Source organism: Talpa europaea (assembly GCF_964194135.1).
Source record: "Talpa europaea genome assembly, chromosome: 3".
Lineage (NCBI taxonomy): Eukaryota > Metazoa > Chordata > Mammalia > Eulipotyphla > Talpidae > Talpa > Talpa europaea.
In genome coordinates, this window is record NC_140069.1 from 14,234,634 (window position 1) to 14,476,869 (window position 242,236).

Genomic DNA, 242,236 nt, shown 5'->3' on the forward strand with positions numbered 1-242,236 from the left:
TAATGCACTTTTGTTTTCAAGCAAAAGAGGTTGAGAAAACATCCATAGTTTTACAAATGGCACTTTGGGCTACATTAGAGAATTAGAGGAGTTTTGAGTGTTTTCTCAGGTCGGTAGATCATCTTCACAATACAACCCTTTCAGGATCAAAAAATGGCTAATTTGTTCTAAAAGTTAGGAAAGCTGAAATCCTAAAGTCATTGCTTTACATTTTTAACATTTATTTCATGCTCTATGATCTATTTTCACATGATAATTTTAAGCACTGGCTACAATTTTTAAGAAGGGGAGAAAATAAATTTCAACAGAATTTAAAAACAAACATATTAAACACATATATTAGTGCAGATGACAATACTATATGCTAACTTTGATGAACTTCATTTTGGCACACTGCAGATTTGTCTTTTTGGTATTGAACTGAAGAAAAACATTACACTAGAAAGTCTATCTTAAATGAGTAAAACCACGGTCAATGGCATCAATAGACTAAACAGTCAATAAAACTGAAATGTTCTAGACTTACTTGATCATTTACAATCAAAATTAAACAGGATCAACCTTCAATAGGAGAGAATAACTAATATCATTAGTTAAAACAGATCCTAAAAGCAGATTATTCTCACATATATTCAAAAGAAAGAAGTATTTGGAAATGTGAAACTATTTTGAATTGAAAACAGTGATTTTTAAATCAATTACTACTCCGATGAATTTTATAGGATAGTGTGAAGTTGATCACATCTAATCTACTCAAACATGGATATCTTCAAGTTATCCATTTCTCAACTAGTCCCTTTATCAGTTTATACAATTATTTTATAGAGATTACTAGCAAAACATCAGATAATAATACCAACCCAAAAGTCAATTGCATTTTTTCCTCTACAGCAGAATTAGCAAACATGGCTTTTAAATTTGCACTGATATCACATACTATGCTAATGAAGAAACAAAACCTACTCCCATTTCCATCACTAAAACTTACACAAACACCTAAACATTCGAAAGTATGCTCTGTGAAAACAAAGCAAGCCATTGTAGAGATTCTCAGTGAGTTAAACCTCACATACAATACACAGACACACACAGACACAGACATGAAATAAAAGCTCTTAGAAATATTGCTTATTGCTAATGTAGACTACATCTTGGTGCTACATTTAAGAGAGAATATTTTTAATAGTTGAAGCAACTGTTGAAATATTACACAAAATACTTATTCTTGTATGTGATGTGACTTAACCACCCAAGTCTTGAATCAATTAGATCATCTGCCCTTGACCTTCACAGGGTCAGGCCATCACCTGCATGTAATGAGTCCACAAAAGTCCACAGTCTATTTTTACCGCACCCCCCACCCAAAAAAAAAAAAAAAAAAAAAAACACTATGCACTGCTCTGCTCGACAACAGGTCCCTGGAAAGTTTGGGTTACCTGAAGTGTCCTCACCATCCAGAGGGGAAGAAGACAGCTTTGTACTCTGTTAGCCTCTATTTTAAGATTTTGACTTTGGAGTTGTCAAGAAGCACAAGGCTTCATTCACAACTTCACACTAGGCTGCTACCCAGAGGTTGGTCAGTAACTTGCATCTAGATAGCTGAAGTCTTTTCATAACCAGGCTATTTCTTGGTCATTTATTCAAAAAATAGTGAGTACGTAGATTAAAAATCATCCCAAGTCTACCCCCAACCGACCTGCTCATTGACCACAGAAATATGTGGAGTGAAGAGGATCCTCCAGGCAGAATTCTACCTGGACTGTTCACCCCTGGGATCCCCAGCAAATAACCAGTGTTGGTATAGCACATTTTGGGGGCAGTTCCTGGAAGAGCAATGGGGTAGTGTACCCCTACTTCTCTGACAGGAACTGCTAGGTGAAGGGCTGCTGTGGTTCACAGGGCACCGACAGTGTCTGTTGTGCAGATGCAGTTATGGAGATGGGTGTGGACGGCACAGTCTCAGAAGCAAGTGTCTTTGGTGCTAGGGCCGACCCCAGAGAACTGGTGCATCAGGGTCCATGCATGGGAACTTAAAGAAGGGGCATCAATCCTAGAGCTAGGGAGTTGGCAAAGATTTCTGGGGGTGGGGATGGGGGGCATTTCCGGCAAAGAAGGATATTGCAGGGAGGAGAAACTGCAAATGCAAAGGCTGGGGGAGCTAGATGGGTCTCCTTGGGGAGCAGGAGAAAGTCTTTCATTTTTCCTCCTCAGCTTTATTGAAGTATAGTTGATAATTAAAATGTAAGATACTTAAAGTATACGTGTGATGATTATAGGGAGCACTCATTTTAGTTACAGTTTGACAGTGTCAGAGGTAGGCTGGAGGGGTCGCTAAGGCCACATGCTCTGGACCTTAAGTAGAATTCTCTGGCATGGGGCCTGAGGGTAATGGCAGCCAAGGAGCAAATAATTCATTCCTCCACTTCTTCCTTCCTCTCCTCTCTCTCTCTCTCTCCCCCTATCACTTCTCTTTCCACTCCCTTTCTCCTTTTCTCCCTTCCTTTCTTCTTTCCTTCCTTCCTCCACCTCAATATTCATTTGATCAAAGACATCAACATACTCTCTAGGTCAAAGAACTCTCACAGGCATGGAGCTGTGTGGAACAGACAGACAGGCGCTCTCTGGTGCTCAGATTGCCAAAGGGGTATTATGCCAGGGTCCCCAATAAGGGATATTAGGATGTGAGTAAAATGTACAAGGAGCATGTGGGAAGATAACACTCCCCAGAAGTGTGTCTTCTCTTCTTTTGTCAATGAATGAATACCTGGGGACAGAAAGCATTTAAGACTCATCTTTTAAAGATGTTTCAAAAAATAACTTAAAATGCTGAATGTTGAGGTTTCCCACTTACTACTTGCTTGGCCTCGAGTACAAGTTCTTCAGGAGTCAGGGTCTTTAACTTGGAAATGGGCACAATGAGCATAGGACCCTACAGGTTATGAAGGAGAAGTAACATGTAGTTTTAGCAGAGCATCTGGTACAGCAAAAGCCTCCACAGGAGGTCCCTAAATGGGCAGGGGCAGAGGTGGAGTAACATGGGCTTTAGCATGACATAAACCCGTGTTTGAATCCGAGTTCTGTCATGGAGTAATTCTTGCAGGGGTGTGAACTTAGAGGCCATTTGCAAACTTGCTCAGATTTTATCTCCATATCTGAAAAATGAGGGTGATAATACTGACCCCTCAGGCTTGTGTTGAGGATTAACAATATCCTATATGTTAAATGTCATAGCACAGAGCCTGGAAAACAGTATAAACACACATACATACAGAGGCGATGATCTTTTCAAATGTAACATTGGGCGGTCTCGATTATTTCAGAATCCTAGTCTCTGACTAAAACTACAGATCAGAAAGGCTGGATATCACCCAAACATATACATCACATCTTTAGCATGGTATGTCCATTCTACCAGTACCAACATGATAACCTATCACAAAAATGGCTGAGGTACAACATTCATATGTTCTTTTAACACATGATATAAGTCAGAATGCATTATTTAAATTATGAGGGATTTTGCGTTCTCTGATACCCTGATTTGGCACTTTGAGGAATTTTCTCTACAAACCACATCCCCAAATGCATTCTTTACTAGACCAAAAAACAAACAAGCAAAAATGCATATATGCATATAGACAAGTGAGCTGAAAAGTCACAACATAAGAGAGTGATTTGGGGGGAAAAATTCCCACCAAATAAGCAGCATTTCATGTAATTAGAACATGGTACACTAGACAGCTAGTAAAAATTCAGGCCAACTAGGCAATTTAGAGTTTCAAGATTTGTCACATATGGGCCAAGTTCTAGAATACCTCACTTCAAAAGGGCCAACTTCAAAGTGAAATCTTGCCAGAAGGCTTGACTTTGAATTTACACGTGTATGTACAACCTTCTCTGATTTGACATTTAACTCAGATTAATTCTGGAAAGCTGCTGCCGGTGATTGATGAAACCAAATAATGTAGACCCAGAAAGAGAAAACAGAACAAACCATTTCAAATATTTTCTCCCTATCTACCCTACCCACATCATCAGAAAGTTTTTGTTTTTTAAGTAATACCATCATTGAAAATATTTTAAAAGTTGATACGAAAGGCAGGAATTAAGAAAGTAATTTTTTTGATGGCTTTTAAGCAGTTGAAGGCTTTAAAACCTTCGTAAGATCTTCCTTAACATATAACATTTTGGATGTTGCTTTAATTTGAAGCTTGGTGAACTCTGTAGTCTCTTATAAACAGCTAATCTTGGTGAGAAGCCACCTCGAAGTCTGTGATAACTAGTCTGTAGACTCCTAAGGAGATAGTAGCATGCGGCTGTTTGGGCTAGAGAGGTTTTTCAACAATTTTCTGCGCACTAAGATTGGAAAAAAAAAACAAAAAAACAATGAAGGCGAACTACCAAGAGAAGTCAAGTAAGGCGATTCTACCTTGTAAGAAAATTCTGTTTCTCCATTTTTTTTCTACACTGACATAAGTCGTGTTTTTCTTTTTCTTTTTGAAAAATGCATTACCCGGGTCTTCCACCTTCAAACAGTGTATCAACTCAGACTCAGACGTGGATGTGCAGAGAAAACACTTGTCTGTCTGTCCACAGGTGGCCAGTGGGAGGAGGTCTTCACCTTGCATTGCTCTGTGCTGCCCCGGCCATTCGGGGGGTCGGGGGGCCAGGGTGCGCCTGCTCAGCACTCCAGCTCCTCCATCACCTCCATGACAATTGTCCGTGGGCCCGTCAGAATCAGATTGCTCACGGTCCGGTAGTCCACGTGCAGTACATTGAGCCCATTGACCGAGACCACGAACTGGCACACCTGCCGGAGAGAGGAGTGGAGGGTCCGTTATGGTCCTGCTTCTTCACACACCTCTAATCAAGATGGTGAATATCTTTGCAGGTAACTTCATTTTTAACATACCCACCCACACCAGGTGACGACTCCCTTTCAACAGCTCCCACTTTTTCCGTGGAGGGCATAATGATGGAGAAAAGCACATGTTTTAGTGTTTCACAAAATTGAGTATAAACGCTAGCACAGCAATTTAGTAACTTAAGCTTAACCCTACCTTCCTTATAAGATTGTAAAAATTAAGGTGACCTGTACATGAAGCTTCTGCTAAAATGCTCTGAACTTCATTGGTACCATTCAATTTCACACTTGCAGTGCTCGTGCTGTTAATATTCATTTGGACTCAACATCCAGGGGGACTCGATAGCCCTGTTATTCCAGCCCCATTCCTTATTTTTTAAGATTTATTTATGCATAAAACAACTGGGGTGTAGGTCAGAGGTGCAGGGGATGAAAGGACTTACCAGAGACAGTGGGAAAAAGAACAGGCAGATCTACTGAAATACACTGCTGAGGGGAGCAAGTGAGACAGGAGAGGTCTGCTGCGCCATGTGGATTAGCTACCTGGCCAGGGATCGAACTCAGCTTAGTGGTGATAGTGCTGAGACTTAACTCCTACGCCACCAGGATGGCTCCCTCCTTGCATAATTATTAATAATGCCTCTATTAATGACACCAAAATAACATTAATTCAGACACTTGCAAAGGTATTCCATTGAGATGATAAATTCCATACATTTTTCCCCTTCCCAACGCTAATGAAAATGGACGAGGTCAACAGAGCTCAGCTTTGATCCTAATTGAGTGTTAACTAACCTTGGGAGGAGAATCACAATACATTAAAAGCATGATTCGCTAACGCGAGGTCCCTCTAGACATGTCACTGCTAGGTTGATGCTGACCCACAGCTACTGCCCCCCAAATGGAGGTAATTTTTTTTGACATTGGTAGTGGCATCAGTCACTGGATACTTTTCATTTAGCTGACATGCATTAACAGATGGTATACCTGTAGTGTGTGGCTGAAGTGGACTTTGGACAGGAGGGATTTGTTTGTGTCCCCAAATAGAAAAATGGAGACACACAGATCTTCAGCTGCCAGTGATAAAGTGCATCCAAGTAGTAAAAAGAACTAAATAGAATTTAAATACGTGCAATGACTGACAATAGAAGTGGTAAATTGCATAATATTATCAATCCCCAAGGATGTCTATGTCCTAATCCCCAGCACCCTTGAACATGTTAGTTTGAGTGGCAGTAAGGAATTAAGGATGCAGATGGGTGGGTTGCTAATCCGCTGGTTTTACATAGGAAGGTGTAGGGTAAGGTAAAAAGTATCAGGCTTTTCTGCCCTCCCGCCATTAGGACAGATGACGGAACCCTGTGGTCCAGAATGCATGCCTGATGGCGGGCACCTGGAGTAAGGTATGGGCTATGTAGATGGGATTTACCTGGGCTAAGACTAGGCTTTTAAGGTGGCGTCCCAGGGACATCAGAAGAAGCCGCAGAGAAGCAGAGAACGAACAGAAGAGCAGAGATGCAGAGCAGAACGCGAGAGAAAGCCGGAGAGCCCAGAAAGAGTAAAGACTTGCTGGGGGCTGGGAGGCCTGCTAGCCTCCCGACCCCCCAGAATCCCTGCCTGCCACGTACCCGGTAAATCCCAATAAAAGCCTGCAAAAGCCACTGAGGGCTCCAGGACTCTCCTCCCTTACGCTGTCTGCTGGGATCACAGCAAACCTGCACTGTGTCCCTCCAAGCCCTACAGTAGGGTAGCCTGGATTATCCAGGTGGGCCCAATGTAACCACAAAGATTGCTATAAGAGGGAGACAAACAACTCAAAGGTAGAAGTAGATTTGACAACAGAAGCAAAATGATGTGAAGGGGCCAGGAGTCGAGGAATGCAGCTAGTCTCTAGAACCTGAGAAAGGCAAGGAAGCTGGTCCTCTCCTCAGAACCGCCAGAGGGAACACAGACATGCTGACTCCTTTGTCTTTTTTTCCCCTCCTCTTTCTCCATTTCTGCTCTTGGTTTGATTCTCCCTCTTCCTATTTTCATCAGACTCTCCTTCATTGTAAATTGAAACATAACTTTTTCCCTTTCTTTTCTTTTTTAAAATGATTTATTTTTATTTATGCATACAAGAGCTGGGGTACAGGCCAGAGGTGCAGGGGGTGAGAGGATTCACCAGAGACAGAGTGGGGAACAGAACAGGTGGATCTACTGAAATACACTGCTGAGGGGAGCAGCGGTGAGACAGGAGAGGTCTGCTGAGCCATGTGGGTCAGCCAGCTCCCTGGCTGGGGATTGAACTCATGCCTCAGTGGCTGGGGATTGCTCGATAGCACTAAGACTTTAACCCCTGCAGCACCAGGGAGGCCCTATTTATAGATTTCTTGTATAACAAGATGGAATGTGACTGCAGGTGGCACAGGAGCCTTTCAAAATGTATTTGCTCTAAATGGAGGTATTTTTAGTAAGACATTTTCATTTAGCACCATCCAATATATTTTTAAAAATTATGTTTTAACCCTTCAGTTGGTGAGTACTGCCTTGTTCCAATGTAAGGTGAAATGCAGACACCTGAGTTGAGAAGCAGAGAGGGATAAAAAGGTCTCCTCAGCTCTGACACTCTGGGTGTTGTCTCTCTGTGGCGAGGGGGCTCAGTTGCTGCCCCCCGCTGGCTGGTCTGTACTCTGATTCAGCATTAAAGACCTGTCAAAAGATAACGAAGGCTCCAAAATTCTCTTTCCATCTGTGAGAATCGACAATGAACCTACCTGGCCTGGATGGTTGCCAACACCTACTAGTCAATTTCTATTTTTTCTTATGATACCTGGTTTCTGTCATTGTCAACCATGATATTCAATAGTTTTTACGGACAAATTAAAATCTGAAAGGTTTGATTATTTATTAAAGGTCACATTTAAGCTCTGTAGCATACCACAAGCCTACATAATACCATAATACAAATTTATAAATAATTCATATATGTGTGTGTGTGTGTGTGTATGTGCAAGTTCTGGGGAATGCATACAATAATGGAAGATAAATGCTTTTCTCTTTGCTTTAACTATTAATTAAGCAGTCTTGGTCCACTCAAATATCTTAGAATGCCAATGATTTTTAGGTTCTTCCAACTTCATAAGGTTTTTCCTCTGTGAAGGTTAAGTTTGCTACCTGTGTCACTTAAAACCCTCAATAATATGTACTTAGATATCTGTTTAAGGACTTTTTCCTTGAATGCGGGGGGTGGTGGTGGTGGGGAAGCCTTGAAAACACTTATCAGGCTTACAGTCAAGGTAGTATTTTTAGAGTCAAGCTGTTAGGCAAGACGTCATCTCTCTTTAAGTGGTCCCAGCATCTGCTGTGGTGCCTGCAGTTCCAATCTCCTGTTACTAAAAATGTGCAAACTGATCGAAAGAGGCAGGTATTACTAGGTAAAGTATTCAGGCCTAATGGGCTTGGGATTAGCATCTATGGTACATTGTGTTCTGTGAGTCCACACACATTATGAGTAACCACAGGAGGCACACAGCCTGGGGGAAATCATTTCTCTGCTGTGTGAAAAAACGGGTGTGCACACATACACACACATGCACAAAAACACTGAGAACATGTAACCACTTCTGGGTGGACTGAGCTTAGGTACACATCACCTTCTACCTAGAGTGGGGAGACCAAGATGCCACTCATTATAAGGGAATGACAATCAAGTGAGGTTGTGATGCTCTTCTTCTGCTTATAATTATGTTTAGCTGATATGTGTTTGCAGATTTTGCCACAATTCTATCATTTTCCCAGTGCACAGAAAAGGGATCAATTGTGACCCTGTGTAATTGTTCTAAACTCATCTCTGCAAATTAGCGCCTTAACCTTAGCAATCAGGGATGTACAAGATACTCTCCTTAATGGAAAAGAAAAACAAAATCTTCACAGGTCATATTAAGCCTAGATGAGTGACAACTCTGAGCAAGATGGCAGGGAAGAAAACCCCTAACACCAAAGTTGGTGTGGTAAGGGTTAGCAGGAAGAGGGAGGCAGGACTGAGCACATTTCAGGGTGTGGTCAGGTTGGGATGAAAACCTAGGTTGAATGCCAGTCTTCTCCTGATAAGAAGCCAAACTAACTAAATAATCTCGTGTCTTATTCCTCTCCCTGCACCAGTCCTGGCAGATGCACATACCCCTCCAGGCTGAGTGCCCACGGGATTGTGCAATTGCACATTCGTTCTTGTACAATAGAGTTCCATCGCAATTACTCAATTGTTTCATCTGAAGTGGGAGTGAGCTGAGGAGAAACACTATACCTGTGACTGCCTCAATGTCTTTGCACTGCCATAGAAATCTACATTCACCAAGACCCTTGCCTCCGTGCAATAGCTGCATTCTATGAATGCTACTGTGGCTTCTCTCATTTTTCTCTCTTGCTGATCTTGAAGGAGAAAAGAATTGAAGATGAGGCTGCTTCTTTCCCTTGACACTAATAGAATATTTAGCAAGACAGAGACCATGAGAGATAAAGTTTCTGAGACAGAAAGAGTCATAAGGAGAAGAAAGATAAATGCAGAAAATAATCAGGAGGAGCTAAGTCCTGGTTGATGGGATATGGAAGTCCTTTTAATCAAATGATACAGAAAGCAGAGCCAAGATATGAAATAACAAGCAATACTTACATTCTTAACTAACACACTCACATGTATTCCAGACATCATTTAGACGAAGCCCCATTAAAAGCTGAACACTTTAGTACAAATCCTCACCAAGCTTACAACCTATACAGCTTGAATACTACTTATGGATGAGCAATTCACCTCTAATGAGGATGCCTTTTTTTTTTTTTAAAGATCTATTCATTTATGCATACAAGAGCTGGAGTGCAGGACAGAGGTGAGAGGTGAGTGGTGAGAGGATTCACCAGAGACAGAGTGGGGAGCAGAACAGGCTGATTGACAGAAATACACTGCTGAGGGGAGCAGTACGTGAGACAGGAGAGGTCTGCTGCACCTTGTGGGTAGCTCCCTGGCCGGGAATCGAACTTGTGCTACATACAGTGGCTGTGGATAGCTTCATAGTGCTGCTTCATATGGGAGGCCCAATGAGGATGCTTTTTGTTGCTAGTTGCAAGCTGAAAGTTTCAGCTATGCATTCGGTCAACATTATTTAAACCATTTCACTGTTCAGTTGCTTATGTGAAAAGCACACCCAAATATAAAAAGCAACTCTCAAACTGTAATGCAAATATGAGTCACCTTTGGGAGCCTGTTGAAAATGTGAATTCTCAGATCTCACCCAACATCTACCAAATCAGACTCTCAGGCTGGATCCCAAGAATCTGTATTTTCATTGAGCATATCAGGGGATTCTGATTTAGCTATAAATGGAGAAACAGTGCTATAAAAATTCTGCCAAAATTTTTTAATTAAGAGTTAGTTTAAATGTGGAGTCTCCCTAGTGGCTCAAGGGGCTAAGTCTCAGCACTATGAAGCTATCTGTGGCCACTGCAGCAAGAGCTCAATCCCCGGCCAGGGAGCTGACGCACATGGCGCAGCAGACCTCTCCTGTCTTGCCTGCTGCTCCCCTCAGCAGTGTAATTCAGTAGATCTGCCTATTTTGCTCCCCACTCTGTCTCTGGTGAATCCTGTCACCACCACCCCCCAATTCTGGACCACACCCAGCTCTTGTTTTCAAAAATAACTAATATAAAAAAAAAAAGTTAGGGCCTCCCTGGTGGCACAGGGGTTAAAGACAGCACTACCAGGATATCACCAGCCACTGCAGCAGGAATTGATCCCCAGCTGGCCAGGGCCAGGGAGCTGACCCACATGGCGCAGCAGACCACTCCTGCCTCACCCGCTGATCCCCTCAGCAGTGTATTTCAGTACATCTGCCTATTTTGCTCCCCACTCTCTCTGGTGATCCTCTCACCCCCTGCAACTTTGGCTTACATCCCAGTTCTTGTATGCATAAATAAATAAATCTTTAAAAATAAAGTTAGTTTAAATGTTTATCCCATACCTCTTAGTATGATAACAATGCATTCTATGACCATGAGCAATAACAGCCTCAAGTGCAAGAGAAGTTGACATCTCTGCTTTATTGTAATTATCACTTGCCTATATTGTCTATTTCATTTTTATAGCTAAATTTTGCTATCTCTTAGATTTTCAACTTAATAATAGCAATGCATAAAATGCTCACATTTAGAAGTATTATGGGAAAGAATATTCAAGTTGCTGAAGACACAAAGCTAAAAATAACAAAACCTGTTGCCGTCTTAGACCACACACACCACTTTTAAAGTCACATGTGAGCCTGCCAACTTTCAGTTTTGATGTGAAAAATATATACTATCATCAGACCTGCTTAGAATGAGGTTTGTGGTTTTTTCATAGAGTATCAAAAAAAAGAGAAGGCGGAGGGTAAACCACAGCAATGAATGTCCTAAGTAGGTTAAAAGATATAAAGATGCTAAAGTTTGGAGTTTAGAAAGAAGAGTTATATTTTGATTGTTTTAATTTCTTTAAATCTTGCTCCAAATCATATGACATGACTTTCATAATCTGAAATTAGAGACTGAAAGCAACAACATAAGTATTTAATAAAGTGCTTTTTTTTAAAAAAAAGATTTATTTATTTATGCATACAAGAGCTGGGGTACAGGCCAGAGGTGTGTGTGTGTGGGGTGTGTGTGAGAGGATTTACCAGAGACAGAGTGGGGAACAGAACAGGCAGACTGACCAAAGTACTGCTGAGGGGAGCAGCGGGCGAGACAGGAGAGGTCTGCTTCACCATGTGGGTTGCTCCCTGGCCAGCCGGGGATCGAACTCGTGCTGCGGAGGCTGCGGATTGCTTCATAATGCTGGTCTTAACCTTTTGCGCCACCAGGGAGGCTCCACTTTATTTTTATGGCTGATTTGCTACTTCTCTTTTCTATATACATGCCCATGAAAACCTAGCTATTTGGTCCACACACGCAGACCATTTCTTAGTCCACAACTTACCCGTCAGCATAAACAGAGCTTTAAAGAGCTAATAGCAACACCTAACACTTACTCAAAGTTCTTTGAATGTGCAATCACATTTAAAACTCCCACAATCCAATAAGACCTATACTATTCTTCTTCTTCCCATTTCACGGAAGAAGGGACAGATTCAGAGAAATAAAGTAACTGGCTCCAGTTCATGGAAAAAGTAAGTGGCAGAGCCAGGACTTTGACTCATACTTAAATCTAAGATGCCCTGCCTCCTGAATAATAGACAATAAGCTTACCCCAAATTGGCCCTACACCATAGGAATGGACACCTCAGCCTAGTATCTCAGCCCCTCTCATACTCAGTGAATTTCTTAAGAATGCTGTATTTGATTTTTCCTTCCAGTGTCCTTGAAAATGGAATGATACTCACTTGACACTATCATCATCATTATCAGGGAAGAAAATGATGGGGAATAATAAGAATAAGAATAACTCAGGCTAATCTTTACATATGGGCTAGACCTGGCAGGGGTATATGCCATCTGGATTTCAAATAACCATGTTTATTTGAAACCTGGAGGAGAAGGAAGAAATACCCTTTCGCTCAGGCAGCAACTGTCTTGTGCTAGAGTGAAGATTAATGACTCTGGATGAAGATTTTAAAGATTCTAGGAGGAAAGACACAATAGGAATAAAGGATATACAGTTATCCTTGGTATGGATGCTGTGTGTAATTCAGGCTGCAAACTCTTTTTACCAACACCATTTGTGAAAGTGATTATATTATTCAATCTGGTATCACCAATTCTTTGTACATTCCTTTTGGGTTGTTGCAATTTTTTGCTTTACAATAGAAACAGGAGAGCAGAAGATCTAACAAGCCATCTGTCTTCTGTAGGTGGGTGAGAATATTAGGGCCAGGTGATCTAGTCAGCATGGTGTCTCCATGAGCTACAAGAGGCGCTCTTTACTGCCATGGAGCTTGGCTTATACATAGTAAAAATTGATTTTTTAAGAAGTGGATCTCCAGGGATACCCTCATTTTTTCCTTTCCTTTCTGCCCACTCCAGTGAAGATTTCCCCAAAGGCAAGTTGAGTGCAGAGTGATGGAGAAAGCACTAGTCTAGAAGACTGGAGTAATTCTACTCTTATCTATGTACCCAGCTCTGTACCCAATGAACTGAGTTGTTTTGAACATGCAAGCATTAGTTCTTCAGTTGATAAATTACCTGGAAAAATATTACATTAGGAACCTTAAAGTATCACCTTAAAGTATCATTTTCTTTTAAAGCTCCCAGGGGGGAAAAATTCACTTCTGTTTATTAATGATTCAACAACATATTTACTATTAACAACTTTAGTTTACTGATTACTTATATGCCAAGAACTAGGCCAGGAGTTTGCTTTCATTAAATCTGCAAAGGAGGCATTATTTTCAGATATGAATGGAAGTTTAGAACAATACAAATGAAAGATAGTAAATGAGAATTTCTCATGTACTCATGTGGCTTATATACATATAAATAACAAAGGCTGAAAGATATATTATTAAGGTATATTCCATGAATGCAGTATAGTATTGGTACAAGCAGACAGGCCAATGTGACAGAACTAGAAATGCAGAAACTGACTACAGATGGGCATTTGACTTAGGACAAGGCAGCAGTGCAGATGAGAGACATTTTATAAAGTTGGAAGTTTCAACACACCAAGAGAATATAAAAGTTGCAAATACTGAGACCTAGCAAATACATTTATACCAAGTCTAACAAGAAAGATCCAAAATACATAAAGCAAAATTCATGGATTCAAGGGATAAATAAACAATCCAATAGTAATTGTTAGAGATTATTCTACTCTACTTTCAATAAAGGATAGAACACTTAGACAGAAGATCATGCTAGTCATCTGTAACACATATGTAAAACCTATGATCCAACAAGTCTACCCTAGATATGTCCCCAATACTGTGATGACAATATGACTAATATTGTCACATGAGTTTCAAAAGTAGACAACTAATCTATGGTCTTAGAATTCCTGGGCCGTGGTTACACCATTATTACACTTTGCAATTATTTGAGTTGTGCATAAATGACTTGCAATTATTTGAGTTGTGCATACATCTCCTATACAACAAAACTTATTTTTGATTCTCACTTTTGCAATGTACTCATAATGTGACTTTGGGAAGTTGCACTTTCTTTCATTTATACTTTATTCATTTTTTTTTAATAATAAATTTTATTGTTATATTCCCCATACAATTGCAGCCCCCCCATTCTGACCCCAATCCCTCCCCTCCCACCCCCGCCCCCCTAAAAGTGTCTCTGGTTCATAGTTTTTTGTTGATTTTGATTTTCACTTTCTTATAGTTATTCATCTCTAAAATGGAGATCAAGTTTATTTATGAGGATCAAACCTGATTATGTACTAAGTCCCTTGTTTAATACAAGTGAATGTTAAATAAATATTGGCTTTTCTCTTCCGTCATTCTTTCTTTCTGCACAATCTCTCCCGTTAAGCTTAGCGAAAGCAGACTGCTGAGATAGAGACAAACCAGCACATGGGTACACATCCAGGAAAGCCATTTTGGGCGCTGGTATAGGAAATGAAAATAGATTCTGATTTGGAGTAATTTATCTAGAACAAAAATGAAAATTAAAGGTGATAAAGAGTATTTTTCTCAATCTAAGAGACCCTATAAGGCTAGAGAATGCAGAAGTCACTGCAACAACACGCAAAATTTTAAACAGAGCAGTGGAATTCACTTACGGACCCGCCAATAAGAGATGTGCATAAATTATGTGTACATCTAAATTGTTTCAGAACTAAAGCAATCACGCAGGCTAACTAGACTCCTGGATGGTCTTTCACCAAAATATTATAAACACATAAGCTGAGTCAAGATTAGCTAGTTACAGCTATAGACCAGGTCCCTTAGATTGCTAAGAAAGCATTATGTTTATAAAAACATTCACATTCAGCAAGGGCACTACTTAGGAGTCTGGACCACAGCTGTAGTAAACAAGTTGTGTGTTTGTGTTTAGTGCATAACAGCCCTGACAGCAGAACACTGTTCTTAGGGGTGGGGGATGGAAGAAATGAAAAGAAAACTCGCAGCTGTATGCTCAGACCCATAAATCTCTCCACCAAATATGCAACTGGCTGAAGAGTGACTGGTGTAGGAGGTAGCAGGGGTCCAGCTCTTGGACAAACAGGATTCTCTTGGGAGAATTACAGCTTTTCTCTGCACTGTCTACATTGGAGGCTTGCGATCTGGCTGTGTGGTGTCCCCAAAGCACAGGCTGGGCAATTAGCCTTGAAGGGAAGTCAAACCATATGGAAGAAAGACTTTCTTTCACAATAAAATAACAACAACAACACTGAAGAGCTTCTGTTTCAAATTGAGAAATGAAAGCATCTGCTGGTTTTAAACAGAATCAGCTCTTTCCTCCCATCTAGTTCAAACCTACAAAGTTCTGCTTCAGACCTGGGTTGGCTTATGGTCCATTCTCCTAAGATGTGTGGCCCAAACCAGGGGGAGGTTTGTGGTGCATTTATAGGGGAGCCAAGGGGAACGCTGGTTCAGTTCATAGAACTTATATCCCCAAATTAAGAAGAAACATCGCCTTCCTGGGGATTCCCTCTAGAGATGTGGATTCAGCTGAACTGAGGCTTTGGGGCCCACCCTGGAGGCTCCTATCTCCTTCCCACAGGCAGCTCATGACATCACTAGGAACACTTCCAACGGCTGCTTGTCCTAAGCTCTCAAGCTGGTGGTTTTCCTAACTTAGGAGCATGTTATCACAGGATTTTTCCTTTGTACTGGAAGGAATGGGATTTGTCACCTGGAACCTTGATACTACAGGAGATATACAAGTTATCATGTCCCCCCTAACCCAAGTACAAAACCAATTTAGTGTGGACACAGGAAGTTCCTTAGAATTCCCCTAGTTGGGAGAATTGGGGCTTCCAACAGAAGAGACACAGTCTCAGCACATATGACAACTCCCCCAGGAGCTTACAGAGAAGAGGAAAGAGGCTCCATAAGGTCACATTTCCTCCCTGACCCCAAATTCTTTTCCCCTCAAGAAACTTTTACCCAGTTAGCTATTTGACTTTTGAATGCTTATTATTAACTACAGAAACATCCTGGATTATGCTAAAATGTAAAATTAATATGACAAAGATTTTAAAAGATAGATTACTCAATGAAATTCAGTACACACAAGGTTACTCATCAAGCAAATAATTGCATCATAACTTTGTTTTCACAAATGCAATGCATGATGCATTCTTCCTATATTATTTCATTCATAAGGGTGGTGTGTGGGAGTTGATACTATTGAACCTCTAAGAGAGGACCAAGTCTAGTTCCCTTATCCTCCTTTGAAGGTAGTGCTGCTTTGACTTGGGCTAAGAACAAAGTGTGTGCTTTACAGAGACACACAGGCAACCCTCTCCGTGGGGGTGGGAGGGGGGGTTTGGTGGAAAAAGTGAAAGGGTTATAGGTTGGTCAAAGCATGGAGCAACCTCTTTGGGCTGTGACAAGATCTGGACTAAGCAACCATAGATATTCTTTTTTTTTTTCCCTTTTTTTTAATAAAAAAAAGTATATATATATATATACACACACATATACATACGCATATATATATATATATTTTACACCATTGTTCATTTTTGTACAATGTATGCTTTCTCCTCTCAGGTGTAGTCCCTGTAAAATTCCCACCATCATGTTCTTTGCCAAGGCTAATGAGAACTGACTGCCCTGAGTGGAGGAAGCGGCATCTCTGGTTTCTGCAGTAGAACCCATTCCTATTCCACCAGGACCTGGGGCTAGATTCAGGATTGAACAACCTGTGGCAAGGGAAGTGGTGTCAATCAGGCTCCTCAGAGCTGGTTCAGTTCCAGAACTTATGTGAAGGGTCAAAAGAGGTCCACACTGGCTAGGCTGAAGGTCCCAACTTTAATCTCCCACCGCGGGCATCTAGGAGCCATCAGTAGGCTGGCTCAAGGTGTCACCTGGGTCATATGCTCTGCTTGTCCCAGAAGGCCATATGGATTTGAAGAAGGGTATTCCCTCCAACCCCTCCTCACCTAGAGAAATACCTAAACTCTGGCAGGATTGATAAGCTAGTTTGCCAAGATTAGCCAGACAATACAATACAATTCAATACAATATATTAATAGCTAATATTTAGCTCAAGGGTTGTAGAAAGACTGGAGGAGATAATACATATTCATAAAACCCAACCAAAGATAGTTCCTTCTTCCTACAATCCCTCTAGAACATACCAGGCATTAAGTTACATTAAGTAGTCTCTCCTGTAGGTCAGCTTCTTTTATCTACTTATTCCTCTATGTATATATCCTATTTCCATAAGATTGGAAAACCCTTGAAGAAAATGACTTTACTGGGGCCTCCCTGGTGGCACAAAGGGTTAAGCACCGCATTATGAAGCAATCCGCAGCCTCTGTAGCACAAATTCTATCCCCGGCCAGCCAGGAAGCAACCCACATGGCACAGCAGACCTCTCCTGACTCACCCACTGCTCCCCTCAGCAGTGTACTTCTGTCAGTCTGCCTGTTCTGTTCCCCACTCTGTCTCTGGTGAATCCTCTCACCCGCCCACATCTTTGGCCTGTACCCCAGCTCTTGTATGCAATAAATCTTTAAAAAAAAAAGAAAATGACTTTACTGTCCACCAAGTCTGAGACATGTGAGTCATGCCCCACATATGGGCCACAGCTGAGGACTCCCCTGACACAGACAAGGGTGCCCAGAAGTCCCCCTGTTCCCTAGCCTAGCCACGGGAGGGGACAGTCATGCACCTCTGAGCCTACAAAGAGGCGGTCTGTGCCCAGTCCTGATTACTCTGGCTCTGCGAGCAGGAATTTAATCACATCAACCCAGCTATGGGTACATGCAGGCAGTCACCACGCCCAGAATACAGTATAGTCAGGGCACTGTGGTCCTGAGGTGGTGAAACAGCTGCTCGCGCACAGTTCGGCTGTGACAAAGGCAGCTTTCTACTCTGGAGTGCAGCAGAGTTCTGCATCCTGCACAGATCACTGTATTTCCCGCCCCACTTAAAACCTCACTCTGGGAACTTTTCATCAGTCAGCACAAACTTCTGCCAAGTATAGGTAGTTACAAGTTTGAGTATGAAGGAGGAAAAAAAGAAAATTTCCTCCTCAGCTATCCTTGTTTTAAGATCCAAAGTATATTTGAATTCCTAAGAGATTGACTTCCACCCACCTTCAACTTTCCTTGGGACAATGGGTGGTATATTTTTCTTTTCTTAAAACAAAATAAACAACAACAACAACAAAAGAAAAAACCTTTGCTGCTCAAAGAGATGGGACACTGTGGAATCTTCCTGGCGTAAAAGACCACAGCTGTTCACTGGCAGGTTTCCTGTTAAATGGAGCTTAAACCCCACCCTGAAATTCCATCTCAAAATTCGGGACATATCAGGAGTGCTATGTTTCACACGGGCAGTCATGGGAGGAGGGTTTCTCGAATGGCACAGCTGCGAGGATTCGAAGGGGCTGAGATGCAAGTGCAAGCAACATGAGCTTGAAAACAGTGCTTCAGAGGTGTGGGGGCTGCTTCTCTGCTAGTTTTGTTCTGCATGACTTTGGAGCTAATGTATTCATACCTGATACATGACATGAAACACCTCAATGCCAAAAGTAGACCATCCAAAGCCTCCCTGGTGGTGCAGCGGTTGCGAAGCTGCCCGCAGCCTCTGCAGCGCCGGTTCGATCCCCGGCCGCCCCGTGAGGGTCCCACATGGTGCGCAGACCTCTCCTGCCACGCCCGCTGCTCCCCTCAGCAGTGTATTTTGTCAGTCTGCCTGTTCTGTTCCTCGCTCTGGTGAATTCTCTCACCCTCCTGCGCTTCTGACTGTACCCAGTGCTTGAATAAATAAATAAATAAATCTAAAAAAACCCCAAAAAACAAAACTAGACCATCCAGACATTTTCGTAATGCGTTTCGAAAACAAACCTTGGAATGCTGCCTTCTGTTTGAATCAGAGGATTGAATGTGAAGAATCAGAACAGCCCCTCACTCAAAACCAGGAAGGCATTCTGCAGCATCACATCCAGATTTGAAGAGGTCTTGGGATGGGAGTCGTCACTACCGACTGATCACCAGGGAGTTTCCAATGAATGCCACTGTCTACATCGCCCTCCTGATCAACAGAGTCTGCAGCTCTGTGTAGCTTTCAAGAGTGATTCTGATATACAGTGAGGGTTAAGAAACACTAGTCTGGGCATTCATTCAACAATCTTTGTGTTCTTGCTTATGCTTGTTTTAAACAAGAGGATTACATGCAAGCCTAGTAGCCCCAATGGAAATTGTGGCATAGGCAGGGTTGGAATTTACTCTTTACTTGGCTTTGAACAACTTACTTGGGTCTTGATTTTCTTCCTAACATGTAAAGTAGAGTTAATAGTTATTACTCAACCCTATTTCAGGGATTTGTGAGAATACAATGAGAGATGTAATATTCTCTGACACACATTTGACAAAAAAAAGCAAGGCACTCTTATTACTGTTAATTATTATTAAACAATCACGCCCCTATCTGCAAATAATGAACTAGATGAAAATGAAATTAAGAAAACAGTACCTTTTACACTAGTATCAAAAAAGTATTAAACACCTAAGAATAAACTTAACAGAAGCGGTAAAAGACCAACTCAGTGAAAGCTACAAGCCATTGCTAAAAGAAGTGGAAAGATATTCAATGATCATGGGTGGGAAGAATTAACACAGTCAAAATGTCCATCTTCCTCAAAGCAATTTACATATTCAGTACAGACCCTATCAAAATTCCACTGGACTTCTTCAAAAAAATAAAGCAAATATTATTGAAATTCATTTGGAACCACAAAAGACCCTGAGTAGCCAAGCAATTTTGACAAAAAAGAAGGAGGTTGGAGGTATCATACTCCCAAGACTTCAAGACCAGGGTAATGTTACAAGATTAGGGTAATCAAAACATTATGGTATTGGAATAAAAACAGACACAAAGACCAGTGGAATCAAATTGAAAGCCCAGAAATAACCCATACTTTATATGTGCATTTATCTATGACAAAGGAGCCAAGTATACACAACAGAGAAAGGAAAGTCTCTTCAACAAATGAAACTGGGAAAACTGGTCAGCCACATGTGGAAAAATGAAATCACACCATTCTCTTACACCACACCCAAAATTTTGAGTTAATATTTGTGTGAAGATGATACTGAAAGACATGCAATATTCACACTGGGCCAGAGAGATCCTGTGGGGTGAAGTCACAGTACCCTTGGGTCCCTGCCAATCTGGATGGCTTCTGTAGAGGACTAGCCTGGTCCACAGGGGAACTGATGGAAGGAATATGTATTTTCACTGGAGGTGCAGGACAGATGGGGCAGGAAAAGAAGTCTTTTTTTTTTTTTTAAAGATTTATTTATTTATACAAGCACTGTATAAAGCACAGTCAGAAGTGCGGGAGGGTGAGAGAATTCACCAGAGCCAGAGCGGGGAGCAGAACAGGCAGACTGACGAAGTACACTGCTGAGGGGAGCAGCGGACTGCAGGAGAGGTCTGTCGCGCCATGTGGGACCCTTGCTAGCGGCCGGGGATCAAGCCGGTGCTGAAGAGGCTGCGGGCAGCTTCGCAGCCCAGTGCTCAATCGCTGTACCACCAGGGGAGGCCCCAGAAAAAGAAGTCTTAGAGCAAAGAGACACAGTCTAAGGAATGAACTCAGCCAGAATAAAAACTTGAACCAGTGTCACACAAAACCCAGAATAAGGAAAAGCCAGATACTGAGTGAAATAAGGCATCTCATGATGCCCAATACTTTGCTTAAGGCTATCTATAATCATGTCATCAGAATTTACACTTGGTATCATGAGACACTATGGTTCATGCTTTTGGGTTTCCTTCCAGCAGAAAATATTCATTCAGGTGTCCAGCTGAAATGCCAAATGTCTCATGACATCCCAAAGATCCACAGATTTGGTTGCTCAAATCCTTGGGACACAGCAAGTTCAGAGATAAGGACATATTCTTTCTGGTTTTCAGAGCTCAGCCCTTTCACTTTTAAGGTGATTTAAATTTCTTAGCTGGCAAGAATGCCATCCATCAGTATTATGTATTATGGTCTAAGAGGACATAGCAGTGCAATGAAGACCAAGCAAAGTCGGCCCAAATAATACCAAAGTATTATGTGTCTGTCACAGATCATCTAAGCCCATGATATCAAGGGCATTTCTGACTTTATCTCCTTTTGATAGAATCAGTTACACACATGTACAAAAACAGTTCCAAGCTCAGGATGTAGACGCAGGCATATCTGATTTCATCTCAACTTTAGATAAAGTTCTGAATGACCCCTACAAATATCACTTTTCCTAAATAATATCACTCAACTAATATTGTTTTAATTTCCCTTTGAACTGTTTGCACTAGCTCTCTATTAAAACTATGGAAAGTGTAGGTGGTGTTTCCAAAAATGGTAAATGGAAAAACTATGTTTTAATACATCCCGGTTTGAAGAAAGAACTAAAATGTGATAATGGAGGTGAGCAAGGAGGAGACCAGCAGGGAGTTAAGATTTGGAAGAGGTCAATCACTAGGCCTGAGGAGGATGGGAAGGATTTTAGATTTTATCTTAAATACAAGGATCCCAAGAAGGGGAGAGGAAGACCCCAATGTTTCTGGCTGGTAGGCAGGGAGTGGATTACAAGACTACAAGAATAGATATAAGAAGACCAGTTAGAGCCAGTCATCCCAGTTAAAGAAGATAGTGGTTTGGATTGGGAGAAATAAAAACAGATGAAGCCAAACTACATTTTAGAAGTATCTTGAACTGGAGAGAGAAAAGTAAGCCTGACTTCTAGGTTTCTGGCGCAAGGCACTGAGTGGATGGCAATGATATTTACTGAGATGGCAGAGACTGGAGGAGGAACAGGAATGTGCAAAACAAAGCATTCAATCAACTCAGCTTCCACAATTCCCGTTCCAGCGATCTGACCCTCTGCCAAATGAATGCTTTCCCACTTGGCTCCATCATTTCACTCCTCTCACAGGCTCTGCTCAGAAAACCACAGCTAAAACTGTAATACCACCAATATTTGGTTTCATCTGGCAGGAAAAAAAAAAAAGATGAGTGAATTAAATGTCCCTGCAATTAAAGGCAAAACGACCGGCTCAGCACATGACTTTATTGTTTTTGGCATGGAACTTGAAAATGAATGAAATGTGCAAATCTACAAAAATTGGTATCTGAAATCCCAGTTTTTATATCTAGTAATATCCCCGATGAACACATAAATCATGGCATGCCATTAAATATTTCTTGTGACTAGGTCATATATATATTTTTTTCAAAGATTTATTTATTTATTTATATAAGCACTGGGTACAGTCAGAAGCACGGGAGGGTGAGAGAAGTCACTAGAGCCAGAGGGGGGGAGCAGAACAGGCAGACTGATGAAATACACTGCTGAGGGGAGCAGCGTGCACGGCAGGAGAGGTCTGCGCACCATGTGGGACCCTCACCCAGTGGCCAGCGATTGAACCGGCACTGCAGAGGCTGCGGGCAGCTTCGCAACCCAGTGTTCAACCGCTGTGCCATCAGGGAGGCCCGGTTATATATATTTTATCTTTGGACCTGAAGCTATGTGAGGACAGGGGCCTCCCTGTTTTGCTCACCACAGGATCCCCAGGGGCTGCAGTGGGGCACCCGCTACACTAGACACTCAGTAAATGTTTGCTTAAGGATGTCTGCACAGCTTTATCTGGTCAGTGTCAGAAACTATAGGTTGTCCCCCCATCCTTTGTTATTCTGCGTTTCCATTGTTCTCATGTCTTTATTAACAGACACGCAATCACTCCCAAATAATCATGTTTTATTGTGTCACTGTTCTGGAGGCTAGAAGTACAAAATGAAGTGTCAGCAGGGTCACGCCCTCTAATGGCTCCACAGAAGAGTCTTTCCTTGCACCCCTAGCCTTGGATATGTGCAGGCAATGTTCGGTAATCCTTGGGTTATAGTTGCACTGGTCGTATGGCTATGTTCTCCATGCGTGTCTTCAAATTGTCTTTCTTCTCTGCACGCCTGTCTCAGATTTCAATTTGCCCTTTTTTATAGGACACTAATAACACTGGATTGGGGCTAAGCTAGTGACATCATCTTAACTTGATTACCTCTGTCAAGATCCTATTTCCAAATAAGGTCACATTCTCATTCAGCGGTTTGGGATTAGGACATCAATATATCTTTTTTGGGAGGGACAAAATTCCACCCATAACAACCACCCAGAATAAACTTGATATTTCCCAGATTCCCTTTTATCAAATTGTAGCCATGTGTGGTTATGTTTTGAAACAGAAGGACTGCCCAACTTCCAGGAAGTGTCTTTGAAGGAAGAGCATGGACCTCCCTGGTGGCGCAGGCAGTTGAGCGCAGTGCCTTGAAGCTGTCGCAGCCTCTGCGGTGCCGGTTTGATCCCCGCCGGCCTCGGAGCAACCCACATGGTGCGGCAGACCTCCCCGTCTCGCCTGCTGCTCCCCTCGGCAGTGTATTTTGGTCATTCTGCTTGTTCTGTTTCCTGCTCTGTCTCTGGTGAATCCTCTCATCCTCCCACGCATCTGGCCTGTACCCCGGTTCTTGTATAAATAACAAATAAATCTTAAAAAAAAAAATATATATATATCTATCTCAAGGAAGAGCATGTCCTCCTGCTTCTCTTCTTCCTTTATGAAGGTTGGAATGCAAATCTAATGGATTTTGCATGACAAAGAAGCAGTAGTCTTGACCACTGTTTTAAAGGAGTTTAAGTCACTCTTATTATTTTTTAAAGATTTATTTATTTATGCATACAAGACCCTGGGTACAGGCCAGAGATGCGGGGGGTGAGAGGATTCACCAGAGACAGAGTGGGGAGCAGAACAGGCAGACTGACTGAAACACACTGCTGAGGGGAGCAGCAGGCGAAGCAGGAGAGGTCTGCTGCGCCATGTGGGTAGCTTCCTGGCTGGCTGGGGATCAAACTCGTGCTTCAGAGGCTACTATTGCTTCTTAGGGAGGTGCTTAACCCCTTGTGCCACCAGGGAGGCTCAGTCACTCTTGAAGGAACCTGACTGTTACTGACATATGGCCTCAAATTGTAGAATCTTCTGTAAGCCACACACCAGTGGATACTATGTCGACACTATCATGTTTATCTTTACTTCCGAAGGTACGTGGATTGGTCATAGATAAAAGAGTCTGGCTTTGGAAAGAGAAGTCTAGCCTTGGTTAGGATAGCTTTGAATTTCCTTTAGGGCTTGTAGGAGGGGATCCCTATGTTATACCCGAGGCAGTCTTAGGGTTATCTGGTTCTGAGGAATCTCAGAACTATAATGCGCATGGACTTGATAGCTCATATGCATGTTCTAATTCATCCTCAGTTAAGCCATGGAACAATTCTCACTGCCACTACAAGATGAAAGATGGAGGTTTAGCATTTCTAGGAAAGTGACAGAATTACAACAGCAGGCTGCAGAGCAGCAGACACATTACTACAAAGACCCTGCTCCCCACGATATCCTATTTCAACAACCATTTAGGTACATGTTTGTAAATATGAACTTATTTAAGCAAGAATAAATCAGAATAATACAGTGATCATAACAAGTGATACAATAAATGGGATCTACAGATATGTATTGCTTCTCATGAGCCGGCTACTTTGCTAGACATTTCATTTAACCCTATTTTAAGAGCCATTTCAAAGGTGAAGAGTTTGAGGATTCAAGTTTACTTAGTTAACCTGTTCCTATAGAAGGGTTGAGGCTGGGGCCCAAACATCTGCTGTCTGATACTTAAATCTGGACTCTGCAGCCCATGACCGGGCATCAGGCACAGATGAGAAGTTGGAGCACTCAGTTACCATGGGGTGGGCCACAAGATGAAAGGAATGTGATGCAAGGTGCAAGGAAGGAGGATGAGGGGCCAGGAGACATCAGAGATGTTTCTGGGAGATTACTGAAAGTGGGGGAGACAAGGTTCCTGAATGCATCAATCAGAAAGGACCAGTGTCCTCAAAACCCAGCTGTGGCTTTTCAGACGAGCTTAGAAGAAGAAACGGAGGTAACATGGAGGTGTGGGCAGAATTCTTGCATCACAAGGCAAAGGGCTACTTGGATTGGAAGCGTGGGAGGTAGGAAACTGGAGAAGGATTTCCAAGACTGAAGAAATCCTGCCTTCTACAAGCTGGACACTGCTTGTTGCCTCTTGGACACCTGCGCCACATGTTCACACCTGGTGGAGGCAGCAAGGGAAATCTCTGTGGCGACCCTGTGAGGAAAACACCACGAGTGTCCTCGCAGAATAGAGAGAAAGGCCAGAAAAACGAAATGGCTTGCCAAACATCACAGAGGCCTGCGAAGTGCAGCCAGGATTCTGTCAGACTCACTCTGAAACCCCCAACTAATTTCTGTAAACAGAAATCATAATAGTGGTTGCCTCTGGTGGGATGGGAGTGGTAGGGAAAGAGGCCTGAGGAAACTTTTCTGTAGCGCTTGGATATGTTCTGACTGGTGGTTACACAGGTGTATATGATTCACAAAACTCAGCAAGCTATATACTGCAAAACTGCATTTTGTCACATGAAAATTATGGTTCAATTTAAAACATAATTTAATGTTTTTAAGCTTTTCTCCCCTGACTCATGCATTCTCATTGGAGGTGGCCTAGCTTCCTGAAGAGTTAAAAAAATATTTTTATGTATAATGTATATACATGTATATATATATATATAAACAAAAATGGGCATATAGTATATCTATGGTATTGATATTTCATGAGGAAGGAAAAAGTCTTTCAAAAGTCTACTTATAAGACCAATAATAGAAATATAATATAAAACAGGTTGAGAAATACTGTACTAATTCATTGTTCCTCACCTTCCAGAACTCTCTTCACACTGAAGTCCAGTCAAGCTTTCATTCTTTTCAACCAAGGCAACTGCTTCCATCCTGGGTCTCTTCTATATGGATAAATCTGTGTGTGTGTACAGACTTACACACGTGAACACACATGCAGCCATACACAATATACACCTGTGCACACACAAAATGCACAGACACACTCAGGCTTAGTTGACTTAGGCTTCACTGATTTCTATTCATTTTTTAAGATTTATTTTATTTATTTCTGCATACAAGAACTGGGGCCAGAGGTGTGGGGGTTTTGGAGGGGGTGGTGAGAAGATTCACCAGGGACAGAGTGGAGAGCAGAACAGGCAGATCTACTGAAATACACTGCTGAGGGGAGCAGCAGGCGAGACAGGAGAGGTTGGCTTTGCCATGTGGGTTGCTCCCTGGCTGGCCAGGGATCGAACTCGTGCTGCAGAGGCTGTGGATTGCTTCATAGTGTGGTGCTTAACCCCTTGTGCCACCAGGGAGGCCCTCTATCCATTCTTTAGCTCTCAGCTCAAGCATTCTTTCCTCAGAGAAGTGCTTGCTGTGCTCACATCATCATACACAATTAGAACCATCAGCCCTTTACTTTTTAGCTCAAATCTAGGTTTCTAATTATATCTTCAAGAGCAGAATTATCTGAGTCAGGTTTCTCTCCTTCTCCAGACTGCATATACCAGGAATGCCTAACATAATGTCTGACCGATGGCAGGGGTCAGTAAATACCGAACAGAGGACCGTCTTCCCCAGGGCTGTCAGAGCCTGGCGTGAGGAATGACTTCCTGCCCAGGAGGGGCACAGAGCAAGGGATCTGAGAGGAGGTCCTGAGAAGGGGCCTGTCATCCTGGCCAGGACCTCCCCTCCCAGCCATGTCTGATAGCAAGCTAAAAGCTACGTTTTGCAGACTGACAAACAACAGCTCTCCTCCAGGAAGGCATAACACAGTGCAAAAATACACCCGTTAGCCCCACAGAAGACTTTGCTGAAATCAACGGGAAAGGAAAAACTTTCAAACATCGCCAAATGCACTTTTTATCTGTATGGATGACTAGCCCACAATTTGCCATGTCAGTGCCCAAATTGTCTTGGCTAAATTAATAGGAACCTCAAATGGTTTGCCCAACTTGACATCTTGGTTCAAAAGGAAAATTCCATGAAATATACAGATTTGTTGCCATGGCGAGGAAAAGACCCAAAAGCAGACTTGGACTTTTTTTCCTCTACGAAAATAGGAATTTTTGAGAGGAGGGGGAAAAAAGAATAAAATGACCACTAATTTCTTACTGTGACTCAGAGAGTTCTGTTTCTATATAAACATGCAAAGAAACAAACAACAAACTGAGAAAAGAGACTAGTCCGTCCACATCCATCAATTCATCACAGCAGGAAACAAAAAAGAAGCCAGGAGACTGGCAGTCCCTTTGAGAGTTGGCACGAGATTGCATGAAAACTTGAATACCCTTTCTTACAGGGTTTAATTATTCCCACCCGAAAAAATAAACTTTCTAGAAAAAAGCATGTCTATCTTTTGTTCCTCAGCTGTAAGTCAGGTTCAAATTCCTTCAGTCTGACAACTGAGTGGTTCACTCTGACACGTTTAATTAAACTAACACAAGGGAATATTTTGCATTTTTCACTTGGATGACCCTGCAAGATCTAGACCTGACCTAACTGAGGGGCTGGTGCCGAGAATAAAAATTATTTATTTGATCTTCTTCAAATCAACTCAAGTGAGAATGTGACCACTCTAGCAATCTGTTTTGAATAGAATACAAATGCTCCCTGCAAAAGATATGAAAGGTCAGGTACCCCTGAGCAGTTTATGAGGGGTTTGAAGTTTTAATAGGATATATAATTTATTGGGATCTGCCTCATGGGTTTATGCAATAGGAAACATTATTAGGGCTTTGGGACAGAGAATCCAGTCTAGTTCTGGTATTTACAAGCCAGATGACCTTGGGAAAGGGATACCTTATTTGCAAAGAATACTACCCATCTACTCCAGGAGTTGTGAGTACAATAAAAGACAATGTGGCGGCACAGGGGTTAAGTTTCAGCACTATCAAGCTCCTGCCAGTCACTGTGGTGTGAGTTTGATCACCAGCCAGGGAGCTAACCCACACGGTGCAGCAGACCTCTCCCGTCTCGCCCGCTGCTCCCCTCAGCAGCGGGTTTCAGTAGATCCACCTGTTCTACTATCCACTCTGTCTCTGGTGAATCCTCTCACCCCTGCACTTGTGGCTTATACCCCAGTCTTGTATGCATAAATAAATAAAATAAATTTTAAAAAACAGATGATATGTAGGGAAGTATGGAAACACTATGCACAAGCTCAATACATGAATTCACTAGAGAAACACCACAATTTACTGGATTGGTCAACAGACTTGCTTTCAGCACTTACTAAATGTCAGGAATTTGCTTGTGTTGGGAATGTAGTAAAGACAGACAAATCCCTACATTTATGCAGCTATTAGAGACAGATAATAAACGTGTAAGTACTATTATCAGATTCTGGCAAATATTATGTCTTGAAAATATAAGATAGGATAATGTGACTAAGATTAACTGCAGTAAGACAGGCAGAAAACATACAAGGTATTTGAGGATGGTTTCTCTGAAAAATTGGGATAATATGATGGCCAGCAGGGCCCAAATCATGGGTTCTGCAGGCCATAGAAGGCATCTAGAAGTTGTTCTCATCACAAAGGTGAGCCACCTGGGAGACTGAAAGTGCCAGAGTCACCAAGCCAGATTTACTTGAGGGCCAGATATAAGTATCATTATGATGGATTTGTAAAATGTAAAACTTCTACCCTGACTATAGTGGATGATAGCTTCTAGAGCATCATGTAAAATAAAGTTACAATAGATAATGTAGTCCAGAAATGGATTTAGACTTGATGCGTTTTAAAAAAAGATGTGATAAAAGTTGTCAAAAGAAACCTACCTAAGTAATATTCATTAGACTGTAGCCTGTACAATATTTTGGGAAAGGAACTTTTTCCTTTTCAAAATACAAGAAAAGTGATAACAAATAGAAATATTCTTCCTGGAACAGTTTCTTCCTCCAGGATTTTAGTATTTAGATATTGATATTTAATGCACTTATGTACAGAAAGTACCTGGCATGGTATAGGGTAAGGCATACAGAAAATAACTTAATACAATATAATTCCTTCTTGTCTTTCTTCCTTTCCCCTTCACACTGAAATGAACCAGAAGGTACCAGCATGGAATTCCTGAAGGATGAGTAAAAAAGTTGGCAAAAGGAAAATGTAAGGAGACAACCTCTTCTAAATGAAAATGCATTGCATGGTTGACTAAACTTTTGATGATTCGCATAGTTTATTCTCCATTCTAAAGTTGTAACACTAGGAAAGGTCCTTTAAGCCAGTAGTTGACAGATTTTAAGTAAAAGAACCTTCAAAAATAAGAACGATTCCAAATTCAAAGATGCTGGATCAAGTGAACATTTTAATAAGGCTGTAACTGCAGTTTTCTGGCGCCACAGGGCAAGACAGTGTGAACTAATGCAACTTAATAGAAAAAGTATAATTAATTGTTCTCTCTCTCTCTCTCTTTTTTTTTTTTTTTCTGGTTAATCTTGACTCAGACAAAATGAGAATTAAGGGTATAGTCTGGAGTCTCTGTTATAACAATTGTTCTCTTTTTGGTCTCTGGGAACCAGCAGAATACAGGAAGGTTAGTGGAAGGGAAAATGAAAAGTAAACTGTAGTAAAAATAAAATTTTCAAATAAACTTGAGGTCATGTAAAAGTCTAATCTTTGACCAACACACCTACCCCCCTGCCCTACATGGGTATATTTTCAGTGGTATGCACCTGAGCAATCCCAGCCTGCAACTCAGCTGCCTGATGCAGCCCCCAGCAGCCTAAGTCAGCTCTACAGAGGTGGCCCAGGCACAAAGGTCTCAGATCTCTCCACTCTGATCCAGAACAAACTGTGCAGACCTGATCACTGGCCTGAGGACACATTTTCTCTGGAGTTCTTCCAGACTTTTTAGAAGTACATTTGAATACAGGTACAAGAGTCTCCCCTCATTATGGACTAGGGTTCCATTTAAATCACACAGAGAACTCTCCTTTGGATCTGGAAAGGTCTAGAAGTATTAGCAGAGGGAAAAGGAGACTGAGTCTCTTCAGTTTGGGGTCTGTCTTGTCCACATACTGATGGCCCACATTCTAAAACATCCAGAGGTTAAAAAAACCAAAAAACTGTAATAAAGAGGTAAAATTGAGATGAATGGTAAACATGAGAACCTTAGTTAAATTCCTGAGTTATCAAATAGGGCAGTGAAATGAGGCAGCCACAGTAAAAGTATAAAAAGTCCCACTGGAGAGAAAGGTCACAAAAAATGCAGCTGCAAGATCTTATCTATCTTTGGAAGCAGGAGAAACCCAAGGCCGTTGCTTGAGGACAGAGCCCTGGATTCCCTCGAGAGATAAAGGCAGGCAGAGCGAGCACATTGCATTGTCTGGGTCAGCTCTTGCCAGTCCCAGGTGCTAGGAAGAGGCTGCTGGCTAGAATTTTGGACAATTTCTACCATGCAGACCAAGCAGGTCAGTCACTGTCCAGGCTGGGCATCCTCTCGGAGGGTCCTCCTTCAAAGACCCTCTGGGACTGGATTAAACACATGACTTTATGTAAGTGAAGTTAGTCTGAAGCATTTACATGTGGTAAAATTATATGAAAAGAAATGTTTCCTGTAAGAATGAAACATTCAATGTTTTCTATAAGAAAATAACTATGAGTCACATGAATACCCACAGGCAAACTATATGGTAGGACATGATAATCCCTGTCATTTTTATTTAACCAACAGTACAATTCAAAAGATGTCTCTGTGTATCCATTCTGATGTAGCTTGTGACCAAAAGTAATTTCTGAGAATAGTTTTAGGGCCACATCTTAATGATCTGAAGATTCCATTCCATTTCTATTAAATGATAAAATGTTGTGTTAGACAGTCTAAACAGGATTTTGTTCCCTGCAGGATTTGCCAGAATGTTTAATATGCTAATGTGCTTTGTGAATTTTCAGGAGGGGAAATCAAGTGTGCAGTGGGCTAAGATTGCTTTGATCATAGAACCTCAGGACAGGATGCTTGGTTTGACCAGAGAGCTGTATAATACAATTTGGAAATGATGTTTTCTGAATTCTTTGTTGCTCTACAACATATGAAAACCATCCTATGCACCCTGAGAAATTAGGACTATGAGGCTTAGGAAGGATTAAGTCTATGTTATTGAAACAAACAAACAAAAAATACATAGGTTCCCCATCTATCAGGGCATAGACATTAAGTAGCTAATGAGTTAATCAACTGACAAGTCCTAGTTCAGTCATGTGTGTTCATCAGGAAAGATGGACTGAAATCAATCAAACACACTTGGCCAAGCAAAACAAGGTCTTCAGCAGCCGTGTAACTCCACTGCTTTCCCAAAGGAAATGTGCTTTAAGTCAAAGTCCCATGCGAGAGAATGCCTGCTAAGAATTAAAGCACCCTGCCAAAAATAATTTATACTAGGTAATTTACTGTGGAAATATAATATCAAGCCCTTCCCACAGCCAAAAGTTCCATTAGAAAATGAAAAGTTCAGCCTCGGCAGCGATACAAGTGCTTGCCCTTTACGGTCCCGGCCAGCGCTCTTGCTCCGAGTTTCCTCGGTGCTGTGCTGGCTGCCAAGGAGGCAGGAAGGGACGAGGTCTGTAACTTGCCCAGAGACAGAATCTGGGAGCCAATCCTTGCCTGCATGAACACTGTGGAAATCACGGGCAGGCTCAACTGCTGATCACACCAGCACATGGTGCCAGCCTGGCAGTAACCTGTACTCTCTGCTCCCTGGATCGGTCTCTGCTGCCCACCTTTCTTTTCTAGTAAGCCAGGCAATGCCAGAGAGCAAGTGCTGGAGAACAGCACAGTGGACTTCCAGGTCATGCCTACTGCTGTCTGCTGCTCTAGAAAGGGACGAATGGGAGAGGATGAAAACATAGGGAAAAGGATCTCTAGCTTTCGAGACTCTGCTTGCTCCCGCGGTCCTAGATAATGTCCTCTGAAAGGTTTTACAGATGAGAGGGCAAAGCTGTGCCAGATAAAGGTGTATTGAAGCAGAAAAGTGATGTTCTCTTCAGCCTCTTATATTAGGCTTCTGTATAATTAAAAGCTATACGTACAACAAGTCAGAAGAATAGAAATAGAAATGTTACCAGTGCTGTGCTTTATCGTAAGTCAACTATACTTCAACAAATCTGCTTTACAATGTACATGGTGCTTATCAATTAGGAAAGGTTACAGGCAATTTTAATTTCTTTCTTTTTTAAAGAGTTATTTAGTTATGGATACAAGAACTGGGGTATAGGCCAGAGGTGGGGTGTGGGGGTGAGAGGATTCACCAGAGACAGTGGGGAGCAGAACAGGCAGACTGACTAAAATACATTGCTGAGGGGAGCAGCGGGCGAGACAGGAGAGGTCTGCTGCGCCATGTGGGTCAGCTCCCTGGCCGGGGATTGAATTCGTGCTGCAGTGGCTGCGGATATCTTCATAGTGCTGAGACTTAACCCCTTGCACCAGCAGGGAGGCCCTTAATTTCTTTTTTCTGCTTGCCTGTTATTTTCCAAATTATCTTGACTGTCTATGTATTGCTTTCATACTAAAAAAGCATAAAAAATATTTTAAAATTCTTATAGGATTCAATTTTTTTGATGTTTATATACTTCTTTAAACTTTATCAAGTGTTTCAACACATTTAAGCCACAAAACAGCAGAAGGAAATATTATGGTTATGATTTCAGAGAGGGAGACACAGACCTGAGATATGATGAACTTGTCAATGTCTAAGGCTAGTAACTAACAGATCCAAAGTGTGATCCATGTTTCTGCTGACAAATTCCATGACTTTTATTTTCTATTTTTTTACCATTTGTCATTTCTATGATCAGCATATTTTACTGGCTCTATGAATCCCATAGGAAAATGCTTTGTGGAGAACAGAAGCAGTAGAGCTAGTATATAAGATTTAAGATAAATGAAAATTTCATTCAAACTCACTCTTGGTGAAGGAGAGAAATGTGAGAAACCAATGGGATGGGGACTGGAGACCCAGGAGGCCCAGGCAGAGGGCAAGGTCAACTTTTTCTCCAAGTTGCAGCATCATAGTTTTTGGCTGCATGTCAACCCCATTCAGAAAGGGAAAAGAAAACTTGATAAACACGAAATCAAAGCACTTAGGGAGAGAAAGTACAGATGGCAGCGAACAAAGAGCAGGAGGTATCCAGCACTAGCTTTGTGAGCGGTACCTTCATTCCCGCCGCAGCCGCAGGGCCACTGGGGTCCACAGCCTGGATGTGGCATGGCTTGCTTCCTCGCACCACGAAGCCCCAGCCGACAGCATCACCCACGATCTGGAGAGGAAAACCACAATTCGCCATCAGCAGACAGTTCCTGGCAACTTGCCTGTCCTTCCAAGAGCAAGAACCAGCCCAGGATTAAGTGCACGCCACCCCATATCTCCTCTCCATTTCAGTGGGAAAAACGCACTGGGCTCCAAGATCTCTATGCAGGAATGTGGTGAAGAAACACCTGTTCGGCAGAAAGAAACTTCTGGGGGGCGGGGGTCACTACTGAATCAGTAAATGGTAGATTGCCTCAGATCATAAAAACATGGTTGAAAATTTCTCCCCAGATGTATTTTCCATTTCTACTATGTTCCTTCTCCCTGGATCCAATGATACCAAGTGTTGGTGATCTTGCGGCATCACCTAAGCCTAAGGTAATGATTTAAATTACTAATGATGGGAAATATAAAGAGTCTGGTCTTTCCTGAAATACAGTTTCCTCTACTAAGAAAAGAAAGTACATACTATTCACAATTTACAAGTAGATGGTGGTCAAAAAGTTTCTTGGAACCCAAGGGTGCCTTTTCCTACCAACTCTTGATTAGAAATGGCAGTGACAGTCTCTAGGCAGCTCCCAGGCACATCTTTAACAGCCCCCCCCCCCAATGAAATACAGACGAGACATATTCACCGACAATCACCAGTAATGCAGGTATTTAATTTTAAAAAAAATATTCAAGCAGAAACAAAACAAGACAAATAGTGGATGGTTTCACTCATATCTGGAACATAAAGAAACAAAACAAAGGAGAAGACAAAACTAAATCAAAACAAACTCTAGAAATCTCATTGCAGAATTGAGGCAGTATACCAGAGTGGGAGAGGTGAGGAGCAGCAAGGAGAGGTGTTCAATGGGCTGTGGTGGAGGATTATGGAGGTGGGTGTGGGGTGGTAACATATACCTGAAGAGGTGGGAACCTGTATTTCTGAATTATACACAGTGTGGTAAACCAATGGTACCTTTATTAAAAAAGTTATTAAAAAAAATATGTATGGAGGGCCTCCCCTGGTGGCGCAGGCAGTTGAGCGCAGCGCTGTGAAGCTGTCCACAGCCTCTGCAATGCCGATTTGATCCCGGCCGGCTGGCAAGTGTCCCGCATGGTACGGCAGACCTCTCCTGTCTTGCCCGCTGCTCCCCTCAGCAGTGTATTTCGTCAGTCTGCCTGTTCTGTTCCCCACTCTGTCTCTGGTGAATACTCTCACCTTCCAGTGCATCTGCTCTGTACCCCGGTTCTTGTATAAATAAATAAAAATAAATCTTTTAAAAAATATGTATGGATAGATTCCCAGTGCTATGACTGGATCTAGTCTATTTTTTTTTAAAGATTTATTTATTTATGCATACAAGAACCGGGGTACAGGCCAGAGGTGCAGGGAGGTGAGAGGATTCACCAGAGACAGAGTGGGGGACCGAACAGGCAGATCAAGTGAAATACACTGCTGAGGGGAGCAGTGGGCAAGTCAGGAGAGGTCTTCTGCTCCATGTGGGTAGCTCCCTGGCCAGGGATTGAACTCATGCTGCAGTGGCTGTGGATAGCTTCATAGGTTGCATCTTAACCCCTTGCGCCACCAGGGAGGCCCTGAATCTATTCTATTTTAACTCTACAATTCTCAGAAGGTGAAGGAGCCCTTGACAAATGTTTGCAAGGAATGAAAGGTATCCACAACCCACACAGACTAAAAGAGAAGAGTTTGAAAGAGGACCTCAAGGCAGACGTGAGGACACTGAGAGGAGGAGGCAGGAGGCAGGAGGAAGGAGCATGAGTAGGTGAGATGTTGTTACGCAAGCACGTGGATTCTGTTGGAAAGAAGCCAGTGGGTCCAGCAGTGGAGGACGCTGGGGAACCTTCGAGAAGGGGTTGGTGGGGGAGCTGCTTGCACTCCCAGATCAGGGGCTTGTCTAACTCAAGCCACGGTAACAATGTCAAAAGCATTTATCGATTGTATGGTGATGGATGAAAGCCAGACTTCTGGTGACAAGCATAATGTAGCATATGCAGATGTGGCTATTTAAGTATGTACACCTGGACCCTGTGTAATGTTCTAAACCAACGTTACCTTAATCTAAAAAAAATACAATAAAAACTATAACTGATGAGAATGGAAAAGCATTTTCCTTATAGAATACTCTAGCCAATTGTTCGCCTTCTCTTATGTTAAGACTCCCCTAATATCTTACAAATGATTTTTAAAATTAACCATAATGCTGAAGGAATTATCAGCATTATTGTATGACCACTTGCCTTAAAATATTAGGACAAGAGAAAAATGTAAATCTTTCTAAGGACACATCAAAAGGAATGAAAATGTTATATTAATAATTACATAATATATATTAATATACATAATACATATTAATAATAATAAAAAAACACATCAGGTCCTAATACACTTTAGTGCCTAAGAAAGTGTATTACTATAACTGTACTGAAAACAAAAAGGAAGTGAGGAGAAGGTTTTCGTTTCCTTCTCTCAGCTACACGCTGACCCCTGGACATGTGGATATGGCAGACAAGGAGAAGCCCAGGAGGAAAACCAACAGAGAGCCTACCGTGAATGTCTTCCTAGCATAGGGAGCCCCAGGTGTCAGGAGTTCCTCTGACGTGACAGGTCTCTTTAACACTGCAAAACAGAGTCAATGTCAAGGTGCAAACCCTTCTCAGCTCCCTATTCACTCTCTTGTAGATTTTTATGACTCTATCCTTGGAGCTAATCACCCAGAAGGACCAAAAAAAAAAAAAAAATTAAGAAAAATACCCAACTGTCTATACAAAAGCATTAGATGACAGAGTTGCCTCTTAAAGCTCTAGAACAGCAATGGCCATTCCTTATCTGCAGTAACTCATAGGATTTTCTTTTTCTCCAAAGAAATGGTATGTTCACAAGGGAAGTGGTCATAACTTCTCATCTTTTGTATCCCCAACATCTGGTGATGGGGACACAAAATGAACCAAGTCTTTTTGACACTGAACTGAGGTTGGACAGGGCCCTAAACAAATGGAGCAGGGCATTTCTTCATGGGTAAGGGAGAGAGGGAAGGTAGGGGTATCAATGGGTTGTAGGTTCCAGAAGGGTTGAAGAACAGATTGGGTTAAGGAAGGATTGTTTCAATATACAGGTTTATCAATGGTCCTTGCTCCTAAATTTTTCTCTGAAATGCAAAGGTCACAAGTCTCTGAGAATCGATTCTAGTTGGATTTGCATAGATCCTTCCTTGGGGGTAATTCTTCCTTAGGGATGCTGGAACCTCATAGATCTTTTCCTCCATTGTGGTTTGAAGAAGTACCATCTCCCCCAATGTTGAGAGCATCAATGTGCTGCTCTAAGCCTCCTTCAGATGGAGAGGCTTCAGAAGCTGGGAGTAATAATGGCAGGGACTCTTGGTTGTCTTTAGGAATCAAGTCTGAACAGACCTACCTTGTCCAAGGTCATGACTTCCCCCAAGCAGCTAACACCTAATTACTGGTCAACATTTGGACATGGAGGCCTGGCCACACCCTAAGTCATTACAGTTCTGAAGGGGACTGTAGCCTTCACTGAGACTGTATCACCGCCCGTTTCTCTCTCTGCCTGACCCTACTTCCTTCGTGTTCATTCAACAGTTGCTGACCCCAAGACCATGCTCTAACCAGCTTTCCACACGCTAGTCTCCCTCTGTCTTAGAATGAGCTTTCCAGGGAAGCCAGCCTGCACAACTGCCCAAGTTCCCACACTCAGAGTCAGGCCAGAGTCCCCACTCACCAGACTTAGGGTTGCAGAGCACAGGGGGGCTGCTGCTGAGGGTGGGGCTGCTGCTGAAGTAGCCACTGCTGCCACAGCTGCTCATGCTGCTCCTCCTCACTGCAGACACGATCTTGATCTCCTTGCTGGGGCTGACTGTGCGGGCAGAACACACAGTCACTAAGGGTGCTGGCTTTGGCTTCCTAGAGCACAGGGTTCTTAGCTGTGGGCACAGTCACATGTGCCAGGAAAAGCACTCCGACCCAGGTCAGAAAAGCAAGGATGGGCACTGTAGTCCTGTTACTCACTGACAGCACAACCTCTCTCCTTCTCTCCAGATCACTGAGCCTTAGCTCCCCAACTGTTAGAGGGGAACAAAGAACTCTCATAGGATTAGTGCAGGAGTAGATCATGTAATGTATGTAAAAGTCTAGTTACATAAAATGTTATTTCAAGAACTACAGAGCCTGTGCTGAGCAATCCCTGCTAGGATGTAAATTAAGTGCTGGCTAGACACTTAACAAATAGCAGTGACAGTAAATACCTCCTGGTTTAACATGAAATCATTAATCACTTGGAGCCATGATAGAAAGGGTTTAAAATACAGAGCACATATGCAAGCTTTGAAAGTGTATGCAAGGTAGTGGCTTCAATAATCTGATTGGATCCTCTTTGTCATGGAGTTAACTGCCCAGAAACAGCAACAACTTGGTGGCTTATATTTATATTTATATTTTATTTATTTAAGCATACAAGAACTGGGGTATAGGCCAGAGGTACGGGGGATGAAAGGATTCACCAGAGACAGAGTGGGGAGCAGAACAGGTGGATCGACTGAAATACACTGCTGAGGGGAGCAGGGGAGAGACATGTGGGTCAGTTCCCTGGCCGGGGATCGAACTCATGCTGCAGTGGCTAGAGATAGTTTGCTAGAGCTGAGACTTTAATCCCTGAGCCACCAGGGAGATCCTACTTTTTTTTAAAACATACTTTTTGGTAATAAAAAAAGATTTACTAGAGAACAGAATTTCACAAAGGCGAGTTATCATTATGCCATCTCTCAGAAGACAAAAACACAGGAACAAACAGCGGAACTCACATACCGGACATAAAGCTGGTAGATTTCCGATTGTCATGGCCCTGCTTCCGCAGGCAGAAGGGGCTGTCGTGCGTCTCCTGGGATGAGGGAGATTTCTCATTGAGCAGCTCCATCAGCCTTCGCCTCCGACGGAAGTTCATTCTGAACTGGTAGAGAAGATTGCTGTCCACAAATGGGTGCTTGTTGGATACTGGGGAGACACAAGACATGATGATGTCTGGCACCCTGACCTCCGAGAGCTGCTGCCAGCCCAGCCAACAGGGGCAAAAGTCTCAAGAAAGAGTTTAGTCATCCTGATGCCTCATGAGCTTCCATCTGTCCACCCACAAATGGTCCAGAATCTTTTCATGTGTCATGCACTTTAAAAATTAGCTGATTCATTCCTCTGGGGGAACTTTTTTTTTTTCCCCCTCTGGGAGAACTTTGCCCAAGCTCACCCCAAGTACCCTGCCCAGGGCTTGCTCCATCACAAAATGTCCATTCATTTTTCAGCTATTTTGAAATAACTGCAGACTCACAGAGTTGTAAAAAAACAAGAAAGAATGCAGAAGCCATATAATTATTTCATTCATGTGACATACCTGGAACAAGGAAATGTGTAGACAGAATAGATGGATGGTTATTAGGGGCTGGTGGGGTCTAGGAAGTTAGAGAAGAGTTAGCTTTAAATATGGGGTTCCTTTTTGAGGTGAGGAAAGGGGTCTAAAATTGACTGTGGGGTTGATTGCACACACCTGAGAACACACCAAATACCAAATCATATACTTTAAAATGAATGAACGTTATGGCATGGAATGGAAGCTACATCTTGATAAAGCTGTTAAAAAAAAAAAAACCCAGTAATAAATTATAACTTGAAAATATCTAGCTCTGTATACTTTTATAATCACCTACTGTTTTCTATTTGTACAGGGAACTACACAAAATATTGGCTTTCGTATCAATAAATCACAAAAGCATTCTGAAGCCAAACAAATTCCGTAACAGATAAAAGCACTTTAAAAATATTTTTCATTCAAGTGGCAATCTGGTTGCTGATTTAATCATATGTCTCCCCAGGCTTTAGCTACAAACCCAGAGTTTAATTTTTACCCAACTAATTTACAACTAATTCACACCCATTCTCCAATATTTTGTCTCTTCTGATCTAGACCATGTATAGCTAAGAGGGTAAACAGTCCATGTAGGATACACTCATGACAGATGTGAAGTCTTAACCAGCTCTCCAGGTCAAGTTTAGCAAGTATCCCATTGGAAGATATTTAAATTTCATAAGTTAAAGGAAAGCAAGTAATTAAAGAGTGAGTTATGACAAAGAAAATTTGGAGAAATAACTAGACTAAGAAAGTCAAAGGATAGTGATTGGTGTCTCTAAATCTTGAGACACCAGATTAGCTCCAAATCTGCCCTTTTCAGACTCCAATGCTATATAAGATCTTTATATTATATATTGTGACATAGATAATTTAAAAAATTTCCTTCTTTGCTCCTTGAGAATATTAATTTCTAAAGAGGAAGAAGAGGCAAGGCTTAAAGACTATGTTCAATATCTAAAGTTCTAGTTGTACTCCTATCAACAGCTATAATGGATGTTGACTTTTTTTACACATCTAATTAATAAATTTCTGGGACTTTCCAAGTCATCCCTTTTTAGATTCTCTAGGATTTGGCTTGGTATTAATAGGGAGACAAAATAGAAGGAGAAACATGCCAAAAAAGCTGAAGCAATATAAATACAAGAGGCTCTATCGCTCATGATGTTGCTGATATTTGGTAAAAAGAAACAGATCTTTATTCACTGAATGCCCTTACTTTTCAGACAGCAGGAGGGAAATGTCATGTTGTCTACCAAATTAATAAAGTGACAAGGAACAGACACATTCTTTTTGTAGACAATGTAGCTATACATTTTTCCTTTATAAATGATTGGATTGGAATATTAGCAAACAAAGAAAAATTAAAAAGCCAATCATCTCAAAGGGGAAAAAATGGACTTATGCTGCACACATACACGATGTAATCCCTGCAAGTTCAGCTGGATATAAAATACATTGCAGGCTGCTTATCTGGCTGGTGGGAGGAAGGTCATGTATTTTCATCCATCCCTGAAATGTCAGCTCTCAAATGACATCACCCAACAGGCATCAAGAGATAAGTGAACTGAATTCTGCAGCGAAGGGAAGGACAGTTGGAGGGCAGGAATGTGTATCCACTAGTCCCTGGAGAGCACATCATCAAAAATTTTTAAGGAGCAGCCTTTGATTTGGGATCACATGAGCACTTTAGTAGAATATGAAAGAGGGCTTAAATAAAGTAAAACAAGAGGGGATAAGAACTAACACAAGGAGGAAGAAGATCAGCAAGGATGAGGCTCAGGAGGCCACCACTGGTGTCCAAGCTAAAATGTCTTTAAGCCTTAAAGACAGATGCTCAGTTGCTGTGGGATCAGCATCCTCCTCATCACTGCATTCCACAGCAGAGGTGTGTGCTCACCTCTTTATCTGCCTACAATGAGCAGGGCAGGGCTTTTTGTGGGCCATTGATGCAACATGGCATTCCATCCCACCTCTCACTCACTTCCTCTGGCTCTTTCTTATCTCCTACTGACCCCTAGATCTCTTCCTAAAAGGTCCACATACACTCACAAACTTTAAGAGCACTGACAAACTTGAAGGATAAATAGGTGGCAGATGTAATCCTTGGACTCAATGTTTCAAAAAGCAAATATAGGGGCCTCCCTGGTGGTGCAAGGGGTTAAGACATAGTGCTATGAAGCTATCTGCAGCTACTGCAGCACAAGTTAGATCCCTGGCCAGGAAGGTGATCCACACAGCACAGCAGACCTCTCCTGTCCCGCCCGCTGCTCCCCTTAGCAGTGTATTTCAGTAGATCTACCTGTTCTGCTCCCCACTCTGTCTCTGGTGAATCCTCTCACCCCCTGCATCTCCAGCCTACACCCCAATTCTTATATGCATAAATAAATAAATCTTTAAAAAACGAGAACAAACAAAAAGCAAATATATTCTGCATGTGAAACTGCTGCAACTTCTCTGCCAACAACACAAATCTTTGAGTTGTTTCCCATGTCTGGGGATGACTGAGACTCTATTGGCTTCTGCTCCTGCCAGATCACAGGCCTACAGATTTCAATTATTTGATGTCATTTTGTGTTGCATATTACAAAAGCTGTCAAGACTAAAAAAAAAATCATTATCATGCTTTTTCATTGTGAGTTTGGTGGAGAACATGAGTTGAGACTTAATGATAAGAGAAGATGAAAGCTATTTTCAAAAAATATCTGGACCCACCTCAAAGCTAAAGAGATGCAGTAGTTTTTAAGAGCCCTGTTCCGTAAAGCAGCAAAAGTCCTTGGTTTAAGAACATTAGTGATTGTGTCTAAGTGCCTGTGCCACTTAAGCCAGGGTTAGGTTCTTGGGATACAAAGCACTTCAAGAGGCAGTAACAGTGTGAGTCAGAGAACTGAAATAATGACTTCCTGAGCCCTGACAACATTAAGAAGAGGCCATGAGAGCAGGAAATTGATTTTAGAAAATAAAGTCCTATTAACTGATGTTACTAACACGAAACATTTCACATTCACAAAGTTAGAACCCAATTAAATTTACTTAATTGATTGAGGGGAGCAGAAGGGATAGAAAAAAGAAGAAAAAAAAGGGTTTAGAGCAGATAGCAGAAAAGAGGAAATGAAAATAGAACATTGTGATGGTACAGGTGCCTGCTGTTTTTGTCTTGCTGCAGAAATGGAAAGGTAATAAGCAGAGGGAAGGCAAGAGTAGGGTTTATTTTTCTCTCTGCATCATTAAATAATAGCTGGGAGCATTCCAGAGACTAGCACCTCTATTGTTAGTGGGTACGCTTTTCAGAGATGAAATTGTTTATCGGAGACTAGATTGTATACAGGTGCAGAGAAGGCTAAAAACAAATTTATTTTGGCAAATGGAAGACCCTAGATACAATTCAGTGAAATAAATCTGTAACTCTATTCTAGATCTTTTGAAATTGTTGACATACATTCAAGGACTAATTAAAGCACTTTGGTGTTGATTTCCTTGACAGTATAGATTCAGCATCGAGCATGTGTAAGACAATGCTTAGGATGAGCAATGAATAAGACCATAAAGTCATATGAAGCTCTACCAACTAAGGCATTGGAGGAGGATGATGTTGGTAATGACATTAGTACCAGGTGACATTGACTGAGTGACATGCCAGGCCAGGCTAAGTACACTGACTGATTATATCATTTCATTCTCATACCTGCACTGTTAGAGAGTTGTTCCCATTTTAAAGGTAAGGATTACACAAGGCAAATTTGTCCACCATCCCCTGGTTATTAACTAGATAATATGAGGCAGAAACACTGACAGATTAACTAGAACCCCGCCCCTTAATCACTTAAACTGTCTCATCCAAAGAGGCAATCGTGCGAAAGGACCAGGCCGATGAGCTTATAAACACAAGATCATTTATTCCTGTCTCCAGGTTACAGAAAGCAATTTGGCTGGGCACATTTTCCACAAAATTCTTCACCAGAACAAAAATGTTTATTACTTTAGCATTGCTTATACAAAGACCATAACGACAGCACAGGAAACAGCACTCTGGCCTCAGATGGCCCTGGATTGAACACCAGCTTCACTATTTACAAAGGTCCTTAACTACATTGACCTTCAATTTTATTCATCTGCAAAATGAATTGAATGAACAATGAAATAACAAGGGCAAAAGGTCTGTTAGAGTTTCTGGTCCATGGAGACTCTCAATTCATGACAGCCATATACGGGCTTCCCACTGAGGGCGCAGGCAGCCAGCACCATGGCACATCTATGTGAGGTCTGAGCCTTTTCAGACTTCACCTGTGTAGGGAAGGAAAGGGTGTAGCAACTCTAAGTGGTCTGGAGGACAAAGAGGCATCCCTCAGTAACCAGATAAATTCTGCAGGATCAGCAACACAAAGGACATCCTATACAACACAGCAGGTATCAAAATAAAATCTTTTTTTTTTTTTAAAGATTTTATTTATTTATTTATTTATACAAGCACTGGGTACGTCAGAAGCGCAGGAGGGTGAGAGAATTCACCAGAGCCAGAGCGGGGAGCAGAGCAGGCAGAAGGACCGAAGGACACTGCTGAGGGGAGCAGCGGGCGGCAGGAGAGGTCTGCGCGCCATGTGGGACCCTCCTCCGGTGGCCGGGGAGCAGCCAGGGATCGAACCGGCTCTGCAGAGGCCGCAGGCAGCTTCGCAACCCAGCGCTCAACCGCTGCGCCACCGAGGAGGCCCTCAAAATAAAATCTTACCCAGAACACTGGGTGTAAAAGTTCACCAAAATCTCAATCTCACTATCCCGGAAGGTAAGTGCATTATGCTGCTGCTGTCCTGTGCAGTAATTGTCAGGTATGCATTATAAGATTGAATAGACTAGGACCCTAGAATGGAGAGAAGCAGATGTTTAGAAAAGAAAGAAATCAGTAGCAAGATTGAGTCTTTTTTTTTTTAAACTGCCTCCATCTATTTTCCATGTTATTTTTATTTGTACTCACCTTCTCTTAAAAAAAGAGTTATAGGAAAAACCTTTCCTACATATTTTTCCAGTAAATTTTATATTCTGCATGTTTGTAGCTATAGAAAAACTGCACAGATTGTACAGACAGTCTCATACACCTTTTACCTAGCACCCCCTAATGTTGATATAGCCATGGCACCTGGGTCAGAACTAATAAGGCATTGAGGTCCTCCCTGGTGGTGCAGGGGTTGAAATCTCAGCTATCGCCAGCCACTGAGGCATGAGTTTGATCCCTGGCCAGGGAACTGACCCACATGGCACAGGAGACCTCTCCTGTCTCTGATGCTGCTCCCCTCAGCAGTGTATTTCAGTAGATCCACCTGTTATGCTCCCCACTCTGTCTCTGGTGAATCCTCTCACCCCTAACTCCCACACCTCTGGCCTAGACCCTGGTTCTTGTATGCATAAGTAGGTAAAATAAATCTTTAAAAAACAAAACTTAAGGTATTGACATTGGTAACCCACCTCATTTAAATCCAGCTTAAAGCTACAAGGCATCTCTGTGTATGGACACAGGAAGAAAACTGCTCCTGGAAGCTCACATAATTACTTAATGAAAAAGACATTTGTCCCTGTAGCTGACAATGCTAGCTGTGGTTCAAAACCCATTCAACCTTTTTTCCTCTTGTATAATTTGTACAGGGTGGCAGTGTGCCCAGCTAAAGGCTTTAGATTCACTTCCAGCAAGGGGTGACCCTGTGACACAGTTCTGGCGCAAGTGATGTAGGCAGAAATCCCTGAAAGAACCAACCTTTCCTAAATAAAAAGCAAAGCACTGCTAGATGACTCCTCTCTAGATGAGTCTCTTTGGCAATTTATCTGTTTGGCATTCTATCTTCCTCCTGTCCAGAACGCAGGCATGAGGAGCAGTGCACACTAAGAATGTCACAGCAGAGAGAGTGGAGGAGACTGTATCCACCTCATTATTAGCCCAGGACTTCCGACCACACTTTGCTTGTCTCACAAGTCAGGAGTCTAACTAGACAGGAAGTCAAGCAGGCAGAAGACAAGCCTTACAGTAACCAGGCTCTGATTCCCCGTGAGACACAATTGTTTATGGACACTACCTGGCCCCAACTTCCCATCTAAGTAACAGAAACTACAATGACTCCTTTTATCCAAAGCAAGTGAAATAAATATATATAAGGAGACGGGTAGTTCTGTAGAAGACAGAGTTGTATTAATGCCAATGTACCATGTATAATATTGCTCTGCTGCCAGCAAAAATCCAAAGGATCCCATAAAGAGCTACTGGGAGTTGAAGAAAGTTCTCTGCATTTTAGGCCACCCACTCAGCAAAAAGAGAATTGCCAAGAATGGGCCTAATTCATTGATGGTAACCAACTATTTCTGACTCACAGAACAGAATTAGATTTTTAGTGGTAAAATTAATGGAGAGATGCCCATGTTGATTTTCAATGATGCATGACTGAAACTCATATAATGTTACAATACAATGTTACTTCAATTAAAGATACAGTAAGAACAGAGAAAGAACCCTTGGCTGTAGTGGGAAGGGGAGAATTGTTAGTCCTCACTATTCCAAACCCTTATTTGGCTGGCTCCCAGTTTTATTTAAGTGTCCAGAACTGGCGCAGCAAAGTTTAGATAGCAAGGTACACTCCCCACACAAACTCTGTGCTGTACGATTATAAAGGTATGTGGTAAGGGATTAAAACATGAAATGCACCCTCACCAGGATACCACCTGCCCTGTGTTGGTTTCAGAAAGGTCCAGAGCTGTGTTCTTCAAGAAGGCAGCCACCAGCCACATGAGGCTGCCAAGTACTTGAAATGCTGCTTGTCAGAACTGAGATGAGCTGGAAATGTAAGATAAACTCTAAGTGCTAATGGTTGAACGTGAATGAAGAGTACAAAACAGCTGTTGATGTTTTCATAATGTTAACTTGTTGAAATGATAATATTTTGAATATGGTTAAAATATATTAAGATTAATTTTACCTGTTCTACTTTTCTTTTTGAAGCTACTATATATTTGAAGTTAATGGACCTCCCTGGTGGCACAAGGGGTTAAGCACAGCACTGTTAAGATATGGTTTGATCCCTGGCTGGCCATGGTGCTAACCACATGGGGCAGCAGACCGCTCCTGTCTCGCCTGCACCCCCCTCAGCAGTGTATTTCAGTCAATCTGCCTGTTCTGTTCCCCACTCTGTCTCTGGTGAACCCTCTCACCCTCAGCACCTCTGGCTTGTACCCCAGTTCTTGTATGCATGAATAAATACATCTTTAAAAAAATTGAAGTTAAATAATCTGGATTGCCTCTGTGGGTGACAACATATTTCTATTGGAAACAGGATTGATCTAGAGATTGATCCCCCAAGACAATCCTTTAAAAGTGTAGCACTTTGACAACCGTTTGTTATAAAAAAAAATAACCTCTGTCTTGAGCTTCTGAATCAAGAATTGTTGTTATGGCTGTCATTTTTTTCCCTTATACTCTTTTCCTTCCCCCTTGTCCTTTATTTAATGCAGAAGTATGTCCAGATTCCACTCACTAGCATTCCCCCTTTGAGGCTATGGTCCAGCAACTGTTGCAGGGGACTTCACCGACAGAAGTAACCCAGTGGCAAAGCCAACATCGTTGGCCATCAACAGGAGGGCTCTGGCAATTTCCAGTTAGACTGAAATTGGGCAACAGCTGAGGGAGTAGCTAAGATAAAATGAAAAAAATATAGACTCTGGTATGCAGGCCTTCCTTGGATGGAAGGAGAAAAGTGTGGGAGCAGGCTCTCAGCTGTGCCAGATGTCATCACTGGACAAAGAAAGTGAAGAGGACCTTTTTTGGAAAAAGCTAGATAACATGCCAGGGCCCTTTCAATTTTGTGGATTTGGAATTAACATAATTTTACAAAAAGACCACACTCCAAGTTAGATCAATAAATGCAATTTTTCCCCCAATGGTATCAGGGTGTGTGTGTTTGTGTAATTGCTTCAATTTTAACTTAATACTGTTCCAGAGTTACAGTGATCAGAGTTTACATACAGTCAGGTTTATAATCACTCCATAGCACTTGTTTATTTTAGCTTGTTTATCCATTCCTGGCTAAAGAGGGAAGAAGGAACAGGGAGAAGGGCAGTCAAAAGAAGGAGCTTTTCCAAAGAACAACCCAGATATATCCTCGAAGTCAGGAGTATCAGCTAAGAGATACTGACTCAAAGTGAGTGGCTAAGAAGCAAGAACCAAGAAGTTACTATTGGGAGAATTTCTAGAGGAAGAACCATGAGAGACAGCAGTGTGGCAAGGATGAAATGGCTGTGAGGATAATTACTTGCAACTGCACCAGGGGAACCTGGGTCTCAGACAAGAATCTCTACCCGAAGCCCCAGTCTCTCCGCTGTGGAGGGCGGGGGAGGCTGCACAGAAACTCACTCAAGATCAACAGAGTCATAGCAGGGCCTCCCTGATGGCAAAAGGGATTAAGAGGCAGCACTGTGAAGCTGTCTGCAGCCACTGCAGCAAGAGTTCAATCCCCGGTCAGGGAGTTACACACATGGCGCAGCAGACCTCTTCTGACTCGCCCACTGATCCCCTCAGCAGTGTATTTCAGTGGATTCGCCTGTTCTGCCCCCCACTCTGTCTCTGGTGAATCCTCTCACCTCCGCACCTGGCTTGTACCCCAGTTCTTCTATGCATAAATAAATCTTTAAAAAAAAAAATCAACAGAGACACAACAAAGGTCTGTCTGTGATGAGAAAGAAAAACAGTTCACTCCTTAAAGCACAGCCTCTCAGCTTTCTGCTCACTCCCACCTCCAACTCCGCTGTGAAGGCTCTGGTCAAGGTCACATCTGGCAGTAACCAAGACTGAACCCCACAGTGCTTCTTAAGCGGGTGAAGAGGGGAGGCGCATAGCAGGTCAACAGTTTGAACTGTCCATTCCACCAAAGAGATCCTCATATGCTCTTCCAATAAGCCTGAGACCTTGGCCTACACGGGCCGCTAATAATGACCACTGGAATCTAGCTGAGCACTTAAATGACCACATCAGGCCAAGCTGCCCACTTCGTATGAGATTGCCACTTTCTGTGCAATCCAACTGCCCAGAAACGGTGTGCTTGTGTTTTAGATGTCTTTGTGCTGTTGTAAAAGCTTCATATGTAGGCAAACTGAGGGCCAGTACTGCAGGGGACACTGGCAACAAGCTGTTGGGGACCTTGGTGGGAGTGGGTAGTAGGAGCCCAACTGAGTCAAACGTGGTCTGTATCTACAGGATTCATTTCTGAACATTTGACAAAAGTGAAACTAGAGTCAAGGAAGCAAAGAAATATTTACAGCTTTGACAGGATTCACAAAAGTGCAGAACCCTCATGTTTGGGGAGATTACATAAAATAAGGCATCGTTGATTCTTTTCACACTATTGAAAATTTAGGGCTGTTTTCCTTTAAACAAAATCAATGCTGTATTATGTGCCAGCGTGTCAGTCCTTGACTTCAGCAAGTAACCTTGTTACCGTATGTTTATATTGCAAAAGAATTCTGGCTGTGTCCATTTTCCTCCTGCTTTAGATTCAGTTCCAGTAAAAAGTAAGACAGAGCCAAAGCAGATCAGAGTGGAAAAATCCCCAGAAATTCTAAATTCAGAAAGTGAAAAAAAAAAATGTATTTGATTATGGCTGCTGATAAAGATATTAACATTGAAAGTAGATTAAGAAAATACTCTTGCCAATCTTTACTTTATCTATTCAGAGTTCAACAGGCAGAAGCTAGGAATGACCATACCAGTTGCAAATGTTTTAATGTCCTCATGTAAAACAACAGGGATAATGTTACCAACTTCATTGGTCATTTAGGAGGATTAAATGAAATAGTTACTAAGCAGTGGAGAACAGTCTACCGTCTTCATCTTCCCAGCACTCAGAACATTAAGAAATATAATTATTTTCCTTGATGGAATGATACTTCTCCCCCACTTGGTAAGTCTGTCAATCAAAGGGTCCTTTCATCCAGGATCAGGGAGTGGGCATGAGACCCAGTTCGACCCAACTATCTTTAGGAGGATTAAATGAATTAGTTAATAGCAGTGAAGAACAGTCTATCGTCTTCAACTTCCCAGCACTCAGAACATTAAGAAATACAATATTTTTCCTTGTGGAATGACACTTCTGAAGAGAGTAACTGAATGGGGAGAAAATAATCAGAGCTGATTTATCCTGCTAAGGTGTCGAGGAGGGATTATTCTGTTGTAGAATAACCCTGATACAAAACGGGGTGCCTGACTGTGGGTCCTCACCCGCACGCTTCGAGGACTTATCAATGCTCTACTGCAGGCACACGCGAAAGGTTAATAAAGGTTAATAAAAGGTTTATTTACAAGGGCAGGGGAAATGAGGAAATGTACAGCTCAGGGAGAAAAGTGGGAGACAAAGTTTTAAATGAGTCCTACCGGATCCGCCGATCAGGAATCCCCAAATGGCACTCTGAGAGCTGGCTGCCAGCCAGGAGCCGTGAAGCCAGGAGGCGAGTGACAGCGAGCCCCCCAAGGCCCACGTGTTTGGTTTTTATACCCAACCTGGCTGCCCAACTCCACCCTCAGGTCCCAGCCACCCTCCCTTTGGTGGTGATGGGATTTGTCTTTCCCAATGTCTTGATGGCTTTAGTCTGGAGTGGGGGTGGGGTCCACAAAGCCTGTATGGGATTAACTCAGGACATCATTTCCCCCTAACAATTCCTTGAGTCACTAGTTCCTGGCCACTAGGATCTCTCACTGCTCAAGTTCTTCTTCAGGCAGCTGGTTTTTCAATGTTTCCCTTAATTGTCAGCTAGTTCTGCCATAGTTTTGAAGCAACTGATAATTGGGGATGCTTATATTCAAAGAACACTAGCTGGTATAAATACCCAGCCTTGTGCCAGCAAATGGCAAGTCCTCATAAGTGGTTATTACTGTCATTCATGGAATATTTTTTATTCAGAAGTTAATATATAAATGTCAAGTCACTGGGAATACAGAGATGGAGAAAAGCATATTCTCTATCCCCAAAGTACTTACATTTTAGATAAGAGTAAAGAATGACTAAGATACTGGGTACCATCTGTAAAGGGGAAAAATAATCTGCATTTTTGTTGGTGGCAAGAAGTTAGCAAATGCAAAAGGTAAGAGAATGTTAGTAGGGGAATCATGACGAAGAGGTTGGGCAAATAGGCAGGCAAGGGTAGGTTGCCTTTGACATAAACTCTCCTTGTTCTGATATAAGTGTCCTTCCGCTGAGTCCTCTTTTCAACTAGGTTGTCATCTTGGCCTTTAACTAAGGTTAAGGTCAAGGGGTCTGCCCAGCCCAGTCTCAGCAAAGAATCCTGCTAAATCAGTTTAGTAAGGATCCCTCCACCCTTGATATCTGATGACTCCTGATATTTATCAACTCCTTAATCCTCTATCTTTGACATAACAACCCTTGGCTTTCCTTTGGTAAGAATTCTGTTGATTTTGCAAGAACACTCTCCACCCTTTCCCTGACGTCTCCTATTAATAATTTTCCTTACACTGACCCTTCACCCTGTTCCTTGACTATAAAGCCACACTTGTCATTGTTGTACCTCTAACCTATTGCAGTAGTCTTAAAGAAAGTCTTCTTATCATGTTGACATGTGACAAAATACTTTTTAGTTAATATCAAATGATCGTGGACAATTTACAAACTTGCCCATCCCTTCAAACATCAGTGCCCTTTTTTCTTTCTTCCTACATTCTTTTCTTCTTTCTCAACACTTCTATCTTTATTTCTTCAGTTAGGCTATTCCAGGCCTAGGCTCAACTCTGTCAAGGATCTTAATTACTGGAAAGATGGGCTAATTCCTGTCTGGATCTGGCATGTAGCCTCCTTTGCAGCAGATTCTGAGTTCTCTCTCTGTGATTGTCAGAGTGAATGTCTCAGCAACTGTCTCCCTGTCTTCTGTTGGAGGATGCGATAATCACAATTACCGTCAACAGCTGAGAGCATTAAAAAGCTAATATATGTAAAACTGCTTTGTGTAAAGCAAAACATTATACCAATATATTTTTAAAACAAAAGAAAAATAGGGATTGATGAAGTGTTGAAATTATCAACGTACTCCAACTAAATCTTTAAAAGAGGAAATTATATGCCTGGACACATCAGTAGTAGCCTGATTAGGCAGGGTCAGCTGCTGCAGCTGTGAGCAATTTACCCCCATGATTCTTTGGTTTCTCGCTCCCTCCGTTTAAGGATAAGAAAGCTGGAGAACAGCAAAAGCAGCTGAGGGGTCATCACAATTGCAGCAGTTACACAAAACCTCAAGATACCTGGTCACTGTTGAAGAAAGGAAATCATATATTTTAAGGACTCACAATTTATATAGTTGCAATAGCTGCCAGACTATGTGAGCTGATACAATAAATTGAGAATACTTTTTCTGGTCGAGGTGGGATTCCAGTTAGCCTCCAATCTTTTTTAGGGTTGAAGAGCCAGATTACCTTGATTTGAGACTTGAATCTACCATTTATGAGCTCTTGTCTTCTGCAAGTTACTTAACCTCCTCTCAGAAATTGAGAATAATTATGAACCCTAACTCGTGGAGTCACTGAAAGGAATAACTGAGTCAATGAGTAGAGTGATTAGAATAGGGGCTGGCACAGAATGGAGGCTCCATAAATTTTAACTATAGCCCAGAGTTGATCAGATCTTATGTAATAGCTGGCACATGAGGGCCATAGGAGGTAGAAGCTGTGCTAAAAGCTTTTGCCAACTGCTATCATTTCAGTCTCTAACAGTGCAGGAAAGTGACCATGCAGCCCAGATAAAGGAGGGTCTGTTCCAGATATTGGCCTAGGGTTACCAGGAACTTGACTTTTGAAAGCTTCCCTAAGTTACTGATAGGGCAGAGTTGCCCACCTGGAGTGCTGAATTCTGCCTAGACGGTTTGTATAAACTGATTTATGGGGACACATGCTTTCCTTCTGGAAAGCAGGCCATTATGCCTGGCCAAGTAGATCCCTCCCCCAAACTGCCCAATAAAATCCTTGCACTCTGAGTCTCAAGAGGGATTCCCTGCACAGAGATGTCGTACATGCTTTACAGCGGGTCTCTGCGGAGGAAAGAGCCAGGTCTGTGTGCTCTCGGGTGGGGGGGAGAACAGGATGCCTGCCCTGGATTTATCTAGACTACACCTGATGTATCTTTTTCTCTTGCAGATCCTTCTCTGTGTCCTTTCATTATAAGAACTCTTAGCCATGAGACCAATGCTATGTTGAGTCCCCCCCCCCTTTTTTTTTTGGTGGGACCCTCGCTGGTGGCTGGGGAATGAACCGGTGCTGCAGAGGCTATGGGCAGCCTCGCAGCCCAGCGCTCAACCGCTGCGCCACCAGGGGAGGCCCTATGTTGAGTCCCTTTTGCACATATGGGTGGCCATAGGATCTCAAAAGAAAAAATCTCAGAGGTATAAAATGTGGCCCTAATGTCATAAATTTAAAAACCTGAAGATTGGGAGCACTGAGATGTTGACAGTAAGTGAAAGAGCTAAATCCTGTTTGTCTCCCCTGCAAACAGCTGCACCCAGCTATAGATACATCTACCAAAGAAAACTTTTCAAGGTGCAAACACCTAGTAGCTACTGGTTAACGTTGCAAGTGTTAGGGGGAAATGATGTCCTGAGTTAATCCCATACAGGCTTTGTGGACCCCACCCCCACTCCAGACTAAAGCCATCAAGACCTTGGGAAAGACAAATCCCATCACCACCAAAGGGAAGGTGGCTGGGACCTGAGGGTGGAGTTGGGCAGCCAGGTTGGATATAAAAACCTTTCACGTGTGCCTGCAGTAGAGCATTGATAAGTCCTTTTAAGCGCGCGTGTGAGGACCCACAGTCAGGCACCCCATTTTGTATCGGGGTTGCTCTACAACACAAGCAGAGGAAAATATCTTTAAGACATTAAATTTCAGATTTCCTCACTGTAAAATTGTGATAATAATACCAATTCCATAGAATTGCCATGAGGATTAACGTGATTAGAGATAAAATCTATAATTCATGTATGTGAAGTATGTATGGATTAAATATGCAACCTATTAAAATCTATAAAACATTTAGTCCCATCCATGAAAAAGTGATATTTATGTACTTGGTCATCACACAACGTTTATATAAATATGTACATTTAAGTATACACTTGGATGTGTGCAAGTTTATTACTTATCTAATAAGCCCTGTCCTGATTACAGAGCATCATTTACTGTTCATAATGATGTTAGTGAGGATGTCTTAAGTTAGCTGGTTTCCATTTTGGGAATCACCTTTGTCCAGAAACCTGCATGAAGCCTGTGAGCTGACTTTCTTAAATGTTAAAACTAGGAAATTAATATGTGGGCAATTTGGAGCTTTGCTGGAGACACTAACTGGTATTTATCATCAGCTCTAATATGCACACGCATATGGCCACATTGGCATCACTCAAGTTCAGAACCTGTAATGTAGCAATGAGCTGCTGTGCTGGGCAACTGGGGCACCTTTGGTTTCCCCACTATTTTTTTTTAAGATTTATTTTTTTACTTATGCATGCATGCAAGAACTGGGGTGTAGCCAGAGGTGCAGGGTGTGAAAGGTTTCAGCAGAGACAGAGTGGGCAGCAGAACAGGTGGATCTACTGAAACACACTGCTGAGGGGAGCAGTGGGCGAGATAGGAGAGGTCTGCTGCGCCATGTAGGTCAGTTCCTTGGCCGGGGATTGAACTCATGCCACAGTGGCTGGAGATAGCTTCATAATGCTGAGACTTTAACCCCTGCACCACTAGGGAGGCCCAGTCTCCCCACGTCTACATAGAGAATATTCAGTCCTCCCCAAACCATGGAAAGTACACTTCAGCAGCTGAGATTTGCTACCAATAATCCCTGTTTTATCCTTTACAATGTGCTTTATGGCATTTATGTTTATAGCACTACAAAATTACACTGTAATTGAAGTATAATTACTCACTCTTTGGAAATCATTTGGAAACAATTCATGGCAGCCTCAGCCTTCTCTCTAAGCTGACATGCATAGTAGATCATAATTTGAGACTAGTTTTTTTCTAGAACTCGGTATTGCCTGACTTTCTGTCTGGAGCAGAGAAGACACAACTAATTCTAATTAACCATACACAGTATTTATTGATATGCAAAGTCCCAGCCACTCCACCCAGCTCTGACTCTAATCAGCAGCAATAGCCATTCAGACATACTACCTGGGTGACTTCAGACAAATCATTTAACCTACTGGTGCCTGTTTCTTTACCTGTAAAATGGAGATGATAAGAATACCTGCCTTACAGTGAACAATACTATATCATACACTCAGACATTTGTTAAGAAAGTTGATCTTGTATTATGTGCTCTTCCCACAATAAAATAAAATTTAACAAAAAACATCTGCCTTAAAGGTTTAATAAATTATTTGAAAATCATTAGAACAGCATCTGGGACATACTATAAAACAAATAAATGAAACATGCTGTTCATCTTCTGTTTCCTCAATTGCTCCTGAATCCATTTATTAGTCCCAACAAGACACAAAGCTGTTTAAGCCCATGGACCCCAGTGACACTCTGCTTTTTTATCCACCTTCTCAGCCTCAGAACTGGACCCAGCAGGAGACATATTAAGTCATTATAGTCACATCACATTGGAGAAAACACCCAGAAAATACTGAACGGCTTTAATGCCACTTTCACAAAAGCTTCGAGATTGGAGGTACTGACCCCAGCACACAGTAACAGTTTTAATGTAGCAAATCAACATACACATGAATAAGCCCATGTTTATACAATATATCCCTAACTGAAGTAATATTTTGCAAAATATGCTCTAATATGTGCCATTTCCCCCTACCACTTACACACATCCACCTTGGCCACGGTCACAGTGTGCCATGAGCCAGACTTCCAAAGCGGGGGCACTACTGGGAACTAGGAGCTAAGCTAAGCAGTCAGGTGAAACTATAGAACACGGAACATGTAGGCTCAGGGGCTCTTGCTTCTCTGGCTTTGACTTGTACCCATGGATTAGGAAGGAGACACTTGAAAGACACACGTTGGTGAGAGACACACTGGCAGCTGTTGTCCTGACTTCATAGTGGATTATTTGGTACATTTTGAATTCTGACTCTCTCCTTTTACCCCAACAGTCTGATGCACCTAAGATCCTTTTGTGGGTCCCTGCCAGAAGGCGTCTTTGACTTGTGGCAAGCTTTGGAGTCTCAGTGGATCTGCTTCTGGCCAACTCTGCGTGGCTGGGCATTTGCCCATAAGGAGTTAGGTAATTTGGGGGATTTTGTTGGAAAATTGTTATTAGAAATAGCCTTTTTTCTTTCTCAATGCATGCCAATTCTATTAAAGATCTTTCACAGTAGGAATCAGCTTCCTTTGTCTTTGTGCTCATGGATGGCTGGATCCCTTCGGAGCGTGTACCCTTTAATAGTTTAGGGTCCCTGGGTGCCCTCTGTCATGCAGCCAGTTTGCTATGGCAGCAAAAGCTGGCCATGCACTCACCATGCTGGATGATGCCATGCTCCATAAGCCGGTGGCACAGCTGCTCTGCCTCTTTCCTTGTGGTAGCCTCACCCTCCTGGACCAGCCAATCCAGGAACTCAGATGCCATGAATGTGCGCTCATATTTGACACCTTCCTCTTCCCTGGGCTGCAGGAGTGTGCTTTCAGGACTCATCAGCCTGGAAGAAAGGGAGAAAAAATAAACAAAAGGGAAACAGCTCAGTTGAAACCCTACATCACAGGCTTCTGTGAAGGATCACAGAGAAGTTGCTAGACAGATGTGGCAGCCATGGCTGCCACAAACATCATTTCTGAGAGGCACCTCCTTCAGAAGTGAGCATTATAGGGTCTCCCTGGTGGTGCAGAGATCTCAGCACTATCAAGCTATTTCCAGCCGCTGCTACATGAGTTTGATCCCCGGCCAGGGAGCTGACCCACATGGTGCAGCAGACCTCTCCTACATCCCCTCAGCAGGGTATTTCAGTAGATCCACCTGTTTTTCTCCCCACTCTGTCTCTGGTGAATCTTCTAACCCCCCATACCTCTGGCCTATACCCTAGTTCTTATATGCATAAATTAAAAAAAAAACTAAAAAAAAAAAGAAGTGAGCATTATACATTTTCTTCTGGTAATTAGAAAGAAACTAGAAATGCAATCCAACACTATAGTGTTCGCGGACAGCAGTCCATTTAGCCCTCTTGAATAGGAGTTGCAATTTCCTGGCCAAGCTCCACCCTATCTTTTAAAAAAGCTAGGATTTTATTCCTGAAGCCATTATTCCATTTTCCAATCATGGTGGTAAGGGCTGCAAGTCCTCATATTGAAGTGCCAATCCCAAACATGGTGGTATTTGAAAATAAATTAATCAGATTATGTGGGTGGAGCCCCCCAAATGAGATTACAGCCTTTTAAGAACAACAAAAAGAAGTGACCAGAAAACTTGCTTCCTCCTTGTTTCTCTGTGATGAAAGAGTAGGAAGAGTCTGCAAAGCAAGTGATTTTCTCTCACAGATACCAGGTCTACCCTTGCCTGGGTCCTGAACTTTCCAGTGTCTAGACAGTGCAAGAATAACTGTTTATTGTTTAAATCATCCAGCCTATGGTATTTTTAAAGCAATTCGACTAGGACAACTATTTAAGTCATTCCTTTTACAATTCCCCTACCTTCATGTGTCTTGTTTCTCACACCTACCATCCCAAGCATTCCTCAGTTAATTAATTCTTTGGGCTTCTAGCCTTACCATGCTTCTGAAATAGCTTCCACTAGGGCCATAAATGTTCTCCTACATAGCTACATATGACAGGCAATTGGCAAGTCCTCATTTTAGGCGACATTAATAGCATGAGATGTTATTGGCCACCTCTCTGAACTAGAGGAACATCATCCTGCACTGGTTTCCCTCTGTCTGTCTGTTGTTCTCTTTTTCAGTTACCTTTGTGCTGGAATTTTATCTTCCTCATTTCCCTGGACTTAAAAATACTGGAACCCCTTGAGATGCAAGGGGTTATTGTCAATTTTTTGGTACTGTTTTTGTGATTGTCAGATTAAAGACTACCTCCCCTATTCAATTATAAGCTCCAATACTACAGTTTCAAGTTGTCCATAAGGCTTTTTTTAGTGAAAAACAGATCCTCCTAAAATGTCACAATCATTGTATCATCTCTTCTTTAAAAGTATTCTGGATACTTATCTTCTACATGAAAGTTTATTTCTCTCTTTTAAAAACCTTCTATTTCTTCTCAAACAACCATATACAATCCAAATTGTACTATATCACTTCTAGAGCAGGAAGAACCTTAGGGCTCATAGCAATTCAACATATCCACCCCTATGAAAATTCTCATCCAAATAAGAATAAATAAATTACAACACTGAATACTTTGGGAAGGAGGCTAGCTAGAGGTCAAGCAAATGCTAATAAGCACTTTACACACGTTTATAAGTCATTTCATGTGGGGTAACTAAACCTGTGTCCTTGAATGTCCATTCATATGATTTCATTTCAATGCTTTCAGTCTTAGAAACCCATCCTTCTATGGAAGAACATGGGGCTAGGGACCCTGGAGACCATGTCTATTTGGACAAGTCACTTGTCCTCTTTCTAGCCCCCCTTTTCTCCATTATAATGATAGCTTCACCCAGCTGTTTGAGGATCCTATGGGAGTATGGGTGAAACAGACTTTACCATAGAAAAGACAATGCATATACAATGTGCTACACTAAACTAATCACCAGCCTGCATCAGGGCAGGAGGAATGCATATCTAATAGCTACAAACTGATGACTATGGAGAGTCCTTTGAGCTCCCCTCACTCTCCCCAGCAGAATTCTCAGAGTCCTACTATTTGGAAGCCATGGAAGGGGCACAAGATTGGGAAGTAGGCAGACACAGCTCTGTCACAGACAAATCACATCATTTTTTACTGCTACATTGTACCCAAACTCACATCAAATAAGGAAGATTAATACCTATTCTACTTTTTTTACTGGATTGTTATTATCATCAAAAATTGTTAGGGGAGGGGCCTCCCTGGTGGCACAGGAGTTAGGACGCAACCTATGAACCTTCTGCTGCCTCTGTACCACAAGTTAGATCCCCCTGGCCAGCCTGGGAGCAACCCACCTGGTGCAGCAGACCTCTCCTGACTCGCCCTCTGCTCCCCTCAGCAGTGTACTTCAGTCATTCTGCCTGTTCTGTTCCCCAATCTGTCTCTGGTGAATCCTCTCACCCCCCCACACCTCTGGCCTATACCCTAGCTCTTGTATGCATAAATAAATGAATCTTTAAACAAAAAATCATTAGGGGAAAAAAAATCCATGAACATTCTAAGTAAATAAATGTATGCTTTTATATTAAAAGTACTTATAAAAGCTATTAGCAGATGAACAGAGCCACAAACAGCCTTCTTATTGTGCACACAGTAGAACTCATTTTTAAATCTCCTTTAGACTGCTCCCTAAGGCAGTCCTCTTCTGTACAAACAACTGCTTGGCTGCTTTTTCAGGGTTAGTAACAGCTGAGTTGGAATGGACAATAAGAATTATATTTAATATAATAATGACCAGGGCCCTCCAGAATGTGGAAAAGATAACTGTCATATTTACAACAACACAGACATTCCCGACACTCTATAGATTATGCGCAGAGAAGGGAGTCCAGATTCTAAGTCCCCTTCTTGCTTAGCAGCTTGTCTCTCAGGCTGTGGTGGGGACAAGTTGTTGGAAGCTACTTGTGTCATGTCTTGTAACCAGAAATATGACCTGCCAGCCCTCCAGAGCTCCTGCTAAGTAGCTGGGAGTTTTCTGGACAAGTGGCTAGTTCACTACTTCTGCCAGTGTGAACTTTAGAAAAGAGACCAGTTGGAAACCTGCCTGGATTTGGTTCAGCCTGCTATTTAAAACATGCCCCACACCCTGAGCTCTTCCTCACTTCATTTCCCCTTGAAATAACAATGTTCCCACCTAGGTGCCCTTCTTTGAAGACAAAGCCTTTTATGGGATTTGATCTTCATATTAATATGTAGTCACACCATTTAAGGAAGAAGTTGCCTTACTACTACTTGCTCCAATTATCTCTTGCTATAGAACAAGCTACTCCAAAACCATCATTTAATTATGTATTGTGTGGGCTGCCTGGGGCTCACTTGGCCAGTTCATTTATTGCTCTTCCTTGAGGTTACTCATACAGCTGCAGGCAGAGGCTGCTAGGATTGAACGTCTCATACACACACAGAGTTGGACAACCATCATTGCAACCCAAGTTAGAATATTCTCATCATCCCAAAAGGAAACCCTACACCCATTAACAATCATTTCCCTTTTCCCCATTACTCCAACCCGAGATGACCACCTATCATTATCTACATCTATGAAATTGCCCTAGACAGAATCATATAATCAGTGATTCATGGTGACTATTTCTTTCATTTTGCTGAATCTTTCAAGGTACATACAGCAATGAAATAGTATTTCATTTCTTTTTTATTGCCAAATAATATTCCTTTGTAAGGATATAACTCCCTTTGTTTATCCATTTATTGATGAATGAACATTTGTGTTAATGTCATTTTAAGTTATTATAAATAATGTGGCTTTGGGCCTCCCTGGTGGCACAGGGGTTAAAGACAGAGCTACAAAGCTATCACCAGCCACTGCAGCATGAGTTCGGTCCCCGGTCAGGAAGATACCCACATGGCGCAGCAGACCTCTCCTAACTCACCCGCTGCTCCCCTCAGCAGTGTATTTCAGTAGATCTGCCTGTTCCGCAACCCACTCTCTCTAGTGAATCCTTTCACCTCCCCCACACCTCTGTTCTACATCCCAGTTTTTGTATGCATAAATAAATCTTTTTGAAAAGTTAAATAAATAAATAATGCAGTTTTAAACATTCATATAACAAAACGTTTTTGTGTGGACATGTTTTCATTTCTCTTGGATGTAAACCTAGGAGTAGAATTGCTAGTTATGTGGTAACACCATTTAACATTTTGAGAAACTGCCAGACTATTATTTCCCAAAGGGTTGTACTGTTTACATTCCCACCAATAAAGCATGAAAGTTCCAATCATCAGCATTTGTTATCATCTGTTCCTTTTATTAGCGTCACCCTAGAGGATGTTAAGTAGCATCTTAAAGTGGTTTTGATTTGCATTTCCCTGATGATTGATGAGACTGAGAATGTTTTCATGGGCTTGCTGTCCATTTGTATATCATAGAAATATGAGTTCAGATCTTTAATTATTGAATTGTAAGTGTTCGTCATATATTCTGGATACAAGTTCTTTATCAAACATATGAGTTACAAATACTTATTCTCATTCTATGGGTTATTTTTTTTACTTTGTTTTTAAATTAAAAAAGAAAAAAACACCCTCAAAGCCACCTAAGGAGGTGTTTTCTGTTTTTTTTTTTTCCCCCACTTTCTTGGTATTGTTTATAGCCTAGAGTTTTCAATTTTAATATAGTCTAATTGATCCATTTTTTGCTTTTATTGCTGATCCTTTTGGTGTCACGTTTTAGAAACAACTGCCTACACGAAGTCTAGGATGATTTTCTCCTATATTTTCTTCTATGAATTTTATAGCTTTAGTTATTACATTTAGTTCTATGATCCATTTTGAGTTAGCTTTTCTATAAGGCATGACTTGATGATTGAACCTTTTTTCTGCATGCAGCTATCTAGTTCTCGCTGCACCATCTGTGTTAAAAAGACTATTCTTTCTCCATTAAAATTATCTTGGCATGCTTGTCAGAAATCAACCATGTGAGGACTTCTTAATGGCTAGGCTCAGAAGTCACAAAATGTCAACTGCCCAGGATTACACTTGTTAAAACCTTCAGACCCAAGGGGGAGGGACACATGTGTCACCTCTCCATGGAAAGAACAACATGCACATGTTGTAAAATATGAAAATATTTTGGGACCTTTTGGTAGACTAGATTCCATAGCACTTTATTTACTTAGCTAAAAGGCAATGGCAATATGTATAGCTCCATCACAGTTTTGTGTTATGTTTTCTTTATTTAGGTAGTATTTTTTATTTTACTGAAAGTATAGGGTAGGTTTAAAAGCATGAGATCTAAAGACCTCATTTGACTGCAGTGTCACATCCCAGCTCTGCACGTGTTAGTTGTATGATTCTGCTCCCCAAGTGTAAATTGGGAATGATGACAGTGCTCCTTGGGGAGCTGGCATGCAGCTGAAGTGTGATAATGCGTGAAATGCTTCAATTCTGGTGCCTAGTACACCATGAACACTGAATACATGCAGCCATGAGGATGATGATGACAGAGCCATTATTAATACAATCAAGCTCTTTATGGCAAAATGAATTAAGACTGAGTATTTCTTCAGACAAGAATAACAATTCCATTTTGATTAAAAATCGGAAATGTATATGATGCTTCAAAACTTGTATTTTATAGATCAAATTCATTTTTCGCTAAATTGTCATGTGCTGGCCCACAATCATGACTAAAGCCACACACCTTATAAGGTGTCAAGTATGAGCAATACTTGCCTCCAGCAAGTACTCACTTTTGATTGTGTATGTAGCTTTTGATTGTGTACGAAAGCTGATTTCCACCTTTCCTGGATATATATCTGAGTCAGATTTCCCAGACTCATTTTAACCCAGGGGGAAGGCAACATTACAATAGAAGGAACTGCTACATTTAGGGGCCAGTACAGGAATAGAAATAAACTGATAGTGATCTCCTTGTACATTGAAAAAAATTCAAAGGCACTGAGAAGCGTCTATATAACGTGGGAACATGTGTGAATGCAAGAGAAGTGTACAAGCTAGGGAGTCAAATGGTGCTTTAGAATTTAGAGAAGGCTTTAGAAAGAAAAAAAAAAGTCAAGTGTTAATATAATGATATTTTAAGAACAAACTATAAGTCTATATATTGATAACTATTAAATATTAAGAATTCATTCCCTGAATATTAAGTGTTACTTGCCCTGAGGGTAACTTATGAACGATGTTTCTTTTCTTTTTAAAAGAATTTTCTATTATTCAAATTATTCCCAAAAGGGAATGTACTACATGGGGGAAAATATTTTAATCAAGAAGTTATGTTAAGGTTAAGCTTATGTTTAATCAGATGACTTATTCCTGACAAAATGCTAATATTAATAACCAGTATAATAAAGCAGCCCCCCGATATATGCTATATATTCAGATGTACACTTCCAACACAGTTTGAATTGACTTGTGTGATTAACATGAAAGTATTAGAGAGCATTGGCATTTTTAAGAACTCTGCTATTATCTACAGAACCGACAAATGGACACACTTTTCCTAACAGGTTTATAACCAGCAAACAGGAAGCTATTTGATTAATATTTATTAGGAAAATATTACATACTGCAAAGGATGGGAAGAAAAAACACTTAAGCTCTTTGCCAAAAAATCTTTTCTACCTTCTTTTACTCATCTCCATTTCTACACAGAACAGAACATACTCATTCTCATCTTTATTCATTCCTCATGCTATTTCCTTACATTTGCACTCCCTTCCTTTCCCTGGAGAAATCCAGAGTATTCGTAAAAAGCAGAGGTCATTCATGTACAGTCATAAAGGTTGTTCACCGCACAAGGGAACCTGACTTCCAGGACAGACACGGTTAAACTGCAGCCCTAACTCCTCATGAGCAGTTCTATGGGGAGTGAGAGACTGTGCCAGCCTGGAGGAAAGGGAAAAGGTGCCTGGTCCTCGGATGCACAAAGGGGCACACAAGGCAGTGGGGCTCTACTTTAAAGCCTTGCTTTAAATACTGTTCCCTCATGCTCAGCGAAATAAGCCAGAAAGAAAAAGAAAAATACCGGATGGTCTCACTCATAGCAGGAATTTAGAAAACCTAACTAAGGGGCCAGGAAAAAGACTAATTAATACAAAGTAAAAATCAAAATCAACAAGCAACTATAAACCAGAGATACACTACGGTGGGGGGGAGTGGGGAAGGGGAGAGGAAGGACTAGGGTCAAAATAAGGGGGGGGGTGCAATTGTATGGGGAATATAACCAAAATGAAAATGCATACATTGTGCAAAAATGAAAAATGATGTAAGAATTATATAAAATAAAATATTAATTAAAATAAATAAATACTGATCCCTCTTTGAAAGTGTCCCAACTATAGACCCATACAGATCTCTCCCTTGACTGAATTTACAAGTTGTACCTTCACTTTGTACATATTCTCTCGATTTTTAATGCATTATTTTTACCCCATCAATTAAACTGGAATCTCCAGGAGGGCAGACAGCACATCTTAAATATTTTTAATTTATTTAGAATGCTGACACCAGAGAGTGGGGGAGGGGGGGATTAGGTGCTCAACCAAAACTTGGGCTTAACTAACAAGACTAAGAAGAATACTTCAAGCAACAGGAATGCAGAATGCTGTCTTTGAAGGATAAAATCTCTTTATCTAAAAGTGAGAACTTTTCAGTCCTACTTTTATGTCCTGAAGACACTGATATTCTGCCACCTAAGTTATAATTTTCACATTCCCCATGGTTTTTAGTGTTGTACTAAACATGTTCAGAAATCAAGACCGCTTTAGAGAGAAGCCGAGAACTGATTCCAAGGCCACATCCTAAATAGCTACGCACAACTGTGGTTTCATAACTGAAAAATTACACAAGGCAGAGACAAAGCAAGCACTCTCACACTGAATTCAAGACAATTCCAATCTCTGTGAGGGTTTTCAAACAATTGTCCAGGGAGGCTGGGTTCTAAAACATATTATAAAAGTTCTTTTGAGGGGAATGATTTTAATTTATTTTGAAAGCTTCCTTAATTATTAGAAAATAGAAGAATTTTCTTCCAAAATGAACACAGAGGGGAGGGTAAAGGAAGATGTTTAGGAGGGAGAAGATGAAGTAATGACAAAAAACTGAAGACAATAACAGTAAAAATCAAGATATTTAAAAGATGTAAGAGAGATATAGAGGAAAAACTGAGCAGGAGCCTCCCTCATGGAGCAAGGAGTTAAGACACAGCATTATGAAGCTATTCCAGCCACTGCTGCACAAGTTCAATCCCCGGCTAGGGAGCTGACCCACATGGTGCAGCAGACCCCTCCTGATTCACCCGCTGCTCCCCTTAGCAGTGTATTTCAATCCATCTGCCTGTTCTGCTCCCCACTCTGTCTCTGGTGAATCCTCTTACCCCTAACTCCTCTGGCTTGTACCCCAGTTTCTTGTATGCATAAATAAATAAAAGTCTTAAGAAAAAGAAAAGAAAAACTGAGCAGAGGGATCAGAGGGAGGGAGGGAGGAGCACAGGGGACTGAGGTGATGGTGCACAGGTGCATTGGGGAAGGAAACTCTATGGGGACTACAGCTGAGGGGGTGGGGGGAAGCAAATATTGTTTAAAAATGAACAATGTTGTAATAAATAAATAAAAATAAAAAGTTCAAAAAGAAAAAGAAAAACTGAGCACCATGTCAAATAGGGGCTACTTTTTTTTTTTTTAAGATTTATTTATTTATGAGGCTCCTAGTGTCTCCAGAGACAGAGGTATGGGGGGTGAGAAGATTCACCAGAGACAGAGTGGGGAACAGAACAGGCGGATGGACTGAAATACACTGCTGGCCAGCCAGGGATGGAAATCATACTCATAGGCTGCTCCTTAACCCCTTGCACCACCAAGGAGGCCTGGGGCTACCTGTCTGCAGGTAATGGGGTATGTGACACTGGGATAACTGTGGAAGTGATATGAAAAAGCAAGTGTCTTCTACTGCACAATCCACTGTACAAACAGGCGCTTACACTGTACACTTATAAAAACTCCTCTTTTTCTATACATCTGTGGTCAATTGGCTTTTGACAAGGATGTCAGACCAGATACGAAGGTCACTTCAACAAATGGGACAACAGGAGAACCACACACAAAAAATGAAACTGGTCTCTTACTTTACATCATACACAAAATATTACTCAGAATATATTATTAAAGTCTTAAATATAAGAGCTAATACATTTTTTTAGAAGAAAACATAAGGGTGAATTTTCATGACCTTGGATTTGGCAAATATCCTTAGATAGGACACTAAAACCACAGTGACAAACTTATAAAAATTGATAAGCAGGACTATATCCAAATTTAACACTGATGCTTTAAGGACACCAGGAAGAAAGTAAAATGACAACTCACAAAAAGGGAGAAAACGTTTGAAAATTATATATCTGGTAACAGCTTTACATCCAGAACATATAAAGAACTTAAAGCTCAATAAGAAAAAGCCATATAATCCAATTTTAAAACTGACCAAAGAAAATTTACAAATAGCCAGTAAGCACAGAGAAAGAGGCTAAGTCACATTAGTCTTTAGAAACTGCCAATTAAAACCACAATGAGTTACCACTTCACATACACTAATTGGCTAGAATCAAAATGTGAGATAATAACCAGTAATGGCAAGAATGTGGAGACAGTAGGAGACTCATACACTGTCAATTGGAAGGTAAAATGCAGAAAAGTCTCTTAGTTCCCCAAACCATTTAACATTAGCTATCATATGACCTGTCCATTCTATCTCTACATATGTGCCTAGAAGAAATGAAAACACACGTTCACAGAAAAGCCTGCACACAATTGTCCACGGCTGCATTATTCACTGTAGTCAAAAAATGATGCACAGTTTCTTCTTATAGGTAATGAGGATAATAACATGTACCTTAACAGGGTTATAAAAATGAGAGCTAATTCGTATAGGGCATCTGGCATATCAACTGGCACAAGGCAGCTGTGAACAAGTGATACACGTGTAATATAATATATCCCTCCCTGCTCCCAAGAACTGACTCTTGCAGGGTATGGACAAAGAGTCCAAATTGGCCAGAAAACTGGGGAAGGGAAAGAGCATTAACATGGTAAAGTGAAACATAGAAAAGGAAAAGCAATTTACTCACAAGGGGAAATTTTATATTCCAGAGAAATTTTATATTCTGATGGAAAAAGTTAATTTTGTTTCTGAAAATGTGTTGAGTTGCATTGTGAACAATTAGTGTACTATATATATATAAAACAAAATTTCACTAAATTTAACTTGATAGTAAATTCTTTACTGAAGTAGAACTTTAACCAAGTGAAAAATGTTATCTGGACTTGCTGCCTTCCTGTTCTGAAAGACTCTCATTAGGGACTCTGAAGTTAATAAATGCATTCTGTCAATTGGGTTCTTTTTCCATCTGGTGGAATAATGCCCTTGCTTTCACGCCCCAACTCTGTGTGAAGAGACTGTAATTAAATAGGGAAGTTTGCATTCAGCAAACAAAGTAAGATCAACAGCATTGCAACTACACCTCTTGAAAAACAACTCTACCTTTAAAGACCAAGGCATCTCTACCTTTAAAGACTAGGGAGGCTCTATCTATCTATACAAAGCCTCTAGTAATGGAAGAAAACGCTGCTCCCTTAAAAACTCCCAGCTGGGCCTCCTTGGTGGTGCAAGGGGTTAAGACGCAACCTATGAAGCTATCCGTAGCCACTGCAGCATGAGTTCGATCCCCAGCCAGGAGACTGAAGTCACATTAGTCTTTAGGAAACTGCCAATTAAAATCACAATGAGTTACTACTTCACATATACTAGTTGGCTAGTGTACACACATGGCCACATACACATGGCACAGTCCTCTCCTGTCTCGCCCACTGCTCCCCTGAAATACACAGGCAGTGTATTTCAGTCAATCTGCCTGTTCTGCTCCCCACTCTCTCTGGTGAATCCTCTCACCCCCAACACCTCTGGCCTGTACCCCAGTTCTTGTATGCATAAATAAATAAATCTTCAAAAAAAAAAAAAAAACCCAAAAACCTCCCAGCTGCTGGTTTCTATCCTAGAAGATTCACTTTTACTTTGCTTCCTCCCATCTGTGTCACTTGGGTCTGAAGGATCTGGCCCCTCTTGTACTCTGTGTGTGTTCTGTTTCCCCTTTGTTACAGAATGTTAGGCTTTGCCCCACCCAGCCCCAGCCCCCTGATCCATTTACTCTAGAATCTCAGCACTAAAAACAAACGAGTGCTGTTTCCTCTAGAAAAGGCTCTGAGTTCTTAATCTCTTCCAGAGGGAAGACATTAACACTTGTGTGAGCTAGAGTTGCTGGATTCAAAGCACATGGGAGATGGAATTCAATTTGTTCAGATTCATTCAAGGAATTTTATGTTTTTAATTTTTAATGCCAGTTGTAGAGAAAGGAAGAGTCAGCTGGGAGGGACTTTTGACGAGCATTGCTCTTTAGAAACTGCAGACTGAAAGCATGTTACTTAACTCATCTCAAATTTGCTTTCCTCACCTGTAAACTGATTGTGAAAATTTCTCCTTCTTAGAGGTGTTGGAAGAACTAAATGAAGTAATGCATGAAAAATACTTAGAATGATGTCTGCAGCCCAGAAGTGTTAATATCACAGCTGTGATTGCTGTTCTTATCCGTTGAATGATGATCTGAACCACAATGAATAAATATGAACAGTGATCTTAGAATAGCAAAACCTACTACTTTCCATTTCATATGTTAAGATAGAGAGAAAGAGTGTGCCCACGCACTTCTTTCCTAAATAATAATGTCATTCATTCATCTATTCATCTTTTCAACAAACATTTAACTGGCACATGCTACATCCTGGATAATGAGGTTCTAAAGTTGAGTGTGGCCTGAAAGTCCATGACCACAAGAGCTGATTGTCAAGCACTGTCACCTTGGGGAAATGACTTTTGTACCAAGAACACAGGGTGATTGATAGACGAGCAGAGAGGAAGGAGCCAAAATAATTCATTATAATCCAACCATCCTCCCTACTCAAACAAGAGTATTCATGGAGACTTCCTTGTGCCATTTCCAACCAATCCATGAAACACACATAGGAAAAAAAAAAAAAAAAAAAAAAGGAACCAAGGAGCAGGTGGATTTTCCACTGGTAGAGTGTGGGTGATGGTGCCTACCTGCTCCCTCAAGGAAATAGTTGACAACACATTTCAGTTCCCAGGCTCTACCAATCAGGTTTCTAGCAGGAAACTACAGAAAGGACAGGCAAATGGGCTCATAAAATTTATAATTAAAAAAGAATTACAAAGGCTATGGAAAGGATTAAAGGAAACTAAAAGGGATGGAGAAACTCCTAGTTTGGCCGACTGCAGTGACCCTTAACCTCTCAGGCCTGAGGATTATGGTGAGAGCAGTTTCCAGAGCCAAAGGGAGTAGGTGCAAGAAGGTTGTTTGACAAGAACTGTGGCAGTCAAGAGAGGGGAGGGAGCAGAGGAATAAACACTCCCCTCTCACCCTCCTCCCTTCAACTACTTCCTCCACTGACAGTCAAAGGCAAAGTGCCTGCTGATGGATCCATATCAGTGAGCCCCTGGAGCACCAGGCAGGTTGAGAATGGATCTGGAGGATAAATGGGGATGTCCTGATACAAGCTGGGCATCACCCATGTAGAATATCATTCTAGTATATAAAGGCATGGGTTTTTCCACAACTTGAGTAATACCAGGATACTTTGGACTGTATGTATTTTCCTTTTTTTTTTTTTTTTAAAGATTTATTTATTTATACAAGCACTGGGCACAGTCAGAAGCACGGGAGGGTGAGAGAATTCACCAGAGCCAGAGCTCACTCTGCTGAGGGGAGCAGTGGGCGGCAGGAGAGGTCTGCGTGCCATGTGGAACCCCCTCCTCAGGTGGCCGGGGAGCAAACTGGCTCTGCAGAGGCTGTGGGCAGCTTCACAACCCGGCTCTCAACCTCTGCGCCACCGGGGAGTCCCTATAGGTGAACTGCAACATGTCCAACATTAGCTGGGAGGCTACTGAACTTTATTTCATTTTGTCCTCAAAACAACATGCCTCCCCTGGTGGCGCAGGCGGTTGAGCACCGCGCTGTGAAGCTGTCTGCAGCCTGCAGCGCAGGTTCAATCCTGGCCAGCCAGCGAAGGTCCCACATGGCGCAGCAGACCTCTCCTGTCACGCCCCCTGCTCCCCTCAGAAGTGTATTTCGTCAGTCTGCCTGTTCTTTTCCCCACTCTGTCTCTGGTAAATCCTCTCACCCTCCCACACATCTGGCCTGTACCGGTTCTTGTATAAAATAAATAAATAAATCTTTTTAAAAAATAAAATAAAATAAAATAAAATAAATAAAAACAAAAATGTATGTGAATTATGCATTTTCTTCATATTTTACAGGTGAAAAAAGGCTCAGAAAGATTAAAAGTCTCAGCAAGTGGAAGAACTCTGATGCATTCCTCTCTCACTCCAGAAATTTTAAATGGTTTTTCCATTTGACCAAGTTGAAAAGTAACTAGAGAATGATCAGTGTTACAGATGCTGAGTTCATAACCCTGCAATTACACAGAATCAGGGAAACTTGGCAGAAGTAACCAATAGAGTTGATCTCAACTGTCAATAAATCTGCTTCATGGTTAAAGCAGCAATGTGCTTATCTTTCAATCAAGTCATTTCTAAATAATCAAGCCAAGCTAGAAATCTGTAGATGATGATCTAGGACTGAGGACTTTTGACAAGCACAGCTGGCCTGCAGTCTGTTCTGCATGTCAACATGGTTTTACTATTATTGCCATATATTATATAGAAGACAGCATGATAGAAATGGTATGAATAATGTCATTTCCAAAACCAGACCCAAGGACTTGTGATATGATGTAAGGAAAATTTTCCTTAGCCCCTTAGAAAAATCTCTTAACCTGCCTATCATTTACCATTTTCTAGTGATGCCCAAAGGTCAGCCTCCTAGAGGCCAGGGCAGGTGGTGGAGCTTACAGCCTTGGATAGAAACTGTAGAGGTTTGGGGAAGTAGAAGTTGCAGACAGAAAAGTAGTTGAGATCATGGGCTCTGGAGCCAGAAACCAGGGTTTGAAATGCTCCCCAGGCTTTCTGGCTGTGTTAGTGTAAGCAAGTCTCAATTTCCTAATTTGCCAAACCAAGAGCATTTAACTCATTGCCTTTGTTTGCTGCTTTCACCATTACCAGGCTCACTTTCTAATTCCTGTGATCCAAAGCATCTGGCCTGGTATAGCTATCACCCTGCTTTTGTCTTGCTCACACTTGCCAGTGTTCTGGTAAGACTGACCCCACTCCTATTTTTCTCTTATGACTTTTAGATTTTTCTTATTCATTCATTCATTCATTTTATTGTGATAAATATACATACAGGGCCTCCCTGGTGGCACAAGGGGTTGAGACGCAGCCTATGAAGCTGACAGCAGCCACTGCATCACGAGTTTGATTCTTTTTTTTTTTTTTTAATAGAGGCATGTTTTTATTTATTTATTTATTTATTTTTGTTTATACATGCACTGGGTACAGTCAGAAGCGCGGGAGGGTGAGAGAATTCACCAGAGCCAGAGCGGGGAGCAGAGCAGGCAGAAGGACCGAAGGACACTGCTGAGGGGGCAGCGGGCGGCAGGAGAGGTCTGCGCGCCATGTGGGACCCTCCTCTGGTGGCCGGGGAGCAGCCGGGGATCGAACCAGCACCGCAGAGGCTGCGGGCAGCTTCACAACCCAGCGCTCAACCGCTGCGCCACCGGGGAGGCCCCACGAGTTTGATTCTTGGCCAGGGAGCTACCACATGGCGCAGCAGACCTGTCCTGGCTCGCCCGCTGCTCCCCTCAGCAGTGTGTTTTGGTCAGTCTGCCTGTTCTGTTCCCGCTTCTGTCTCTGGTGAGTCCTCTCGCCCCTTCCCCCACCCCCGTGCCTCTGGCCTGTGCCCAAGCTCTTGTATGCATAAAAATAAAATGAATCTTTGGGAAAAAAATAAAATATACATACAACATTGTAGCATTTAAACCAAGTTTTAGAATGCAGTTCAGTAGCATAATGCACATTCGTATTGTGTTATCACCACCATTCACCTCCAGAACTTGTCCATTTTCCCAAAGTGAAAGTCTGTACCCACTATACCCCCATTTCTCACTCTGCCCTCATTTGGTTCAGGTAGCTGAGTCAGTTAACTGAGGCCCCGGCAACCTGTTTTTTTACTTCTATGAATTTGAATACTCTAGGTATATCATGGACATGAAATCATACGAGATTTGTCCAGTTGTGACAGGCTTACACAGTATGTTTTCATCCATGTCGTAGCATGTTAGACCTTCCTTCCTTTTTAGGGCTGCATAATATTCCATCGCATATGTACACCACATTTTGTTTATTATGCATCCATCAAACGATCTAGGTTACTTTAATCTTTCAGTTATATGAGTAATGCTATTTTGAACATGGGTGAATGAATATCTATTCAGAACCCTGCTTGTGATTCTTTTTTTTTTTTTAAACATTTATTTATTTATTTATACAAGCACTGGGTAAAGTCAGAAGCACGGGAGGGTAAGAGAATTCACCAGAGCCAGAGCAGAGAACAGAACAGGCAGACTGACGAAGTACACTGCTGAGGGGAGCAGCGGGTGTGGTAGGAGAGGTTTGCGCGTTTTGTGGAACCCTTGCAGGCGGCCGGGGATCGAACCGGCACTGCAGAGGCTGCGGGCAGCTTCGCAGCCCAGTGCTCAACCGCTGCACCACCAGGGTAGGCCCCCCGACTTGTGATTCTTTTGAGCACATCTCCAGAAGTGGAATTGCTAGATCCTAAGATAATTATATGTGTAATTTTTGAGGAACCATCCTACCCCTTTTTACAGCAGGTGCATCATTCCCTTGGCAATGTATAAAGGCTCTGATTTCTCTACATCCTCACCAGTGCTTTTTCTTTTCTTTTTTTTTTTTGGTTTGTTTAACTGCCATCTTGATCAATGTGAAGTGGTTGCCTCTCCTTTTTTGTGTGTGTACAATAGCGCTGTGTCCCCAGATGCATTCACCACCCAATTTCCCAGTCCTTAGGCGTAGACACTGACTAGTTCTATTGCCAGGAAAGAAGGTTGAGTTCAGCTAACTGAACCAAATAGCCATAAGGCTATTTTCTGCGCTGGCCCTTCTTTTACTGGCTGACATTACTATAATAAAAATAGAAAACAAGCAAGCAAACAAACAAAAAAAAGCAAAAAAAAAAAAAAAGTGAGATAAACCAGGGCCAGTGGTTTGCAACATGCAGGTAACTCTCTTGTGCACTTTAAACCACACTTATAATTCAGAAGGCAGTGTTCAGAAAGAGAAGTTATTTGGAAATAATGGCAGCATGATTTTTTGTTAGTATTTAAAATAAGACAGTGAGTTTGTTTTATATGAGTCTCTCCAGTCCAGGACCCCAGTGGGAAAATTATTAAACATCTGAATAGCCCATCAGGCAAATAATACAACTGTGCATAGCCTGCTATAAAAAAAGAAAAAGAAAAAGAAAACATAAATGGTAAGGACGGAGAGAGGGAGGTTGGGAGGGAGGGAGGGCAGGGAAGAAGAGAGAAAGGCAGGCAGGCAGGCAAGCAGGAGGGCAGGTAACCAGAAGTTCCTCATCCTTGTTCCATTCCTGTTCATCTTTTTTTGCAGACTAAATCACAGAAAACCAGGCTGATAAGCTGAGACCAAGATGCATGCAGAAGATAAAGGTTAAGCCACAATATCATTATCATAGTAAAGAGCATGCCCACCAGAGACAGGACAGCTCCAGTCAAGACCAAACTGGAAGAAAAAGGGGCATGAATGCAGTTCCTGGAACACCACCAGTTCCTATTTCTCTGAAATCCTGCTGACACGATCCTCTAGACTCTCCCCTCCTCAGTACTCCCCCACACAAGTACCTGCTTCTCCCCACTTCAGGGAGAAGGGTCTAGAGCACTGGTTCTCTCCTCCATTCTTTGACCCAAGAATGTGGGTTGACCCTTTGCTTCCAGTGTCTTTCCTGAGCTTGTTCAGGTATCAGATGGGAAAAGAACTCAGTTGTTTGGTCTCAAAAAGAAGGAAGGAAAGAAAGAAAGAAGAGATAATCAGGAGCATCCACCAGGGATATAGTTCTAGGTCAAAAAATCCCTGATTCTACTTAGAGCTGTACATCCAGTGAAACCAACTGCATTTTGTTCTAAAGTTGTCACTAAATGCCCTGTGAAAAGGAATGATGGTCTTTTAAAAATAGCACAGTTTAAAAATACCTCAAACAACCAATCTCTTTTCTCAAAATCTTACAGAAAACTCCATTTTTGTAAGTTCACACTTGCAAAGCAATATTTACTTCTAGAATTTAAACAGTAAATAAAAACCTGAAAGGTAGTTTTGATTAACACAAAAATCTAGAAACCAGGAGTGGTAAAGATAATTATGGCTTCCCCAATGATCGGCTACCAACTTCAACAAATTTGTGTATTTTTATGTAGTTGTTGGGAAACAATTTTCCAAGGAACTCTCACCTCAAGTTTTCAAACACTAACAGCTTATATTCTTTCTTCCCAAGAAAGTTTGTATCATGAACAGACTTGGAAGATAAAGACAGTATCTTGCTCTGGAGCAAAAGGGCAGATTTGTTTACTGTCCAGTACAATAGAGACAATGTTTTCCTCTGAGTCAGAACCCATGCTTGCTTCAAGACCATTACAAAAGATTCAGGTTACTCAAGCCTGGGGTTCCTATGAAATATGAAAGCCCAGCCCAGGTAGGTGTGATCTGGTCCTCATTGTGCTGTTCTGTGGGAACAAAGGCTTGGGGAACTAGTTCCAGAAAATGATGATACTCTATTACTGTTACTATCACAGCTATTACTGTCCTTTGGCCCAAAGCCAGGGGTCTCGTGCCTTCTGCCAAGCACCATGACAAGGTGGCAGACAAACTTGTTCCAAGTCAGTTAAATCTCAAGACTCTTAGCAGTTCCTGACATTAGTGATACACTATTAAGATCATTCCATGTCATTCTGATAAGCAGATGCAAAAGGCACCAACTTTTAACCCATTTTCACTGCAATCTTTGGACACTGCAAATAAGCTAAGAAGGCAGGAAACAATTATTTCAAGGTTCTCTGAAGCCACTAACTAACAGGGCAACACAGCAAACTACGAAAGCGGCATATATAATAGTATTAGAAGGTATTTTTTATTGAAGTTTAAAAAACAATTAATACCTATTTATGACACAACCTTTGAGACAATTTGCAGAACTCAGGATCTCAGTGTGAAAACCACTTCTCAACTAAAAGTGGAACAAAAGGAGCCAAATACTTAGAGACATTTTTTCTGGAACTCTAGCTCCACGGTTTAGAGGTTCAACCACTGAACCTCTCTTGAGCTCATGTGCCCCATCTCTATGATGGAACTAACTGTGGCTAAATCTGTGCACAGAATTGTACAGAATATCAAAGCTGTTCATGTATAAACTGCTTTGTAAATTCCAAAAAGGCAAGACAAGGTAAACTCTGCATACTGCTGCTTGTCATTAAAAGCAAGTTCTCTCCAGTCCCTTTCATGGTACAAGCTCAGCAAGCAGTCCAGAGCAATCACAGCATGCAGAGTCCTTTGTTCGTTCAACAAATATTTATTGTGCCAGGCAGCGGGAGGAACAGGAAAAAAGATCCTAGGGACAGGCACATGGGGAGGAACTTCTGATAAGATAAAACACGCAACAGGGCTTTTCCCCTTTGGATACAGTCTCTGTCTTCTATTTCTCGTCAATCCTTAAAGAAGAGAAAATATAAAGGAAGCAATGGGAACACACACAGATCTTTAAACCAATTCTTCAATCAGGTTTATCGTCCTAAGCAGAATAGACTACCAGTTGCTCGAGACAGAAGCTCCTGCTGTTGAGAAAACCAAGGCCTTTGGGGTAAAAAACTAAACTAAATTCTCTATGAAGCAAATCTAGGAGGGATTAAACTCCATGATAAGGCTGAGGTTCAATTTGAATTGCAAAGTCTCTACACTTGAAGATGAAATCCAGGTCAGCTTAAAATGTATGTTTCAATTATTTGTTTTAGTAAGGCAAGTCAAAAGTGTAGTTCAAATCTACATCCTCTTTTATATAGCTAACTCTGTTTCAGTATATAAAGCATTTGATAATCCTAAGCTCAACATTTTTCTTATAGATATCAATTTTGTGAACTTCTAGAATAAAATAAAATTCTGTAGTCTGGAACGTGCAACCAAAATATCCTTTATCATCTGAAAGAAGTATGTCCAGATTCAATGCTGTTCTTTTAAGTTACAGATATTTATCCTGTTTACTAGCTTTATTTGAAAACTAAAAACTCTACTGTTTGGGAGAATGTAACAGTAATGGCTATTACTATTACTATCACAGCTATTGCTGTAATGACAGTATGTCTGGGGCAATTGAGCTTGTGCAAAATTAAGCGGGGTCTACAAAGGGAAGGTGACAAGTAGACCTCAAACCCAATCTTGCTCTTAGTCATCATACTCCTTAATCTGATGATCTGGGCACCCCTCCTCCATGCCCCAACCCACCCATCGTAGAGTAGGTGCTATGTGATTAAGACATATTTCCAACTCCATGCAACCTTGGGAGGCAGCTGGAATTGAGGAGAGAGTTGCCAGTACTCCTGCACTACTTTTTCTACTGGTTACACTGGGAAGAAAAAAATAAGCAAGTACGGTGGAATGAGAAAGAGAACACAGAAATAGAAGATCAGCTCAGAGACAGAGCACTGGGGAGATTCAAGATCTACCAACCCAACGGATGGAAACTAGATATTTGGTGGCAAGCATGATAGCGTATATGCAGATGATATAGTATAAATGGATGATGATGTACAACCCTGGACACCTGAAACCTATATAATGTTATCATCCAATGTTCAGTTTTCTTAAAAAGTGATGAATGAAAGGAAAAACCAAAGATCTACCAACCAAATACTCCTGAGTTACATTATATTCATGTTTCCAAAGTGCTGAGAGATTATTCCTGTTACACATTCTGTTATCTGAAGTTCTTTCACCATTCATCTCTTAAGCTGAACGTGAACTTCCCCTGTACTTGACACTGCTTCTCCAGCCACTGACAAGACTAAACCTCCAAGTTATCCAATAACAATATTTTATGAAGAGAAAGGGCTGCAGCATCACTGCAAAGATCACGTCAAGTTTTGCAAGCTGACTTAAATATGGAAAGCATTATTTGAATACCAGTGATCTTATGATATCAATTTAATTTCTGGAAAAGAGAAAAGCAAACGATGAGAGAGTTTTCTCATAGTAAAAGGAACAGTTATGTAACCATCCCACATGGTAGAGCCAGGCTGAAGTCAAAATGATAAAAGATTCAAATAGCCTCAGTTCCGTCAACAGGGAATGTCACATGCAACATACTTCTCATAGAGCCTCTGGCCTCGCATGAAGGCCTTCACTTCGTTGTCCAACGGGAAGGTGCCATCATCCTTTCTAAAGCGGTAGAAGAGCTTGACATCCTTGAATTCCTTATGCTCATCACACACTGAAACACAATATATAACAAGAGGCAAGTGAGAAAAAAAAAAACACTTATTTAATGACTCAAATGAAATAAGATGCTAACTGAGAATTGTTTTACTAACTAATTTTCTAAGTACACAAATATCTACGATATGATTGAGTGCATGTAAAGTGTAACATCTGTTCCAGTACCTGGAGCAGAATAAGTGCTCAGAATTATTAACACCATCATTACCATCATTATTACTATCCATGAAAAGGATCACAAAATTCAATTTATCAATTATTCCACAATTTCTTTCTTTTTTAAAAAAAAAAGATATATTTATTTATACAAGAACTGGGGTACAGGCCAGAGGCACTGGAGGATGAGAGAAATCACCAGAGATAGAGCGAGGAACAGAACAGACAGACAACTGAAAACTCTGCTAGAGGAGCAGCGGGCAAGACAGGAGAAGTCTGCTGTGCCATGTGGGTATCTCTCTGGCCAGCTGGGAATTGAACCTGAGCTGAAGAGGCTGTGAACAGCTCCACAGCGCTGCGCTCAACCCACTGCATCACTGGGGAGGCCCATTCCACAATTTGTTTTTGAGCATGCTATTGCAGTAGGCCTCACTCTCAAGGAAAGTGCAGTCCATAAAGATTAAGAGGAATGTCAACATGTAAGTAAACCATGGTGTAATAAAGCCATGAAAAAGGTGAGATGAGACTGTTTGAGAGTCCAAAGGAGGAGCACTAGTATCCAAGTCACTTAACTTTGGGATATGGAAGCTTCTCTGAGGAGGTGGCACATAAATGGGCTTTGAAGAATGAGTAGAAATTAGTCAAAAACGAGAAGGAAGGACATTGCTGCCCAAGAGAATAACAGCAAGGAAAAGGTCTCAGGCAAGGTTAGAGATTTAAAGGGGACAAGTTCAAGAATATTTACTGAACCACTCATTGTAACAGCAAAAAATTAGAAGCAATGTAAATGTCCATCAGGAGGAGAATGGATAAGGATATGTTGGTGTAATTACACATGGCACAGGACACGGTAGTGAAAATGGACAAACTGGAGATACACACTGTCTACATGGATGAAGCTCAGTGAGCTGGTCAAGGTGCAAAAGAATAAACGTGCATCTCTTTAACAGCTTAAAACATTAAAATAGGAAGATACTTTGATGGTAGAGGCATGTGCAGAAAGTCCATGGAAATAAAATGTCTCTTGGAGGGAAGAAGGAAATATAACTGGACAGAGGTACACAGGGGACATATAAAGTAAAATGTGTTATTTCTTAAATGGGTAGATTCAGTACTGGAATAGAAGTAGTTCTGGGGGTCTCCCTGGTGTCACAAGGGGTTAAGTTGCAGCACTATGAAGCTATCCGCAGCCACTGCAGCATGGCATGAGTTCAATCCCCAGCCAGGGAGCTGACCCACAAGATGCACCAGACCTCTCCTGGCTCACCCGTTGCTCCCCTCAGCAGTGAATTTCAGTCAATCCACCTGTTCTGCTCCCCACTCTGTCTCTGGTGAATCCTCTCACCCCCAACCCTGCACTTCTGACCTGTACCCCACCTCTTGTGTGCATAAATAAATCTTAAAAAAAAAAAAAAGATGTAGTTCTTTGTTCCTCTCAGGGTACCTTGACTGTGCCACCTCACTCACCATGATGAATAATGCCCCGGTCTGCTAATTTCTGCATGAGTTTAATTGCAGTCTCTCTGTCAGAAGTCTCTTTGTGCTCAATCAACCAGTCAATCAGTTCTTTTGCGACAAAACAGTTTGGGTAGGTCTTGAGATGATGTCTTCTATCTTTAATAACCTTCTCTTCATGCAGCCTGAGCCTGAAAAGAAAATTGAGCAATCACTTTCAGATTTTTCATGACAACACAAATGATTAAACCATTCCTAGAGAAGAGTATCAGAATGGGAGCTCTAAATGCATTAGTGTCCACCAAATATCTTTAACAATGGTTGATTTCCGTACTGTCAGAATCCAGGAGGTGATTCTCCCATCCAATCTAGAGATGACACAGGAAAAATGGGTGAGAAAACCAACCTCGGCTCCCTAGAGGTCTCCTACCTCTCAGGAGGGTGAGAAAAGCTCTTTCCCATTGCACTGGCTCACTCCCCCCTCTTCTATTTCTCCATCAGGATTAGGGCTTCAACCAACCAACCAACAAAAACAAGAAATCTGCTGCAACAGGGTAGTTTCTCCTCATCACAGGTAGCCGAGGGTCCACCATATTTACATTCATTTATTCACATAATAAATACGAGTGAGGGTCTACTACCTGCCCATTAGAGACACACAGTTTTGGAAAATACAGAGAGACACTTGGCTCTGTAGGCCTTGTTTTTCTTTTTTCTTTTTTTTTTTAAGATTTATTTATTTATACATACAAGAACTTGGGTACAGGCCAGAGTTGTGACAGAGTGGGGAACAGAACAGGCAGATGGACTGAAATGCACTGCTGAGGGCAGCAGTGGGAGAGTCAGGAGAGGTCTGCAGTGCCATGTGGGTAGCTCCCTGGCCAAGGATCGCACTTGTGCTACAGTGGCTGTGGACAGCTTCATAGGTTGCGTCTTAACCCCTTGAGCCACCAGGGGGGCCCTCTGTAGGCCTTGTTTTTATACGAACAATGATTAATCCTTTGGTGAGCATTTTTCAAAGACTAACTCACTTAATGTTAACATCAGTTTCATGAGAAGTCATTATTACTGTAACTGTGTAATCTCCATAGACAGGAGGGTTTCCATGTTCCCTGACCCACGTAAGGAAGGGAGGGTCATAGGGAAGCTAGAAAGGATCGGGGGGACAAAACTTGGAAGAGGCATGTGGAGAAGAGATATGTGAAGAAGCCGCTCTTGCTTCCCAACCTTGGATTTGTATCATCAGTCTTGCATTTACTTTTTACTTCTTGGTGAAGGGCTTGAATTGGGTGATCACAAGGTTTGCTTTCTCCCTACTTTGCCAACATGGCTCCACCTCCTTATCAACTTAATATTGGTGAGAAATGGGCATAAAGCACCCAACAGTGATGTGACCTGGGCAAGCGACTTCATGTCCCTTTCTTCCTCAGTAAATGGAGGAATTAGGCCTACCAAGTCCTTGGTGGTGTTGAGATTTGGGGGTATAATGTGTATTCAGCACCACCGTATTGCCTGGCACATAACAGGTCTCATTCTCTTTCCTCCTCATCCTAAATCACAAACTTATCCCCCTCTGGTGTGCTTTTTGAGCAGAATGCACTGAAGGCATTGAATGGGTCTGGCTATCACAAGGGTTGCCATTAGGTGCTGAGCACACACTGGGCTGGAGCGTCCAGGCTCAGATGCCCTTCCTTGCTAGACCACTGCTAGGGGCTGAACTATGTTCCCTAAAATCGACATGTGGAGCCCCATATTCCTCATACTCAAGACTGTATTTGGAGACCGGGTCTTTAAAAGTGAATTAAATTGAAATGAGATCATGAAGATGGAAGCTAACTCAAATGAGTAGCATTCTTGTAAGAAGGGACTGTGCAAAAACACAGGGAGAAGAAGGTTATTTACAAGCCCTGGGGCGAGGCCTCAGAAAAAACCAACCCCACCAACTCCTTAATCATCTCCAGGACTGTGAAAAAGTCAATTTCTGTTATTTAAACCAGCCAGTCTGTGGTACTTTGTTATGGCTGCTGATCTGCCTAAAATAACCACCAACTGCTTGAAACTGGAGTCTCCTCAGGAGTCTGCCATGAAGGGCTCAGTTGGGGCGGCTCAGCGGGGAAACAGAGGAGGAGAGACTGAGAAGTCTAACAGCTGTAACTGCATAGAAAGAAATGAAATCTTAACTGAGTTCCTACTACACGCTGTGCTGTACTACACATTTCCACACATGCTGACGGCTTGGTCTGAAGGCTTGCAGCCCCGTCCACAGGTTGAAATACCAGTCCCTAAAATGTCAATGATGAGGACAGTTGGGAAGACAGGACTCAGAATATGAAGAGCTGGCTCTCGTCCTGACAGCAGCAGTAATTCCAGACCACTGAATATCTGATCGCCAGAGTCCTCACTGGAAAGACAGGGATGTGGTCCCCCCTGTTTACCTGGCCCCACTGTCAGCAAGCTCACTCACGAGAATAAAGAGAGCAGTTGAGACCTTCCCAAGTATTGCAGTTTTAACTTCTTTGTTGGCATCAATCCTCATAACAACTCCCTGAGGTCGGTAATGTTAAAACCACAAAGGATACCATGTAGATATGTAATTATTAATACAAAATAAATGAACCCTAATTAAAAAGAACACATTCACATGAGCGAAAGTCATCCCATGAATCCCTCTAATTAATTCAGTGACAATGACACTGAGTAATTTGTTGAACATGCTGGAAGCGGCAGGATGTGAAACATTAATTCTTAGACATGATGTCTGTCACGAACCCAGGAAGAATGAAGACCAATTCATTTAGAAATTGAAATGTGGAACAAGCTACCATATAATTTGGTGGAGGAGGAATATGTTATGAGCCAAGGGAAGAGTTTGAGCTCCTGTAACCTTTCCAACTTAAAAAAAAAATAATTATTCGGTAATGTTTATCTTTAAATACTACAGAACAGAGCCTTTCAGTGACTATCCTTCCATGAACCCTGAGCTCGGTGCTAATTCTTGAGCATGTGGATTCCTACCGGGACCCACCTGCAATGGAGGGAGAAGCGCTAAATGCCAACCATTCCATCCCACTAGGGCCCTGGTACATTTCCATGTTTAAAAATCCCCCGAGCAGAATAATGATGGAGAGGAAGTAACTTTGGATCCTAAAGCTAGCCGAGAACTTGCTATTTTTGACATATTATGAGAGGTAAAATATATTCAATAATCATGCTACTATCTTTTTTCTTTTGTAATCAGAAATAGGTAGCTCTAAAAATGAGCATTGAAGTGGGTATTCCAGAGGAATTATCCCAATAAAGAGATAAGAGTGTCCACACTGCAAAACATAACCAAGTGTTTTGCCTGCCTAGTAGGTACTTAACCAAATATTCAGTGAACAAATGAAGGCACAAGAGCACTAACAGAAATAACACCATTTTCAAAGAGGTAGGGAGGCTTCTCCTCCTTGGCTCCTACTGCGCAACTTAGTAAACACCTATTGTCATAGAATCTATCGTATTTTTTTTTTAAACTATTTACATTCCCACTTCTAGGGTAGTCAATTCCAAAGTATTAATCCCCAGTGTGTGTGTGCTTTAAAAAAGCATTTTCTTTTGGGCCTCCCGTGGTGGCGCAGCGGATGAGCGCTGGGTTGCGAGGCTGCCTGCAGCCTCTGCAGCGCCAGTTGGAATCCTGGCCACCGGCGAGGGTTCCCCCGCCCCCCGCCCCCCCCCACACACACGCCTTTTTTTTTTTTTTTTTTTACTTGAACTAGACTTACCCTATACAAGTTTCACAACTTTTATCATACTAGTAGCATGCAAGTCTCCTAGAAGGGGATAGCAAGCAAAATTTCAATGTCTTTTTGGGGAAAAAAAAGAAGGAAATTTTGTGAATCCCTTGAGGAATAGCATTCTCTAGAAAGAAGTCACAAAGTGTTGAGCTAGGGGCTAACAGCCACTTTAACACAGCATTTTGGCTGGTCAGATCAGTCATGTCGTTTACCATCCTCAACATGTCTTTTGATTGAAAACTGTCTTCACACCTAACCCACCCCAGGCAGGATTCAAAAGCTCAGTCTGGGCCTCCCTGGTGGCCGAAGGGGTTAAGTCTCAGCACTATGAAGCAATTTGCAGTCACTGCAGCACAGTTCCATCCCCGGCCAGGGAGCTGACCCACATGGCACAGCAGACCTCTCCTGTCTCACCTGCTGCTCCCTCAGCAGTGTAGCCTGTACCCCAGCTCTTATATGCATAAATTTAAAAAATCTTTAAAAAATAAATAAATAAATACATAAATAAATAAGTAAATAAATAAAAAGCTCAGTCAGTTTGCTGCTGTGAAACACTTTGACCCTGTGTGTAGAACACAGCCCCAGGCAGTTCAGTAAGAGCCAGTATGAGATTCTGCCCAGTCTAAGGGACAGCAATTAGCTAAGCCAGGCAGAATGGGTCCCTCCAAGATCCAACCTAGAGCTAAAGTTCTCTATTTGTGCCCTGAGACCTTGTCTTCAAGTGGAGACTAACCCAGACGTCACTGTGTAAAACCAAGCAGTGTGAGGTGTGCATGTGTTCAAAAAGGTAGGGCCGGGTCTCCCCTGGTGGCGCAGCGGTTGAGCGCTGGGCTGCGAAGCTGCCCGCAGCCTCTGCAGCACCAGTTTGATCCCCGGCAGCCAGCGAGGGTCCCACATGGCGCGCAGACCTCTCCTGCCACGCCCGCTGCTCCCCTCAGCAGTGTGTTGTCAGTCTGCCTGGTCTGCTCCCCGCTCTGGCTCTGATGAATCCTCTCACCCTCCCACGCTTCTGACTGTACCCAGTGCTTATATAAATTAATTAATTAATTAATTAATTTTTAAAAAAAAGGTAGGGCCCCAGGTCCAGAGTTCATCCTGGTGCTCTCTCTGGGTTCTCCCACTTACACCCTCCATATGGCCCAAACTAGCTACATGAATTCCTAAGCCAAAGGTAAAAACACCTCAGGACTAGAAGACCCCAACCAGGAGTGGGGGGAGTAGTGGGATGGGGGTGGGGTGGGGTGGATAGACCAGCACAGAGAGGCTGAGAGGGCAGGAGAAACAGCTCCTGAAACCCGAAGGAGAGATGGCAACACATCCTGGTGCACCTTGGTTCTTTAGAGTTTTCCAGTTCTTCTTCCAAGCTAAGCACACCTCAGTAATAACCACAACATCATGTGGCCACGTAAGTTTCTATTCCCTAGATCCAGAAGAACCTCATCAACGCAGGTTCTAGAGTGCTCCTCCTCCTGAGACCACCCACCCACCCAGGCTTGCTCCCGGGCTTCCTCACTTACTCTCACCTCCCAGGTACATGCACAGTGAATTCTTCCCCATCCCCTGAGCAAGCCTTCACCCTTCCTGCTTCAACTCCAGACAGGGACCCCTCTGCTTAGAATGCTCCCTCCTCCTGCTTTCAACACTCTGAAAGACTCCACTTCCTCTTCAGCTGGAAAGGCACTTCCTCTGAACATTTTCACAGCCTGCTGGAGCCAGACAGCAGCCTCCTGTCCTCTGTCCTCCCACAATAGTTTAGTCACCAGGGTCTCCCTGGTGGTGCAAGGGGTTAAGCACCGCACTATGAAGCAATCCGCAGCCTCTGCAGCAACAGTTCGATCCCTGGCCAGGCAGGGAGCAACCCACATGGCGCAGCAGACCTCTCCTGTCTCGCCCGCTGCTCCCCTCAGCATTACATTTCAGTAGATCTGCCTGTTCTGCTCCCCACTCTGTCTCTGGTGAATCCTCTCACCCCCTGCATCTCTGGCCTGTACCCCAGCTCCTGTGTGCATAAATAAATAAATCTTAAAAAAAAATAGTTTAGTCACCAGTAAAGCACCCACCCCACTGTATTACAGGTTTATGAGGTGGGATACAAGGCAGAGTTGCTTGTTTATTTTTTAAAAAGATTTATTTTTATTTATTTATGCATACCAGAGGTGTGAGGGGTGAGAGGATTCACCAGAGACAGGGTGGGAAGCAGAACAAGGGGATCTATTGAAATACACTGCTGAGGGGAGCAGCAGGAGAGACAGGGGAGGGTCTGCTGCCTCATGTGGGTCAGCTTCCCGGCCAGGGATTGAACTCAGGTCCCAGTGGCTGGCAATAGCTTGACAGTCCTGAGACTTAACCCCTGCACCACCAGGGAGGCCCTTATTTATTTTTGCAACAATTGCATCAAGCACAGGGGACAGATCTTCCCTGATGTGAAAAATCAATTTGTGCAAAATATGCACTCAGTTTTCAAGTGGCAAAGGGCAGAACAGTCTTCTGACGCACCTTGTCCCAACCACCCTGAACCCCTGGGGAGTCAAACCCTCTTTACTGCTGTTGCATTTTCCTTCCCACTGGCTAAGGAATTTAAATACAAAAACCATCTTCCCATCATTCTTCTCAGACAGCTTGGTTCACAAGCTTTAGTCAAGGTGATTTGGTAATGTTCTATTCCTGCCTAGCTAACCAGCTGCCAAAATTGCATCAGACAATTTCCTCTCCCAGCCTTAGGAGAACAAACACCCTGAGTGCAGGGTGTTAATAATTTCTACAAAATTACCATCCATCTGATAAGAAATGTAGAAAATGTTTTTCAAAAAATAGCTTGCAAAGAACTGCAGTGGGTTGTGGGACCCAGGGAACAAAGGAGAGACGGAAACTACATTTTCTCATTGAAAAACAGCATCATAAATCTCAGCCAAAGTAAACAGCTTAATTAAAAAACACGGCAAGCCAGGCTGATGGGTGAGCCTGGCTGTGGCACTGGCTTAGATGTGCTTCATGCCAAAGCTATTGTCCTTTCCAGATGTTCAACAATAGCCAACATTTGTCCTTATGGATCAGAGAACTCTGAGAAAATCATTCTTAATCATTGACCTTTGAAATGTCCTCAGTCTAAAAGGATGAAGGGAGGGCCTCCCTGGTCGCACAAGGGGTTAAGCACTGGACTAGGAGGCAATCTGCTTCAATCCCCGGCCGGCCAGGGAGCTACCCTCATGGCACAGCAGACCTCTCCTGTCTCACCCGCTGCCCCCCTCAGCACTGTATTTCAGTCAGTCTGCCTGTTCTGCTCCCCGTTCTGTCTCTGGTGAATCCCTTCACCCCCCCCCATCTCTGGCCTGTACCCCAGCATAAATAAATATGCATAAATAATAAATAAATTGTATTCATAAATAAATCTTTAAAAATAAATGAAAGGATAAAGGGTGAAAAAAAAGACAGGAACACATGAAACTTAACACACCGCATATCCTCTTAAAGTTCAGATTTATTTTACAATTAAGATTTTTAGTTACCAAAATAATTCTTGCTCATGGTAGATAATAATTTTATATGTGTAAATGATGCTCGGTGGTAGACTGATTGTTCAGGCTAGGACATGGTTCTACTATTGTATCTACTCTACTAGTGTAGAGGAATTGGTTCTACTATTGTATCTACTTTGGAACATGTTCGACATTTTCCTTGCTCCCCAGTCCCCCCACCCCTTTCCAAAGGAGCCCAATATCAAGAGTTGCTTATGTATATGTATTTTTGTAAAACCTGTTATTAGGAACACATGTATGGCTCTCTCTGTGTATTTCTATGTGAAATAAGATCACAATATACATCTCATGTAGTTTTACTTCCAGAAGGTACTTGAATTCTCTCAGCCTGATAAGAACAACATAACAAATACAGACAATAATAGGAAGAAAAGAGTATAGAACTGGTCGATGCAAACAGAACACATTTGCTTCTGGAAAGCCAGAAAGAATTGGCCTCAGACCACACACACACACACACACACACAAACACACACACACATGGAAAGCTATAGTCACCACCATCACCAGTGGTAATGGAAACGCCAAATGTTCCACCATGAACCCTCCTTACGGCAGGGTGATAAGCAATGATTTTGTGAATCAGAAACAAAGTCAGAGCCATCAACTCTAATCAAAGACCATCTAGGCCCTAAGTCCTCAGTAGAAAGGCAGCAAAGTTCCGAGAATGCTGTGTGTCACATTACTGCCATGAACAGAGATGGTATACACACCCAGGAAGGAAGCATAGTTCTTGTACTATCTTTGGAATCATGATGAGGTTGTATTAGAAGAAATAAAAATAATAATACCTTATAGATTCATACACTGGCAGAACTCAGTCTAACAATATCTCTGAATCAGCACTGTCATACCCAAACGGCAGATAAGGAAGTGAGCTCAGAAAAATTAAACTGATCTGCATAACTCATCTCTTTAACAAAGAGTAGAGCTAGGACTTGAACCCAGATTTCTATGATTAGACAGCTTTCCATACCATCAAACTTTAAACGGCAGGAGCACCTGTCCTCTGACTATTTGGTACTCATCTAAGTTAAGAAGCAGAAAAAATTTTCTCTTTGGGAAAGTGACAAGGTCAAGAGGAGAATTTATGCAATTTATACATCCCATAGATATGGCTATATAAGTACAAATGGGGCTCAGAGAAGTGCCTACAAAAGAAATCATTACCTGGTTAATGTTTGCATGGAGCACATAATGTATGATTAAGATATCACTCCTGGAGGCGGGGACAGGAAATGGGCCTGCTGAGTCTCACCATCCCTAAGAGTTAGTATCAGTTCCTGCGGGGCACATAACAAACACTGTCTAATGATGTGTGCATAAAAGTTCAGGAGGCCCTTTTAAATCCCTCTCATTCTTGAGATAACAGGTAAATATAGGGCCACACAGGAAAGCTTCTAAGTCAGCTTCTTCTCACATTAGCCCTGAGATTTTTACTGAAATGTCACTCTGCCTGGACTCCTCTAATGCTGTGGAGAAACAAAAGGGGTGCCATCAGCACCTCCAGTCGGGATCAATTCTGCCACTGAGTCAGAAGCAAGTATTCTTCCCACCTGCGGAGCACCTTTCTGAGAATGTCAAGATTTTCTTTTCCAAACAGGCTATTGTTTGTTTACATGCCACACCCAGGAGGATCAAACCTCTAATTGCCATCCTCCAGGTGAAGAAATATCTAGAATGGTTCATGTAAACTGCTGAAGACTGTGACTCACAGGCACACAGGGGGTTACTGAGTGAAGGTTCCTTTCCGACTTGAAGAGGGATTGGACAGATTCTTGCTGCTTGGCAGCTGCCTCCAGCCCTGGGCCCCTGACCGCCAGCCCCTCTATAATGGGAGGACACTGCACCCTGACTCTGTCCTTCAAAAACACAGGGCTTTGTTCTTCACTCAGAACGGTGGTTTTCAAATGGGGGTATAAACACTGCATCTCTTCCTCTGCCTTTCTACTCCAGGATCAGGCTGCCACCTGAATATTCCAGTGAGGGCTGAGAAAGAATAGTTCCAGGTAAGAGGGGGATCTCAGTGGCATGAATTAGTGAATTACAATAACTTCCTGATGACTCATTCTCATCATTCACTGGTTATAGAGCCAGGGAGCCAGACCCACTGGTTCAATACAAGTCCCATCCATTACTGGCTGTGTAACTTTGGACAAGTCTCAGTGCCCTGCCTTTCTCATCTGTAAAATGGGGAATTTTTAAATATTATAAAAAAATCTATCTCACACTGTGAGGATGAGACACTTAGCATATGGTAAGTTTGCAATAAATATCACCTCTGACTGCTATTGTTATTATTACTATGTAATATATTTCAAGTCAGATTTTGTCAGAAGCACCATCAAGACGCCACTAAGTATGCATTTCAGTTACTTTTCTAGGACAAATACCGTCCTCGGTTGCCTCCCACTGTTTTCCAGTATGGAGGTAGGAATTCACACTACATTTGTTCATGTCTCTGGGAGTGAATCAACAACAATTGGCGGGGGGCTGGTAATGTAACAGGGTGGTCCCCAGGAAAGGGGGAGGTTCCCTGCCCCACCCAAGGGAGGGTGGAGCTGAGCAGGAAGAGAAGAAGCTGAAGGAGAGACTGAGGAAGGAAGAAGCAGGATGGAGCCAGGAGACCTGGAGGAGGCGCATGGAGCCTAGAGACACGTGAAGAAACTGCGCTTGTCTTTTGGTCTTGGACTGGGTGACACAGATGTGGGTGAGACCCATGGGGAGGTGACAATGGCAGCTTTTATCTTGATGTTGATTTTGCTCTTTTCCTTCCGGGCTTGTCTGGTTATTTCTGACCCTTTGCTGTGGGTCCCCACTGGAAAATGCTTTAGACTTGTGGCAGGCTTTGGGGCCTTGCTCTGGGCCGATCCCATATGGATGGACTTTTACCCACAAGGGGACGGGTAACTTTGGGTGCTTGATTTAGAAACTAGATTCTTTGCCTTTCCTGTATTGTTTCCTAGTTTTATTAAAGTTCCTTCCCATTAAAGTCTCCTATGTTTTGTGTTGATGCGGCGGATGGCAGAACCCATTTAGAATAGGCAGGTTTGCGGGGCTTGGGCTGCCCCTCTCCCTGTCCTATAACAGTAACTGCTGAAGAGACTAGACTATCTTTGTTAAGGCCTTAGAAAGTGAGTCACATAGAAGCAGGGACAGGTAAAAGCAGAGGGAACTGCAGGTATGAGAGAGGGCTGGTCGTTCTCTGAAAACAGAGGTCTTGCTCACTGTCAGCTTTGCTAGAACCTTCTATGGTATCAAACCAACGGATAACTAAAATCACTGAATTGCATCAACTGGGAAGAACCTTGTCTAGTGGGCCACCTAGTTCAAGTCCTTCCTGACATCACCAGTTCACAATGGGAAAGCTGAGACTTAGAAGTTAGGTGACCTGCCCACATTCTCTTACTGGAACTGCCACTTTGGCCTCTGGGCTCTGAAAAGACTATCTGTTGAAGTCCACTGTGGGAACAGGCTGTTGTCAGTCCAGAAGGAGTGACCCACCGATGAGCAAGCGGGTTTGAATTCTGTCTGCGGCAGCCGGACAGAACTGGTAACTCCCAGTCCTAACTCACTCTTAAGAAAGGCACTGCCTTCTAGATCAACAATTAATGTTGGAAACTGAAAACTTCATCCCTGACAACAGTCTCAGAGTCAATTTTATTTATTTGTTTATTTTTCCATAACTTTATTTTGAGGTAACACTGGTTTGCCACACTGTATGTGATTTAGAGAAATAGGTTCACAACTCTTCAGGTGTGCATCACCATACACACCACCAAAGAACTGAAAAGCTCCTCCTTGGTTCCCCACCTCCTCAATTCTGCATTTAGATGTCTAGGGCTTGTGTTGATTTAGTTTTGTCTTTTCCTTTCCTTTGTTACTTTATATTCCAAATGAGTGAAATCATCTGGTAGTCTCTCTCTGAGTTATTTCACTTGGCAGAATCCACTCTAGTTGCATCCATGTTATTGCAAATGGCAAGCTCATGTCTTTTTATAGCTGAGTCATATTCTATTGTATCTATATAAGCACATCTTTATCTATTCATCTGTTGGGCACTTAAGTTGTTCCCATAGCTTGGCTATTGTAAACAGAGCCACAATGAACATGAGTGTAAACAATCTTTCAAAGTAGCTTTTCCCTACTCTTCAGGTAAAAACCCAAGAGAGTGATTGTTTGATCATATGGTAGGTCTAGTATTTTTAGTATTTTGAGAAACCTCTAAACTTTTTGTCTGTAGGGGCTGGACCAATATACTTTTCCATCAACAACTATGAGGGTTCCTTTTTTTCCACACCGGTACCAACATTTGTTCTTTCTGTTTGCTTGTTTTATTTAATGGGCCATTATTCAGGTATAAGGTAGTTTTAATTTACATTTCCTGGAAATGCAAATTAAACGATGAACATTTTTCCATGTGCCTGTTGGCCATCTGTATGTCTTCTTTGGAGAAGTGATTATTTAGCTCCTCTGTCAGGGCCAATTTTAGACAAAGAAAAAATATGTGGAAAAGTTACATACAAAAAAAATCATGAAATAACTAAAATATTGTTCAGTACACCTTCTCCTCTGTGAATTATGGAAAATACATGCCAGGTGAACCAAAGGCGAAAGGAGAGGGTCAAATAGGAGAAGGTGAGAGCAGTGTCCTTCAGACAGAACCTGCATTAAGATCCTCTAGAGAACTGGGGCCCACCTCCTAAGTATCTAATAGAGCAGGTATGGGTGGACCCCAGAATTTGCATCTCTAACACATGCATTGGTGAGGCTGATGTTGCTCCTTAGGGAGCAAACCTGGGAGAGTTCAGTGGGCTGGGATGAGAGAAAAGCAACAATAAAAAAAGGGCAGGTGATGATGGAGGCAGGAAGGAAAGGAGCTCATTAGCTGAGCTCTGGTCCCAGCAGAGCTGTGGCCTGGCAGTGGGAGAGGGTCTCCGGGACCCGACATGCTTCCAGGCACTGGCATGTCCTCCCTAGGAATCAAGAACCTGGTGGGTCTACAGCCCACACCAAGCGGAAGCTCTAAAAAGACTGATGCATGAATTCATTCCAGAGTCAAACTTACGGTGTGATCTTTAGGGATCACTTTGACTTCCTTTAAATAGTCACTGAGCCTTGCTTAGGTGCATGACAATTCCAGTTCAATAAAAGGGCACAGCAATCTTGTTTTATAGACAGGTCTTTGGCTGAGGAACAAGTGACAAGCTCATGCATAATAAATGTAATCAGTCAGGCAGCAAGTGCTAATGTTCCCATTTTGACTAGGAGGAAGTTTCAAGTAGGAAGGTGTTTTGAATTCAAGAGAATGGGGAAAGAGTAGTCCCAGGATCTGGGAAGGAAACCCAAAGAGGAAGCAGGGCTCAGAAAGAGGACTTGACAATTGTCCTAGCAGTCACCTTCACAGGCCAGATGCTCATGGTGTCCTGGAAGAGGCAGAACCCTCAAAACTATAGCAGAGCAGTTTCTGTCTAGGTAATGATGTCTGGGAGGCAGGGAGGTGCAGTCTCTTACCAAATTAGGACCTCAGTTTCCCAGTCTGGAAATGAGGAAGCTGACTAGATTTATCTTTTCCAATTCTAACTTCTGTTTTTATAGACACTCTGATGAGCCTCCAGGGTAAATCCTCACTGACAAGATCAAAATAGAACAAACTGTTTGAGGCACATTTTGTACTGAAAAGATCTACCACAAACCACAAGGCCAGGAAGCACAAAACAGCAAATTTCATTTCCTTTGGGCTTCCAAACAAGGACGAACATATCAAAGTGAATCTTGCGCTAAGCATGTACAAACACTGGCTAGAGTTACAATCCTCTATTTTCAGCTCCCTGGACAGAAGCTGCCAGACTTCCAACGTGCCATAGGCTCTGGGTGTGTGGGTCTATTAACATGAGAATAAGTGAGGTTTCTGGGGGTTTAAAAATATTTCGAAAGTTCCCAAAAGTGTTATCAGGGAAATCTGTGGCTATGGTGTAGGCTGCTTTCAGTTAAGGTGCTTGTATAAGATTTCTCAGACAACATACTTTTACAGCGCCCCTACTGGATTCGAGGTATAGAGAAAGCACTACCCAGGGCAGATGTTTCTGTAGTTCAAGGACCACATCACTGAACTTGCACATATGAGAGTGCACACATGTGTGTGCGCACACACACACATACACCCCCCCCCAGTCAAGGTCTCCATGCTGAATCTCTCCAATAACATTTTTCTTTTCCACTATTTCCTCTTTTCCTCTGTTTTAACCAAATGCATCATCTTTCTGGCTTCTGTCCCTAAATGTATGCTATCCCTCTCCCAGGATATGCTCCCGATTTCCCCACATCCACGCTCTAAAGTCTAGCTTGACTCAACTTTCTATGTCTCCACTCATCTCCAAACAGATAGGATCTAATCGCTCTGATTCCTCTATGATAATTTTAGGCGGTGATCATATTTACTCATATATTATTTGATATTTCTTTATTCTCACTTGCATACATTCTCTCTTCAACCATACTATGAATTCTATCAGGAAAGAATTATCTCATTTTTCTTTCTTATTTCCCAAAGTATCTGGGACAAGGCTAATGATAAATGATACTCGGTTAATAAAAAGGTTTGAGTTTCTAGGTGGAAATAAGGTTGAACACAGTATGGAAACAAAGGTTAAATCTCTAGTTTTGGGCTTTTGATGGTTCCCTGCAACCCAGGTGGATCATAACCAGGAGACTTCTTTGGAGTGCTTTTGCCATTGCCTTTCTCTTATTAGGAAGGAGTCTGCAGACCACCCTTGTGTTTCAGTGGAATAGGTGTCCCCCAAAAGGATCAGACAGCCTTTTGTCAAAATGCCCAGAGTAAGCATTTTCCAATACCTGTCACCTTGGTGTATAGTGCCAGGTCCAGAAAGAAACTATTACTATTACCTAAAGAGTGAAGGTTATAATTAGGGATTGAGGATTACCTGCACTTTTGTGACATATCCAGAAAGAACCTTTTTATCAGACAAACTTATCTTAAAGGAGGGAAAACATCTAGAGACAAGGTTTTGTCATATGATATCATCCTTCCTCTGTCCTTAATACCCTAGCCTCCTTACAGGATACAAACCCCAAAATTTGTCCCATTTACCTTAGTAATTTAGAGCCATGTATGTTGTTTAAATGGGTCTCCTACGAATCTTTCTGATGTTAATTTGTTTGTTGTCCAGCCTCAGAAGAACCCAGAATGGTGGAGGGCAAATCAGGCAGACATCAAAAGGCTGGAGGCTGCCTGTTTCCAGGGACCGTTGCAGAGGAAGAGAGCCAGGTATTCTGGCAAGTCTAAACAGCATGGTAAAGAATTTTCCCATGTTGTTTTACCACATTGGACTCTGATCTATCTTTCTCTTTCTGTAGAAATCTAATGGGAATAGAGGTAAGAGAGATTACATTTCTTTTTTTTTAAGATTTATTTATTTATACATACAAGAATTGGGGTACAGACCAGAATTGCAGGGGGTGGGAGCCTTCACCAGAAACAGAGTGGGGAACAGAACAGGCAGACTGAAACACACTGCTGAGGGGAGCAACAGGCGAATCAGGAGAGGTCTGATGCGCCATGTGGGTATCTCTCTGGCTAGGGATTGAACTTGTGCTGCAGTGGCTGCGGGCAGCTTCATAGGTTGCATCTTAAACCCTTGCACCACCAGGGAGGCCCAAGAGATATTACATTCCTATTTAAATTTTATCGGTAGGAGAAAACACTGGCAAAGCTAACTTTTGGGTACTGCATTAAGATTTAAGGGTTCCATCCTTAATTTTGGTTGATCCTTTTCTCCCAGAGAAGGTCTTCTGTGTTATTTGCTCATGGCATGTGTTAAGTTTGTCAGAGATTTCCAGTTTGGGACTTGGGACAGGTTTCTTCCATACTGGGTATTCTCTTCCATGGGTATGAGAGGCAGTAATAGGTTCTCTTCCCCCACCAGGTTCTTCAGTCTTGACATTCAAGTACAGGTATTTCTACCTCCAGACTCCGTTTTCTGTGGGGTTGTTATAAGAAGGGAGAATCTTAATGTAAAAGCTATTGCTATGAAAATCTTAAAAGCCAAGAAAATTCTGGCCCATTTTGGGGAGACTGATCTTAGAGTTTCCCTGGGTAAAAATGTTAAATACACGGCCTCCCTGGTGGCACAGGAGTTAAAGTCAGTGCTATCAAGCTATGGCCAGCCACTGCAGCATGAATTCGATCCCCAACCCCAAGCCAGGATGCTGACCCATATGGCACAGCAGACCTCTCCTGTCTCGCCTGCTGCTCCCCTCAGCAGTGTATTTCAGTCAGTCTGCCTGTTCTGCTCCCCACTCTGTCTCTGGTTGAATTCGCTCACCCCCCGCACCTCTGACCTGTACCCCAGTTCTTGTATGTATAAGTAAAAATACATCTTTTTTTTTTTTAATTAAATACAGTGGACCCTTGGGGCCTCCCCGGTGGCGCAGCGGTTGAGCGCTGGGTTGCGAAGCTGCCCGCAGCCTCTATAGCGCCGGTTCGATCCCCGGCTGCTCCCCGGCCACCGGAGGAGGGTCCCACGTGGTGCGCAGACCTCTCCTGCCGCCCGCTGCTCCCCTCAGCAGTGTGCTTCGGTCCTTCTGCCTGCTCTGCTCCCCGCTCTGGCTCTGGTGAATTCTCTCACCCTCCCGCGCTTCTGACTGTATCCAGTGCTTGTATACATAAATAAATAAATCTTAAAAAAATAAATAAATAAATACAATGGACCCTTGCACAACTGGGGTTGAATTACACAGGTATGCTTATTCATGGATTTTCTTCCATCTGCTTATTCCACATTCATGAATTCAACCAGTCCCAGATGTCAGTTCCAGGATATGGAAGCTGCCTATAAGGAGGGGTGATTATAAGTTATACTCAGACTTTCAAATGAGTGGAGGTCAGGGTCCCGAGCCCCCGTGTTGTTAATGGGCTGATTACACTTCTTCCTTCAGCAGAAGCACACACTATTCTTCACAGACTGTGTAACAGCAGGAGTCTGAGCTTTAGTTCACACTCCGCTCCCTATCAGGATCTGGTCAGAGGGTGATGGGAAGCTGTGACTGACTCAACCACAGACTGGGGAAGTTGGGGATGGCCCAAGTGTCTGGTCAATCCCAATGACAAGGAACCCAAGCCAAACATGCTGTATTAACCAAAGTGCTGTGAGGCAATGGAACAGAAGCAGCTCTGCTGTGGGGAAAAGGTAAGGAACACACACCAGAAAAGGAATGTTGAGAATCTTAGTGTGTGATAGGAACACACACACACACACACACACACACACACACACATACACAAACCAGGACACAAAAGCGGTCACAAGAAGGTTTGGAGGAACATCCAAAACCACTCTCTTAAATAAGCATGTGGAGTGTTGGTTAACTGACACTTACAGGTACTCAATACACTTATAACCAAATGTCCAGGCCATCTTATATCCAGTGTACAGACTAAATACACTTGGCATTGTGATTTTTATCTAATGAATAACAGAATGCAAATGGAACCATGGGAGAAACTCATAGAACCTATAAGTCTGTATTTCAGTTATGACTTGTATAAAAAGAGGTTTCTCAAGGACTCTATGATAAAGTGTTATTTCACCTTACTGATAACCCCCTCAGGAAAGTAAATACAGAAGACCCTGTAGTAAATAAGGGCCTCCTGTATTTACTACTCAGGAAAAGTAGTAGACACAACTGTCAGAGACAGCAAGTGAGAAGAGACTACTGGTAATCTAGATATTGGGGGTGGGGGAGACAAAACTAGCTGGCAAACTATAAATCCGAGACATACAGCAGGGAAGGGAGTCTATGGTGAAGGTTCACGGGTGATTTGGTGGTGGGAGTATTATGGGGATTACACCTGAGGGTTTCGAGAAACCAAACATTGCACAAAAAAGAACAACAATGTAAAAACCATAAAAAAATTTTAAAAGTTTTCATTTCCCCTTTTTATTTTTTTATTTATTTATTTTTTTATTTTTTTGTGGGACCCTCGCCAGCGGCCGGGGAATGAACCGGCGCTGCAAAGGCTGCGGGCAGCCTCACAGCCCAGTGCTCAACTGCTGCGCCACCAGGGGAGGCCCTACATTTCCCCTTTTCAATGTAGTTACTCTGATCCTTGCAGATACTCAATACATTAATAGTTACATTTTCAAAGCACATGTGCACCAGTGAAGACATCAAGTACGTAAGTCAGTATATGTTTGCTTGCATTTAATGAGGCTTTAGTCCACATAATCTCATATATATATATATATATATATATATATATATATATATATCTAGACCCACACTTATGTGGATCTCATGTCACTCAAACTGAGCCTCAGAAAGAAGAAGAGAGGTGAAAGCAGAAGCAAGAAGCCACTGTCAACAATCAAAAAGGAATCATGTCAAGTGTGACAGACTAGGCTAGACTCTCCAGCTGTCTATATCTCTGAGTCACAATGAGGCCACACATATTAACAAAATCACATGCCATGCGCTGAACATAATATGACTCATAAATTACTGCCACATACTTCATCTCATTTGACTCTGTAAACAACTATGTAAGGTGATTGGGATGCGGTGGAGGTGATTGGGGTGCAGAGGAGGTGATTGTCCCCTGAGTACTGATGACAAAAAGGAAGTTTACTCTTGTTCATCAAGAGTTTACAACTGGGGGCCTCCCTGGTGGCACAAGGGGTTAAGCACAGCATTGTGAAGCTGTATGCAGCACAAGTTCAATATTGCGCCTGCCAGGGAGATACCCACATGGCACAGCAGACCTCTCCTGTCTCACCCGCTGCTCCCCTCAGCAGTGTATTTCAGTCAATCCACCTGTTCTGTTCCCTACTCTGTTTCTAGTGAATCCTCTCACCTCCCGCACCTCTGGCCTTACCCCACTTCCTATATACATGCATGCATGCATGCATGCATGCATAAATAAATAAATAAATAAATAAATAAATAATTTTTTTTTTTGAGAAAAAAGTTTACAATTGGTAAAGCCACACATCACACCTAGAACATAAATGTCTTACTTACCAAGACTCCACACTTAAAAGACTGTATCCAACCTCAGTATAAGAATTTTTATGAATGGCTGTAGCTAATTTTATTAGCAGAGTAGTACTGGCAAAATAATATTTTTCATAGCTCCTCCAGTATAAGCACAACAAAGACTCCATTTTCTTCCTATTTTGCTATGGTAGATGGATGGGTATTGAAACCCTGACTATATAAACAATCTAAAAATCTGTCAGACTCTGTTTAGATCCCCAAATGTCTAGCATGGCTCCAAACACCTGTGGCTACTTTTGAAACACAGCACTCATTAAACCAAAGACAGTGTCTTCTAAAGATAGCCAGATAACTAAAGATCTTGTCAGCTTTTAGCCACATTCTCCTGGCAGCTGTCATTTGTTCTTGTAGTGGCACTTGGCAACAGCTAAAAAGTCACAGTTAATTAGGCTGCCAGAGGCAAGGTAGGGAGGCTAGAAGTGGACTCTTCAGAAGGCATTAAGATTCTATAGGGCCTTTGAAAGACTTTTCTCAATTTAATAGCACCATGCTACTGCACCTGTCTCCCCTAGCTTTCAATCCCAACATTTGCTTTATAGTGTGTAAGATGGCAAGAAGCAAAGCCAACAGGATACTCACTGTAGGTACCAAGAAGTAAATGTCACTTGCATTCTGTGAATTTGTGAGCTGTCCATTGTGCTTTGTTTTTTAAGCTTTATTTATTTATGCATACAATAACTGGATACAGGCCAGAAGTATGGGGGGTGAGAGGATTCACCAGAGACAGAATGGGGAACAGAACTGGAGAGTTTGATTTGCATCACAATCACATCTGCCTTGGGGTAGCTGATAAGTCAACTACCTGGTTTGTGCCTTGAGAAAACCTAATATGCCTTGCAAATCAATCTCATTTCTTAAACTGGTAACTTTCCCATTGATTTCACCTTGAAGGGACAAATACTTAATTTGATTTCATTGCCACTTAATTCAATAGCCATTCAAGTTCTCAATTTGTTTGTTTTGAGGAGGAGTCATAGGCAAAAAGTGAAAGCAGCCCAGAATAAGAGGTTCGGATTTAGACAATGATGAAACATGTATTTTAATAAAGGGATGTAAATTAAAACATAGAAGAGGGTTATGTGTTACTTTGATAACAGAAAAAAAAAAATGATTTGAATGGCATCAAAACAATATGTTGGTGGGCCTCCCCGGTGGTGCAGCAGTTGAGCGCTGGGTTGCAAAGCTGCCCGCAGCCTCTGCAGCACCAGTTCAATCCCCGGCCACGGGGTGAGGGTCCCACATGGCACACAGACCTCTCCTGCCGCCCGCTGCTCCCCTCAGCAGTGTACTTCGTCAGTTGGCCTGTTCTGTTTCCTGCTCTGGCTCTGGTGAATTCTCTCACCTTCCTGTGCTCTGACTGTACCCAGTGCTTGTATAAATAAATAAATAAATCTTTAAAAAAAAAAAAATGTTGGTGACCATAGCTACTGAACAAACAAAATTAAACATTAATATTAAACATTCATTAAATATTAAATATGATTATGTTCCTAGAATCATATATTTTATAGTCCTTCCTAAGTTATTATGGTTATTTCTAAAACTCTTTTTCCATAAAAAAGAAATCTCTCTCTCTCACCAGTCTTTCTCTTTTCCTTTTTTAAATTTATTTTTAATTTATTTCACTTGTTTCAATGACCACATCATCCAGTTTCCTAAATCTCCCTGAACATATAACCCAAACCAAACCCAATAGGTGAAACTTTGTACAATGAATCACACACCAATGAGTAAATTCTGGTAGCACATTGGATGAGCAGTTAGTCCTACTTACAGTATGTGTAATAACATACCCTTACCTGAGAATAAATTTCATTTGTTTTCTTAAAGTGTCACTACATTTTGAGTTTTATATTGATCTGTTGAACTCTGACTTAAATTAATGTTATGTTGACTCTGCATTTCCTGAATACATGAGCTGAAGGTCAGGAGGTGAGCATCAGAATTCATAGAAAGATAAAAGTCTTGTATCAAGAAATCAGTACTACATGGAACTGATTAAACTAGAGGGGAGGGGCCTCCTTGGTGGGCAAGAGGTTCAGGCAAAGCACTATGAAGCTATCCTCAGCCACTGCAGCAGGAGTTAGAGTCCTGGCCAGGGAGCTACCCACATGGCACAGAAGACCTCTCCTGTCTTGCCCTGATGCTCCCTTTGGTAGTGTATTTCAGTAGATCCGCCTGCTCCCTACTCTGTCTCTGGTGAATCCTATCAGCCCCTCACCAGCACCTCTGACCTACACCCTAGTTCTTGCATGTATAAATAAATCTTTTTTAAAAATAGGTCATGTTTAGGGGCCTCCCGGTGGAGCAAGGCGTTAAGACGCAACCTATGAAGCTATTCACAGCCACTGCAGCATGAGTTCGACTCCTGGTCGGCCAGGGAGCATCCCACATGGCACAGCAGACCTCCTCCTTACTCGCCTGCTGCTCCTCTCAGCAGTGTACTTTGGTCTGTTCTGTTCTGTTCCCCGCTCTATCTCTGGTGAATCCTCTCACCCCCCTGCACTTCTGGCCAGTTCTTATAGGCATAAATAAATGGATCTTTTAAAAAAAAAAATAGGTTATATTTATAGGAACCACATTTAATTTATTAACAAATAATTTTATAGTATTTAGTAAAATTGGGGCAAAGAGAAAAAAAGTGTGTTTTGGTAACATCCTTTTGTGCACATTAGAATCTAGTCCTCTTACTCATTTTTGAGGCTTTTTACTTTCTAGCTATGAACTAGACTGGGTCATGAATTTTTCTATTATTTGGCTATAAATTTACAAGCCAATATTTCCAGTTTTTCTCCCAATCTTTTTGGTTTGGATTGATTGAAGATTTAAGCCAAGTAAACTGAAAATGGAGAACTTGACAACAACTTCAGAGAGATCCACTACAGTGGCGATTCAGGGACAATCCTCATGGCTGATGTTATTTTCCTAAATACCTGCTGACATCAAATTGCAAGTAGGGGGCCTCCTCTGGTGGCGCAGCGGTTGAGCGCTGGGCTGCAAAGCTGCCTGCAGCCCGTGCAGTGCCGGTTCGATTCCCAGTCGCCAGCGAGGGTCCCACATGGTGCGCAGACCTCTTCTGCAATGCCTGCTGCTCTGGTGAATTCTCTCTCACCACCACCCCACCCCACGCTTCTGACTGTACCCAGTGCTTGTATAAATAAATAAATAAATAAATAAATAAATAAATAAATAAATCTTAAAAAAAAAATTTGCAAATAGGGATCACTCCTGTGACCTGCACTGTGAGAACAGCAGCAGGCAACTGCCAAGTACAAGGTGAGAATGCCTCAAATAGCCCAGGGGTCAGTCCATGGCAGTCCATAGCGATTTAGTAATCACTAAATTACTGAATAAAGGAATAATAAATGACTTCTTCCCTCTTATCCAATCACCCACCCACTCATCTATTTAAAAAAAAAATTGCAAATTGGGAAACCACTTCCTGCTTTCACATCTCAAGATACTTTGAGACTAACATTTAAAAATCTTCTCTACTGAATGCCCTGAGGATTTGTGTTGTGCCTCAAACTTTAACCTTTGTTTTTCTTTTGTTTCCAAAGAAATGCCCTCTTATCACTTGTCCAGGAAAGGCTAAATTCTGGGTCCTATCTACAGGATTGCCTTCAAAACTGAACACAAATGTTTAACTGACATGATCTATTCTCAGGACTGAAAGAGAATGGTTCTATGAAATCATTAAACAACTCAGCTTGTGAGTTTGGAACTTCTTGAGAAGTTCCAAAGATGGGCCTCCAGGGGCACAGAATTCTGCCACCCTGAAATGTGTCTTTTTATCAAGAGGTTGATTTCATGGGAGGGTGCTCTGAAAACTGGATGGAGATTGCTATTAACCCCCCTCAAAAAAGATATTTACATGTAAACTTTTTTAAGAGTATGTACTAGAAAGGTCTAATTTCCTTATCTCTTTTCAATGAGAAGTCTGAACATAATTTGCCTATCTTTTTCTACTCTGCCTTCCCTGACAACCTCCTTAGCTTTCTCCACCCAAGTCCTACTGTATTAGTTAAGCTATATTAAGATGGTGGCTGAAGCCACATCATGCTAGTTCCCCCAGGTATACAGGAGGTATAAAGGCTATATCAAACTTTTTTTAATCCCTTAGAAAAAAGAAATCAGCAATGAAAGATGAAATCCAGATAATAAAGCACTGTTTGCACTTGGATAGTGATATTTTCTTCTTTGTGGTCTTTAATTTTATACCCCATGGTATCTTCCAAACTCCTCTTTAACACTACATAGTGATTCCATAGTAATCATCAATGCCTCTGATCCTTCTTTTTTTTTTTTTTTTTTTTTTGGTTTGGATTGATTGAAGATTTAAGCCAAGCAAACTGAAAATGGAGAACTTGAAAACAACTTCAGAGAGATCCACTACAGTGGCGATTCAGGGACAATCCTCATGGCTGATGTTATTTTCCTAAATACATGCTGACATCAAATTGCAAATAGGGGGCTTCCCCTGGTGGCACAGCGGTTGAGCGCTGGGCTGCAAAGCTGCCCGCAGCCTCTGCAGCGCCGGTTCAACAAGATTTTATTTATTTATGCATACAAGAACTGGGGTACAGGCCAGAAGTGCTGGAGGTGGGTGGTGAGAGGATTCACCAGAGACAGAGTGGGGAGCAGAACAGGCAGATCTACTGAAATACACTGCTGAGGGGAGCAGCAGGCAAGTCAGGAGAGGTCTGCTGCGCCATGTGGGTCAGCTCCCTGGCTGGGGATCAAGCTCGTGCTGCAGTGGCTGAGGATAGTTTCATAGTACTGAGACGTATCCCCTTGCACCCCAGGGAGGCCCACTCTGATCCTTCTTTTAACCCCCATCTGGGAAGCACCATGCGGTCAGGTGTATCCATACTTGGCAATCTCAGGACCTGGCATTGTCCTCCAAACTCAACATACTCAAACATGGAAGACACAACTCATTATTTCAGTGTTTCTCTGTTCCCTCCACCTCTGTCCCACCTCCACCCACAAACATATACATTCTCTCTCATAACCACTCTCTCCTGCACACATTCTTCTTCCCAAACATCTGACTTTCATGAACGATTCCCCACATATTCCAGCCATGCAGGTAAGAGATCTTAGATTAAAAATGCTTTAAAGACAGAAATTAGGATTTGGTCCATTTTTGTATTCCCAAAATTCCACATAGTCTCAACAAGAGCTCAGTAAAATATTTCCTGTACTCGATTTTTTTCAATCTCTATGTTTAAGTTGTCATCAAGTTCTGTTGTTGCCACTTGGGAATATATTACTTGATCTTCCTTCATTTACTGTTCTAATCTTTTCTTTCCATGATCACTTTCACATCAGATCCTCATTTGGTCTCTGGAACGCTGCTCTTCCAGTGCATACTTGCTGCCTGATTCACCTCTCCTAAGGACACACAGAGGCTCCCTTTTCATTTTGACATGCCACAGGCCTGAGTCTTCTTGCAGCAATAAAAGCCCCCTGTGAGCTTCCCTCAGTTTGCCTTTCCCCTTATCAACCATGTTGACCTGTTCCAGGCTTTTGCTCCAATACAGTAGGCACACATCCTCTGTGTGTGCATTTCTTTTTTTTTTTTTCAATTTATTTATGTATATAAGAGCTGGGGTACAGGCTAGAGATGTGAGGGGTGGGGGGGTGAGAGGATTCACCAGAGACAGAGTGGGGAACAGAACAGGCAGATTGACTGAAGTACACTGCTGAGGGAGCAGTGGGCAAGCCAGGAGAGGCCTGCTGCGCCATGTGGGTTGCTCCCTGGCCGGCTGGGTATCGAACTCGTGCTGCAGAAGCCGCGGATTGCCTCACAGTGTGGTGCTTAACCCCTTGTGCCACCAGGGAGACCCTGTGTGTGTGCATTTCTGTGCCTTGTTCATGTTATCTCCATTGCTGGGAATTCTGTTCTTCTTCAACTTTGGTAAAATGTACTTCTGTTTCACCATGTCCTGCTCTGCTGGTCCCACATGAAGTTATCTGTTTCTTTTCAAGTCACAGGGAGTTCTCCTTCCTAAAACTGTTGCTTCAGTTCTCCATGGTTCTTTGCAATTTTTTTTTTTTTACTCTACCTTAAAAGTCATCTGCCTAAGAAGAAGAGTCATGCTGTTGCTGTCTACTCCTTATCTTGGCCAGTACAAAAGCTATATAATATAAAAGCTCTAGAATGCCAATAAATATTTGTGGGCTGATTAACAAGACATAAAAGTATCAGCAGACATATGTATAAGAAAATTATTCTTGGAGGAAAAGAGGAGAAAGGATATATCCAGGTTTCTTGGGAAATTGCTGGATAAATCTGTGCTCTATTTATACCTAAAAGTATATAATCTTAATTGATCTCTACAAAAATATTAACTGCACTTTTGAAAAAAGTTTTCACATATATGTCCTTAAATCTTGTTCAAATTCATCTATTAATTGCAAAACATTGAGACAAGCCTTGTTTTGTCTGCTGTCATGTGAAAAGGACAGTTCTATGTCTACAGCATCACAGACCGCTGGATTCAGAAGGCAAACAGAAAAATATGCTTTTGATGTAGTTACCATTACCAGAAAGAGCTACAGCTGGAGGAAGAATGGTCCTCATTCTCTCTGCCAGCTTATATAAGGGCTATTTACCATTTTGATAGGCCTTTCATCAGAGCCAAGTGCTTCACAACAATATCACTTTTATTCGTCAATCACCATAAGCACCATGTGATGGGCAGAAATGTCACTGGCCCTGTTGAACAGCTCAAATGCCCTCATGAGACAGAGAAATCACAGGAGGGACTCCCCCACCCTAAGTCAAACAGTGAGAGTCAGAGACTGAACTCAAAGCTCTGGTGCTCTGCTTAGTCTTGGGCAAATCTAAGCTGAGAAGCTCATGGCTATAGGCTAAGTGCCCAGTATTACCAAATCAACTCAATCCAACAAATACATATTAGGTAAATCCAGTAGTACTAGACACTCTGCATGACATGGGGGCTACAACAGCAAATGTGAAAGACCTCACCTCCCTTATGGCATTTAAAGAGTGATCTATAGGGGCCTCCCAGGTGGAGCAAGGGGTTAAGTGTCAGCTCTAAGAAGCAGTTTGCAGTTACTGCAGCAAGAATTCAATCCCTGGCCAAGGAGGTGACTGACATGGCGCAGCAGACCTCTCCTGGCTCCCCCGCTGCTCCCCTCAGCAGTGTATTTCAGTCAATCCACCTGTTCTGCTCTCTGAAGTTGCTGTCTCTGGTGAATCCTCTCACCCACTGCACTTCTGGCCTACACCCCAGATCTTGTATGAACAAATAAATCTTTTTTAAAAAAGTGATCTATAAATGAACAGTCCAAGACCATCCTTCGATTGTAGCTAGAAAATACTGGAATGTCTACATTTCATCTCACCTTTATAAGGATTTTTTTCCTTCTATTTTGTATGTATTATGACAGATAAAATGCAATGATACAGTAATACCTGTGTGTAACTGTGAAATTAATATGCTCAGCAGGGGGAATCTATGCTTAACAGATTTTTACACATATGGATGGGCAAGCAGAAACATTTGCAAATCAAGGGACTGCAGGAACATTTGGACATGTGATGACTTCACATGTTCACGTGTTTTTACTCACTATTTTCTCTGCCTATAATGCACCTCTCTTCTGTAAAACCCAGTTCAGCTATCACTTGCTCAAGGAAGTTTCATTATCTCTTGCTCCAGGCAGTCACTTCCAATCTAAGCTCCATTCTACCTTGCACATCCTTCTATTGAAGAAATTTTGATGCTGTTTGTAACATAAATTTACCCCCATTTCTATCTCTGGTGCTAGCTGACTGGAATCCCTGGCTGTGAGCTCCTTGGAAGTTATCTCTTGAGCAGAGATTTCCCCTAATATGAACATATTAATTTCACAATCACACATAGGTACTACTGTAGCGATGTATTCTGATGGTTTACCTTTTGTTCTCAAGAGCTAACATGCCTGGAACATAAGAGATTCTCACAGATTATGCGTTTTTCCCCTTTCTAATTGTCACTGACTTGAAGAAGACAGAAGTAGCACGTGGGCAATCTAACAGGGTGGAGTGCATTTCACTTCCTCCTTTCTCCCCTTCTGAAGAAGCAGGGGTGCTTTGGGGTTAAGCGTGTTCCTCCTCAAGGCATTCGATAGAATACAACCTGACCAACTCCACCCCTAGTTAATTTAGAGCTGGGATGTGAGAAAGCTAGACACTTTAAAGGGGCCAGTGAGGATTGGCCAGTTTCAACGTTGAGTTAAAGATGGAGACATATTAGTCTCTCTGGGAACAACTAATCAGAAATGCAGAGATATGCAGGGTTTGGATGAACTAGGCTTGTACAAATGCCTGCAGGACTGAGAAGAAAGGAGCCCAGGGACTGAGTTATGAGCCTTGTGTCCAGTCTCAGCTCCACCTGCTTTACCTTGGGGCCACAGAGTCATCAGAGAAGGAGAAAGTCTTGATTCCACATATATAATTTCAGTTAACAATAAAGTAGGGGGTAGGGAGGAACAAGACAGGCAGTTCCATCCCTGCTTTGGCACCAGGTCAGATGGCCAAGTGAACATGAGTGAAAGGGCTGGATTAGATTATCACTCAGGTCCCACCAGACTAAATTCCAACAACCTCTATTTATATCATGGAGGTGGTTTGCTGTCACCATGGTCTGATTAACCCAGTTAGTAAGACTTCCCCTTAGGTGTAACGTGGAACAAATACTTTCGTTTTCTCAGTGTTGCTCAGCCAGCAAAGGTGAATTGCACACCTACTGTTCATCAAGCACTGTGTCTGGCACTGGGTGTACAGGAGTAAGCGAGACAGAGACGGGTATGCAGATTAGTCAACTTCCTTTCCTTTCCTTACATCCCCAAGTGTAAAGATTCTTTCATGTCTAAAAACACTGAAATGTGATGATTAAGCTGTAACTCCAAAGTATTATCAAGATTTCCTCTCCAATTTCATATATATATTTTTATTTTTTTTATTTTTATTTTTTTTTTAAAGATTGATTTATTTATTTATACAAGCACTGGGTACAGTCAGAAGCGCGGGAGGGTGAGAGAATTCACCAGAGCCAGAGCGGGGAGCAGAGCAGGCAGAAGGACCGAAGTACACTGCTGAGGGGAGCAGCGGGCGGCAGGAGAGGTCTGCGCGCCATGTGGGACCCTCCTCTGGTAGCCGGGGAGCAGCCGGGGATCGAACCGGTGCTGCAGAGGCTGCGGGCAACTTCGCAACCCAGCGCTCAACCTCTGCGCCACTGGGGAGGCCCTCATATATATATTTTTAAAAGCTCCACTTGTATGTAATCAAAACTACAGAGGTTCACCTTAGCTATAAGATAATCCATTCAATTTAAGAGATCTATATCTTAAGATTTCAAATTTATGTCTTAATCTTAGCTCTTATCATTGAAAACTCCTCCCATTGCATCAGCATTACGAAGCTGATTGGGATTTGAAATTAAAAAGTCCTAAATTCTGAGCTTTGCCTCCACTTAGTAACTGTGTGTCTGGGGCCAAGTCACTTTCTCTCTGAATTGCATTTATTTGGTCACTTAGTATATTTTTATTCCATGAGTACATTTTTATTCCATGTCAACTATATACCCATTTTTTGCCAAGCACTGGAGACTTAAGAACGTGTGACATAACCTCATGTAAAGCACCTCACCTCTATGTGGAAATCAACATTATCATTCAGTTTCCTTTTAGCTCACAAGCTAAAGTTCCATAGAATGAGACCTACAAAATCCCTAAAATGGGTGCCCCCCTGGTGGTGCAAGGGGTTAAGGCTCAGCACTATGAAGCTATCACCAGCCACTGCAGCATGAGTTTGATCCCTGGACAGGGAGCTGACCCACATGGCGCAGCAGACCTCTCTTGTCTCACCTGCTGCTCCCCTCAGCAGTGTATTTCAGTAGATCCACCTGTTCTGTTCCCCACTCTGGCTCTGGTGAATCCTCTCACCCCCCTGCACCTTTGGCCTATATCCCAGCTCCTGTATACATAAATAAATAAATTTTTAAAAAAATCCCTAAAATGTTTAAATGATAGTGGTTCATAATTTCCATCACAAATACTTATCATGGAACTGAGATAAAGTAAAGAAAAATTATTAACAGAATAATGGAATTTACTCATATTTTCATTTCACCCAGCCAAATGTTCTGTCCTATAGACCAGTGGCTCACACTATGATTTACTCCCATTTTTCCTGAAGGCATTTGAGCTATCAACTAATACTTGTGAATCCATGAGGTCGAAATTATCATATCTTCCTAAGAGCAGCAGTGAAAGCTAAAAATATTAATGTTTCCGTGTCTTCTTACCTGCAATTGCATAATCAGTTAACTCTAAATGGGATTTTATGTTTGTACCTAAATTTTCAGCAATTTTAACACCACACTGAAGTGATAGACTAAAATATAAAAAGACCAAAAAAAAAAATGTTATTTGGCTCATGATAGAATTGCCTAAGTGTCTTTGTCCATGAACAGATCTAAAACTGTAAACCATGAAATGAAACCAATTAAATAAAACATTCTCTGCCGGTTACTCCCAATGTAAATTGCAAAGTTTAGAGAACTTCCGTTTCTGAAACTTATTTTTCCTATTTTTAAGGGAGGGAAGGGAAGAATGAAATTTTATTATTTGGAAACTAAAAGCAATTTTCATTTTCCATAAGAGATCCATCAACAGGCATTTATTTATATTCTACTCTATTCCTAGAATGGTGGTGATGCCCATGAGAATTACAAAAATAGAAGAACATGTAACAAATGTGGTCAGAAAGCCAACACTTTTACATATTAAAGCTCATACAAGTGTGAGAGTTCATAAAATGCATCATAAAATGATTATTCTAGGGCCTCCCTGGTGGTGCAAGGGGTTAAGATGCAACCTATGAAGCTATTTGCAGCCACCGCAGCACAAGTTCGATCCCCCACCAGGGAGCTACCCACATGGCACAGCGGACCTCTCCTGACTCACCTGCTGCTCCCCTCAGCAATGTATTTCAGTCAATCCTCCTGTTTTGTTCCCCACTCTGTCTCTGGTGAATCCTTTTGCCCCCCCGTACCTCTGGCCTGTACCCCAGTTCTTGTATGCATAAATAAATACATCTTTAAAAAAATGATTATTTTATAGCCAAGCAGGATTAGCCTTTATTTACACTTTGCAGGAGGCAATATTTTAATACAAATATCTCAAACTGTGCTTTTAGCAAGAAAAAAAAAGTGCAGTAAATTTGTGATTTTTGCCATGGGGTATTTATATACATCATTCCTGGTATGTTCTGTATCCATCAGGATTACTAGAAACAGAAACCAATTCTGGCTAAGTTAAGCAAAAGAGGATTTTACGGAAAAGATAAAGAAGCTCTTACAAATTCTCGAGAAGGCTGAAGAAGGAAGCTTAGAAAATGCAGGAGCTGTGCACCTCTGCAAATATGCTCAAGTCTCCTAAGGAAGCTGGTGACAGTTAAAAAGATTTAACATCAGATAGGCAAGAAGTTCCCAGAGATTTTTAAAAACATGTAGGTGACGAAGACTGCAAGATCTGGAAACAGGCTAGCAAACTAGGCAATGATTCATGGGGGAGCATATTGTGGTTGTTTCAAAACAGATTTGTGATATATTACAAAAAGGTTTACAAAGCAAAAGTCACTCCAATTGCCAATGACAGGAATGTTAACTCTGAGTCATCTTCACCTATTTCCTATTGTTCATAACAATAGCAATGAGTGTTCCCCACAAGTTAGGCCCAATTCTTAAGCTTTACACACATGTCATTTCAAACATATTATTTATTCTTCCCATTTTTTTAAAGATTTATTTATTTATGCATACAAGAATGGGGTACAGGCCAGAGGTGTGGGGGTGAGAAAATTCACCAGAGACAGAGTGGGGAGCAGAACAGGTGGATTGACTGAAATACACTGCTGAGGAGAGCAGTGGGCGAGTCAGGAGAGGTCTGCTGTGCCATGTGGGTAGCTCCTTGGCCAGGGATCAAAATCGTGCTACAGAGGCTGCAAATAGCTTCAGAGGGTGTGTCTTAACCCCTTGCACCACCAGGGAGGCCCAACTCTTCCCACTTTATAGAAGAGAAAACTGACAACTTAAACTTGATTAGTTAGAGCCCCCAGATCTAAAGAGAGCTCATTTACTTAGGAACTCATGCCGAGATGGCATAAATGCCCTTTAAAATATTCCTGATTTTCTTCTCCTAAAGCAACTGTTATCCTCAGGATACTTAAAAATTCTAGCATTACACCCAAATATCCCCAACAACTTAGATGATGTTTATACTTCCTCTGCCTTGCATCCAAGATTCCCCAAACCTTAGAGATTTGCTTTCTTATAATCCTAAAAGGAATACCTAAAACACATAATCTATTTTCCATCCCAGCTTCAGATATGGTGTGAAAAATTCTGTTATAATCATAAAATTATTACCCAATCCATCCTACAAAGGAAGCAAGAAGGTTTTAAACTAAATTCCCAGTGCTTTTCTTGGTATTTCAACTTACACTATCTGAGAAGAATGAGTCAAAGGCTCTGCAGTTAACTAAAAAACTTTATTTCAGCTCTAAACAGAAACTGAGCAATACCTTGAAAAGCTCTTAATCTACAATGTACCAACGATATTTGGAATATTTTCAAATGTTTCTTGCATCAGATTCTACTGAATAATCTATTCCCTAGGTGTCAAAAAGAAATTTGAGAATACGCATTTTCTTAGTTTCATGTCCTAGAAAAGCAGCAATAACTCCTTTCAGAGCCTTAGACTCATATTCCAGAAATGCTAACATTTTTAGTTAATCAACAACTCATGACCAAAGATTATTTACTATTATCTTCAAGTAAAACACACCAGAGTTAATCTGACATATTTCGTAATACATATATTTATCTATTATATTCATCAGCATGCTTCTTTATGGTATTTAGGCATATGTAGTAGTGTAAATAGCTAATTATTCACATAACTAATCACAGATTTTATAGTGTCAAATATTTCTTAATTTTCAAATGTACAATTGTACATTTAAACATATAATTTTCAAATGCTGTTGCCAGTCATCATTTTTAAGATGTAGTTGATGAAATCGCTATGTAACATTGTTATTATACCTTCTTTTTTTTTTTTAATAGAGGCATTTATTTATTTATTTATCTGTTTGTTTGTTTGTTTGTTTTGTTTATACATGCACTGGGTACAGTCAGAAGCGCGGGAGGGTGAGAGAATTCACCAGAGCCAGAGCGGGGAGCAGAGCAGGCAGAAGGACCGAAGTACACTGCTGAGGGGAGCAGCGGGCGGCAGGAGAGGTCTGCGCGCCATGTGGGACCCTCCTCTGGTGGCCGGGGAGCAGCCGGGGATCGAACCAGCGCCGCAGAGGCCTCAGGCAGCTTCGTAACCTAGCGCTCTACCGCTGTGCCACCGGGGAGGCCCCATGTTATTATACCTTCTATAATTAATATTGTTGATGATGTAATAATTGTTATATTAGTATGTTAATTTATAATTATCATATAGCAATTATTATATAATTATGCAGTAGAATTTTAATTTTTGTCAAAGACAGACACAAATATTCAGAGGAAATTGAAATTCAAAGCTCTAGGCTCTTTATCCATGGTAGCTGGAACATCGTATGGTCTCCAGGCTGCCATGTCTTAGGGTTTAGCCTAGCTGTGTCCTCAACCTGTAAGAGCTAGGAGCATTGCTTTGTAATCTCCCTAAGTCTCTGGGTCCCCATCTCTAAAATGGAACTAGACACCGACTCGAGTGTCAAATAACACAATTGGTGTGAAATGTTTATCACACTAGCCGGCACACAGTAAGAGTTCCATAAATACTGGTTATTATTATGTTACTATTATTCTATTATTGCTATTACTTACAGGGGAATAGAGGCAGCTCAGTGTTAAGCAGTTATAAACCGAGCCAGAGGTTAAAGACTATAACCTTGTTTCACCTTTGAACTAACAAACCCTCATTTATAAGATAAAGTTTAAAGTCCACATTTCAAAACTTCAAAGAATACCAAAATCCTGTGGGAGTTGCAAGAATAGTAGGCTTCTTCCCAGATTGGATGCTTGGAGGCTCTGGACCTACAAATGAATAAGGTGCCATAACTCACCCTGGGGAGTGCACAGACCTGCCAGCTAGGGAAGAACACCCAGGATTTGGGGACATGACCTTAGAGACCCAGCTTCATTTGCCAATAGTGAGTTGCTGCGACAGGCAGCCTGACCTTTCCCCAGCAGTCTGGGCTGCGACTTCAAAAGAAGCTGCTCGGGTCCCCCCCCCCCCCACGCCCCGGTGCCGTGCACCTGGCCTTTCCCAGTCCAGTCTCTCTGGTGCCAAAGTGCACAACACGTGCCCCTCAGACATGAGGGCATCCTCACGCTTGCACCAGAGGAAGGTCAAGTACAGGTGCAGGGTCCTGACTGTGGAACAGAAACATGCCCGTGGAGGACGGTTTCAGACACAAGCCTGGCTCTCGTGGGACAAGAGGATGGGGGCTTTGTGTGTCTTCTGGCTGGCCCTGTGCATTTGTGGGTCCCCAGTAAAGGTGTTCCTTAATCCTGCACCATAAAGCACCCCTTGAGCCATACCAGGGAGTCAAACATGCACAAGGGCTCAGATGCCTTGCTAGAAGTCTGCACAGGGGCCCATGAGGTTCAGAGTGGGAAAAGCACCCACTCTTTTAAGTCATTGATATAGGAAGCAATGAAAGCTTGTTGCCCCTTGAAGAAAGACAATGCTTGCATCTCCCATTCCTTAAACTCTGATGGCAAAAGGGAGACAGGCCTGAAATCCCCCGTCCCTTTTCCGGAAGAATATCAAACTGGACATAGGCGTCATTGGGGAAGAAAACATCTGCGCCTTGAGAAATACACTTCACTTTAACAATCCTTCTGCCATGAAAGGCATTTCAGGTCAAGATAAGATACACTTCTCAAGGCTTCATGACCTAACACTGAAATGTCTGCATCTACTATATGCAGCTTGAAAGGGCTAATTAAATTTCTCAGATTTAATCTTTGAATAAGTGTCTGAATAGCTAACAACCTGTCATTTTAAATTAATGTTTTCTTGGATAAATACTCTATAGTATATTCTCTGCGAAGGTCTACCTCTCAGACATGGCCAGAGAAGGTAATTAAATAACTTGGTTATGCTCGATTAAGAATATTTTTACTACAAGATAAACAAACTGGCATATTTTATTTTAGGCTGATGTTCTTCTAGGGACTGCTAGGATACATGGCATCAATTCCCTTTCACGCAAACTGCCAGTAAAGATGGCAATGATTTGCAAACACCTACAAGATTCTGTAAGTATTACTGCTATGCTTGAGGTGACCGTTCCATCACTGCCCATGCATTTTAGAAGCTCATGAAGAAGACATTGTGTCTTGGCCAATTGGTAGGGTAGGAGAGTTAGGGAGGAAAAAGAGGTTCTGAGTCTCCAGGATCTGGAGAAATTCCCCCAAACATCCTCAAGCATTCTGGCTACAACCAGAAAACCTTAGACTGTAGACTGAATAAGGACAACACAGAATAACTGAAAATGTCCATATAAATCCCAAGTTCTTACATTTTTCAAACCCTCCCCTAAATATTCTTCTAGAACTGCTGACAAATAGCCAAAACAACTTCCTGTCCTTCTGTGTTCCCCTTTTAGAAATGAAATTATCTAGCAGCAAAATAACCACCCAAAGTGGAACTAACAGGAAGATAATTGAAGAAATTCCCTCTGGTTAATTGAGCATATAAATAAGCACACCAATTTGACCCCTGATAACAAAATGGCCCAACAAATCCTGCTGCACCAAAGCAGTGGTTTCTAAGGAATTCCTGGCCCTAAGCAAGGCACCTTCGCTTGAAAGCCGTAGCTGTGAATTATAATAAAGTCCTGAGTAATCAGACTGCTCTTCTTGGCTTTCAGCCCTCGAGAATGCTAAGTCAGCAAATGGCGAGCATGTAGACAAATGTGTTGGCTCCATGCCCGGCTTCTTAGATTTCATGGGTGCTCCTCAATGGGTTGAACTGGAACCTCTCACTTTTGTTGTCAACACAGGACTACGAAAAATCAGGCCTTTTATAACACAGTTCCTCGTCAGTACTTGATACCAAAGGTTGGCTGTTTTTGTACACATGACACCCATTTGGAAGAACAAAAGACTAAACTCACTGGGTGTTATCCAGGAATAAAAGCACTTTTACTTAGATGTAATGTTATTAGTTATCTTGATGGTAAAGTGTGGGACAACATCAATGCCAAACTCTCGATCACACTTACTTCTATCACAAGTAAGATAGAAACTTACTTCTATCTTATAAACAGTGGATAAGGGCCTCCCTGGCGGCCTGAGGATTGAGTCTTAGCGCTGTCACCTTGACAGCCTGAGTTCAATCCCCGGATAGGGAGCTGACCCACATGGTGCAGTAGACCTCTCCTGTCTCGTCTGCTGCTCCCCTCAGCAGTGTATTTCAGTAGATACACCTGTTCTGCTCCCCACTCTGTCTCTGGTGAATCCTGTTATCCCTGCACCTCTGGCCTGTACCTCATTTCTTCTATGCAAACAAAACAAAACAAAACAAAAAAAAAGTGGAGGGAAACCTGGCTTCTTGATAACTGTCAGTACCTCTCATTTCCCATTTATGGAGAAAGGAGGGGGGAAATAGATAAAATATATTGAAACATATATCTTTCCCAGTTGAGTTATGCAAGTAAAGGACTTGTTACAACTTTCCCAGCAAGTATGCATCTTAATTATTTCTAAAGCAGAGGGGTTTAAACAGATCACATTTCCACAGCTTTGGCTGGAACTATCTCTGAGTAGAAGTGTTTCTTGGAAAGATATCAAAACCCAAGTGATACCAAAATCACTCTTTGTGATTTAAACCTCAGTGGCTTGCCATCTTAGTCATCTGTTGGGTGTTCTGTTTTACTTCCATTACTAAGCAGATCCTGAATATTAGAGGCACTGTCACCGTGTATTCACCCACTAGAAAGTCTGTGAGACCTGGCTTCAAAACCAACTCGCTGGTCAAATGCCTTAGTTTCTTCTATGTCAAATGGGGCTTTCATGCTGCTGTTGAGATACCTTTGGCTTCAAAATATATAATCCAATCTTTTCCCTCTTCCCCCTTTCACTGAGCTTTGCAACACTTCTCCTGAGTTCTGGAAAATAAGGTGAGGTGAGGATTCAATATACATGACAACGCTAACAGTACAGTCATAATTTTAAGGATGCAGTATTATTTCCAGAGAAATAATTACATATGCAAACTTGGTTATTGTATTTCAAACAGACCTTCTCTCACCTCTCTGGAAAAAATGTCATTTTGTATTCTCTTTACAATAAAACACACAGTGACTTTAAGACAACTGGCATGTGATTCAGAGGCACAGGATCACACCTCCTCTGACGCATGACACCACACCACACCACCCACCACGGCACCCACAGTTCCCCACCACAGTCCACCAGGTGCCCTCACATTTTGTTTCCCCCTCTCCCTCTGACTGTCTCGTGGCCTCAATTCTATAGTCTTATCTCTGGGGTCTGCTTCTGGCTTAGTTTTGTCTGATTGTTTGTTTTGTTTTTCTTTATTGTCCAAATTCCATCTGGTATTTGTCTTTCTCCTTCTGACTTATTTCACTTAGCATTATCTCCTTTAGTTCTATGCACGTTGCTGTATATGGCAAGAGAATTGCATTTTAAAAAGCACAATAACTCAGAATCCTAACAGAAATACAGGCTGAATCCTTCTTTTATATGGAAAAAGATGCCTTCTTGATATCTTTGCTTTGTAAATCTAAATTTTCACATATTGGTTTAGACCAACAGATAATTATGTCTCTATACTATTCTTCTCAATCTTCCTTGCTTTTTCTGTTGAGAAAGAATTCATAGTCTATTCCTCCAGAATTTCATGACTTATTAGAAAATAGTCAGACTTTACTCAGAATAAAAATGCACGGACTAACCTAACTGATGAAAATAAGGATTTTTCTCTTAAAAAAAAAAAAAGGACAAAATTAACAAAGCTTATTATCAAGAAACTTTAGTAGGTTTTTTTAAAAGACTGAGAAAACTGAATGATGAAAATCCACAACACAATATATACCAACAAAGATAATTAAAATAATAAATACTACCTAAATTAAAATATTCTAATTTAGGGCCTCCCTGGTGGTGCAAGGGGTTAAGACACAACCTATGAAGGTAACTTCAGCCACTGCAGCACATGTTCAATGCCCAGCCAGGGAGCAACCCACATGGAGCAGCAGACCTCTCCTGACTCTCCCGCTGCTCCCCTCAACAGTGCATTTCAGTCAGTCTGCCTGTTCTGCTCCCCACTCCATCTCTGGTGAATCTCCTCACCCCCCACATCTCTGGCCTGTACCCCAGCTCTTGAATGCATAAAAATAAATAAATATTTAAAAAATTCTAATTTAAATTGTTAATGATAATCTTTGTGATGGAAGCACCTGTATAGGTACCCATCAATGAAATGACTCCAGCCTATAAAAAGACGTTCTATGCTTTCTCAGGCAAGAATGTTCATTTGCTTCTCATACCTTAAGTCAAAATCAGAATAGCTACTAAGCATTCTGGGCTAGGACCAGTCCTTCTAAATCCCACCTGATCTGCCAAAAAGCACAGAGTTCAGTTCTTTGCAGCTATAACAGTTTCACCAACCAAAGAAGAGCCTCACAGAGCTGGAAGCTCTAAATCACTCATTGTGAGTGCTGGGGCACAGTTTATCTCAATACAAGGATAAATATTAGGTAAATATCAGAAAATCTGCAGGTACAAGTGCTGCAGACAGTGTCATCAGGATTAAAACAAGTTAAGCCGGGCCTCCCTGGTGGCTCTAGGGGTTAAGACACAGCACTGTGAAGCTGCCCACAGCCACTGCAGCGTTTCAATCCCTGGCCTGGGACCTGACCTACATGGCACAGCAGACCTCTCCTCACTCACCCGCTGCTGCCTTCAGCAGTGTATTTCAGTGGATCTGCCTGTTCTGCTCCCCACTTTCTCTGGGAATCCTCTCACCACCCCCTACACCTCAGGCCTACACCCCAATTCTTGTATGCATAAATAAATCTTTAAAAAAAAACAAACAAGTAAGCCAACTAGCACCAACAACTACAAAAACACAGATGCACAAGCAAACTCAGAGGGGTAGGAGTGGAAAGTTTTAAGCCTTTCTGATGACATTAGCTGTTAACTACCTCCTCCTCAGCAGCTGTCATGGGCTTCCCCAAGCTCAAGGTCCTGGCATTTGTCTGTCTCCTCTCGCCACACCCTAGCAACAGCTGTTATCTGAAAACTGGAGATCCAAGAGGACATTCTTGTCCACACTCTCAGGCAGGATTTCTCTCTCCATCTTGCCTCTCCTATCCAACCTTGAAAGTATTTTAAAAGCTAAGAAAGGGGACTCTATGTGCAGCCCTGAGTAAGTCAGTGATCTCTGAACTCTTCCAAGATTGAATCATCTTAGACAGCTCTGATGAAAATAGCTCCTGTTGCTCCTGCTGGCTGGCACTGCCATGTAGAGCAGCTGTTTGCAAGCATGCCTTCTGACCCATTAGAGACCTCTACCACCACTCTATCTCCACAAAATAACTAATAACCCATGAGAACAATCACTAACATAAGCTTCTAAGTTCAGTTAAGGTTGATCATACTGGCACAGGAGTGAGATCTAGTACCTATCTCCTTGGTAGGTAATGGGAAGAATACAGAAATGTGTGATGATTTACTATGGAAAGGGATTTATCATTTCCTTTTCCTTTTTTTTTAAAGATTTATTTATTTATGCATACAGAAATGGGGGTACAGGCAGAGGTGTGGGAGGTGAGAGGATTCACCAGATACAGAGTGGGAAAAGAACAGGCAGATAGACTGAAATACACTGTTGAGAGGAGCAGCAGATGAGAAGGAGAGGTCTGCTGCGCCACCTGGGTTGCTCCCTGGCCAGCCCAGGGATCGAACTCGTGCTGCAGAGGCACAGACAGCTTCACAGAGCTGCGCTTAACCCCTTGCACCACCAGGAGGCCCTCCTTTGTCTTTTTCTAATCACTAAATTCACAGAAGCCCAACTGTTTAAGAGCTACCCCCCTGATAAAACAAAGGGAGTTCTTGATCCAAATAAAAGCTAGAAATAACAGGCAGGGAGATCAAGCTGCCTACACCCCTTTATTGAGGTGTATTTATTTTCAGGTTTATTGAGTCCAAAGCTAGTGGGAGCCATAACATAAATATCAGTATTTTCCTTTTAGAGAAGTAATCACTTCTCTAAGTAGAGAAGGTAAGTGGAGCTAAGGTTCCATATTAATGGTCCCCAATAGGTGATCCCCACTATGGCATTCTCTATGCCACCCTTAAAGTTTCTTAGTTTTATTTGCCATAATGAATTATTTCTCCCTTTTTCTATTCTCTATGCTTTAATTGTCGTATCACCCATTTGCTTTATGGTAGCCAGGTCTTTGGTTTAAGAAGCTGAATTTGAAGTTTCATTTGCATACTGCATTAATATTTGCAGGAAAGCAGCTCAATATTTACTGAACACATTTTTATGGAAAATGTAATTGCAAGGCTGTAAGAATCTGGAAAGGTACTGTGAGAGTAAAAAGACAAATATGTCAAACAATTTCAAAGAACTGCAATTTCCTACAACTTAGCTAAAACTCATTGCCTGGTAAACTGTTTTGGGGAAACCGGCTTTAGTGATTGGATAGGACTACTGTAATTAGCATAGTTAGTCAAGGTAGATGAGCATAACAGAAATGTTTGAAACATTTTTCGCTCTTAATTACACATTCCTCATTGCATTCTTAATTCTCTCCACCCCACTTCCATCCTCACAGATGGCTTAATAGTGAACTGCAATTTATCTTCCCATAAAGTAATCACAAATTGAGAACAAGTACAGTTCAAATTCCGTTTTCAAAACCACATGGCCAGGAAGACCCAGTTTGATAGTTAAAAGAAAGTGACCATTGTAGCTTGTCAAAACATAAACACTTCCAGGAATAAATTAGATTTTTCCCAACAGATTGGAAAAAAAAAAACATGTATCTACTTTTTTGTTTGCAAAAGTCACAACTAGAATGTGATATCTTCATATACATGGTTCTGTTTACATCTGTCTCATTATTACATTTTTCAGCCCTTTAAATTACTAGTTGGGGAAACCATTAAATTGCAGTTTAGCATCTTGCTTAAGGGCATGAGCTCTCAGCTCTACCACTTTCTGGCTGAATAACCTATGACTAGGTAGTCTAAATGCTCACCTCCTCAGTTTCTTCCTCTGCAAAGTAAGGGTGAATGAGAATAAATTGTATTTTTTACATGGAGTTGTGATAAAGATTAAAGGGGTGTGTGTGGATATATGAAAGTGAGCACTTAGTAAGCACTTACATATTAAAGCACTTAGAAAGTCCTTGGCAGGTAATAAAAGCTGTAAGTGTTATCATTACTACCATGTCTACCATTACCACAAAGAAATAGTGATATTGTTGGCCTCTATTTAAATACTCTATTGCAAACCACTTTCTTGTTAAGTATCTCTGGGATCAGCCTATAGAAGAAGCATGCAGTGGATTTTGAAAGTCTTGATTTGAACACCATAGCTATGATTACATAGGCAATTTCAAGATAAAAGATACACACACACACACACACACATAACATAAAATCACTGATTTCAAACCTCACTAAGAACTCAAAACAGCACTAAATTTTACATATAAATTAATGGTAATAGGATTCCCAGAACCAAAAAATAATCTACAAAATCATAACCAAATACAAACATTCTATTTTCAGATCATGGGGGATCTGAATATATGGTTAATTATCTTGAAATGAGGAATGTCCTAAGAAGATTTTCTTGACTACTTAATGGTACCTTTTCTGGTATATATCAAGAATAAAGCTGTTAAACTATATATGCAAAATATCAGTCCCATCTGGTATGGTAATGTTACCTAACTTGTGATATCATTGCGCTTTTTTGACAATAAAAAAAAGGAAAGCAAAAATTTTATTTTAACAGTTTTAATAGTTGGGCTCTTATTACTCTAATGTGTCATACAAATGCATTTTGGAAAGTTTTATTGAGATATAATTCACATACACAATTCATTCATTCAATTTGTGTATTTCAAAATGTACAATTCAATGAGCTAAGTATTTCCAGAGATATGAAACCATCACCACAAAAATTGTAGAATTCTTCCACCATTCCAGACAGAAACTCTACACCCATTAGCTATTACCCTCTATGCCTGCTCCCCACTGTCAGTCACAATTTCTGTCTCTATAAATTTGCCCATTCTGAATATTTCATGTGAATAAAATCATAGCATATGTGACATTTTCTTACTAGCTTATTTCATAGATTTTCAAGGTTCAACCTTTATTCCCTTTCATTGCCAAATAACATTTCTTCACATAAATATACCACCCTTTGTTTATTCGTTTATTAGTAGATGAACATTTGAGTCCTTTCTCTTGGGGCTGTTTTGAAAAATGCTGCAATGAATAGTTGTGTGAAAATCTTTATGTGGACATATGTTTTCATTTCTCTTGAACATATATTTAGGCATAAAATTGATAGGTCATATGCTAACTCCATGTTTAATCTTTGAAGACATGCCAGCTGTTTTCCAAAGTGGTTCTATTATTTTACCTTTTCACCAGCAATGTATGAAGTTTTCAATTTCCCTTCTTTCTCATCAACATTTATTATCATCTTTCTGATTATTGCTATCCCCGGGTACCAAGTGGTATCCACATGCTTTCTTAAGATGCAAAAACATGGAAATACATTGGGTAAGGAAAGTCTTTGATGTCAAGGGGAAGGCATGAAGAGATTAGGAAAAGATCCTGCAATCAGGCTGGAAAAGGAAGCAGAAATATTTTTTAGGTCTATTACTCAACTTAATGTTCTTATGCAAACAATTGTCCTCACCAAAGGGTCAGGATTGTGGAGCTAGCCAAGCCTTAAATCTCGAACTTAAACTAATATAACAATTACTTGATTTATTGATTTATTTCCTATGCTATACCCATTTGATTCAATACCACAAAGGTGATGTGGAAGGATATTATTCCCCTTCCTCAATAAAGGTGCTAACCTAATGAGGTTAACGAGTTTGCCCAAAGGAACATAGTTAATAATACATATATACAAATGTAAATATATACATATGTAAATAAATAGAATTCAGGGGCCTCTCTGGTGGTGCAAGGGGTTAAGACGCAGCACTATGAAGCAATCCGCAGCTACTGCAGCATGAGTTCTATCCCAGGCCAGGGAGCTGACCCACATGGTGCAGCAGACCTCCCTTATCTTGCTCACTGCTCCCCTCAGCAGTGTATGTCAGTCAATTTGTCTGTTCTGTTCCCCACTCTGTCTCTGGTGATTCTCTCAACCCCTGCACCTCTGGCCTGCTCCCCAGCTCCTTATATGGATAAATAAATCTTTAATAAATAAATAAATAGAATGCAAAGGTGGGCCTGGAATACATTTCAAATCACAATCCTTGGCTCCCTCCTTCCTCTTCACCTTCACTTGTCTCATCTTTAATAACCCAGAAAGTAATGGAAAAGGAAAACAAGGCAGAGGGGACTTGTGGATATGTGTGAAGCAATTAATGGCTGGAGACCTGCCTATCACACAGTCCCCACAATCAGCCTGGGAGAGGGCAGCTGGGGCCAATGATAACAAGCATGGCTATCGTCCTACTCTTTTTTTTTTTTAAAGATTTATTTATTTATTTATACAAGAACTGGGGTACAGGCCAGAGGTGCAGGGGGTGAGAGGACCCACCAGAGAAAGAGCGGGGAACAGAACAGGCAGACTGATGAAAATACATGCTGAGGGAAGCAGCGGGTGAGACAGGAGAGGTCTGATGAGCCATGTGGGTCAGCAACCTGGTTGGGGACAGAACTCGTGCTGCAGAGGCTGTGGACAGCTTCATGGTGCTGTGCTCAACCCTTTGAGCCACCAGGAAGGCCCAATCATCCTACTCTTGATAAGAGTTACATCCAGGAATCAAGAAGCCCTAATCCCTGCATTCTGAATATTATATTATTCTGTACTCAAAGCAGTATATTTAACTACATAAATTATTCATTCGACTATTAATAAATAGTCTATTAATAAATAAGTAGTCACTCTGTGCTAGGCACAGCACTGAGATAATTGAGAGAAAAAGGCAATGATTACAATGTTTCAAAATAAAATTAAATAAGGACCATTTGCAAGCCTTTTGTGTATAGTATCTCATTTAAGCCTTACATATACAAATGGAAACTGAGGCACAGACAAGTTAAGTCAATCATCCCAAAATCACAGAACCAATAAGCGGGGATGCAGAATAAGAACCCAGGCAGCCTGGTTCTATACTGTGTACTTAACCACCACCCAGTTCCTCCTGCCAGCTCTTGCTTGGAAAACACATGTGGTGAAGCACAGAAACCAATAATACTAATTAATTCCAGCAACTATTTGTTGAGTTATTAATACATGAAGCCCAGGCACAAATTCTCACAACAATCCAGGAAGCACTTCTCTTCATTACCATTTTATAGATAAAGAAACAGGCTCAGAGAACTGAATTAACTTGCCCAAGGTCACAGAGTTAAAATAGGGAAGGTCAGCACTATACTTAATATGTACCATTGTTCTAAGCACCAATTCATCTAATCCTCATAACAATACTAGGAGATAGGTTGATTCTAACCCATTCTTAGTCTGTAACTTGTTCAAAGTCCCACCCATAAATGGCAAAGACTGGATTTACTCAAAACAACTTAATGCCGTCTCTTATCTGTCTAAATAAGTCGAGTTGAGAAAGAGCCCTCTGTCCTCTCAACAAGCTAATAAGCAGGGTCCTCAGAGCTGCCCTAGTGCAGTGGAGTGCTAGGAGGGGGGAGGGAAACCCAGGAAAAAGGAAGATGAAGTTGCATCTCAGAGGAGATAGTGGCACCATGCAATTTAGTAAGAAAAGTAGACTTTGAAAGACAATATTATATTAAAAATATAATATTATAATATTATAATGAGAAAATAAGCTAAACTACCAAAAAGAGGGTTTCAGAATTGAATCAAAAAAGCCTCATTTTAATACTTGTCATTTAGAAAATAGGCTTGATAAAGGAAAATAAAGTTTTATTCTAATTTTGACCGTACATGAAAATATCAACAAGGAACAGAAATGTGCAACTTGCCTAAACTCAATTCATTCTGACTTTCAAGATTTACTTGCTGGGTCTAAGTGCTGCAAGCAGCGTGGTTTCCAAACTTGAGGGATCTTTATAAGATTCTCTATCCGTCAGGTCCGAAAACACAGCATTTGCAAACTAAAGAAGCCTGAGGACTCAGGCCGAGAACTCGAAGGAATTCTTTCCGGCGGGCCAGGGGCCGGCAAGCAAGCTGTGGCTCAAAAGCTGCAGAGCCGGGTTTTTTCCCTGGCAAAGTGATTTATGACCACACGAAGACGAGCAGCTGCAGAACCGGTCAGACCTAAGTACAATTCTCAAACACGAATCCAAGAAGGACCAGGAAGGGACAGGGAAAGGGAGGGCGGGTAGGTCACTGCCTGTCCTGGGCGCGATGAGACCTGTCAAGTCCCAATTCCCCCAGGAGTCCGGGACGCTGGACACGACCGCCCACAGCGCGAGCGCGAGGGAGCTGGCACCGCAGCTGGGCAGCCGGGCAAGGTGCCTCCACGCCCCCTTGCGGACTCACATTATGATCGATGAGGCTGTGCCAACTAAGTGATAGGTACAGTAATCACAAATAGTCTCTCCATTTAAAAGCCCCCAAGCATCCCGCAAGGAGCCGCGGCGATCAGCCCCACTTTATAGCTGCAAGCACTGAGGCTCGGGAGCGTGAAGCAAGGCGTGCCAGCAAAAGGAAACCACAAGTGAAGGCGATCTCTGGGCTGCTGCCTGCATCCAGGAGGAAAGGCGCAGGAGTAGGAGCCGGCTAGGGAGGCCACACCGGGTGCGCCCTCGAGTTCTGGGCGGACTGTCAGCTGGAGGCCTGGCAGCGCCCAGGTGCCCGGGCAGAAGCAGCCAGGAGCGCGCGCGGTGTGCAGCGCGCCCGTGGCGCTCGGGGCTGCAGCAGCCTGGCTGGGGCGCAGCGCGCACCTCCCGCCCGCGCGCGCGGGTCTGCGGAGCCCGCGCCCGTGCCGGGTGCACCCGCCCGGGGCTGCAGCAGCCGAGCAGGGGCGCAGCGCGGGCTGTCCCCGCGCGCACAGCCGCCCCGGAGCCCCGCGCGAGCCGCGAGCCCCGAGTCCCGGCGCGCGCGCGCGGCACCGCTGCGGACACGGCTGGCAGTGCCCCCGCGAGCCCACGGGCGCTGCCCCTCGCCTTACCGTAGCTGCTCCCCGGTGACCAGCACCTCAGCCATGCGCTCCAGCTCCCGCTGCTGCGCCCCGCCGCTCCCGCTGGTGCTGCCGTCGCTGCCACCGCTGCCCGCGCTGCCGCCCTCCTCCATGGTCGGGCCACGCCGCTGCCACTGCCTGGGCTGTCCGCGGCGGGCTCGGGTGTTGAATCAGCCTGCCCTCACTGAGGCCGCCCTCGCCATCTTGGTTAGGGGCATGCCCGGAGCTCACACGCGATTGGCTGGAGAGGGAATCCCGGCGGGTGGCGGAGGTGCCCGGCGACCCGCCCCTGGAGCGCCGGCCTGGGGGCGTGGCTCCAGCCCACGTGGGCGGGGGCGGGGCCAGCGGCGGACAATATAAACATCTGGGCGGGGCGCTGGCTTGGCCCTGAGTGTGCGCTGTGGTCGAGCGCGGTGAGGTCGGTTTCCTTTACCCTTGTAGGTCGTGCTCTGGGGGCCTGGGGACAGGATGAGAGGTTATTAGAGCAGTGGGCGAAATTTTGGTACTGCTCATGTCCCACATTGCCGGAGAATAAAAATAATAATAGCCGGTGGGGGGTTGGGAAAGGTGGGATTGGGGTCAAAATCAGGGGGTTGCAAGTGTACGGAGAACATAAAAATAAAAAATAAAAAAAAAATAATAATAACAGCCAAATACTGGGCAAAGGGTACACGTGTCACTGCAGGACTTGGAGAAATTAAACATCTTCCATCCCCAACCTGGTCAGCCAAGATTGCTTACTTACCTGATGACGTATTCGATAAAGTACACGGGCCTGGGCTTTAGACCTGGGATCCAAGTCCACTCCTGTAATTTCCTGCCTAAATATGCGTTATTCTCGGTGTCTTCCTTTACAAATTGAAAATAATTGTGACTACGACATCTTGAATTTGCTGTATTAAAGATGCTTTAGGTCGTCGTTACCTTTTAAAATTATTGCAACAAATCATAAAGCAAATATTGTTTATGATTGTTTGTTTTTTTAATCAGGGAACAGGTTTGGAGAGTTGGGGTAACTTGTCCAAGGCAAGCAAGTAATAACTGCAACAACAATCAAACCCAGGCGATTCTGGTTTCAAAGTTGTGTTTTTTAAAAGAGTACCTCTTAAAACAGGGATGTATTGGCATCATCTAGCTTGCAGGGACTATGGCAGGAACTTTGACTAACGCCAAATAAATGTCCTGTTTTTCTCTTTGATGCAGGGCCAGCCTCTGGTCTGCAGAAAGTCCAAGTAATGCTAAGGGCAATGGGCATCGTTGTGGTAAAGGAATATTTGTGTGTAGACTTTTTATACAGCTTGCTGCATTTTTTTGCCTATGTTCCAGACTCTGCACTCCTACAGCAAGTAAATTTGGATCTGTTTTTTTTTACTCAATATTATCTTAAAGACATAATCTCTCAATTGCAGATATGTAGTAGAAATCTACAGAATAAAAATGAAAATGACAGAACTCTTGAGAACCAGCAGTCTGTATATTTTATATCAATTCTATTATTCAAAAGTATTTATACCCATTGTTCTGCAGGCTTGTTATATTTTATTATTTTGTGTTTAGAGAGGACCGCAGTAACCTTTTCCAACATTTTACAACATCATTCCTTAAATTAACTTATTGAATAGAATTTGCAACAATTCTTTGAACATTTATTCTGTGCTTTAAATTTTGGGTTTTTTCCATTTAACTCCAGATGTATTTTCATCTAAATTTGGTCAACTTTCTTTCTCTAAAAAATAAAAATGCATTCTTATAGTTTCTGATTTTAAAAAGGTATATTGAAAGAAACTTTTATCATAAAGTTTAAGAATTAAAAAATCCCCCTCCCTAATGTGTGGGTAAAAAATTCAGGTCAAGAAAATACCTATTTCCTCTACTGCAGTAAGAGCAAGAAAGCAGAATGTATTTTTCTTGCCTGATGTGAAGGATTGTGTGTGTGCACAGGAAATGGGACTGGTTTGTTGTTATTGTTTTAAACTTTCCTTTGATATATAAGGTGCATCATGCTCCCCTGCATAAAAAGATCAATCCTCCTAAGTTAGGAAGAAATTGGTGAACTGATTCCGGATGACATTTGGACACCACTCCCTGAACCAGGAACTCTGGAGCAACTGGCTCCAGCATATACTGTGATCTATAGGTATGATAATAATAGAGAGAGCAGGACACTGACCTGACTGTTAATCAGCATGAGGATGTTAGAAGGGGTGAAAATTCTGACAGACTTCACTTGATTCCTGCCTCCAGCTGACCATTATTTTCTCTGAATTGTCTGTCTTGCTTTGGTAAAGTCAAGATTATACTACCAAGTCCATTGGGTAATTTGAAGGAAGGATTAAATAAAATTAAAGGAGATTGCTCTTTATAGAAGTCACCCACTCTCCTGTTTCTTGCCTTTTGACTATTGTAGTACTCTGGAGCCAGTGCTTCTCAAGCTTCCGAGGGAGGACAAAGTATGTGTGTGTGATGTTTTCAGTAATACTAATACTTTAGTGGGCCTCCCTGGTGGCGCAGCGGTTGGGCTCTGGGTTGTGAAGCTGCCCGCGGCCTCTGCAGCGCCGGTTCGATCCCCGGCTGCTCCCCGGCCACCAGAGGAGGGTCCCACATGGCGCGCAGACCTCCCCTGCCGCCCGCTGCTCCCCTCAGCAGTGTACTTCGGTCCTTCTGCCTGCTCTGCTCCCCGCTCTGGCTCTGGTGAATTCTCTCCCCCTCCCGCGCTTCTGACTGTACCCAGTGCTTGTATAAATAAATAAATAAATCTTTAAAAAAAAAAAAATACTAATACTTTAGTAAAATACAATAAAAATGAAAATCAAACATTGAGCACAAGTCCAAAATTGTTACTATTATGGGCAGACAGGAAAGAGGCAAATTGCTATAATCTTTTATAAATGATTTCTCTCCATGTCTGTACATCTCAGTCTCCCTTATTATCGATAATTCACGCTTTGTATAGTGCTAGTTAAGGGTGAGCAGCATTGAGAGATGAACTTGAATAAAATGTATGAAAAAATATTGTCAACTATGATGCTTTATAATATGCAATCTGTTATGGTTGTCACCTCTTAGTATATATCTGTATTATTCCCGCCTGACTTTAAAGACTTACTCAAACCCCATTTCTTAGTGTTATCTTCCTGAACTTTCCCAAGCAATTTGGTATTCTGTCCTGTGAATTCTCATGTTACCTCAAGATACCCATTGTTCTTTAACTATTAATTGGAATCTTGATTCTCCAGTTCCCACCATTATTATTCTCTCTTTGTGAATGGAAGAAGATGGATGGCTTAGCTATTTCTGTTCATTGATCTTTAACGAAGAAAACTTGTCCTTAAAAAGAAGATGGAGAAAAATCAAATTTTCATGTGTTCCTCATACACACCCGTGTTTAACATTTTTGATTCATATTTTCATAGTGATATTGCAAATAAAGTTGATGTTTCTTGCCCTCCAGACCTGTTCAACTCTCACTGGATCTCAGTCATAACCTTGGTTCCCTGCAGTTCTTGCTGCTAAAGGGCGATTCAAAACTGTCTATTTTTTGTTATATGCTGCCACCTAGTGATATCTTTTGCAATGACATTAAGTGACATTGCTTTTCCTAGAGAGAACCGACTACTACCCCCAAGAGGACTTTTTGGAAATTTCAGATGGATGTTGAGGTTTGTTGCATTATTGGAGATGCCACTGACTTTTAGCAGGCAGGAACTACAATTGCTAGATATTTGCGTTTGCTTGGGACATAACTTACAAAAAATTGTCCTAAAGGGCCTCCCCGGTGGCGCAGTGGTTGAGCGCTGGGTTGCGAAGCTGCCGGCGACCTCTGCGGCGCCAGTTCGATCCCCGACTGCTCCCCGGCCACCTGAGGAGGGTCCCACATGGCGCACAGACCTCTCCTGCCGCCCGCTGCTCCCCTAAGCAGTGTACTTCGGTCCTTCTGCCTGCTCTGCTCCCCGCTCTGGCTCTGGTGACTTCTCTCACCCTCCCGCGTTTCTGACTGTACCCAGTGCATGTATAAACAAAACAAACAAACAAACAAACAAATAAATAAATAAAACATGCCTCTATTAAAAAAAAAATTGTCCTAAACACTGAATGTCTTATGTTTTGTAGGAGATTCATGTGAAAGAAAAATCTATTTACTGTTATCTAAGTCTACCACTTAATTGGTTACATAAGGAAACAAAGTATTTTTTGCACAATTTTAATATGAATTGTTCAGGAATGCAATTATTTTGTACATTGAGAAAAATTGTTCTTGGTTCAGAACTTTACTAATAAAGGTTCATCATTGCATAAAATTGATTCACTCACCATTTGTGTGGTCTGCATATTATAAATACAGCACAACTTTTTCAGTCTGCATTTGTTAGCTGGGACTTGATGTGTAGGTTTGTATAAGGATATGTTATTTAGCTAAATTTAAAATGCCAGGTAGGGCCTCTCTGGTGCATCAAGGGGTTACGAGTGCTACAGTGGCTGGTGATAGCTTGATCACGCTGCCTTTAACCCCTGCGCCACCAGGGAAGCCCCAGTTTTCTTTTTATGGATCACAAGTGTCCTACGAGATCACTGAGTTTTGTTCTAAACGTGTATACTCCTGGAGGGTTTTTCTGAAAAACAGGGCTGAAAGAGCTCTCAGTAAAGGCACTGAGAGCAAAAGAAAGCTCAGAACTCTGCAGGCTGTCAGCCACAAAAATCTTAATATTTGAAATAAAAACAATATTGTAAATGTAACAGCTAGAAGTAATGCCTTATTTTATTTTATCTATTTTATGTGTGTAGTGCTTGCTTTATACTAGGTGACTAAGTGCTTTACAAATTTTAAATCATTTCCTAATACTAGACTGTAAGGTGCTAATCTTTTACTGCCTGTTTGCTTTCCAATTTCCAGGACTTCTCCTAGCTTCACTTTAAATCACAAGGGTCCTGACTCTGCAGACTGCATTTCTCAGGCTTCTGTGTCCTGTAGTTTCCAATTACATTTAAATAATGGGAGGCATTAATGCAAGATTAGAGAGGGGGCACCAAGGAGAAGCCAGGAGATTTCACTTCTTTCTCAGTTTAGTGCTTGACTCCGCAGACAGGTGTTCCTTCTCTTGTCTTTTGTAAGGCAGAGGAGATGGGAAAGAATCAAGTAGGCTGCTCTGTGAAACATGAAACAACATCACCACCTAGAGGGGAAAATCCTTATTGTTTTCATAAGGAAAGCCTAAAAAGTTCACTTAGAGGATGCAAAGTTGCCATTTCAATGGCTGTATTTCCCATACAATGAATTATACCTTGCTGTGCATCAGAGCTTCCTTTTCTGGAGTAATTTTTAAAAAGCACAAGATAAATTTCTTCCAGGACACAATTATATTTTTGCCACTTGCAATTTTTTCCTCCAGGAAGTATTTCTTTCAAGGCTTCCACTTCAAATGTTGGTAAAGCTTTACCTTTAGCCCAGTTTTTAGTTATAGGCCACACTACCCCTGATTGATTTCATTCACAGGCACTTTTATAACTAAGAGTCATCATGTGCTCTTAAAAGCTTTATGTTTTACAACCCAAATGCCCAAAAATAGATGACTGGATCAAGAAGATTGGTACATATACACAATGGAATATTACTCGGCAATCAAAAAAGATAAACTCATGCAATTTGTACCAACATGGATGGAGCTGGAAGGGGATCATGCTCAGCAAAATAAGCCAGAGAGAAAAAGAAAAATACTGGATGGTCTCACTCATAGCAGGAATTTAGAAAACCTAAATAAGGGACCAGGAAAAAGACTAATTGTAATAAAGTAAAAATCAAAATCAACAAGCAACTATAAACCAGACTTAGTACGAGTCGGGGGGAGGGGAGGAGGGATTAGAGTCAAAATAAGGGGGTTGGGTGGGAATTGTATGGGGAATATAACCAAGATGAAAATGCATACATTGTGCAAAAATGAAAAATGATGTAAAAATATATAAAATAAAATTATATGTATATGTGTGTGTATATATACATATATATATATATATATATATATATATATATATATATATATATATAAAGCTTCTGGCCAGATCTTTATTCAAAGTCCATGTTCTAGATCTAAGTTCAAGGCCTGTCTTGGTTCACCCATAGCATTTCAAACATTAAAACTAGATCTCATCATATTTCACCCCAAATATTTTCCTAGTCTTCCTACAATATGTTGTAAATGAGTGAAAATTTGGATTCTGTTGTCCATGATTTACTTCCAGAGATTGTAGGGGAAAAGTACAGCTACCCCTGAGCTGGTTTCATCTCCTGGGTGATGCTGCTTTCCACTGCTCCTGGAACTCACCAGCCACTGGGACTTTTCACTGCCTTTCTGTGAGCATTTCCCACCATGCTTTAGCCAAAGCTACTGCCAGCTTATTATGGGCGGACATGAAGGAACCACCAATGAGTAGGGAACACCAGACCCCAGTCTACCTCCTGGATTTCTCCTTAGCAGTCACACTATTACCACATTGGCACACTCCTGTCAACACATGTGCATGGGTTTTTCCCCACACCAAGTCTAAGACACCTGCTAGGTGTACTACCATTTAGCTAACTTTTGACACTCTCTATCTGGACAAAGGGTGAGATCCTGCAGCTTAAGATGGTACTATTCCAAGACTGCCCCCCCTCATTCGATGACAATTGTGAATAGTGGGTCCCAAGTTACCCACAAATTCTGTCTGACGTGGCTACAAATCAGAGGTTCCCATGATCTCCTCCTTGGATTTCATTATTTGCAAGAACAGCTCACAGAACTCAGGAAAACTCTTACAATTATCAGCTCATCAACAGATATGATAAAGGATACAGACATGTGGGGAGAGGCCCCTCCAATCAGGCACTTATGCCCAGGTGGAGGTTTCTATTGCCTTCCAGGGGACCACCTATCTGTTCCAGCCCTGCACCTGCCTAGCGGTGCAGACTAGGCACTCAACTAATGGATGCTCCGAGCCCAAGTCATTGTCTCCTGGACCCAAAGAAGTGTGATGCTCGTCGTGTTCACCAAGGGCTGGCTCCAGGTCCAAGCAAGGTGCTTGTTTGTTTGTTTTTACATTTATTTATGCATACAAGAGCTGAGGTACAGACCAGAGATGCAGGGGGTGAGAGGAGTCACCAGAGACAGACAGGGGAGCAGAACAGGCAGATGTGCTGAAATACACTGCTGAGGGGATCAGGTCACCTCCCTGGCGGGGTATCAAACTCATGCTTCAGTGGCTGCAGTTAGCTTCATAGTTCTGCGTCTTAACCCCTTGCTCCACCAGGGAGGCCCCCAAGCAAGGTATTTTGCACAAAACCCTGCAAGATGTTCCTGAACAGTGCAACTTCCCGCCTCCTGTCCTCGCGGTTACCGAGCAGCAGCTTGCATTCTCTTTTTGCAAAATGGGATGACATGGGGCCACCTTACAGGGCTGTGACAATGGATTCAGTGCACTCTGCTTGCAAAGTGCTTATCACAGCGCCCGCCACTGGCAGAAGACGACACAGTTCTGGTGGCAAGGCCATGGGGGTATCAGCAGAACTGGCCGGGGTGGGGGTGCGAGCGAAGGGACGCGCGCGGCCGCCTGCCCACCTGCAGCTCAGCTCCTGCAGACCCCGGCGGCTTCCAGCTCCGAGAAGCGGCTGCCCAGGCCGGGGCCCCGCCCGCCGGGCCCCGCCCCGGAAAGCACGCCCCCGGGCCTTGGCGCGCTTTTGGAACAGCGTCTAACAGCTCAAGTTAGTTTCGGGGTTCCGGCCTCCGGGCGCCTACGGCTCTCGCGCGCTAAGTTGGTGCCCCCGGACCCGGCGCCGCCATGAAGAGGACGCGCGAGGAGGTGGACGCGACGCTGGAGATCGCCAAGCTGAACCCCGACGAGCTGCTGCCGGCCGCGCACTGCCTGGGCTTCGGCCCGCGGGCCAGCGGCGCGGCGGCCGGCGACTTCTGCCTGCTGGAGCTGGAGCCCGCGCTGTGCCAGCACCTGGAGGCCGGGCACAGGTGAGCCGGGCGGCCGCCGGCCTCCGCCTGCGCGAGGCCCCTGCGCATCTCTCCAGCGGGGGCCACGCAGGTGGAGGAGGCTGACCCAGAGAGGGGCCTGGGTTTGGCTCTGGGCCGGGTGGAGGTGGGCGAGCGCGCGGCTGGCTGGTGGCCGGATGCTGAGCCACTGCTCCAGCTGACCGTGCAGGCTGGTGTCCGTGCAAACAAGTCTGAAAACAGACCCTCAGGGAGGTTTGAAAGACGTGAACAGTGATGCCGAGGACTCCAAAAACACTGTCATTCTTCCTTAAAATCCCACTGGGTAATATCTAATGCGTAAGGAGTTGTTCTGAAATAATACTCAGATTGTAGGAAATCAGCTGAAAGCTGTATTTTGCACACTTGGGACCTGCATGGGACACCCTGGATCTGAAACTATTTCTTTTTTTTTTTTTTTTTTAAGATTTATTTATTTATGCATACAAGAACTGGGGTACAGGCCAGAGTTGTAGGGCGTGAGAGGATTCACCAAGATAGAGTGGGTATCAGAACAGGTGATCCACTGAAATACACTGCTGAGGGGAGCAGCGGGCGAGACAGGAGGGGTCTGCTGTGCCATGTGGGTCATCTCCCTGGCCAGGGATCGAACTCATGCTGCAGTGGCTGCTGATAGCTAGATTGTTTTGGGACTTAACCCCTTGCGCCACCAGGGAGGCCCCCCATGTCTTCATTTTAAATTTCACAAGCTTAGAGGATTTGGGAACTGTTTATAATGAATATGTTCATTGCAGCCTCAGTCAACCAAGTCTTTTCTTTCCCATTTTCCCAGTCTTGTGATTCGTGGTCATAAAGACGAGCAGGCTGTGGTGTGCAGTAAAGACAAAACATACGACCTGAAAATAGCAGACACTTCCAATATGTTGCTTTTTATTCCTGGTTGTAAAACTCCAGACCAGCTGAAGATGGAAGAAACACAGGGTAACATTATTTACACTGAGGTACTGTTTTCAGTCTCCTGATTTATACCAGAATGAGAAGGACATCACATGTGCTAATCTTGTCTTTAAACACTTTAGGTATGAAATGAATATTCACAGGGGAGCTGATATATATTTTATACTTTCTAGATCTTCGGTTTTTCTAACAATTATTGGGAATTAAGAAGATGTAGACCTAAATTAAAGAAGCTAAGGAGACTTTTGATGGAAAATACCTATGAAGGACCTGACAGTCAAAAAGAAAAGGATTCAAAGTGCTCAAAGGTGGGAATTTAAAAAATAGCACTATGATCAGAGGAGATATTGTTAATTTTTCAAGTTTATATTATGAAAACTTCAAACACACCCAAAAGTAGATAGAATAGTATAATAAATTCTATATCTTCATCATTTAGTTGAACATTTGTTAATATTTTATTCATTTTGTTTCTTTTCCCTGCTTCTTTCCATCCTTTGTGTGTGCATGCGAGCGTGCATGCGTGTGTTTTAAAACAAATCCTAGATATCATGGTTTTATTTATATAACTGAAAGCTGCTCATGTTCCTAACTATTAAGTATACTTTTAGAGGTAAAATGCATAATTAAAAATTTATTTAGGTACTCTGGAGAGAAGGCATCAGGAACATGGAAAGTATTCTTACTCCAGTGTCAAAACTGACTATTTTTGGAAGTATAGAAAAATATTTATAGATCAATAAAAAAATTTAATTTTTAATGGAATTCAAACTTAAAGATCTCTACTGGTATTCTGAAGATCATATTTGTATTAAAAGTTCTCTCTCCATTGACTGATTTAACTTCTTTTTCTTTTTTGTGATTAATGAGATATAATACTTATGCCATATCACTCTTTTTATAATTTAACAATTCAACAGTTTTTAATCCAACAGTTCAACAGTTTTTCGAATTGTGAGAGAATCATCACCATGATCAACACCAGTAGTTTGTCAACCCAAAAAGCAATCATGTCTCCTTTTAGTACACTTTCCAATCCTATCTTCTCCTTCCCTAACCTTAGTCTTGTGTAATCACTAATCTACTTTCTGTCTCTATCAACTTGCTTATTCTGGACATTTCATGCAAATGGAGTCATGATATGTGACCTTTTCTGAGTGGCTTCTTTCATTTTTAACATCATGTTTTTATGGTGCATTTGTTGTAGCATAGATCAACACCTGTTTTCCTATTTATTGTTAAATAACAACTCCATTTTATAGATACACCATATTTTTTTCACCCATTCATCCACTGATGAACATTTGGGCAGTTTCCACTTTTTGACTATTGTGAATAGCACGGCTGTGAACATTCATGTACAAGTTCCCAACAAACTTGTGTTTTCATTCTCTTAGGTACATACCTAAGAGTGGGATTGATGGGCCACAGGGAGGCTCAGTATGGCCTTTGGAGGATCTGCCAGACTATTTTCTAAGGTGGCTACATCATTTTACATTTGCATCGAATGAGGGTTCCAATTTCTCCATCCTTGATAACACTTAACATTATGTTTATGCTCCACCTTAGTGGGTTTGAAGTGGTATCAGTGTGATTTTGATGCACATTTCCCTGTTGATATAGAGCATCTTTTCATATATTAGTAACTATATATCTTTGAATGTCTGTTCAGGAATTCCTTTGCCCACTTTTTAATTGGATTATATCCAATTGTGTTGTGATTATCTTTTTATTACTGAGTTCTTTAGATGGACTAAATCCAAGTTCCTTATCAAATAGATGACATGCAAATATTTTCTTCTGTGGGTTGTCTTTTCACTGGTTAATTTTTCTAATTGTGATAAAATGTACTTAACATAGCGTTTACCTTTTTAACCATTTTTATATGTACGGTTTTCTCTGGCATTAAGTACATTCACATTGTTCTTCAGCTATCACCACCCAGTAAACTCTACCTTCCCAGTCTCCCTTGGCCTCCCAACCCTTTGGCCAACACTATGCAAGTTCCTGTCTCTATGAATTTGACTACTCTAATTACTCCCTATAAGTGGGTTTATATATTACTTGTCATTTTGTGTTTGTCATGTTTTCCAGTACAAAAGATTTTCATTTTGATGATCTCTAAATTGTCTATTTTTTTCCTTTTGTTGCCTGTGCTTTTAGTGTCATATCTAAGAAACCATTGCCAAATCCAGTATCATAAAGATTTCTCCCTTTATTTTCTTCTATGATATACATTGATTGGTGTAATAATCATTACACATTTAAAAAAAGACACTAAGGGCCTCCCTAGTGGTGCAAGTGGTTAAGACGTAACCTATGAAGCAATCTGCAGCCTCTGCAGCACAAGTTCAATTCCCGACCAGGGAGCTACCCACACGGCACAGCAGACCTTACCTGACTCACCCACTGCTCCCCTCAGCAGTATATTTCAGTACATCTGCCTGTTCTGTTCTCCACTCTGTCTCTGGTGAGTCCTCTCACCCTCCACACCTCTGTCCTGTACCCCAGTTCTTGTATGCATAAATAAATAAATCTTTTAAAAAGAAAAGACTGAGCTAGTACATAAATACGACTTTTTTTACATAAATATGACTTTAATAATCTGTTCTATATACCTATTCTCCTAAGTTCAAAAGAAATCTAAAAAAAAAAAAAATCATTTAAAGACCTTAACACTTTTTTTTTTTCCTGTTTCAGTATACAACTGAAGATTTGCTTGATCAAATTCAGGCAAGTGAGGAAGAAATAAAGACCCAGTTACAAGCTCTAAATGCCTGTGAGATTGGAGGTAGCATTACTTACTATTATTATCAATAATGATGGAATTGGTCATGATATGAGAGAGAGAAATTTTTAGACAACTTTATCCTATAGCATATTGTTTATTTAATCTTCTTTGGGGCTCTAAGATGATAATTGCATTTTGGGGTACATAGTGCTCATCCTTCCCCAAAGAAGTCAGGGTGTGACTTAGGACTTTAATCACACCTTATGGGGCCTTTTTCTTTGGGTTAAGTAAGTGGCAATAGGAGAACCATGTTAGATCAAGAAATGTTTTTAGATACCAGGTAATCTAATCACTTCACTATTATTATTTTTTTGTTGTTGTTGTTCATTTTTGTACAGATGTAGACCCCATAGTTGTCCTGCCACCATTATCACCCATGAACCATCAACATATTCCTTTGTGTTCTTCCTTCCCTTGTTTTGACCTTTCTCTCTCCTGCTTCATTAGTTTTAACAGATGAGAAAATTAAGGACTAGGAAGGGAAACTGACTTGTCCAGGGTCACATGTTGAGTCTATTATAGAAGAAGTTGCAAAACTTAGGAACTTGAAAATCAAAATTAATTTAGTAACTACATTGTATTTCCAAATTGTTTGCAAGATGGGACTATATTTCTTAAGATGACTCTTAATATATTTTTCAATATATGTTGAACAGTTTATATAATAAATTCTATAAAAGGTTTACATGTTGGTCTCAGTCTGATGGACAAGGCCAGCAGTGTCTTCTTGAATGTTTGCTGGCTTCTGGTGGGGAATTGAGCTTTTTTTACAGCATCTGGACTTGGAGTATACTTGAGTAAATGTTTCTATGTATTTTCAGCTCACTTATGCTTGTCACTGAAACAGCTTAACTCTGCACCCAAGTGTTAGGAAGGAGAAATTTGCATGGGTTGATAAAATGCACTGCTAATAAAGCAACTATATGAAACTGTAGAACTAAGTGAAAGCACAGCTCTTTACTGTCCCACAGATATACACTTAGGAATTTTAGTCCTAAACATCAGAAATAAAATTTTAATTATGAATGCCTGCTGCTAATCATTGTATGGGGATATTACAAATGTTAATATTTAAAAACAAAGGGACAAGAAAGCCTTAAATAATGAATTTTTAATGCAGCCCTTGGCATTATTCACTCATTCTATAGGGATGGATAAAATCTTGTTGGGGATGGGTGCATAAATTATTCCTAGTTTTCTTAATTTTACATGACACATTCCATTTTTTAATATTGCCTTTAGTTTTTCAGAATAAGAATAGCGATTATTAGATGTGATTAATGTGTATTTGATTTGTTTCTTCAAAGAGGTCAGTAGTGCCTTCAATTATAAAGTGCATTTCATTGTCTTTCCCTGCAGTAGGGAAAGGTTACTTGATGTCCAGTCTTTATTTTGCTGCCGATCCACTTTGTATCTCTGAGTCTGTCTCTCGACTGTATGAGTATAGACATACCTCTGTAAGTTAGCTCTGATGAGCATTTATCTATGTCAGTGTCCACAGTGGAGATTGCCTTATCGGATATGGAACCTGTGACTTTCATTTCATTTATATGATGTTCTGATGAAATGACTGTGCCATGTACGGTTTTCCATATTTCCACCTAAAACGACAATATTATTATGAAATAATTGAATCTTAAAACACTTTAAAAAATCAAAATGTTAGTTACATGTAAATTACCCTTTGGAAGCCATTTGAAACCTCCTCAAGATTCAATTTGAAATAATTGGAGCAAAGTATAAAAAGATACTGTTTATAAAGTAAGCTTAGACTTTTAGTGTCTGGTTTTTTTTTGCAGTGGGCAAGAGTATGCTGCTACTTTATCAATCTGTTTTCTAAGTAATTTGCTTAACATTTATTTGGTAAAGATGACTTTTGGAATTTGTAGGATATTGGAGAATTCTGGAATTTGATTATGAAATGAAACTTCTCAATCATGTAACTCAGCTTGTGGATTCAGAGTCTTGGTCTTTTGATAAAGTTCCTTTGAATGTGTGCCTTCAGGAGCTTGGACCACTGGAGCCAGAGTAAGTGTCTTCATTTCTTGTCCCTCCAGATTTCCTTAAGGGGAAGAATGTTATTTTTCCAGGCTAGAGCTAAACTCAGGGCATAGACTTTTTATTATTATATCTTAAATAATTAAAAAAAAGTACACAGCTAAGGAGGACTTGGCAATTGTGGTCATTGGGGGAATAATAATGTGCATCATCCTTTTTTTTTTACTTTGCCATAAAGATAAAAAAATGATTATGCTGAAGTTGTTATATTATTAAATGTGCTCGTTTAATTCATAAAAGTATTTAGCATGGGATAATAAAATGTACTCTTGTGACTGACAACAACATGGATGGAACTGGAGAGGATTATGCTAAGCACAGTAAGTCAGAATAAGAAAGACAAACATTGGATGGTGTTGTTTGTACGTAGTATTCAGAGAAACAAAACAAAGGGTCAGATAAAAGACAACCTAATAACACACCCTAGAAATCTGTAGAATTTAGGATACCAGAGAGAGAAGAGGAAGGGGCACAATGTTCTATAGGGGTGGGTTATAGGTCTTGGGTTGGATGTGATGTCGTGGCCTACATCTGAAGGATGTGATCCTATACCTCTCAATCATGTACAGCAACATTGTAAGCCAAAGTTGCCTAAGTTAAAAAAAAAAAAAAAGTCTAGTATGGGGCCTGGCATATAGTATCTTCCCAGTCTACTTCAGTATTATTTAGCAACCAAACTCACTTAAATTTCAAATCTCAAATTTATATCTTAGTTTCTGAAATGAAAAATATGGTTTAAAATATAATGCAGGGCCTCCCTGGTGGCACAGAGGTTAAAGTCTCACAGAGCTATATAGCTGTCGCCTGCCACTGCTGCAGAGTTCCATCCCCAGCGAGGGACCTGACCCACATGACACAGCAGACCTCTCCTGTCTCGCCCACTGCTCCTCTCAGCAGTGTGTTCCAGTAGATTTGCCTGTCCTGCTCCCCACTCTATCTCTGGTGAATCCTCTCACTCCCCACACCTTTGGCCTTCACCCCAGTTATTTTATGCATAAATACATAAAAAAAATCTTAAAAAAATTAAAATAAAATATAATGCATCAGATTGTTGATGACTTTAAATGTCTGCTTTCAATTTTTCAGGGAAATGATCGAACACTGTCTTAAATGTTATGGAAAGAAATATATAGAGGAAGGTAAGATCTGGAATGTATTCTGATGGGTATTTTAATTCTTTCATGTTACTTTTGGTATGCCTTTCTGAAGTTTGTTTATGTTAAAAATTAGAACTCTGCATTGTGGGAGTTAACTTGTGTATAGTTCTGTGAACTTGCATTGAAGGAAACTGTTGTAGTGTATTTTATTATAAGAAGACAAAATGAAGAGATCTGATGCTTTTTCCTTAGGGGAAGTATATTTTGAATTGAATGCTGATAAAATATGCAGAGCAACCGCACATATGTTACTTCAGAACGCAGTAAAATTCAATCTTGCTGAGTTTCAAGAAGTGTGGCAACAGAGTGTTCCTGAAGGAATGATAACTAAACTTGATCAGCTTAAGGTAATGGCCACAGTGATTGCTACCATTCAACAGGTTATCATTAATTACTAGGTGGTAATTACATGGATGGATGGAAAGGGGGGTGAGTGGGTAGATGCATGGATGGAAGCGTTAATGGGTCGATGGATGGATGGGTAAGTTGGTATACAAATGGATAGAAGGTTGGCTAGAGTATGAAAAAGGAGAATTCTCTCAGTACCCAACTATTAGCCAATATTCTTAATAAAAGAGTACTGGCTAAAGAAATAGTTACAGGGAAATGGATAGAAAAATCTGTGATCTTAACAAATTTATAGGATTTAGTAAGTTCATGGGGGTGGAATTCAAATAAGGGAATCAAGGAGAATGCCTAGCTTTCCAGGCTTCCTAGGATAGTGGAACTATAGCAAGTTTGTGTGACAAACACAAGTTCCTAGATAGGTGTGAATACATAAGTTTTGTACTCCAAATGATTTGAGCTGAAGATACAGATACTATAGCCATTAGCAAGTAAGGGGTGTTTGAAATCACACAGTAAGGTGAGTTTCTTCATGAATAGTCACAGTGAAACAAGAGGGCTAGGGCTAGAGGCCCAACATAAAGTTAGGAAGAAAATAATGGGATGTGATCTTAGAGAGAAAGGAGTATTCAACATTAAAGAGAACAGAGCCAGGGAGATGAATCCAAGATATGGCCCATTGATTTAGAAATGACACATCAGTGACCTTTAGTGTCTTGATCAGTTGTTGGCTGTCAAAGACTGGTTACGGAAGGGAAAACAAGTCACTGCTTAAAGGAGCTCTTTTTATGAAAAAGGCTATTGTAAGTGTGGGTGTAAGTTTTATGTAGTTGATATTTTAAATGCCTTGAGGTAAGGTGAACCCAAAGATAAATTTATGAGTCTGAGTTATACCTTAAAGCATTTAAACATATTCAAGCATAGATCATTTTTTAACTGTCCCTTTCTTCTCTTTTCTTGTAGGGTTTAGCATTGGTAGATAGACAATCACGACCAGAAATCATATTTTTGCTAAAAGTAGATGATTTACCTGAGGATAACCAGGAACGTTTTAATAGTCTATTTTCTATAAGGGAGAAGTGGACAGAAGAAGATATTGCTCCTTATATTCAGTAAGTAATTTATTAAAAAATGAATTTTGAGGATTATTTTTAAAGAGTGGCATAGGCTTTCAGATTTATTATAAGAAACAAATTTTTTTAGAATGTTCTTGGGAATTTTTTTTTGTTTTTTAAACTTTCTCAAGTAGTGACTCTGTTCTCTGTCACTCTCCACAACTGCTGATTCTGGAGATGGGATATATGTACTTTTTCTTTCTTACTACTGGCTTCTAAAACCATTTCTCTTCCCTCCTTCCTGCAAAGCTGTAGCTCTTAAAGGAACACACTACATACCCACTGACTCTTTGACTGCTACCTCCTTTCTCCTCCTGTCTTAACATTTTGGTAGAGGCCAAATTGCAGAAGGACAATTTTGTTCTGAAATCACCATTTACTGGACCAGAAATCTACTAACATGACCACCTCTTCACTGGGTCACATGTCTTAAGTGCTCCCTCTTCTCTTTACCCAGATTGCATTCCTGGCCAGTCCCTCTAAGTTCTATGCATACCTTATTTCTTTGATCATCTCGCCTTGTCAGACCTCTCTGGCAAAAATTTACAAAGATTAAGCCCAACTTTTTGCTAACTCTGTGCCTGCATTTGGACAGCTACAGGCACAGCCTCACTTTTGAACTTAAGTGATTCTCATCAGGGTCCCTGGCAAGGTTCCATTTTCTTGTGAAACTTTTCTACCCTCAGAACTTAATTTATGTTTTCTGTACAGTTTTTATTCTGCAAAATTTGGCTTTATCCTTTACTACCTATCTGAGCTCAGTTTCCTCTTATGAATATGGGGGTAAATAAGACTTAATCCCTTCTGTTAATTTGAAGGTTAAATGAGATAATACATGTTATGTAGCTAGTTCTATGAAGACTTACTAACCTGCTCCACACACTTTTTCTTCTGTAAACACACACTGTTATATTTATTGGGAAGATGGATTTAGGAGAGAGAGATAGAAATTACTAGTACTGTGAATATTATTGTTCCCTAAAGTTGTCATGCTACTTGATTGCCTTTTTATTGTTCCCACAGGGATTTGTGTGGAGAGAAGCAAACAATAGGTGCATTACTCACTAAATATTGCCGATCTTCAATGCAAAATGGTATTAAAGTTTATAATTCAAGAAGACCCATTTCTTAAAAGAGCAAATATTTTCTTTGGGACTGAAGTTGCTTTATAAAATTTTTATTTCTAAGACAATGATTCTTTTATGTATTTGTACTTAGCATTTTTATATCACTTTTCCATTTTTTAAATGTAGCAGCATACTTTTATATCATACAGATTATGTTTTGTATTGTGTATGTATGTCTGGATTATGTGCACAGTACAAAGACAAAAGAAAGTGTTATTTCCTATGTTTAATGTATCTTTGTAGTCCATGAGGTTTTATTTTATTTATAGAAAATTTTACTTTTTTTTTTTAATTGCATTTCTTTGGTAAGAATATGACATTCTAGTCATTAGTATATGTAAAGTTTTCGGAAAACTATGAGTAACAGTTTCCTAAAGAAGAATTATTTATTAGCTTAAATGTCTTATCTTGAGTTCCCCTTCACCTTCCAAGTTCCATCAAAATAGGAAGTCACTAGATGCTGTCATCTGATGAGAACTAATTTGTTCCCTAAACTAGCTGTTTGCTGTGATGAAAATTGGATTGTTAGCTGCTCCAGTTTCCTGGTAGAAGTAAATGAAATGGAGTTGATCCTACAATCCTATATGAAGACTATTAATAGAACAGTCTATAATCCTATAATGGAGAATATTGATATGGGTATTACTCACTAGGAAACTACAAGTAACTTCTAGCTGATTTCGGAATGCTTAAGAAAGTTCCTTTATAGCCTTCTTTCCCTAACTTGTTTCACTTAGACCAAATTTTAATTCAGCTAATGAATTTATCACAAGGACATTTGGTAGTTCTAGATTAAATCTGGCTCAGAGTTTAAAAAAAAAGTTAATGGATAATCCACAATTAATCAGGATTCAATCACTGAAACTGACAACCGTTTTATTCTCTTGCACACTAAATGCAAATACATGCATCAAAATATTTACCTTGTGTTTCAATAAATTTTTCTGCATCTGTGTGTATGGCTTATTTTTAAAATAAACACTGAGGCAGCAATGCCTAGTGAGGATTCTGGAGGTTGAGTTAGATGACCTGGGGTCTACTCCTTCTACAGTTTAAGTCACTGGGCTCCAATGAGTTTATACTATCTGCTTACCCAGAAAACTTGAGGGACAGCCCTCTTGGCTTTATGCAACCCTGATTTCCTGGCCCCCAGGCCCTGCTTCATCCACCAAATTTTGGGGTCGTAGCTCCTAAATAGCAACAATTCTCAGCCATGGTGCTGGTACTGACAGGCAAACACACAAGTGGCCTTTGCGCAAGCCCCACCCGCTGAGAAGCTTCCGGCTCCGCCCCCGTCACCGCCCACTTCCGCTTACGCAGGGGTCAGAGGTGACAGGCAACATGGCGGCTGACGGTAGTTATCAGCGGTTGCAGAGAGGCGCATCTCGGTGACAGGAGTTCTTCGCAGGCTGTGGAGGGGAGCAGAGGCGGTGGAGCGAATTTGAGGCGGCAGCGGGTCGGGTGGGGCGCCGAGGGCGCGGGAGGTGACTGTTGGGGGCGCGGGGGAGCGAGGACTGAGGTGTCGGAGGCCGGTAATGCCCCACTGCTCCCCGGGAAGCTGAGGAGACGGCCCCGCGGGATCGCTTCATGCCGCCGACTGGTTTGGAGCCCGCCAGGATGAACAGGAAGAAAGGGGACAAGGGCTTTGAAAGCCCAAGGCCATATAAATTATAAGTATTTTTTTCACCTCCTCTTCCTCTTTCAGATTTCGTTATCATGTGATTGTAGTTTGTGATTGCTTTGGAAACTGACTTGATGGGCTGGGAGATGTAGCGAGCAGTAGAACTCACTCGCCGGGGTGGGAATGGTGTTTGTGGGGGCGCCTTTTGAGGGAAAGTAGTATGCGATGGACCTCATGCCCCTGGCAGGAAATAAACCTTTCCGTTAAAGCATTTTGATCAGAAGAGATCTGTTTAATCTTTTGTATGAAAAGCGATCCGCTGCATTTAAAACAAGGAGTTACCTAAATTTGTACGGGCTGAAAATGAAAGCTGAAGTATGAGTTTGAGTAGCTTAATGCATCATCCTGGTTTATACTTGGATAGACTTATGCTTTCATTTAATCGAAATATTTACTTTACTTTTATATTTTTTGATATACAACCCATCAGGTCGTCTGCATCAACAACATAAACTTCCAACGAAAATCTGTTGTGGTAAGTATCTTCTTCACAATTATAAGCAGAAACAAGTCCGTCCTGTATATGGTGCTTAGAGACTTTCCCATCTAGACAACTGTATTACCAGAAATGGGAAGAATTAGAATTCAGATCTATATGACATCAAGGTCCAAAACCTGCCGTCTGTGCTGTCTCTTCAGTTCTCCTGTTTTCTCCTGTTTACTGATTAAACTTTTGATCCTTCTAATTTGTTGTGGAATATGAAAATCTTATTAAGCATTTTACAATTGTGCATGAAACAAGAATAAGCCCATGGTAAGATTTCTTCACGAAAAAGTTAATTAAGGTTAGTGCACTCACTGACTTAGGTTGTTGGCTGCTAAGAAATCCGTTTATTTATTTATTTTTTTTTCTGATTCTTGGCTGACCTGGTTTAGGTGACATTACTTTGTAGCACAGTTTTAAATCAATTGTTTGAAATCAATGCACCCCAGACCCTAATATGGGTTGTTGATATAATCCGTTCTGGGAAAGTCCATGACTACCCAAGTACTTAATTTACTCTCTCAGGGGGACCTGTATTAAACCAACTGCAAATCTTAGTAAGATTTGTAAGTAAGAAGTGATAACATCAGGGCTGCCCTGGTGGCTCAAGGGATTAAGACGCAGCACTATGAAGCTATGGGCAGCCACTGCAGCAGGAGATCGATCCCTGGCCAGGGAGGTGACCCACATGGCCCAGCAGACCTCTCTTCTCCCTGGTGCTCCCCTCAGCAGTGAATTTCAGTTAATCCGCCTGTTCTGCTCCCGGCTCTGTCTCTGGTGAATCCTCTCACCCCCCACACCTCTGGCCTGTGCTCCACTTCTTGTATGCGTAGATAAATCTTAAAAAAAAAAAAAAAAAAAGAAATGATAACATAAACTTCCTCTCAAATATTTGCCTGTGTGTATATAATGTTAACATTAAGCTAAAAATAAATGAATAAATAAAAAGGTGCTTTTTTTTCCCCATAAGAATCATAGGTTCTTAGATTTGTAAGGATTGTGAAAGGTTTATTAAGTCTAATCTTATTTGAGAAATTTCTCTGTTAATTTCCTTACGTATCATTATTTACCTTTTCCCTTGCAGAAGGATGCTTTGAGTGTGTTGTGTGAAACTGGTTAGGGAAAATATGAAAATTGGGGAGCCTCATTAAAAGGTTACCCAAGTAACTTAGAGCAGAAATCTGAATGAAGATATCTTTAGTGAAGATGATACAGAAACAGAGTTAACAGAACTTACTGAATTATAATGAACATTTATTGAGTACTTGAGTAAAACTTTCTTCTAATCTTCTTACTAACTCCTCAATAACTTAATAACTCTTCTCAATAACTTCTCAATAATTTAATCTTCTCAATAACTACGTGAGGTAGATAATATATATTAATCCTTATTTCTGTAAATCAACTGAAAGAATGAAAGCTCACTGAATTTTTAAGGACATACAGTTAGCAAATGATGGGGCTGGTTTTTAATTTTTAAATTTTTTTATTTTTAAAGATTTATTTATTTATACAAGCACTGGGTACAGTCAGAGCACAGGAGGTTGAGAGAATTCACCAGAGCCAGAGCAGGTTGTAGAAGAGGCAGACGGATGAAGTACACTGCTGCGGGGAGCAGCGGGCGGCAGGAGAGGTCTGCGTGCCATGTGGGAACCTCGCCCGGTGGCCCCGTATCGAACCGGCACTGCAGAGGCTGCGGGCAGCTTTGCAACCCAGCGGCTCAACCGCTGCGCCACCAGGGAGGTGATGGGGCTGTTTTTAATCAAGGATGACCTAAGAGTCTCCTTTCTTCTCTCTACCTTCTCTGCTTCTGGCAAAATGACAGAAGAAAAATGTATCCAAGTTCTGGATGATTTTTAGGTTTCCCACTAGAAAAGTTGGATGTTGTATAGGATAAGTTTTCAAAAATTTTCTGTTCACTTTATAGCCCTTCCATATTTTGTATTTTAAGTACAACAGTTTTCAACCCAGAATATTAAAATCACTGAACATATGTTCTCTGTTTCTTTAGTCAGTCTTTCCCACTTGATTAATGTAAGAGAGTGGCGGTCAGTGGAGTTAAGAATAGTTAGCTTTCTCTCATGTTGTAGGAACACATTTCAGATAGATTATCCCCACATGATTAACATGGTAGAACTATATGTGGCCACAGAAGAGATGTCTATGAACAGAGACTCATACTTGTTAGCTGCGGTGGGTACTTTTGTACTGCCTTTGGAAGGCCATATTCTTAGTCACCAATCTAGTTTTCATTTTTCTTCTGTTCTATCATTTTTTCCCTTCTTCTGCTAGAAATTCTACTTGAGTGTACTGAGTCTTTTAATTTTTTTCTAGCAGATGGTTAATTTTCACTGATAGTGAATGTGAACCACCAAGATAAAATAATAGATAAAATATGTAAATAAAATGTACTTAATTCACACCATTCAGTCACTAGGACAGCCATGTTAGAAATGAACATACTTGCAGAACACCTAAATGTTTGTAGTAATTTGGGATGAGGCTATAGTCTAAGTAGTAGAAATCAAAGAAATATTTTCTAAAATATACCACTCTTAATTAAAATGAAATTATTATTCTTTGTCTTTATAGGGATTCGTGGAACTGACGATATTTCCCACAGTTGCAAACTTGAATAGAATCAAGTTGAACAGCAAACAGTGTAGAATATACCGAGTAAGGATCAATGACTTAGAAGCTGCTTTTATTTATAATGATCCAACCTTGGAAGTTTGTCATAATGAATCAAAACAGTAAGTTATGTATTTTAAACATTGATATCTCTGACTTTATTGTTGTTGTTTTTTCATATGATTGGATATCTTTTCTCTATAAATTTTTCTTACATTGTTTTTAGACTCTGGATCCTCAATTTTGTTTTCTAATTATACTTTCTGTTGCTTTTACCAGTCTGAAAATTTCACTCAATAAATGTTGCCACTTCTGCACACACAATAAGTTTTAATGTTTCCCTTCTTCAAAGAAAAAACATCATGAGTTTTCTGACAACCCAATATATACTATATATAAGTGGTTGGATCCCTTATCGATTATGGTTAAGAAATATAGATAATTTTTTTAACTCAATCACGATTACTCAATGTTAGTTGTTTTAATAGTATTACTTAGAATTACCATTAGGGTTCTAAGAATTTTCATTTAATCAGATTTTCCAACAGGAATTTTCCCTATCCTCCTACACCTTCTGCTTGAATTGAAGAGCTAACTATATCTTAAAGGATTCCTTTTGTTATTTCTGAATGCTCCAAGGTTCTTCATTGCATTGAGCTGCATTCCATTTTGGTATAATGTTCACAAACTTACCTTAATTAAATATTATTTTCCCCGAAGTTTACTCTTTTCTGTGATATAGAATTTCAGTACTTTCAGCCATTCCTCATGTAAAATTTTTTGCAAATTTGTCACTATTCTCTTAGCCCTTCTCTGGATACTCTCTGGTTTACCTGTGTTTTCTTACATGTACTGATCCTAGAACTAGACATATACTTCATGCTATTGGGACTGATCAGCACATGCATAACAGTAGAGCCATTTTATTCTTTATCAATATTTCTAGTGCCTTGAAATTCCTTAGCCTGTAACAACTACTTTAAGAATAGTTAACTCAAGTTTGAGTTTGTAGTCAGTGAAGCCACCTAAACAAAACCTGTTAAGGTAGATTTTTCTCTTAAGCAATCTTTTTACATGCTTTTGATCAAATTTTTTTGAGGATTTAAGAAGAAAAGTCATCCTTATTAATGTTGGTATTAGTCCCATTTCTGGAAACTGATTTTTTTCTCTTAGCTGGCTTTTTTTTTTTTTTCTGTATGTAAACTATCAAACTTAAAAGCAAGATAATGAGTGTTGACTCATCAGCATGTACAGTAACTAGAACTCTCAAACACTGCTGTGAAAATGTGTGTTGAAATTGAATATATGCATACTCTGATTTACAGTCTCACTCCTAGGTATTAGAATGAAATAGATTGCAATAAAAATTTCACAAAACAAAACAAAATTGTGTTCAGATGTTCACCAAGAAAATAGCAGCATGTGTAATAGTCAAAATAGTCAAGAGTGGAAATTACCTGAAAACCCACCAGTGTTAGAGTGGTAAATTATGTTATGTTTTCATATTGTTGGAATTCTAAACAGTAATGAAAATGAATATCCATTAATTGTATATAATAGTGTGGATGAACCATATAAACTTAATGTTGAGTAAGAGAAGCCAGACACAAAAAGATATATATTAAGCTGTTACTCTATTGAAAATAGATGCCAGGATAACAGGTTGCCCTTGGTGGTGGGAAGTAGGCTTGGTTAGTGATCATAAGAGCACACAGGAAACTTAATGGGAGGCTGGTAATGTTCTTTTGTTTGGGATGTTGGCCACTTAGGTTTTTCAGTGCGGAAAATTTATCTAATGGGATACTTACACTGTGTGTACTTTCCTGATGTATACTATACTTCCATGAACATTTTTTTTAAAGATTTATTTATTTATTTATTTATACAAGCACTAGGTACAGTCAGAAGCGCGGGAGGGTGAGAGAATTCACCAGAGCCAGAGCGGGGAGCAGAGCAGGCAGAAGGACCGAAGTACACTGCTGAGGGGAGCAGCGGGCGGCAGGAGAGGTCTGCGCGCCAAGTGGGACCCTCCTCCAGTGGCCAGGGAGCAGCCGGGGATCGAACCGGCGCTGCAGAGGCTGTGGGCAGCTTCGCAACCTAGCGCTCAACCGCTGCGCCACTGGGGAGGCCCCATGAACATTTTTTTTTAAAGATTTATTTTAAAGATTATTTTTAAAGATTTATGCCAGTTGGTGAGAAGATTCACCAGAGACGAGTGGGGAGCAAAACAGGTGGATCTACTGAAATACACTGCTGAGGGGAGCAGTGGGCGAGACAGGAGAGATCTGCTGCGCCATGTGGGTCAGCTCTTGGCCAGGGATCAAACTCATGCTGCAGTGGCTGTGGACAGCTTCATAGTGCTGAGACTTAACCCTTGCACACCACGGAGGCTCCACTATGAACATTTTTTAAAATAGAAAGTTTCCAAGCATTTGTATCATGTTTTGGAAAATCTGCACCTATATCTTAAGAATCACATGTTCTTTCTGTGACAAAGAACTAACAGATTATTTTAATTAAATGTGGATGGTTACAATGGTTCTCAGAATAAATTGTTTTCATTGCCTTAATTTAAAATTTTTTCACTATCCCACTTTTCACATTTAAGCTTTGTTTCAATGAGAAGGACTAGACTTTGGGGACCATGGTGGTTATAGGGCCAGGGCACATTAATATTTTACAGTCCTCATCATTCTGAAAATTGAAAACACATAATCCCACCCTGTAATTTTTCACTTTTATGAGGTTATTTTGAAAGGAAACATATTTGATTCATGTTATGATAGAAAACACTGGAATCCAAACCCTCAGAAGATTTAATTCATAACCAACTTCCCAAAGTTCCATTTATAATGACTCACCATTTTATTTGGCCCACTCTAATTTTTCTCAGGAGATGAGGGGATTAAGTGAGAATAATTTCCCATAAAAAACTAATCAGTTTAATATGTAATGTTTAAATTTGAGTTTTTTCTGCAACAATTTTTCATTTTAGAATTTTACGGATAAATTGAGCAAGATACAATTTCTTCAAGCAATCTCAAATTTCATGTTTTTAAATTTTGTTGAAAACAAGTTACAATCTATATGCATACAAAATAGTCTTTAAAAATGAATGGTGGGGCCTCCCTGGTGGGGCAAGGGGTTAAGCACCGCACTGTGAAGCAATCCACAGCCTCTACAGCATGAGTTCAATCCCTGGCTGGCCAGGGAGCAACCCACATGGTGAGGTTGTCTTGCCTGTCTTGCCTGCTGCTCCCCTCAGCAGTGTATTTCAGTCAGTCTGTTTGTTCTATTCCCCGCTCTGTCTCTGGTGAAGCCTCTCACCGCCCCACCCCCAACCCCAAGCTCTGGGCTGTACCCCAACTCTTGTATGCATAAATAAATAAATCTTAAAAAAAAAAAAAAAGAATGGTGTCTTAATTAAGTGCTGGCAAAGATGGAGCAACTGGCACTTTCATATATTGCTATTCAGAGTGCAGAATATGTTATAGCCATTCTGGAAAACAGTCTGGCAGATTGGTACAAAATTGAACATACGTTTACCCTGTGACTCAGCAGGCCCTTTCTTGCAGGTTTGTACTACAGAAATGAAGATTATATTCACATTAAACCCTATACACAAATATTCACAGCAGTGATAACCACAACCTAGAAACAACCTATCTTTTAGTAGGTGAATGAATAAACAATCCGTGGTACAATCTATATAATGGAATACTATTAAGTCTGAAAGGAACAAATTACTGGTGCCTGGATGAATTTCAAAGACATACTGTATAGAACAAGCCTTATTTGAGATGTTAGAACTTTTCTATATTCTGGTTGTGACAGTAATCTGGTAAATCTATTCATGTGTTAAACTTGAACCTCATAGACTTGTATACCAAAGAAAGTAATGTTACTTGTAGTATATGACAATTTTTAGAAAGTGTATATTAAAATAGTTACTGTGGCCCTGGCTACTTCCAGAATCTTTTGCATTTGTTAAGAAACATAATAATACATTGTTCTTAAAACACATTAGTGGAGATACAGAGATGGCAGAGGTGGGGAAAGGCCTCTGTCAAGTTAAGAGTATATAACTTTAATGTTTTCTTTAGTGACTTTTAGTGACCTTTTTTCCACCATAATCATTGTAAAATATATAAAATTTCTCTAGGTTAAAAATTTGCCAGGCTAGGGCCTCCCTGGTGGCTCAGGGGGTAAAGCTCAGCACTGTCAAGCTATTGCCAGCCACCTAGACATGAGTTCTATCCTGGGCCAGGGAGCTGAATCACATGGTGCAGCAGACTTCTCCTGTCTCGCCCCTGCTCCCCTCAGCAGTATATTTCAGTCAGTCTGCCTGTTCTGTTCCCCATACTCTCTCTGGTAAATCCTCTCACCCCTTGTACCTCTGGCCTACACCCCAGTTCTGCTATGCCTAAATAATTAAAAAGTCTTTAAAAATAAAAAATTTGCTAGACTAGTGAAATGTCACTAACATTACTTGTGGAATTTTCTAATGACCAGATGGTACAGATAAAGATGCACAAGAATATGACTCATAGTATTCGTGTCTTTTATCTTGATTTCTTGCTCTTGCCATTCCTTGCATTTTGTTTTTTTCTGTTTCTTCCATATTCCTTTAACTGATTTCCCAGAGGAAATATAATATGTATATATGTTTAGAGATAAGCTGTTTTATGGAGTTAAATTGGAATATCAGATGAGGAAAATGTTTCCATGTTTTCAAGATAAGACATAAGACTTCTCTGTGGTTTTCATCCAATGAGAAATAAAGCCAAGTAACTACAAGTAAATATTTGCAAATCCTCTGGCATATATAGGATATAACAGAACCAGCCCAAAGTTCCCCTCCTTCATTAAGCTTACATTGCTGTGTACTAGGGAGTGAAGGTGAGCAGAATTACATTTTGAGAAAAATAATTCACATCCTGACTTTATACATCATAATTTCTGTCAGACCTCTTAATTTAGACATTTTGAATTTCCATTCAAAAATTTGTTAGGCTGGTAAAAAATATTTCCTTAATTCTACATATATTTTTTACACTTTTATCAGAAAAAACTAGTGGCTTTGAATTCCAAAATTAAGAGATGTAGTAATCATAATAATCTCATAGCATGGTAGCATGTGGAATATATATGCCATCATATTTATAGTTTAATAGTGTATATCATGATGACTAAAAAGCATTCTGAAGTATTATGTAAGAAGATATAATGCTTAGAAATAAATGGTGGAAACATTTAAGAAAGTGCTTTGTGAAATATATGATGTATTGTTAAAGTTGTCTCTTTTTTCCCCCTAGGAGAAATCTCAATTACTTTTCTAATGCTTATGCAGCTGCCGTTAGTGCTGTGGATCCTGATGCAGGAAATGGAGAACTTTGTATCAAGGTTCCATCAGAGTTATGGAAACACGTTGATGGTAAAATACCAGCTATCTACTGACTGTACAATGAAATTATGTTAGACCCCATGACTGGAAATTTTACACGAAAATTAATGATGTCAAAATTGTAAATTAACCAGTTGAAATAATTCAGGAGTTGGAAGCTCTTTTTTTTTTCTCTAAAGGATCATTTCACTGTTGTTTTTAAGGTGAAAGTTATAAAAAAATTGAATGATGCAGTTAAGATTTGAGAACCCACAGAATATCAAATCAGTTTAGTATTTTAATATTTTATAGCAGTAAGGATCCTAAAAAAAAATCATGTGGTTCAATTCCTTCCTTTTACAAAAGAATGATCAGCAGTCCAAGGAAAGTAAATAGTTACTAATTAGTAGTAGAGTCAAGACTAAACTATAGAGTTCAGCACCCATTTTGCATACTTTTGAAATACTCATGCCTTCTTTCTTTCTTTTTTTTTTTTTTAAGATTTTTTATTTATTTTTTGCATAGAAGAACTGGGATATAGGCCAGAAGTGTGGGGGCTGAGAGGATTCAGCAGAGACAGAGTGGAGAGCAGAACAGACGGACTGACTGAAATACACTGCTGAGGGGAGCAAGAGCCAGATAGGAGAGGTCTGCTGTGCCATGTGGGTCAACTCCCAGCCTGGGGATCGAACTTGTGCTGCAGTGGCTGCAGATAGCTTCATAGTGCTGAAACTTAATCCCTTGTACCATTTGAAAGGCCCCCTCATGCCTTATTTCTGTGTCTGGGTTCTGTATAAAGTTAACCGTCATTATAATAATAAAACATAATCTTCCGCCTTTATTAAGCTTTATAAAAATTAATTAAGATAGGGAAGAAAATCTTTGTTTTTGTTTTCTTTTCGTAGTTTTTTTGGGGTGTGGGGGCATTGCCCAATTTTGGAGACAGGCATTGTGACCATCATTGTGTATTCAGGTATTAGAGATAGTTGTATGTTATATTTGTAGTGTTTTGGGTCGGATTAAAAACCTCTTTTATGAAAGCAACATATTTATTATATAGAAGTCAAACATAACAAAAAACACAGTATATAAAAAAATGCAGAATGTAAATTCGTGGATAGTCCTTCCCACCTCCTTTTCCATACTCCTCAAAGTCAGCTAGGGTTAGCAATCTGTGGAGGAATGTAATAAGAACAAATTTGAAAAATATGTTTTGGTTTGGATCTGGAAGTCTTTAAGTGTCCTATGTGGAAATTTTGAACTTTTTTTTAGGAAATTTTTAAGGTAACACTATTAGTAACGCTATTGGGAGGGCATGGCATGACCAGAAATATATTTTGGAAGAACACAGCTAGCAGTGACGGGTATGAGTGTGGTTAGGATACCAGTGGGGCCAGGCAACTGAGTGTGAAGTATAGATGTAGAGATGGTGAAAGCCTGAACTAGGGTAGGTATTGTGGTTTTTCATGTAAACCAGAGCCTTTAATTCTGTTATGTTCAAAATAAATCTTTGCCTTTCTTACATTTATATACTATTATTACTTAGTTATGCATTTTAATATATTAATCTTTATATGTATTTATCTGTTGCAGAATTAAAGGTCCTAAAGATACACATCAATTTTTCCTTGGACCAGCCAAAAGGAGGTCTTCATTTTGTGGTACCCAGTGTGGAGGGAAGTATGGCAGAGAGAGGTGCTCATGTTTTCTCTTGTGGGTATCAAAATTCCACAAGGTAGATTATTAACTTTTATATATTTCAATTGTATTTTTCTCTGTTATGTAATACATGTATTTAATGTAAAATGGGCAGTACAAGTTTGATCCCCTAAAGTACTACTGCAATTCTGGATCTTGTTCCATTTATTATTCCTTTTCTTTCTTTCTTTTTTTTTTTTTTTTAAGATTTATTTATTATGCAAACAAGAACTGGGGTACAGGCCAGAGGTGTAGGGGGTGAGAGGATTCACCAGAGACAGAGCGGGGAACAGAACAGGCAGATTGACTGAAGTACACTGCTGAGGGGAGCAGTGGGTGAGCCAGGAGGGGTCTACTTGCGCCATGTGGGTAGCTCCCTGGCCGGGGATCGAACTTGTGCTGCAGTAGCTATGAGGATAGCCTCATAGGTTGTATCTTAACCTCTTGCGCTACCAGGGAGCCCCTATTATTCCTTTTCAATCCCAACTTCCTCTTCTCTGGCATATAATAAATAAGGATATGAATTGATAAAAAATTGAATAGAAACCTTATGTCTAGCTTTATCAACACTCTGTTTGAATTTATACAGTACATCACATATTGTAAAAAAAAAAAAAATCTTCCTAACTTGTGGAATAGATTCTGAATATTGTGTTCTTTAAAATGATTACCATGTTTTTAGTTTCTAGAAATATATACTACTAAAAACTAATGCAGATATACAAGTTGAAGTTTTTAATTTTAAAATTGCAAACAAAAAATTCAATGCCTTTTCATAGGGTTAGAACTGGCAAAATCACATAATATATTAATATTGCCAAATAATGTTTGGAAATAGGTTTCTTTTTTATTTATTTTATTTTTTTTATTAATGAAGTGCCATTGCTTTACTTTGTTAATAGTTTGACAATATACGTTTTTCCCATCACGTGTGGTCATCATAGTGCCTTCACCACCACCATAGCGCCCAGGGTACTTCGCGATACTTTGTTGTGTTTTCCCCTCCCCCATCTCTCCCTCCTCTAGCTCTCCCTTCCTGAATGTCTCATATCTATTGTCTGTTGTCAGGGGTTGGTTTGACCTTTTGGTTTCTCTATATTCCACATATAAGTGACACCATCTGGTATTTATGTTTCTCCTCTGGCGTGTTTCACTTAGCATCATTCCAGCTCCATCCATGTTAGGTCTCTATTTTTAATCAGGTTCTTTTCAGGTTCTTTTAAGCTACACTGAGTAAAAGGCTTTAGTAGCTAAATAGCTGAAGTTTCCTTTTTGTACATATTCTAGAAATGTTAAAATAGGCTGTATATGGTGAAAACAAATGTATGTTCAAATCTCAACGTATGTTCTGTACTGTCTTTTTCCCTAGATTTTGGTTCCCATGTGTTGATTCATACTCTGAGTTATGTACATGGAAATTAGAATTTACAGTAGATGCTGCAATGGTGGCTGTTTCCAATGGAGATTTGGTTGAGACAGTGTATACCCATGATATGAGGAAGAAGACCTTCCATTACATGCTTACCATTCCAACAGCTGCATCCAATATCTCCTTAGCCATTGGACCTTTTGAAATACTTGTTGATCCTTATATGCATGAAGTAAGTTGTATCTTCCTGTTCCTTTCTCTCCTCCCACCCTACTGCTGGTTAAAAAAGATATTAATGAAAAACTAATTTTTTTTTTAAATAGAGGCATGTTTTTATTTTATTTATTTATTTGTTTTTTTGTTTATACATGCACTGGGTACAGTCAGAAACGCGGGAGGGTGAGAGAATTCACCAGAGCCAGAACAGGGAGCAGAGCAGGCAGAAGGACCGAAGTACACTGCTGAGGGGAGCAGCGGGCGGCAGGAGAGGTCTGCGCGCCATGTGGGACCCTCCTGCGGTGGCTGGGGAGCAGCCGGGGATCGAACCGGCGCCACAGAGGCTGCGGGCAGCCTCGCAACCCAGCGCTCAACCGCTGCGCCACCGGGGAGACCCGAAAAACTAATTTTTTAATTCCTCTTTCTACTTTTGAGTATCCTGAAAGAAAAACTTTTCCTTATCTGATATATTTAATGATATGAATTCTTGAATTCCTTTCAAAATTTTGTCATATTAAATTTCAGATTTTTTTTAACAGAGATTTTAGTATTCCAGAGAGCTTTGAGTATACCTTAGGTAGAGTATAGATGATTTCTGTAACTAATTCTGTTCATTACTAATGTTGTGTTTTTATTCCGAATATGTTTTTTGAATGTAACAGTCTCATCTCTAGATTCTAAAATATTGTAATTTCAAAATTAAAAATGTTCTTACTTCAGCATATGCGGAAGAAAAGAGAAAAAGCTGAGGCAGAGCTGGCATTCTGCCCAGCAAATTCAGTGAAGCCTTCTTACACGTTCCTCCCAGTCTGTATCTGCCATAAAGCATATCCTAATTGATAGGCCAAATAGTGTGTTTAGATGTCCCATGCATGGACTCTGGTTAAAATGTGATTTATTGATTAGTAAGCCTCTTGGCTTCTGTACATATAAAAAGTAACATTTGGATGAGTCTTTTTATTTACTTTTAGTCCTTTAAATTTTTAGTTTTATTTTTCTTATTTTAAAATATAAGGCTTATATTGTGACAATGTATATCTCAACAGTATTTCTTTTAGCTAGGTGGGCAAAAGTTGAGAGAACAAGGTTTAGACTACTAGTAAGCAACTAGGTCTCTTCTGATAATTGCTTTTCTGAAATTCATGCATTTGATAAAATCACTCATGGCAAATACGATATTTTGTGAACCGTTTCTGCTCTTGCTATCTTTATAAAAACTTTTTAAAGTGTATTCACTGATAAGATTGGCAGTGAATTTTACCATCTTTGGTAAAAAATCAACTTTAAAATCAATATTTGAGTAGTACCTACTTTGTTTTTTGGAAGAATTTTTTTCTCCCACCCCAAACCATGGGTATAGGAAAAAGATAAATGACAATTGGGTATTTTTCTTGAATACGTACAGCCTGTGACTTAGTTTTTTTTTATCTCAATAAATAGTTTTTACCACATTATTAATTAATTTGCTATCATGTAGCTCTGTCTAAATGTGAATCTTTTTTGGTGAACATTATTTTTTGTTCGTATGTCAAGAGGAGTGCTAATATACATTTTGTCATCTGACTATTAATAACACATAGTTAATCATCCTTCATTATTGTGGTAGTCTCTACTCTGTTCTTTTATATTGCTATTGGGACGATTTTTCTTCTTTGTTGTTAAAAATGTTTTTGTCTGCACAATCCAGCAGTAATCAGAACTCTTATTTATTTATTTTTTTAAAGATTGGTTTATTTATGCATACAATAACTGGGGTACAGGCCAGAGGTGTGGGGGGTGAGAGGATTCACCAGAGAGAGTGGGTAACAGAACAGGCAGATTGACCAAAGTACTCTGCTGAGGGGAGCAGGAGAGGTCTGCTGCGCCATGTAGGTTGCTCCCTGGCCGGCCGGGGATTGAACTTGTGCTGCAGAGGCTGCAGACAGCTTCATAGGTTGCGTCTTAACCTCTTGAGCCACCAGGGAGGCCCAATCAGAACTCTTTTACATGACTTTCAGGCTATTCTAGATTTTGGGCCCAGTTTTCTTTTCCAATCTTTTCGCCATTAATTTCCCATCTGTATTTGTTATATCTTATGAAGTTTGCATAGATTTTTCTGATCATAACATATTTCTTCCCATCTTTGAGTCTATTTGTTATGTCCTCTCTTTACCTTATGAAACATCTGGTCAATTCATAAAAGATTAACTTATATTCAATCACCTATGTAAAACCTTAATGGGTCATTCTAGTAATGGTGATCTTTATCTGATTGATGTCATTCATTTGACACAGACTCATAATATGGGATAAGAAGGTACATGACATTTGCTTGTCCGTGTCCAAGGTGGAATGTCAACTATTATGAAAATCAGAATTAATAATTCTTTTGTGAGTGTTTATCTCCTAATGACCAATACATTTCCCTGCTGTTTTCAATATGTAGTTGATATATTAAAGGATGATTACAGTAATTGTTCTTTATATGCAGTTAGGATGGTATGATTAATATTAACTATTAGTTATTAAGATAGTACTATGACATTAGGTATTTGTGAGTCAAAGGTAGCTTTACAGTAAACTTTGGAAAGTTAAATCTTGTTTTGTGTGTGTATGTAGAATAAATTTTAATTTGAACTAGTTATATTTTCATTAGATCTAAGCATTTCCCAGATTTATAGTCTATCAAGAATTTAATTTCTGAAATACAAATAATGTTTTGAAAATAGTAAACATCACTAATCACACCAGCATTTTCTTTCAGTGCCATGATTTGGGCACTTTACCATAAAAGGGGGAAGGAACTTATGTGAAACCTTATTCATAATTGAGATATTTAGGAGATTTGCAATATTAAAGTTAAGTTTTTCAATTAATGATCTTTTCTGCTTTTTATTTTTAGGTTACTCATTTTTGTTTACCCCAACTTCTTCCATTGCTTAAACATACCACATCATACCTTCATGAAGTTTTTGAATTTTATGAAGAAATTCTTACATGTCGTTACCCATACTCCTGTTTTAAGACTGTATTCATTGATGAAGCTTATGTTGAAGTGGCTGCCTATGCTTCCATGAGCATTTTTAGGTTGGTGTCTCCAGAAATATGAAATGCCTAAATTTAGGGTAATGATGTGAAGACAGGTTATTTTGTAATCAGTTTTAAGGATATGTTTTCAACTTTTTCCCTTAATTTAGAATGATTGCCTTTGTAGAAGATATAGTATTTTTAAAATTTACAAATGTAGAAAAGCATATAGATGTAAATTTTAAAATACCCCAAATGCTCATATTATCTTCTTCCACAATTACTGTACTAGTATTTTACATATTTCTTGTAGTGTCATTCCTGCTTATGCATTTCAAAAAAAAACTCACTCATACACTTAATAAAAATATGATTATATGGATCGTTGGTAGGATTATTTTCCTAGCAGTATTTTAAAATAGCACTATTTAAAAATATACCAAAAAATAATACTGTACCAAAAAAAGAAAGGGGAAACTTAATTTTCCTTATTTTTCTATCCTCTCTTCTTATTTCTTTCATTACTTGAAAGGTTCCAACTTTAGAGGTTTTATATCTCCATGTCATTTATTTTACTTTTTTGTACCTAAATTTTCCCATCTGCAAAACGGGAATGGTATTGCCCTCGCGTTCTACAGAGTGTAGTTGTTACAAGGATCTGATGGGTGATATATGTGAAAGTAAAAAATAACAAAAAAAGATTATTTTTTAATAGAGAAAAATTATTGATATTAGAAGAGTGCTTCATAGCAGGTCTGGTCTCTGATTAGTATGTCAGTTTCTGAGTAATGATGATTCTCCATCCACACCCCCAAAAGTATTTATATTTTTTGTGGAATGAATGGGAAACTTTGTATTCTTGCTTTTAGCAAAAGTTTTTAAGGTAGCTTAAAAACTTGGGTGGTGTCAGTTAAATTTTGAAAGAACATGAAAGGTCTTGGGGAAAATATTGTGATTTTTCTTTTTATGTCTAACTTAAATTTCATTATTTTAAAAAAATTGACTATTTTATTTTGACTAATTGTTTATTTCTTAGTTTTAACTGTCTCCTCTTAAATTCCAGCACAAATCTTTTACACAGTGCCATGATTATAGATGAGACACCTTTGACTAGAAGGTGTTTAGCTCAGTCCTTGGCTCAGCAGTTTTTTGGATGTTTCATATCCAGAATGTCTTGGTGAGTAATTTCAAAGTTTATAGTTCCTGAGAAAAAGAATTTCATAGTGGATGTTGAACTTTGTCCTACTTCTGGATAATTAATTTAAGACACTAATCTGTATTTAGGTAATATAAATTTCATCCTATATTTTCTACCATGAGTTCAGTTAATTCTCCAGTTTATAATAAAATAAAGTGAAAATTTTGATAGCAACAATCTTAAAGAACTGAATAAATACTATAGATATAAGGATTTGGGTGTAGAAAAGTATAGCTGGAATGCTAATGTCAGTGTTCAACATAGCTGGCAATGGTCAAGGTAATGTTTAAAGCAAAATATATTTCTGTACAGTCATGATAAAGATGTAGGGATATTCTTGCTATCACCTAGCTCTATCCTAATTTACTTGAAAAATGCGAGTTAAAACACTTTTCTCTTTTCATTTTGATTAACTTGAGGTGAATTTGAAGAAATACATGGTCTCCCTTATGATTATAGTTTATAGTTATGACCATTCTGTACTGTACATAATACATGAATCTTAGTTTCTTTTCCTGTCCTATTGGAGCGGAGAAGACAGAGGGCAAGTGCTCATGATTTGTAATTTTCCTAACATTACTATAGTTTTATTAAAGACTAATGATTAGACCATGGCAGGCAAAATGTTTGAGTAAGCAAATGAAATGAAAGGATAAATATGCAAGTGAAGAAATGAAAGAATGGTGTCAATTGTGTTTCCTCTTAAGAAACTAAAAAATCATTTAATTACACATGGGGTCTTGGAATTTCAGTGATAAGTATGCATGGGATTGACAGTTAGAATGAGGACTTTGAGAATTGAATAGTACGTTCCTGGTTCTGAGAAGTAAGTATTCCTTGTAAGTAGACAGTGTGAGCAGAGTTGGGCAGGAGGGAAACAAACAGCACTGCCAGAACAGAGCACAGCATGGATACATTATACTTGTGATAAGACTATAAAGCTGTTTTTTTAATTATTATTTTTACATTGGAGAAGGACAGGTTTATTAGGAAAAGGAGAAAAGAAAAGGAGACACCTGATAGCCACAGGTGGGCAGAGAGCTGCTGCTGCTGCTGCTTTGCAAAAGGGAAAGTTTTGTGAAAAATAAACGCCTGCATAGTCACAGGCAGGCCGGGGAGCTGTCTATAAAACAGTTTCATAATTAATTGAGATAAAGCCAGATATGATGAAAGTTTTAATGAATGGAAAGGTAGAACTGGAGGAAATGGAAAAATCAAATAATTGATAATAACTTTAAGAAGGCAGAAAAGTACACCTGGCACTGTTCTGTTACCTTCTCTGGCCTTTGATCGAGAATTTTTATGATTAAAAGAAATTTGTGTTTTGCTTAGGTCTGATGAATGGGTACTGAAAGGAATTTCAGGCTATATTTATGGACTTTGGATGAAAAAAACTTTTGGTGTTAATGAATACCGCCATTGGATTAAAGAGGTAAAAATAGCTAAATTCATTTTCCATGTAAAAGTTAGTATGACATGTGAGTATTTTCCTGATTCTAAGTCACCAAGTTCTTTATTTTAAAAAATTATAAAATATTTACTGCCATTTGAAAGTCCTTAACATTTCCGACAACATGAAGATCACTTTACTGAGAAAGACTAATGGTCTCTTTTATCTAGTTTATTGTGTGGTAGTGGGTCTCAAAACTTTTTTAGGAGGAGAATGTTTAAGCTCCTTACATATCAAATTAGTCTTTAGAGATATCCACGTCCTGATAGTAGTATTTATAATGTAACTCTGTATATTCTGGAGTCAGATTGCTTTTGAATTTGTCTCATACATTTACAAACTTTGTGACTTAGTTTAATCTTTCCAAACATCATCTATGAAAGGAGAATAGTAATGGCATTAGAAATCCTACGGACAGGGAATTGTGAGACATCACGCATGTTCAAGTGCATGGGGCCTGGTACATAGTAAGTGCTTGTTTTTGCTGACTAGTCTTTATGCATATATGTGTTCTCTCTCATTGTCACATCTTTTTCCTGTTATTTAAAGATTTAACCAAAAAGAAAAAAATAAGCCATATTTTGCTTAACCCATTCTGGTTATATGCATCTATATTTTAATCATGTCATGCTTTAGCTTCTTCCTCTTCAGGTAGAAAAACTTCAGCCATTAATATTTTCATTAAATAGATCTCTCCATCTGTTCCTTTTTTTCTGGTTTAGATATTTTCATCATCCACACCAAAACTTAAGTAAGGCAAAAGGTAACTATAAAAGATTTTAACTATTAAAGAATTCATACACTTAAAGCTAGAAGAGTGCACTTTTCATATTAAAAACTATTAAAGAAGAAGGGAAAAAAACCAACACTTACAATATTTTAGGCACTATTGTAGACATTTTGTAAATATTAGCTATCTTAATCCTCTTAAGTCTACTCTGCTATTATCCCCATTTTACTGATGAAGAAACAGGCATGGAGAGGTTATTTGACTAAAGTTACATACCTACTAAGTAGCAGAGCCAGGATTCAAACCTTGCTTTTAATCATTTCACTATGATTCTTACTACTACTTCAGGCTGCTTATATATAATTTCAGCTACTTAAGAGTTTTCAGCACAGTTGTATTATCTATTCTTCTACTTTGAATTTGTTTGTTTTTTTGTAGTTTGATCTATGTCATATTAGAGAAAACTAGAGAAGTTTTAAAATGATAATTTTTAAAAATACACACAGGAAAAAAAATACACATGGAATCCCAACATCATTTTATTCCTGTTTTCTTAAGTACTTCTTGTGAAGTTGGGATTCCATGTGTATTTTTCTTGTGACGTACTTAAGAAAGAAAGAAGGAAGAAGGAAACTTGGACCATTGGTCAGAGAGATTGGGAAGAGCTGTTAGGAAGAGTTAGTTGCCAGGTTATTGGCCAGTCCTCAAGTCACAAAGTTGAGAAAGCTATTGGGCCCTATCATTTAGCCAGCTGTGTGGTCTGCTTTGTTTATAGGATCATAAACTACTCTCTAATATATTTCATTTATTTTAAGAGATTTACATTCTTATTCCATGAAACAAGAAATTTTCATAGTTCAGTTATAAAATTTGATATGTGGAAACATTTTCAGTGACTCCTATTTTTATCTTTTAGGAACTAGACAAAATCGTGGCATATGAACTAAAAACTGGTGGAGTTTTACTACATCCCATATTTGGTGGAGGAAAAGAGAAGGACAAGTATGTTTATTGTTCAAAGATGATATAAACCTTGTTTCATGATGTAACTATTAGGACCATTTGTATGTATGTTGAGATTCTCCAGGCCAAGGAGCAATATAATAGTATAAAATAATGTTGAGGCCACAGACACTGGCAATATTCCCATTACTACTGTCAGTGCTGTACTGTTTTTATCACCTGATAGATTTAAAAAAAAAATTACTTAAAAAGTATAAGGTTTTCCATTTTTCTATGTTTATTTCCTAATCCAGTTATATCATACTTTTCTTAAAAAAGTTTTAAAATAATGGAAACAGGTATTTTGTTTATATGCCATTGATTGTGTGTGTGTTTGAGTAGATAAATTTCAGCATCATGATGTCTGTTTATACTTATTATTATTTTTTAAGATTTATTTATTTATGCATACAAGAGCTGGGGTACAGCAGCGGATTGTTTCAGAGTGTGGTGCTTAACCCTTTGCGCCACCAGGGAGGCCCTGCTTATACTTATTTAGCCAAATAGTCACCTATCTAGATACTTCTTACTCTTTCTTTTCTTCTTCCTTTTTATTTCCCTCCTTCTCCCTTACTCTTTTCTTATTTTTTAACAAGAGACTGTAGTTCATTTTCTTTGTAATCTTGTGTATTATACACATTTAAAGTAGTTTCTCAGATGGGGCCATTGATTGCCATTGTCTAAAATCATAACAAATATTAAGAGACTTGAAGTTGTATAACCTGTAATAACCTTTTCTTTGTTGTAGTATGGTCAGTGAGACAAGATTAATTCCCTGGAAAAGCAGAGCAATTTGGGATTAGGCAAACTTGGATTTTTATCATTACTGATTTTTGTGATTTAAGAAAATGGCAGAACCCTTGTGTGTGTGTTTGTGTGTGTGTGTGTTTGTTTTAATGTGTAAAATGACAACAATGATCCATTTTAACCAGATTGGTTATGAGGATTACTGGAGATAAAGCTTTCTACATAGTACACATGCAATAAATATTAATTCCTTTTACTTCTCCTGACTGCCTACTGTACACCAGTTTCCCAACAAATAGACCATTCTCATTGTGTGTCAATATTATTCACACTAATTATTTTTACCTTGCTTCTGCCTATTTATTTACTTCTTTGTATATGTTTAATCTTTAAAGTTTATGTATAAAAGCATCAAATGCTTTAAAAAAATTCAAAAGAGGGCCTCCCCGGTGGCGCAGCGGTTGAGCGCTGGGTTGCGAAGCTGCCCGCAGCCTCTGCAGCGCCGGTTTGATCCCCGGCTGCTCCCCGGCCACCGGAGGAGGGTCCCACATGGCGCGCAGACCTCTCCTGCCGCCCGCTGCTCCCCTCAGCAGTGTGCTTCGGTCCTTCTGCCTGCTCTGCTCCCCGCTCTGGCTCTGGTGAAATTCTCTCACCCTCCCGCGCTTCTGACTGTACCCAGTGCATGTATAAACAAAAACAAACAAACAAACAAATAAATAAATAAATAAAATATTAAAAAAAATTCAAAAGACCTTTGAGAAGTATGTGGAATAGCAAACAAAAGATTCTTTTTAGCACTCACATGCCACCCCTTTCCTCTCCACCCTCCACCCTTCCTTAGAGATAACCATGATTATTAATTTGGTATATTGCATTCTAGACCTCCTTTTTACTTTTATTTACATGTATATGGCATTTACAAAATGTAATTTAATCATATGCCTATTAGTGCTTTTCTGTTTTGAAAAATTTATCACATTTGTGTATTATGGTAGGCATTCCTTGTGCTATACATAAATTATTTTGTTCCATTTAAGAACTTTCTAGTAATATTTCATTTTATCTTGGAATTTATTTAACCTTTCCATATTGCAGTCTGTTATTAATAAACTTGGAAAAAATAAGTGAACTATAAAAGTAATTTTTCAAATACTGAGTTAACAAATAATATTTAATTTCAGTATAACATTTTTTTAAGGAGGTGTAATGACTGCTATTATACATTGATTTGGAGAGTATAATTTGGTATAGTACTTTCTTGGTACTAATCACAATTTTAAAACCTGTAATTTTCAGATTCAGCAGTTCTGGAATATTATGATCTAGAAATTCTACTCCTAGACAGGCTTTCACTATACAAAAATCTTGCACATGTGTTAAGATAATATTCACTACAACATTATTTGAAACAGTGAAAAATTATAAACATATGTTCATAGATACTGTAAATATTTTCTACTAGATTGTACCTTTTTCTTAATTTATCAAAAATTTCTTTCATTATTTTGGAGTTTCTGATTTTTATATATTCAGTCTGGTCATGTCTTCCAAATTTCATACTTTTTCTTAGGCATATTTTTCCCACCCCAAAATCATGAAAATAAATTTTGTCCTTTATTTTCTTCCAGTACTTTTATAATTGCATTTGTTTTAGATGTGTAACCATCTTGAACTTTTTTTTATGTGTGTATGTGCAAGCATTAACCATATGATATTGATTGGGATTACTTTGTTTGTATTGATGAATTTGGAAAGAAATGAAATATTTACAGTATTGTGTATTCCTATCTAGGAATGTAGCATGTACTTCCATTTATTCAAGTTTTTTCTTTATGTCCTCTCATAAAACATCATAATTTCTTTTAGATGTTTCCTAGTTTTTATTGTTCTCATATTAAGACAATTGCTATGATAGTCCCATGAGATTTTTGAGCTATTATCTTCAATTGGCTGTGAAATTTATTGCCTATTTAATACCAAAGTTTGTTTTATTGATTATTTTTTTAGTCCAGCATCCCATCTACATTTTTCAATAAAGCATCCACATACGCTTTCCTGGGAATACTATACTATGTTTCAGTGTAAAGCTCACCTTGTGATGAGATTGATTGAAAATAGGATCAGTATGGAATTTATGCTACAGGTAAGTATTAAAGTTAAGAACAAGATCTGTTCTGTATGTGTATAATCTGTATACTGGTCTATAGTCAGGGCATCTGAGTTTAGAACTGGAGTTTAACTTTTTTTTCCCCCCAAAGATTTATTTTATTTATTTATGTATACAAGAACCGAGGTGTAGGCCAGAGGTGCAGGGGGTGAGAGGATTCACCAGAGACAGAGTGAGGAGAAGAACAGGCAGATTTACTGAATACACTGCTGAGGGGAGCAGCAGGCAAGACATGAGTGGTCTGCTGTGCCATGTGGGTCAGCTCCCTGGCCAGGTATCTAACTCATGCCACAGTGGCTGGTTATAGCTTGATAGCACTGAGACTTTAACCCCTACACCACCAGGGAGGCCCTAACATGTACTTTTTGTTTGTGTATTCTCAAATGTAGAATGGATATCAATGCTTTACCCATTTAGTGCAATATTATAAAAAGAAAATTAGAATGTGAGGATGAATGCAAAGCCTGTTTATGCATATGATTTTGTGTTTGTCATTATTTAGAATATTAAGGATGAAGTATCATTTAAAATGTTTTCAATAAAAAGAAGCAAACCTAAGTGATGTTTGTGTTTGGTATTGCTAAATCCTGCCATATTTTTAGAGCAAGTGCTGGTGTGTATAGTTGAGATATAGTAATTGAGATGCTAGAAACCAGATGTATCATTAATGTATAGTTTTATACATGTATTAAAAATGTTATGTTTTTCCCATAACATTTTAGAGGTCAGTGAAAAAATAACATTATTTAAAGCATTTCAAATTTGCACTAAAGTTATTTAATCCTTCTATCCTTCAATTCACCTTTAAAGTGAAGAACAGTAATTTTAAATGAGAGATGGTTCATAAACAGCCAGTGAACTTTTTAGGGTAATATAAATCCTAATGAATGTTCTCCAATCTTAAATAAAAGCTAGTTTCTGTGTCAAGCTCATAGCACAATACATTATAGGTATTGTATATAATTTTTACTAAATACAGTAATCACGTTTACCTAGTGTATCAGTAAAATTCAATTATGTTTATAGGAAGAATGGTTTATATTCTGACTGTGCAAGTTTTGGCATGTTCTTAGTTTTCATAACCAGTACAATCTGAGCAGTAAGATATGAAATTATTGTCTTCTATAATTGACTATAATAAAGTTTTAATGAAAAGTGAGTATAGTGTAGCACTGACCCCAGGATGTATTGTTGTACAGCTAATTATCAATTTTGTCTTTACAGGTTTTCAATAAACTGCTAAGTTTGGCCAGTACTGCTTCATCTCAGAAGTTCCAGTCACATATGTGGAGTCAGATGTTAGTTTCCACATCTGGGTTTTTGAAATCCATTTCTAATGTTTCTGGCAAAGACATCCAGCCTTTAATAAAGCAGTGGGTGTATCCTTTTCAATAGTAGTTCAACAAGGCAGGGGAGGGAATAAGGTTATGTGTGTAAGGGGAAGGAAGAAGAGAGATTTGGGAATAAAAGGAGGTAAGAACTATATAAATTTTTAAATAATAGTAGAATAACCAGAAGCTGTAAATCATTTCTTCTGAGATGACTATTAATCATTAAGATATACCCATGCAGGGTGCTTTCGGGAAGGAGATTCTATGGGGACTAAATCTGAAGGGGTGAGGGGAAGCAAATATTGTCTAAAAAAATGTAAAAAATGATAAATGTTAAAATAAAAAAAAGTTAAAAAAAAGATATACCCATGCACATTTGTAAAATTGGGTATATTTTGAAGTTCTTTTTAGTATGTAAGTAAAGCAGTAGTTTTAATGGTGAAAAGAGCAAATAATCCACAGGTAGATGTGTAGGGTTTCTTGTGAAGAGGCAGTGGTCTGGTGACTTATGGATGTGGTTAGTGTTTGGTACAACTTGAGTGACCGTTTGGAGATGTTCAACTTGACCATTTTTTTCTTTCAAAAACGCCAGTATACTAATAACCTGGTGGACTGGTTTTGTGTCTTTGAAAACAGATTCTTAATGCTTCAGCTATTTTGTTTGAATGTGTGGAAAAACTTTTTATGAGAATTTTGAATACTTTGCCACCTGGTTTACAATGAAGTAAGCTCAAGCTTTGAACTGGTTGGGGTGCGGGGTGCATTTTAAAATTATTACTACCATAATGAATTATTTTGTTTAGTACATTTTCATCTCAGTGTGCAAAAATTCCTTTACAATTCTTCAGAGACCAGAGCGGAGTAGTAAAATTTTATGGAAGTTTTGCATTTAATAGAAAACGAAATGTTTTGGAATTGGAAATAAAGCAAGATTATACATCTCCTGGAACTCAGAAATACGTGGTAAGCTATTTTCCAAAATAGCCTTTTGTTCTGCTTTCTCCCCAATTTCAATGCAGAAAGGGCTTAAGGGTGGGGAGTGGACATTTTGTAGTGAGATTTGTTTGCAAAGAATGAAATTGAGAAAATACCAAGTGTTAATTGAGGGGAAAGGAGTTAGGGGTGGGGATTTCAGAGTATACAGTCTCCCAAATTCACCCTTTGGCGCTAACTGCCTTATCGTGACTCCAGAAACACATTTTGTACAGTATTTTATATCTTGATATTTGTACCTGTACACATGAAAATACATTTTGGTGTTTTTGTAGTACTCTCTTTGAACAGTATGATTTCTTTTTAAAGGGACCGCTTAAAGTGACAGTGCAGGAATTAGATGGATCCTTCAATCATACCTTGCAAATTGAAGAAAACAGCCTTAAGCATGATATACCCTGCCATTCCAAAAGCAGAAGGTAGGCATGATTCATGACTATGAAGTTCAGTTTATAGTTTATAGTTATACTGTAAATCTTACAGATAAAAATACCAAAATAAAAATCTTATTGTATACTTAAATTCTTAGGTAGAGAACACACTAGCTTCCCCCCCACCCCTTTACTTAAGGTTAATGTTATCAAGCATTTTCTTTATTTGATTTCTGTTCTTGATGACATTTTTCTCCCTAGAGTTAAATAATTAAATGTGAAATTTACATACGAGAATCCTTATTTTTTGGGGCAGGGGGTGGTGGAATGGAAGTTGAATTTTTGGAGCCAGGAAAAATTCAAGGCGAATTGTTTAGGTTCATTCTTACTGATATGGTTGGATTAATAACTACAGGAAATATCTGGGAAATTAGCATTGAATACAGGATGAGCTAAATACATATATCATGAAAAGCCACAGCATCTTTCTACTATGTGTCTTTCTCCCCTTTCTTTGTATCAGCATGCCCTTATATCTTGAAGTCTTTCAAAGACACACTGCCATTTTACTTTAAAAATGCTCAGTTCATCTTTTTTTAAATGTATTTTTCCTTTACCATTCTTTTGTAACTCAGCCATTAGTGTGTACTATGAATTGTGTAAAGTTGTGAATTTTGTGAAAGATGAGAACATTTTTGTGATTTGCTAGTGGACTATGGTAATATCAATTTTGAAAGTAGAAGTCTTACACTCACATTATACTTACATCATCTCAGAGGAAAACAGTTGAGAACGTCAGTTGATTTTGACAGCCTTAGGAAATCTTGATTTCAGAAATCTCCCTATAGTCATTCTTTCTGAGAAATTTTTTTATTATTTGACAGTGAAATCTCCTTTTCTGTCCACCTTTGAAATTTAGAACATGTGATTGCTGCCCTTTTCATACCCTTTCTTTAGGTGTTGTCTCTATAATAATGGTATGTCATTTGGGTATTCTTTGGTGTAAGAAACACAGGAAGATTTTCTGTGTTTCTATTTTTATTCATTCTTACTCAACTTTTTTAATGTATTTTCTGGTAGGTTTTATGATTCAAAAGTAATTTGCTTGGAAATAGCTGCTTTTGTGTTGGCTTATATCTTCTGCATGTTAACTAGACATATTTAATCACCCCACTACACATAGGACAGCACCTTGTATATACAGCACTACAGCACACATGGTTCAGAATTCCTCACGTCTCCTTCAAGTATTGGTTATTTTTTCCTTTTTTTAAATAAGGATTTCTTTAGTGGGTTGTCCTCTTATTTTTTCTTTATAAAATAGTAGTTTCCTGTTCTTGGGGATACATACCTATTTTAGGTTGACATTTAATTATTTCTGCTTTTTTAAGCTTTGAGCAGTAAAACATTTCATTGTCATTTATTTCATTCCCTTCAACTTCAAAATAGACAAATTTTGTTAAGTTTAAATTCTATTACATTTATTGTCCCTTCTCCCATAGCACATCTTTCAGTGTTGCATTACATCTTTAATTTGAATTTTAACCGGTCCTTATTTTCTTTGATAATTAGAAATGTCACAATATTTTTTAAGAGTCATTATTTTTATTTATTTAGCATAAAAGAACTGGAGTGTAGGCCAGAGGTGTGGGGGGATGAGAGATTCACCAGAGGCAGAGTGAGGTGCAGAACAGGCAGATCTGCTGAACTACAGTGCTGAGGGGAGCAGTGGGCGAGACAGTATAGGTCTGCTTCACCTATACTGTGGGTCAGCTCCCTCCCTAACCGCGGACCAAACTCATGTTGCACTGGCTGGCCTTAGTTTGGTAGTGCTGAGACTTAACCCCTTGCGCCATCAGGGAGGCCTGAAAATGTCACAATTTTTAAAAATCATTTTCCTTAAATGTAGGAATAAAAAGAAGAAAATTCCACTGATGAATGGAGAAGAAGTTGACATGGATCTTTCTGCCATGGAGTAAGTTAGTTACTTAAATTTAAGGATGTAGTTATATACTTACATCTGATATAATAGGCAGTATCAGAATGTATTCTCATTTGTCTTGTTAAGCATATCTGTAAGTATGTAATCATCCTGAAATTAGTGCTTTTAAAACATATAAGAGGCAGAAGCCTTAATTTATAAACAAATCTTATACAAATAATAATTAATCTAACAGAAGAGTAAATTTAACCTGACCCAGAAGAGATGAAGAGTAACCACAGAATGATTGTGGAAGGACACAGCTGTGGCTCGGGCAGCTTTCAGCTCCTCTCATGGGCTCACCCAAGGGTGTGATCAAGCACTTGCCTAGTGGGTCCTTATACAATGTAGCCTTAATGGTCTCCCAGGTGTTAGTCATTTTCTTTATCTTTGGATCAAGGCTCTAGGGCATTTTGTATTTGCAAAGCATAAATACCCTATTCTAAATTTTCTGTGGTAATTTTTATTGGTTGATAGTTTCATTATTATATAAAATACAGTTCAAACTTCCCCCCCATCCATCCTGTGCCTGTATATTTTTTATAAAACATCTATCCAGTGATTATTTGCTAACTTTATTACCAAATCATCACAACTGTTTAGATACCATTTATGTAATTTTAAATTGTGCTGTTTGGGATTTATGTGAGGATAGGTTGGTGATGTGTTTACAAACTATGATTTCAGAACTTGCCATTTGAAAAAGTTGGTCATGAGTCCACATTTTAAAAAAGGTGTGAAAGTATTAAGTCATTTAAGAAAATTAATTTAATAAAATTAATAAATTCATCTTTTAGTTGCAGATTGATTTCCAATAAAGGGTGGTATTTATAACCATAGTCAGTAATTAACTTATAGGAAGTGAAATGAAGAAATTTAGTCTTATTCCCCTTTTTTTTAATCACATAACCACATAATCACAAATCTGAAATCTTAATCAATATTTTGAATCAGAATATGTGACAGTTATCTTCTTGCCCTTGGAGATCTTTTCAGCAAAATTGATACGGATGAAAAGTGAAAATGTTAAAATGCACTGAACACAACAGGCAAGTTGACTGTCAGTGTGATTTAAGAAATGACTACATTCCTTAAAAATGTAATCACATTTAGAAAATGATTACAGTAGTACTCCAGGTAGTCTTGAGCACCACAGAAAGAAGAGATTCTGGTTAATAAATGCTTTGCTTTTATTTTTCAAATATGTTGAATTGAAAAAATAAATAAAAATAAACTTGTGTTTCCTTTTAGTGCTGATTCCCCTTTGCTATGGATAAGGATAGACCCAGATATGTCGGTATTGAGGAAAGTAGAATTTGAGCAAGCCGATTTTATGTGGCAGTATCAGCTCCGGTATGAGAGGGATGTTGTGGCACAGCAGGAATCCATTTTGGCCTTGGAAAAGTTCCCTACACCGGCATCTCGGCTTGCACTCACTGACATATTAGAACAAGAGCAGTGTTTCTACCGAGTAAGAATGTCAGCTTGCTTCTGCCTTGCAAAGGTGAGATTGTGTGCTGCAGCAAGAAGTCAAGATGACTACTGCATATTGAAAAGAAAAACTCTGAAAATGAATTGGAATTCATCATAGTATCCAACCTTACTTAGTAGCCAGTCCCTTGAAACCTTCTGCAAATGCTTTTAACAAAACTGATTTGAAAGAAATATGTATTGGCCTAAAATAGATATGCACTAAAATTTCATGATTGTCAAACTGAGAAGTCAGATTTTAAAACCAGAGAGAATTTTTTCACTATTTTATTGAATTGTTAAACATGTTTTTAAAACCAAGAATGTTTTTGGTAAGAAATTCCTTGGTACATTATAGTACATGAGATCAATTCATCGTAATTACCCCACTGTGGTGATTATCTCCTGTTGGTTTTATGCTTAGTAATCAGTACTAGTGATATGTAAAATGATAGGTTCTATAACATAACATGCTCAAAAAGTTAATTTATTAAGAAAACTAAATATTTTTCTTTAGATGCAAAAAAACTGAAGGTATAACAAATGAAAACCAGAAAAACGCAGACAAAAATTTGACAGAAATACTGGTTTCCAGGTATTTAAAAAGCATCTTGATAATAGGTTCATTCCCATGTAGTGACTCTTGCCTTCCTCACTGCTAAATCCATTTGTCCAACCTGAATATCAACAGTTTATAATGCTTTAGATTTACTTGTTTTGTCTTAATGCTAGTTGAATTCATCCATTTTACTCAGGTTGTGAATAGAAATTCCCTCAAAAAGAAATTTCATTTCTTTTGTAGAACTCTGATTCTTGCATGCTAAATTCTTAGCAGATCCATAAAATTTTAAACTCTATAAACTGTTATGTGAAGTTAATTTTATTCTTTTCAGACTTTTTTTTTATTTGCATGAGAAGTATCAATAGCTAGATAGGGTTTTTGGTAAGTGGTGGTACTGTATTTGACTTGTATTTCAATTAGCCTAGATTGAAAACCTTACTTAGAAAACATGACACAGTTTCTATGGGATAAATTTAAAATGTTAATATTTTATCTACTTAAATAGACAAAAGACAAACTTACTCAGAATAGAAGCTGTTTGCAAACATATTTCCTTAAAACATAAAAAGGATACTTTAATTTAGAAATTAACTTGTAGAAAATGACTGTAAATGCATGCAAGAATTTGGAGAGGTTGAGATTAAATATTTTCTTGGAAATGATAATGAAAGGCTAAAATATATTAAATTTCTGGGAAGTGAAATTGTTGAAGACTAATCCAATTATATTGGTGACTTTTACAAAGCTGTTTCATGTAATTAAAAATATGCAGTAGTGATGCAGAGTACTTCATTTTCTAATTATTTACAGATTGCAAATTCAATGGTGAGCACATGGACAGGACCACCAGCCATGAAGTCACTCTTCACTAGAATGTTTTGTTGTAAAACATGTCCAAACATTGTGAAAACAAACAACTTTATGAGCTTTCAAAGTTATTTTCTACAGAAGGTACAGTTTACTTTCAAATTTCTTAAAATTGTTTTATCCCACAATCTATTTCCCAGTTTAACTTGGGGATTAGTCAAATAATTGTTTACTTTCTTATAAGTTTTTGCCCTTATTCTTTTCTGCTTCTAAACTTTCCCCAAAACTAGTGATTCATTATTGATTTTATGAGCTGTATGCAAATAACTCACTAGCTGCATTAATACTAAAATAAATAGAATAATTTAACATTTTGCTTAGTTACTAAAATGGAGATCTGGGTAAGTCCTTTTGGTGGCAGTCCTTCTGGGGTGTGGACAGCACATCTGAGTCAGAGATAGTACGGCTTACAGCTCTTGCTTCAATCTCAGCTCTGTTATTCACTAGCAGTTTGCACAATGGGACAGGTTTCTTCACCCTCTAAGCCTCAGTTTACTCAATTATAAAATTTGTCTTCTTTAGAATTAAGATCAAGTTTGTGAGGTGTTTCACACTATGTTTATCCCATAATATTTTGTAAATGATAATTTAGAGAGCGGTGGTGTGGTAGAGTTGTTTAAGGAAAGAATGTGGAAGGTGGTTAGCATGTGGGCAATTTCAAAATCATTTATAAATTTGTTGAGTAAATTAGTGATAATGAAAACAGATTAGATAAACTAAATTGGAGAAGGAGGAGGAGTGAAGTAGAGAAAACTAATGAGGCATATTTCATGATTTTTGTATTGAAGGGTATGGGAAAGAATATGCTGAACAGGGTGGAGAAGAGGACATTTTGAGTTGTTTTGTATGGAGGGTGAAAAACGAGTCATGTTCAGCACAGAGAAAGGAATTGGAGAGGAGATACAAAATATTCAACTGAGAAAAAGAAAATACAGAAAAAGAAAGATGTAGCAAATTCTGAAGATAGTGGTGATAATATAATTGGAAAGGTTTACTTTAGAAAAGATAAGAACATTTCTTTTTTCTGAGACAGGTGAAAGCAATTGAAAGAAGTGGAATGATCGATTTGTCGGGGGTGTTAGGCAAGTTGAGATTTATTTACGGAAGAGGGATTAATGGTTGCTTCTCAACCACCATTGAGAAGCATCAGTGACTCAGGTTTCTATCTTCTTAGAAAAGTTGGGTATGAAGCTTTGGAAAAGGAAAGATAAGCTGGAATTTCAGAGAATTTACTGTTTTTCCTAGGCTAAGGAATGGTACTGGAGAATCTGTCTTTTCAGATTGACGGCTAACTCTGCTATCTGCTACATGCCATTGGCCACTCTGTCATTTAATCCTGAAAATGACTGAGGAAGTTAGGCTCCTGCTTAGTAAGCACCTAGGCACCTAGCCATAATCATCCAACTCACTAGTTAACGGAGGAGGACTTGAGTAAAGGTCTGCCTAATAAACATTAAAACTTACACCTTTACCATTATGTCACAAAACTGAAATTATATAATTCACATTATGCATACTTTGTTCTAGCACATGAAGACAAAGGCACAGAAGGCCCAGTGTGCATCCACATATTCAGCTCTCCTTCCTCCTGGTTTCCTACCCAAAATTACATTAAAACCTTTGAGGCATATTTCCAGTGTGTGGGGGTGGGAATTAGGGAGTTAGACCCCAACAAGATACCAAAAGTAACCATTTCTTCTATAAATACACCTGTGAATTTTAGTAGAGTTGATTATATGCTTACAAAAAAAATTTTTTTTTTGTAGACTATGCCAGTTGCAATGGCTTTATTGAGAGATGTTCACAACCTTTGTCCCAAAGAAGTTTTAACTTTTATATTAGACTTAATCAAGTACAATGACAACAGAAAAAATAAGGTAAGACACCTTTCTTCATATTGTAAAACTGACCAAAGATATTTGTTTTTTAAAGAGATATTTAGTCTGTGAAATCATTGTTAAATCCATGGTTTTTGAAATTCCTAGAGATAAAATGTGATTTGTTATCCTACCCAGTAGGTGAAAACCAAGATTAATTGGTTTAAATGTTTCTCTTACCAGTCATAATGTGCAGTTAGTGATGCATCAAATTTTGGGGAGCCAGCTAAAATCTGTTTTGATGAAATCTGACTAAAATCAAATTTCATTTCTCTTTTTTCAAGTGATACTCAGAAAGAGTTCCCTCTTGAAATAATGTTTGTTGATGATTTGACTTTATTTTTTGAACCATGAAGTGTATTTATTTATTTAGCAAATAGCTATTGTGTGCTGTGCTTCAAAAGCTATTCACCTTATTTGTTATCAACCTAACAATCACATTTTTGAGAACACTGCTCTAGGCAGTGTAACATTAAACATAAGAGATGGTAGATGCCTTCAAGAATTGCATTTGTTCTTTAAACATCTGTTGAACAATTGCTATTTATCACAGTCTGATTCAGTCCCTCCACCTAATGGAGAAATCAAACAAATAAGTAAAGAGTCATTCAGAACTGCTGGAATAGAGGTATATATACATAATTTCCTTTGGAAACTTAGAGGAACTCAAGGATACTTCCAAGGGTATAGAGAAAGGGCATCAGGGAAATTTTGTGCAGAAGAGATGGTGCTCAACGTGAGTTATAAAGATTTATAGGCTTTTTGCAGTCTGAGTAGACCTTCATTCCAGGAAGACCAACAAAAGGAACAGAAGAAACATCAGATACAAAGACCCATGTAACTGGTAGGACAAGTCAAATTAATGAAAAGTGGACTGAATATTTTAGCAATTAAAAAAAAAGGTTTATTTTAAAAATGATTTATAATGAAATTCAGGAAGACAACTTTTCCTATTCAAAGTGATTTTAGCGAGAACGAATCCTTAAAAATTAGGGCTTTAAAAGAATACACTATATGTGGACATACTTTTCCATTTTTGAATATTGTTGACTTAATCTTTGGTAAAATTTATAATCAATGCTCTGTCTCAGCTAAGGTATATTAAGGACACAGGATTCCATGGTAACTTTTAGTTGCTTTTGTCATGGGTCAAACTTTTTTTAATGAAGAGCAAGGTTTTCTAGGCAGACCTGTGAGACCTATATTTTTTTTCATTGTTTTCTTGCATGTGCATGATGAAGATGAGCAGAGGGCAAATTCTATATCTAAACCAAACATTAATAAAATTTAAAAAATACAATCTAAGCATGCTATTTAGAGATACAGAAGTTGAAGAATGATGCTGTTTTATCTGTAAGTTTGATAGGACAGCTGAGTTTTAAACCACAGTCATATTTCAATAAAAGTATGTTATGCTGTTAAAAGGCATATCCTTGCTTATTCCTCGAACAATATTAATGGTTTGGGATTTCATCCCCTCTGGTTTTCTTTTCTTGCATATGCTATTTCCTTCAAGTTGCTTTTTCCCCTTTTTTCTGTTCTCTCTTATTTATCTTGCCACTGTCCTCAAATAATCTGGTGATCCTTGCTTGTATGTTGTGTAAGTGACAGAAGAGCGCTAAACAGCTGATTTGAAACTCTGTATTACCAGCAGAATTCATTGACCTTGGTGTTCCTTTTCGAACCATCTGACTAGGTTATGAGAAGAGTGTCTTCCACATACAAAGTATTTGTTTATTAAACTAATGTATCACTAGTTAGTGAATCTCTTTTACTTTGTTTGCTAAGGTGTGACTCTGCACAAGGGCTGGAGTTGAATATTTACCAGAAAAGTTGCTTATGTTTTCAGATAAATTATGTTTTTAAATTACACTTATTTCATTAATTTTTGAATAAAACATTCATTTTTATGATCTTGTGATGATTTTTTGGCTTAGTTTTCAGATAACTATTATCGTGCTGAAATGATTGATGCCCTTGCCAACTCTGTTACGCCTGCAGTCAGTGTGAATAATGAAGTTCGAACTTTGGATAACTTAAATCCAGATGTGCGACTCATTCTTGAAGAAATCACCAGGTTTTTGAATATGGAAAAACTTCTTCCAAGTTACAGACATACCATCACTGTCAGGTATGATTTTATTTGTTTCTTGTTTCTATAATTATAAAAGAATTTTATTCTTATTATAGAAAAGTGGGAACTATGATAAAGAGAAACAATTAAAATCCTATACAATTCTACAATAATTATTACTATCTTAGAGAATGAACTATGTTTTATCCCCTTGTAACTATATACATTTTTAATTACTTGACATGTATACATTTTTTTGTCTTGGTTAAATCAAACATGTCATGTTATCAAAAATTCTTCATAAGCATTTTTTTAATATCTGGATAATCTTATCCCCTGTTGAATTTAGTATAAACATCCTTCTATTAGTAGGCCTCTTTTAAGATGATTTTTGGCTTCTATCAGCTTGTTTGTATATGATTACCAAAAAGTTCTACCTGTTTCACTGTAAAAAGTTGATTCATTGATTCATGTACAGTTATACTTTTCATATATATTAACGACTAAATATTATTAAAATATTTTTGACTATTGCTAAAACTTTTAGATATTATGCTAAATACATTTTTCTAAAGTTTGTTTCTGTTATGGTACCTAAAAATGAATTTCCAAAAAAGTTTTAAAATTTGATTTTTAAAATAGGTTTTCAATGCCTTTAGTTGTTAAGGTCATTGCAATCATTTAATATGATAAAATTAAAAGGTAGATTCAAATCACATCAGTTTCTCAATTATTATTTCCAATGCCTGGGAAATAAGTTTGATTCAGTATATTTTTAAAAAGTATTTCAATACTTTTTTCCAGTTGTTTGAGGGCCATACGAGTACTTCAGAAGAATGGACATGTGCCAAGTGATCCAGCTCTTTTTAAATCTTATGCTGAATATGGCCACTTTGTGGATATTAGGATAGCAGCTTTGGAAGCAGTTGTTGATTATACTAAAGGTAATGCTTTGAAATAGATGCTCGTTATCATTTTAGAAAGAAATGTTTACTATTTAAAATCAGTCTTAGAGGCCTCCCTAGTGGCCTACGGGTTAAATCTCAGTGCTACCACTGTGAAGGCTCACTGCAAGGGCCTGAGTTCAATCCCCAGCCAGGGAGCTAACCCACATGGCGCAGCAGACCTTTCCTGTTTCACTCACTGCTCCCCTTAGTAGTAAATCTGCCTGTTCTGCTCCCCACTCTGTTTTTGGTGAATCCTCTTATCCCTCCGGCCTCTGCCACCTCTGGCCTACACCCCAGTTCTTCTATGCAAAAAAATAATAAAATCTTTTTGAATAAATAAAGCCAGTCTTAGTTTGGTACAATACAAATATTTTAATTTTATATTCTTGACACTGATTTAGCAAGTGTTTTTGGTAAATGTAAAATTTATGTAGAAATAAATGAGAGAAAAGAATAAAATTATAGTGTCAACCTCTTGGGCAAAAACAGTTTATCATGCTGTTTAGTATAAGTGAGATACCATTGGGGTATCATATCTCTCTACTCTTTGATTTGAGTATTTAGAAACACTGTTTTATTTGAACATATTTTGCCCATTTAGAGTTATCATTTCTAATTTAGGGCTCTTAATTATAATTTGCTTTATGTTGTATTTGCCATTGATTTGCTTGAAATCAAATCAGGTGAAAAATACACACTTGCTCATGTTTATAGCATAGCACTTCTAAAATTTGGAGAGTGGTTTATTGCATAAAAAAATGTAAGAGATTGCCAACAGCCTTCAATACCGATTGGAAATCCGGCTAAGGCCGAGTCCTGAAATACTGAATGTAAACTCTTTGCTTATCATTATAATTAACAATAAATATATATTTTTTTCCCAGTGGATAGGAGTTATGAAGAACTACAGTGGCTGCTTAATATGATTCAGAATGACCCTGTGCCTTATGTAAGGTTAGTTGTTCTGCTATAATATTTTGTTTTTTGTAACTTCTAAATTGAATAATTTCAGAAGATTATACATGGAGCATTCCTTTTTTTATTATTTTTAAAATACAGGAAATTGTTTTCTATTCATATCCTTTTTTATGATAGCCTTTGGAAAGACACTTTTAAGAATATATTGTTAATAAGCAAAGCTTATTCCCTGTAATTTTAAGTATGATTTCAACTGTAACTTAAAGAAAAGCTTATGTAATCATCTATAGTGCATGTAGAATATCACTTGTACATCCAAAACTTTAAAATCTCTATTGGTTGATTCAGTCAATTTTAAAGGTAATTAAAGAGCAAGGTTTTGGAGTATCCCATCTGTCCTATCTCAGATAAAGTCTCAAAATTATTAAATGGACTGGGGATTAAAAAGTATCTTAGAATATTTTTTACAACTTTGAAAACAAGGGAAAGTAAAGGAAATCTCAGTCCTGACATAGTATTGTAGCTATTTTCAGTTTTGTAGCTTCCACTAGTCTTCATTTCCTTCATTTCTGTTGTCTTTTTGCAAAATAGAATATTTATGTGTATGTGAAAAGGATTAAATTCATTTTCTGTAGGCACTTGATTTTTTAATTCATTTTTTTTACTATAATGATTTCACAAAATGGAATTTGAAAGCTGGAAAGTAACTTAAATTATAGTTATTTTAACTAGAAACAAGGGTATAGACACAGATTTTAATAGCTCCTTAATGGAGTGGAGATATGATCTTTGGACAACAGTATATTTTAGGCTGCCTGCAGCAATGAGTTCTTGGTTAAGTCAGCTTATATTTCAGTGTTTTACATGATGCTTTTTATATAAATATTCTTTGTACAATTTTTGCTGTTAACTTTTGATAGTTCTTGATATGTGCTCTAATTTGTATTATAAATATTTGTCCTTATGTAATTACTGTATTCTAAGCTAAGTACACATTCATATAAAAGAGGATAGGCAGAAAACCAACCTCATTTCTTTAACTGACATATTTGAAGTTTTATAAAAAGATCCTACTGGAACAAAAGGTATCAATACACTGTAAATAAAGTTAATCATGTATACATTTATCTTCTCAATCACATCAACAGAATTAGCATTAAGATGCTTAATTCTGAGATCTTGAAATTGTGTTTTGAAGAACATCTTTAGCAGATTGTAAATATTATGCAATATTTTCAAGTTGTATTTCAAACTTACAAACTATAGACTCTAAATGGTTCATGTACAAGAACTGGGGTACAGGCCAGAGGTGTGGGAGGGTGAGAGGATTCACCAGAGACAGAGTGGGGAACAGAACAGGCAGATTGACCAAAGTACACTGCTGAGGGGAGCAGCGGGCGAGTCAGGAGAGGTCTGCTGTACCATGTGGGTTGCTCCCTGGCTGGGGACTGAACCTGTGCTGCAGTGGCTGCATACAGCTTCATAGGTTGCGTCTTAACCCCTGCACCACCAGGGAGGCCCCCTTAGAAGATTTTTAATGGCAATGAATGGTAACAGAAGTGTTACTACACAGCAGTGATTATATATGCTTTTTTTTGTTGTCTTGAGACATCTGTCTTTAGTTTTGTTTTTTTTTTCTGGGTTTTTTTTTTTTTAATTTTAACTTGGAACTCTGGCCTTTTTTCTTGGAGTCTCCATCATTACTTCTTCATTTTATTTTTATGGCCCCTGATTGATTTTAAATTTCCTAATGATAAAAATGGCCTTAATAGGCATTACATTTTCTAAAATACATTACCTTTCTATTTCTCTCAGCTTTAGAGTTATTGATTGTGGTTGAGTTAAATAGTGCCCTGAAGAATTATAGGATGAAAACTTAAAGTTTGGAGGGGGAAACATTAATTACTAATAATTACTTCTTTGTGCTATCAATTTAGAGCTAAACTTGAACATGACTTATACAAAGAGGCTACCTTGACTTCTTGTACTAGACCAGGTCCCTCAAGTCATAGTTGCTATTAAAATCCTACGCTTTTGCATATACCAAATACACAAATACTTTCTGGCCTGTTAATAAGTATTGATTTTATGGTTTGATTGTCTTGGTCTCCAAAAGATAAGGACCATATTTCCTTGTGCACATACATGTTGACCAGATGGTTGTATATTACAATTTTTTTTTCTTTTTCCTCTCTGTATATGTTTAATTCATGTGAAAGAAAAGTGATTTTAGGGCCTCCCCGGTGGCGCAGCGGTTGAGCGCTGGGTTGCGAAGCCTCTGCGGCCTCTGCGGCGCCGGTTCGATCCCCGGCTGCGCCCCAGCCACCGCAGGAGGGTCCCACATGGTGCGCAGACCTCTCCTGCCGCCCGCTGCTCCCCTCAGCAGTGTACTTGGGTCCTTCTGCCTACTCTGCTCCCCGCTCTGGCTCTGGTGAATTCTCTCACCCTCCCGCGCTTCTGACTGTACCCAGTGCATGTATAAACAAATAAATAAATAAATAAATTCATGCCTCTTAAAAAAAAAAAAAAATTATAAAAAAAAAAAAAAAGAAAAGTGATTTTAGCTCTATTGATAGTTATATGTAGAAAAAACTTTTTAAACAAATATTTCTAAATGCTTGGAAAGTTTTCAGTCATTTATATTGTTTGACATTTCCAATGTAGTGATAAGACTGTCTGCTTTCCTTGAACAGGAGATTTTCAGATTGCAAATCAGTTATTTAAGATATCTTAAGAATTTAAGCAAAATAAATGCTCTTCAGTTAATCTATGTATCAACCTGACAGATTACCATGAAATTTGCCTTAATTTTTACATGTAGTATATAGAATATTCTATATGCATCATTCTAAGTACATATTAAATCTAGGAGCGTTATTCTTACATTAAAAATGAAGTTTACATTTTGAACGTTAAGAGTTCCCTTTCAATGGAAATGATTTAAATATACTCAATGAATTTTTGGAATATTTGAAAAAATACAAAATTACATTAAGACTATTTTAAGTGGTATATTTTAATTGGAAACAACAATCCTTAACATTCATAGAAAAGGAAACAACATGTATATGGTCATGATAAGTTCTTCACGGGACAAACTTACATCTGATGCTTTTTCTTTGAGAGAGTGACTCCATTTCGTATTTCGTATAGCTAGTGATTGGCAAAATAAGTACACTAGTCCACCAAGAAAATTCTCAATTATTTAGGGAAGTAATAAGATGTTTTTGCTGCCGTGAACATGATAAAAAAACAACAATGAAACAGTGAGTTTCTCAAGATGTGCTTCAGGTCTGTTCCAGATGTCTGAAACATATGCTTATTGTTAATTTTGATGTTTCATCTCTGAAAAATTAAACATAAGATACTCGTTGTCTTCCTTTAAACATTATCTCCTTTGAGTATTGTTTTGAATGCTTAGTCATTTATATTTCCTTGTAAAAGCCTTTCTTCTATGCTCTAAACTTTAAAGAAAAGAAAAGCTTTCAAAGAAATGTTTTATTTGCTAAATGTGACACATGTACTAATCAATTTTACTCTTTTAGTGATCATTTCAAAGCTATCCCCAGAGCACCCTGTACAATTCATTGGCATGACTGTAAAGGGTTTGTAATGAGCTGAGTAAATATCATAAAGTTTTATTAGTTAGGCTCTACCACTTCAATATTAGGGAAGTTGGGAAAACAGCCAGATACAAATTTTTCTTCGTCATGTAAATTAAAATTAAAACAATATTCACATGCTCTAAAGAGCAAACTCATCTGTATTTTAAAAGATGTTATTTACCTGTAATATTGATCTACTATTATGAATAATGAGTTCCCTTAAGGGCTGAAATTGTGTTTATCCCTAAAAATAGTATGTCTGTCATGTTACCTATCTATAAATTGCATCTGCAACCACATTTCACTTTTTGTTCTTAAACTTTTTAGTAGTCTTCCATATAGTCTTAAAATTTCAAAGCCCACAAGGATATTGACAATGAGAATACACATCTTTCAGTTTTATAGAATTGAAATTGAAGCCAAAAGAGGTTAAATCGCTCACCCACCCCTAAGTTACAAATTAAGTTTCTTTCTTCCTTGGTTACATTCAAGCATTCCACTACTCTGAGGTCTCAAATTTCTCACACCTAGTCAGACTTTGTTTTTATCCCTTTACTACTACTATCCTTTTTCTGTTCTTTTCTTATGATGTCTCCTACTCATAGCATTGGTTGTTGGTGTTTTGTTTTGTTTCCAAATTTTCTTTTGATCTAATTGCTGTTTTGCAGAATATTCATTCAGTGTTCAGATTGACTGTCACATGAGATAAAAAATTTCTGATGGCAGAGTTTAACTATTACCCTATTGACTTTTCTCACTTCTGCTTACTTTGAAGAGACCTCTTTGCAATCTCCATATTTAAAATGCTTCTGTTAATTTCCATTCTTTACAAAGATACTACACTATTCATTTTGTCTCAAAAGTGGACTTCTTTTGGCCTTTATGTGCTTTCTGTTTTGCTCCATTTTAAGAACTTTTTATTAACTGACCAATCTTTGTACATTTTTCTAAGGAGGAGTAGAATATTTTACAAGTAGAATGGAAAAGGTGGATTAAGAATCATAGAGTCAGGTTTTGGAAGCCTTCTTTGTATACCAAGGCAATTTTAGAAAGAACAAACCCACCAGGAATTTTAGAGAAAAAACATTTACTATTCAGGATGTACTGTACCATCTTGTCTTTTCAAATAAAACTGAAACGCAAAGCTAGACCTGTGAAAGGAGATTTTGATAAAATAGCAACAAGGAGCTACAGATTATGAAAATGTTTAGATGTTTTTATTTACTATCAAAAATTTAATTTTTTAATCTTTCAGACATAAGATTCTAAATATGTTGACTAAGAACCCACCATTTACCAAGAATATGGAGTCTCCTCTGTGCAATGAAGCCCTCGTAGATCAACTTTGGAAACTTATGAATTCTGGTAAGATAGCAGTGGCTTTAAATTTTTTTTTTTTTTTTTTTGGTTGGAGTATTTTTACTTTATAGCAGGTTTTTTTTATATTTAGAGAATTGAGGTTAATTTTTCGATTTTTTTAAAGTAATATGTTTGTGATAGCCATCTTGGCAGTGGTAAGTATCATAACATTGGAAGGTATACTCACTTTGCCCCACCAGGCAGTTGAGGATACAAAAATTACAAATTATATGTGTTTACAGAGCTATAAATATGAACCTTTGAGATATTTTTGTTTTTAAAGGTTACAGAGGGTTAGCAAATTAGTCTTCTCACCCTTTCCCTAGTTGCTTAGTAGAGTTTCCAGAGGCAGCTAGCTTTTGTGTGTCCTTTCAGGAGTGGTACATGCCATTGTTGCTCACCTTGAAGATCATGGAGTCTCATCACTGTTGTAATTTCCAGCATTGAATGACGTCAAGAGGCAGGATAACTCAGTGCCTTAGAGCACTAGCTTTGGAACCAATTTGCTAAGAGTGAAATCTCAGTTCAATTTTCACCATCTCTATGACTTATTTAAGTCTTTGATTTTTCATTTAAAAATTGGAGGTGAAAGTGACACCAACTTCAGCAAACTGCAAATTAAATGAGTTAAATTTTAAAGCAGTGTCTGTTTCATATTAAGTGCTCAAAAATATTCTTATATTAACAGTAAAGATATTGTTTCTCATATATTTGTACTGTTTATAATTCCATTTTTATACATAGTAATATTTGCTATTTTTTAAATTGAAACATTGGTCTTTTCCAAATTGACTTATAAATGTGTATACTTAAAGATCACAGTGCAATACTACCAAGTAGAGGCACCCTAGTTGCTATTTCATTGAAATTTAATAAGATTGAAAATATTATGACCTTTTCTCAGAAAAAAAAAATCAAAAAATTAAAAAGTGCCATTTTTCAAAACAAAAAAATTATGACCTTTATTCTCATTGTATCAAAAACAACACATAAACCAGTTTATACGTATATTGTCAAATTATTTTTCTAATGTTTTCCTTAATTAGTAGAAGAATGATTGCTGCTCTTTGCACAAGACTTTTTTTTTTTTCCTCCTGTGGTTACCATAAAGGATGTTATGGCTGTTATTTAGATCTAGGAAATGAACACACAAATCCAGGAACTTATAAATGGTCATTCAACAATTAATCAGTGGTGTGAACTCTACTTTGTTGACTATATTCTCAACAAGAATGCTTGATTTAATGAATGTGATGGAACACACTTTGAGGAAAACATAATGAAATACAAAGAATTCTCTCATTACAGTCTATGGAAGATTTCTTAGACAAAATAAGTGTGTTTAAGATTAATGGGACAATTTCTGTTTCTATAAAAACATTTGAAATCCATTGTAAAGTTGTAATTGTACAAGTGAAAGCTGTGATTTATGTTTAATATTTAATTCTGATTGTGTTTAGTATGAAGTTGCTGCTTTGGTTTGGAATTCTCTGTGCCAGTAATCTAAACAAAGGAGATCAGTGAGGCCATAGTCATAAACAGTTTATTACTCAGCTCTTTAAATTTTTAAATAAATGGAGCAATATGAACAGTGGGAGCAGCATGAATAATTAGGAAGGCTGTTTTGTTTTGTTCTTTTAATGTTTTTGGAGAACATTGGACATTAGACATGGAAAGTTATCTAAGGGATTATTCATTTCCCTTCCAAGCCTGAACCCCAGGGATACATGAGTGAATCTGATCTAATAAGTCCATTTCCTTTTTAATTTATAAAGGGTTTCTTTTTTATATATGTAAAATTAATATAATTATAGGGGGTATCTGCATAAAAATAACAAAAAGGGAGATATTTACATAATTCCATTATACCACCACTATTAAGATTTGGGTATATTTGGCCTTTAAGGAAATAAAAATGTGCATGTGTGATCTGTCTTTGTGGTTGTCATGAAGGTCTTAAAATAGCATTTGATCATTATTTGATCAAAAATATTTCCATTACTGGGCCTCCCTGATGGCGCAAGGGGTTAAACGCCACTCTATGAAGCAATCCACAGCGTCTGCAGCACAAGTTTGATCCCCGGCCAGCCAGGGAGCAACCCACATGGCACAGCAGACCTCTCCTGACTCACCCACTGCTCCCCTCATCAGTGTACTTCGTTAATCTGCCTGTTCTGTTGCCCACTTTGTCTCTTGTGAATCCTCTCATTCCCCCCTGCATCTCTGGCCTGTACTCCAGCTATTGTATGCAAAAATAAATAAATCTTTAAAAAAAAAAAAAGAATATTTTCACAATAGTTTACTTTTTTATGTTGACACAAATAACATTAAAAAAAAACAAAATTAGAAAAAAATTTCCATTACTATATTATCCTCTTACTATAGTTATTGTTTTAAGAAATAGTAATGAAAACTCACCAGTAAAAAAAGTTATGAGTTTACAAGTCATTGTTTCTGCTGAACTCTGCCTACTTCTCAGTCCCTGTTGGGGCTTTTGGATTATCTGGTCAATTTGATTTACATATGAAGAACAAATTAACTTTGACCAATGTGGATTTATCTACATGTGGTCTGTCTTATTCCAAGTGGATTTGAGATAATTATAAAATTTGTTGAACTCATTTAAAATATATTCAGGAGGGTGTCACTGCAGTTAAGAAAACATCATCTTCTGAGATATGATCAGGTTTGACGAATCAAAACTTGTTTGCTTGCCTGGTTTTAGAAACTTTTCAATAAGAGAATAATTGTGGTAGGATGCATAGGAACAGAATTTAAAAAACAAATCAGGGTCTCCCTGGTGGCACAAGGGGTTAAGTCACAGCACTTTGGAGCTATCTGCAGCCACTGCAACACGAGTTCAATCCCCAGCTGGCCAGGGAGCTACCCACATGGCGCAGTAGACCTCTCCTGTCTGAACCCCTGCTCCCCTCAGCAGTGTATTTCAGTAGATCTGCCTGTTCTGCTCCCCACTTTGTCTCCGGTGAATCCTCTCACCCCTTGCACCTCTAGCCTGCAACCCAGCTCTTGTATGCATAAATAAACAAATCTTAAAAAAAAAATAGTTTGACAGTAAGGTGAATTAAGTAATTATATTCAGGTTTTTAAACATTCATATACCATTCAATAAATAGTAATAATAATATTTTTATAGCATACTAGGGGAATTTGGAGTTGAGGTACAGAAAGTAGGGGCTATTGGTAACTGAATCATTTTCATGGCCATGTGGCAGAAGGAAGGTTCCCCGACTCTACTTTTGAGCCTCCAGCATTGCTTGGTCTTTGCATGGTATGTTGTAGTTCACTAAGCTAAGTTCCGGATGCTACTGCAGTATCTTTACAAAGTTTTTATTTCGAAATACACACACACACACCTGTACACAGATGTCTTACCCATTCTTTAGTTTAATTCCCCATGTAACTTTTTCCTTCCTAACCAATTTTGAAATTTTCCAAAGTTAGACAAATTTAATGAATTGCAATTGAATGCATGTATTTTTGGTTCAGTTCTCGCATTAAAGTGATAGCAGTGGGAGGTGTAGCTAAAAGATTAAATAAAGATGGGTCTTTAAAATGCTGAAGGCAGAATTTGGGAGGCAGAATTTTTTTTTTTTTTGGTGGGATCCTCGCTGGTGGCCGGGGAACGAACCGGTGCTGCAGAGGCTGCGGGCAGCCTGTCAGCCCAATGCTCAACCGCTGCGCCACCAGGGGAGGCCCTAGGAGGCAGAATTTAGGAGATGTCTAAGGGTCTGTACTGGAACTGATGGATTTATAATCACATAATTATAGATTAAAGGAGCTGTTAAAGATCATTTAAGTTAATTGTTTTCATTTTAGGGCCCAAGCAGCTGACTTGCCAAGATCACAAAACTAAATAAGCACAAGTGTTTTTTTTTTTTATTCAACTTAATTCAACTATAATAATGTGACAACTGTTACAAGAGTTTTATTCCATGATCTTGAACTGTAAAGGAGTTCTGATTTTCTGTTTTGTTTAAGAAACTCAATTATCCATTCATTCATTTTCTACATGGAAATAGAATTAACATAAACCATGTTCTAGAGGTTCAATACATTTATCAGCTTTCATTGTTCTGCCTAATCACCCCTAGGCTTTCAGAAAACAACACTCTAGCTCATCAAAGTAGACTTGCTTGTAAAGTTTTTTAAACTTTGAGGGAATTCATGCATAATTGCCAGTTTTGTTTTGATGTCATTTATAACATATAAAGGTTCAGGATAGTTTCTTGCAGCAGACATAATTAGGTGATACTGATCTTCAGAGTTTATTCTTCCAGTGTAAAGGTACCTAAACCTCTCTAGTTTTCTTCCTGATGGAATTGAATAACCTGCCCTTTGCACAACCATTACATATGTAAGATGTTTTGAAGGAGGAGAATAATGAGTACTTTCAAAAATTTACACTATATCAGGCCATTAAAATGTCCAGATATACTTATTCCAGAGGAGGAAATGAATTTCTATTGTAAAATCCTTACTTTCATTCTGTGCTGTTCTTCCCATTTCTAGTTTCTCTATAATTTTTATGACATAAAAATTTCATCCTCCTTAAAAGTTCCTGCCCCTTTCTCTTGCTTTTGTAGTGGTATGTGTCTGTTACCTTACCACATAGTAGCAAAATTGAAAATACCTTAAATAAGATTGATGACAGTTGTTTCACAGCAATGCAAAAAAATAGCCTAGCACACTGTAGTATACAGTATGAACTCTGTAAAATTATAATTTCTCCTATTATGGATTTTCTTTATATATAATGAATACAGTATTCACTTATATTTTACAATAAACTTTAGCAAAGCCCCCACTTGATTATAATTTATTTACTTTAATACTTGCTGCTGAAAACCACCAAGCTTGATATTTATGTTGTCCAAATTTGCTGTAGCAACTTTTTTCCTTTTTGTCTCTCCTTTTTAAACATTATTGTATGCTTTTAAAACCAGAGGAATTCCCATAGTCCTTATTTTCACTTGTTTTAAATTCCCTAGTTCTTTTTAAATTCTGCCTAGAAACCACAGAGATTAATCCTACATTGCAGATTTCACCTGGTCAGTTTTATTTCATGGCAGTATCTCTCTGGAGTCCTCAAGTAAGGACAGAGTGGAAAGTAAGAAAGAAGTCTGGCCTATCATTGTTACTAGGTTAGGAGTAATCAGAGACTAGATAGTTTTTAGAGATGAAAAATATGAAACTCATAAAAAAAATGGAAAGAATTTACCTCCAATCTTTAATAACTACTTTTAAACTTTTCTAGAGAGTCATCTTTAGGTCTGTTGCCATCTCTGGCAACAACAAATACCTAGGAGAAGAGTGCAAATAGAAAGGTGTTTCAGGGCCTCCCTGGTGGCGCAAGTGGTTGAGCACAGTGCTGTGAAGCTGTCCGCAGCTTCTGCAGCGTGGGTTCGATTCCCAGCTGGCCAGGGAGAAACCCATATGGCGCAGCTGACCTCTCCTGTTTCTCCTGGTGCTCTCCTCAGCAGTGTATTTCATCAGTCTGCCTGTTCTGATCCCCACTCTGTCTTTGGTGAATCCTCTCACCCTCCCACGTATCTGGGCTGTACCCCGGCTCTTGTATAAATAAAATAAATCTTTAAAAAAAAAAAAAAGAGGGCCTCCCCTGGTGGCGCAGTGGTTGAGTGCTGTGCTGCGAAGCTGCCCGCAGCCTCTGCAGCTCCGGTTCGTTCCCGTGCCACCAGCGAGGGTCCCACGACAGACTTCTCCTGCCGTGCCCGCTGCTCCCCTTAGCAATGTATTTCGTCAATCTGCCTGTTCTGTTCCCCGCTTTGGCTCTGGTGAATTCTCTCACCCTCCCACGCTTCTGACTGTACCCAGTGCTTGTATAAATAAATAAATAAACAAACAAACAAATAAATAGATAGATAGATAAATAATTTTTTTTTTAAAAAAAAGGTGTTTCACAAAATATTTTCCTGTATAATAAGTTAATTTAGAATTATGTTATTTCAAGTAGTGTAGGCTTTCTTAACCATATTTAAAACCTGAAAGTAATAAATTCAAGTTAGGAGAATATGTTTCAAGTGGTTGGCTTTGTGAGGCTCATGGAGTGCTGTCATCCCAATGGACTATTGAAGAAGGAAGTCAGGCAAGATGAATAGAGAATGGATGGATGTGGAGTAGTTACCAAGGAGGAGGAATTAAAAGGGTGATTTAAAGCCAGGAAAAAAGTACTATTTTTAGATTATTAGTGGATACCTAATACTTTGTAAGAATATTTTAGTGGATACCTAATACTTTGTAAGAAGAATGGTGTGATAGTAATACATGTTATTCACTAACATGAGTGAATAACATTTATTATTTCTGCAACAATTTATAAGCATCTGTATTAAGATAACAATCATATTTAGAATTGAGAGTTCTCCTTTAGGTATCCTAATCCTTTCATGCCTTCACACTTTACAGGTTCTAGAATAGCTTGAAATGTATGAATAAATGTACATATTGACTTTAACTTCTTTATTACTTACTTTTTAGGTACTTCACATGATTGGAGGTTACGGTGTGGTGCTGTGGACTTGTACTTCACACTTTTTGGCCTCAGTAGACCTTCCTGCTTACCCTTGCCAGAACTTGGTTTAGTTCTTAACCTAAAGGAGAAAAAAGCTGTCTTGAACCCTACTATAATTCCAGAGGTCATAGCAGGCAATCAAGAAGCTGCGATTAATCCAAGCAGTCACGCACAGCTAGTTGGATTTCAAAACCCTGTAAGAATCACATGTATTACAGAAGATGCAGTTTTGTTATAAAGCATCATGTTGAGAAGACAATTGTTTCCTTGGAACTGGAAGATTTTAAAGCCACTGTCACATACTATCTTAAAAGCTGCTGGCTGACATTTATTTAGCCCTTTATATAAAGTACTTATCACTTCACATAACTATACATAACAAATAATGTGCTGCCAGTCCATATACTCCCTTCTGTGATTTTTTTTGTACTTGAGCATAGAATTTCTTCGTTGAGTAGTAGAAAATTTAAATGAATATTTAACTTATTACATATTAACTTGCCCATGTATGTTAATGGTAAACTGGACACAGGGACTCTGCCCTCCCCCACCACCAACTCTGTATACTTAGCACTAGTGCAATTCTAAACATATAAATACCTGGCAAATGCTTATTGAATTCAATCAGTCAGTATCAAGCCAGGTAAATGAGATTTGGGAGGAGATTATGCATTAAATATTAAAAATTTATATATGCATATATGTGTTTGGCTTCATGAAAGCCAATATATTTTAGCTGTGTATTATAAAATTACCAGATGTTTTTAATAGAAAAACCTGTAAGATACATATTAATTATTTTATAATAATTTAAAGAAGGTTTTCTAGAAATTTCTTTCTGATGACAAAATGTCCCCAATACCTCAAGCTTCATTTTTCACCAATATTTAGACCAGATTACTTGCCTGGCAATTCCCTACTGGTGTTCTAACACTCTTAAAAATCTGATTCTCTCTATAGTAGTTAGTAATAGTCATCTACAGATTTTAAAAAATACAGCAATACTCATTTGTTGTAAATTTAAAATGTATCCTTGAGTTTGGATTATGAAGAAGGAAATTTCCATAGGAAAGAGAGTTTCTTTAAAGAACTCTTTCAGATCCAAATATTTATAAATATGTGGAAATGGCTGTTTATAATTCTTGCTCATATATGTTAATTCCAAATTTATACTAGAAATCTTCAGAATAAGAAGAAAAAATGACCCCAAAAGACATACTCTTTTGGGTAAGCTCTGAAAGTTTACTTAAATGCTTCCTCCCTCCAAAAAGACCAGCAGACAGGTAAAGGTGAAATTTATTTTAAGCCCTTTGCTGATAACATTTAAGCACTGGGCATGTTGTAATCTGCATGGTTGCTGTAGCTATTAGTTTTCAACTATGATATGAGCTACTTGTCCTCAGAAATCTAATTTTGATCTTGAATATTGCCGCAGGAAGATGATCATCTTGCCAAGGAAGCATCATGTAATATATCAGCTCATCAGCAGGGAGTGAAGAGGAAGGCTGATACACCACTGGGGTCCCCACTAGAACCTGGTCAAATACTGGAGAAGAATGAGGATAGCAGTAAAGTCAAACTCAAAATCAGAGTAAGAAATACAGGTTAAACCTGTATTAACAGTGTAGGATATATACCTTCTTGTCAATCTTTTTGAGTACTTGAAGTGGTTTTTCCTTAGCAGGAACACATGGGACAGACTGAATCATAAAAGAGCCCAAATGTCCATCTAATGCATTCCAACCAATTATTTAAATTCCATTATCACATATGTCTTCTCTCTTTGGGGGAGGAACTATATGTGCACAGTCTACCACAGCTCACTATTTCCTCCCACAATGTAAAAATAGATTTTAGTAGCTAATTTATTTCTAGTAATTTCTAATCAGCTTCTTTTGGAGGCTGGACTATATAATCTTTTCTTTCTCTTAATGCTTTTTGAGAAAAAGATTAATTTTACTGTAAGATTATTTGGGGTTATATCCTATGGCCTCTCCGTTACTTTCCTAAGAGCTGAGATCCAAACATTAAGTGATCTTATGGTTCTTTTTCTCCTTTCTTTTGTGTATGTGCATTTTAGTTTTCAAATTCCCAAGATGAGGAGGAGATTGATATGGATACTGTCCATGATAGCCAGGCGTTCATTTCTCATCATTTGAATATGCTTGAAAGACCATCAACTCCAGGTATGATCTGTGTACTTCTCTCGCAAGGGTATGGGGAGACTTCATGTGTATCACTATTTTATAATGTGTTGCTTTATTTTCAAATGACTGTTATAAAGGATAAAAGTGACCAGTATGGAATAATGCAGCCTATCCTCAGGAAAATGCTTTCTCCTTTTCTTTGAGTCCCAAGTGAGTGGTTGTCCTTTGTAGCTAGGGTTTTGAACTGATGAACTATATAGCTTATCAGCCTAGCAAGTATGGTAAAGAGTGGATGCGACTCAAATCAAAATGCCTAAGTGAGAAACATCCAAGTCAATGAGGATGAAAAACTTCTACCTTTTTAAATGTTGCCATAAACTGAGTTATCTCACAGTTACCTGCTGCATCCACATCTGCTGCTGCCTTCACCAGTGGTTGAATCATATCGAGGTGCTGCTAGCAACAGTGGAGTGTCCCATTCTTGTTATGTGTGTCAGTATGAACTCACCTACGTGAACAACATAGCTCACAATAAATGATATTTTTAAACCAATGATACCGCAATAAAAATAAATACTGAAAAGCAAAATAAACAGTTCAAAAACATGTTATTTGTGTCAACATAAAAAAGCAAACTATTGGGCCTCCCCGGTGGCGCAGCAGTTGAGCGAATCTGCCCGCAGCCTTTGCAGCGCTGGTTTGATCCCCAACTGCTGGGTGAGGGTCCCACATGGCGCGACAGACCCCTCCTGCTGCGCATGCTGCTCCCTGCAGCAGTGTATTTCGTTAGTCTGCCTGCTCTGCTCCCTGCTCTGGCTCTGGTGAATTCTCTCACCCTCCCGTGCTTCTGACTGTACCCAGTCCTTGTATAAATAAATAAATAAATCTTTTTAAAAAATTAAAAAAAAAAAGTAAACTATTGTGAAAATATTCTTTTTTTTTTTTTAAGATTTATTTATTCATGCATACAAGGGCTAGGGTACAAGCCAGAGATGTGGGGGGGATGAGAGGATTCACCCGAGACAGAGTGGGCAACAGAACAGGCAGATTAATGAAGTACACTGCTGAGGGGAGCAGTGGGTGAGTCAGGAAAGGTCTGCTGTGCCATGTGGGTTGCTCCTTGGCTGGCCGGGGATCGAACTTGTGTTGCAGAGGCTGCAGATTACTTTATAGCGCAGTGCTTAACCACTTGTGCCACCAAGGAGGCCCTATTGTGAAAATATTCTGTAATGATAAAGATTGCTTATGTTAAAGGACTAAAATACATTTTTCTCTCAAAGAACTTGTAGTCATCACATTAAATCATTGAATGAAAATTATATATCAATAATTGCTTTTGTTTTTTTTTTTTAATAGGCACGTCCCTTATTTAAAAAATGCCTTTTTGCATAATTCTGAGTTTCAAATCCTGAGAAAATGTGTAATTTTATTTAGTGAAAAAAATACATGCTTTAAATGTCATGATTTATTAAGTAAACAGTATCCTAGAGATGATGAATTAAGTTTATAATACATTCTTTTAATGAATTTTTATGAATGCATGTCTATGAATATGACTTTTTTGGTTTTATTCTGGATATTTTATCTTTATTTAAAAATTCCATTCATATTTCATGCTAGTTGTCTTTTCTGATTCTCACTTTTGATTGAGTTTTTTTTCTTCTTTAACATGTTCCATTTGCCCATATTTCCCTTTAATCACCATGGTCTGCTTTTTGTTTGTTTGACTTTTGCCTTTATTGGTAATGAGACCTAAATTATTTTCACTAGTATCTAATAATCTTTTTTTTAAAGATTTATTTATTTATGCATATAAGAACTGGAGTACAGGCCAGAGGTGTGGGGTAGGGGTGGCAGGGTGAAAGGATTCACCAGAGACAGAGTGGGAAACAGAACAGGAGAATTGGCTGAAATACACTGCTAGGGGAGCAGCGGGCGAGCCAGGAGAGGTCTGCTGCACCATGTAGTTCCCCTTTCTGGCCAGCAGGGGAACAAACTTGTATGGGAAGCCTCATAGTGCTGCTTCTCAACCCCTTGCACCACCAGGGAGGCCCCTAGTATCTAATAATCTAAAGGTGGCCCCCAGTATCTAATAATAAATAATATTATTATTAGTATCTAATAAATCTAAAGGTGGCCCCTGGTATCTAATAATCTAAAGGTAGAACATGAACCAAATAAATATTTGAAAATTGACAGGTCATAGGTTCTTTGTTTTTTTATAATTACAAGGAATCTTAAAACAGTCCTTTCATTACTGTTAATTAAAACACTGAGAGATATAAAAGGACTTAACTTAGATGACACACTCAAGTAATAGCCACTTCAGAACTAGACTCAAATCTTAGAACTTTGCCATTTAACAAGTGATGGAATTGAGATAGGAGAATGCCTTTATGATATATCTAATTTGTTGATAATTTAGAATCAGAACCTGGATCTCTGATACCCACTATAGTGCTGTTCACATTATACCATTAAAACATTTCATACTTTAAGTATCTCCAATACCCCCTAAATTGTTTTCATCTATTTGTTGTGTAAATATCATTATGAAATTTACCAGCAAATTTTGGGGAAGTGAGCAAACTTTACTATATATAGTTCCACATAAATAATAAAAAATAGTGCATGATTTCTGCCCCAGAATACAGCATCCAGTTTATATATTTAGCAGGCCATAGTTACTCCCATGAAAGTGTAGTGTCCTCAGACTTAGGCATACAGAACCATGACAAAGGATTAAATCAAATAGGATCTTCAGTAGTTTTAAAAGTGACATTCATTTTATTATAATTTGACTGGTTGAACTGCTTCTGTGTTTTAAGGTAACTTTAAAAACCTGTCAGGCTTTTTTCTTTTGGGGAACAAAAAGAATGAATTCCTGTTTTTTCTTGTTGGCATGTTAGGGCTCTCTAAATATCGACCGACTAGTTCCCGATCTGCTTTAATACCCCAGCACACAGCAGGCTGTGACGGCACACCTACTACAAAACCTCAGTGGACTATGGAACTTGCACGGAAGGGAACAGGTGAAAGTATTATTATCATCATTTTGCTCAAGAACATTTCTATAAACTTCATTAAGTTTCATCAACTGAAAAGATCTAAGGACTTTGACTTTCCTTGCAATGGATTGACTTTGTATTATCTAACATATAGCCTATTGTAAATCAGAAATTTTACTACTTTAAGAATAATCTGCTCCTATTATAGAGAGCTTGGAAGTAACCAAAGAGTAGAAAGATGGGGGGAGGGGAAACCATCTCTCATTATGCCACCCAGGATACACATTTTATTCGCATTTTGTTCTTTCCTTGCAATGCTGTTTCTAAGGATATTATATATGAAAAACACCAACTTCAGTAGAAAGTGTCAAATCTGTGCCTTTCTACCTTTGTAAAATACAAAAATAAACTATTTCTCCCCTTTCCCGCCCCCCAAAATATTTATAATGGATCATTCTTAAAAAAGTGATGTTCCACTTCAATAACTAATACGTTCTGTCTCCTCAAGTACTTTGGTCTAATTGGGCTTAAGTTTATGAAAGGTAATTCAGTTCAGATGTGTTTCTACCTATTCTACTATTTCACATTGTCTTCTGCTTACTCTGTTCCTCTGTTGCTTATAAAAGAGATTATAATCCAAATGAAGTGTGAGCATTTGATGTGATGAGCTACTATGAAACGGAGACTCAGTCTTCAAGTTTTGGAGAAACAGGGAGTGAAAAGCAAGATACATGAACAAAATAATTAAAGAATAGCTTTTCCAGAAGTCATTAGTCAGACTGAAATTCCAAGTGGTGGAGTTGCTTGGATAAACCATGTTTTTTGGTTTTTGTTTTTTTTTTTTAAATATAAACAAGACTTACTGACTTGAGGAGCTTAGGGATCAACTTGCAGGAGAGTGCAAACAAAAGCAGCACCTCAAGATATTTTGATTTTGAGACCCCAGCCTATTGGTTGCTTATATTATCTCTTTGTGTGCTCTGTGTATGTACTGTAGTAGATTCATACAAAATCCATATCAGCAGAAAATAATCTGAAGACTTACTTCAACGTTTTGATAAGTGAATTTTGGCTTTTCTTGGCTTTGACTGATTCTGGTTTTTGGAGTAATTTTGCTTTATTTCACTTACCAAATGTTAGTAGACATAACTTTTTTTAATTATCAAGCTTAGTGAGCTTCAAATTTCTTGATACAGTTTGAGAGCGCCTGCCTTCACACCTTTAAAAAAATTTCCCTAACTAACAAATACACTTTTAACTTATACCATCTGTGCTCAATAGAAGAGTCAAACCTAGCCATGTGGGCAGCAGTGTTTCTGAGAAAGGCACACTCAGAGCTCCATCTTTTGGAATGTCAGAGCACTTGAACCAAGTAAAATTGGCAATAAAAGCAGGAGGTTCCTCTCTTACTGCTTCCCTGCAGTTGCCAGGAGTCTATCTCTCTCTGATAGCTAACTTGGCCTGCTATTGAGAGTTGGGGGTTAAGAGAAGACATAGAAGAGAAGCTGAGACCTCTTAAGTTTCTAGGGATTATACATTAAATTTCATAGTGGTTTTTTGGGGTGTTACTATATTCCTCTGTTGCAACAGGAGCATCTTTTATTTTGTCAATTAAGTCTTCAAAAAAATTTTGAAGTAGTTGACTGTATAGAGTACTGTTGAAAGTAGAGATTATATGTAAAAATGTAGATTTCCAGCTTTTTTGGAAAAAGTTAGCTCAGAGGCCCTCTCAGGAAGGTATGCTTTCCATCACTGATCCCTGTGTATTGCACTTCATGGTCTGCTTGCTCACTTACACTGGCTTTGGGTTTGAGGTCCCTGCTTCCTTTATTCATGAGCTGAGATGAAGTTTTAGATGATTCTTTTGGAGTCAGCTGGCCAGGCAGTAATTGAGAACTAAACTATGTTACGGACACTATCTGAGAGGGACAGAAGAAAGAAATGGTGGGGATCTAGGTAAGAAAAAGAGGGTTGAATGGAAACTTCTAAGTGAAGGACTGGTCACGGTACAGTTTTGCCATGTTTTTCCCCTCCGTTTTCTCTTTCCCTGCATATGATAGAAGAATATTTTAGGGTAGAAATGTTAGGTGGGTGATAGGTTAACCATTCAGGGTAAGAAAGGAAGAGTGGCAGGAGCATTTTTCTTCATTACTTTACTCCTTCCTATCTCCTCAGGAAAGGAAGTTGGAATAGGGAGAAAGGGCTGTATGGGAGTATGGAGACATAGAGATGGGCCCATCCCATGGTGATGGGCTGAGCGTGTCATGTCATCTCCTCTCCCACCCCTGTGGCTCTTGTCCAGCCCTGTAAAGGCTGCAGGAGTTGTGGTGATAAAGGAGGGGGACAGGGTGAGGAGCAGAGGGAAATCCCTAGTGATTTCTGTGGGGAGAAGGAGGAGAGTTCCTGCAATATTACGTAACACCTTCTTGTATAAGTCAGAAAAGTACTATTCTGGAGCATAAAATCCTTTAAAACAAAACAAAAAAAGCCCTGAGAATGCCAGAGTTCTTTCTATTGGAACTAATATGAAAAACAGCCTTTGATTTTATTTTAATTTTTATATAATTTGGACTTTATCTTTTTACAGTGCTATAAAGAGTCCAAAATACAGACTTGATATTTTCCCTTTAAAAACTAGAGATTTTGTGTTAAAGTTTAAACATATTTTGAATGAATTTAGTAGAATAAGCAGATTACATACTGTTATGAGTACTTTTATCAGGTAAGCTGAAAAACTTCCATATTAGACTTCTGTTAAGTACGTCTTTGTTTTGCATTTCTTAAATTGACTGCAGGCAATTCCTATCCATAGTATATTTATCATGACTCCAGGAAAGATTTTGTATTGGAGGGAACAACAAAACAGAACATCTGTTATATAACAGATGCTATAACATATATATCATATAACATGAAGTAGGAAAATTATGATGTGAGTTATATTTATCTCCGTTTTCGGGTAGATCTGCTATTTACAATGAGACATATATTTCAGGTTACTGTAAAGACTTTCATTAGCTTAAAACTGAGTGGTACCTAACCATAAGCAGGCCCCAAATTACCTGGCATCTTGTAAACTTTGGAAATGATATGTGAAATCATGTGTCTGTGCCAGGTGGATGGCAATATTTTCATTTTTCTCAGTAGAGATTATGTCGATCATCTCACAATGCTAAGGGAAAATAAACTCACTCATGTGCCCCTACTCGACATGGAAGGAAACTACATTTTTTAATCACCTTGGATTAGACCTGGTAAAAATTATTTAGGAAAGATAGAAAATAAGCAGACAAAAAAAATATATATTGTCTGAAATAAAAACAGGGAATAACAGTTGTTGGTGGTGATAGAGTAACATTAGGTTTTATCAGATGTTATGTTGTTATAAATAGTATTTAACAAATATTTATATGTAATATATGTCTTTGTACACATGTATGAATACATTTGTGGGGTAAATTTCTAGAAACGTACTTTCTAAAACAAAGAACGTGGTCATTTAGCTTTTTTATGTGTAGTGCCAAATTGACCTCTCTTTTTTAAAAAATGCTGCATTATGGAAACTATAAAGTCGGCACAAACTAGTATTCTGGATACCCACCTAGCCGTTAAGTTACCTTCAACAATGATCAGATCATGGCCAGTCTTGTGGAATCTATACCTTTATCCATCTCCACCTTTCTGAATTATTTTGAAACAAATCCTATGTATCATTTTATTCCTAAATAATGTAGTATGCAGCTCTCTATTAAGTTTTAAAATATTGTAACCACAGTAATATTTTTATACTTGTAAATTTTTTTTCAAATCATTAAATGCCCAGTCACTATTTAAATTTCAGTTGACTCATAAATGTCATTATTTTAATTTTTAACAATATGTTTGAATCAGTGTCCATATAAGGACCTCACATTGTAATTGACATATATCCTTTGTGTCATTTTTCATTTCCAGTCCATCTTTTTTTCTTTCCCTTCTCCCCCCCACACTTTGCAATATCTGTTGAAGAAACCAGGGTTTTGGTTTATAGTTTAAGGCCTGTATTTTTCTAATTGAATGTGATAAAATTAACATGTTAGAGTCCTCTGTTTTCCACAAATCTGTAGTTGTATCTAGAAACTTAATTAGATTCAGATTTATAATCAGTGGCTTGTCCTTCCCTCTGAAAGCACAGAGTGTCTGGATGACTCCCTTTACGAGGTTAGCCGCCAGGATGTTCAATTCACAAAGGACCTGCAAGATGGTGATACTCATCTTTCCATTTTTCTTTATAAGCTGGATTATTTAAAACTAAATCCCCCCTCATCTACTATTATCCAATGGTAGAGATCATATAGGAAAAGAAAGATAAAGGCTTAATTTTCTTTATTAATAATTTATAAAATAATTAGTTGGCTAACTAGCATCCTCCAGTGGTGATCACTCAGTGCCAGTCTACCACAGTTAATATCCTCATCACTATTCAAGTTATCCCGTCTTAGGACAGCAAGAACTTCTTAAATGGATACTTGAGTCCATTTGAGGAGACTTTAACTTCCTTACTATAATACCAGATGTTTTATGCTCACCTTGTAAATATTCTGCCCAAACCCGCAATCAGTTATTTGTTCTAATACCATTATTCTTGGAACTAGCTAATATATTGTCTTAATAGACTTCAGGCAAATCAAGAAAAATGTAAGATGTAGAATCAGTTATATCTTTAATATAAAGTGTAAGGCCACTAGACAGGAGGTTGGATTTACTTTAGAAGTGAGTGTAAGTATTGCTTTGAAGAGAATACTCCAAAGTACAGTCATTTGTTCATTTGTACTTTGTTGGTAAGTACATATGTTTCCAATATAATTATTGGCTTTTCTGCAAGCCAAGTAGTTTGGCAGGTGTTTAGGATTAGACGATGAACCTTCTCTCTGAAGAAAGGGACTTCAGACTTCTAAAATAATCTCAGACAGCCAATTGAAAATCTTCAGAGTTTGCTGATGTAGACTGAATAAATAATGAGATGTGGCTGAAGGATTTGTTCTTGAGGCTTTAAAGTCTCATTATTTCTCATCACCTGGCTATGTATTCTGTTAGGTGTGGATCTATTTTTCCGTATTTATAAAATTGGGATCATATCATATAATTAAAAATCTAAACCAAAATCATCTAGTGGCATATTTGACTAATACTGTAAATCAGGTCTCTCTCAAAAGTGTTCTCTTTCTGAAGAGTATCTGGACACCAATAATTACAAAAGATACCAGTCACAAAATTTAAGTTCTTTAATTTTTACATTACCAGTGTTAACTTTACCGAAAAGTCATGAATTTGAAGTATGTGATTATTAGTGAAGAGAAGTATGAAAAATCTGTGAGGACAGGAACTTTACTGACTTGTAGAATGCTGGAATGAGGCCTGATACAATGGAAGTATTACTCAATTGAAACCTCTTGAATGAGTGATTCAAAATAGTTTTTGTGCTTTACCTTCAAAACCTTGATCATCAAATTGTATTTAATTGGATTAAGTTCACCCGACATCCTATTTAAAAAGAAACACCGTTATGTAATTCTGTTATGTTAATTCATTAATTTAGCAATTAATGAATTACTAAGCAGCAGAGGTGGGGGTGTGTGTAGTGAGTGAGAGAGACTGTATGAATCCCAGGATTACAAAAATGAAAAAGACAAACTCCCTGATCTCAAGAAGCTCTTTTTCTCATGAGGAGACCCAAAGGTGTACAAAAGGATGCCCCTTGCTCCGTGCAGATGGGCAGGGGTTACTCTGAAGTCAGGTGCTCTGGGTTTGTAGCTCAGATCCTTCAGTACCACCTTGGGCAAGTCAGTTAATTTCTCTGTGCCAGAATTCTCTCATCTGTCTTATATTGTGGGCACATGAAAGAGTTGATGCTTTGAGGGTAGTTTAAAGATAATTTTCCAAATAAATGCCATTTGAGTTGAATTTTAAACTGTTAAAGAGTCTAGAAGTTTTTTTCTTTCTCTTCTCTCTCTGTTAGGGTACAGTTTAAATGGTCTTGGGAAAAGTTTGCTTCTGATTCCCTCAACTAATTTAAGTCTCCTGTGTTGCTTGTGTTTCAGCACAGTTTTGTCTTTTTATTATACAGGTGTACTTAGTTGCTTTCTTCTTTGCTAGTGTGTAAGCTCTGGAAGATTGAGATGTATCCAGTTCATCACTGTCTTCCCCAGTCCCCCTATAGTTTCTGATGTTTGTTAAATGAATGTGTGATTCAGACAAGAAATAAGGGAAGGGCATTCCAAACATAGGAAATAGTATTTGCAAATGGCGCAGTTATGAAAGGGCCAGCTGAGAGTGTGTAGAAGGAACAGAAAAAGGTAATTCTGGGAAAGAGAGTCCAGGACAGGCTGCCAATAAAATTAGTGCTGAAAAATGATTTTTGGAAACCATCTGTGATGATGCCTGTTTCATCAAAATCACGGTTAAGGAGCTGGCTTGGTTTAAAACTAGTGGTGAGAATTAACAAAAAAGAAAAGAAACTGTGTTGAAGTCTATTTTAATGAAAAGCCCCTGTTTTTTAAGCTAGTTTGGATTAAGAAGATATATTTTTTTCAGATATGACTGCCAAGTCCAAGGAATTTGGCTTTTATTCTGTTGGTGAAACCAACTGAGTTTTTAAGCAGATGATTACAATCAGCTTTGTTTTTAGAAGACCACTATGTAGCAGCGTTTCCCGTCCTGAACATTATTGGCAATTTGGGCGCAATTTGTCGTAGAAGTCTGTCCTGTGTATTACATGATGTTTGACAGCATCTGGAGCCTCTACCCATGGGATACCAGTAAGCTTCCTCCCTCAATCCCACCTCCAGTTGTGACCGATAAAAATCTCTCCAGATGTTGCCAAATAGCCCGGCATGGGGGAGGTTGTGAAGTGCTGCTCTGCAGCTATGTTGTAAAGTGTGGATTCGAGTATAAGGTACTTGAGGCAAAGAAAACAGTTCACAGGAGACTAGTACTGTAATCCAATGGGGAGAAGTGGTCTGAATTAATGTATTTGGAGAGGATATGGGTATAGATTTAAGATACTGTATGTGAGAGTCAACAAGTTTTAATAACTAACCAAATCTAGAAGGGAGAGCTTCTGAGGAGATTCTTAGGACCCTTGGCATACAGTAATATTAAAAAAATTCTCAGGGGATGGCCCAAGAATTATAAGGTGTGGAGGAAGCAAGAAATTCTTGTACACCGGTGTCTGAGAACTGCTGTTATGGATTCCTAGCCTGACAGCATGTTATAGAAGGAAAGAACCTTCAGAGACATTTGATCCATTTTAAGGTGAGAAAAAGAGGTAAAGCTATGTCTGCTGAGTTGACTTACAGTTCACTTGCCCATATAGTGCCAAAAATTGTTTTAAGTAACTATAGAGATTTGGATTTTTCACTAGGTATCATTCTCGGTAGCTAAGGTAATAAGTTTATGTGTGTATTAGGGGGTCTCTAGATGGCATATATAAATACTGCTATTATTCTCTCTAAACCTTAGGGCAGAACTGTAGTTCATGGGTCTATGTTTTCATTGACCAGGGCATTCTTACTGTATAACACACACACATAATAATCATTATTGTTGCTTTGTTGTACTTTAATAAACAATATTTTTTAGAAGATGATTGGTAACACTGGTATATGTCATCATTTGTATAGAGTATAAGGAACTCAAGTTTTCAACTTCCTGGTGCCACAATCCTGAAAATTTTCCCTCTGTCACTAGTTGGATATCTTATTTAGCTACTCCCATTCCTAATAATTCCCATGAAAGTGGTAAGCACTTAGGAATCTCTCCTTTCCATGCTGTCATCAGCTCCCTCTTACTTTCCTTTCACTTTTCCTTGTTATCAACAGGAATTCATGTGGGTGTTTTTAATCTTGAAGGTAAAGAACAGTCACCTTTGGAGATGAGTATGCATCCAGCTGCAGCAGCTCCTCTCTCAGCGTTTACTAAGGAATCTACGTCCTCCAAACACAGTGACCACCACCACCACCATCACCATGAGCACAAGAAAAAGAAGAAGAAGCACAAACATAAGCACAAGCACAAGCACAAGCATGATAGTAAAGACAAGGACAAGGAGCCTTTCACCTTCTCTAGCCCCGCCAGCGGCAGGTCTATTCGCTCTCCTTCTCTTTCAGACTGAGAAGGGGCCCAAGGAGACCTGTCACTCAGTGTCCACAAGAACATACGTAACTAAAGCTTTGTTCTCTGTGAAGAGTGATAAAAGGAAAAACGAAACAATTACCTCTCACAGAAATTCAGAATCCTTCTAAACATTTGATTTACATTATTTATACTGTTGAGATCTAATAAGAAAAATGTGTTTTAAAGTTCTAAATAAACCATTTCATCCCATTTCCTCCTTGAAACACACCCACACAGTGCAGACTTCTTTCCATAAAGGCCTCATACCCATTGGCAGTCCCCATTCATATCATGGTCTCCATGTGTACTGCCAAAGTCAATTATGTTTTAAAACCTTTGATGGATGTTATGCGGCAAAGTGATGTTTTAAACAGAAGCTACTGCCAAATCTGTGGTGAAACCACTATTTCCAGTGAGATATTGTATAACACCATTTGGAACTACTGAAAAGGACAGAGGCTTTTCTAGAGGAATCTTCTCTGTTGCACTGTTTTTGATGTTAACCGTTAAACTTAGCATCAGAATTTATGAACAAGAATACATGGTATTTTCTTTTACCCTGAAATACTAACATTTTCAGAAACAACTCTAAAAAATATTTTTTGATACCAAGTTCAGCAATTATGATGTTGGAATTTAATAGAAATGTAAAATCTATAATTCTCAAATCAAGATGTTTAAATTGTAAGTTCTTTTTTATTAAGTGTAAGTGACTATGTTCAAACATAGAATATGTTTTGCTAAATCTGGACAATTAACACCCAACACATATTCTAAAATTACTTCTATATAAAAAAAATATGATACCTTAAAAAGGTGAGTTTATATACTGTTATTAACTTGAACACAGGTAGTTGGGCCCTTGTGTGAGTATACCAGAAGCATTTAAAAGTATGAAACATTTTAGTTTCATACTTAAATTGTTTGTATGTTTGTATTTTTAGTTCTGGATTTACTGTGCTTTATTTCTTGTTTGTCTGAAAGTGTTTTTCATACCTATTCTATTTTTTATCACTTTCCTTATCATTAAAAGCTTGGCAAAACACTTCTTCCCAGAATAGATATTTTAAGGGACTGTAATAATGTTGGACTTTTACTGGTTCCTTTTCTCTCTGCCCCCATTTACGATATTGTCATTCACCCTCTCTTCGTAGTATCCTGCTCAGCGACGATCTACGTAAAATTGTGATTCAGGGGCATTTTGGTGCTGTTCGGAGCAAGAGCCAATGTTAGAAGTTCCCTTAGAAGGAAACATGTACTAGAGTGGAAGCATCTTGAGTGATTGCGGTAGAGCTCAGTCACACTGGGAGATGTGTTCACAATTGGGGTGCCTGGTAGCTGCAGTATTGTAATGTGTGAGGGAGCTACTGTGAGGTTGGCATATTCAGAGTTGCATTCTTGGAAGAAAAAAAAAAGCTTAGTTATGTTTATCTTATTTAATAAATGTTTTTAATTGGTTCTTCTGCCTTTGTATCTTTTGATATCTTTTCTTACTTATTTCTGCGTGTGCTTATATAAAATAAACTTAATTCGCCAAGTTTGTAAAAAAGCCATGTGAATAAGTGGGACTTGAGCTGACTTCAATTCTAATGAAGTAGGCAGAAATGGGGTGAAGTTCTCTCAGCAGGAGAAACAGTATTTCCAAAGTAATGGGGGAAGCACCCCATATTCAGGAACAGGAAAGCGCAGTCGGCCTGGAGTTTACAGGAAAGGCAATGTTATGAGACACAGACATATGTGGCAGTTAAATCCTAGTTGAGTGTTGGCACTAAAATTTTTTTGGGGAAATGGAATAATTTATACTGTAGTGTGCAATGATACTATATCTGGAATCCCCAACTTTGAAAATAGTAAGGATACATTTCAGTAACTATTAGTGTTGTAGGCAACAGTAACAATTATTAGAGTTAATGTGTGCTGGCAGCTGTTCGTTATGTGTGTGTTTTCTGAGCTGGATATTTACACTTGATATTTCTTCTGAGAAACATTTTTTATGGTCTGCTTTCAGTTATTTAAGCTGATAGTTATGAGCAGACGGCAAAAATTATTTTTACCAGTATCTTTTTAAATCGCTAATTACATGCAAGCAATGTAAAGTCCTGGTTTCAGTCTCCTCTGTTGTCTTCCCTGGAGACAGTCGCTGTGGCCAGTGTGACATGTATCTTCCCAGAGCTAGTCTGTACATATGTTACACCATATATACTTTTTTTTCACAAATGGTAATTGTAAAAATTTATTTTTGTATAGTTTACCTTTTTTGACACTACATTTTGTGTCGTACAAAGGTCTTATTCCATGATTATAAAAGAATTCATTTTTTCCCCCCACTGGTTTTAAAGTTTCATGTTTCAGGTTTATATCCTTTATCCAACTAGAATCCATCTGGAATTTATTTTTGATAGACAGTAGGAGGTAGAATCCATTTTTTTTTTCCCTTCCAAAATGCTACTCTACCCCATGTATTTAAAAGTCCTTTTCTCTGTCTAGATTTCAAGTGTTAGATACTAAATTTCCTTAGATATTTGAGTCCATTTCATGACTTTGAAATGTGATTGACTTTGTAATTGCTAGGTCCCGCTATGTGCAGTATTGTATCTCTATGATGGGTTTTGATGTGTTAGGCCTAGTTTTGCTAACATTTCTGGCTATTCCTCTCGGCTATTTTATTTTTTCAGGAAAACTCACTCCTGGTGTATTTCTGTAGGTTTTGACAAATGCTTGGAGTTGTGTTTCCATCACCACAGTTCATACCCCCAGGACTTCTCCAGCTGCCCCTTTGTAGTCAACTCTCCCACTACTCAACTCTCTTGTACTGATTTCCATTGCTATCATTTTGCGTTTTGTGGATTTATTTTTCTATATAAATAGAGTCAGTCTTAGAGTCAGTCTTTCCCGTATCTCCCTAAAATGGTTTTTGTAGTTGGTTGTATGTTAAATCAAGAGTTGGACTGGATATCTTGGTGTTAATCTTTTCTATGAGAGGTGTCTATATTACTATAACTGCATTATAAATTGCTTTTTTGTTTTGTATTCTATAGATGGTGCCTTTTCATTCTAAGTTTTTTTAAAATTTATGCTGATCTTGTGCTGAGCTGTTGCATTAAACAGAAGCTCCATAGAAATAGAGCATCTGTACCTTAAGAAACCTACCTCCACCTCTTTATTGGGGAGTGTCATTTTCTTAGACCTCAATTCAAATGCTAATCTTCTGACCTGCCCTCACTGGCACACCTGGAAATACTGTTTAATCAGCTATCTGCATGTCCTTTGGCTGAGTCAAGCTGACAAAATTAACCATCAGAGAAACATTACCAAATTCTCATTGTTTGTAACTTTTTTTTTATTTTATTGTGGTAACCCTGGTTTACAACACTGTACAAGTTACAGCATTGCAGCTTCACATTTTTAATGCATTTCTTGGGTTTCACTTGAAAGTAATTGTATCTTAAAATGATGGTGATTTTATTACCTCTGTTCTAATTTTTTACACTTTTAATTTTGTAACTTCCGTTGCCTGACTTCTTGTTCAGTTTGCCTGAGAGCTGTGGTGATGGGCGTCCTCTCTGTGTCTTCCTGCTCCCTGATTTCCTCTGCATTTGGCAGCCCTTCTGGTGTTCTGTGTTTGTGTTTCAAATTTCCTAGAACTTGAAGTTTACAGCTTTTGTTTCTTCTTCTTATTTCATTTGTGTGATTCTTCAAGAGAGACAAGTTACCACGAAAGTCTTATAAACTCCTTAAAAAGACATTTTGATCAAAGTATTCATTGTTACATTGAAATCTCTGGAAAAGAGCTGAAAGCTGCTTTAGTTCTCCCCTCCTCCTTTCCTAACCCATCTCTTGTGTTTTCAGCTTCTCTGAAGAAATGAATTTCTTCATATGAAATGTGCTCCAGTCCAAGGAGAATTGTCTTTCAAAGCTCTTGACCTTTCAGTGTGGGCTGGACTGAGTCACTTTCAAGGAATAGAACATAAAAGGAAAAAAACAAAAAAAGTACAGTTAAGAAAACTGACAGAGGGGGAGGTAGAGAGAAAATGGAAGGGAGGGAGAGAGAGGACGGGAAGAAAGCCAGAAGACTGCCTTAGATCTGGTCACCGGGGATACCCCATGTTAATATCACGCCCTCAATATGAAGTGATGAGAAGGGCCCTTCACCCCCGGGATGGCTTCTCTATAGGTCTAAAAACTCTTAATCCCTGTCTGTCCAGTCTTCGTGAGAGGGAAAGATCAGACAAACCCAAACTGAGGGACACTGTAAAATACCTGACCTCCTCAAAGTTATTAATTATGAAAACTGAGAGGTGGCTAGGAGGAGAGTGTCCCAACCAAAGGAGACCGAGGAGGCCTGACAGCAGTGCGCTGGGTTTTCCTGGTTTGGATCTTGCAACAGACATTAGTGGGAAAAACTTGTGAAATCCAAATACATTCTGGAGTTTAGTTAATGTACCAGTGTTGGTTTTTCAGTTTTGACAAATGTGCCATGGTAATGTTTGTTGTAACCAGTAGGGAAAATGGTGACGGGTAGATGAGAATACTTGCTAAGGAGGAAAATTTGCTGATTTTGAAAAGGACTGTAATCCTTCTAAGCTACAAAGTAGCTTTTGATCACTTCTGTAGCCTAACCTGTTTACTTCTTGCAGAAATAAAAAAAATTAATTTTTCTCATCTCATGATTTTACAAGAAATGTATGCACTTAATGGAGGAATATTTGGAGAGAGGTCAAAGGGAGTGATGATAATGACCCAAGGATCAAAAACTATAAAACCTTGTGAGGAAAAGTATAAAAGAATATTCTCTGAAGAGAAGAAAGGGGTTGAGAGGCTAGCCTTAATTTTTTTTAAGTCTCCAACTAGATTCTGTAAGCAAATGAAGAATATGTGATCGGGTACAGTTGGGGACTACCTCCTCCCTGAGTTTTACTGTGACCATCACTCACCTACCACAAGTACTTACTGGACTCTGGCTTACTGGACTTTTGCCTGTTACCTCTGTTAAAGTCAAGGAACACTTCTTGAAATTTTGGAAAATTCTATTCCATATGTTTTTCCATTTGATTTTCAATGTTAATATTGTACTTACATGTAGATATTTTATCACCAAAATATGACTTTCTCAACCAGTTTTAGAAAATGTGTCACTTAATATTCAAGCCTTTTGTTCAGTGAAAATTATTGAGAACCTCACATCATACTGGAGTACTGACATTTAAAGTTTCTTAACAAGCAGTGGTTCATGTTACTTTTTAACTCAGTAATATCTACATGATTTAAACACAGTAATTGAATGCCTATAAAGCCAGCACTACTTCTTTTTTCTAAAATCTGTTTCTCTTGGTTTAACTCAGAATCTCAAATTTTTGATTCACATTATTTTAAAAATGTGAGTGCCTATATGTAATGTATATATATATTTATAAATTTATGTTAGTACATATGCAGTTTAGTTTTAGGGTAAAATGTTTGTTTTTAATCCATGCTGACAATCTTTGTTCATTTGCTATATCATTTATATTAAAGTTATATAGTTTACATAGTTGGTTTTGTATCTATCATATTCACTATAAAATATATACAAGAAAGGATAGGATAAAGATGAAATAAATTATAAATGTTCTGCAATTCATGATAGCTTCATACTGTCATAGATTCCTTTTTTTTTTTTTCTGTCATAGATTCTTTTTTTTTTTTTTTTAAGATTTATTTATTTATTTATACAAGCACTGGGTACAGTCAGAAGCGTGGGAGGGTGAGAGAATTCACCAGAGCCAGAGCGGGGAGCAGAACAGGCAGAAGGACCGAAGTACACTGCTGAGGGGAGCAGCGGGCGGCAGGAGAGGTCTGCGCACCATGTGGGACCCTCCTCCGGTGGCCGGGGAGCAGCCGGGGGTTCGAACCGGCGCTGCAGAGGCTGCAGGCAGCTTCGCAACCCAGCGCTCAACCGCTGCGCCACCGGGGAGGCCCCTGTCATAGATTCTTAATGTCTTAAAGCCCAATATAAATTTAGTTCATATTTGTCAATCCACATTTCACATTAATAATTTTTTTTCTCTGATGTGACTAGGAGGTAATAAAAACTACCTATGAGTATGCGTTAGCTAATTTAGTCTTAACAACAACCATATGAGATAGGCATTATGATTATAATGAAGAAATGAAGGCATAAAGTGTTAAGCCAAAGGTCACACGGCTTATAACAGCATTTGGATTCAAACTTAGCTTGGCTCCAGTTATCTGTGCGACTTGCACTGTCCGGTGTAGAAGCCATTAGCCACATATGGCTAAGGAAATTGAAATTACTTTTTTTTTTCAAAAAGCATTTAGTATCTCATTTGCACTAGATAGATTTCAAGCTTGATAACCCTGTGTGGCTAGTGATCCCCATATTGGACAGATTCAATCTAGAGCGTTTCCATCATTGCTCTAGATAATTATTTTTTTATGTTTTTTATCTTGCCCTGGGGCTTTGGCAGAACGCATACTGTGAAATAAGCATTGGCTTAGTTCTCTTTCAGTTGTTGGCTTATGCTTGCGTGATTGGCGTTCAATCCAGTTTGTTTTTTTGTTTTTTTGTTTTTTTTTGTAGGACTGTCTCAAAGACATTTGTCTGCTTGTGGTATTTGTTTTAATTAAAACCAGATAATATGACCATAAGTCCATTTAACTGGACACATACATGACCTTCTCCTTCTGTCAAAATACAGAAACGAATGAGAACACCTCTGGCCCTAACCCCTTGATACTGAAATACCTCCCATGTTATCTGACAGAATCATGTGAAAATCTCAGAATCTGTTTATATGTAGGTAAATATAAAGGGAGGTTCTTTAAAAAAAAAAAAATTAACAGCTTTATCGAGATCTAACTCATCCAAAGAAGAATAAAGTGGCTTTTATATCTCACCTCCATGTGCAACCAACACCAGTCCACTTTAGACCATTTTTATCATTTCAGAACACCGAACCCTTTAGCTATCACCCTCCTCTCATTTCTCCTCCATCCCAAACAATCACAAATACACTTTCCTTCTCTAGGTTTCCCATAAGCACAGCCTCTAACGTAGCCTCCCTGGACCTCTGGCTCGCCCCCTGGAGCACACAAGCACCCTACTTGGAAGGTCCCTATTCTAGATCTTTGACCTTTACATTCCTGACCTGTTTATCCCTTTTCTTCAATGCCTTGCCTTTTCTTTTTTTTTTTTTTTTTTAATCATTGTTCCTTTGTCTTCCTCTTTGCAAAGGAATAAGCAAACCTTCCGTTTAGAGATCAGCAGGACTGTGGCTCAGCAGGGGAACTGAAATCTTAACGGGACACAGATGTTTACTATGTGGGATACAGGGCCAGAGGAGACAATAAATGAAAGGATAAATATGAGTGCTTCAAAGTTGCTTTCTTTTAAAACAAAACGTTGCTTCCTTGACAAGATAAAAATCCTTAACATGTTTTGCAAACACATTTTCTGCTTTTAATGCCACATTTTCTGTTTGATTTATTATCTCACTAGAACATTTTTCCACCATGTAATTATTTGAATTTATTTTATAATGTGATAAGCTGTGATACTTCTGTTTTTTTTTTAATGTGTGTGAAATAACAACAGAGTGACTGTAATTTCATTTGTAAATGTTTTTCAAATAGCTGTGTACATAGTGTTTAAAAATGAAACGTGACAGGGAACCAGTAGAAGTCATTACCTTTTCAGACTCCTGGGCTTCATGGGAGCACGCTCGGGCAACAGAGCGATTTTGTGCAAGACTGTCCCAATCAGCAGACATTTAACACTCTGGGCCTGGACCCCCAAACAGGCCCAGTCTTTGGCACAATCATAAATTGCTTATTTATCTTCAAACTCCCCCAGAAGTGGGTACTGCTGAGACTTTCTTCCAAACTCTCCTTCCTACCTGGCAACTTGCAGGAGAGAAGATTACTAAAACTCTCTACTTACAATGGGATAAAAATTCCCCAAAATGACACGAAGTTTTATTGTTCCTAAACACAGATCCCGCTGTTGAACATCTGCTGTACCTGGCACTGCACTACAAACTTGATGATGCAGTTTTCATGTTCATACTTGCTGTAGAATGTCAGCATCCTCATTTATAAAATGAGAAAACCATTAAGTGCATAATATGTGATGAAGATTTATCACCCAATAATTATTCAGTATATTCTAGGCACATAGAATATACTTAATGGAGATAAACTGTCCAGCAAGATAGACACAGGCACAATGTTTGCCCCCAACGAACTAAGTGAAAATATCCACACTTTTACCCAGGTTTGTCATTTCTCGAACTACCTCCTATTTCGACAATGACCTCTAACCAAATTATTTTCTTGAAGAAAAATCTAGTCAAATGAACTATAGCTGATGAGCTTTAAATATATTAAGAAGATACCCAGGACAATGCAGTAAGTCATCTGATCTCCCTCCCCCTAAGAAGCTGAAGCTTGTGTGTACGCAGCCCCAGAAGAGTTAAGTAGCACCAGGCACAACCTGCAGGGCGATAAATGAGCATCAGCCTGCTCCGCTCCGCCTTGGAAAGTTTTTCTTTCCTGCAGCGTGCTTTCCTGCCCAAGCAGAGATACCTCCTCTGACACATGAGTTTTTAGCATTATAATCAACCAACCTCCCTCCTTCTTCTCCTCCTTCCCACCCTCCCTTACTTCCACAATATCTTTGAGTGCCCACTATGTGTCCTTGTCCTGGGCTGTAATAACATAGTCTATAGACAGTGCCTGTCCTCAAGGATCACACCATGCAGAAGGGATCATTTTCCGTTGATCTGTGACTTCTAACCCGCTCGCATCATTGATTAGTGCTCTTGCTATGATGGTATTTGGAACATAGATCAAAATAACAATGCTGTGCTTTCTATAGTCATGTCCTTATTTTGATTGGTTATGACAGTGCCCAGCTTGTATATGTGGTTTTGTACAGAGCAGCTTTGCGTCACGTATACTATTTTATCTGCCGTCTCAAGCATGGAGAAGTAGGTTCTATTGAGCTTGTTCTTTCAAGAGGGTTAACCTGTTGCTTGTAGCTGATTTTCTGTGTGTTGTGCCTGTAGATATTAGGAGTACAGTAAAGAAAGAAAGAGGAAAGGGCTCAGCAACTTGGGTGGGTCAAAAGGCTTGAAAAATTTTATTATTTAACTTTTACCCCAAAAACATGTTCCCTGAGTGCATGAAGTCCTTCCCAATCGATTATGAGTCACTCAGGGTGGAGGTCAAGTCATTATCCTGCTTATGATGCTGATTCTCCCTTAACCATGTAGTGACACTAAGTCACTCACTTTTTACAGAGTTGATTTTAACATGATTGTGGAGCGATCACAGTTCTGGAAAGCAAGAAGCCTGGGTTCTGTGTTTCAATTTCATGCATGTGTTGTATTATGGCCTCAAATAAATCACCCAACATCCTTGAAAAATGAGGCAGGATAAGTTTGTCTCAAAGTTTCTTACCAGCTGCTAAACCCCTGTGATTATTCTCTTACCTCTAGACAGCAAAATAGGTTGAGAAGGTTGTGAGAAAATCGACTCAAAGATAAAGTCCTTATAGTTCTAAAATATAGACAGTCATTATTTGAATTCTCTAGGAAGAGTTTATCTTACCCTCAGACAACTATGTGCTCAGAGTAGATGCACAGGACATCATGGAGTTAGATATGTGAAAAGGAAGGTTTTCTTTTTTTTTTTCTTTTTTTTTCTTTTTTTTTTTTTATAAATTTTATTGTTATATTCCCCATACAATTGCAGCCCCCCCATTCTGACCCCAATCCCTCCCCTCCGGCCCCCCTAAAAGTGTCTCTGGTTCATAGTTTTTTGTTGATTTTGATTTTCACTTTCTTATAGTTATTCATTTTCCTGGTCCCTTATTTACGTTTTCTAGATTCCTGCTATGAGTGAGACCATCCGGTATTTTTCTTTTTCTTTTTGGCTTATTTCGCTGAGCATGATCCCTTCCAGCGCCATCCATGTTGCTGCAAATTGCATGTGTTTATCTTTTTTGAATGCTGAGTAATATTCCATGGTATATATGTACCACATCTTCTTGATCCAGTCATCTATTTTTGGGCATTTGGGCTGTTTCCAAAGCTTAGCTATTGTAAACAGTGCTGCTATAAACATAGGGGTGCAGGTGTTCTTTGGAATTGATGTTTCTGTGTTGAAAAGGAAGGTTTTCAATTGACTGGGTTGTTCTTATTTTTTTTCCTTATCTCTTTCCCTTCTTTTTAAGCAAGCAGCTCACAATGAATGATGTGAGCTATGATTGCTTTTTAGAACTTGAATGGACTTCACAATCATCGAGCCAAGTCAACAACTATCATTGGATGCCTGCTGAGTGCAAGATTTTAGGAAACAGGACTCCTAATTCAAGGGGGCTAGGTCCTTTCAGTAGAGTTACAACAAGTGTGTAAGCAGCAGCAGCAGGAACTTGAATTTGTAGTCTCAAAGATGAATGAGATTCTCTAAAGCAGGTTGAGAGGAGGCTTTCAACCTCCTGAAGCCTTTTCATTCTCCTGAAGCCTGCTACAGATATGCTCTCAAAATCTGCAATGGCAAGATTTAATTGAATGCATCCTGAAACTCTTGGAACCTGCTGGTAATCCTCTACAACGGAGCCCTCTTGGCCCTGAATCCAGAGTCCAGAAAGTCTACCCAGAGCTGAGGGGATGGACGCAGGATTGGCCTCTATGTCCATGTGCTGGTCTGTCCACATCAAGTGAGAAAAACTGGAGCAAGGGAAGATTATATTAAAGTTCATTCCATTTAAATGACTGCCTTTGGGGCCTCCCTGGTGATGCAAAGGGTTAAGTCTCAGCGCTTTGAAGCTATTGGCAGCCCCGGCCAGGGAGCTACCCACAAGGTGCAGCAGACCTCTCCTGTCTCGCCTTCTGCTCCCCTCAGCAGTGTATTTCAGTAGATCCACCTGTTCTGTTCCCCACTCTGTCTCTGGTGAATTCTCTCACCCCCCCCCCCACACCTCTGGCCTATACCCCAGTTCTTGTAGCATAAATTAAAAAAAGTAAAAAAAAAAAAAGTACTGACTTTAAAAAAAAAAGTACTGCCTTTTTTATTGAATTATTTATTCTTATTAAAGTATCATTGGTTTACAACACCGAACCATATGATTCAGAGGTATAGGACCACACCTCTTCAGATGGAGGTATACTGCCTTTTTGAAAGAAAACCAAAAAAAGCAGTGCTTTTTTACTTTGATAATAAGTCTGTCCTTACTATCAATAGTTGCTTGGTGTTAAAAAACCTTTATTTGAAGATGAAATCTTGCCATTTGTGACAACATGGATAGAACTGGAGGAGATTATGCTAAGAGAAAGAAATCAAAAGGAAAAAGACAAATGCTGGATGATTTCACTCATATGTGGGCTGTAGAGAATCAAATTAATGCTGTAGACCAAACTAAACCAGACCAAATCCCAGAAATAAGACTGCAGAACTATGTCTCCATAGGGTGAGGTGGGGGAGTAGGAAGCAAAGCGGGGACAGGGGTCCAATTGGCCAAGGTGGAAAATGGAAAATCATGGGGTCCTTGGTGGTAGGTGTGGTAACATAAATCTGAGGAGGTGTGACCCTAAACCCCTAAATCATATACAATGTTGTGAACCAGCATTGCCGCCATGTAAAATAAAACATTTTTCTGGAATTTATGACATTGGTAGGTGTTGATTAGCTGGTTGATTGTTGTGATGATCATCATTTTAATCTTCTTCCTTGGTAAGGTCAAACTCTCCAAATCTAGCAACCACCCCCATCAGTGCTTGGCAGATGTAGCTTGGGTCTTCATGGAACCTCTGCTCCTTCACCTTCTGGGAGAGAGTCAAGTCAGTAACACTCTGCTCATTTTATGGGTGAGCAAACAGACTTGGAAGCATATGTTCTCCATTTTCTATTAATGTCATACAGGTTTTGTCCTGCCATTGATTAAAAATCTGCTGTCCAGACACCTCTGTACACAGTAATTATCTGCATCAACTTATTATACATGAGATCACCAGACTTCACATGTTCCTTACACCTTGCAAATGTGGAATCAAATCCTTTTATGTGGTGGGAGAGGTACCGTTCTTTAAATATTGTGGTTTAAATTAGTTACGGTAAGTTTTTTAAGTGAAAAATAGACATGTCTATTTTCCTAGCCAAAGCTTCTAACATCTTTTGAATATCTTGCTTTGAGGGGACACTTCCCACATCAGGTTTTGATTCACATGCAGTTATTTTCCATTCTGAGAGGAGCCAACTGTTATCCTAAAAGGTCAGTGTTTGGTTTCCATGCTTAATCAAACAATCAAGCTTCACAGCTATTTTTCTGTTAAATACAGAGCTTTCTGTTAAATACAGATGTTCTCCTGCATCCTAGGTGGTTGCCTGGTGATTCAGAAGACTTGGCACAAGAGCTGGCTACTTCTTTTTCCACTGATTCCTGCAGGGGCTGCCGCTGAAGCATCCCTTCGCATATCTGTGAAGAAGAAAAAAGGGAGTGAATCTGATTGACAACGCTAGTCACTGATGTAATTTGAATTCAGACCCTGCAAAGCTCACTTCCTACCTGAGATCTTAACCGCGTATCTTGTGGTATTTGGAGGGGGAGAAATGAATTATATAAGTGAGTTTAGTTGGTACTCGGCATGTAGTACATACTCATTAAAATCTTAAGGTCTTCCTCACAACCACAGCAACATGTTAGGGTTTAACACGACTCTGGTTTTGATTCTCATGTAGGTATTTGCCATGATGAGAGCAACCAACTTTTATCAGAAAAGGTTGGTGGTGGTTTTCTCTGCTTAATTGAATAGTCCAGCTTCACAACTCTTGTATGCTTATTAAGTGAGTGAATGAAAAATTTTCTTAAAGAAAACTTCCTAAGTGGGCCTCCCTGGTGGCTCAAGGGGTTGAGTCTCAGTACAATGAAGCTATCTGCAGCCAATGCAGCATGAGTTCTATCCCCGACCAGGGAGATGACCCACATGGTGCAGCAGACCTCTCCTGTCTCACTGCTGCTCCCCTCAGCAGTGTATTTCAGTAGATCTGTCTGTTCTGCTCCTCACTCTGTCTCACCCCTCACACCTCTGGCCTACACCCCAGTGCTTGTATAAGTAAGTAAAATAAATCTTTATTAAAAAAAAAAGAAAGAAAGAAAATTCCCCAAGCACCATTTTTAGGAAGTTACTATATGCATTTGTGGTGAAGTGAAAGTTTAAACCAATAAGATTCAGTTGAAGCCTTTAGAAGTTAGACTGCCTGGGTTCAGATCTAGTCCCTACCACTGACTGATGAGCTGTGTGGCACTGGGCAAATGACCTAAGCGCTCAGCGTCTCTGTGGCTTTGTCTGTAAGATGGAGACAATAATAATCCAAACTGCTTCATAATAATATTGTTAGGACTAGTTGAAACAATGCATTTAAAAAGGCTTTTAAAAGGGCCCGCCCTATACACTCAACAAACATTACCTTATATGATAATATTATATTCATTCACACATACCCTTCCGAAAGTCGAAAGTCGTTTCAATTAATGAAATGATATGGAAAACAGGATCCTTGTGCAGTAGATGTAAAAATTTAAATGTGGCCTCTTGGTGACTTACCCATATTCAAACAGGACAGCGTCAGAATAAAAACCTGGCATTGTCAGCGTAGTAGCCCGTACCTGCATAAACTTGTGGGGAACAGGGGAACTCCTGGGTTCTTCTTGGGCTGGTTGAATAGTCAAATCAACACCAGACAGATCGGTAGGAGGAAAAAACATTTAATTTCGTATGTGTGGCGAACCCACATAGACCTAAGGGGTTTGAGAAGAGAAAGGTAAAGTGAGATCTAAAAGCTGTGTTAAATAGTAGGCTAGGGAGTCAGGAATGATACCAAGAATATTTGCTTGAGAGCAAAGTGAGGAAGGAACCATCCATTCATCCATGGAGGAACTTGCCGGTGGGGATGAGGGCTTGGAAAAGTCAAGTAAGTTAGAAGTCTTGCAATATTGATGGGAGATGTGTGTTGAGCTAACATTTTGAAATTTCACTCTCGATGCACTGTGGTTTAAAGGGGGACAAAGAGTGAAGCAGAAAGATCAATTAGTAGGCGAGAATTCAGGTGAGAAATGAAGGCAGGCTGGACCAGAGGGTCAGCACTGGCTTGCCAGATAAACGTCTGTGCAACAATAGAAATGGAAACCTGTCTTTGCCACTGTGTTAGGGTTGATTAAATAAATAAGCATAAGCCTCCATTTTCATTTGTGGATACTTTTGATTATCAAAAAAGGCTCTTGATGTCTCAAGGAATCAAAGTAGTCAAAGTATAATAGAACCTTAGAGAACATCTTTGCCAAAAGTTTTTAAATTATTCTCTCAAGAACTAAGGATCTCTGTGAAGGTAGCATGTCAGTAATTAAAAGGAACTAAAGAAAACCAGTAGAAGAGTCCTGATCTCTGTGTCAGCATGAACAACTGTCCCTTTATCTATTTTACTGATAGACTCTTTAAAATCTTTTTTTTTAAAGATTTATTTATGCATACAAGAACTGGCCAGAGGTGTGGGGGGTGAGAGGATTCACCAGAAACAGAGTGGGGAACAGAACAGGCAGATTGGGTGAAATACACTGCTGAGGGGAGCAGCAGGTGCAACAGGAGAGGTCCGCAGCACCATATGGTCAACTCTCTGGCCGGGGATTGAACTTGTGCTGCAGTGACTGTGGACAGCTTCACAGGTTGCATCTTAAGCCCCTGTGCCACTAGGGAGGCCTGAATCTTTAAAAGCTTTTGCTGAATTCATGAATCAGTCTTGACTCTGTTGTGTCAAGGTTCACACCCAGAATCCTTCTCACATAACATCCACTTATCTATGAATAACTGGTCAGAATGGGTCCTTTGGATGAGTAATGTTGGCCATTCCTCAAGTCAGCCTGGAGCTGGCATCTCATTGCAGAGCCATGGGGTATGCTCAGAACCTCTCGGACTTGACTAGTTTCTGCTCAGCACTCCACCCCACTCTCACCACTGCACAACTGACAGCCTTGTAGAGATCACAGAATGGTCAAGCTAGAGTGTTTAGGGTTGAAAATGCAAATGCCTTCAGAAGACAGATGGGCAGGGCCTCCTTGGTGGTGCAAGGGGTTAAGCACAGCACTGTGAAGCTGTCTGCAGCCACTGTAGCATGAGTTTGATCCCCGGCCAGGGAGCTACCCACATGGCGCAGCAGACACTCCTCTCTCGCCCGCTGCTCCCTTCAGCAGTGTATTTCATCAGTCTGCCTGTTCTGTTCCCCGCTCTGTCTCTGGTGAATCCTCTCACCCCCCTCCACACACACACGCACACGCACACACACACACTCCTCTGCCCTACACCCCACTTCTTGTATGCATAAATAAATAAAGCTTAAAAAAAAAAAGAAGAGGAAGAAGACAGACAGGCAAGAGGGCAAAGTAGAGCCTTAAGTGGGATGAGCTGTTGTTCAAGTTGAAACATTAAGAAATGTTTCAGACTGGCAAATAATGACAAAGAAGGGAAAACCATTGCCAATGCCCACGGGCTCTTTTCTGGTCCTCTAGGATCTTGAGCTGTTGCAGCGTGCCCATTTTCCAGATGAACCTCACAGAGACACACTGACCTGGGATCTGGAGCAGGCTGGGAACATGAAGCTCAGATTTCGGTGTCAGCCTGGCCTGGTGTGTGTCCTGGCTGGCTGTGTGAACTTGGAACGAACAGCTTCCGTAAGCCTCCGTTTCCTCGTCTGTGCATGCACAGGAAGCACTTGGCTCGGGGCCTGGCACTTTAAGTGCTCCATAAATGTAGCTGTTTGTGTTGCGGTCTGTAGGGTCACTCAGGGCCAGCTTGGTGTAAAGCGGGGAGACTCCCCAGCCATCAGGCAGCTGGTCACTGCATGTGCATGCGCTGAGCAGGTACAGCTGCTGGCTCTCAGGGTCAGATGGCATGGGGTGGAGAAAGGGAAAACCTGGGCAAGGGAATCATCAGATAAAGGGACGACTCATAGCAGGACACACTCTTCCTTTACCCCGATGTTGTTTCTGGGGTGCATCTGTTTCACTGTAAGCATGATTCACTCTAAGCATGGGGGCCCTTTGGGGAATGCTTTAAGGAAGTTGGAAGCTGATCTTTGCCTCGGGTTCCTCCAGCGCTGCCATGTGGTTGGGCACAGCCAGAGGCAAGCAGAGCCTGTGAGCAGGCAGCTCTGTCCCCGGGGAGCACAGTGCCGGGAAAAGGAGCACGCACTGCTGAATGGCTGTCAGGAGGGAACATTTTTCCATCCATTCAAATCTAGAGCAGATTTGAATGAATGCGCTGGAATTAAAAAGCCCTTCTGGCTCTGGCTGAATAGAGGTTGAAGTCTGCAAATGCAGTTTAAAGCATGTTGCCTGGATGGGTTTAATGCAGCAGTGTATCCTTCTATAGGGTGTTGACCACTTTATGCATATCTCTTGGCTGTTTGGGTGTAGTATGGTTTTGATTAAATTATGTTCCCAATTCTGTGGAAAGGGTTACCTGATATATCCACACAGTGGGCTTTCAGTGCCCGAAAGGAAATGCTTTTCTAACATCCACTCATTCAGTTCAGGACGCTGGTACTTGTAAATTAATCACTTATAATTAAATGGGTTTTTATGAGCTTAAGGGAGGGCGACTGCATGGTGTAATGGAAGAGTATGGACGATGATGTCAGAGGACAAATTCCAGCTCTCTGTGTTGCAGGTGTGTGACTTCAACAAGTCACTCTCTCTTTCTTTCTGTCTTTGTTTCTCTCTTTGATCAAGGGGTATGATAACCACCTACTCAGGACAGGGCTCTTGGGAGATTCCAGGGCCTGTGAATGAGTGGAGGTTCTGAACCCGAGATTACCATCCGCTGTCCTTCAATGACCTTGAAGAGCAAAAATAACGAGTCACATTGGTATAGCCTGAATGTGCAAAGCAGGAGGCAGGTGTCTTCAATTCAGGAGGAGTGATCTTGAGTAGCTTTCATACCCCATGACAAGTGCCAGGAGACAAGTCCAACAGAGAATGGAGGATATCACCTTCACTGTCCAGGGCCTTCCAGTGATCAGTGATATTTGCATTGGAAAAGTGCAAAAAAATGTAAACCACAATGGAAATCAATAGGTGTTCTTGCCAAGCAAATCAGATCAGCTTTGGAAGGTAGAACTTGAGGTTGGAGGCAACTTTAGGGTGGACTTAATGTCTCCTGGGGAGCTTTGAGAATTAAGAAGGGGAACTTTGAGATTCTGAGCAGATGAGTAGAAAAGTCAAAGGGCCATGGGCCTCCCTGGTGGTGCAAGGGGTTAAGCACCGCACTATGAAGCAATCCGTAGCCTCTGCAGCACAAGTTCGATCCCCGGCCGGCCAGGGAGCAACCCACGTGGCGCAGCAGTGTACTTTATGGTTAACCTGCCTGTTCTGTTCCCCTCTCTCTCTCTCTGGTGAATCCTCCGCCCCCTGCCCCCCCCGCCCCCCCCCGCCATGCACATCTCTGGCCTGTACCCCAGCTCTTGTATGCATAAATAAATAAATCTTTAAAAAAAGAAAAAAGAAGGAAAAGTCAAAGGGTCAGACTCAGTGGCTCCCTTAGGGTCCCAGACACCCTGGGCTCCACACATCGACCCAGGCCTGCCCATCTTTGCTACTGGACGCGACTGCCTCAGTGCCCTGAGCTCAGGTGCTCCCTGCTGTGAGCTCAGCTGCCAGTTGTCTCCATCCTCCAGTGGCTAAACTGCTCATCAGTCAGTCGGGTGTCGACCTTTTCTTTTGCATGTTTTTTTCTAAACCACCCACCCACCTTCTCATCCCTCTTATTAAAACATGAAACATTGCTGGGCAAGCTTTCCTGCTGTCCCCTCCTTCACAGGGTCTCAGGGCTGGTTTCCCATCACATAATTGAGGATGAGGGTGAGGACTTGGGCTGCTTAGTTTTATTTATTTACTTTTGTTATTTTTAAATTTTTTATTTTTATTTTTATTTTTTATTATTTTTTTTATAGAGGCATGCTTTTTATTTTATTTATTTTGTTTTGTTTGTTTGTTTCGTTTATACATGCACTGGGTACAGTCAGAAGCGCGGGAGGGTGAGAGAATTCACCAGAGCCAGAGCAGGGAGCAGAGCAGGCAGAAGGACCAAAGCACACTGCTGAGGGGAGCAGCAGGCGGCGGGAGAGGTCTGCGCGCCATGTGGGACCCTCCTCCAGAGGCCGGGGAGCAGCCGGGGATCGAACCAGCGCCGCAGAGACCGCGGGCAGCTTCGCAACCCAGTGCTCAACCGCTGCGCCACCGGGGAGGCCCTATTTTTAAATTTTTTAAAGATTTTATTTATTTACATTTGCATAGAAGAACTGGGGTATAGGCCAGAAGTTCGTGGGTGAGAGGATTCACCAGAGACAGAGTGGGGAGCAGAACAGGCAGATCTACTGATGTACTGCTGAGGGGAGCAGCGGGCAAGACAGGAGAGGTCTGCTGCACCATGTGGGTAGCTCCCCTGCTAGGGATCAAACTCAGGTCATTGAGGTGGGTCATCGTGGTGAAAGGGCTGAGACTTAACCTCTATGCCCCCATAGAGGCCATTCTAAGTTTTATTTTGTTATTATTATTTTTTAAGATTTATCTATTTATACAAGCACTGGGTAGAGTCAGAAGCGCGGGAGGGTGAGAGAATTCACCAGAGCCAGAGTAGGGAGCAGAGCAGGCAGAAGGGCCGAAGTACACTGCTGAGGGGAGCAGCGGGCGGCAGGAGAAGTCTGCGCACCATGTGGGACCCTCGCCCAGCGGCCTGGGATCTAACCGGCACTGCAGAGGCTGCGGGCAGCTGCGCCACGGGGAGGCCCCCCTGCTAAGTTTTAAAAGGAGGAGACAGATGCCTGAGATATTATCCTTTATCCTGAGACATCCCTCAGCACCAATACCCCATCCAACTTGTTCTTTTTTTTTTTTTTACATTGTTGTTCATTGTTGTACAATATTTGATTTGTCCCCTCAGGTGCAGTGCCCCTAATTCTCCTGCCACCACATCACCTGCTAATGTTGCCATAGTCCGTGTGCTTAGTCCCCAGCTGTATGCCTCAGATCTATGGTTTGCTTGCAAGTTTTGTCATTTTCTTTCTTTTTTTTTTATTTATTTTTATTAAATATTTTTATTTTCCTACATCATTGTTAATTTTTGTACAGTATTTGATTTCTCTCCTCAGGTGTAGTCCCCATAAATCTCTTATAACCACATCACCCATGAACAGTCACCACAGTCCTTGTGCTATTAACTCCCCTGTTTTGATCCCCTTCTCTCCCCCTCCCCCTGTTGTATGCCTCAGATCTATATTTTGCTTGCAAGTTTTTTTTTTTTTATAAATTTTATTGTTATATTCCCCATACAATTGCAGCCCCCCATTCTGACCCCAATCCCTCCCCTCCCGCCCCCGCCCCCCTAAAAGTGTCTCTGGTTCATAGTTTTTTGTTGTTTTTGATTTTTGCTTTCTTATAGTTATTCATTTTCCTGGTCCCTTATTTAAGTTTTCTAGATTCCTGCTATGAGTGAGACCATCCGGTATTTTTCTTTTTCTTTTTGGCTTATTTCGCTGAGCATGATCCCTTCCAGCGCCATCCATGTTGCAGCAAATTGCATGTGTTTATCTTTTTTGAATGCTGAGTAATATTCCATGGTATATATGTACCACATCTTCTTGATCCAGTCATCTATTTTTGGGCATTTGGGTTGTTTCCAAAGCTTAGCTATTGTAAACAGTGCTGCTATAAACATAGGGGTGCAGGTGTTCTTTGGAATTGATGTTTCTGTGTCCTTTGGGTAAATACCTAGGAGTGGAATTGCTGGATCATATGGAAGCTCTATGTTTAGTAGGTCCAGAAATCTCCACACAGCTTTCCACAGTGGTTGGACCAGTTTGCACTCCCACCAACAGTGCAGAAGAGTTCCTTTTTCTCCACACCCTCGCCAACATTTGTTGTTGCTAGTTTTTTTTAATATGTGCCATTCTCACTGGTGTAAGATGGTATCTCATGGTAGTTTTGATTTGCATTTCCCTGATGACAAGTGATGTTGAACATTTTTTCATATGCCTGTTGGCCATTTGCATTTCCTCTTCAGAGAAGTTTCTTTTAAGCTCTTCTGCCCATTTTTTGACTGGATTATTTTCTTTGTTGTTGTTGAGTCTCATCAGCTCTTTGCAGATTTTTGTGATCAGTCCTTTATCATTAGTGTTGGGTGCAAAAATGTTCTCCCAGTTGGTGGGGTTTCTCTTTGTTTTTGTTATTGTCTCTTTTGCTGTGCAAAAGCTCTTTAATTTGATGTAGTCCCAGCTGTTTATCTTTGCCTTCACTATCACTGCTTTGGGTGATGTGTCTGTAAAGATGTCTTTGATGTGCAAATCACGTAGTGTTTCGCCTATATTTCCTTCTATATATTTTATGGTTTCAGGTCTTATGTCTAGTTCTTTAATCCATTTTGAGTTGATTTTTGTGTATGGTGTGAGGTGGTGGTCAAGCTTCATTCTTTTGCATGTAGCGACCCAGTTTTCCCAGCACCATTTATTGAACAAACTTTCTTTGCTCCAATGCATATTCTTTGCTCCTTTGTCAAAGATTAGTTGACCATAAATCTGTGGGTTTATTTCTGGATTTTCTATTCGATTCCATTGGTCTGTATGTCTGTTCTTGTTCCAATACCATGCAGTTTTGATGGTTATGGCTTTGTAGTATAGTTTGAAGTCTGGGAGTCTGATGCCTCCATTCCCTTCTTTTTTTTTCAGGAGAGCTTTGGCTATTCGGGGTTTTTTGTGATTCCATATGAATTTCATCAATAATTGTTCTATTTCTTTGAAGAATGACATTGAAATTTTGATTGGAATAGCATTGAATCTGTATATTGCTTTTGGAAGGATGGCCATTTTAATAATGTTTATTCTTCCAATCCATGAGCAGGGGATGTCTCTCCATTTCTTTGTGTCTTCTTCTATTTCTTTTAACAGTGTTTTATAGTTTTCTTTGTATAGGTCCTTTACCTCTTTTGTTAGATTTATTCCCAAATATTTGATTTTTTTTGTTTCAATAACAAAAGGGATGGTCTTTTTGATTTCTTCTTCTTCAGATTTATTGTTTGTGTATAGGAAGGCTACTGACTTTTGCGTGTTGATTTTGTATCCTGCCACTTTACTGAACTGATTGATGAGTTGAATTAGCTTTTCTGTGGAGTTTTTGGGGTTCTCTATGTATAATATCATATCGTCTGCAAATAGTGATAGTTTGACTTCTTCTTTTCCTATTTGGATTCCTTGGATGTCTTTCTCTTGTCTTATTGCCCTGGCTAGGACTTCCAGTATTATATTGAAAAGCAGTGGTGAGAGTGGACATCCTTGTCTTGTTCCAGATCTTAATGGAATTGCTTTCAGCTTTTCACCATTGAGAATGATACTGGCTGTTGGCTTGTCATAGATGGCCTTTATGATGTTGAGGTGTGTTCCTTGTATCCCAAGAATTTCAAGGGCTTTTATCATGAATGGGTGTTGCACTTTGTCGAAAGCTTTCTCAGCATCTATTGATATTATCATATGGTTTTTATATTTCTTTTTGTTGATGTGTTGGATAACGTTGATTGATTTTCGGATGTTAAACCATCCTTGTGCCCCTGGAATGAATCCAACTTGGTCGTGGTGAATTATCTTATGGATACATTGTTGGATTCTGATAGCTAAAATTTTATTGAGGATTTTTGCATCAGTGTTCATTAGGGAGATTGGCCTGTAGTTTTCCTTTTTTGTGTTGTCCTTGTTCGGTTTTGGTATTAGTGTAATGTTGGCTTCATAGAACGTGTTTGGTATTGTCCCTTCCTTCTCAATTTTTTGGAAGAGTTTGTGAAGGATAGGCACTAATTCGTCTCTGAATGTTTGGTAGAATTCATTTGTAAATCCATCAGGTCCTGGGCTTTTGTTTTTGGGGAGGTTTTTGATTACCATTTCAATTTCGCTAATTGTAATTGGTCTGTTTAGGTGTTCTATTTCTTCTTTATCTAGCTTTGGGTGATTGTAGAGTTGTAGGAATTTGTCCATCTCCTCTAGATTGTTAAACTTGTTTCCATATAACTGTTCATAGTAGTTACTGATTATTCTTTTGATTTCTGCTGTGTCCGTTGTGATTTCTCCTCTTTCATTGATGATCCTGTTTATTTGTGCTTTCTCCCTTTTTTCCTTTGTGAGCCTGGCTAGGGGTTTGTCTATTTTATTGATTTTTTCAAAGAACCAGCTCTTGGTTTCATTGATCTTTTGGATTGTTTTTTTAGTTTCAATTTCATTTATTTCTGCTTTGGTTTTTATTATTTCTTTTCTTCTACTGGTTTTGGGGTTTTTTTGTTGTTCTTTTTCTAGATCTTTGAGCTTCGAGATTAGGTTGTTTCTTTGCGTTCTTTCTTGTTTCTTGATGTGAGCTTCTATTGCTATATATTTTCCTCTTATTACTGCTTTTGCTGCATCCCATACATTTAGGATATTGGTGTCCTCCTTGTCGTTCAATTCAAAAAATTTTTTAATTTCTTCTTTGATCTCCTCATTAGTCCAATGGTCTTCCAGTAGTGTGGTTTTTAATCTCCATGAGGTAGGAAAGTTCCTTGCCTTCTTTTTATGGTTTATTTCTAGTTTGATGCCTTCATGGTCAGAAAAGATGGTTGATATGATTTCAATCTTGGTGTATCTGTTGATGTTTGTCTTGTGCCCCAGTATGTGATCGATCCTGGAGAATGATCCGTGTGCGCTTGAGAAAAATGTGTACTCCGTTTTTTTGGGGTTTAGTGTTCTATAGATGTCTGTTAAGCCCAATTGCTCTAGGTCTTTATTTAGAGCTTTGGTTTCTTTACTTATTTTTTGTCTTGTTGATCTATCCATTGTTGATAGTGGTGTGTTGAAGTCTCCCACTACGTATGTGTTTTCTCTGATGTCTGTTTTCAGAGAGGACAACAGTTGTCTGATATATTTTGGTGCTCCTTCGTTTGGTGAGTATATGTTAATGAGTGTTATTTCTTCTTGAAGTATTGTCCCCTTGATCATAATGTAGTGACCATTGGGGTCTCTTTTTATCTTTTTGAGTTTGAAATCTGTTTTATCTGATATAAGTATAGCTGTTCCTGCTTTCTTTTTTGGTCCATTTGCTTGTAGGATTGTTTCCCATCCTTTAACTTTGAGCCTGTTTTTATCTTTTGTAGCTAAATGTGTTTCCTGGAGACAGCAAAAGGTTGGGTTTTGTTTCTTAATCCAGGCTGCAACTCTGTGTCTTTTTATTGAAGAGTTTAGTCCATTTACATTTAGAGTTAATATTGATATGTTAACATCTGTATTTGCCATTGTGTTTGTCTTTCCTTTGATTTTATTTATTTATTCTTTTAATAACTTTTTTTTTTTTTTGGCCTTCTTTCATTGTTATTCGTCCCTCTGAGGTTCTGGCTTTAGGACTCCTTGTAGTATTTTTTGGAGTGGGGGTTTAGTTGCAATGAAATTCCGGAGTTTCTGTTTGTCTGGGAAGGTCCATATTCTTTCTTCAAAGAGGAAGGAGAGCTTTGCGGGATAGAGTATTCTTGGTTGGCATCTGTTTTCTTGGAGTCTGTTGACTATGTCCCTCTACTCTCTCCTTGCCCGTAGTGTTTCTTCGGAGAAGTCTGATGTCAGCCTGATTGGTTTTCCTTTGAATGTTATCTGTTTCTTCCCTCTTGCCAGCTTCATTATTTTTTCCTTGTCTTGGATTCTTGGGAGCTTTACTATTATGTGTCTTGCTGTATTTTTCCTTTCGTCGTGGAAGTTTGGTGTTCTTCTTGCTTCTTGTATATCAATTTTCAGCTCCTTCTTCACATTTGGGAAGTTCTCTTCAATTATCTCTTTGAATATTTTCTCTGTTCCTACATCTCTCTCCTCTCCTTCTGGTATTCCTATAACTCTTATATTTCCTTTCCTCATGGAGTCAGATAGTTCCCGAAGTCTTTCTTCATTCATTTTCCTTCGTACTTCTCTTTCCTTTTCTGTTTTGGTTCTTTTTATTTCTGTGTCTTCAAGATTACTTATTCGTTCTTCCATTTCATCTATTCTGCTTTCATTGCTTTTCCCAGAATTCTTTAGTTCTTCCATTAATTCTTTGATCTCCTGCATTTCTTTTACTTCCCTCTTTAGGGACTCAATTTCTTTCTTCTGACCATTGTTTTCCCTCTCTAGGGACTCAATTGCATTCTTCTGATCGTTGATTATTTTTCCCTTATCATTGTTTTCCTTTATGACTTCTGTCAGTTTTTTAATCACGGCAATTTTAAATTCTCTTTCTGGAAGGCTCAGAAATTCTTCCAAGTTATTGTCGTTGCAATCTGGGGGCTGGCTTTCTTTTTGTGGTGTGCTTTTTCTCTGGAGAGTTGCTAGGTTGCGTGTGGTTCTTCTCCTCCCTACTGTCTGTTTTCTAATTTGCCGTATGCGTTGGGACACTGTGTTGTTGGGACTGGCCGGCATCTTGGGTGGGCTTCTCTGTTCCCCTCTGGTTCTTCCAGGAGTCATCTGTCAGTTTCAAGCAGCCTTTACTGGAGAAAGGTCCCTGTTCTAAAATGCCGATGTGGGGACACACTCCCCTGTGCGCCTGGTCTGCCCCGGCGGTGGGTTCCTGCTCCCCTCTGGGCTTGGACTGCAGGCCAGAGGGGGTCTGGCGTGGGCGAACTTCCCCCGCTCACCTCTGGCTCCTGAGGAAGCCTTCTGCAGGTAGTCTTTACTGAAGAAATGTCCCTGTTCTAAAATGGTGATGTGGGACACACTCCCTGCGCTTCTGGTCTCAGGCACACTCTTCTGCGCGCCTGGTCTGCCCCGGCTGTGGGTGTTCGCTCTCCCTGTGGGCTCAGACTACTTGTTCGGAAGGGGCCCGGTGTGGGCTAACTCCCCAGCTGGCCACTAGCTCCTTCAGTAGCCTGTGCTGGGGTCAAGTCGCTAGGTGGCGCCAGAGATCTCTCCTAGAGCCCTTGGGGAGCTGATTTTCCACCCCGTGGGACAGGGAGCAGAGCGGGGATGGTAGGGTACACCTCAACGGCTTTGGGGTGCTGTGTCTGCCTTGTGCCCCACCGTCGTGGGGAACCCACGCCCCTAATTTCGTGCCCCGGGTCTCAGTTCCAAAGCCCTCAGTTCCAGGACGCGGGCTGTAGCCCAGATCAGTGGCGCGGGAATGGCGCCTTTTGAATCCCGCTCCCCTGCCTGGGCGCCTTGTTCCTGCTCACTCAGGGAGGGCCTCCGCCGTCTCCCCGCAAGCCTAGGTCGCAGGCGTGGGGACCTGGGCAGCTGCGATCCGGTCCGGATCCGCGCCACTTTCCGCGCAAGCTTACCGGGCGGCCGGGGCTGTGTGCTGGTGCTGGTCTCCTCCTGGGGGGCGGGGCTCTCTTTAATGGCGCCTGGAGTTCACCTCCGCGGCGGATCCTGCAGGGTTCGCCTCAGCTCCCGTTCACGGGATGTGGTGGCTGAAATAGTTCCTTTCCACTCACAGTCCCGCTTGCTGCATCCGTTTTTCTTGTTGGGCGTTTTGGTTTGTTGTTTCCCTCGTCTCTGCCGGTCGGAGAGTGCCGCCTCTGTGGGCGGGGGAGGGGAGCAGGGTTCTGCGCTTCCCTCCCTTCTGGTCCTCTTTTATGGCAACTTTCTTCTTTGGGCAGTTTGCTGGAATCGTCCGTTTATCTTCCGTGTCCCAGTTCTCACTGGGACCTGCCGCTTTTCCTCCCTATTAACTTTTTTTAATGGGAGATCTTACTCGCAGCGTCTCCTCGCCGCCATGTTGCTCCGCCCCCTCAAGTTTTGTCATTTTCTTGACCCTTTGTTTGGTTTCCCTATAATCCGCCTATATATAAGTGAAACCATCAGGTATTTTTCTTTTTCCTTTTGACTTACTTCACTTAGCATAATCCCTTTCAGCTCCATCCATGTTGTCGCAAATGGCATGTTCTTTTTTTTTTTTTTTTAGGGTTTTTTTTTTTTTTTTTTTATAGAGGCATGCTTTATTTATTTGTTTGCTGGTTTGTTTGTTTGTTTTGTTTATACATGCACTGGGTACAGTCAGAAGCGCGGGAGGGTGAGAGAATTCACCAGAGCCAGAGCGGGGAGCAGAGCAGGCAGAAGGACCGAAGTACACTGCTGAGGGGAGCAGCGGGCGGCAGGAGAGGTCTGCACGCCATGTGGGACCCTCCTCTGGTGGCCGGGGAGCAGCCGGGGATCGAACCGGCGCCGCAGAGGCCGCGCGCAGTTTCGCAACCCAGCGCTCAACCGCTGCGCCACCGGGGAGGCCCGCAAATGGCATGTTCTTAATAGATCAGGTGTTGCTGCTCCGGAATCAACCTCTCGGAGCAATATCTAGGAAGCTGCACAATTAGCAAAGTCTAGGCTATTGGCTCACAGTTTGGTCTGCTTGTCCCCACTCTGGTAGAGAGACCATGGGGATGAACATGAGCAGCCAGATAAAAGATAGCCAAAAAGGCATCATTCCCAATAGAAATAGACATTCCTTCAATCCCAGTTGTGTCAGGAGAGTTGTAAGCATGTCAGGACCATTTTATTTGGAGTGGTAAGGAAGAGAGAAAAGGCATTTAGCAGCTTCTACAAGGTCATGGGTACGTGGCAAGCTCTTTCGAGTAAGCGAGCATTAAGTGTTATCCCCATCTGCTGTGACTCAGAAACTCACTAAATCCCTTTCCAATTTTGTGGGGCTGTTTTGTGTATTGTTAAGTTCTGTGGCGACCTTGTGTTTTGTTTGGTTTTGGCAGAGCTGAAGGAAAACTATAATGGGATTATTTTCCATATTTTTACCATAAATTTTTATTTATTCACCAGGAAAAATAAAAGAGCAGTAAATCGAATGTTCTGCTCTTAAGAGAGACAGGGACAGGGAGGAAGGAAATTCACAAGGCTCTCAAGGACACATTTACAAAGAAAGTCCTTAGAAATGTTCAGTGCTGCCAGTCAGATGCACTCAGTTGGTATCTGGAGGAAATGAATTGATTCCTGTTTTGTGTGAGAATGGAGAGGGGATTAGGCACAAGAAAGAGGGACATTCACCTGTGTGCCTGACCTCTAAACTTGCAAACAGAAATGAATGCCTTGAAGTATTTTCTGAAACAACTATAACTAATTCTGGTGGTTTTGTTTTCTGGTTGGAATAGAAGGACTTTGTGTCTTTAAAAATAATTTTAGGGGCCTTCCTGGTGGTGCAAAGGGTTAAATCTCAGTACTATGAAGCTACCCACAGCCACTGCGGCAGGAGTTCGATCCCTAGCCAGGGAGGTGAGTCACTTGGTGTAACAGACCTCTCCTGTCTCACCCGCTGCTCCCCTCAGCAGTGTATTTCAGTCAGCCCACCTGTTCTGTTCCCCACTCTGTCTCTGGTGAATCCTCTCACCCCCTGCACCTCTGGCCTGCACCCCAGCTCTTGTATGAATAAATGAATCTTTTTTTAAAATTTTAGAAAAGTAATAGTGTATGAACACTGAGGCTTGAGCTGTGTGTACTTAGGGTTTACAGAATAACTTCACACACTGAGCTTGCTTATAATTTTTACCTTGACTTTTTTTTTTTTTTTTTTTTTTGGCAGGACCCTCACCAGTGGCCGGGAACGAACCGGCGCTGCAGAGGCTGCGGGCAGCCTCACAGCCCAGCACTCAACCACTGCGCCACCAGGGGAGGCCCATCCCTTGACTTTTTATGATAGTCAAATCAAGAATGTATCAAAGACTTTGCATTTAATTTCATAACTGTAAATATATTGAGCATTTACTTTATGCCAAGTCTTACACAAATGCTCTATAAGTTTGTTCTTGTGAAAGATCAAAAGAGGTAAGCACTCTAATTTTTTATTTTAGAGATAAAGGAAGTGAGACTTTGAGATGCTCAAAGTTAAAATATAAAAGCAGGCACTGAAAGATTTGTGATTTGAAGGTAAACCATCCATGCAAATTGACACAACCCTGAGCTTACAGTTCTCTAGAATACTCTGCCATGTGTGCCCACATATGTGGGCACACCCATGAACATGTGCACACCCATGACCACGTGCACACCCATGAACACGTGCACACACAGAAGGAGAATGATCCCTAGGGACAAAATATTCCTTTATTTCATTTATAGGGATCAGGTTCAAGAGGGATAGAGGATATTAGATAAAAGGAACAAAAACTCTAGAAAGATGTTGACATTTGGAAAAATAGGACAGTCAGCTTCCTGATACCTATTTTATTTATTGATTAATTGGTTGATTAAGGGATTGAGTAAGTGGGTCTTTTTATTTCCATCTATCACTGTCCTAGCATAGGATGTCTATGTGACTGGTGGATTCATTTTTATTTATTTTTATTTATTTATTTTTATTTTTTAAAGATTTATTTATTTATACAAACAAGAGCTGGGGTGCAGGCCAGAGGTGCGGGGGGTGAGAGGATTCACCAGAGACAGAGCAGGGAACAGAACAGGCAGATTGACCGAAGTACACTGCTGAGGGAGCAGCAGGTGAGTCAGGAGAGGTCTGCTGTGCTATGTGGGTCAGCTCCCTGGCCAGGGATCGAACTCTTGCTACAGTGGCTGCGGATGGCCTCATAGGTTGTGTCTTAACCCCTTGCGCCACCAGGGAGGCCCAACATAGGAATTTTGAAGGAACACAATTCAGTCCTGAGCATGAAGCTTTAGACTTTCAGCCTCAGGAAAGGAAGAAGTTTCAGAGTGTTTATATTATCCAAGTTTACTTTTAATCAGTAGATAAATATATGTCTTTCTGACAAATTGAAAACCAACAACAGCTTGAAAAATCCAAAAGCTTAAAATTTTTCCATTCACTTAGGATTTTGTTGTTTGATGAAGATAGTGAGTTTTCAATTTTTTGGCACTAGGCTCTGTTAACCAGCCCTGACTGTTTTGTTTACTAAGTCCTTAGTTACCGCCTACAGTTGACCACCACTATCTTGCTCTGGAAATGTGTACACATTGTCCAAGCTCTAAAAGAGGAAAAAACATGATACTTTGTTGGCCCTAGGCAGAGATTTACCATAAAGGAGGATTTCAGGGGTGTTCAAAGAAGATAGATGTAGCTGATTGGTTTTCTTCCAATGGACATAGACGAATTGTTTGGACTTGGATAAGAGGAAACATTTTGACTTGGGATCAAAGGGAACAATGTGACATTAAGATTGTTGGTTATGCTTATCAACAGGAACCTCTATACTTGTTAAAGCACTTCTGTTCCCATAAAGAACATTTTTATTTCTGACTTTAGTCATGCCTTATAAGTGTCTGTGCAAAATGATGAGAGATAATGCAAAATTCCACCTCTGAGCCAATTTTGTTATTATCACAGGGTGGTAACTTAATAAAAAAAATCTTATGCATGGAGCACTAGATTGGAGTTATTTTTTATGATACAACCTATAGACATAAAATCTAATAATATGATTTTTTTTCTTTTTTTTTTTTTTTTGGCCTATTGAGTTTCAAGTATGACGTGATTCCTCCCTATCAGGATACAGCTGCAGTTACAGAAGCTGCTGAGAGAATGCAGTTTGAACAAGAACTACCTGTGGATGTGGCGGTGTTGTCCCCTGAGTGTTGTTATGGCACAGCACTGTCCTGCTGTCATTCAGTATTTCAGCCCCGGTCCCGCTCCTCTCATGCCTCCTATATACAGGAGCAGGAGGGTAGAAAAAATAAGCTAGAAAAAATAATTCTACAAATCAGATGAATTTAGGCAGATCACATCTAGTTACTGCTAATTGGGGACTTATTTTGGGGCAGTGTCTTCTCTAATAATATAATTAACGTGTTTGTTTTCCATCAAGGAAGAAAAATTTTGCATATTCACAAAACAGTTCAACTCTGAGATATTGTAAAATAGCTTTTTATTTATTGATTTATTTATTCATACAAGAGCTGGGATGCAAGCCAGAGTTGTGCGGAGTGAGAGGATTCACCAGAGACAGAGTGGGGAGCAGAACAGGTGGATCCACTGAAATACACTGCTGAGGGGAGCAGCGGGTGAGACAGGAGAGGTCTGCTGCGCCATGTGGGTAGCTCCCTGGCCAGGAATTGAACTCCTGCTGCAGTGGCTGTGGATAGCTTCATTGTGCTGAGACTTAACCCCTTGTGCCACCAGGGAGACCCTAGAGTAATTTTTTAAATTGCATTATTTTTACTGAGCTAACAATGGTTGATAACAGTGTATATGATATAGAGGTATAGGTTCACAACTTTTTAGATGTGTGTTACACTACACCCACCACCTGAATACCCCTAATCCTCTACCCTAAGTCATTGGGCCCCCTCCATCCTTTTCCTCTCCGCACCCCCATCCTCCTCCTCTGGTAGCTTCAATTCTGCAGTCAGTTTCTAGGGTTTGTTTTGGTTAATTTTTCTGTTCCTTTGTTTTGTTTCTCTATATTCCACACATGAGTGAAATCATCTGCTGTTTGTCTTTTTCCTTCTGCCTTATTTCACTTAGCATAATCCCCTCCAGTTCCAGCCATGCTGTTGCTAATGGCAAGGTTAGTTACTATCAAATATTTAATCATCAGTTATTTTCAGGTGGCGGAGGGAAGTGGGGGCATTAGTGTTCATAAGAACAAAAGGCTATCGTGCTTCCATGTTTTGACAGATGCCTCTTCCCGAAACAGCCCCCAACCATGTAAGAAGGGCTCTTGCTCATTTGCCTTTAAGAGAGAGATTACCTGACCATAAAGCACTCCTCCAAAACTCATGAGGGTTCTGGGCCATTTTTCTGCCTGGCTGCCTTCTACCACCAGGTCTTCTGTCCTCCAGCACTGATTCCAAGGGCCTCATCCCCATCCATTCACACCCACAGCATGAAGCAAGCCCCTGGTGCTTTGGCTTTCTCCAGCAGTGCCACGGCCTCCTGGTTGCTGAAGTCCACAAGTGCTGAAACTCCAGGCATTGGCTCACTGTGGCCATGATCTGGTCACTTCCCTAAGGTGCCTTGGAGATAAAGACCCAGCACCCATTTCCCTGGGCCTGTAAGACATCTTCAGGTATCTTGTTCAACTCCCTTATCTTAGAGGTGAAGAATCTGAAGTTAGCAGATGCTGCAGCTCTCTCTTAAGGCCATCCTATGCTTTACTGGAAGAAGCAGGACTTTAGCCAACTGAATTCAAGTTCCCCAACAACCCAGTTAGGGCTTGTTCCAGCCATAGAGTTGCATTTGTGTTAAATGGGACCTTTGAGGACGTAGTGTTCTTTTGTAACTGATTGTAATTAATTATTATTAACTAAGTACTTTGTGGCCCAGAAAGATGAGACAATCTGCTCAGGTCACAGGGAATTGAAGGCAGGCCTAGGAACTTAAAGCTTCATCTTTATTCTTAAGTCCAGAGAATGAGCCTCAGGAATTTCTTTCAAGGCATCCTGAGTGTATACTCTGCAGAGCTGGTGAGGGCCCTGGTTCTTTATCTTACAGGGGAAAGGAACACAGGGCTTGGGGCCCCTTGTAATCTTTATCCTTCTTTTTCACAGAAGGGTGGTGGGACAAGGCTTAGTGATTCAAACAAGGAAGTAACCAAAGTTCCAGTTTTCCTTACATGCAGTGGATCAGTTGAACAACAAGCTTATCAGTTGCTCAAGTTATTGGGTATCTGTTGATCTACAAAGATAAAAGAAACAAAATAAAAAACAGAGACACAGAAACATCAATTCCAAAGAACACCTGCATCCCTATGTTTATAGCAGCACTATTTACAATAGCTAAGCTTTGGAAACAGCCCAAATGCCCAAAAATAGATGACTGGATCAAGAAGATGTGGTACATATATACCATGGAATATTACTCAGCATTCAAAAAAGATAAACACATGCAATTTGCAGCAACATGGATGGCGCTGGAAGGGATCATGCTCAGCGAAATAAGCCAAAAAGAAAAAGAAAAATACCGGATGGTCTCACTCATAGCAGGAATCTAGAAAACTTAAATAAGGGACCAGGAAAATGAATAACTATAAGAAAGTGAAAATCAAAATCAACAAAAACCTATGAACCAGAGACACTTTTTGGGGGGTGGGGGGGGCGGGAGGGGAGGGATTGGGGTCAAAATGGGGGGGTTGCAATTGTATGGGGAAAATAAAAATAAAATTTATTATTTAAAAAAATAAATGAAAAAAAAAAAACCAGAAAAGTGTAGTCTCTTTCTGAACTCTCTCTCTTGTTCATGTGGGAAAACTAGACATAAACACACCAAATACACCTAAAAATAAGTAGAACTTTTTTTACTCACATTCCAGGTATTCCATTTATTATAATCTCATAGATATGTCTCCTATTCCATTTTATATTTTTTTTATGGTGAAAAAAACTTCTATCTAGAATTAGCCAGATGCACTCAGTTTAGATGATCCCAATTCTGTTGGCAACAACCAGAGCCAGTGGAGCACATGCCTCCTTCTCTCCCTCAGGTCTGACCAGTGGCTTGACCCTGGCCACATCCGTGTCATAGAGCCCCTTCACAGCTGCTTTGATCTGGTGCCTGTTGGCCCTGACATCCACAATGAGCATAAGTGTGTTGTTGTTTCTACCTTCTTCATAGCTGATGCAAGGTCAGGGCGACCTTGATGATGGCACAGTGGTTGGACTTGTTTCTTCTGGGGTGTTCCTCTGAGAATATTTGGGCTGCCTTTGGAGTCACAATGATTGGCCTCTGACAAGTGGGTGATGTGTGGATTTTCTTTGCCTTGTGCTTGTGGATGGCTTGCAGCACTGCTTTCTTGACCTTCAAAGCTTTTGCTTCGGCTACAGATTTGGGAGGGGCTTTCTTCTTTACTTTCAGCACCATCTTCATGAAAAGGGTCTCTTCTTCCCTTTTAAATGAAATATCCTTGAAGTTGAACTCTGTTGTGGTCATTCCTATCCATAGTATTTAGCATGATCAATGCCACTTTTTTAACTTAATGAACTGACATTCAACAATAAAACAAGATGCCCTAATCACCAAGATGTCATAAGGATAATAGGTTAGAGTTAGATTCAACTGTGGAAAAAAGGAAATAGAGACAGTAGCTTCAACAAGCAGATATGTGTTCCTTCCCCACACTCATTGGTGGTGACCAACAATCCATAGAACAGAGATATACTCATGCTCTTATTGGACTATCAAATGTGACTTCCATCCCAAAAAGATGGCTGAAGCTATAGTGATTATGTGTGGACTCTAGCCATCATGCAGGAAGAAGTGATGAAAGGGATATGGCCCTTTCTTTAAAAATCCTTCTGGGGCCTCCCTGGTGGCACAGTGCTATCAAGCAATCACCAGCCTCTGTGACATGAGTTGGATACTCGGTCAGGGAGCTAGCCCACGTGGCACAGTAGACTTCTCCTGTCTCGCCCGCTGCTCCCCTCAGCAGTGGATTTCAGTCGATCTGTCCTGTTCTGCTCCCCACTCTGTCTCTGGTGAATCCTCTCACCCACCATACCTCTGGCCTATGCCCCAGTTCTTGTATGCATAAATAAATAAAAAAAATAAATACATAAAATAATAAATAAAATAAAAAAATAAATAAAAATAATAATAAATAAAAAAAGAGAGAGAAAGAAGCAGTTATAGCAAGGAAGATAAATCCAGTCTTAGTAGGAAAAATTGGAAAATAGGAAGCATTAAAAAAAGAAAATATAACTAAAAGATGAGAACTAAGAACAGACACATCTATCATGTCAATAGATTTAAATGGGGGTCAAGTCATCCATTAAAAGAAAAACATAAAGGCATAAAGACCTATCTGATACCTTATAGCAAAATAAGCTCTTCAATTTCCCCAAAACTGCAAACATGAAATAGGAAGTCATAAAAGTATGAAAGAAAATATGGGTGGATTTAAAAATAATATTGGCATTGAGGAGACCTTTCTAAGAACTGGATAGAGTCTAGAAGCCATAAATAAAATCTTGGTCAACTGGCCTATTTTCTTAATATATAAGGAGCTTTTATAAATGAGCAAAGAAAAGACCACAAACTAATAGAAAAATTGGCCAGGAAAATTTTAAAAGCTTTCTCAGAGAAAGAAGTACACATGTTTTATAAACAGCAGTTGCTCATCTTCACTCAGTGAAAGAAATGTTAAGTCAAAATAAGGAAATAAAAGATTAACTTATCAGATAGGCCAAAATTTAAAAGTTTGGTAATAGCCAAAGTTTAAAAGTTTGGTAATGTTAAGGGTATGTGGAAATAGAGAGAGTAAACTCCAGTGGTGGGAGTAGAAATAGGGACTTTTTAAAATGGACAGATTGAAAATAACTCTTGGATTTTAAAAGCACAAACTCTTTGATCTCACAAGTTAGTTTTAGTAGTTTTTTCTACAGGAACATATATTTGCAAAGCTATATGGCTAGATGGTAGCCTTATTTATAATAATAAACTATTGAGAATAACTTAAATCTGTGCCAACTTGGGATTGATTAAATAAAAGATGATACAACAGGGCCTCCCTAGTGACCGAAGGCTCACCACAACCAACCACCTGAGTTTGATCCCCCGCCAGGGAGCTAACCCACAAGGCACACAGACCTCCTTGCTTCACCCACTGCTCCCCTCAGCTGTGTATTTCATTAGATCCGCCTGCTCCGCTCCCCACTCTGCCTCTGATGAATCCTCTCACTCCCCACACCTCTGGCCTGAACCCCAGTTCTACACAAAAATAAATAAATAAATAAAATCATTAAAAAAATAAAAGATGATACAACAATGTCGTGTGTGGGATACCACATAGCTGTTTAAAATAATGAGGTGAAGTTAAATATGCTCGATTCGAAATATCTCGACACATTGTAAGGCAGGAATGAAACACTAACAGCAATATGTAAATACTCATTCTCAGAATGGCTGAGAAGAATATTCATACGTGTAACTTTGTAAAAATATATTTTGTTTTATATAATTCTTACATCATTTTTCATTTTTGCACAATGTATGCATTTTTCATCTTGGTTATATTCCCCGTACAATTCCCACCCCCCTTATTTTGACCCTAATCCCTCCTCTCCCCGCCACCCATACCTGTAACTTTTCTGAAAAGAGAGAGAATAGGATTTCATACTGACCCAGGGTAAGAGAATTTATTTTTTATTATATCTCTTTGTACTATTGGAATTTTTCTAGTCTCATGATGAGCCTAGAAAACACTAAAACCAAAATACAATAAAACACCAAGGAGAGCATTCCCAGCCCCTTTAGCGAGCTTGCCTTGTTTACAGGATGAAAGCCAGAGGCTCCGCCTAGGACGAGGCTCTTGGTCAACAAGCCCCTTGACCTTGCCAAGCTCCAGCTCTCAACGTCTCACTCTTGATCTTCTCCTCTAACCAGTTATTGTTTCTTGAGCATAGCATGGCCTCAGTGTTGATGCATTTACTCCTCTGGCTTGTCATGTCACTGATTCCCCCTCAGGGAATGTTACTCCTTCCTAAGACCCAGTTGAATGATGCCTCGTCCCTGCCTTTTCCATCTTCCCCACACTCAGTACTTCCATGCAGGGAAGCCAGGTTTGTTGTCATCATCTGCCCTGGGAGCCCAGGAGCCCTGCGTGAAACTGATGAGGTCCCAGTTGCTGGGTAAACTGGACCCATTTCCTTCTGTGAGTGGGATCTGCATTCAGCTTCATTTCTGCCTTACAGTGTGTCATGGAGATGTTTTCAATTGAGCTTATTTATTTTACCTCATTATTTTAAATAGCTTTGTGGTATTCCACACACTGCAGACCCACACTTGTGGGGAAAGGTCATCATACAAAAGGAAAAGAACAAGAAAGGTCCATGTTTGCTAACTTCACACACGTATGGCTTTTGCATTATTTCCTCAGTCTTCATAACACCCTTTCAAAATTTGTCTCAAACTTAGTCTCATTATTGTTTTGTAAATGAAGAAATCTGAAACTCAAAGAAGCTTAGTAAATTACCCAAAAGTAATGGTGGAGTCTGGTTCCAAATTTGAGACTTACTGGCTCCAGCTCATGTGCCTTTTCCATTCTGGAATCTATGTTCTGGGAGGGTGGGAGGTTCAGGATGAAGTAACAGTGTCCTCACTTCAGAGGCTATTTCCCCAAGTTTCCTCTTCACTTCTGATACGGAGGTGAACATGGACTGGGCTGAGGACTAGGACTGGAGGGAAACACAGGGAGCTGGTTTGGGGAAGATGGAGTAAGCTGGGTGTGGCAGACACCTCTCTGCTTGGCATTTGTTTGCCTATTCTCTATCTATTGATGTCCTGGGTTTGTGGATGCTCTCCTGACCTCGGTCCCATCCTTCCAAAAGGCCAGCTGGGGTGATTCTGTTTTCTGGAATAACATAGGGCAGATGCTGATTAATCCTTGGCAAACTTGGAGTAGGAAATGTGAAACACGTGCCTGTGGGGGGCTCCACATGTTTCTAATCAACCAACCAGATTTCACATGAATCTTTTATGGCTTCTCTGAAATTTGTAGGGAAATTGGAAGCCATGTGTAGCCCTGGACCAATTTGCGGTTGCAATAATAATTTTCTTGACTCTTTCCACCCCTTAATGAAAATTATTATTGCAGTAAAATTTCTTAGTCATACACCCAGAGGTTGAAGTTTCTTTGTTTGTCCTATGGATAAATATTACATGATGTTATATTAGTGCAGTGCGGTGGGATGGATCTTCACTTGGAATCTGACAGAAGACATAGTCAAGATTAGATAGTGAAAAGTCTGTAAGTAGGATGTACTGTAACTTCAATAAATATTTTGAACACCTACTATGTATAAAATATAGTGGAACTTGGGGGGTATTCAGAGATGGCTCCTATCTTTATTTTTGATAAAAGTCCATCATTAAATTGAATACATCTTAAAATGAATTCACTGTCTTCAGGGTCTACAGTCAAGTGATGGTCCCTCTAGGGATCTGGTTGCTGAAGTTAGAAAATCTGGACTGATCTGATTCTTCTCTTTCCTTTATATCTACCACTTCTTGGCCTGTTGGCTAAGATCAAGTGTATATCCATTCACCTTTAGGGGAATGCAGTTGACATACAAAAACTGTATCTATCTAATCTATGTAATTTGATGTGTTGGGACATTAGCATACATGAATAAAAATAGTGCACAAGCATTCACGCTTCTGAAGGGGGAATGGGCTCTTGACAATTGAAATTCAACAAAGGAGTAGGAAGAGGAGCAAAACAAGATCTGTCTGTCCCCCACACTGGCCCAAATGAGTCTCCCTTACATCCTGTACTTATATGGTAACCTCACTAGAGTCTGATGAGGACATTTATGTTTGTGACAACTTGTTCTGTTTTTCCTCCCACTGGAAATATTTTTAGCAGACAATTGAAGAATCTCATTCATAACCCCCAAAAGCAACTCAAGATTTCACGGTTGTGCAATTGGACTGAGTTAAATTTTTACAGGCCCTTGGTCGATCCTGGCGTGGATGAGATGCAATACAGCAGGGTAGGGGTGTGGGACATACAGAGTCAGACAATAGTGGAGTTAGCCATATGGAGGTTGGGGTTAGTCTCGGTGACCTCAACCACAAACTCAGGGGTGCTTTGAGGACTAGTAAATTAGTAGGAAAAACTAGTCATGAACAAAATAATCATATTTTCTCTAACTTTCTAACCACATTAAAAATGCTGACATTTTAACTAAAGGAAAGATCCCTGTCATAACAAAACAAGGTATCAGGAGAGTTGAATTTGATCACCACTATCTTCCCTGTTCACACACTGGACACTCGATGAGAGACAACCCCATTTCCTGGTCTATGTTCTTGACGGAGTTACAGTCCCAGCTTCCAAGAAGTGCTTGCATTTTGAAGTGTTAGCACAGAGTAGGCTTTTGATAGATTTCTTTTTTTTTTTTTTTTTGTGGGTTTTGACAGATGCACAGGGTCATCTATCCACTACCCTGGCACCATACAATTTCATCACTAAAATTTCTCCTGTGCATCAGCTTTGTAGTCAGCCAATCTCCTATTTCCCAAGTTCCTAACAGCCTCTGATCTTTTTAGTTTTGGCTTTTCTAGTGATTGAGGAATGAGCATTGTATGCTAGGCACAGGGCTAGTTAGTGGGAGACACAAATGTAAATGGAAAATGTCCTTGTGTTTTAGGTGTTCACTGTTCTATACACAGGGAAGAGACAGGCACTGTCCTGGGGCTATGCCACAGGCATGGACAGGTTTTGGTAGCATCAGAGAGGGGAGGAAGGCTAGAAAGAAGGATGGTTGAGCTGAAATGAACAGAGGTTTGCCAGATGTGTAAGAAAGATATTCTAGAGCCTTAGAAGATGAAGGTCTCTTAAAACAGACACTTGGAGCTTACATACATGAAAAAATTCCCTGGTGCTGCTAGGGAAATTATCTGGCAATTGGTAGCAAAATTGATAATCCTGCAGCTACTTTCTACTGATGATTAGGCCTGATCCGTGGATTGCCTACCCTTGGTCAGCCATTCAAGGGCTGTTTTCAGATGTACTTAAGACATACCCCAGGGGACGTAGCAGATGATGCCCCTGGCAGGTCTGCTTATAACAATAGAAGGAAAAGAAATTGCTGGAGAGGAATGCAGGTGAGCAGACGTGACCTAAGGTCCATGGAGTCAATATCCTCTAACTGCTACTGGCACCTTTAATCACTTGGTGGGAAGAGCTAGGTTCCTTCCATTAATTTTATGCTAGAAGTGGACCTACCCTACCTCCTCCCCTACTTTCCATTAACAATTATTCTTTATCTTAGCTCATCTTACCATTGTCCCTACCCTCCATAAGCAGATCACAGATGACCATATCCCGGGGGATATCTGCATGGTGTGTGAAGATTCCTAAAGTAATGATCTGCATTATTTTGAATTATTTTAAATTTAGTTTTATTATTTTTATTTCTTTTAAAGGTTTATTTTTATTTAAGTATGCATACAAGAACTAGAATATAGGCCAGAAATGTTGGGGGTGTGTGTGTGTGAGAGGACTCACCAGAGACAGAGTGGGCAGAACAGGTGGATCTACTGAAATACACTGCTGAGGGGAGCAGCGGTCAAGACAGGAGTGGTCTGCTGCACCATATGAGTCAGCTCCCTGGCCAGGGATTGAACTCATGCCGCTGTGGCTGGAGATAGCTTGATAGCGCTGAAATTTTAACCCCTGAGCCAGCAAGGAGGCCCTGCATTATTTTTTAAAGTGATAGGATCTTCTTGCCAAATTAGCATTCACTTAGGAGACAATATATGAATAGCTGTGGTTAAACAACAGTAACATGAATATTTACTAGACATTGATAGCGTCCTAAGTAGTGTGCTATGCTGTGTGTAGATGCCCCCTCATTTAATCTTACAACCATATTATGATGTGGTGATTCCTGTAAGATAGGAATGGTTTTTATCCTCTTTTTAGGGAGGAGAAAGCAGGGAATGAATAAAGAGTCTCAACAAAAAGCTAGACTCTGGCCCTGCAGTTGTCCTTTAATGTGGGATCCTTATGCCACAGAAGGTCCTACCTGAATGTTGCAGCTGGGACAGGGCTGGTGTGGCAGGGCTGAGCCATCCTCTGTCCAACTCCTTTCTCTTTTATATATGGTAGCAAGTGGAACTAAATTTCTCTCTCCTCTTCCCCCAGCTCTGGAATTTGGATATTTTACCAGGTTTCTGTATAATATGGTCTAGGAAATACAGCCTTGGTTTGTCCTCCAAATCCTTACCAAATCTGTATCTGTCACATCGACTCAATGGGAAAGGGAGGCTTGTAGTCAGATAGGTCTTCACAAATGGAAAAAGAAGCCAGTCAGAACAAGTGGACACTGCAGGACCCCAGCTATCTGAACCAGTCAGAATAGGCAAAGCTACAGAGACAGACAGCAGATTAGCAGTGACTTAGGCTGGGAGGCTAGGAAAGTACAGGGTAACTATACCTGGAACGGATTTTCATTTTGGAGAACCAATGACTTGCACAATTTAATGTGAGGAATTGCATGTTACGTAACATAGTTCAACAAAGCTGTTAAAAAAAAGGGAAAACAAAAAGCAATGTAGGGTACCTCATTAAAAAAATCATTCACGTGTTAATGCTTTCATTTATCAATTTGTTCATATCTGCGGAGGGCAGGGCAGTGTGCACATGTGGGGATCCAAGGAGAAACGAGCTATCTGTCCAGAACAATCATGACACAACAGCCATGGCAGCCTGGCTTTCTAGTGGGGGCAATGCAAGAAGTGGGGAGGCACAGGATTTTGGTGGGGGGAGACTGGGAAAGACCTAACAGAGTAGGTGGCATTGAGCCCAAACCACATTTTACCCAAGTCCAGCAGGAAAACTCTTAGGGAGCCAAGATGGGGGATGGGTGTTCTTGGTGAAAGAAGCGGTAGAGAAGGTTGGAGAAATAAGAGAAGAGGGT

The 242,236-nt window shown here is 40.0% G+C and overlaps 3 protein-coding genes across 4 annotated transcripts; 2 read left to right on the forward strand and 1 right to left on the reverse strand.

Moving 5' to 3' along the window:
* Window positions 1-4,518: 4,518 nt before the first annotated feature.
* Window positions 4,519-122,476, reverse strand: DEPTOR (DEP domain containing MTOR interacting protein; the record flags this gene model as incomplete). 2 transcript variants are annotated; one of them, XM_084230890.1, is made up of 9 exons in its annotated part: window positions 4,519-4,810; window positions 33,111-33,215; window positions 35,761-35,831; window positions 36,951-37,085; window positions 38,033-38,218; window positions 55,108-55,286; window positions 75,820-75,943; window positions 77,572-77,750; window positions 122,355-122,476. In XM_084230890.1, 9 exons carry the CDS (start codon window positions 122,474-122,476, stop codon window positions 4,682-4,684), a joined length of 1,230 nt encoding a protein of 409 aa, XP_084087016.1. In that variant the 3' UTR covers window positions 4,519-4,681. The 2 variants fall into 2 exon arrangements, with proteins under 2 accessions (XP_084087016.1, XP_084087017.1); XM_084230891.1 differs by lacking the exons at window positions 75,820-75,943; window positions 77,572-77,750.
* Window positions 122,477-130,172: 7,696 nt separating this feature from the next.
* On the forward strand, window positions 130,173-139,885 carry DSCC1 (DNA replication and sister chromatid cohesion 1; the record flags this gene model as incomplete). Its single annotated transcript, XM_084229788.1, has 9 exons — window positions 130,173-130,354; window positions 131,163-131,331; window positions 131,461-131,595; window positions 133,988-134,078; window positions 135,968-136,106; window positions 137,223-137,275; window positions 137,486-137,640; window positions 138,602-138,750; window positions 139,777-139,885. 9 exons carry the CDS (start codon window positions 130,173-130,175, stop codon window positions 139,883-139,885), a joined length of 1,182 nt encoding a protein of 393 aa, XP_084085914.1.
* Window positions 139,886-141,467: 1,582 nt separating this feature from the next.
* TAF2 (TATA-box binding protein associated factor 2) lies at window positions 141,468-201,854 on the forward strand (the record flags this gene model as incomplete). The annotated part of the gene is made up of 26 exons (XM_084230314.1): window positions 141,468-141,550; window positions 141,982-142,036; window positions 144,638-144,798; window positions 149,992-150,110; window positions 151,653-151,794; window positions 153,127-153,358; window positions 156,224-156,408; window positions 157,412-157,525; window positions 158,879-158,978; window positions 160,643-160,728; window positions 163,483-163,618; window positions 164,867-165,021; window positions 165,822-165,936; window positions 166,276-166,385; window positions 168,247-168,312; window positions 169,570-169,822; window positions 171,161-171,301; window positions 172,984-173,094; window positions 175,032-175,225; window positions 175,973-176,112; window positions 177,000-177,069; window positions 181,894-182,003; window positions 188,514-188,743; window positions 190,628-190,733; window positions 193,604-193,726; window positions 201,592-201,854. The coding sequence occupies 26 exons, from the start codon at window positions 141,468-141,470 to the stop codon at window positions 201,852-201,854; spliced, it is 3,600 nt and encodes a 1,199-aa protein (XP_084086440.1).
* Between the last annotated feature and the right edge of the window lie 40,382 nt (window positions 201,855-242,236).